We start from the raw sequence: 288,358 nt of genomic DNA on the forward strand, positions 1-288,358 counted from the left end.
AAGCGCAAGGCCACACAGCTAGCAGCCCATAATAACAGCTGATATTTATAGAGCAATTTAAGGCCCGCAAAGCTCTTTGCAGGGAACGGCTCGTTTCAAATGCAGATGGCTGTTTTCCTGAAAAAACAAACATGAAGGAGTTTGCGCTTCAGAATGAGGCTGTCCTCTCTCAGCACAGAAAGGAGGGGAAGAGGAGAAGAGGGGGGGCTGAAGAATGACCTCTTGGGTGTTTAGAAATGTCACTTCAAATTTACATCTCTAAGGTGGAGTGGTGAACCGGGCCCTCCTACCCCTGGCAAGGCCTTCTGGGGAGCCACCATCCTTGGCTCAAGCCAAGTGGAATTGCTTCTGCAGGAGAATGTTGATGCTCTTATCAAGACAAGGAAACTCAGGGATGGGAAATGACAAGACCAGAAGGATGCCATTTTTGGAGGCAACACACAGTGAAGCAGAAGGAGTAGTTGGTGGGTCCCCAAAAAGCTGAGCACTCATCCCAAACAAAGCGCTATCAATCCGGGAGCTGAAATTTCATCTGTAAAATGCGAAGTTGGACTAGAAATCAAGAGTTCTTAAACCAGAGTTCCACGAATTTTGTTTTTTTAGAAATATTTTGTTAATATTTTCATATAATTGGTTTCTTCTGTAATCCTAAGTATTTCATTTTAGACATTTAAAGACATGGGTTCCAGAGGCTTCATCACATTGTCAAAGGATCCGCATATGATACAAATGTGGTTAAGAATCCGTGGACTAGATAATCCTCTAAATTCCCTTTAAGTTCTAAATCCCATGGATTTTTGACAAGAGAAAGATTTGGGAACGCGAATGAAGTGAGTCCCTCAATCAAAGTAAGTCCTTTGAGGATGTGTTGTTTATATATCTCCATCCCCCAAAATGAAGGCTATATCGTTATAATGCAGAAACCTGCCAAGATCAAGAGATTTCTCCCCAAATTGAAGATGATGGAATGGTCCCATTGTTTCCCAACAGCTGGGGTTGTGTAGACATATGCTGATTAAGAGACACTGATCTGGTTACTGTTCCTCAAATAAGACACCCCATCTGCCGACTCCCCACACCTCCACTGGCTGTCCCCCATGCCTGGAATTCTCTCTTTCCTCCTCTTTATTTCCTGACTTCCTTTAAGTCCTAGCTGTGCACATCTGTGCCCATCTGAACAGCTTTGAATTTCAGTCAATTGTGTTGTGACGTATTGAGATCTAAAAGTTTTATGTGATTATAGCCACCAATCAATCAACAAACATTTACAAAGCACTTACTCTGCATGCACAGGGGGAGACGCCACATACATAGACATGGAAATACAAAATAAACATATGCAAAATGTTTGCGGGAATAACCAAGGAAATAGGGGAGAGGGGAACTCATCCTTGAAGGAAGTCAGGGGTTGTAAGGGAAGGAAGAGGAAAATAACTAGAGGGGTAGGAAGGAGGGACACACTAATATATAGAAGCTCACCTTAGAGTCAGGAAGGCCTGGATTTTCCAGGGAGTACCTAGCTATGTGATCATGGACCTTGACATTTAAGGTCTCAGAGGCCCAAGGTAACTCTAGTAAATCACAGATGATTTCACCAGGCCGGAGCAGCGAAGGGAGAAAGTCCAGCAAGGAGGGAGCTCTCACTAGGAGCTCCCCATATTGATGAAATCACAAATCTGTATTCTCCCTATTCCCAAAACTCAATTATTTGATAAAAATCTAGATAGACAGATATGTCTTACAGCAACCAATAAGTACATCAACTATGTTGCATATTCTTAATTAAAAAAAAACCTAAGTGCTAAGTCCAGATTCCATCTCCTAAAACTGCAGAATTCTAGAATGTCCATTTTTGTACATTATTCTTTTTTAAAGAATGTAGAGGAAAATAAAATCGGGACACCCCAAATTCTCCAGGGACATGCTTTTACTGTTTTATTTAAGAAATGTTTCTTAGTCTTATGTGCTCATTATGGAGGATAAATCTAATTTTAAATGATTCAGAGTTCCTGTTTCACTTGGTTAGATCATTCCAAAGCTCTCGCTAGAGAGGAAAAACTAATACAGAGGCTCCCAGCTACAATCATACCCTGTCCAGCTCTTCTTTTCCCTGCCTTGGTCCTGATTAATTTTATAGGATCAAATGAGTACTTCCCTGCCTGGATGCAAACTTTAAACAATGGACTATTTCTATGTTTTTATCATTAGACATCTTCCTCAAACAAGTTCCTTATAAATGCTTAATTTCAGCATCCTGGGGAAACAACAGACCCAGGCAACCTGAGTAAAGTTCCTGGGATTAGAACCGAGAGGCAGACCTGAAAAATGAAGAGTCCTGAACTAGGGGTCAGATCTGAGTCTTGCCATCAACTAGCTTTATGACCAAAGGCATGGAGCTTGAGCTCTCTGACCCTCTGTAAAATGATGGGAGGTGCAAAGGAAGCCCTTCTTGTGGATCAAAAATAGCTCATAGACACTGGGTATCCCCCAAAGTCTTGGGGGCAGTCATTTGGATGACCCCGTACAATGGGTTTGCTCTTCATTGACTATTTGGATTAGGTGGGACTGCTATTATTCCTTTTTTTATAATTAAGAAGCCCAGGGTCACACCGGTGGCAAGTAAATGTCAAGGGCAGGATATGTATCCAGTTCTATCTAATTCTAAATCACCACCCTAATTCTAAATCTCATTTCACTGTAATGTCCGGGCCAGCTTTCTCAAGGATCTCTCTGGAGTCTGGAATATGATTTTGAGATCGAGCACATGCTCACTAAAATCTGCTTATTTCAAGTCCTCTCAGCCCTTATATACCTTAGTATAATTACATCACTACAGCACACTGAGCATGTGCCAACTGTAGAAACATTACATCACCATTCTAAGTATATGTGAATTAGAGAACTACTATCTCATCAGTCACACTGAGTAAACACCCTGCTGTAAGTATCTTTGCTTCAAGTATACTTTTCTCAGAGTTCCCCAATATCTGCGATCCGCTACATTTCACTACCCATGAAGCAAAGAGGTTGCAAGCAGGAAGCCAGAATGTAACTAGAAACTATGTAACTAGAAAAAACAACAAAGTAATCGAAAAACTGAATACTGAAATACCCATCCGGTTGTTGTTCTTTGGGACAAGACACCCCATTTGCCAACTCCCAGCATTTTCCACTGGTTGTCCCCCTTATCTGGAATCCTCACCTCTATATCCTGGCTTCCTTCAAGTCCCAGCTAGACTCCTTCCTTCTACAAAAACCCTTTCCCAATGACCCTTAATACAAATCCTTTCCCTGGGTCATTATCTTCAATTTTTATCTCCTGAATGTATTTTGTTCCTATGCAGTTCTTGACATTGTGTCTTCCCTATTGGACCAGTAGCTTTTTGTGGGCAGAAAATGTCTTTTGTCTCTTTTGGCATCCCTACTCCTTAGCACAGTGCCTGACATATAGGTAGTGTTTAATCAATGCTAACAGAATGTCTGATTAATTATAAATGAACATTTATTCAGGGATTTGAGGATTTGTAATTATGCTGATTACATGATTCAGTGACCAGACCCTTTGCCGCAGAGATTACATTGCTGGATATATACTCCAAAGAGGGCGTTGGCCAAAAGGAAAAGTCTCATGTTCATACACGGTTTTTGTGTGTGTGTGTGTGTATGTGTGTTGGCAAAGAACCAGAAATAAAGCAGAGTGGGCAGGAGGATGTATTCTACAGGTGTGAAATATGAGTTTTTTAAATGTCTTGATGAGTTTTGCGAAACTTTTTTCTCTTATTTCTTGTAAGGAATGGTTCACTAGAAGGTAGGGATAATGGGAAATGTAGGTAACATAAAAAAACAAAAAACAGTAAAAATAAAAAGACTGGAATAAAATATCTATTAAACAAATAAAAATGGGACAAAGGCATTACTAGCTAACATTTGAATTGAGATTATATTAGTAAACCAATTGCTCCTAGGATCTTAAAGAGTTTCCTGGGGCACTAAAGAAATTAGGCGACTTGTTCAAAGTCACTCCACACTGGGTGTGACAAATATAGCCCTTGAACCTAGATCTTTATGGTTTTGAGGCTGATTGCTATTTCACTAGGCCACGATGTCTCTCATACATTATGTTCATTATCCAATCTGAGCTTTACATCAACCCTAGGATAGAGACAAAGGGAAAATTAACAGGTGAGGAAACTAAATTTCTGGAAGGGGAAGTCATTGGTGTAAGATCGTACTGCTACTAAGGAAAGAAGCAGGGACTCAGACTAAATCTTCTGATTTCAAAACTGGGGCTCTCAGAGGTCCCAAGAACACTTTGGTAATTTCAGTTCCCAAAGTGTCTCAGAATCACAATACCCACAAGCCATAAAGTAGAACAGCTCAGGGGATGTGACTTTGAAGCCAACCACCTGACAAGTCATCCCAGAAAGCCACCTGTTCCTGAACTCCCAAGTACCAAAGAACTTGAAGATTTCTTTTTGACCCTTTGATATCTTAGTGATTGCTTTAACTCTTGATCAATCTCTGAGTGGTATCAAAATTCAGAACAGTGGGAACTGGGGGGCATAGAGCATAAAGATCAGTTCACAAAGCTGGAACTTCTAGTCCCCCACTTGCTATGAATTTGAAAAGTGACTGAAGGCAAGTTCCTGCCCCTCTCTCCAAAGAGTTTGATCAGTTTGATCATTTCTAGGAAGAGAAAAATGGACTGAGTACAAAGGATCTCATTGGTCTTCCATTTCAATCCATGAACTACAAGAATCTCTAATATAACATGTTCAAACAAGTCCCTCCCATCTCTGACATCTCTCTTTTAAGGTTCTTCCCAGCTCTGATATTCTGTGTTCTAAGGCCCTTGACATTCCCTCTCTTAAAAAGATCTTTCTACTTCTGTTATTCCCTTTTCTAAGGCATCTGCTAACTGACATTCTCTGTTCTAAGTTTCTTCTCAGTTCTGACATTCTGTGTTCTAAGGCTTCTCCCAGTTCTCCCATTCTCTGTTCTAAAAATTCTTCCCATCTCTAACATTCCCTGTTTTAAGGCCCCTCCATTCCCCTTTTCTAAGGCACTTGCCAACTCTGACATTCTCTGTTCTAAGATTCTTCCCAGTTCTGACATTCTGTGTTCCAAGTTCCCTCCTAGTTCTCACATTCTGTATTCTAAGGCCTCTCTCAGCTCTGACATTCTTTATTCTAAGGCTGTTCCCACTTATCACATTCTCTATTCTACAATTCTTTCCAGTTCTCATTATTCTCTGCCCTAAGATTCTTCCCAGTTCTAACATTCTATGTTCTAAGGTCCCTCCCACTTCTCTCATTCTTGTTCTAAAGCCCCTTCCACCTCCAACGGTCTTTGTTCCAAGGTTCTTCCCAGCTCTGACATTTTGTAGTCCTAAGGGCCCTCACAGGTCTGATATTCCCTGTTCAAAGCTCCCAGATTTAGTGATTTATAAGCCTATGAGATACATGAAAAAGAGACACATGACTGAATCTGCCCTACCTTCTGACCCCTGGAACCATGAAGTTTCTGAAGTCATGGCTGCAAAACAATAAGAAGTACTGGATGTGTTCCTGTTGGTTGCAATATCGCAAATCCTTACAGGGTTAGGGTGAGGGTGGAAGGGTGGCCTTGGGTCCCCATGAAAGCCCCGGGCTTGAGGATGTTGGAGGAGGACTTCCAGAACTCGAAGCAGGCAGACTCCTTTGTGAACCTTTCTTACACCTGTGTGTAACTTTCTCCACAAAAGGACTAAAGTCAACACAGGAGGGAGAGGGGAGAAAACATGTGAAGACTGCTTAATACCATGAAATTAGGGAATCATTGAGTGTTTGAACTGGATTCTGAGCACTGTACTTGGAATCAAGAGAATCCAAGTTTTCAAGAATCAAAATCCTAAGCACCTATACTTACTACTTGGTGGATTCTGGAAAAAATTCTGCACACTCTTTTTAAAAAAATCTCAAAAAACTTTTTAAAACATGGGTTTGGGTTTTTTTTTTTTTGGAAAACATATTAGCTTCCTAATAATAGCTGTTACTGACAGTTTTGTAGTTTACAAAATAACATGTATTCTTGTTTGATTCCTTATAGTCACTAAAAGAAGTAGGTACTAAGGACATTATTAATTATGCTCATTTTATGAATGAGAAAACAAGTACAGAGAAATCACACACTTGAGATCATACAACTATCAAGAGACAGAGCTGACATTTGAACCTGGATCTTTTGGCTTCCTGTTCCATTCTCTTACCCTACTGACTTCTGAGGATGTCACCTGTTATCTCCTCTCGGACCAAAGTAGCCTTCGAGTCATTCTCTCTGCCTAAAGTCTCTTCCCACTACAGGGTATCCTCCACCTAACATCAAAGTGATCTTCCCTAAAGTCCAGGTCTGACCACATCACCCCATTCTCAGTCAATAGACTTCAGTGCTCCAAAATCACCTTCAGCATTAACAAATCTTCCATTTCACTTTTAAAGCCATTCATAATTTAGTTCTTTCCCATTTTTCTAAACTCCTTAAATTTGACTCCCTTCAAATTACTCTAGCATCCCTTTCCAATGACATTCTCAGACGATCAAGGCCTTCTTCTGATTGGATATTTTTGCTGATTGTTCCCCACCCCTGCAAATGTTCCCCTTTCTCACTTGTGCCTCCTGGATGCCCTGAAGGCTGAACTAAACGTCTACCTTCCTGTTCTGACCCCTCACTATATAGTTAGTTCCTTCCCTCTGCAATTATCTACTCTGGTAGAGAGCTCATTTGTTCATAGTTTTGTGTTAGTTCCTCCCACTAGAGATAACAGAAATTGTGAGCTCCTTGAGGGCAGGGACTTTTTGCCTTTCTTTGTATTTTCAGAGTTTATCATGGTGCCTGGCCCCCAGGAGGCACTCAATAAATGCTTGTTCATTTTACTTTGAGAAAGAGGGAAGGAAAAGGGATGGGGATGAACATTTATTAAGTGCCCCCAATAGGCCAGCACTATGCTAAGTGCTTTATAATTATACTCTCTTTCGAATTTCATAAAAACCCTTCAAGGTAAGTTCTATTATCATCACCTCCATTTTACAGTTAAGGAAACTGAGGAAAACAAAAGGACCAGAATCACACAGCTTGAAAGTGAGTTCACCTCTGAACTCAGAACTTTCTTACTCCAGAACTAGAGCTCAAACCAGAGCCACCAACCCGAGGAAAGAACTAACCAGTAAATCCCAAACTGCTGAAAGTCTTTAAGGTTAAAATGAATCAAGGATCAGCTCTAGGACTACTTCCTCCAGGACGTTTTTCCAGATATTTCAACCGAAAGCAGGAGTGATTGAAGGTCATCGGAGAACCAAAGATCTAGGACTGAAAGGCCTAGTCCAATCCCCCCATTTTACAGAAAAGGAAACTGAGACTGGGGGAGATTGAATGACCTTCTCAAGGTCACAAAATAATGTCAGAGCTGAAAGGAATCCGGAGACAATCAAGTTCAACTCCCTCTTTTTCTTCTCTCTCTCTCTCTCTCTCTCTCTCTCTCTCTCTCTCTGTCTCTTTCTCTCTCTCTTTCATTCTTTCTTCCCTCCTCCCTCCTTCTCTCTCGTCTCTTTTCTTTCTTTCTTTCTCTCTCTCTTTTTCTTTCTCTCAAATGAGTTGCCTTAGTGATACACAAACAAAAATTCAATCTTCCTAGTACATAGTGAAAGATTCTTAATAATTGTTGTTTGACAAGAATGCTTTGGGATTCTTCCTCCCCAAAGAATCCTGAACACACACACACACACACACACACACACACACACACACACACACACACACACACACACACCCCATTCCTTCCCACATCGCCTCATCTCATTTCTTCTAACTTCTGAAGAAGAGAATGAAAAGGGGCTGCCAAGCTGAAGGGAAAAGAGATCGGCCTGGGAGTCTGGCCCCCATCCGGCTCTGCCTTAGGCTTCCCTCTCTGGGGCTCAGTTTCCTCTTGTGCGGGACGAGCTCGAAGGCTCCCCGCGACTCTAACATTCGACTAAAGCGGGCGCTTCTGGGAGTGCCCCTGAGCCGGGGCGAGGGGAATGCGCCTTTCAGCTCGGGCCTTTGAGGGATGGGGCAGCACACATCCACATCCAGCGAATCAGCATGCGGCTCAAAGAGAAAGCCAGTGTAGCCCGGGAGTCCCGAGCCGGCAGGAAAGAGATTCGGCTGCGGGAAAAATGAGCGACTTCGGACACCTCTTCTGGAGAAAGGCCGATAGCCCGGGAACCGGCCCCCTTTCACTCAGTGGCTGGGAGGCCCTAATGCAAACTTCGAGATTGCTTCCTCTCTCCTCCTAAATCTCTTTGTTGTCCCGGCTTTTCATTTCAGGCTCCCGCCCGATCCCCTCTGTTTTCCCCTCCCCCCCTTAAGTTCCCCAAACTGCAAACACATAATATTTGGCTTTTCGCTTCCTTCTCCCTCCCCTTCTCCCCGAAGTAACCATGGCGATGTCGCCTAGGAGGAAGGGTGCAATGGCAATCCCAAACTGAAGTTAGTTTCCTCCATCCAGAACAAACTTTCCACCCCCGACTTCTCTCAGATTCCCCCCCCCTCCAGCCCCCGTCCATGCACCTCAACCCACTAATCAATCCGCCCTTCAGCTCTCGGGGAGAGGGTGCGCATGAGCACCCTTGGGATTCTGGGGGTGGGCTTGGCCAAGAGAGGGACGGCCCGGGGATTCGAACTTTATAAACCCCGGGACTCCAGGGGAGCTGGAGCTGGCCCGGGTCCCAAGGTCTGAAACTGCGCAGACTGGGACGCTGAGGAACAGCCGGGCCTGGTCTCAAACGAGTCGAGTGTCGCCCACCTCCTGCACAGAGTAGGCGCTTAATAACCGTTGGTCCAATCGAACGAACTCGAGCAGAGCCGTTCGGAGGCCGGAGGCAGGTTTTCCCAGCAACCTGTTGCCTCGGCTTGGCAGGTGGCTTGGGAAGAGAAAGCCCTCCGCCCCACCCCCAGTCCTAGCCCTACCGACACATACGAGCTCGGGAGGAGGGCGAGATGCACCCCCTCTCCTCGTCTCTAGGACGCGGGCCCCCAAATCCCAGCCCCGCTCTTCTCCGCCTCTCCTCCCTCCCCCTCGCTCCTCCATCCCGCCCCGCGGCGAATAGATCCCTTCCCCCCAGCAGGAGAAAGGGGATCGGAATGAAGTGAAAGCGTCTTCCCAGGGGACACGCCCCGGGGCCAGGAGGTTAGAGGGAGGCGGGGGATGGGAGCCCAGGCTCGGGGAAGAGGTCAAGCGCCTCGGGGAACGGGATGGGGAGGCCGGGCAGCCCCCAGGCTCCTCACACAGTGGAAGCTCCCGAAATGTTGACGCTTTTCCCCATCATACAAAAGCCCCCAACCTTAGCCTAGTTTGGGATAGACGAGAACCCTCCCTCTCTTCGGCCTGGGGCTCCAACTTCTCCGGAAAAAAAAAAAAAAAAAAAAAAAAAAAAAAAGGGCCTTTCGGGCCTTCCCTAGAGTCAGTCCTGCCTGCTTTGAATCGGCAGCAAGCCCTGGAGCGTTAGAGAAGGGAAGGGGCTTCCGGGGCTGTGGGCCCGGGTTCTGGAGGGTGAGTGAGAACGCGTGTGATTTTACATCTGCGTCTGAAAAGTTTGTCTGGCCTTCTTAACTCGGAAGCTCCCGTTTCCCAAGAAATCCTTGGATCTGTTTATTAATCGATTGTTGTATCTTAAAGCCACCAGCTCCACGCCGATTCTACCCCTTCGCCCTAAGTTAACTAACCCCATAAAAACCAGTCCGGGAAAAAGGATCGTCCCGTCGGGTGAGGCTGAGAAGCCTCTTGTCTATATTTTCCATTTTCCAAGTTAATAGCGAGGGGGACTTGGAGACAACTCCGTCCTAATCCATCCCTGGCTCGGCTCTTGGGGGCTGCCCGGCTCCTGAGTGGATCCGCCCACCTTATCTACGCTTCGGGATTTTTTTTTTTTTTTTTGCATACTGGACAGCTGATGCTGCCCGTGGCTATTTTGCCTCTTCGGGACTCAGTTACCTGGAGGGGGCAGCTTGCCGCTGCCAGTTGGAGAGGGGCAAGCGAGCACAATTCAGGACGGCTTGGCCAAACCCACCCGTCTAGCTGTTTGCCCGTCTGTCTGTTTCAATTAGATTCCAGACCGAAGCTCCCGGATCCCCGCTGGCAATAAGAAGTGATCTTCTAAAGGGTGTTTCTTTGTAAACCTTGGACTAGAGTTGGGGGGCGAGGGGGGCGGTGGCGGTGGGGAGGAGGGCGGGCAAGGTTTCAGAAGGAAACACAGCTTGTCTGCGTCTCCGAGCTTCGTTTCTCTCCCAGGCCCATTCTTTGTCTTAGCTAAACACTTGTTGGGTATTTTTCCCCCCCAATAAAAAAAAAAAAAAAAAAGTTTCGAATATATTAAGCGGCGTCCTCGCTGGGACGCAAACTTGCCGCCCTGTCGGGTCCCCGCGAAGTGAGTAAAAGCAAACAGAAAGAAGATAGATGCAGCTTGGCTCGAGTTTGCCACAAAGAGAAGAACTTTCTGAAGTTTGAACGCAGGCCGCTTCGGGTTTTGTTTTAAAGATTAGGGAACAAAGCCCGGGGGGTGGGAGTGGGGGTGGGGGGGAGGAGACTAGCCAGGGCCTGATTAGCCAGTCCCGACTGAAATACGTGCCCTTCCACCTTTTTCAGAGGCGCTAAACGGTTCCCAGCCAGAGACCCTGGCGGTGAAGAGGGTGGCCTCGATGGCCCCCCGATGTCCTTTCCAACACTGCCGTTTTTCTGATCCTGGATAACACTTTTAAGTTTTCTCTGAAATAAAAAAAAAAAAAAAGGGAGGCTGGGGACCGGCGGGCAGGCGGCCGGCGGGCGCGCAAGCTGCTCGGCCCGAGGCTTTAAAAGGAGGCCGCTGCCGTTCTGGGAAGCGATATTTCTTCCCCAAATAGCAAAAAGAAGCTTTACATAACAACTGAAACTCAGAAGGACAACTAATTGGATTAAGGCCCCTGAAAGGGAGGTGAAGGTTCTTGAACCAGCCAGAGCAAATCTCCACTTTCCTGGCCATCTGCTTTGCGCCGCTCAACTGGTACCTGGCTGGAGGCTCCGGGTGCGGCCAGCCGCCAGTTCTCATCCTCACCCCTTCCCCCCCTCCCACATTTACAAGTGGGACCCGAGGAGTCAGGGGGCGGCGGCGAGGGAGTCGGGGACGGGACTCCCGGGAGGGGAGCGAGGCAGATGCGGGGCTGGGCGAGAGGGAGCTGCTGGGAGGGGGGAAGGGGGGTCGTGGGCAGGACAGGGACCACTGAGCAGTTTTCTGAAACTTCATGCCCAGAAGGAAACCTTAGGCGTAGTGAGCCTCAATGGGGCCAGATAACATTAGGGGCTGGAAGAGGATCTGCAAGGGGGCTGGAGAGAGATCTATAAGGGGGCTGGGAGAGGATCTGCAAGGGGGCTGGAAGAGGATCTGCAAGGGGACTGGAGAGAGATCTATAAGGGGGCTGGAAGAGGATCTGCAAGGGAGCAAGGGCGGCAGTTCCAAACAGGGCCTTGGTGAGCTCACAGAGACTGTTTAAGCTAAGCAACCCCTGCGGAGCACAGGAAACTCTCTGGCCTCCGGGTTTTTACCACCTACCTCCGCATTGCCTGAAACTTAGTCGGGGAATTTGAGGATACAACACACACACACACACACACACACACACACACACACACACACAACACGCTCACATTTAAGTGTGTCATGGTCTTTAGAAAGAATTCCCAAGTTCTCTTTAGCTAAAAGTTAACCCCCCTCCCCCCATTATTATTAAAAGGAAATTATAGTTTGGTGGGGAGGGAAAGGGAGAGAGATACACATGCAGACACAGAGAAACTGAAAGAGGAGGAGGAGGAAGACAAGGAGAAGGTGCAGAGGGAGAGAGACAGACACAGAGACAGAGAGACAGAAACAGACAGAGGGAAAAAAGGGGAAGGAAGAAAGAAAGGAAGGGAAGAAGGGAGGAGAGAAGGAAAGAAGGAACGAAGGAGGAAGGGAGGAAGGAAGGAAGGAAGGAAGGAAGGAAGGAAGGAAGGAAGGAAGGAAGGAAGGAAGGAAGGGAGGAAGGGAGGAAGGAAGGAAGGAAGGAAGGAAGGGAGGGAGGAAGGAAGGAAGGAAGGAAGGAAGGAAGGAAGGAAGGAAGGAAGGAAGGAAGGAAGGAAGGAAGGAAAAGGCATGTGGATATTAAGCTTCTTTGCAGGAGACTGAAGTAGAAAACGTTCTCACTCCCTTTTTGCCATGTCTGGGTGGAGAACGAGCTCAGAGGCAACTGATAAAAGTTACATTTTAGGGTCCGATTTGGTACAAGGACAAGCCGAGTCCCGCCCGCAAACTGTACCCTTTCTGCCACTGGTCGTCCACAATTTCTCTCGGCTGGGCCCGTATCGCTAACAAGCCCCGCTTGGTCTACTTGCTTCCTGCCAACAGGCCTGGGCGGGCAGTAACTGTTCTTCCCCTTAATGAGTTCGCAAGTTTCGCAAGGAGCCGATACTCTATTATGTAGCGGGCTCACTTAGACCGTCCGCGGCCCGGATGCGCCAGCACGCGCGCATACCCTACTACACACACACACACACACACACACACACACACACACACGTTCGTTAGAGGTTAGACTAGTCTCTGAGGTCCCTTCCAGCCCCAGACTTCTGGGATCCCGGGAAGGGGCTCTCATGCTGTCTGAGTTCCCATTAAACTAGCACCTAAAGGCTCCAGGATGGGACCCTCTCAGCAGGGGTAGTACGTGAGCTGCGACCAGGCGGTATTGGAGACTAATATTGATGAAAAGTCGTCTCCCCCCCCTCCCCCACCTGCTGCCCGATGTTCCCACAGGGTATAGAAGGATCCTCTGGTATCCAAGGATGATTTCTACCCCATCTCCAACCAAGAGAAATATCTCTCTCTCTGTCTCTCTCTCTCTCTCTCTGACTCTTTCTTCCTCCTCTCTCTGTCTCTTTTCCCCTCTATCTGTCTGCCTGTGTCTTCCCCCCGGCGCCGTATAGAGGGAGATGGGCTGTCCCGAGGTCACTTGTTCTGGTTCTCCATTTGTGTAGTTTTTTCTGTTTCTCCCTACTTCTGAATAGCTTTGGGGAGCCGGGTATGTTTGGGGAGGGCGCACACTTCTTCGAAAGGGCCCCAGTTGCTTGAGGGGCCTGGACGGTGTACTGGTGGTGTTCCTTGTCCCCGTCCTTCCCCTCGGCTCCCGCTACGCGCTTAGCAACCCCACTCAGGGGCAATCTACATCTTGGGGACTCCGCACTGGGGTCCCTAGGAGGGACATGGAGGGGGCGGGAGGAGGATCTGAGCTGCTAGACAAGCCTTTTCCCTTAGGGAAGAAAAGTGGAGAAACGCAACGAAAAAAAGCTGGGAAAGGCGTTGAGCCGGGGGTGCCCCTGGGGACGTGGGGAAAGGGCGAGTGGAGGGGACCTCATCGAGGAGAGCGACCCTTCCCTCACGAATAGGAAAAGCAGGTCGCCGCAAAGGATTCGAGCGAACCCCGCGTCTACCTCCGCGAACTGCCCGCCCCCACCTTAAAGGTATCGCCCAACAGCCCCCGTCGGATTTTGAGATAGAGACCGCCAGCCCCGACCGTCGATCCCTGAGAGCTTGCGGGTCAATAATCTGACGCTCACCACCGCCGGCCGCCCCCCCCACCCCTGCCTTAGCGTATTTTGGGTCCCCGCCCTTCCCCACTCTGGGGAGCTCAGGGGATGCTTAAGAAAAGTAAGGGAGGAGATTTCCCCCGGCTTCCTGCAGTCCCGAAACTCCCCCCGCTTCGCGGAGCAACCCTAGTCAACACAAACTCCCGGGAAGCATCTCCAGCTGCCGCCGCCGCTTCCGTGCCGACTTCTCGGACCCAGGCGAGCGTTCCCCACGGCCTCCCCTCCCCACCCCCAGCCCGCTCCCACCCCGGGCACCCCTCCATCTTCCGCGTCCCAGCTCGGACGAGGATAAGCCCCTGAAAGCGAGGGGCTCAGGCCGTCCGCTATTCCCTTGGAGCCCTGCGGCAGCTCCGCGGTGGGGTAGGGTAGCGAACGTTCCGCCCGAGGGGATGGGGCGGCGAGAGTTCTTTCTCTCAAAGGATCTGCAAGTCACACCTAAGAAAGTCAACACAGCCCTAAGAAACTTTTGAGTGTCTGCAGAGCTCCGAGCGCGTTCCCTCTCCGGCTACCAGATAACGGGGTGCACTGAGCATCATAAGAACAACTTTTAATTTTTCCTTGGGTCCACTGCTTGGCCTTTAAATTCTAACTCTTCTCCCCCTCTTCTCCTCCCCCTTTTCCTCCTCCTCCCTCCTTCTTCCCTTCTCTCCCCCATTCCCCCCAGTCCCAAAATCCTGTGAACCTGTCAGGGGAAAAAAAAGGAAAAGAAAAAATTAGGGGAAGGATTTAAAGGGGGGGAGGGAGAAAAAAAGGAAAAGGAGGGAAAAAAAAAAAAAAAGGGGAAAAATTAAAAGAAAGAGGGAAAGGGAAAAAAGAAAGTGGAGAAAAAAAAGGAAAGGAGGAGAAAGAATGAGGGGAGGAGAAAGCAAAAAGGGAAAGGGCATGTAATCCAAAGGGCGCCAAACCCTAAAAGGCGGATTTAGGGAAAAACTCATTTTATAAGGGCATAAAATTCATTTGAAGGCCGCCACCGTGAATGGCTGCAAATCAATGGGGATGGCCCCGCTCTGTAAGCCCCAGGGCCTTTTTGAATAAAACGCCCCCTCCGAGGGGCAGATCTCCTCCCAACCCTTCCTTCCCCCCTTCAACTTAAAATTTTCTTAAAATTCCCGGGCCTGCCCCCACCTTCCCCCTCTTAAGTCCAAATAAAAGGGGGACGGGCCCCGCCCTCGAAAAGTTCCTGAACCCTTTTAACGGTGGACCCGGGGGCCCGCCCCCCCTGCAATGGGAGGTGGGGAGGGCCCCTTGCAGCCCGGACCCCCCCCCGCCCCCCAATTTAGAATTTTCTTGGGAAAAAGCCCGGCCGCAGCGGGGCCCACCTACCCCTCCCTTCGGGTGGTGGGGGGGAAAAGGGGGGGGAGGGCTTTCCCAACGGAAATTCCCCTGCCTCCCCCCCTCTCCTTTGCCCAGGCCCGCGGGTGGGGAGGTGCGGGGCGGGAGGGCCGGGGGCCGGAGGGAGGAGGGGGTGGCCCCACAGTGGAGGGGCACCTTCCCAAATTGCAAAGGAAAAAGGATTTTTGCCTTTGGGGGGAGGATTCCCAAAATTATTTTCCTTTTTGCTCCCTCCCCCCCTCCCCGCCCCGCCCTCTAAAAGGGGGGGGGAAGGTGGGGGAGGGAGGAAGGGCACCCCCCCCCCCCCCCCCCTTCCCCTCCTGCCCGCCAAACCGGAGGAGAAGGCAGAAAAGGGGCTGGGGAGGGGGACCGGGGGGAAGGGAGGGGGGGGAAAGGGATAAGAAAGGAAAGGGGAAAGGTAGGAAAATTTTTAAAGGGAAAGTGGGAAAGGGGGAGAGGAAGAAAGGGAAAGGGGAAGGAAGAGAAGAGGAAAGGGGTTTGGGAAAGAAGGAGGGAGGGGGAAAGAAAAAAAAAGAGAGGGAAAAGGAGAGAGAAAAAGGGAAGAAAGAAGAAAGAAGGAAAAGGGAAAAAAGAAGGGGAAGAAGAAGGAAGAAGAAGAAGAAGAAGAAGAAGAAGAAGAAGAAGAAGAAGAAGAAGAAAAGAAGAAGAAGAAGAAGAAGAAGAAAGAAAAGAAAAGAAAAGAAAAAAAAGGAAAGAAAGAAAAGAAAAGAAAAAGAAAAGAAAAGAAGAAGAAAGGAAAAGAAAGAAAAAGAAAAAAGAAAAGGAAAAAGAAAGGGGAAGAAAGAAAGAGGGGAGGAAGGAGAAAGGGGGAGAAAAAGGGGAAGAGAAAGGAAAAGGGAGGAAGGAGAAAGATACAGAAACAGAGAAGAAGGAGAGAGGGACAAGATAGGCGACAGGAGGGATGGGAAGAGACAGACAAGAATGGGAAAAGAGAAAGAGAGAGGGAAGGAAAGAAGGAAGAGACAAAAAAGGGGGGAGGGGTGGAAAGAGGGAAGGAAGGGAGGGGAGAGGGGGGAGGAATGGGGGAGAGGGGCTGGTGGGGAGGGGGAAGGAAAGGGAGTTGGGATTTTAGCAAGTCACCAATTGTTTTCAGTGCTTTCACTCCGAAATGCAGCCTACTTTCAAGTCCGGTGCGCTGAACCTGTATGAAGACTGGGGCCCTGTGTTCCAATCATGACACGTTTCCGGTCTGGGCCTCAGTTCCCTAATTACAAAACCAGGAGCTAAACCCTGAAACCCTTCCGGCTCCCCGAGAGCCCCGGGGCCAGGCTTTAATTTCTCTGCCTCCCTTTTCTCTCCAGCAAAATCAGCTGCAGCCTCACTCGGTCACTGGTCCCCGGTCTCTGACCCTCAGCCCCAACACAGAGAGGGAAAGTGGGGAGGACGGCGTGCGTGCGTGTGCGTGTGCGTGTGTCACTGAGAAATTGCGTGGGCCAGGGAGGGGGAAGCCTGGTGATACCCAGTGACTGCACGGGGGCTCGGAGTCTTCGATTGTCCTGAGCACGTGAAGGTACCGATGGGAGGAAGGAGCGTGGAGTGAGGGACTGCGGGCTGTACAAGCAGAAAGCAGCTGGTGAAAATCATTAGCCGAAGGCAAAACAATGGCCAACTGAGGGTTGGGGGAGCTCTTAGATTTAAGAACTGAGAGTGGACAGAAAATCCGGTGGCAAAGGTTCGCATCCTATTTCTGCTCCTTACAACCTAGATAGCAGTGTGGACTGCATCTCTGGTTTCATTAGTAGGATGTGGAACTCCCAGGTGAGGGAAGTCTCTCTACCAATGCAAGTTAGCACTTCTCTAGGAGTTGCCTAGATCGATGGACGTAAGTGACCTGTCCAGAGCGACAGTGGCACCTTGTGTCCTTGGCGGAACTTGAATCAAGGGGCCGACTCTGTACTCATCAAGTCCCCTGTCTCTCTACCTACTTACATAGTCTTGGGTACACCTCCCTCCTCCTCCCCCCCCCTCCGTTCCCCGCTCGTTTTGAGGGTTTCGGAGGCCCCTTGGTACAACGGGAGCAAAATGGATGAAGTCAGAGGACCTCAGTTCAAATCCCCCTTTAGATGCTTACTGCCTCGAACAAGCCCCCCCTCTCTCTGGGTTTCAGTTTCCTCCTCTGTAAAACGAAGCTGGTTGACCACATGGGGTCCCGGGTCCTTTCCAGCTCAAAGTCTGTATTTTTATTGTTTCGGTCAAACTGCCTTTTTGTTGTTTCCCGAAGGGAACATCTCATTTCCCATCGCCAAGCCTTTGTTCTGGCTGTTCTCATGCCTAGCATGCATTCCCTTTTCCATTTCTGCTTCAAAGAACCTCTTGTTTCCCTCAAAACTCAGCTCAAGGACTACTCCTACAGGAAGTCTACAATAATGGCCCCAGATGTCAGTCCCCTTCCTTCCAGACAGATACATACACATACATAGATACATGCATATATTTATATATACACAATACAGACATGTATCCATACATATGCATATATACATGTAGATATACGATTGAAAAATGGTTAAACACCATATATGTATACATAAAATGTTTAACCATTATATATATAATGTTTATATATGTGTGTTTTATATATATATATATATATAATGGTTATATATGTGTATTTTATGTATGTATATATAAAATGTTTAACCATTATATATAATGGTTGTATATGTGTTTTATGTATATATATATATATGTAATGTTTAACTATTATGTATATATAATGGTTTTATATATATATGCTTCATATATGTATATATGAAATAGTTTATATATGTAGATATAAAATATTTAACCAATTTTTCGATCGTGTTTTACTCTTTGTGACCCCGTTTGAGCTTTTCTTGGCAAAAATACTGGGCTAGTTTGCCATTTCCTTCTTCAGCTCATTTTACAGATGAGGAAAACTGGGACAAACAAGGGTAAGTATTGCCCTGAGTCACCCTGCTGTAAGTGTCCGAAACTAGATTCAAACTCAAGTTTATATCTCTTCATTGGAATTCAGTATTTTACTAGAGGTCTCAGGAGCTACAGATCTGATTATGCCCACTTTGCAGATGAAGAAACTGAGGCTGGAAGGCTAAGTAATTTGTAGTCATACAGCTAGTAAAAGTCAAAGGTGTCTGAAGGCTCAGTGCTTTTCCTACTCTAGTCATTATCCCCAGATGGTTAAAAGTTCAGTACTTGAAGACAAGAGGACAATTTGAATCTCGTCTCTATGTTGCCTCCAGCAGATCACTGCTTTGCTCATCTGTGAAATGGGGATTTGTAATCATTGCAGCCCCTTCTTCCTTGGGGTGGTCTGAGGCTCAAAGATGGGAGCTGTGAAGCACTCCTATACTTGAATCATTTATAAATGTCACTTGTTGTTGCTGTTGTCATCATTCATTGCACTTTGTTGTCATCTTTTCAGTAGATGGGAGTTCTGTAAACTGGGGCAAGTCCCTTCCCTGGGTCTCAGTTTAACGATTTATTACTTCCCTGGGTCTCAGTTTAACAATTTATTTAAAAAAAAAAAAAGGAGGCGGAGTTTAGAGTAAAAGCACTTCTTTCCACTTTTAAGCCTGCTTTAAGTCCCTTCATCACAGTCTAAAGTCTCAAGATTTAAGAACTGCCATCATGCATCACAGAATCACCCAGGTGCCCTATCCATCTCAGCACTCCAAGCAGTGAAGATTTGTCCAGATCTAAAACAAAAAAGACTCTCCTCCTAATGTTGATTTCAAATCCATATTCATTCACCCACTTATGTATTAATTCATTCAATAATATCTCCACCTTTTAGCACAGTTTTAGGCATATTATAAACACTAAATGCTTCCTGCCTCTCTACAACTCCCCCTCTTTTTTCTTCTCTTCCTTTTCCTCTTCCTCCTCCATCCCTCTGTTTCTGTCTCTCTTTCTCTTTATATCTGTTGTCACTCTTTGTCTCTCATACTCCTTCGTTCTTCTCTCTTCTCTCTGAATCTGTCTCTCAGTCTTTCTCTCAATTCTTGTCTGTCAGTCACTCTCTGTCTGTTTCTGTCTGTCTGTCTCTCCCTCCCTCCCCCTTTCTCTCTCTCCCTCCCTTTCTCTTTCCCCTCCTTCCTATCTCTCTCCCCTTGTCTCATGTCAAATGGATTTAGGGTTAGTTAGAATTGAGCTGAGATTTGAACCCAGATCATGAAGTCAAATATTGTGTGCTAGGCAGAGCCTCAGAGAACATCAGGTGCCATGGTGGTCATCTAGAATGACCCAGTAGGTTTAGAATGAGAAGATCAGAGCAACCAAAGACCTCAGTGGCCATCTAATCTCACCCTTCCATTCTATCAATGAGGAAATGTCAGAAGATCTGCATTTGAATCCCAGCTCTGTCACTTGCTAGCTGTGTGACTCTGGGCAAGTGTTTTCACCTCTCTGGGCCTCAATCTTCTCCTCTATAAAATGAAATGGTTGGGGGGAAAATGACCTCCTTTTAGCTCTACATCTATGACTCAGATGGCCCATGATCTTCCCACTGCTTTTGCTTTTTTTGCAGGGGAAGGGGATTTTCCTTGGCATGCAATGTAGTTCAGTACATGGCTTATCATATATCTTTTGTTTGTTTGTTTTTGTTTTTGTTTTTTTATTATAGCTTTTTATTTACAGGTTATATGTATGGGTAATTTTACAGCATTGACAACTGCCAAACCTTTTCTTCCAATTTTTCCCCTCCTTCCCCCCCTCCTTCCCCAGATGGCAAGTTGACCAATACATGTTAAATATGTTAAAGTATAAATTAAATACAATTTTATCATATATCTTAAGTGTTTAAAACCTGGATTGTTGACTGTTGAATTGAACACATTTATGACAGGCAACTTGCAAACAGAGTTACTCCTGGAATTGGGAGGATCTGGGTTCAAATCCTGCTTTTATATGACCTTGAGCCCCTGGACATTCTCCTACTACAGAAGAAGGGGCTATTTGCATTAGTGGATGAGGATTTCCACACCAGGAATTCCCTGAATCAATAAAATACCAATCTCCCCTCCCTCCATGCCAGGCCCTCTCCCAGGGGCTTGGACAGAGGCACAAACCCTTGTTGTATGAAGCTTCCAGTGCAGCAGAAAAGACAAGACATCTACACAAATCCACAGACTACAAGAAAAGAGTTTAAGTGCATCATAAATATCCAAGTGTCCAGAGAAAGTTGTCAGGATGGAGAAAGCAGCAGCAATTATTTCTCTGCATCTATGATATGCACAATCCTGTGAAGAATATCCACATAATCACACACACAACTATACACACACATATATTCATATATACGTATACACACATACATATATAGGCTCAAAGATTGGGAGCAGAGAGGGATCTTAGTGTTTCCAAGCCAATATCCTCATTCTTTTTCTTTCTTTCAAAAATAAAAATGCCTTTTATTTGTCCAGATGTGGAAATTGAGCTCCACAGAAAGGAAGTAGAACTGGCTGAGGTCCTGCTGTGCCTCCTGAGACTCCCCAGGTCCTGAGGGCCTCCTAAGCCAGCATTGTTTCCACAGGCTACACCACCATAGAGACACTGTCTCTCCCTCCAAGAATTTACAGTCTGTGTAATGACATTAGATGAATGCAATGTGAATGATAAATGATAATAATGCAAAGAAGTAGCAGCAGCAGTAGCGAAAGAAGAAGAAACAGAAGAGAGAAACAGAAGAAGAAGAAGAAGAAGAAGAAGAAGAAGAAGAAGAAGAAGAAGAAGAAGAAGAAGAGAAGAAGAAGAAGAAGAAGAGAGGAGGAGGAAAGAAGGAAGAAGAAGAAGAAAGAAAGAAAGAAAGAAAGAAAGAAAGAAAGAAAGAAAGAAAGAAAGAAAGAAAGAAAGAAAGAAAGGAAGGAAGGAAGGAAGGAAGGAAGGAAGGAAGGAAGAGAAAGAGAAAGAAGGAGAAGGAGGAGAAGGAGAAGGAGGAGAAGGAGAAGGAAGAGAAGGAGAAGAAGGAGGAGAAGAAGGAGAAGAAGAAGAAGAAGAAGAAGAAGAAGAAGAAGAAGAAGAAGAAGAAGAAGAAGAAGAAGAAGAAGAAGAAGAAGAAGAAGAAGAAAGAGAAGAAGAAGATGATGACAACGTAGACGACTGTGACTACAAGGGAAGTGGTATTAGAATCAGAGAAGAACAAAACGTATTCACAGAAAAGGAAATAAGTCATTTTGGTTGGAGGGAAAGAGGAGCTGGTGCAGGGGAGTTATGGAAGGGTTCAGGACCATGCAGGAACCAGCAAACTACCTCTGGTAAGCTGATTGTTAAATTTTCAATATGAGTGTTTACATTTCAGAAATAGGCAAATATTATATATCAGAATTTGATAGGGCTTGATTTAGTGTTTTCTTAATTGTCTCAAGTTAAGAAGGTGATGGAGAGAATATTTAATGCAGATTAAATTTTAAAATGTGTTGAGTATATCCTTCCTCCCCCCTTGCCTCCCACCAGAGTAGCTTGTTTCATATTTGCTAGCAGGTCCTTAGGTTAGACTTAACCTGGAACATTTTGAAGGCTAAGATAAGAAATTTGAACTCTAACCTACAGGTACAAGGAAACCATTGGAAATTTGGCAGAAGTTGTGTGGTAAATGGAGAGATCTTGTACGTTGATTAGGAATCAGAAGTACTGGATTCAGTATTCTGCCGGGCTCTGTGATCTGAAGAAGGGCACTGTGAGAATGAATGCTGGGCTCAAACTCAGGAAACCTCATTTGAACCTTGGCTCTGATATTTTAAAGCTGTGTGACCTCAAATAAATTACTTAATATCTCTGAGCCGATCTTCCTCTTTAAAATAAATTAATACGTATATGATATATATACACTAATATATAAAATACATGTGTACTGGCAGGTATGAACATAGGAGTTGGCTAGGGAAGCAGCTGCCATTTTTTTTCTCTTCCATTTTCAATATTTCCACACTCCAAGACCAATGAATTCATTAGCAGGAGCCTGCATGCAATCTTCATATTCACTTTGCAATGTCACACCGGACAGAGATTATATAATATACATTTACATATTATATAAATTACATAACATACATTTATATAGTATATATTATATAAATTATATAATACACATTTATATAGTATATTATATTATATAAATTATGCAATATACATTTATATAGTATATAAATTATATAATATACATTTATATTACTAAAGATTTAGATAATTCTGAGTCACAAATACACACACATACTGACCCAGTCCCATTCACCTTCTCCCCAACCCCAGCACTCTCACGCTCTTCCATCAGAGCAGGGGCTATGGGAAGTGTGATCAGATTTCACCTCCTCCTGCCTCAAGCCTATAGCCCCCTCCAAGCAGTTGGAATACAAGGAAAGGCAGAAGAAGACCACAGGTCATTACCAATTAAACACATTAATTAAATTAATTAAGACACAATTAAACACAAGTAGGAGAAACCTTTATTCAGCAATTTTCTGGGTCCCCACTGATTACTGCCCTGGGTGATCGGGGAGAAGAGACTTTCCATAAGACAGGTGTTGCCTTCAAGGAGCTTTTGGGAGGGAAAGATCAGACGTCCAAAGGAAAGCAGATGAGAGTGGCTCCTTCAGTGCTGTGCTTGTGTTATGTCCCTCTCCTGGAGCCGCTCTTCTGGGGTGTATGAGAAAGTTTTGGACACCTCCCGATCAGGCTGGTGATGAGTCTCTCGAAGAGGTTTTCCCAAGGGAAATGGACATAAGGAGTCCGTCATCGGAACCTGGGGGAAGCCTCTGCAGCTTGGGAAGGATACGCCCAGTAGGTAACCTTACTGTCTCTGGGCCTGCTTCCTCCTCCATGAAATGAGAGGGGTGACCTTGACAGCATCCCTTCCAGCCCTGGTGCTGTGAGTTTCCAGTGGGTGCTCTCAGGTGGGCAACACCTGGCACTAAGGAGAGAGAAGCTGCAGGAGATCCTGCCGGCAGTGCTGTTTCCTGAAGCCTCCGGGCAGGCCCAACATCCCAGAAAGACACAGTCTTGGCTCTCACCTAGAGATTTCAAGGCATGGATGTGGAGATTTGACTCCTGTGCTAGCCACGTGATGATCAAATCTTTCTGAGACTCAGTTTCTTCATCTGTGAAATGGGGATATTAGTGCCCATAGTATCCAGAATTCATATTGTCGTGAGGCTTAAGTGAGATTGTGAATGTAGAGAGGACCGAAAAGTTTAAAGTGCTGGGTAAATGTCAGCTATTATTTCTATATATTTGATAGGTCTGTTAGCGTAGTAGGGGCAAGAAAATGAGATCTGAAGATGGGGGGCCATTTATTTACTATAAGACCATGGGCAAATTCCTGGACCCCTCTGGCCCTTAGTTTCTTTGTCCTTCTCTTTGTCAGCCAGAGAGTGCTAGACATGGAGTCAGGAAGTTCTGAGGTAGGAAATTAAACACAAATTCCACCTTAAACACTTCCTAGCTGAGAGACTCCAAACTAGTCCCTAAATCTCTACCTGCCTCAGGGTCCTCATCTATAAAATGGAGAAAACAATAGGACTTATCATAGAGGGATCAAATCAGACTAGATGCACCGAGGGGTCTCCCATCTCTAATTCTCTGGTCCTGTGATCTGAGAACCAGGAATAATGTTATTCCATCACACTCAAGTCAACCCAACAGTTGATGACACAAATAACTGAGAAGCTATTCATGACACCCCAGGAGCCAACTCGTCCCATGTGATGGTCACAATGTGACGATCTACAAATATTCATTTGGCTGTTAGTATAACAAATAACCAAAGGGAGAATGTTTCTACATCTTTTAATCTTCCATTTTCATCTTTTATTGTCTTTGTCGATTCAAGAGCATGCAGGAAATGTCACTCATTTGCATTTCTTCTATCGTCAGTGATTCAGATCATTATTTGGGGTGGTTATTCATTGATAGATTATAATTTTTCTTTTGATAACTCCTCTTTTTGTCTACCATATTTTTCTATCCTTATCTCATTTGATCTTCAGCACAATCCTGTAGTGATACTCCACCACATAATAATACTACAGGTATTATTAATCTCAATTTACCTACAGTCAATTGAAGGAAGGTTCAGAAAGTGATTTGTCCAGAAACAAATAGTTGTTAAGAAGTATCAAAAGAAGGATTTGAACCTAGGTCTTCCTGGTCCTCGGTCCAGCATTTTCTCCATCATGCCATGCTCCATCATTGCTCCCATTTTCTAGAAGAATAAACTTGCTGATAATAAGTGTCAGAAGTAAGATTCAAATCTGATTGCTGTCTCTCAGTAATGATTACAATATGATTACAAGGTGTTTAATCAAAAAAGTGCAGAATGATGCTGTAAAACCCAGCTGAGGAGCTAGTGATTTTTATCATCCTTTCTCCAGCCAATGGAGAGTTAAATGCAGATCAATAAATACTTGTTACACCTACGGTGTGCCAGGTACTTTGCTCAGCCCAGAAATAGGAAGAAAAGCAAAAGGCAGTCCCAGCTCTCAAGAAGCCCATAATCTAATGGGGGAGGCAATATGCAAACAACTATATACAAACAAGATATAGATGGAATAAATTGGAGATAAATAACTGTGGGAAGGCACTAGTATAAACAGAGATTTGGAAAGGCTTCTTGGAGAAGATAGGACTTTAGCTGAGACTTAAAGGTAGCTGGAGAAACTAGGAGCTATGAGGTTTTAGGCATGGAGAGTAGCCAATGAAAATGCCCATAGGTGGGAGAGTGTCTAGTGTAGGGAACAACAAGGAGGTTAGAGTTCCTAGATTGAAAAGTACCTGGTGAGTGAGTGTGTGTGTGTGTGTGTGTGTGTGTAATGTGAGGTTCAAGGAGGCTGAAAAATGATCAGAGCAGTGTCCCTGTGCATGGCATGAGAAAAAAAGCAGCAGGGTCGGGTACCCCCAGAGAGCTCCCCTTTCAAATCTATGCCCTTTCCTTGTTTAAAAGTAGGTGTTTTTCCCATCGGGTCAGCCCCTTTGACTTTATTCCAGAGAAGACATGTCTCATCCTCTGTAACTGGAAAAAATGAGATTCTCTGGAGGGATGCTCCTAATTTGCATGGTGGGTGGTGGTATGAATGAAATGTGGTAGCTCAACCTGTTTAGTTTACCAGGGGAGGCCACCCTGGATGAACACTGCCCCCAGACCAATCTAGTCAAGCCTGAGAGTGTGGCTCTGGGTCCCTACCCCTCACTCCCAGTAAGAACTCCGAGAGAGGAAAGGGTACCCTAACAACATTATCACTGGCTGGCTGAGCTGTCTATCAGCATGAGGCCAGTCGATGAAAGTTTTAATTGGCCGTTATTCCATCACTGTCTGGCCTGATGCATATTGGCAGTTCAACTAGCCAATGGCAGGAGATATCAAATGAATTCACTGTTGTAGAGCCTTCCTCCTCATTTTGATCTATACTGATCTAGTCACAGAAGATCTCAGGGAACGGTCTCAGAGTGAAAACAGCTAGCTGCTCTGAAAATATCAGGGCAACTGTGAACATTTCATGACCCCCTTCCCATGATTCCTTAGGGTTCCACTTAGTATCTCATAAGTGATGGAGCTGGAGGTTGAAAAGGTTCCAGTTGTCCAAATGACAGTATGTGGCTGCCAATTTGCCTCTAAGGCACTGGTAGAGTCAGAAGCCTTTGAGAAATTATGTATTTGAATTGAAAGCATCCTAAATTGTCTTGGTGATGATAAATGAAAGGTGGAGGTTGACAGGTATATCTGGGGTCCTCAAGCCATTAGCCAAGGTTGAGTCTCAGAGAGGTGCCCCTCAGAGAGGTGTAGCCAGGGATAGCTCAGAAAGCATGATCACCAGAAACCCACCTCTATGTGACGACTGTAAGCTACCCCACACCCCACAAGATATTTTCTACTACAGTGTTTGAAAGAAGATGATCTCTGGAGGAATATGGCACATGGAGTCTAGCTTAAATCCTAGGACTAGCTGATAGCTGATGGTAGCCACATTGCCCAGGAGCAGTTTTCCTCGGGGTGGTGGGGGAGCAGGGGCAGATTTCTGCATGCAGTTCTCCTGGCTCCCTCCCCATGGTTTGGCATCCAGGAGAGACACAGACAAGATCAGTCACAAGAGGTTCTTGGGAACGATGAAGATGTGGCTACATTACTCAAGAGGCTCGTCTAGGTTTGAGTCTGAAGCTGCTATGAGGTTCTATACTGGTTATAGATACATGAATATCAGTAATAAAGTCCATTCTTCTTTTTTAAAAAAAAAAAAATGCTCCATAGTCATTGTTCTTTCCCTCCCTTTTACTATAGCTAATTAGTGGTGGTGAACCATTACTGAGCTGGGAGCGATTTAAAGCTGTCCCTAGCTTTGGTGCTGATAGCTCACTCCTCTGGCTTTCACACTGGCCCTGGCCAAGGTGCTGACAATGATGGCAGGCATTGTACTTCACAACACGGCCTTTCTCTTTCTCCATCAGCCCTGTTGTCTATGACATGTAGCCCCAGTGGTCCAATCCCCCAAACCCCAAAGCCCAGGATTACTGCCATAGCCTGGGATCAACTTTAGTCCCATGACAGAAAATTATACAAGAAAATGCTCCCCATTACCCCCTAATATACAACCAGAGCAAGTTTCTGTAGAAATAGCCATGACAGGAAATCTACAAGAAATTGCCCCCCATTACCCCTTAATATACAACCAGAGCAAGTTTCTGTAGAAATAGCCACATATGATCTCCACAGTCAATCTTCTCCCATGAGCTACTTCATTTTTGTTCATGAGCCATCATGGATACTTTGTACTTGGCAGGTGTTTGCTTAATTTTTGTTTTGCTCAGGAATCTTAGTTTTAAACTCTTTGATGTCAGAGGTATGATAGATGTGCCAGGAGAAAGCCCTGGAATTAGGGTCATAAAGTGTGTGTTGGGGAGGGAAAATCTCCAACTTAGTGAGTCTTATGACCTTGAACAAATTCTTTCTCCCAAATAATATGATATTGCTTACCTGATGTAGTTGTTGAGTGGAAGACACTTTGTATAGCTTAAATATGTATATGAATATACGTTATTTCTTTTAAGGGTCACAAGGCTAAAGCTTCCAGCTTGTGCCCTAACCTTCCAGCATTTCTGATGCCATCTGGTAGTTCACTAAACTTCAGGACAATTTGCATGGTTGGGTGATGGGACTGATGAGCAGGGCAAATATAAAGGGTTGTGTTTGTCTCCATCCTCAAAAATGCTCAGTGGCAGGTGTCCCATGTGGATATTTTCTGCTCCCAGCCTAGGGTGGGAGAAGGGGAAAGGAAATAATTTTTTGTAATTTAGCTAGGTCTAAAAGATGGGCACATTCTAGCAGATACAAGATCTACTCAGCTTCCAGGAGACTTGGTGGGAGAGATTTTCCCAGGTGTGATAGAAGGGCATGGAACTGAAACTTCTTATTCAGCTCAAAGCACGTATTTCTGGGGATCAGATCCCTTCCTCACTGGTGCTTAAGTATAGGAGGGATAGTACTTGGTCGTGTATAAATGTTTTGCAAACTTTAGATTGCAATATAAATGCTAAATGTTATTTTTGCCATTTAATTTGTAGTTCCCGCCCAGACCATGAGTAGAACAGACACAACATAGGACTTGACCTCTGGTTGGATGGTGGCTTAGTGAGGGTGAAGAGATCCGGGTTCATGTATTCATTCATTAATGAACTGAGTCAGTCCAAAAGATAACTGTGGAAAAGGTGATCAGGGCTTTGTGTCAGAGGCAGCAGGGGAGGGAATGGGACTGGGAGGCTAAAGTTTGGTCTTGGTGCCAAACTGGTAAAGACTGTTTAAGAAGAAAAGAAGGGAAAAGTGCCCCATGTGCAGAGAGACAAAACCATTGTCACTCAATGCTTTCCCCTCGGTAATTGGTTTTTGCTGGGTGTGTCTTTGGGCAGTAGGGGAGTGTTTTTTTAAAGACGGGGGTAAGATTGACCCCATTCAGTCAAGAAATGAGAGTGTGGAAAATCTGAGGGAAATTGCCAAGTAGCCATTGCTGGGAACTAAGAACTTCTTTTCTTTAGAGTCACCACCCCCTCTTCAAGACTTCGGTCACTATCTATCGGCCACAGCTGAAACGGCCAATTCCTGTGGTATTTTCCAAAGTCAGTTATGAAAGAAAGGAAGGAGACTGTGGGAGTGGGGCAGGGCGGCAGTTAGGGGGTCTGTATATGAAAAGAAGCTAATATGATTCTCACAGTCAAGTTGTAATATGTGTGTGTGAGAGAGACAGAGACAGAAATACAGAGAGACAGACAGAAAAGAAAGGAGAAACAAAGAGAGAAAGAAGAGAGGAGAGAGACAGAGAGAAAAACAGAGAAATACAGAGAGAAAGAAAGAAAGAAGAAAGGAAACAGAAAGAATAGAGGAGAGAAATACACACAGAGAGAGACAGACAGAGAGACAGAGACAGAAAAGAAACAGAAAAAGAGAGAGACAGAGAGGAAAGGAGAAACAGAGAGAGGAAGAGGAGAGAAGAGAGACAGAGAGACAGATACAGATACCCAGAGAGAGACAGAGACAGATAGACATACATAAGAGACAGAGACAGATGGACAGAGAGAAAGGAGAGAGAGAAACAGAAAGAAGAGAGGAAAGAGAAATACAGATGCACAGAGATAGTGACCAAGAGACAGAAACAGACAGAGACATGGAAAGATAGAGAGAGAGACAGACAGAGACAGAAAGAGAAGGGAGGGAGGGAGGGAGAGAGAAGAAAAAAGAAAGAGAGAGGAAGAAAAGAGACAGAAAGAAAGAGATACACACATAGAGAAACAGAGACAGATTCACACAGAAAGAGAAACAGAAAGAAGGAAAAGAAATACACACACACACACACACACACACACACACACAGAAAGACACAAAGAGAGAGACACACAGAGACAGATACAGAGACATGGAGAGACAGAGATAGACAGAGAGAGAGGAGGAAGAAAAGGAGGAGGAGGAGGAGGAGGAGGAGAGAGAGACACACAGAGACAGAGACAGAGACAGAGACAGAGGCAGAGACAGAGACAGAGACAGAGACACAGAGAGACAGAGAAAAGCAAAGAGAGAGGGGGTAAGATGGGAGGAATGGGAGAAAGGGCAGGGAGGGAGAGGAGGAAGTTAGAGACTTTAGGGGGTGGAGCTGCCAGTACTTGATCCTTAAACTGCCTCCCCCAAGACCATTACAAAAGAGTTCCTAGGTTGATTTGATGAAACTATAGAGTTTGGCCTTTTGTTGTAGGAAGGATGGAGGATGGAAGAATCTGAAGGATGTGCCTGAGAACCCTGCAAAGAGCACAGAAGGATGTAGAGAAGGAGGGGTATAGGAAAAAGCAGATTGACTTTGTAATCATAGGACCTAGGCTTGAACCCTTCCTCTCCTGCTCACCCGTGTGACTTTGGGCATGTCTTCCCGTCTTTGAGCCGCTGGTTCCTCTTCTGTAAAATGAAGTTGGACTTAATAGCCCCTCAAGTCCTCACAGAGAAGAGGTTTCCAGCCTCAGAGTGAATATTGCTCAATTCTGCACCCAGTTCATCATCCCTGGTCAAGAAGTATCTATCGGTGGATAAGTTCTTCTACATTGCACATCTCACTGCATGCCATATTTTGGATAACTAACATTTTAATCCGTAATGGGCTGAGGCTTGAGTTGATCCACTGAGGTCCCAAGCACGTGAGGCTAAATAGTAATTGGGCCATACTCTGTTAATATGTATGCTTGGAGAAAGAATGCCCTCCACCCCCACCCCCCCATCTTTGTGCAAGTCCTGATGTGTTGTATAGGAAATGACGATTTTGGTGGGTGGAGGCAGAGAGGGTTGGGGCAGGAAGAGAGGCAGAGAGAGACTGCTGGCTGGGTTCTGGTCTGGTGGCTTCTGGTCTGGCGGTTTTCTTGACTCAGCTGCACACATTGCTATCGTGAATTCCCCTTCACCTCCGATCCCCCTTCACCTCCGATCCTTCTTCACCTCTACTGAGAATAAAGATTGAAGATTTTCCCTTAACCTGAATTCCTGACTCAGGCTGATTTTAAAATACGTGGTCAAAAAAATACTTTTTTTTTCTTGTGTAGATAGTCAGACCAAGCTCACGGATCTCTTTCTCTGTCTCTCTTTCTCTCCACATTGTTCTAGCATGATGCAAGCCGAAGGACCTTGCCATTTATAGGGAATGCCCTTTCATGTCGGACTCCCTGTACTGGATCTTCTTCATGACAGTGGTAAACACCTTTGGTCAGCATGTGGTTCTGTTTTATGACTTCTGATTTTTATGATCAAAGGGTTGAACAAGGTTTTATCTCTTTTGTTATAACTTTCAAAGGATCTTGAATACTATTGATATAGAAATGAAAGGTGGAAGGGGCAGCACTGGGACTGGAAGCAGAAAGACTCCTCTTCATGAGTTCAAAGCTTGTCTCACTTACTAGCTGTGGGACCCTGAGCAAGTCACCTAACCCTGTTTGCCTCAGTTTCCTCATCTGTAAAATGAACTGGAGAGCAAAAGCTATTCCAGTAGCTTTACCAAGAAACACCCCCCCCCAAAAAAAGTTACAAAGAGTTGGACTCAGCTGAAAAATGATTGAACAACAACAAAAAAGAATGGAAGATACTTTTTTGAAGGGGATTCTCAGGTAGTATTTTGCTTTCCCGAATCAATTTCTCCTTTATAAACAACTAATAATAAGCACAGTGGGAACATGTTTTTTTTAATATCTTTCACTCATTTGTATGATGGTACATATGGGGTCTACTATAGAATATCTATTGTGAAAACCTGTCTGTTCCCTATTGTCTCATCAAAAATGCACTCTGTGTGTGTATTTGTGATTCTCAGAAACATTTCCTAAAGATGAAAGGTCAGTTATTTTTTCATATTAACTGGGTTTTTTTCATGCCTTTTATTTAATATTATTCTCTACTTTAGATACCTTATAAACTGATCCCTTCCTATCATCTTCACAAATGCCTTACTCCCAGCATGGATCATCTCTATGTGTTTGTTTGTCTAATTCATCTTCTATATTCATTCTCTTTAGTTTCATTTATATATTAACAAACTACAGTGTCAGGAATTCAAGTGAGGTAGTTCTTATTGTCCATAATTCGGAAGAGAGTTTGTAAGAAAACTCTTTGCAGATATTTTCCATTTTGCCTTGGTTTTATTTCTTTTATGTCCATATTTAAATGCCTTCAGGAAGATTTTGGCTTATTTGGGTATCCTGCCAAACTTTCTTTAAAGTAGTTCTACCCTCCATTTCTCTCTGCTTTATGAAGCAATTCATAAATCTTCCATCATCCTTTAACATAAGATTTTTAATAGATTTTTATAAGGGAATCATATCATCATACAGCATTGTCTTGGGCAGCTAGTAGTCTTCATGTTACATTTAAGCCGATGTTTTTTTTTTTTTATTTTTTTGTTTTTGTTTTATTATTTTTTTAACCAATGGTTTTGAAAGAGCTTTTTAGGCCCTTTTGGCTTAATCCTCAGGACAATTGATTTAAATCACCTAAAACAGTCTATGAAATTATCATAAAACATCTATATCCTTTTCTCTATTCAAAATCCTACCCTTAATTGTTCACCATTTTGAAGGTAAAAAATATGCTATTTCAAAGGTATATATTTTTCTTCTTTTTCTTTTTCCTTTTAGCTTTGTAGTAATTTTGATTTGTACTCAAATAAGTCAGTAGTGTGATTACATATAGACAATTAATCCAAGGCCTTTCTTCAAATTGTTCTGCATTTATTTCATTGTGTACATGTCTCCTATGAAGTAAAATATTCTGGAAGAGAAAGTCTGAGATTTTTTCCCTTGGTTTTAGTTTTTGTAGTCCCACTGCCTAGGAGAGTGCCTTGCCCACCATAGGCACTTAATAAATCCTTGTTGTCATTGTTATTTCACTTCAATAAAAGTGATCTAAGCAGAAAGGGATAGCATCCAGAATGCCTGAGGTAACCAAGGTTTCTCTGGTGACTCATACTGGATCAAATCCACAGCCTTGTCTTCCTGGCTTATTATGTGACTTCATAGTATATTTTCTACGATAGTGTCAGTTAACACTGTAAGGAGATCACATGTTTCTGAAAATGGATCTCAGCATTAACACACACTTTCAATTTTCCCATTGATGAGTAAAAAAATTTGAGAACTCGATCAGTTCTGTACCAAGTATCCCTCCTTCTTGAGCTCCTCAAAAGCATCTTTCCTCTCACATAGTTCAGGTCTGCAAATCTGGGTTCATTTATTAAAGCTGAGAAAAGGAAGGGCTTGGGACCTTAAGCAAATATGGGATAGCAGAAAGGTCACTGGATTTGGAAGTCAGAGGACTGGATTAAAATCAGGGTCTGCTATTAATGCCTTGGAAAAATTGAGTATCTTTTCTCAACCCATTTCCTCTTCTGTAAAATGAAGGAGATTGGAACAGATGATCTATGAGGTGATATATACTTCTAAATCTATAATTCTGTGATACTAGATAAAAGCTACTTTATTTAGTAAGGGGGGAATACAGGTAAAGTGAGGCAGGTGGACCTTCACTTTGTATCTGCTGCCCTGCATGGTTTCTTTTTTTCTTTCTTTATTATTTTGTTTTTTTCTGGCTATACATGTATGTGAATTTTTTAGGCACAAATTTCTTTATGAATCATGTTGGGAGAGAAAAATCAGAACAAAAGGAGGAAAAGCACGGGAGAGGAAAAAAACAGAAAAAAGAAGTGAACATAGCATGTGTTGATTTACATTCAATCTCCGTATTTTTTTTCCCCTAGATACAGATGGCTTTTTCTAGCCAAAGTTTATTGGGATTACCTTGGACTTGTATGGTTTCAATCCTATAGATAGGAAGCCACTCCCTAGATAAATTCATCATGTTTAAACTCACCACCATGCTCCTCACTCAACCACCCTTGACACCACTTTCCTTTCCTGATTGGAGAGATGGAGGGTGAAGCACCAAACTCCTCCCAATGCCTTCCTTTATAGAGGGCAGAACTTGAATACTCAGCTCATTACATTTTGCCTGTGCTGCCCTGTCTGGTTTCAATTCCATGGTGTTTCAACTCCCCGTGTTCCCCTCTTCCTCCCCCTTGCTTTCCTGCAGCTTTTTATCTTTGTCGCTCTCTTTTAACTGCAAGCTTGTTGAAGGCAAGGATTGCTTTTCTTTTTATTAATTGAATTCCTAGCACCTAGCACAGTGCTTGTGGATTCTTAGTAGATATTTGTTGGATTGGGTGTCTAGGCAAGGAGAAAGGAAAAACAGAACAAGGGCAAGAAAAGGAGACATTTCAAGGTTGGGTCTCTTTGTTCTTGGTTCAATACAAAACCAACTGAACTCCAGTGTGATGGGAAACTGACTTTGGGAAGCAGTTGGGGTATAGTTTAAGTCCATGATTATAGCATGATGCCCTCCCCAGCATTTAAAACTCTCTATGTTCTGAATCAAAATGTCCTTGAAAGTCAAGAAAAGTAATGGAGAAATTCCATTTCACCATCATAGGTTTTTTTTTATCTTAGGTTAAAATAATAAGGCAAAAGCAAGAATGATCATGACATTTACTTATTAAAAGACACAAAATAAAAATAATCACTTTTTCCACACCAGAAGGCAAAAGCAGGAATAATCAAAACCTCAAGGCCACTCTTAAACTACATCATAGTTATTGAAAATGTGATGCTTCTAACTTTTCAGGAGAAGGTTCTGGGCATTCAGAAATATTCTGAAATAGAAGCCTCCTCCTTTGGACAGAGGCTAGAGTTTCAACACTATCACATTTTCTTTCCTTTAGGTACTCACTGAAGGAAAGAAATACTCCCTTCTTCTTCTAGACTCCTTCTCCTTCCTGGATTTGTGATATTACTCTCTTTTCTTACCTCGATGGCTGCCCCCTATCAATCTCTTGCTAGATCATCATCCAGGTACCACTAACAGTGGATAGAATCCAGGTTTCTATCCTGGGCTTTTTGTTCTCTCTTTCTTTACCCTCTGGCAGCTATTTGGTATAGTAGATTGCTTAGTACAGTGTCAGGAACACAGTAGGCACTTAATAAATGCTTATTTGCTTTTTAGCTTCTTTCTTTCTAAGCGATCTCAAAAGTTCCCATGGGTTCAATTATCATCTCTAAGCAGATTACTGCCAAACTGACATATTGAAGTCATCTCTCTCCTGACCTGGGATCTAACATCACCAACTCCCCTTGGACATCTCTCATTGCTTCTCTCAGAGGCACCTGAAACTCAACATGTCCAAAATAGAATTTACTCTCTCCCCCCCAAAGCCCATTTCTCTTCCCAATTTCCCTACTTCTGTTGAGGGGATGACCATCTTTCCAGTCGCCCTTAACTCCTTATATCCAATCAATTGCCCAGAAGTTTCATGTTTTCTCCATAGTGTAGCTCACCTTTGTCCCTTTCTTCCACCTCTCATCTGGAACACTTTAATAGCCTCCTAATTAGTCTCCCTGCCTCCCTTTTCTCTCCAATCCCTCTTCCTACCAGCTGCCAGAATGACTTCTCATAGCATAAATCTGACCACGCTCACTCCTATAATGATAATGATACAATGGGTTCTTCTCGTCTCTAGGATAAAACAAATTTCTCTGGTTTTAAAACTTCTTATAATCTGCCTCTAGCCTATCAAGGGGCTCATTTCATATGATTCTCCTCCATATACTTTGCATTCTAGCCAAACTGATCTACTTACTGTTTCCTGTAGACACTATTACAGTTTTCATCTGATAGATACTGGTATAAAAATGTAGAGTCAAGGAGATCAGAGGTTGTCTCCCTCATTTATTAGCTGGGCGACATTAGGCACCTTTAACCTCTCAGCCTCAGTTTTCTGATCAGTAAAATGGAGATAATGAAGAACATTATAAGGAAGCTCAAATAAAATATGGATAAACTACTATGAAAATTTTAAGGAGCTATATAAATGCTCTTTAGTGCATTAGTAATAGTAATAGTGGTAGTGGTGGTAATGGTGATAGTAGTAGTAGTAGTAGTATGTCACTGAATCTCTCGGAACCCCCAAGCAACTCTCTAAGATAATTAATTATAAATGAAGTGCAATTAGGTATTATAAGGGGGGCTATTTATCCTAGAAGTTCCATATTTGTGAAATCACAGGTCCTCCCTAAGATTTTCTAGGTACAGGGGTTAACTTGATACCATGAGGCACTGGAGGAACAATCTGTGGACTAGTATCCTTTTGTAATAGGATCATCATTGAGTGATTCTGGGCTCTTTTCCACAAAGTTTTCATATCTAACTTAAAGTAGATTCTTGAATGAGGTGAGAGTGATCAGGGGTATGGGGACAGAAAGCTCTCCTTGAAAAGATTGAAGTCATTTTGCATGGAAAGTCTCAATTCCATAATTCAGAGGGAAACTGTCCCTTTAAAGATATATAGAACCATTTTGGACTTTATTACATTTAAAGGAAGAAGATTGGAGCTTTGGACATGGAGCTAGGCATGTGCACTTTGGCTCCTAGGGGAAGGCTACAAATGTTCTGGCTCTTTTCTTTTTGTTTCTTTCTTTTTAAAAAAAAATTATAGCTTTTTATTTACAAAACATATGCATGGGTAGTTTTTCAGCATTGGCCCTTGCAAAACCTTCTCTTCCAACTCTTCCTCTCCTTCCCCTCACCCCCTCCCCTAGATGGCAGGTAGTCCAATACATGTTCAATATGTTAAAGTATATATTGAATACAATATATGTATACATATTTATATAGTTATCTTGCTGTTTAAGAAAGATTGGGTCTAGAAAGAAGGTAAAAAAAACCTGAGAAGAAAAACAAAGAAAAACAAACAATAACAGAAAGAATAGAAATACTCTGTTGTGGTCTACACTCATTTCCCATAGTTCTCTCTGGGTGTAGCTGATTCTCTTCATTACTGAACAATTGGAACTGATTTGGTTCATCTCATTGTTGAAGAGGGCCATGTCCATCAGAGTTGATCATCGTATAGTTTTATTGTTGCCGTGTCTCCTGGTTCTGCTTATTTCACTCAGCATCAGTTCATGTAAGTCTCTGAAATCATCCTGTTAGTCATTTCTTACAGAACAATGATATCCCATAACATTCATATACCATAATTTATTCAGCCATTCTCCCACTGATGGACAGTTTCCAGTTTACCACTACGAAAAGGGCTGCCACAAACATTTTTGCACATACAGGTCCCTTTCCCTCCTTTATGATCTCTTTGGGATATAAGCCCAGCAGACATACTGCTGGATCAAAGGGTATGCACAGTTTGATAACTTTTTGAGCATAGTTCCAAATTACTCTCCACAATGGATCAGTTTACAACTCCATCAACAAGGTATCAGTGTCCCAGTTTTCCCACATCCCCTCCAACATTCATCATTATCTTTTTCTGTCATCTTAGCCAATCTGACAGGTGTGTAGTGGTATTTCAGAGTTGTCTTAATTTTCATTTCTCTGATCAACAATGATTTGGAGCACCTTTTCCTATGACTAGAAATGGCTTCGATTTCTTCATCTGAAAATTGTCTGCTCATATCCTTTGACCATTTATTAATTGGAGAATGGTTTGGTTTCTTATAAATTAGAGTCAATTCTCTATATAATTTGGAAATGAGGACTTTATCAGAACCTTTGACTGTAAAAATGTTTTCCCAGTTTATTGCTTCCCTTCTAATCTTGTCTGCATTAGTTTTGTTTGTACAAAACCTTTTTAATTTAATATAATCAAAATTTTCTATTTTGTGATCAATAATGATCTCTAGTTCTTCTTTGATCACAAATTCCTTCCCCCTCCACAGATCTTAGAGGTAAACTATCCTATGTTCTTCTAATTTGTTTATAATATCACTCTTTATATCTAAATCATGAACCCATTTTGACCTTATCTTCATGTACAGTGTTGTGTGGGTCAATGCCTAGTTTCTGCCATACTAGTTTCCAATTTTCCCAGCACTTTTTGTCACATAGTGAGTCCTTATCCCAAAAGCTGGGGTCTTTGGGTTTGTCAAACACTAGATTGCTATAGTTATTGACTATTTTGTTCTGTGAACCTAACCTATTCCACTGATCAACTAGTCTATTTCTTACTGGCTCTTTTCTTTTATTTTTCTGGGTCTTTTCTAAAGGGACAACTGATTGGTCCCTTGAATCCTCTGATAGACCCCAAGAGAACCCGCTCTGTGGACAGAAATGGCTTCCACTCCCGAGATGACTTTTCTGTTGGAACATGGCTAACACAAGTTCTCTCTCTCATCAGCAAGGAGAAGAATTTTTTCTTCTTTCTCTCTTCCACCCCACATCCCTCCAAGTAACGATGGTGACCACATATTTGGTTGACCAAACAATGAAATGTATGTTTCTAGTCTTGGTGGTCACTTCATGAATGCAAGAAGCTTTAAGTTCCTTTGACTTGATTGTCGGGAGAGAGGGGTGCTTCCTGCAACTATATTTCTCACAAAAGATGAACATTGATGAAATCATCTTGGAGCATGAAAGTCCAAACTACAATCTACTGGGAAGATATAATAGAAGTAATAGATGTGAGTTTCATGTTTTAAGTATGTGTGAATGTATAGTTTGACTCTTGTGTTTTAAACAATTATTCCACAGTGGAGGAAATAAATAGCTGTCTTAAGACTGATACCAGCCATTTTGTATAATGAGTATTTTTGTAGATGTTTTGAGAAGACTTTAGATATGAACTATATTTAAAATTTTTTTTAAATGAAAATTTCCCTAGACTCCAACATGAGGGAGCAATGAAACAAGAGAGTGAGATGAAATAGGTAAAGTCAACTCTCTTTGGACTTGGTTTGGTTTCTTCCCCCAGACTGAACTTGGTTCATGGGAGTCCAGAGTTGGGGTTCTTTTGTGGTAAGGGGCACAGCCTTACATGAGTATTACAGAAAACAGACATCTGTATCTAGAGTCAAGAGTGACTTTTATTCTCACAAGAAGGGGGTAAGTAAGCTCCCAAACTCTGATGTATAAAAGGCCCTGGGAGCTAGCTCTCAGCATGAAAAGCTCAGACTAGATTGGACACAGAAAAAGTGCAGCTTCTACTTCCCATAACTCAGAGATAGAAAGAGATAATCTTCACAGGCTCTTTCTGTTTCATGTGCTGGCATCTGCCTCAGATCCCTGGGCAGCTCCCTAATTACTAATGACTGTTTCTATGGATGTGAGTGTCTGCTAAACGTGTAAGTCCTGGAATTTTCCAGGGAAGACTTTTTTCTTTGCACATAAGCCAGAAAATTCCTCCTTACACAAATTCCTTTTACACGTCATCTGATCATTCTAGTGGTGGTACCATTTACTTAACTCCCTTCATCGTCCTGCTGTCCTTAAGGTCATTCTCCCAGCCCTAAACCACGGAACCCAGAACTGAACACAAATTTCCATTAATGGATGAGTACAGAGCTCAGGAAGACTGTTGTTTCCCTATTCCTGGAATCCATGTCTCTCTCTCTCTTTTTGGTAAATCACTCTGGTTTTATTATTATCTAATCCATACTTCTCTCTGGTCTGCCTTGATCTATCTTTGATGAAATCATGTTAGCTCTTTGTAATCACCACTTTCACTTTTGGAAGTTCATTAATCATCTCTTTGGTGGTTTTATTTTATTTTATTATTACTTTTTTTTTTTTTTTTTTTTGGCAAGGCATTTGGGGTTAAGTGAATTGCCCAGAGTCACACAGCTAGTAAGTATTAAGCTTCTGAGGTCAGATTTGAATTCAGGTCCCCTTGACTCCAGAACTGGTGCTCTCTCCACTGTGACATCTGGCTGCCTTATTTTGTGATCAATTCTACAATTTTCATGAAAACTGAAGTCAAGTCCACTAGCTTATAATTAGCAGATTGCTTCATTCCTTTTTATTTTTATTATTATTATTTTTTATCTTATATTTACGCATTTATTTGTTTTATTTATTTATTATTTTTAATATCAGTGTTTCATTTGCCCTCCTCTAATCTTGTGGTCACTCTCCCGTTTTCCATGATCTTTCAAAAAGCGTGGGCAGTGGATCAGACAATCCCATTTATCAGGTCTTTGAGACTTCAGGATGAAATTTACCTGGGCTAAATGGCTTGAAATCATCAAGAGCAGCTAAGTGATCTCTTAAGTGATCTCTACTTATCCTGGGCTTCAACTCCCTGGTAGTCATTTTTATTCTATCATACTCAGGGTAAGGACAGTTCACCTTTGCCAAGAAAACAAATAAAATAAGGACTGAACAATTCTGCTTTCTCTAGGTTACTATCCCCTATCTACCCCGAGTAAAGCCCTCTTCTTTGATTCTCTGTTTTAAAATTTAATTTTAAAATCCTTTTGTCCTTAATTTCAGCATTCCTGACAATATTTTTTATAGGATCATACCACAATTATATTCATTTTCTCTTACCTGACCATGTTCCATATTCTGTACATTTCTCATTTAAATCTAAGTTAGATTTCTTCAACCAAAAACTGTATTTCTTCTTCATTCAAATGGTTTCCCTTTGTGTCCAAAATTTCATTTTTGAGCACTTCCCATTCCTTCCAGAATGTTTTCCTTTGAAGAATTTTAGTCCACAGGACTCTACCTATATTTTCACGGGAAGCTTTGAAGTTTAAAATCTTCTTTCTTAAGACCTAGGACACATCAGTGGATGCTTGAATTTCCTTTCCCCTATCATAAATCCCATAAAAGTCACTTTCCTTCAAAATTCTTATCACCCCCACCTTAGCAACCAGTTCTTCCATGTTATTGAGACTAAAATCCAGAACAGAATTCCTCCTTGTTGGGGGAAGATTAAAATTATCACTGAGGCAAGCCAAGATATCAGTAGTTGTTCTGCTGTTGACAGGAACTGAAGACCCTCACCAATACTATATCTTGCCTTTGTGTCAATCTTATAATCTTTAATCTAAACTCATCTTTTTTGTTGTTGTTGTTCAGGTAGCCTGTCATTCATGTCAAAAACAAAAAATAATTTTTTTCTCCCTCCTTTGACATTCACCCAAATTCTGGCTCCTAGATTTCTTCATGAGGATACCATCTTGACATGTAATAGTTCTCCCCCCCACCTCTCTTTCCTCAATTTTTATCAACCTCATTGCTTTGGAATAGAATAGAAACATTCACAGGAATGATCCAGCCTTGAGATTTATCCCAGTGAGCTGCAGGGACAACTGTGTCATCCAATTTGCCTTCTGTGGTCCCCTTATTTGTTACCTAAAATTTGGGCTCTTTAGTTAGATTTTCTCTCCTATAATTTCAGGTTGTCTCTATAATGTTATTTGTCTTTGCGGTTGCTCTCTACGGTATCTAAGTTGGGGAGGGGGAGGTGGCGTGCTATAAATAGGCAGTACTCTCCCATTCCTTTTAAAGTCCTTTAGATGCAAGACACCTGGCAAACACATCATCACCAGTCTTTGTTAGGTCTACTACATCTCTGGTAAGGAATCTATTATCTTTCCATTGTAAGTTGAAATCTGGAAATCCAAATTCCATTCTTGGAAATCACCAGTCAGCTGTTCACTTCCCAAATTAAATTTTCTCTTGTGCATCCCTTTTTTCTTAAATGGGCGACAGTGAACAAAACACAATCTGTACCACGGCATCCAGAGAGAACTATGGGTAATTTCTTACTCAAGGAGTCATTGTTGTTGGCAATATTGTTAGGTTCCTCCTGGAAATATCATTTGTTTCCATCTGAATTTCTACAAGTCAGTGGCTATTCTCCATTTCGATAAATTTTAAAAGGTTCTCTAATATCTTGGAGACATTTCCTGAGATGTCAGGCCTCTCTATTTTTATCACCAGGACAACAAATAGCTATTTTAGTACCTCAAACAAGGAATCGTTAACTACTCGGCCTGTTTTCTCCTTCTTCTGACCTCTCATCTGACATCTTCTAGGGTTCTACCCTACTATTCTTGGTTTAGAGGCTTTTTTCATCTTGCTGGAAGCATGGAAGGAGCTTAACTCTTTTAAACTTTCATTTAAAGTTGTCCTTTTCCCTCCCTCCCCCATTCCATTCTTCTATTCTCCATCATTCTAACAAGGGTCATCTCCCCTCTTGCACTTCAGATCTCACCTTTCCACCACTTGTCCACTGAAGCCTTCTGTTTTCTTTAGGAATACTTCATTTTCTTTTACATCTTTGAAAGTAGGGAAAAAATTCTTCAAGTCTCTTCTTTTTTTCCAAGAGGGATTTCAGAGAACGCTTGGAACACATTTAATGCAATTCAAGACACAGTTTTCCCTATTCTCCAAAATGGTTGAGATTTTAGGTCTAAGTTTTAAAAAATACTTATAGGTGTTTACACCTTAACCCTAATAGTCAAAGTTATCTTAATTTACTTAATTTTAATCTAAATTAATTAATTTATTTGACTTAATAGTCACAAGTTATCTCCTCTTGATGATTCACTAACTTTTCAAACTCCTTTCCTTTGGCTCAACAGCCACAGCCCTAATGACCTCTCCTTCAGCATTTCACCATAATCCAGTTACTTTCCCCAAGATGCCCACCTACTAATATCTCCATCAATTTACTTACCCCTCCGATGATTCCATTAATCTTTACCTCCTTACCTTTCCAAGTACCTTCTCTTGAGTCTATCTCTTCAGAACTTACTTATTTCATCTTCTTTACTCTGTTGCTATCGCCTTATCTCTGATCCTTTCTCTTTTAGCCCCAAAATAGAATTTCCATTATCTTGTCAGGAAGATTGTTCTCCTTCAAAATCTCAATATCGAGTGGGTGCCCATCAGTTGGGGAAGGGCTGATTAAGTTATGGTATATGAATGTAACAGAATATTATTATCCCCTAAGAAATGATGAGCAGGCTGATTTCAGAAAAGCCTGAAAAACTTATACAAACTGATGCTGAGTGAAATGAGCAGAACCAAGAGAACATTGTACACAACCACAAGATTATGTGATGGTCAACTGGGATGGACTTGGCTCTTTTCAACAATGAGGTGATTCAGGCCAGTTCTAGTAGATGTATGATGGAAAGGGCCATCCGCATCCAGAGAGAGAACTATGGAAACTGAATGTGGATAAAAGCATAGTATTTTCACCTTTTGTTGTTGTTTGATTTTCTTTCTCATTTTCCCCCTTTTTGATCTGACTTTTCTATGGAAGTATGTTTAGAATAATTGCACATGTTTAACTCATATTGGATTGCTTGCTGTCTTGTGGAGGGGAAAGGGAGAAAAATATGAACATAAGCTTTTGCAAAGGTGAATGCGGAAACTATCTTTGCATGTATTTGGAAAAATAAAAACCCTATTAAAATAAGTAAAACAAAAACAAAATCTCAGTATCTCTTCTTTAAATTCAACTTCTGAATTACTTTACCAATATAGATCTATCCAAGTTACTTCATTATTGATTCATTCTCCTAATCTTTCTATCCAGACTAGAAGTGTGATGTGACTGAACAAGAAGCTAATACTGTCTTAGGATGCATTAATGAATTCATACCCCAAACAAGAAATGTTAATTCCAATACACTTTGGTCATATCAGATTACATCTGGGAGGCTGGCAGGCGGTGCAGTGACTGAAATGTTGATCTCGGGAGTCAGGAAGATGAATTCAAATCCTGTCTCCAGATCTAGATGTGGGCAAGTCATTTACCCTCTCTGCCTCAGTTTCTCCACCTGTGAAATGTAGATAATAATGACATCTACTTCCAGGGTTGTTGTTAGGATCAACAATAGATGTAAAGCTCTTTACAAATGTTAAATGTTACCTAGACTACGGGGTTCAGTTCCTGGTGCCCCATTTTAGAAAGGACATTGATCATCTCAGTAAGATGGAAGCTTTTCATTGTGCCATATCCCTATTATATAATACAGTCCCTTGCACATAATAAGTGCAAATTCTCGATGATTTAATGAAACATTGAGGCCATTATCTTTCAGAGAAGAACCACAGGGATAATTAAGGGGCTGACTGGCAAATATCTAGGGAATTCACATCATCATTTCTCTTCTGAATTTCATGATCTCCAAATACTTACCATTTTTCAAAATGAAATCACTTTTGAAACTCACATCTCCTCAGCACTTCCCACCCTTAGGGTCCCTTTCTTACTCTGATTAGAAAAGGTAAAAGATGAACATCGGAGGGCCTTTTTCCAGATCCTCCACCAATTAAGAAGGGGACTAAGGGAATTTATATCATCTTTACCCACCTGTCTACTCTCTTTGACTTTACCATCTCCAGATACCCAGCATTCTGCAAGATACAGTCAACTCTGTAATGCACACCTTCTCAGACCATCCCTCAACCCCCAACCCCAGTTCAGGATTCATCCTGCTTCTGAATCAAACACCTCCTCACCCAAACACCTTTTCAAGTTTCTTTTTATGTGTTGTCTTTCTTTATTGGATTGTGAGCTCTTTGTCTTATGTCTATCCCTGGAACTTAGTGCAGTGCCTAGCACACTGTAGGAGCTGAAATAATTGTTTGTTGATTAAATCATATTAAGCTTGGTGAAAGAACTGTGAATGTTTAGCCAGGAAAACGGAAGACCTTGGACATGATAACTCTCCAACTACTGTAAGGATTATTACACAGGATGGAGATTAGACTCATTTTTCTTGGTATTGAATGGAAAAGCTAGGACCAATTCAGGAAATTCACACAGAGCTAGATTTTGGCTCAATAGGTGAATTATTGAGAAAACTGGAAAGCAGTTTAGAAGAAATTTTAGACTAGCACCTTACCACAAGCACCCAATGGATATGGAAATACAAAAAGTCAGATCACTTAAAAAATAAATCAAGGGACAACAGGAGGAAAAGACTTAGCACAATCATCATAAGTGGCTTAATCCTCTGTTCTTGGGTGATGAGGATAGACTGCCAAGCCTGTAATCAGATTCATTCTCAAGTTCAAATGTGGCCTCCGACACTTACTAGTTGTGTGATTCTAGGCAAGTCACTTCACCCCATTTGCCTCAGTTTCTTCATTTGTCAAATGAGCTGGAGAAGGAAATGACAAACCATTCCATTATCTCTGCTGAGAAACCACTAAATGGGGTCATAGGATTGGAAATGACTGAACAACAACAACCAACTTTTTTCTTAATTCAATTTTATTTTCAGTTCTGAATTTTCCTCTTCTTTTTTCTCCCAAACCCACCAAAAAGGCCAGAAAAACAAAACTAGGGGCATAATCATTAATTAACAGATAGTCATAAAAAACAAATGACAACTGTTTTTGATGATAAAATAATAAGACTTTTGTACAAACGATAGATATGATGAAATAGACCAAAGTTTTTGTATCGGGTATCATTGTTAAACTTTGACATCCAAGACATTAAACAGTTGATAGATGAGAATATAAGATATATAAAATTACAATAAGGGGCCAAATGATATAAACAAATTGTTTTCCAAGGAATACTCACAAATTCTTAAAAACCATATTAAAACACGTTCTATATAACTAAAAGAATTGCAAATTAAAATAATTTTTCTGTTTTATCCCCTACCCCCTGGAAAATTGTCATATGTAAGAAAAAGTTGTAACAATCAACATCGAAAGAACTGTGGAAAGACAGATATACTAGTGATACACTTTTCATGGAGCTGTGAATTGGTTCAACTGTTTGAGAAAACAATTTGGAAATTATTTGAGAAAAGTGACTTAAATGTTCTTACCCTTTGACGTGGTTTTGCAGTTTCTGGGCAAATACACCTATACAATAAATATTTATTAAGTACTTACTGTGTGCCAGGCATTGTGCTAAGAACCAAGCAGTAAATGCTGAGAAGCAAAAGGCATTTCTTGTCCTTGAGAAGCTCACCATCTAATGAGAGAGCTAGCATTCTAATAACTATGTACAAAGTGATAGGATAAATTGGAAATAATCAACAGAGGTAAACAAAGGGATTAGGATCGGGGAAGATTTCCTGTAGGAGGTTGAATCCCTCTCACATTTACAAAAAGTTAAATGACTCAGACGACGGCCTCCAATACATTCAAGAATAAGGAAGATTTGTGGAAGGACATCAACACAAACTGTCTAGTATGAGATGTCGATGGGCTGTGATTTTTCCCAATGGTTAGTGTATCTATAAATAAGACCATGCTTCCATTAAGATATCAAAGCATGCAGAGAAAGGGGCTTTTGCACTGTTTTTAAAAACACTTCGGAGCTTCTGCCCTTTCCATTGAAGTCTTTAAAACTAGGGGTAAAAAATGAGAATTTCAGATTGGTCTGGATTCAATTCTTCTGTGACATCCTGATCATATTAGGGCTAACTTGCAAAAGTGCTATTCTTCTAATTGCCGTCTGGGGTCTGTACCTGAAACCCAAATTAGAAGGTTGGCTTCCGTCACAAACGACATACGGCCTCCAATCACCGCTTGCTTTCTTCCAGTTGCCTCTTTAGCATTCGGCTCGTTTTCCCCATCACCAGCGGGGCCCAAGGCAATAAAAACTTACTTTTGGTCAGCAAACGAAACCAACTGTTCACAAGCCACATATGGAGTAAATATGGATGGTAAAAGAGGTGCGACTTTTACAGTCACTTTTCTGACCATCAGTTAGTTTCACAACTGAATTATTTATAGGGCTCTCAAAAACGGGCTTCTCTGTTACTCAGACTGCCAAGAAATGGAAGGGCCCATCCAGAACCTATAATACTTATCACCTAGTGTGACTCATTACTGAAGATAAAGGTGTTGGGCCCCCAAAAATTCTGGAACAGCTGAAAACGATTCCATGATGTAGCACCCAATCAGGCCCTTTTTATTCATTCCTTGACTTTAGCCACATGGAAGCATTTTGAAGGCTGGTTCTGTTGGCTCCGCGAAGCTGTTCCATCGGCTCCAGTGGCTGAGAACAGGTTTCACTTTGATGTCGGAAGGCAATGACCGGCTGCTTCAGGCAAACATTTTCCTCCACCCTCTACCACTTTCCTCACCATCTTTGCAAAGCAGCTTTCTCCAAACCTTGGCATTTCTGCTTTTGTCCAACGATGCAGAACGGCACCAGTGATGGGTTAAGCGTGCTGGATTTGGAGATGGATTTTCTATCCACCTCCATGAAGCTGGTGGATTATTTCTCAGTTTCCTCATTTATAAAAAGGACTCCAGCTCTAGATTTAAACTTGAGATGAGTCCCTTCTCTCTTCTATGCAATAGCCCTTTAGATATCTGAAAGTAGTACCATGTCCTCTTGGATAAAATTCACGGAGGATAATTATCAGTGTCTCTAGGATTGGTGCCCTGACATGGCCAGTTCATCTAAGACTTTTAATTGGGTTTGTTTATAACAGAGTAAATCTTGGTGCCTCTGCCGTTGCTTCCCTCTTCTGCTTGAGTAAACTGCCGTATGAAAAATCTGCTACTTCTAATAAGTCCTTTTTGGCCTTCAACTAACCATTTTATGTTTTGGAAATTTAATGGGCTTTTCTTGGAAAAGAATATGAAAGAAGGTTTTTTTTCAATGATGAGATCTGCTGAAGGTGATTTTTAAAGAATTATTATCTAAAGTGATATATGCCATATAACTGGGCCAAATGATAAAAACTGTCACAAAACACACAAGAATAAAATATGAAATATGCCCAAGGGCTATAAAATCATGCATCTCCTTTGACCTACCAATACTACTACTAGGCATGAATCCCCAAAGAGATTTTTTAAAAAGGAAAAGGATTTATATGTACAAAAATATTTATAAACAGCTCTCTTTTTGGCAAAAAATTGGAAATTGGGGGATACCTGTGAATTGGGGAATGACTGAATAAGTCAGGGTATGTGATTATGATGGAATATTATTGTTCCATGGGAAATGATGAGCAGGATGCTCTCAGAAAAAACTGCAAAGTCTTCCACAAACTTAAGCGCAGTGAAATGTACCGTGTACAAAGTAATATAGTAACGTAGGATGATCAGCCGTGAACGACTTTGCTATTCTCAGCAACGCAACTGATCTACAATGACTCTGAAGGACTTAGGATAAAAAAATGCTATCCATACCCAGAGAAAGAACTGATTGTGTCTGAATACAGATTGAAGCATACCCTTTATGTATTTTTTTTTAACTTAATCTTTCTTGAGGGTTTTTTTCGGGGCGGGGGGTGTTTGAGATTTATTTCTTTCACAACATGATTTTTATAGAAATGCTTTGTATCACTTCACATGTGCCTTCTTAATGAAGGGTAGAGGTGGGGAGGAAAAGAATCTGGAACTCAAAATTTTAAAAACAAATGTTAAGAAACTGTTTTAAATGTAACTGGGAAGAAATAAAACTGTTTTAAAAAAAGAAGTTGCACTTATACAAATTAAGCACATACTATGATCACAAAAAGAATCAAACATAGGCTCCAACACAATGTAAGCTTCTTGAGGTCATGGAGCCAGTTCTGTTTTTTGTCTTTTGGTAGTTAGCATCTGTACAGCAATTTAAAATTTGCAAAGGTTTTTGATATAAGCCTGAGAAAAAGGTGCTGTTATTATTCCTATTTTGTAGATCAGAAACCTGAGGCTTAAAGTGGTGAGCTGTTGCCTAAGGTCACAGTTAATGTGTGAAGCAGGATTTGAATTTATGTCTTCCTGATTCCTATACTCCTTTGTATCCCAAGGCCAGTGATTAGCACACAGCAGAAATGCCCATTAAGGTAAACTAAAATGAAAATCTGTCACCTACGGTAAAAGAGAAGATACAAATCTTTGGTGAGTTCCAAAACAGATACTGGGACAGTCATGCATAAAATCTAGTCAACAAGAATTCAGGTTAGAAAACTAACAGGAGAGATGATTGGTGCTTCCAAATATTAAATGATGGTCATGAAGAAGTAGGAGCGGATCTTTCCATCTTCATAAGGAGTGAACTTTTCACAAATGGAAAGGCTGGTTGACATCAGGAATGTACAGAGTGGCTTTTATAAACTATAGGCAAAAGAGCTTGGGCTAAGGTCCTCCCCAATCAAAGATTCCAAGTTCAGCAGTGTCCCATTTATTTAAAGGCCCATTTATTTTATTTATTAAAATAATAATTTATTATTAAAAATAATAAAATTTATTTATTTTATTCTGAAAACCCTAACTTCATTCTCTGTAAGAAAGGCTCAACTAACAGAGGGCCTCTGAATGCTTACAATAATCATAAATGGTTTGGGGCACCAAATATGATTCACTTTATTGAAGCTCCCGGTCAATATTTCATTGAGTCTTAACACACAATTTTAAAAACCAAAAAATCTTTTTATTGAGATCTTTTTTGCTGCTACATCACCATTTCCCAAATCATTGCTCCTCCTTCCCACATCCAACCAGTCAGTTAGCCCTCACAGCAAAGAGGTAAAAACAAACAAGCAACATATCAACTGTGTCTGACAGTGTGGATAATAGTTCTTAGCGTTCCTAGATACTCCTAGGAGGAATACAATTTAGAAAGGTAAAAAACTTTTTTTTTTACAAAAAAGGGTTTGGTACTTTAAATATTCATTTTCACTTAGAGAGAAAATCCAGTTATGTGCAAAAACATGCTGGCCTGATGATGCTGGATTAAGTATTAACTACGTGGAATAGTCTGTGTTAAGTGTCTGTGAAGGAGTCACACCCTCCTTTTCTATTCCTTTGATATATGAAAGACAATTTGAACTCCTCGCAATAGGGAGATTCACAGCTTCCACTTTAGAGAAAACATCACAGGCTTCTGATGCACCAAGTTTAACCCAGTCCATTCTCCCACTATTCTCCCCAATAGTGGTACCTTCTAAGACGCAAACTTCAAGTTCTGGGAATATAAAGCAATCTTTATTGATCTATTATGTTGCTTCAGTTTGTGTCTTTGTTTTTTTTTTAATCAAGTAGTAAAGTGGGCAAATTTGAGAATATTTCTCTTTATCTTTTACTGTACCAAAAAAACTTCATCATTTTTTAAAAACTCAAAGGTCGAACAGCCTAGGAAGTCTCTGGAAGTCCCGCTTCTTCCTTGTCATCACAACTGTTACCCAAGATCCTTCTGGTGCAATGACGGGGCCACTTATTTTTGAAACTCCGTGCGTGTTACTTACATCTTCACTCATTGTACTTGGATAGTTTTAGTCTGGGGATAATGTTCATTGACTGCAGCTCTTGGAATAGCAGTTTGCAGGCATAAGGGATTCGCAAGGAAGACACGTGACATGAAGATTTGCAGTAATGGCACCTGGAGCACAAATCAGAACAAAGGAGGTCAGGGTTTGCATCAACAGTGAAGCAAGGACATGCCACCATTTAAATGAGAAGAATTTTTTCTGCCCAATTCTACTACCACCCTCCTTATTCCAGAAACTCTTTACTGCCCAGTTTAGAATACAGGAACAGAAAGAGAAGGGCTTAATAAAACATATTTAAATGTTTAGTGGTGGATTATTTTTCCAAATACATGCAAAAATAGTTTTCAACATTCACCTTCATAAAACCTTGGTTCCAAATTTTTCTCCCTCTTTTTCCCTACCCCCTATCCCAACAAACAATCTGATATAAGTTAAACATGTGCAATTATTCTAAACATTTTCCCATATTTGTCATGCTGTGGCGAAATAAAAAAAAAAAAAGTCAGAACAAAAAGGGAAAAAACACAATAAAAAACAAACAAACAAGCAAATAACCTTATTTATTTTTTAAAATAAATTCTACTGGTTTTTATTTTTTTGGATCACCTGCATTTTCCAACATATCCCTTCCTTTTCTTCTAGCCAGAAAACCAAAGAAGAAAAAAACCAAACCAAAGTCAAATCCAGTTCAATAAAACTAGCCAGTCCCTGAAAAAGCCTGCCCTAATCTGAAGTCAGGGAGGCACCTTCTCTTTTCTCTTGAGCATTCTATTTTTACTAGTTGGTGACTGTCACTCTCCATGTGCACCATGGTTACTATTGTGTAATAAATATGGCATTCTCCAGGTGCTGCTTCCTTCCTTTTGCATCTGTTCATATGTTTCTCTGGATTCATTAGTAATATTCCTTTATATTCAAGCATCACACTTTACTTAGCATTTCCCTAATCAATGGCCAACTAATTTGTTTCTAATTCTTTGTTACTACAAAAATGCTTGTCTAGATACTCGGATGTACATGGAGCTTTTTTGTATTACTGATCTCATGGGGGAAGTGTACGCCCATCAGCGGACTCTGGGTCAGAGTGGGCACACAAGTCAATTTCTTCACATAATTCCACCTCTTTCCAGCACGGCTGGGCTGTTGGCAGTCCCGTCCTGATCATTAATCACCTAAGAGTCTTTCCAGTTGGAACTTAAAAGGGTCTAAAAACTGGCCCCGACTGTTGCCTTTCAGGGACATGCAGACCTGAGTCGAGTTGGGACCCAAAGGAAAATAAAGGTGCAGTATGAAGAATTAAGATATGGCAGAAGTCTTCTGGAAAATCCTTCCTAAGCGAGGGCAACCATCTTTGTAAGCTGTAGAATAAAATCTCTAATTTGAAAAATTTGAGAAAATGGAATTAACAGCAAAAGAAATTATTTGCTAACATGTAATAATATAAAAGGAACAGCACCAAACAAACTAACAAATGAGGAGTTAAAAATATTGTTACTTTTACTTGCTGGTTTTTATGATGGTTTTTCAACATAATTTAAATTTATTTGCTAAATGTTCTTTTATTTATTTTTTTAAATGTTCTTTTATTAAAGCTAAAATTCACTTCAAGTAAAGGGTCAAGTATAAGTAAATAAAACAATATAATGAACTTAAGCTTTTTAAACTTCTATCATATACTAGAGTTCAACTTTTCCTTTGGGCATATTTTAGGTTAATCTTTGGTACTCTATTAAATAGTGGTTGGGATTAAAAATTGTAAATTATTCCACAAAATATTTGTCTCGAATGTTCAACATTCCAGTTTATGTTAATTTTAGCATTCCAACAACCCACAGGATCAGTAACTTCAGGAAAATTTATTTTCCACACTATTGTCAAAACTAAACTATAAAATTATATGCTAAAAAACCAAAATAGTTGGATTAACTCACAGTTTGTACACAATAATATATTAATGTGCCCATTTTTACATAATCCTGATACTGACCATTCTATTCCTTGATCATCTTTCTCAATTTGGTGGTGTGAAAGCGGTTTTTATTTGAATTTATTTTTACTAGTAATGAATTAAAATATTCAAATTATTGGTAATAGTTTATATTTCTTGAAAATTACTTATTGATATCTTTTTACGTACTGGAAAGTGAATTTTGGTCTTATATATTTCTTTGATTACCTATATTGGAAATCAAACCCTTATTAGAAATATTTTATGTTGGTTAATTATGATAAATATTGAAGGGGATGTGGGAAAATTGGGTCACTAATACATTGTTGGAATTCTGAACTGATTCAACCATTCTGGAGAACAATTTGCAACTATGTCCAAAGGGCTATTAAACCGTGCACACCCTTTGACCCAGCAGTTTTTCTATTGGACCTGTATCCCAAAGATATCTTAAAAGAGGGAAAGGGACCCACATGTGCAAAATTGTTTGTGGCGGCCTTCTTTGTAATGGCAAGAAACTGGAAATTGAATGGATGCCCATCAGTTGGAGAATGGCTGAATAAGTTATGGCATATGAATGTTATGGAATATTATTGTTCTGTAAGAAATGATGAACAGGATGATTTTAGAGGGATCTGGAGAGACCTACATGAACTGATGCTAAATGAAGTGAGTAGAATCGAGAGAACATTGTACACGGCAACAAGATGATTATGTGATAATTGATTCTGATGGACGTGGTTCTTTTCAATATCGAGGTGATTTAGGCCAGTTCCAGCGGGCTAGATGGAGAGAGCCACCTGCATTCAGAGAAAGGACTATGGGACTGAGGATGGATCACAGAATGGTTATTTTCACCTTTTTTGTAGTTTGCTCGCATTTTGTTTTGTTTTTTCTTTTACTTTTTTATCTGATTTTTCTTATGAAGCATAATAACTGGAAATATGTATAGAAGAATCACACATATTTAACATGTATTGGATTACTTGTTGTCTAAGGGAAGAGGAAGTGAGGAAGAAAAATTTGGAGCATAAGGTTTTACAAAGGTCAGTATTGAAAACTATCTCAGTATATATTTTGAAAATTAAAACCTATTATTAAAAATAACAAAAAAGAAAGTTTTATTTTAATCATTGAAATGACTTAAATATTTCTTCATTTTCAGATTTTTCCTTCTGAAGTTACTCAAATATAGTTTTTCCCTTTTGTTCTGATTTTTCTTTTACAATACGACTAGCATGAAAATTTGTTTGAGATGATTATACATGTGCACCCTGTGCTGAACTGCTTGCTGGCTTGGGGAGGGGAAGGAAAAAATTTGTAATTCAGAATCTTACAGAAGTGGATGTTGAAAACTATCTTTGCATGTAATTGAAGAAATAAAATTCTACTGAAAAAAAAAATTCAATCTGTTGAGAACTTCTTGTTCTCTCTCTCTCCCCCAAATGCACCCCTTTCTGCTGAAGAAGCTGCTCTCCTCCAGGCCTTTTACTTCCATGTTACTCTGGACTCTTTGCTCTCTCATACCACCCCATGGTCTGCCATTTCTGTTTCCAGAATACTTCTCTCACCTGAACTGTTCCCTATACTCCAACCTGTCACCTTTGTTCTAGCCTTCATCAACCTTGGCCTAGATAATTCCTAGCCCAATCCCTCCTACTCGGAGCCACCAGAGTGAATTTCTCCTAGACAGCAATCTGACCTTGTGACTCCCCTACTCAATCGACTGCAGTGTTTGGCTTTTAAAGCCCTAAACCACCTGGCTCCCGCCTTTCTAGCTTCACTGGGTATCTCTCAGTGATCCAGCCGGGTGGCACAGAGTGCAGAGTCAGGGAGAGCTGGGCTCACGGGCAGCCTCAGACACTCCTGGGTGACCCTAGGCAAGCCACTGCTGCCTGTTTCTTCCTCTATAAAGTGAGGATAATGATAACACCCAAGAGACTAATCTAATCACTGTAAAGCCCTTAGCACAGTACCTGGTAAACAGCGCTATACAAACGTTAGCTATAATTATTCTCTCATCACATACAACACTCCATCTATCGTCTTGATGCCCCAGAACAAGATCTCCCTCATGCTAAAATGTGCTTCCTCTCTCTTTCCGTCTCATGTAGAGCTCTTCTCTCTCTTCAAGATGCAGCTTGACAACTTTCTTTGTGATGTTAAAGAATTGGAAATTGAGTGGATGCCTGTCCATCAGTTGAGGAATGGCTGAACAAGAGGTTGTATATGAATGTAATGGAAAATATCATGGTGTAGGAAGTGATGAACAGGAGGATTTCAGAAAAACCTGGAAAAGCTTACATGAGTGAAGTGAGCAGAACCAGGAGAACACCTATGCAGTGTTCTGATCAACTCTGACAGACTTAGCTCTTCTCAGCAACACAATGATCTAAAGCAATTCCACATCCAGATCTGAATGTAGATGAAATCATTGTATTTCTCTCTCTCTCTTTTTTTGTTTGTTTACTGCTTTTTCTTTATCATGGTTTTTCTCTTTTGTTCTGAGTCTTCTTTTACAACATGATTAATGTGAAAATGTGTTTTACATGATGGTACATGTATAACCTATATGCTTGCTGTCTTGAGAAAAGAAAGAGGGAGAAAGATTTGGAGCTCAAAATTTTCAAAAATAAATGGCGAAAATTATCTTTACATGTAACTGAGAAAAAATAAATCACTATTAAGGGGAAAAAACAGACGTGCTTGAACACCATCTTCTGTACATAGCCTTTCCCAACTTCAGGTGCTGGCCACCTCATCCCCTTTAAACTAACTAAGTACTTTGCATACACCTCTATTCAAATGTTTTATATTTATATTGACATTTATATTATAATGGTTGTATGTATAAAACTGACAAACACAATTAGAAAGAATGGTTTCCCTTTCCATGCTGAGACCACTCACACCTGAAGTTGAAGGGATACTAGGGGACAGTAACAAAAAAGCCTGAATATTCAGTTTGGAATCTGACTCAGGTACCTTAGGAAAATTACTGGGGAAAGAGACTTCTAGAGTCAAGAGACTGTTCTTGATTTTTTCCTTTTTGGGAGGGTCCCCTAATATTCTTCTGAATTTTTGGTTTTCCTCCTGAGAGAGATATATCCTTCTACTGCTACAGCTTCTGGCAGAGAGGATATTCATGAATATACAAAGACATGCAGGTAGGGAAGAGGGCAGCAAATATATAGAAAGTTAATTTTCATCCGCTGTGTAACTGTACAACACCTAACATGGCACTGGACTCCAAATAAATACTTGTCCAACGGTTTTCCCTTTTAATTTTCCCACATTTGGATTTGGATTTGATTTCCCCTTGGATCACATTTTGAATTGAGACCCCTCACACTTGATCTCCATTTAAAACCTTTCTTATTATTACTCTGGGTCACTTCATAACTAAGTTTTCTCTCTCCCACTAAAAGGAGAGCCTCTTGTCTGCCGATACTCCTATAGTTTTTTTCCTCATAACACATTACTCCATGCTCTCAATCCAAGAACATTCATTTGAAATTTTCCTACACACACTTGTAATAAACCAGAAAGCATCCTGATCTCAGCAGCTGAAACAAGAAGGATGCCTCTGTTGACAATCTTTTCAAAATGACCTTGTACATCTGAGTGAATCACCCCAAATGTGGACTTGTCTGTCCAAATGAAAACCACAATGACAGATGGCTCTAGATACAAAGCAAAAGCAGGGACTGTCATTTCACAGGAGAAATTAAGCCTTCCCTATAGATATTTATCTTAATAGATTTTTATCTTAAAAGGGATTTTCTTTTAGGGAGAGTTTTCATTGGGCTTTTGCTTTTTGTGACTCCCGCCCCCATGTCTTCTGGAGAACAAGCCCCACAGCAATGCCGCACTAATGTGCAAGTCCCTGAGGAAGGGCTGCTGCAGAGGGCCTCAGTGGCTCTAATTGCGTGGCTTTCATTGCGCTGCTCATTAGAGAGTGGCTTCCCCCCACCGACCCTCTGGCCCCCTCCCACATCAGGTAGAGTCAGGCTGCAGAAATGGCAGCATCATTAGGCCCCTGGGCCAGAAGGCAGAACCTGCCGGGAGCCTCTGTGGGCCAGGAACTTCCTCCTTCTCACACCCATCAGGAACAGATCCCTCTGGTCCTCAACAGTGTTTTCAGGCCTACCCAGAGAGACTCAAGATGCTCAGGTGTTGGGCTGATTTGACACTGTGTCAAAGGTAAGGCGTCAGAACACAGACACAGAAACGACAGGGTCCGCTGAGCCAGCAACTGTCGGATCCGAACAGGCCATCTCCTAACCCACACCCGTATCTGTGTTTCGCTGAAGGGCCACATGGATGTGCATCAGACTGGCCGGCCCCCACCTGGAGGCTCCTGGCTCCGACCCACAGCACTGACCCAGGCTCCCTTCCCAAAGGGAGACCATAAGACCTCACATCAAACCAGAAGGGACTCAGGGACTGAGTCTGCTCCCCAGAAAAGACTGCCAGAAGCCATTTCAGACCCCTCCAGCTTGGTCCCCAGGCACATTTCAAAAGATGCATTGGTATCTCAGCCCAGAAACAAGCCAGAAAAGGCCCTGCCCATCTACACACAAGACGCCAGGCTCTCTCCCAGTACACTCTCCCTCTATTCACACAATCGGAGGAAAAACATCAACTGTAGCAAGATGACTGGACGTGACCCCATTGACAAAAACGAGAGAAAAGGAGGGAGGGAGGGAGGGAGGGAGAGAGAGAGAAGATGGAAGTAAGCTCAGGTTTGTCACAAGGATGTCAGGAGCACTAGAGCTAGTGGTGAATACCCAAAAAAGCCTTTCGGGCACCCAAGGGGCAAGGGAAAAATCAGAGGGGCAATGGGATTATTGGCCAAGGGTGGATGATAACAGACAGAACTACTTAACTCTCATTTACTTTTGTTTTCTCTACTACAGAGAACTATCCTTTTACTCCAAAGTATAACTGGTATAAAAGATGAAACTCAAGATAAGTGAGGGAATGATAAGAAAGGCTCTCACTTCTTCAGTGAATTCTAGTCATTAGACCAGGCTGAACTATATTCCAGGAAACTAAAGGAAATGGAAAATAACTAGACCCAGACCACAGTGGGATACTGTCTTGGATGGAAACTGGAGACCTTCAAAAGCAGAGACTCAGTTTCCAACATGGAGATTCTGTGAATTGGTTTGCCCATGGCCACATGATCCTGGCAGAGTGGGGCCCAATGTCCAGGGCTCAAGGCTCCTTCTGCTTTTTAAAAGAAGCAGGGAAGCTTCCTTTTGTTGGTGCTCAAGGAGTCTCTGCTCTATGCTGGCTGCATTATCACTGAGCTGGGACTTAGCACTGATCAGCTGCTGCTTAGGGATCTACTCTCTAGGCAGGTAGTCAATTAAGTCCCTTTGAAGGTGAATACTACATGCTAAAAAATACAGCTAGGTCTTATCTCATCTCTTGTGATGTTAAGTTCTTGTAGGAAACAAGACAGATCACCACATAGTCAACACGGATACGTGCACATAAAGACAATTACAAAAATTCCAGAGAGCTAAAGCAACATTGTATGAAATAATACATAAGTAACTGTACATAAGATAACTGTCCAAAGGGAAGAGAGGACAAATCCAGAAAGGCCTGAAATGAACCAAAGTAATGAAAAACACTTTTTTGGGAGTAAAATTTTTGGAAAAAAATGAGTGCCCCCTGAGTAGGGAATAGCGGAACAAACTGTACTATATGAATGTGACATAATACTACTGCAATATAAAAAAGCAAAGAATATGAAGAATTCAGAGACATGGGCAGCCACGTATGAAGTAAGGTAGAGATAGGAATAATATCAGCACATCTACAATAATGTAAATGGAAAGAATACTGACCACCATGAATCCTTCAACTAAACAACATTTATTAAGTCCCTAGTAGGTGCTTGTGCTCCAAAGAGCAGGAATGACAGACAGAAGGTAGGAAATGACTCCAGGGTCAGAGCTGGCTGCTATATGGGTCCGACCTACTTGTTATCAGGAAAAAGTCAATGGAGTGGGCTATATATACTTTGTATATATGTGGTATAAAAACCAAAGGTGTGAATAAAATGAAACACCAGGATGGTCGCCAGATCAAGGTAGGTGCAAACCTCTAGAGAACGCCTTCCAAACAAATATTAATCTGGGGAGTTACTTAATGAGCATCAAATAATTGCTTTTTAATCTTTTGTGCATGTCCTCTGTGAGAATATAAGCTCCTCAATGGCAGCAACTGCTCTTGCTTTTTGTCTTTACCTCTAGCTGGTGCCAAATGTTTAATAAATGATGCCTTATTCATTCATTCTTTTTAACACTTATTCCACAACATTATCACGAGAGGTTGTCAAATGACTTGGGGTTAGCATATATATATAAAAAGAATCATGAGGGAAAAAAAGAAAATGGGTAATGGTGTCTTAGGTGAGAGATGTTAAAAAGGAGAAGCAGGGAACTGATTTAAAGGAGAAGGAGGAGGCACAAAATACATATGGTATCAACTTACCAGCCAGAATATCCCAGAAGTCCACACTGCCCACAGACATCTACCTCAAAGGCATCACTTGAAATCATTAATCTCTCTAGCAAAAGCATGCTGGCTCCATAACCAATCAGGCAGTCACGTTCCATTTCTCCAAGACGCAAACCACCATCTCGGGATCGACCTTCTGTGGGTTGCCTTTGAAACAAATCATCAGACAAATGTGGTATTTAGACTGAAAAGATCTCAAATTAGTGAAAAACATAAAGGACAGAAGCCTCTTGTGGAGCACACATACTTTCCCCCTATTTTAAAGCTAAGAGAAAAGAACAAAGAAAGATAACCCCAGCCTCTCCAATGCTGTTGCTACTGCTTACAGAATTATAGGCCCAGATGAAAGAGTCTGTCATTAAAAAAAGTCAAAAAACCAGGAAAATGTGAGGAATAAATCAATCTCCATAAGACAGTACAAATCCATATGTAATTATTATTACTCATATTGAAAATGAAAAAGGAGGTCCGGAGAGACCAAGGAACTTGCCCAATGTCCCACAAAAATGGGCAGAGTGTATTTCAAACGTAACTTTCCACCTCCAGATCCAATGCTGTCCCATTATTCCACACTGGGTCCTCTGTGAGCACCCCAACCTGTTATTCTAATACATATACACAGACACCTGGAGCTGGCACACTGCTTTTCTCATTCAAATCACTAAATAATTTCCAAATATTACTATAAATCAACTCAGAGGAAGTCTATCATGGATTAATTCTTCTCAGAAATAAAAGTCTGAGTTGCAAATAAAAAATCTGCAGGATGCTTTCACAATTCCTGACAATCTCTGAAAAACAACTAAAAGGGGCTGAACATTTCTGCATGTCGCATTTGAGGGTGTACAGCAGGCCATGCTTCACATTTTAAGGTGACGTTAGGGACTTGCTGTTGATAAGGCATAAGGGGTATCTCCCCCCCTTTTTACCCCTCCCCCAGCCAGCTAGTGGAGACTCTTGCTCATCAGTCCCCCTTAAGCCCGGTCATGTGCTTTGAGAGATGACTGGCTGGCTAACAGCACTGGCTAAGTGTGCCCACACACAGACACAGTCTCAGTACTTCCTAGTCTCAGAGCCTCTGGCTCCCGGAAAATCAGTTACTACACGGGATCCATCTCATAATAAGTAATTGTCCTATTTGAAGACAATAATATTTCATTCAAATATGTATATCTCAGGGCAGCTGGGGGTGCAGAAGATACAGCAGCAACCCTGAAGTCAGGAGGACCTGAGTTCAAATCTGGCCTCTAACACTTAACACTTCCTACCTGTGTGACCCTGGGTAAGTCACTGAACCCCAATTGCCTCAGCCAAACAACAACAACAACAAATATGTACGTCTGCTTCAGATATATGCAGGTACCACTGTGAGGAATACATTTAAAAGTGCTTCTAAATTCATTGTAGCTTCTGTATTGTTTTACTGAATAATAACAAGAGCACACAATCCTTATCATGTAGGGGCCCCCAAAATTGGAGGTTAAAGAAGCGTTTCTGTAAACTTAAAAGGTTAGAGATGATTGCCCACCGACTTTATTTGTGAGGAAACTTTTAAAAAGCAGGAATACTCACGGTAATAAATAATTGCCCTTTTCACATCACAAAACTACACGTGGGCTGTGACTGCTTTGGCCTTTATGTTGCTCTAACATAGTTTTTGACTGTTGTAACTTAAGGGGAAGGAAGAACATCACAGAAGAGACAGAGCTGCCCACACCGTGGTCTCCTCACAGGGAGGGTTATGAGCCTCAGAATCTCTGCTTTCCGCCCCGCTCTTGCATCTCCAGAGCACATGTGTCTATCATTTCAATAGACGTATGCATTTGCTTTATATTAAAGGGTCAAAGGATTGAGTCATCCACACCTCTCCTATTGTAAAAAACAGCTGCTTCATTTTCCTCCCTTCTATTGCTGTAAAAAGCCCGAGCATATCATGCAAACAGTTCTCAATAAGGAACTGAATTTAATTGAACTCGGCTATTAGCATTTAAAAATATGCTGTGCAACTGAACTTCTGATTAATGTGTAATACATATTCCCTGAGTAATTACATCGCTGAATAGTCACCATGGCCAGAGAATTCACCCCAGAATCCAAGGGCTGGGATGGAGATGTGAGGACATCTAGTCTCTAACCTGGGGCCCTTTGCAAACAATGGCCCCTTAGTCGAGGTCCCTTCTGCCCCTTGGGTGGGGGCCTCAGCCTCCTCTAAGGAGCTGTTTTCCTGATGTTAAGCCAGTGGGCAGCTTCCCCCTTTTCTCCCTCCTTCCGTCCCCCAGGCTATTCCCTTTTCCACAGAATAATTTTTCAAACACTTGGAGAGAGCCATCATGGCCCCTCCTGGCCTGGCAGCCTGCTTCCTGCCAGTGACATGCCTCCGGATGTTTCCTAGGCTTCCCACCTGCCTTCTTCTGGGGAGGCTGCAGTCCACCCACATCTTCCTTGAAATGGGTTGTTCAGAAGTGGACAGAAAGCCCTCCACGAGGCAGCCTGGGATAAGAGTCCCTTCATGCCATGCTCACCAAACCCCTCAGATTTTTCATATTTACCTCAGATCCATCATCACCTCATGGCCAGCCTAGGGAACATGTGCCTCTTTATTAGCTTCCTGACCATGGGATAGAAAGCTGTCTGGCCAGGTACCCCCAGACTACAGGGCATGGAAGGGAACTACAGATCCCCGACAGTACCCAGACTGGCTCTCATTATGTGGCTATGGAACGACCTTCACATGTTTTGAGATCTTCCTCTCTCATTTATTCACCCTTCTGTGGTACCAGCCCATCCAGCCCAAAATAAAGCAAACCCAACATCTAGAGCTCCAATAAGACAAGCCTGTGAATTTCAACTTGACTGAACAGAAAAGTCAGTTCTTTTCGGAGCCCCAGGAGAGGCTGGATCAGTCACCGACAGACTCCTTTTTCAAAAGCAGGAGCGTCTCACTGCCATACCCAAGTCCTCATGCCCTGGTGCAGGAGCATCCACCCAGCATCCTTGGTCCAGATTACCTGGTTAGGACAGCACGCGGTCCTCGTGCTCTGGCATGCATCTTGTCCAGCACCATATGCTTCAGCTTCTGATAGTACACAGGGCCAAAATAGATATAGGCTTCCAAAGGTTCCCTGGGAGGAATCAGAGATTTGGTCCAAATAAAAGATGTCCTATTCTATGTGAGAACAGGGGCAACAGCTGGCCTTAACTTGTTCATACAGAAGTTTATGACAAATTGAATGAATGACATGATTTTCAATTATAGCAATTAATGAAAGTTAAACTGGTGACAGGCTAACCAAAAAGCTAAAAATGATACACATGTCCCTTTGAAAGCTAGCACAAGCCACAGGGGCTTCAGATTGTGGGACAGAAGCAGAAATTGCTTGGTCCCAGAGAGCAGAAGTCGGGCTCGTGAGTTTCAGGGAAGCCCAATTCAGCTCGATGTAAGGAAACACTGTAATAAAGCAGGTCCTGCATGGAAAGGGCTGAGAGAGGCCTTAATGGTCTTCCGCCAGAGAGGAGATGAGCCTTGTCAGTGATATGATAGAATTCAAGATTTTGGTGGGGATTAGATCAGATAACAGGGGAGACTCCTTTTGATTCTGAGATTTTTATATCCTCCCTCTGAAACCAGAGTAACCAAGTTAGGTTTTCTCTTCTTTTCAGACTATCCATGAGTAGGGTATTTCTGCCTCCAATGCTTAGAGAGCAGGATGCCTCCAGGAAGCCTCATTTTCTATACATGAGCTGGAGGATGTTGGGAAATGAGCAACATGACTATAAGCAGTTCACACAAAGAGTCTTCTGAGACTCACAGAAAGATCCCCTGCTTCTATCATTAAGAGGCAGGAGGCTGCGTCAGCATTACAATTCCCACTTTTACAGATGGGGGAACCGAGGCAGAGGTGACTTAAATGCTTTCCTTGTCCATGGTCACACTACCAGTCAGTAGAACAGCTGAGATTTGAATCTGGTTACCTAACAACCCAGTTCAGGACTCTTTTCCCAGTTCCTCTGTAGTATGGTGTGGGGATACCTGAGAAACCATGAGACCCTTTTAGGATACCTATGAGGTCATAACTATTTTCATTATAATACTAAGACATTTTAATTTCTAATGCAGGAAATCTCAATAGATTAACCCACATAAAACCTATTAGGGAGAAGGGGAACAGGATCCTCATCTGAAAAAATTCAAGAACTGCTGCTCTAAGATGCAATAAGGTATCAGCAAGCTGGGATCAGAATGTTTCAGGTTGTCTAGTGGCGGGAGAGAAGGATTTTCTAACTGATAAATTAAGAAGATCAAACTGCTCTCACATGGACAAAGGTGCTTTTGAAGCAGATACACATTTCTCTATTATAAAATATTTGCTCTAACATTTCAGGTATTATGGGAAAAAAAACAAAAACAAATTAAGAGGGGCACTTTAATGGCATTTCATTTATGGTCTTATAAACACTAATGTTAAACAATATTGAGCTGGATTCCTTATTCATTTAGCATTTTCAAGTATGTCAAAAACAGTAAAAACCAAACAGTGTTTTTATGTTTCTATTCTCCAGAGATTTTCATTAACATTCAAGAGATTTAAAAAACAGTCAAATTAAAACTCTCATATTGTTATTTGGCAACTGATTTTATGTAACTGATGTGTACATAAACTTGTCATAAATTATAATGTTTTCTAATTTACTGACATTATACTATTTTACTTAACAATTTTTTGCTCCTCAGTCTCTCTTTATAACCTGAAAATACATTCAGATATAAAAAGGTAAGTCCAATATTTAAAGGAACTTTAGTGAAATGAAGAATCTTTTGGAATGGGAATAAGCATCTTCTGAGTATATGTTTTCAAAATTTAGATTTTTGTTTACTGAAAGGGTGATACATATAAATTAAATTATGGAAATGAAATCTATAGAAGCTTCCTCACCCACCAACAAGATCTCCCCACTTCCTTCAAAGTATTTTAGGCCAAAAAATGCTTACCCAGTGATGCCAGATGTTACATAGTCTTTTCCCAAGTAGTTATAACCATGACGAACAAGATCTTCACACACATCCTTAACTTTACTGCCTCCAAAAGCTGTCCCATAGTGAAATTTGCCATCAAGCACTCCAGCCTTCCCAGCCAACAATTCAATCAGTTTTCCCACCTGCAATACATAAAGAAATCATATACTTCATGAATTAATGTGTGATTATCCAGATCCCTTATCATATTTACATATACAAAAGTTCATAGGACATTTAAAAAATCAAATGTCAAACCCAACTTTACCTAATATGTATTATAAAAATAATATTATGCCTATTACTTATACATACAATTATTTACATTATATATATATATATATATATATATATATATTTTTTTTTTTTTTTTAATCTGCAAGCCAGTTAAGTGGACTTACTTCTGAAGTTTCAATATATGAGAGCTTCAAGGATTTATGGTCATATAATTATTGAACACAGACACAAGTAACGAGAATGTCAATGAATTTGGACTTCACGAGGTACTTCATGTAATAGTAATTTAGGCACATAATTTATGTTTACTTCTTGAACAACTATTTTAAATTAAAATTAACTAACATGTATTGAATACATATGAAGATATGGTCTCTTAAAGAGCTCTTCATCTTGGGCACTATACAATTCAAGTGCTTCAAATATTAGTAAAAATGTCCAGAAATTCACAAGACAAAACTTAAGAAAGCAGCTAAGAATAACAAATATTAAATTGGGAGTCAGTGCATCTGGATTCAAATCTAAACAACTATCTAGGCACCCTCTGACAAATCACAGAATTCTAGTCTCCTCATTTGTAAAATAAAAGGGTTGGACTAAATGACCTTTCAGGGGCCTGTCCGGCTTAGAGCTGGGGCTTCTAAATATTAAGGGTTATGGTGACAGATGACTACACACAAATATACTAACTATGGATTTATCCTATCAAAATAATTTAGAAATCTCAAACCAAGAAGACAAAATTTGACTTCCTAAGGATAACTGGGACTTGGTAAAGGTGGGCTCATGACGAGAATATGGCATCTGAAGAGGTTATGCATTTAAAATAAATAGGACACATGAAAGATTAGATGGAAGAGCACTATATATTAAATAGATATATTCATAGGAGAAAATCTAGGACCAGATTCTCTACCAGTATGGCAAAGATCAATCAAAACTGAAATAAAAGCAAAACTGTCAACAGGTTATATCAAAGGAAACCTGGACAGAAAGAAATAGGTGAGTTCAGGAAAATTATCAGAAATGACCCAAAGACACAGTATAGCAGTGACGTAAATTCAAATATTCATATACCTGTTTTAGGTTCTTTCTCTGATAAAAGTTAAATAGTTACTAATTCTCCAGCTTGTCTCAATGATACTTAATTTTTTAAAAAGGTCAAGGAACCACTATGTGGGTAGGAAAAGGAACAACTGATATTTACACTCTCTTAATTTTTACAAAATGAACTGGTTGCTGAAGAGAAAATGAAAGGAAATTTGATGGATCAGAAAGTGATCAATCCAACTTGGAATCTATGATAGAGGGAGGGAAACCAGACAAAATCTGATGTGGACATTAGATACCTGAGAGATGATTTCAAAGAGTTCAGAGAAAAAAAAAAAAAGGTAGGATCCCGTGGAATAAATTCCACATGCTAAATCAGTCCAGGAGACTTTCAAGATGATATTCTTGAAGGCAAGAAGAAAAATAATTCCAATGAGGAGAAAGGGGAGTCACCTAAAAACTGATGTGGGATACAAGAGAACTCAATGACCAACCCTGGACTTTTAAGCGACAAAAAACAGTGGAAGGAAGCACAGAAAACTGACTGTGACTGTCAGAACAAGCTCAGGGGTCTTCAAGTACCTGGAGACCTGCAGAATCATGAGATTTCTTTGGGTCAATCTATGCACTCTATAAGACCTCACTAGAAGCAGTGGATGAAAGATGCAGAGAGGTATATTTAGGCTGAATGTTAGGTAAAACTGGCCCTTTTGTGGAGGTAACAGCGGTTAAATGACTTGCCCAGGATCACAAAACTACTTAAGTGTCTGAGGACAAATATGAACTTAGATTTCCTGACTCCAGGGCCAGTGCTCTGTCTACTGCACTCCCCAGCTGCCTCTAAGAAAAAAAAAAAAAACAAAAACTTTCTCCTAAATACAGACATCTGAGAGTAGAATAAGCTGGCATAGGTAGTCACTGGATTGCCCCTTTCTAGAGTTCTTCAAACAAAGGACAAATAGCTACTTGTAGAGCATATGGTAGGAGATTTTTTTTTTTTTTTTGCTGTCCCCATTCTTACTTTTAATTAAAAAAAATTTTTTTTAAGCTTTCTCTTTTCAAAATATATGCACACAGTGGATAGCGCACCAGCCCTGAAGTCGGGAGGACTTGAGTTCAAATCTGGCCTCAGACACTTAACACTCCCTGGGTGTGCGACCCTGGGCAAGTCACGTAACCCCAATTGCCTCAGCAAAAAAACCCAAACCAAACCAAACCAAACCAAAAAAATATGCACGGATAATTTTTCAACATTGCCCTTGTATAGCCTTGTGGTTCAGATTTTCTACTCCTTCCCCCCACATCTTCCTCTAGATGGCAAGTAATCCAATATATGTTATATATGTTAAATCTAATATATGTAATCATATTTATACAATTCTCTTGCTGCACAAGAAAAATGAGTTCAAAAAGGAAAGAAAATGAGTAAGAAAACAAAATGCAAGCAAACAACATCAAAAAGAGTGAGAATGTTATGTTGTGATTCACACTCAGTTCCCACAGCCCTCTTTCTGGATATAGATGACTGTTTTCATCACACAATCATTGGATCTGGCATCAATCATCTCATTGTTGGAAAGAGCCACATTCATCAGAACTGATTATCCTATATTACTGATGGTGCCTGTACAATGATCTCCTGGTTCTGTTCACTTCACTCAGCATCAGTTCATGTCACTCTCTCCAAGCCTCTCTGAAATTATCCTGCTGGTCGTTTCTTACAGAACAATACTATTCCATAATGTTCATATATCTTAACTAATTCAGCCTTTCTCCCACTGATGAGCATCCATTCAGTTTCCAGTTTCTTGCCACTACAGAAAGGGCTGCCACAAACATTTTTGCACATGTGGGTCACTTTCCAGGAGATTTCTTTTGGAGGAGACCAGGAGTCTCTGAGCTCCCTAGCAAAACCAAGACTCTATGACTCGACTCTCAGGTATCAACAGTATCTACATTCTTACTTCTGGAAGGGAAGAATGTGATCATCTGCACAAAAATCTCTATGGGTTTTGTTACCTTTCATGAAGCTAGAAATCAAGCCCAAGGCACTTGGCTCCTGCCTCTCCTGGGTTTTGATTTTTGCTTTGGCCAATGAAGATGAAAGAATATTATTCATTAGTACATGATCTATATTCAAGCAAGAGATCCCTCCAGGCTGGAGGGTAGCCTTAGTTTCTTGATTTATTATAAGTAACTGATCATATCGTTAGAGCACTATTTTTCATTTTTAAAAATATATTCTTATTGATTTTTTATTCCTATGGAACCTACATTTCTCAATGTAGTCCCTTCCTACTCTCTTTGAGAGAACCATTTTTCATAAAGAGTAAAAAAAAGAGAAAGAAAAAGCAAATGAATCAAACTAACCAAAGCTTCAAAAATGTCTGGCATTTTCGGCATCCCAGACCCTGATTTCTTTAAGAGTCTTCTATCTATTTTTGAGGGCAAAGCATGCCATGATCATTTTGGAACACTCAGCTTTCTTCCCCCTTATTGTCAATATGTATTTTGTCTTCCTATTTCTGCTGTATTTTTGTATCAGTTTATAGTCTTCCATGCTATTTTGTGTCTAGCATGTTTTCATTTCTTAAAGCTCAGGGACTTTCCATCCCATTCATACAACATCCCTGGTTTTGTCATTCCTCAAACAAAAGGCAATTTTCCAAGTTTTGGAAACAGTTCCTGTTTCCAGTCCTTTGACCACAAAAAGGACACTGTCTTTTAAAATGGACATTGACATTAACCCAAAAAAAAAAAAAAAAAAAAAAGCTTTCTCTCTCATTTTCAAAGTTATGAGAAAAAACATGAGATTCACTTTCAAGTTTCAATTTTGTAAAAGTGATGGGAAGAAGAGAGAGAGAATAAACACATTTGACAAAGCATAGTCCTATTGGATGGTATGGAAAGCTCCAACTGTGTTTTTAATTTTTTAAAATATTCATTTCTCTTGAGTGGATGCCCATCAGTTGCAGAATGCTGAACAAGGTATGATATATGAATGTTATGGAATATTATTGTTCTGTAAGAAGATGAGCAGGGTGATTTCTAAAAGCCTGAAGACTTACATGAACTGATGGTGAGTGAAGTGAGCAGAACCAAGAGAATTTTGTACATACAAACAGCAAGGTTATGTAATGAACAACTGTGATGAACTTGGCTCTTCTCAACAAAGGGGTGATTCAAGGCAATTTCCATAGACTTGGGATAGAAAATACCTTCTGCACCCAGAAAGAAAACTATGGAGACTGAACATGGATCAAAGCACATTATTTGCACCTTTTTTTGGTTGTTATTTGTTTTTTCTTTCAAATGTTATTTTTTCCCCTTTTGGTCTGATTTTTCTTGCTCAACATGACAAATACAGAAATATGGTTAAAAAGATAACCTTTATCAAATTGCTTGCTATCTTGGGGAGAGAAGAGGTGAGGAAGGGAGGGAGAAAAATTTAGAACACAAAGTCTTACAAAAGTGAATGCTGAAAACTATATTTGGAAAAATAAAATACTATTAAAATACTAGAAAAAAGTCATTTCTTGACTTAATTGAAATACAACAATCTTGGCTAATTTTTATGTTAAAAATTAAAGACTATGTGGGAAAGTGTACTTGCAGTTTCCTTTGAGAAAAGGAACAAATTAATTACTTTTATGGGGGAAAAATGCCAGCACTGGGTTGGAGAAGACAGAATACCGAGTTCAAACATTCAGTGAACTGGCAGAGTCTCTCTGTTCAACAGGGATTAAAGGGATGTCAATAGCCTCCAACTGACAAAAAGATTAAATCCTAAAAGTATGTCCGTAAGTCACTTGTCTGGAACTCAGAACACATTTTCTCATAAAGAAAATGTAGTTTGGCTTCCAAATTAGCTTATAAGAACCAGTTCAACCCATCATATATTTAATGTTTTGAAGGCCAAAAAAGATCAGCCTGGCCATCCAAGCTTGGAAAATAAAGTAAGTAGAAAACCTTGTGTTGCTTGATTATATATAAATGAAAAGTTTTGATGTGAACAAAATTCATGCAACTAGCAAAAGAAAGGAAGAGATTGAGAAAAAGAAGGTAGAAGTTGAAAGCAGCTAAGATTGCAAATCAACATTACTGGGGGAAATCTCTTTTTTCTTTTATAATGGTCTCATTTCTAAGAGTTCAACTTTATAAGGATAAGAGCCATTCCCCACTGATAAATGATCAAAAGATAAAAAGAACAGAAAGTTTCCTAAAGGAAAAAAAGTTAAACTTTCAATAGACATATTAAAAAACGTTCTACATCATTTGTAGATGAAATGCAAATCAAAAAACCTCACACTTATTAGACTGGCAAAGCTGACAAATAAAGAGAAGATGACAAAAATTGGGGAACTACAAGAAAACAGGCATATTGATGTACTTTTTGTAAAGCTGGGAATTGGTACAACTGTTCAGAAAGGACATGCTGGAATTATGCCCCCAAAGTTACTGAAATGTGTATGCCCTATGACCTAGCAATATCACTACTAGATCTATAACCTAAAGAAATAAAAGAAAGGGGAAAAAGAATTCTGTAAGAAAAAAAAAAAGTTAGCAATTCTTTCTGTGCCCACAAAGAACAAGAAACTAATAGAGGTATATCCATCAACTAGGGAATGAGGAATAATAAATTATGGCATGTGAGTGTAATAGAATACTACTGTGCTGCAAGAAATGAAGCAAAAGATTGTTCCAGAGACATGTGGGAAAATCTGTACAAACTGATACAGAGTAAAGTGAGCAGATTCATCAGAACCACTCATATAATATTAATATTAAAAAAAACAATTCTGAAAAATTTGAGAACTGTGATCAATGAAATAATCAACCATTATTCCAGAAAAATGATGAAGAAAAACAGTATACATATGGCAGAGATATAGCCTAATAAGAAGAATGAGAAAAATATTTTTGGATATATGGGAATTTGTCCCTTATGTCTCTTCCTGCCCTTATTCCCTTCTTTCTTTTGTCTCTCCCTACCTTCCTTTTGCTCTTTTCTTCTTTATTTTTAGTGTATGTGAAGGGAGAGGTGGGAAGGAGGAAAAAAAAAAAAGGCTTGACAAATTGAAAAAAACATTTTAAAAAAGATTCTATGATTCTAATTCATCTTTCAGCTAGCTTTTCTCTGGTGAAATTGCCTCAGTCCCTTTAACTTTTCCTTATGTAGGGCATTCTTTCAGAGGAATCATTTTTGGTATCCTCTACATTATCTCCTGTTTCTTCACACCCTAGTCCTAATACCTAATGGCAAAGGTTTATCTAAAGTAGAGCATAATGAAAGATTATTTCCTGGACCATGTATATTAGATTAATTTTAACACAACATTTTATAATTTCAATTTTTTAATAGGAACAATAGCAGTATACTACTCCCTCATATTTTACTTTGTGATCAACTTTGCTTTTCTAAGAGGGATGGGGAGGGAGGAAAAAAAAGCTGTGGTTTCATCTGGTCAGCCATTCCTCATCTTGTGTTTCTTTTGTTTGGATCGATATTTATTTTCAACTTGATTATTCTCTCTAATATTTGAAAGCATTTGATAAGGGGAATGATAATCAGTTATTCTCTTTATCTAAGGAGTACCAGCAAGAAAGGAGAATCGCAGCAGAGAGGATTTTGTGGGACATTAGAAATTCTTGGCCTTAGCTGTAACAGATCTAAAACTCTATTATAAAGTGGCAGTCATCAAAACCATTTGGTATTGGCTAAGAAATGGAGTGGTGGATCACTGGAATAGGTTAAGTACACAAGACACAATGACTATAGTAATCTACTGTTTGATAAACCCAAAGACTTCAGCTTCTGGGATAAGAACTCGCTATATGACAAAAATTGTTGGGAAAATTGAAAAATAGTATGGCAAAAACTAGGCATTGCACTCTATCTCAAACCTATACCAAGATAAGGACTAAATGGGTTCATGATTTAGATATAAAGGGTGATACTATAAGCAAATTAAGAGAACAAGGAATAGTTTACCTGTCAGATCTCATTTATATATAAAATTTTTATATATACATTATTATATAAAACAAGAAGTAGAGAACATTATGAGATGCAAAATGGATAATTTTGATTAGGTTAAATTAAAAAGGTTTTGCACAAATAAAACCACTGCAGCCAAGATTAGAAAGGAAGCAGAAGGCTAGGAAACAATTTTTACAGACAGTGTCTCTGATAAAAGCCTATTTCTAAAATATAGAGCGAATTGGCTCAACTTTATAAGAATACAAACCATTCCCCAACCGATAGTCAAAAGGATATGAAGAGGCAATTTCTGATGAAGAAACTAAAGCCATCTATAGTCATATGAAAAATGCCCTAAATCACTACTAATTAGAGAAATGAAAATTAAAACAACTCTGAAGTACCACCTCACACCTCTCAAACTGGTTAAGATGTCAGGAAAAAAGAAGGATAAATGTTGGGGGGATGTAGGAAAACTGGGGCACTGATATATTGTTGATGGACTTGTGAAATGATCCAACCATTGTGGAGAACAATTTGGAACTACGTCCAAAGGGCTATCAAGCTGTATACATCCTTTGATCTGGCAGGTAATGCTACTACTGTGTCTGCATTCTAAAGAGATCATGAAAGAGGAAAAAGGATTCACATGTGCAAAAACATTTGTGGCAGCCCTCTTTGTCGTGGCTAGAAACTGGAAACTGAGTGGATGCCCATCAGTGGGAGAATGGCTGAATATGATACATGAACGTAATACTATTATTCTATAAGATATAATACGAAGTGAGTAGAACCAAGAGAACATTATACATAACAACAAGATTATGTGATGATCAACTGTGATGGACATGGTTCCTTTCAACAATGAGGTGATTCAAAGCAATTCTAATAGACTTGGAATGGAAATAGCCATCTGCATTGGGACTGAATGTGGATCACAACTTAGTATTTTCACCATTTTTGTTATTTGTTTGCTTTTTTTTCCCCTTTTGATTTGATTTTTTTGGCTCAGCATGTCAAATATGGAAATATATTTAGAAAAATGCACATGTTTAACCTATATTAGATTGCTTGCTGTCTTGGGGAGAGAAAAGGGGGGAGAAAAATTTGGAACACAAGGTTTTGCAAAAGTGAATATCGAAAATTATCTTGGCACCTATTTGGAAAAATAAAGTACTACAAAAAAAGAAAAAGAAATAATGAGCAGGCTGATTTCAGAAAAAACTGGAAAGACTTGTATGAACTGATGCTAAGTGGAAGAGAGTAGAACCAAGAGAACATTGTACACAGTGACAGCAAGATTATGTGATGATCAACTGTGGTGGATTTGGCTCTTATCAATAACACAGAGATCCAAGACAATTCCAACAGACTCGGGATGGAAAATGCCATCCACATCCAGAGAGAGAACTATGGAAACTGAAGGCTGGTCAAAGGACAGTGTTTTCACCTTTTTTGTTTGTCTGTTAGTTTGCTTTTTATTTCTCATAATTTTTCCCTTTTGTTCTAATTTTTCTTTCACATCATGACTAATATGGAAATGTTTAAAATGATTGTACACGTATAGCTTATATCATATTGCTTGCTGTTCTAGAGAAAGGAGAGGGAAGGAGAAAAAACTGGGACTCAAAATCTTACAAAAATGTACATTGAAAATTATCTTTACATGTAATTGAAAAATAAAATACTATTGAGAAGGAAAAAAAAGATATTCTTGGCTTTCAAACACTCAAATTATCTCAAAAAGGAGGTCAGACTGTCCATGCAGAGCTTCAAGAACAAAAGAGACAGCCAGTTCTCCAACATGGCTTGGGCTTTCACCTTCCTGAAGGTCCAGAAAGGGGAGGACCAGATTATGCCTACTAGAGGACGTCTCCTCTAGCCTCATGACTCTATGATGAAAGTCTCCTGGTCCTAAATTTTTTTGTTTACATTAGACCAGGTGCTTTTAAATTTTGTTTTGTTTGGCAATGGGGAGGAAAGAGTTGGGCACAATAAACTCTAAGTAAGAATGTAGGGATGGCACCATGTATACTTTGCATTTATTTATGTAGGTAGGCAAGCAGATAGAGAGACAAACACACCTGGATATCTTCTCAATAATACAGGTGCCATTAAGTGTCATAAATAAATTTATCTGAGTCTACTCATACTGTATATCCTGATGAGCTAACAGGGAAAAAAGACTTAACAGCAAAATCTGGCTGGTTACCAAATTATGCCTCACAAGATTATCATTATTCTGATCCAAAGTATGCCATATTGGTCTGAATATGGTCTGTCCCCAAAAAGAGATGGTATTCTTCAAATGAGACCATTTTGAAAAAAATACACGCACACGCATGAGCACGTGCGCGCACACACGTAAATACTCTGAAGAATAATGTCAATCATAAGCTGTACTACAAGTCATGTCAGAGAGACAGGACAGCTGATAGTTTGATCAATATCAGACTTACTGTCTAAAATTTCCCAGTCCTGCCTTGGGAACTCAGAGGCCAATTGGGACATTGTGATACTGATATTAAACCACCAAGGGACACTAGTAGGGTACAAGGGACTCCATAAAACATTCTATACATATAATATATAAGGACTTCTTCTAAACCTCCTAAATTTATAGAAAGTGCTCATCTACTAAAGATCAGTCGCTTAGTTTGTTAAAAGTAAATTACACAAGTGACTGTGATTTACAAAGGGAAGTTAAAAAAAAAAATCTCCCTTCTCTCTACTTAAGCTTCAATACCATATCCAAGGAGCTTCTGTATGTAGGGATGAGAAAGAAGCCATGGTAGAATTAGAGAGATCTAATTATCTCCCAGGTAACTTAGGACAAGATAGCAGTGTCTAAAATTTTTACTTCAAAGTTTCAAGTCTTTAATTCCTCCACTGAGAGAGACATAACCATCTTCTAACCTTACTCTAAAAAGGAGCGATTCCTAAGAAAAATCAAGGTGACTGACCGTCATACGTGATGGGAAGCCATGAGGGTTCATTATGATGTCAGGGCAGATTCCGGAATCACAAAATGGCATGTCTTCCTGAGGAACGATCAACCCACAAACACCTGGGAAGAAGAAAGATTTGGAGTGAAAAGAAAGAAAATGAGCTCAATGGGAGAATAGAGTGCTCGCAGTGAATCTTCCCACTCTGCTCCCTATTGTCCCTCCCCACCTTTCCTAATTTCATTCACCACAGAAGTTTGCAATAGACCTCATAGGTAGCCTGGTGGATCAACAATTTCCTCCAGGTGGCAGCTAAAAGCAACGCGCTGACAAGTTTGCTCATCCAACTTGAAGCATCAACTATGAGTGAATGAATCCTGGAGGTTTCATCTCCGACCTCCTCCTGGTAGAAATCTCACCCCTTTTAAGAGGGATGTCAGGCTACGATCCCTCCCCCACCAAAGTCACAGGGAGAGTCTCCTAATTAGATACCTACCGGTCCATCCCGTTTCCCCACGACCATCACCTTTATTGTATATGGTTGATGTGCAATTAAACCAGGGAGAAGTTTGGGATTCAATTTTCAAATAACAAGGGCTAATTTGTCTCTGATATGTTCACAGGTCTGTGTACACAGTTGCAAATACTCAGCTCTTTTGTTTGTCCAAGGTTCCTCTGGCTGAGCTTAAACTGCCTCATGGAATTACAATGTCTATCCACAGGGTAACACATAGTAGATGGTTTGTTATTGGCTCAAAGTATAAAATTCAAGAAGAAAAATCAATTCTTGAATCATTTCCAGTATGAATGACAGTAACCATAAATTAAGGTGCCAAGATTCCCAAAACAAAAAACTCACAAAAAAGGCACAGGTTTTCTAAATTCAGTGAAATAAACTTCAATATTATCCTAGTACCATATTTCTGAGAAATGAAAATGATATTAAATAAGAAGCTGCCTCTGGTTTATTACTTTGATTTCTTAGTTATTAGGACATAAATAAGAAATATAATTTAGTATCGGAAAATTAGTTCACGATAAAACTGGCCAAAAACAAGTAAAATGATGAAAATGCTCTTATGTCAGTAGAGAGATGCCAACCTTTCATCTGTTCTACCTCCCAGGGTCACTGTGAGGCTCGAAGGGGACAATGTAAGCTAAATGGCTTTGTCAACCTGAAAGCCTCATAAAACCGTCAGATGTTTGTTGTATTAGATTTAGATATGGATCAAATCATCAAAACACTGAAAAATACATGATTCTACAAGAAATGTTTGGTGCTTCACAATCACTCATTCTTTTGGGCTTATGATCATCAAATTAGAGTTGAAAACCATTTTCTAAATCGTGGCTTAGAATCTAAAATTATATATTTTTTCTAAAGTGCTGATCACAGGGCAGGAAGAGAAAAACTTAATTGCATAAAAGTACTCAGATTTCTGGTAGGTTGAATACACAACTCATCAAATTTGAGAAGCTATATGTTAGGGTACTTATTTGCTCTATTATTGGGATTCTGACATTTTAACAAGAAAGCATCCCCACTGAATCAACGGATGGTAAAGTTAGCAGGCATTAGGAAGTTAGCTAGTTAAGTGCATTTTTATCTGTGCTGGAGTGAGGTTTAATCCTTGCTCACCCTGCTCTAAAAATCCATCATGTCCACATTGAATTTTGCTGACAAAACCCTGGGACTACCAGGAAGGCGAGGCTGAAAGGGATCAAATTGTAAATCTAGGTTCACAGACACAAACATTGTCTGTTAGAACACAAAAATGTTTAAAAAAAAATCAGTGAGGAGGCTGGCCCCAATGACTTTTCTCTAGAAGGAATAAAATTTTGGAATAATGAGAGTGCCGAGAGATAGCTGATGTAGTTGTATCCCTTAAAAAAAAAATCCCAAACCCCAAAACAAAAACCAGGGACCCCCTCCCTTACCAGTCAGTTCACAGGGGGGTGCTGGCGTCTACTCAGGAGGGGGGCTACTTGTCCACCCTCCAAGAAGAGAAAGTGGGGGTGTGGGGAAATAGGTGCATGAACTAAGAAAAGAGTGAGCATGAAATATTCCTAGGAGGGAAGGGTAGAAAGAGAACATACTCTATCATTTTAAGTTTTAGCTGATGTTTTATTTGCAAATGCAATCTGGTCATCAAGATGAGACAAATTCTTAAATCTCAATGTCTTAAGACTGTTGACTGAAATCTAATTGAAATCTAGACTCTCCTTTCTCAGAGGATTTTTTTGTTAAAAATAAAAACGAAACTTTTGAGTTGTTTTTTTTTTTTTTTCTTTCCTTCCACTCACTTCTAGGAAATATCTGGGCTGTCTCTGTACCCGGGGCACCTGTAAGCCAAAAATTAAATCTTCCCTAACTTAAAATTACTTTAGGCTCTGAAGACCCTTTTCTATGCCAAGATGGTTCCCATAGCAGACAGCCCTGTGTTGTTTGTTTTGTGTGAAAGTGAATGATAAAAGATCCATGAAATCGACACAGAAAGGCAGAACAGCAGAAAGAGCCGAGGGCTCTCCATCATAGCGGCTTCTACCCTCTGCTGACTTGTAGAACAATGGCGGCTACACATCCCACCGCAGATCTAACACAGCTGTGCATTTCATTAAATGAAGAGCACTAGTGGCACAAGTAAATAATTAACTTATTCTGGTCCGCTGACTGTGCTTATGAGACCAGTCATAGCTGACAGATTTTAATACAAGTTAACACAAAGAGGGCATAATGAGCTTAGAAGTTAAAACAAAATATTTAGACAGAATCTGATGATCTCAAATGAGCGTGGCCGTTGGAAAAGTTCAGCTTTCCACAAAAACTTCTTCATCATAGCTCCAGATATCTTCTTTAAAAAAAAAAACAAAAACAAATAAACAAACCAAAAAATCCCCAAACTTGTTTTTCAGTTTCAGAAATTGTTCACGCCTCTAATCATAATAGCAAAGTTTCTCTTCATCTTTCATACAAAACAGTAAATCTGTATTTTCTCTAGGGACTGGGGCGTAAAATTCCTCTTGATATTTAAACTCTTAAATGTTATGGTCATTTTCCTCTAACATTGGTTTAAAAATGTAAATGATATGCAGTTCGTTTCAATGTGTTAATACTTCCCTGAAAGCACGAAAAGAGGATGGGAGACAAATAAAGCATATCGAATGGAAAATGTTGTGAGACAATTACCAATTCATACCTCAGATGCTTACACAGCATTTCATATTTGAAAATAAAATCTCAGTCCCTGGCTCACGCTGGTTTCTCCACACCACTGTTTAGAGCACAACCTCCTGGCAGTGAAATGCAAATACACTGGGTTAATATGCCTAAAAAAATTCAGCACACCAGCTAACTGTGCAACACAAACTCCAGCTAAAGGAACTTCTGAAAAAACTAGAAAATTGGCAACAAAGAAAACTTTTCCGTCCTTAAAACAGCAGCATTCTGATGTCGCCACTCTTAATACTGAGATAAAGGTGAAAGCAAATTAGAAACTAAAAAAGTACCTCAGTCTAAGCGCTAGTTTGCCTCCTTTTACGGGCCTCTTCTTAGGGTTGCTACTCCCCAATCAGTTTGATTATTTTTCAGATTTTTCCCAGGAAGCATATCCAGCTACAACTTCTTCTGTCACTTTTGATATTTTAAACCCTCCAACTTTTGTATAAAGGATTAGTTTTGGGTCCTATTTTAATCTTATTATAATAATCAAAATTAAGAGAAAAAATAAAATAATTTAACATTTAATATTTTGCTCACAACCAACCCTTACTTAAATAAACTAGCCCCACTGTTTTATTATTTACTATTATTATTTAAAGTGTTAAGATTGTTGGACCTGGAGTCAGGAAGGCCTGAATTAAAATTCAGCTTCAGATACTTGTTAATTTGGGGACACTGGGCAAGTCACTTATCCTCTGCCCTAGTTTCTTCATCTGTAAAATGGGGGAGATACATTAGCACCTTCCAGAGTTGTTGTGAGAATAAAAGATTAGTCGAGCACTTAACAAATTTTGCAAAAAAGTGCTACATAAATACTTTTATTAAACATCTGATCTGCATAGTACTTATGCTAAGAAGGCTGTTTTCATGTTATTGGCTCCTCCCAACCGCTTTCCAGGTGAGGAACCAGAAATAAGTGCTTGGCCCAAGTCGGAGAGAAATCAGCAACAAAACTGAAACTACCCCTGTCACCAGGCTGGGACCTGTCCCTCTCCATCAGGCTGTAGGGTTCTCTCTTGCTACTTTGTCCACTGGGCCTACTACTCCATCAGAATATTTCCAAAGTGGAAAACAATCAGAAAGAAGTTCAGACATATTCTAAGGCTCACAATGAGGCACTGCATGGTAAAACACACCATTGATCTGGCCACATTCTCTGCTACCTCTTGTGGCAAGGGGTCTTGTCTTGCAGAGCTGCACCCCTTGGGTATTAAGTGCTGGGCTGAAGTAATTTTGTGGGCTTTTTCACATCACTTACTCACAGGAATAAGTTGGGTAGTTAGCAAATGAAAGGAGTTCCAGAACATTATCCTCTACCAGTTTCCACTAAGAAATTTGAATGATAAATTTGAGAAAAGATAGCTTTTTTTAGAGAATTTATCCCTATACCTTAGTTGAAGACATTCTTCCCTCCCAACTGTGTGCTGTACAGATTCTAAATTTAGGTTCTTGTGTTGCTTTTCTATAATAAAATAGATCATCTATCTTCATTTAGTATATCTTTTAGGGATAAAAGTTTCCTCTAATCAGGAAAAATTCTTTTCTTTAGGAACTAATTAATAAAATTCTAAAACAAAAAATATCTACATTTTATTTTCATGGTAATCTAACTCCAAGAGGAGTAAAATGGTGTATTAAATGATGTTGTGGAATAGACATTATTTCTTAACAGACAAGTGAGACTGAAACTTCTCTTTAAATGATTTTCTGTATGACAATAGGTAAAAATCAGTTTCATTTTAATGGGGCTTAGTTTCTTGGTTTCTGAAGTGGAAGTAACTTATCTATCTATTCTTGAATATTTTGAGAAAAGACCAGCTAATACCTATGTAGTATTCTGAGGTCCATGGCAGAAAGTACTATATAAATACAAGATGGTATTATGATTATCATCATCATCATCATTATTAACTAACCTAATCACTCTCAGCAGGATTACTGGTAAAGGAAAGGGAGTAAGTTAATGAACAGAAGTAGTAGCAGTGTTTCTGATTTTTGCTGAAGGGGGAAAAAGAAGACTAGTTCTAGATAGAATTATTTAGATCATTGCCATTATTAAGAGAGTTATTATAATAATTTTAACCCTATCATGCCCAAGGCTGAAAATTCTGTAAAACTTGATAGCAGCCTCAGTGATGAGGAACAAACATGTTAAGAAAGGACCAGATCAGAAAAATTGCAGGAAAGTTTCCAAATCAAATATTCTGTCCAGAATAACTTCTCTCTTATGAACTTTTAAATAATCAGAAATCAGGATCTCTACATGAAAATGTGATTCCTCAGTGAAGTAACCCTCCCTCTCCCCACTGTCCTTCCACCAATGCTTCTTGTCAAGTTAACCATTTCCCCCTACACACCACTATCCCCAAACAATCCCAAAAAGGAGGACAAAAATTGTTGAATCATATTAGTTTTGTCCTACAGCCGAATCTTTTCCAGATCTATCACATCACTGGGCACATCCTGGTTGACATAATTTTAATTCAGCTCTTCCTTACATGTTAACAGATAAATAATGCATAGGAAAACTTGATTAGCTTTCTTATTAAAACATCACTCTAAATGAGAGGAGGCACTAGAAGACAATGCCGTTTTTTACATGGCTTTCCCATGAGCTGTGGAATGGTTTGATGTGATAAATTTGCATAGTCTGAAGCACACAAAGGGCTAATTAATTGAAACTCCTACAATGGTCCTGGAAGCCACGATTGTAAAAACAATAGCCAGAGGAACTTTACCAAATACACACTACCCAAAGTGTCAAGAGCTTAATCAAATGTGTTCAAGGTCCACTATTAGGTAACCCAATTGGAGATTTTTATTCTATGCCATAAAACAACTAACCATCCGATTTCAAAGGTTTATTTGGGTATTTACTGAAAGGTCAAGAGGTTGCTTGTTAACTGTTTACACCAAATTTTGTCCTGCAAACAGAAAATTAAATAATGCTTCAGTCCAGCTGAAGAACTGTCTGTTTGCATCGAAAAAGCTGAATTTTAATATTTGTGTCAGATCTGTGCCCAAATTTCTTTTCTGATAAAAGCCTGGGAAGATATCGACTGATCGCTTTGCACTAGCTGCTTTTCTTCCCCTCACCCTGGGAGCTTTCATTAGAGCAGGATCAAACAGAGGAGACACCCCAAGTCAGACGGACAGAAAAGGGGGCTGTTTCCAGCATCGGATCGGCAGGAAGTACTTTGAAAAGCATAAAGCACTTTAGAATGTCTTCATTTTGCTATTATTAATTATCTGCTCATTAACTTTTTTTTAATGGAATCAATTTTTAGAAACTTCCTGATATAAAAAAAGAAAACATAAAAATGGAGGCCTGGAGATATTAGCACTTTCCACACATTAGGTCTTATTTCTTCCTTTCCATAATAATAACTTCTCCAAAATTCACAACATGCTTTCTCAATGACAACAACTCTATGAAGAATTTTTTTTTGCATGTAAGGAAAGCAGGGTTTTTTCTTCTTCCTGGCTAATTTATCCAAAAATAATTGTTTTTTTGGGGGGAGGGGATTAGTGAAGAAGTTTCTTACTTTTCCCCAGTGTGAACCAGAAGAAGAAACCAGGAAATAGAATATTTCTTGATCAAAAAGATCCCAAAAGAGCAAAACAATGTGTTAATTGAAGTTTGATGGACTGAATCATCCCAGGAAGAAACCGTTATTTTGATGAGAATTAAGAATTCATCTACAAAAACAAATGCTGACTTTATTCAATTTGAACAAGTTTCCTTTTCTTAAAGAGTTTAAGTGTGGATACTGCAAGAAGGGTTAAACCATTATCTCAGATCTCCAGCAATTAAAAAGCTTCTGGATCCCAACAATCAAACTTAAATACAGTTTTTCTTCTCCTTAGGGATACTGCTCAGTCCGCTTCTTAGTTCTGTGACCTGCAGGACCTTTGTTGGAGGTGTTAATCCTTTTTCACATGAGAGACTGAGAAATGTTCTTTCAGAAGTGATATATTGCTTTTTCTCCCTCCTCACATCAAAGGAGTCCAGTTTTTTCCCTTTCTCATTGCCCCATCAGCAGAGAAAATGTGGAAATATAATAATTTGGCTTGCCTGGCAGGCAGATGAAACTTTCTTTGGGTTCTTCCTCTTCATTCTTTGGGTCATCAGACAATTTCAGCCAAAGAATTCAAGAAAAAAATAAGGTAAAAAGTCTGTTTACCTTCTAAGTAAATAACACCAGCTACTTGTGAAACAAAATATCCTTTTCAATTTGATACCTTCTCTACGTCTAGAATATACATCACAGTGTGAGAGGATCAATGGCTCCCACCTTAACAGAACAATCCACTTCTACGTAATTTTATCTCCTATGAATATCACCCCTATTCACTTGGTATAGTCTTTAGAACTCTAGAACTCAAAATGCAGATGGGAAAGGGAATGCAGGGAGGGCCCAAGGACCCAGCAACCCCCACGCTCTCCCCACGCTCTCCCCCCGGCCTAGCCTGGACAGCAGTCGGCTAAGTCACATCTCCTTCCAACGCATTCGAAAGCTGGGTGGGAAAGCGGAGGCAATCCACATCTCGGATACCCGGCGCTCTTTCCCAACTGAACCAAACAAAAAGAGCGAGGGAGAGAGAAACGCCCTGGCCAGCCTAAGGCAGCAAGGGCTGCTTTCTGTTTAGTGTGTGTATCTCTGGCTCGAGGACCCAGTAACTGGCCTTCACCTGTGTTTGCCGCTTCTAAAAGATGATTTGCTTGAGAATCTGGATCAAAGTCCCCCTATTAACAGATGATCACACATTTACTCCCGAGCTACATAAGTGAACTCAAGAAGGCAAGAAGAATCGAGGTTCCCAGAACCCCGCATCTCTCCTTAGAAGACTGAAAGAATGACACTGGCTTCCTGAAGTTCCCATATCTGAAGAGTGGACTGTGCTCAGCCCAGGGCTGGACCCTGATCTGCTGCTCCATCCAACCTTCGGATGCCTTCTGCTGGGTTCTTTACAGAACTGCTTCCCCTCATCCCTCAGCTCCTGGATCAATCCTCCTCCATTGCTGGGGTCACAGAAGGTGATGGTGATCTATTGTCTCTTCCCTCACTTTCAAACAGCTCCTGATAAAACACTTTCACTCTCTTTCCCAGCCCAATGATTGCACTGCACTCACATTGATTCCCAACTAATTGCTATTTATTCTCTTGCTTTAGTTAACCCAACTCAATCTGTCATCTTCAGTCTTTTTCCTAAAGTTTCTTTTAATGACTTTTACATGCATCAATATTCTTTCCTATATATGTGGAATTATCTGCCCCTTCCATTGCTTCATGTATCTAGAGATTGCTCGCCACCTGCCAATGGCTGTGAGTTAATAACAAAATACAGTTTCTGTAATCATAGTCTTTTTTTCATTTTTGTAACACGTGGAGGGAATAGAGTGAGGGTTATGGAGAACAATACAATTGTCACCGGCTTGGCATTCAGAAGGGATCTCTGGTAACAGTTTTATGTTATACTTTTAAGCAGAAGATTTAATCAGGAAGTCCAGGGGACCAGGCAGAGCAGAGGGATAAGGACTAATGATAAAAACAGCAACCAGCTTTAAGAAAAATGTGAATGCGAGCCCAAAATGTAGATCCTTTTAAACCAGTGAGGGGGAGGTGGCAACCTGAAGGTATTCTCACAGCAGAGTGAACATCCCTCACTAACTCTCCTCCAATTAAGGAGGCAACACTAATTTGATTCCTCGGCCCCTGTTTTGTCTTGTACATATATATACACAAATGGCTGAAAGGACAGAGTGGTCACCAGTACGCAATGCCTCAGGTCTCTTGGCAGGGCTCGGGTCCATAGGCTTACTGGCATGGCTACGTGAAGTAAACTCTAGGGTGAATGCTTCAAGGTAACCACCAGTCAATGTACAAAAAGCTTTCTCTTCGGGACTTGTCTGTCCTGTGAAAATGACCTCAAAATCCCTCTTTTCAGCCCTGGACCTCCCCAGCCCTCGATTGCCAGTTGCCTCTTGGCCCGTTGGACACAAACATTCCAAGTGCAACATGACAAAGAATAATAGCTTAGGAGACAATGGGAGAAGATAAGGCAGAACAAGAGTTCAAATCCTGCCCCTGATGTAGTGATCATGGGCAATTAATTCACTTATGCTCTCAGTGCCCTGGGAAGGTCCCTGAGAACAGAAGTTCCTTGGGTGAAGAATTTTCAAACCAGAAATTCCCCTTGTTGATAAAATCCCAAGTCCAAATAAAAAATTTCCCAAGTCTAAAAAAACCCATTGCTTAGCACTGCCCTCCTTGGCCAACACAGACGGGCTCTCTTCACAAGGTGAATTTTAATCAGTGTGGAGACCATTGAGTTAGTTCAATGGTCTCCACAGTGGGGGCTGTGGAATGGGGTGTGCCATCAGTGAATCAGAGAAGGGACCTTCTCTGCCCCCACTCCTAAAAGGCTAATTTTGAGCTTCTCTCCAACTCCATCTGACAACAGTCTCTCCCTCAGTCCCCCTCTCTCACTGAAGCCTCCTCCGTCCTGGGCCCAACCCAGATACCCATAAACTTCCTCATCCTGATCCCCCAACCCAGAATTGCCACATCCTGCTGCCCAACACCCCAAGTGCAGCAAGCCTCCCAATATACATGCGCACACAACACAAGGAAACACGTTCTCCTGGAAAAGAGCAAAAACTACAAGTTGAGTTGTCACTGGGTGGCTTACAATTATATTATTTTTTTTTAAATTAAAGCTTTTTATTTTTTAAAACATATATGTGGACAATTCCTCAACATTAGCCTTTGAAAATCTTGTGTTCTAATCTTCCCTCCCTTCCCCCATGCCCTCTCCTAAATGGTAATCCCTCCAATATATTAAACATGGTAGAAATAATCATATTAGTTCTAATCCTCCACCCCGACCCTCAAATCTGCCCTTCTGAAGTAGCAGAATGACAAAGGCCTGAGTTCTAATCCTGCCTCATGTCCTCATTGTATGGGATCCTGGGCAAGCCCTAGCACCTGCTTCACAGAGTGACTGTGAAAATCAGATCAGACAATGTACTAGGTAAATGTTAGTTATTATCATTATTGCTATTACTAGTCCAGGCTCCCAAATTCTCAACCTCATTCTCACTCAACTGAAAGTACTTTCTTCAAAGTTATCAATCTTAATCAGCAAATCTGATAATCTTTTCTCAATCCTTCACTGTTTTTGACTCATATGAGACTTTTTAATCACCCCATCCTTCTGCTTCTATACTCTGTGCTCCCTGGGTTGTCCTTCCACTTTTCTCTGTGTTATTGATTTTCTAACTTTTAAAATGCATATTCAGATCATTAATCTTTTTTTTCTATTTTCTTGATGTATGATTGTAAGGATATGATTTTTCTCAAGGACTGCTTTAGCAGCATCCCAGAAATTTTGAAATATTATTTCATCATTATCATTTTCTTGCTTTTTAATATTTGTTTGCAATATCCCTGTACCCACTCCATGGTCAATTTTTGTAAAAGCTCTATTTGGAAGATACGAAGTCTTTCAACTCGAGTTTCTCCAGAAATTTAAAAGACACTGAAGTTTCCTATCACTATTGTGTTAAATACCTATACTTCTAAAAGCTCAGATAATGCTTTCTTTATCAATTTGGATTTTAAAGCATCTGGAACATATGGGTTTATTACTGATATTGATTGTCTATAGTTCCTTTCAACATAATATAATTTTTTTATATCTATTTTTGAATGTTTGTTTTTGTTTCATCTTATAATTTATGGCAACGCCTTTTTTTTTTTTTAAATCATTTTTATGTTTGTGGCAGTTCTTTTTGTAGTGGCAAGAAACTGGAAACTGAATGGATGCTCAGCAGTAGGAGAATGGCTGAATAAGTTATGGTATATGAATGTTATGGAATATTATTGTTCTATAAGAGCAGCAGGATGACTTCAGAGAAGCCTGGAGAGACTTACATGAACTGACTCTAAGTGAAGTGAGCAGAACCAGAAGATCATTGTACATGGCAACAAGATTATACAATGATCAATTCTGATGGACGTGGCTCTTTTCAACAATGAGATGATTGAGACCAGTTCCAATGATCTTGTGATGAAGAGAGCCATCTACACCCAGAGAGGGGACTGTGGGAACTGAATGTGAATCACAACATAACATTCTAACTCTTTTTGTTGTTTGCCTGCGTTTTCTTTTCTTTCTCATTTTTTTTCCTTTTCTGATCTGATTTTTCTTCTGCAGCAAGATAACAGTATAAATATGTATGGATATATTGGATTTAACATATATTTTTACCATGTTTAACACATATTGGATTACTTGCCATTTAGGGGAGAGGGTGAGAGGAAGGGAGGGAAAAATTGGAACAGAAGGCTTTGCAAAGGTTAGTATTGAAAAATTATCCATACATATATTTTGAAAATAAAAAAAAACTTGAATAAAAAATAAAAAGATTCATTTTAAACATAGCAATTTTTTTAACCTTCATTTTATATATGTTTGGGTTTTTAAAGTCTATTTCTTATAAGAAATATTTTTAATGTTTTTAAACATTTAAGAAACAAATTTCTTTTACTAGATTCTTTAATCTATTCACATTTAAAGCTATGAGGTTTTTTTTTTTTCTCTCTCTAAAATTGGGGCTTTTTTCAGTTAATAATTTTTTCCCCCTCTCTTTTGCTATTATGGTCCTCTAATTTTTACTTTTTAAAAAAAGTTGCCCTGTTCTCATTGGCTCTCTTCTCCTCCCTTAAGTCCCTCCTCATTTGTCATTTCTTACCCTTGAGGGTTTTATTAATTGCCCCCTCTTGCTTTTATCTGGTTATATAATTCTTCCCCCTCTTTTTCCTTCTCAGTGAGATAGATTCTCCTTTCAGCTATTCTTTATCATTAGGTATTCCCCCCCCCCCCATTTTTTGGTACTCCTTTCCAAAAGGATTTCTTTCATTTTTTTCTTTTATCTTGTCTTTCTATTTATTCTGGCTCTTTATTCTCAATTCGTGATTCCTATAATCACCTGGTCTGTCTTTTCTCTGTATTCTTCATACAAGAGGCCCTATTCCTTCCTACTATTACTATTTTTCCTTTGTGGGTCTCCCTGGATTTTTGCCCCAAATGACTTCCAGGGGGAAAGGGCACAAGAACTGGCCCTTGCTGGAGGCTGTGCTTTTCCCTGAGGTGTGGCAGAATGCTGCACAGCCCATGCACGAGGTACTTATCTGTTGGTCTGTCTTACTGCCTCTGTTTTTTAGCTCTTGGGCCATGAGGACAGTTCAGAGCCTGCTTTTCATGGCACTGGTAGAGGCTGATTTCCCTGCCACCAGGACGGGTGCTTCCAGGTTCTGGCCCCCACAGACTAAGCAATAATCAAGCTGGTTGTTGAGGCTCAAGGAAACGTCCATAGCCTGGAGCTCCAAGAGGGGGTGAGGAGGAAGCATCAGGGTGTTGGCGTGAGTCTGGATGTAAGCCTGCCTGGGGTTCTTGAGTCTGCTAGTGCAGCTTTGGGATGGAGAAGATGCTGCATAAACTCAAGGTCAGTAAACACCAATTTCTGGGTTTGGGGGCTTATTCTTTATCTTCTTTTGGATCTTGGTGTCCCAGACTATGGAAACAGCTGAAGTTGCTTTACAAATGCTTGATGAATGATTTCTGTTGTGAAGAGGTCTGAAAGGTCCTAGGGAGATCCCCATCTTGTTATTCCTGTGATACCTCCATCCCATATGACTCCTCCTTCTCAGTCCTCTTGGCTGAATCATTATCTACCTCAGCCCTCCTAGGGAATGGGTTGTCCCCCAAAGCTCGGTTGCGGGCCCTATTCTCTTCCCTCTGCTTACCTTCACTAGGTAACCTCATCCATTTCCATGGGTGTAAATACCATCTCACTGTAATAGCTCTTGGGACTACGTAGCTACCTACCCACCCTAACTTTCTCTTGGATCACCATAGGAATCTCAAATTCAAGGTAACCACAACAGTCACCATGAGCCTCCCTCCCAAATCTGCTTCCCTTAAGCCTCCCCACCTCTGCAAGGACATCACCTTTCCTCCAGGCCTCGAGGCTTACACCCCTGAGACTCTCTTAACTCTTACTTTACCTTCCACTCTACAGATTCCATTGGTTACTAGATTTTACATAGATGGAAATGAAGTCTTTTACATCTGTCCCTTTCTTTCTACTCAAATAACTACCACTGTTCAGGCCCTCATCATCTCATGCCTGGAAACATGAAAGAGTCGCCTATTTGGTTTCTCTGACTTGATGGATACCCCCTCTCCTATCCATCCTTGCCACAACTGATCCAGTAATTTTCTGACCATGTTATTCTCCTACTTATTCAACTCCAGTATTTTCATGACTTTAAGATCAAATTTATTTCTTTTTTATTTCATCCTTTAAAATTCCCATTTTGTATAGGTTTTATAATACATATAATTATTAGTACCGTGAATAATTTAAGAATGAGTAAGTATATGCAGATTGGGAATACATCAAACTCAAAAATGTTTACAGATGGGAATTGTAATTTAAAAAGTTGGAGACCACTGATTTAAATTACTATTTAAATCACTAGTTGGAGAATTTAATTCAAATATCACACCAGGAACACTTGATTTTAATCAATGTTTTCTATCAAAATTATATTCTTGCTGTTCATTATAAAATATACATTCTTGTTATAAAAGAATTCTTCTCAAATGATTATAGATGTTCCACTATTATCTTAAATAACATATCTACTAACTGAAGTTATCATTTTTCTCCCTTTCCTAACAGTCTCACATTCATCAGTAGTACTATTGCATTCTAGTCTATTGTACCAGAAAAATTAGAGCCTTTCCCAAAAAAACCCTTATATTGTTTCATCTGCAATATCTAAGCTTTCTTAGAGCAGATACTGGAGTCTTCCCTCCTCTGTATCCCCAGACTTTAACACAGTGCCTGGAAAACAGTATGCACTCAAGAAATGCTTGTTGACTTGATCTGGCGAATTCTAAATATTAGAAGATGTGGATGAAAAGAAAGAAATAAAAGAACCCTATCTTTAATAAGCTTATCATCTAATTTTCTTAATATCATGGAGAAAAAAACCATTAATATATTAATGTAACATTATATTCATTTAATTGGAAAGTCAAAATGAGCACTTTAATTTCACTTTCACTGAATGACTATTTGTATAGCACTATCTACAATTCTACACAAGCCTGACACATAGTATGTACTTAATAAATGCTTGTTGACTGAAAAGTCACTGTGGAGTAGATATAAAGAAATGTTAACAGTGCTCCCACCCTAAATAGGATTATAACTTAAGTATAATTAAGAGAAACAATTAGCTTTGGCTTTCTGAATATTTTACTGCAGCAACCAATATACAAAATTATTTTTTCAAACATGTATTTTTAAATTTTTAACTTTTTTAGTGTATATATAAAATATTTCTTAGGGGAAGTAGCTAAGAGCTTACTGGGCAACATGAGGAGAGAAAATGTTTGACGGAAGAGATAATTTAAGAAGTGGATGACCTATAAAGGGCAATCAAGAACTAAAGAAGCTCAAGGTCTTGGATACCATCTAGTTCAACAGGGAATGAACAAAAATCCCTCTACCACATTCCAGAATTATCACTCTTCACCTGAAGACCCTGAGTGAGAGGTCGATCTCTCATTTATCTCCCAAAGAACCTCCTTCCATTTTTAGGATAACTCTAACCACTAAAAAGCTTTTCCTCTGATTGAGCCAAATTGATCTACCTCAAGATCCCACTGTTTTTAATAAAGAAATCAAATCCCTCTCCCACGTCAGGATGCTTCAGATACACAAAACAGCTATCATCTCCTGGCACAGAGAGGATAGACAAGAGATACAGAATTGTCAGACATACCTAATGCGTGAATTTATTTTCCATTATTTTCCATAACCAGAATGATTCGTTGCCAGGAAGGAACTGGGGGTGAGGGAGTAGGAGAGAGTTGTGTGAAGGACAAGAATAATGAAAAGGATTACTTTAAAATGGCAAGAAAAGAACAACAAAGAATAATTAAAAAACAAACAAAGAACAGGGCAAAAGAAGTTCAGAAGGAAAAACAATCACAATGGCATCAAAACTACTGTATTATATTTGAACTATTAAAAAAAAACAAGTTGTAGTATGGAGCAGAAGTTCATAATCTCATATATGAGCACATGTGTATATGTGTGTATATACACACATACTTATAGGCATGCATATATTTTTCTTTGTATACTGAAATGCATACTTCAATCAGACATATATTAATATGTTGATGTTTACTGAGTTCATAATAACAAAGAAAAAAAATTTTTTAAAGAAAAACAAAGATTCAAATGAGTTTTAACTCCATAACAAGATCATAAATTTTTTGGGGGGGATAGACAAAATATTATTACCTCTCCTTAGTTTACTTTTAAATAATTTTAGTTACAGCTCTAAAAGCTGTAGTAGAAAATAGAATATGAAAAACATTCCCAGAATGTTACTACTGTAGGACTCCTGTAGTCAAAACTAGATGGAGAGACAAGGCTGAGAGGGCTGGGTTTTTATAAAGCAGTCAAGCTTTCTATGTAACTAAAAGAGGAACACATCTAAATTGGAGGCCGGGTGTGCATCCGTTCCTATTGCATAAAAGCTCTGTTACCTGCCTTGTTACCCCCTTCCAATAAATTTGATGAAGTTGTCATGGAGGACAAACAAGGGAATCCAGATTAATCAGAGGATTTTTACCCTTGGATTAAAAGCCATCTGGAAAAGGAAAACTCCAAAGACAAACTCCTCAGCACAAGTGAAAGGTCACCAAAACTCAAGAGAACGCCTTTCATTTGGTTCCACAGAGATGTGCCAGTCGCCCTCCCCTAAAACAAAATCTGCCTGCGATTCTCTGTTCCAGCAGAGATTCTCTGCGAGACGGGGAAAGCGGGGAAGGCCTCTGACAGCGCACCCTCCCTCCCCTCGGCCCAGCGGAACCACGGCGAGGCCGTCTCTCTGGGCTCCTGCTGCGTCCAAGGCAGGGTGCGGTGGGGGAAGGAGCCGGGGCTGCGGAGACAGCACGCCATCTCCTGCCCGTCCCTGACTGACCAGCTCCCACTTTCCCCAGGAGCTCTCTGGGGGCAGTGCTGGGGCCTTCTTTGCCCCCTCCGCCCCAGGACCAGACCAGAACCCACAAGTGCTGACGGACTGACCAGCACTGGCAAATCCTTCCCGCAAGAAGCGTCCAACGCTCCCGCGGGCACTGCCCTGAAGGACCCCTGGCTGGGGATGCTGCGGCGTCCCACCCCTGGCACAGGCTGCCTGGTGCACGTGCCCAAGACAGGCGCCCACCACATCGCCTACAAGGAGCCGCATGGAGGCGGCTTCACACACGGGGCCACTTCTGTGGGAGTGAACTGTCAGTGCCTAAAAGGGAGGTTGGGGTTGTTGGCAACCAGAGTGGTTGGTTATGGCCTTCGGCTCGGTGCGTCACCCGCCAAGAGACAAAGGCCAGGGATGGAGGGAACACTGAGGAGACAATGATGGAGGAGTCATGGCGACGCTCTATGACAGAGCAAGCTGGGCTGGGGACGGGGAAGAGAAACCCGAGTCAGAAAACTGAAGTACGGTCAAGGAAGGCCTGCGGAGGGGAAAGAGGTCACCCTCTAAAAAGATGAGCCGCATTCTGGGCTACAAGAATAAACAGAAACAGTCCCTAATAGGCAACGAACACGAGGCCCACAGCACATCACGTCCCGCCCAGCGGCTATGGCGATGCTGGGTGTAACAGCAAGCCCAGAGTATGCAGCAGTCACCCTGTTCAGTCTTAGAAAAAGATGAATGTGAACTAAGAACACATCTTTTCAGTAATAAAATAAATGACTAAAACTATTTTAAAGAAGACATATAACAGTATGTACAAAGATAGGCATACACCTATTTTCAACAAGTTCATTTTGAAAGCTTTTTTTAAAAGAAATGCAATTTACCTTTTTGACCATGGCGACTACTGAATTTGTCTCCAATCTCCGGCCGTCTCGTCTGCCTTAACAGCATTTTGATGAGAAAAGCATCCTCTGCATTGGAGGATATCATTACTTTTTCGATGTAGGAATCTGTAGCACCTTTGTAGCTAAGGAAAAGAGAGAAATGAAATGTTTTCCTGGGCTGCCCTTCCTGAGCACCAAGTAGAGCCCAAACAGCTGCTTCCCTTCCCTATCATCATGCTGCCATCACACCATCTCTTGCAAGTGCAGCGGCCCTGGCCCTTTGTCTCTGAGTCTACACGGCCTCTCCCAAAGAAGCATTGAGCCAGACTTCATTCCCCCCCAATGACTGCTTTGGGACCTTACTGGATCCCTTTGTGGGGAGCTCCCATCATCCTAAGAGCAGCAGCTTTCCAGTAACCTCTCTCTAGAGTGAAAGGTAACATGCCTCCTGACTTTCAGAGAGCCCATCAGGTTCTAGTTTGTGTCAGTCTCAAGTCCTGTCCTTGTTTCAACTTCAGTAAGAAGATGTCATCTCAAAATGTCTCCCCTGACATATAAACAACTCAAAATCTAAGCCACAAAAAAGAGAATGTAGGGGCTGAACAGTATCAGCATATGGTCATTTCTAGCTATAGACACTAGGTTTCAAGGGCAGTAATCAGTCCTCCATGATAAGTATTTACTAAATGCTTACTACGTGCCAAGTTCTGTGCATATGTGCATACCAATGTGTGTGTGTGTGTGGGGGGGGGGGGGGGGGATGCATCCCCTCACACAAATACCTAACATACACTTAAATGCTGCAAATTAAATTTGTTTTCTAAAAAATCTTATTGGTCAATTTTAGTTTGACAGACTAAGAATGATAGCCTCAGCTACCAGCTAACTCCTGCAGCAAAAATGATTTCCCAAGGAATACAGCAAACTAGTACCACAGAGCCAGCATGTAATTCTAGTTTCATTTTCCCAGAACACCAGGAGTTGCATTTCCCCCCTTGACACTTCTCCCTGCCCCGACCACCGGAAGCTGCTCATCTCTGCAGCCCAGCTTGGACGGCCCTCCCCCTCCTCTGCCCTTGGGCCCCAGGTGGCCCTGGATTCGAGGCTCTGCTACAGACTCACATGGGGGTGAGTGTGGCCTCCCGGACCAGTGCCCGCGGGCAGGGACAGACCTCCAGCAGCCCCTCCCCTTCCTGCCCAGCACAGTGAGCCCCTGGGGCCGAGCCAGTGGCGCAGACACCTACGTTATGGGGACATCTTTATACTGCGGCTGCTGAGGCACGCTGCTCCCCTCCAGGGGAATCTGGGTGACTGTCGGCATCGATTTGTTCACAAGCACCTGTTTGTTTTCCACTTTCTCCCCTAAAAAACAACCCGAACAACATTAGATTTCCACCTCACCTTCCTGAAAGAAACAGGACGTTCTGGTCGGACTCCGCACAAGGGGATCTTCCCCCAAGGGGCCATACCTGTTATCACCCGCCGGCTTCTGAAAGCCACCCGGGGAAGATAAGAGCACAGGACCTGACACCCAGGGTAGGAGTTTATGGCCGGGGGACTTAAGGCCACATTTCACAGCACTGTCACTCTGGTGCAGCGGAGAGCACCAGTGCTGGAGGCAGGAGGACTCCTCTTTCGGAGTTCAAAGCCTGCCTCGGACACTTCCTAGCTGTGTGACCCTGGGCAAGTCACTGTTTGCCTCAGTTTCCCCATTTGTAAAATGAGCAGGAGAAGGAAATGGCAAACTCCTGTATCTTTGCCAAGAAACAAAAAAATAAAACTCCAACAACCACCAAATGGGGTCACGAAGAGTCAGACATGAGTGAAAACAACTGAAACACAACCACACTTCCATGAAGGAAGAAGGCCCAACATTTAAAACCTGAGGGTGGATAAGAATAATCGACTTAGAGCATATCAGTAAAATAAAATTATTTTCTTCTACCAGCAAATACCACCTTTACTTTTGAACCAAGAAGATGACTTGCACTCTTCCTCTGTGGAGGGCGCACTGATGACTCACACGTGTGTGCTTTATGCTGGAATGGGCCCTCCGGGAAGACAAGCTCCCTCTGCACCCCCCTCACCAGGCGCAGAGCCTGCAAAGAGCCCAGGAGGTGTTTCCCATCCCTCCCTGCGGTGTCCCAGGCCCAGGTCTAGGCTGCTGTTCGCTATTACGAGGCCGGTCTTTACATCATGATGGATTTGCCACGGCCACAGGCTGGAGAGCTGTGAGGAACCTCCCAACCTTCAGATCATGAAACAGTCACATGCCATGGGAATCTGATGTGGTTCACATGTGTCACACTATAAACCCTAATATTTAATGTTTCAAAGAGATCTCAAAACATACTCTCCATCTCCTCAAATGCACCTCTTCTTCCCAGAAGTTCATTTCCAACATCTCTCCTCCCTGTCCTGCCCCCACCCCCACCCACAGAGTGAATTCTTAATTAAAACTGAGCAAGCAGGTGGGACAGGAATTCGTTCCTCTTCATTGGGGGAGTGTGAGTGGGGGCAAGGCCTGGGCCCAGGGCCTTCTGGGATGGAAACATTTCTCCAATGGGGCACTGAAAGGTTAAGGGATTTGCCTTCCAAGGCAGCCTAGCCTGGTTTTGCCTCCGACACAGGCTGTGGGAGCCTCTGCATACTACGAGCATCACCTAATTCCCTGCCAATATTCATGAGAAAAAGCGCTTGCAAAGTGACTCTTACCTGGAGAACAAATGCCGTCGGCATCTAAAATTTCATGCCGCCAGATGGGTTTCCTCGTGGCTGCGTCCAGCATCGGCCCCATCACTTTATCAAAAGTTTGATTGGTGTAGCGCTTCAATGTGCATTTGGCGTTTTTATACACGAGGCAGCGGCCAAAGCCTGAAATGAAAGGTTAGACGGTTAGACGGAGAACTGCCTTTCACGCCGCCCTCACGGGAACCCTGGTTTGTAACCAGCCGCAGGCGATGGCACCCTGGCCACAGGAAGCCATGGACGGGAGGGCACAGCATTTCCCACCTGGCACCCAGGCCACATGCTTCACTCTGCAAACATGGGGGCTCCCAAGCCAGAGGATGGGGCTCAGGTCCCGGGCCCGGAATCCAGGGCTCCCCTGACCGCAGGAGGGGGCCTCTCGGCACAGTCCATCCCAGGGAGGCAGAGGAAACTCTACCCTCCCACTCCTATACACGCAAACTCAGTCCTTTGGGAGATGAATTGCTCGCCACCCCACACGTGGGCTCTCTGAGGGCAGGACTGTACCCTGCGCGTACGCAGTGCTCTGCACGGTGCTTTCCACCTAGCTAGTACTCCATCAGGCGTCCCTGCGTTCCAGAGCCCAGACTGCCATGATGAGCCCTCACCCCAGGGAGGCTGGGCCAGAGATCTCAGCGCATCGCTGGCTGGCTGGGCCGCCACGTTCCCCCCACCATCAATCAAGCCCCCACACCAGGAGAATGCTTTGCATCTCCTGGCGGTCCCAGGATGCCAGGGCAGCGGGCATCCCTCCTTTTCTAGGCATCCACAACCCCAATGATTTTTTCCACAAAAACGGATTCCTTCCCCATCTCTGCCCACAGGCCCAAGCCCTGGGAGGCTGCACCCTGAGAAAGCCCGACGAGGCCCCAGCCCAGGCGGGCCCGTGGGAAAGGCTCCTCCCTGCAGGCTGGCTGCCAGGCACCAACGGGGCAATGCAGCCATCTGCAAGGGGCCTTAGGCAGACCCACTTTTCCCTTTCAGTGAGGAGAACGGGACAGAGGACGCCAGCAATCCCAGGTTATTTAAAGTGTTTCTTCTGCTTAAAAGAGTCTAAGTTTTAGTTAATAGAGGAGCAGAAAATGAGATCAACTGACTGTCTGAAAACTAACCAGGATAAACAAGTTGAACTTGGACTATCTGGGGAGGAAAAGACATGACTATTGGCTCCACCTTGATTCATCAAGAATATCTTCACCCAAAAAGCAGCTGCTCAAGACTCCAGAGTCTTGGTTCCAGAGCTGCAAACCTAGGCTGTTCATTCATTTGCCAACTCTACCTTTAACCTGATACACTCTATAACTCAACTTGTTTCAACAAACATTTACTACGTGCCCACTTTGTATGTTGAAGACTAAAATGGAGGTGGACATGCTTTGACCTCTATAATCTATCTCCTGGAGAAAAACCTTTCCAAGATATACTAACATCTCAGAAAAAATTAAATAGGAAAAGCTCAGTACAAATGAGCTTTATAACTGGTATAATAAATGTCAGTTTTCAATATACTGATCTAAAGTTCAACCTCTCTGGAAAACCTGGGGACTTGGTTTAAGAAAGGCTAAAGTGAAAGCAAGTATCTAAGTAGCCCTCAAACAAGTAGATTAAACAAGTCTGAATTAACCAGCAACAGAGAGAAACAAATGATCAAGGTTGGCCACAGAACATTTAAAATCTTCATATTGCCTTTGCTTTCCTCCAACGGTAGCCCCAGCACACTATTGCCCTGGCAGTACCGAGCTCAGACAGGGCCTCTGGCTCCTTGGGAGAGGGCTACAGGAGCTTCCAATGGCTCGCAATTGTGATTAAGAGAAGGAGATACCAGCGTAATATAATTTGTGTCAATATAGGATTTTCTCCTCTCAAGTGTAACTTGCCTTTTATTCACAGGTGGTTGCTGTAAAGTCAGAGGCAGCAAACTCAGATCATTAAAAGACATTGCAGAGTTTCTGACAGACATCGCAAAGTCTTCAGGTTTCCATATAAACGTTACCAGTTAATCAGAAAGGAAAACATCTAGTTTTAAAGCATGGCTGTTGTCGTTTGGGGAGAAAAAGCAGCATAAATTAAGTGCAGCCGACATTAATGCCAAAGACACATGTCTAGGAGTACTGTGATTGCTGCCTAGCAACTAGCAGGAGGGTGGGGAAAGCCTAGTGGGCAATGCCAGGGAAGGGGGGCGGCAGTGAGGGACCAGGAATAAAGAAATCCGTTCTCATTTCAGGTGGCTCACTGCCGCTCGTTGTTCTACTTATAAAAATTCAGCACTCCACCAATTTAGAGAAAAGAATTCCCTCATTGTTAAAGTCGTTCGCGTTGTTTATCATCTTGTTAAAAAAGTAACCGCGTATTATCAGGATGTGTGCCGAACAATACGCAAGTTCCTCCTTCCAATCTATGACCTTTCGAGCCCACACATCACCAGGGCCGTAGTCAGCAGGTTTAGAGTCACAACAAACAAGACTGATTTTAAGGCCAGTGATGGCAAAACTGTTTAGTTCATCTCCCAGAGCAGAGTCTGACCTGAGACGTCTCTTCAAGTGTGATGGTAACACTGAGAGTTACCACTGGTGTACAAGCTTCTGCTCACTGCTCTAGAAATCCATTCTATCTAAAGTAAATAGAAAACCGTAATCCTAAACAGGACTTGTGTTTGGGTGACAGAAAGTCACCCATGAGGTGCTGAAACTTGCTTGAATCTCAAACAACTAATGCACCAAATATTCCCTGTGCATAACAACTCGGCACTGACGGAAGCCCTTTTTCCTAGGCTGTCTATCCAAGGGGGCTCTAAAGCAAGCAGGTGGGACCATTTTACAGATTCAGAGATGGGCATGCTGAGGCCTGGAAGGGAAGGCACAGAGCTAGACCTGGGTCTCTTGGTTTCTCACCCGGTCCAGCATCCTTACCCGTCTGCCGGGCTTTCTCGGATAACTCAACAATCCAGACATCCTCAGGCTGTGTGTGTGCCCACAGCCATGTTCTCCCAACCTCCCCCACCAAGCCCTCTCCTTACCTCTGTCCAAGGAGGCCTTGTTGAGGACTAAGGCATCTTCAATATCGTAGCCGCTATAGCTCATCACGGCAACCGTGGCGTTCTGCCCAGCCGGGAGTTTCTCAAAATCTATCAGCTCTATGGTTTTTGTTTTTACCATAGGCTTTTGTGGATAGGCCAATAGGTACATGAGAGTATCAATCCTATTCCGTTGATTATATCCAATAGTACCTTTATTGGTAATGGAGGAAGGAAAAAAGAAAAGAAAAATCACTTATTTTTAGCATCTGAAATACATGAACAGTAATAAGTAGAGCTTAAAAATGCATGACATATCTGTGCTAGAAGCTACAGTCTATAAAGAGATTTCATACTTGTCCTCAAGACAGGTTAAAAAAATCAAAACAAAAAACGTGGTGTAAGGGTGAATTCAAGGAAGGAAAGGATCATTTTAAACCTGAGGGGTGGGGGGGAGAGGCAGCTGAAAAAGGTCATTGCAAAGATCAGAAAACATTCCCAAATATAAATGTTAAAATCTAGTCTATAAAGCTAATAATACATTCTGTTCAATAATATTTAAAAGACAAGAAGCCCAAATAAATCTTTAATTCATTAGAACTGTCTAGTAGTATCTTGAGGATTGGCAAAAATAAATATACAGTGATCTTTTAAAAAGAATAAACAAACATGGAACTGATATAAAGACCATAATGAAGAAATAGAAAGAAACCCAGAAGAAAAGATGTCTAAACGTCTTCTATTTCAATGTCTGGTGCTGAATAACAAGAAGCAAACCAGCAAGGAGCACAGTCTACTGGGTTCCCTCCACAGCTTCTCCAGGTCTTGAGACGTTTTAGAGTTCCCTCTAACCATGAAAAGCTTAAGGTTCTTTCCCATCGCAACTCTCAGGCCTTCCTGCTAGTGTAGTTGATGGTGGTCCTAGGCAGAATGAGAGCGAAGGCTACTGGCCAAGGAACCCCATCTCTACAGTCACCTCTGACAGATTAGTTGCCTAAATAAAAACACTTTATTCTAAACCCAAGGAGCTTAAAGAAAGGAGCCTGAATTCTAGCCTAGAGACACAATAAATATTCCAGGTCATCCAGAAGAATTCAAAATCTCAAGACTCATCAGATGGTTGTAGATTAGGAGCTGAGGTATGTTTTAGTCTTCCCATGTCATTCATCTGACCTCCCCCCATGAATTTTTTTGTTCCAAAAGGCCAACAAGAAAAGGCAAGTATACTAAAGATCAGAAAAGAAATAATGACTCGTGCCTGTGTGAACTGGAATCTCATTCATGGTCTTCCAGGAGAGACGTAGGGGCCCTACATTAATATTAATTTTATTTCCACAAACTAATATTTGTTGATTGGTGATAGATAGTGAAGTTATATACCGCAGGTCGTCCTCACTCAACATGCAGAATCTCTAAGTTCTAAACACAGAGGAATTAGCATAGTTGTGAATGTTAGTTGTGATTCTGGAAGAAGAAAATCATACTGAGGAGAATAACAGATTATCTTTGTTAAGAGACTATGAGATCTTTGAAAGCCGTTAGGAATTCCATGGTAGTCTGCCTAACCACATGGATTTATTCCAGCACCTCTGGCTAAATCACCAAGGCTGGTCTGAAAACCCAGAGCCACCTGAGGCTTATGGAGTTTGCTCTATCAATCACCCATTAATGCATGTTGATATGGCCTCACAAAGGGTGTGATCCAATGTGGCAATGAAACCTTCATTGTGCAGGAACAGAATTACTGCTGTGAGGCCTGTGGTAAAAGTTCACTCACAATAAGTGTGTCCTTTTACGTAGGATCGCGGAAAATTTATGTGCAGATTTCACCTCCAATTGTGAGTCCTTCCCCAGCTTGAGACGAGGATGCAGGCAATGTCCCACCAGGCTGCCAAAAATGTCTTCTGAATCCCCAGAAGGGCATCACTAAATGACGGGGAAACAAATGGCTGAGCAGCTAAACCGAGGCCACAGCGACTGGATCCCGCTATAAATTGTGCTACCTCGTCTGGTGTGATCATGGTTTTTCAGTCATTACAAGGGATCACTGACCAAACCAAATACTAAAAAGAGTTAAGACAAATGTTTTGTGTTTATGATCTCATCGCACTATTCAAGTCTTTTAACTTGGGAAGCTTTTAAAAAAAAAAAAAAAGATTAACCATTTATTGAAAGTTAAAAAGTAGTTTATCAATATAATTTCTGCCTCCCTTCAATTTCATTTCAATAGAACTGGGCTGTAAAGAAATGTACTTCTACATCTGTCCCTCCCAAGACCTTCTTACTCATTATTTAAATGTGTAAAAAATGCTTTTCTACAATTTTGCAAATGTTAACAATCATGAAAAGCAAGCTGCCACGTCAATGGGTGAGTTATTCTAAAACAGCTGTCATCTAAGGATTCAGTATCAGAAGGCAGAGTTCATACAAGGATGATGTAATATCGATGATATGGAGAATATTGATAACTGAGCACATTATCCCTGGAGCTCTTGGAATGTTGATAGGCAAGCCCACTTTCTTCTCTATCCTCCCCGATAATTTACAAAACTTGAGTGTATTCATTTTAGGTCTATTATACCAAGGACACCAGTGTAGGGAACTCCTGGAAGAGGAGTGCCCAGCTTGGTCAGGTGGACCAAGGAATCAGGAAGAGCAAATCGCACTTTTAATTTCTGGGGAAATTTAGTTAACCACTCAGCCTCAGTTTCTTCATCTGTAGAATGGGAATAAAAATGGTGCCTCAGTGACAAGGCCATCTTTAATGTGGATCACAACCAGTCTAGGACTAAATAAATAACTCCTAGAAGATTATCAAAAGCACAAGAGGCTGGGTGCCTTGCCCAAGATCACACAAATAATCACTATCAGTCTAAATCTCTATGCACTAAGTCAATCCACTATGTGGGATTCAGTCAATGTAAGGCCTGGAGAGAACAAGAAACACAGAGGAAGTGCCTCCTGGGCAGAAGGCCACCAAGCCCCAGAGCAGGCCCATGCTTAGGGAGCCTAGAAAGATTTACATGAACTGATGCTGAGTGAAACAAGAACCAGGAATACATTGTACATAATAACAGCAAGACTGTGCGATGATCTACTATGAAAGACTCAGTTCTTCTCAGTGATTCAGTGATCCAAGGCAATCTCCATAAACTCTGGATGGAAAATGCCATCTGCATCCAGAGAGAGAACTATGCAGAATGAATGTAAATCAACACATATTATGTTCACTTTTCCCCCCTTTTTCGTTTGTTTTTTCCTTTTGTGGTTTTCCCCTTTTGTTCTGATTTTTTTCTTCTAATGTGATTCATAAGGAAATTTGTAATAAAAAAAAAAAGAATGTACATGTATAACAAAAAGATGTTTTTACATGTAACTAAGGAAAATAAAAAAATTTTTAAAAATACTACCTATTATTACTGTTGCTTTTTTTTAAATAATCTAGCTTTCATTCATTTCTTTCTTTGTGAAAAAGATGCTTTGGCACCAAAAAAAATTCAAAGCAGTTTTCCTCCAACGTTTGTTAGTAACAAATCAGAAACAAAAGTAGATGCTCACCAATAGCAAAACCAACTGGAGTCCATTAACATAGTGAAATGTTCTCATATCATAAAAAACAATGGATATGAAGAATTCAGAGAAGTATGGGAAATTTTATATGAACTGATTCAAACTAAAGCAAAGGGATGACAAGGGAAACAATGGACACAGAAAAAAAAAAAAAAAAACACCCACTGAACATTGAATCCTAACGAATAATCTTGGTCCTTGAAAGAAAATGTTAAGAAAAGATAGGTATCTTTTCTCTTCATTGCAGAAATAGAGTTCTACACAAGTGAGGAATATAACATATACAGGATGTCTCAAAGGTCTTAGTGTAATCTTAAACTATTATAATTTAAAGCTTAAAATTTAAATTTTAACAGCAGATTGCATTAAGACTTTTGGGATCCCTTGTCCTATTAACATCCTGTAAAATGTACTCAGTAATTTGCTGAACTGCTTCCCTCCACCCCCACTCCATTTTTAAATCTTTGATGATAAACAAGATGATTGGCTGGGAGAGAAAGGAAAGAAGGTGGAAAGAATAAGAATTTGATGTTTAAAAGAGAGAAAGCGAGAGAAAGGTTCCTCATCTATTGCCTCTTTCTTCACCTACTCCACCATCAAGGTCTCATTTATTTACTTTGCTTCTCACCAGTGATAGCTGGTTGGACTCCAAGATCTGGAGTGCAATTTCTATAAGCTGTGAGAAAGGGCTGGTACTAAGCAGTGGAAGGTAATTTCTCCTCAGAAATATTACATTCAACATTCAGTGAAACTGGGTCAAAGAGATGCATTTGCCACATTGCAGAAAACATAATTAGAATGTCAGTAAATGAGATCTTCTATTCAAAAAAAAAAAAAAAAAAAGATACAGCTATGATATTGAATCTGTTTTTCACTTATTATTCTTTCCTATTCACTGAATGGTTAAATGGGGCAGAATGTGAGTTTTCACAGAACAGCCACCTTCGTTCAAGCTTCAAAGGGAAGAGGGGACTCTCAAGCCCAGCCCTTTGGCTGCCTCCTGGATGGCTTCCTTCAGTTCCCGGCTCTCCCTTATCTTTTGAATTTTTAATACAGACAGGATTCAGTCTTTTTATAGCTATTTCAGTATCCAGAGTGAAATATGGCCATGTCATGTGCCAACTTAGAAAATGTAGTTTTATCTCAGGGATTTTCTTTAGAGTCAGGTGTTTGGTAACAACAAATAGAAACAAAAGCTTTTTTTTTTTTATTGCTAAAGATATGCAGCGGCTTTTGTCTTCCCAGCGTCAGCAGTAACGTCAGAAGAGTGTATCCAAGGAGCTAAATGTGCCGGACCCAGGGTCAATGCAGCTGAATACACCAACCTCAGAAAACACAGACAATGAATTGCAAATGACACTCAAAACAAAACCAGAAAAACCCCTTCACACAGCAAACTACAAAAGAACTCCACAGACACTGAATTGGCTTTCTGTACACAGTGATCCTGCTTAGCTGTGTGCGGTAACTAGCCCAGAGTCCACATACTCCTCAGAGCCACAAAACAAAGGCTCGGGCTGTGAGGAGACAAACGCTGTTTCTTCACTTCAAGTCTCTTCTTTAAATTTTTTTTTTTTAAGGAAGCTCTAGGTAGATGTCTCTCCCTCCCCACCCCGCCCCTTGGGTGACATTTTCTCAGACGTCCCCCCAAAGAGCGGAATCAGTGATGGGGGTGATGCTTCCCTACTTAATTCTGCAGGAGGTCCCTCACAAAAGGTGTATTGTTTGGGGCAGGATTCACATCCCAGAACAAAATGGTTTGGTAAACCCAATAAAAGGGACAGTTCTTTCTTGACATGGAGGGCTCACTACTGTATATTTCAACTTGTTAGCAAGTCAGAAACACAAAATGGGAAACCAGCCTCATGGCTGCTGAAAGATGAATGGGAAAGGCAAATGGATGAGCTGCTATTGAGCTTTTTCCCTTTGGGAATTACTGTGAATCGACAGGGTATCACATCATTCAGGTAAGTGACAGCAAGGCAACAGGCTGGGGACTTCGAAGAGGAAAAAATCCCGGATGGAATCTGGGATGGCTCTGCTGCAAGCCAGTCAGTTACAGTGGCTACAAACAGGAGAAATTATTCTCCGACTTGTTCCCCAACAGTGACGCCGCACCTCTCCCATAACCAATTTCACTTTTCTTTCCAAAGGATCACCCCAATTACATTTTAGAGTATGAGGACAGACCCCAGCCCACTCTGCAGACTGGCTTCCGATCTGGGATCTCAGACCCCCACAGGCCTTCTCCCCGCGCCCAAGCTTTTTCAGGGGCTGCCGGCAAAAATTCCATCACCTAACAATGGCTGGCTTTTGGAAAGGAACTTTCTTTTAAACTGACCTCAGCTGGTTCTTAGATGAGGGACACAAGGCTCATAGTGGGCCCAAATTCGAAGCTTTTGCTGCCAAACAGGATGAAAACATGTGTGTTCTGCTGGAGGAGCCCTCAACCCCCAGAGTCAGAAGGGAAAAGCTGGGATTTGGCCCTGCCCTATAAGGAGACCCCAAGGTGGAAGGGGAGGGGGCCCCCCGGACAAGGACCAGGAGCACCGCCCCACACAATGGAGGTGCCACAGGGACGACCACGTTGGGGTCCGAGGCCCAGGGTGGGGTCCTCCCTAGACCAGAGCTTGGGGGCCTCAGATAAGGGAATGGAGGATTGAGAGGATGCCCAATGGCAAAGCGGGATCTGCCCTGCGTCTCCTGACACTAAGTCGGACATAGTCCCTCCACCAATGGCCTGGAGAACCGACCAAGCTCGAATCCATCGCCTCTTCCTCAGGCGAGGCCTTTATGATCACCTTGCTGTCCCTCACTAATGATGGCCAGTGGGAGGGAGCCCGCAGCCCGCCCTGTACCCACGAGCCCTAACATGGTGCCTATGTGGACCAGGTCCCCCTCTACCTTGCCCTTTCCTTCTTTCTTTCTCTTCCTCTCTCTTTGGGCAGCAAGGTAACACAGCAGATAGAGCACAGGGCCCAAGTTCAAATGCCAACCCAAACACTTACTAGCTGTGTGACCCTTTAGCCTGATTGCCTCAGAATCCTAAGAGCACCCCCTTCCAGGGTTGTTGAGATAATTTTTGTAAAGAGCAGACACCCAGGAGGTGCTTTGTAGATACTCATTTATTCCCTTTCTACCCTCTTTTTTTTCTCTTTCCTTTATTCTTGCTTATGCTTTAGATATATCGTGAAACTCTTAATACTCAGCTCTATAAGAAGCTCTCCAAGTTGCAAGAGACTGATAACACTAGTGAAATGAAAAGAAATGACGAGGATTTTTTAAAATGATATTTGAAATTATTTTAGTCACATTCCCAAGTTGAAGAAGCAACAGCTTACCCATGGCTTGTTTCCCCATAGCACACTGGTAAGTATTCCTGGGGGACTGGTTATGGTGAGGGTATGGAATAAGCCCAGCACAAACACCAAGAAGTGTGAAGGGTTCAATCTCCAAGTGGGTGGTATCCCTAAGAATAAAAAATGAACAAATAAACAAATGAGCAAATAAATAAATAACAGTACTTAGACGACAAAACAGTATTGTTTTCTTTGATTTGATTAAATGAGTTTGGCAAATATTGTAGAAAATAACACATGTGTGGTTATTTTTGCAAATAAATATAACACGAATGATACAGAGTAAAATCTAGGAGGAAACCTATTTGGAATTTTATGAGTTTGATTTTGACCTAAAATGATAAATTAAACATGTCAAGCTGCTCTTCAACAGTCGTCAGAACGTGACAGTTGGAGGGAACCTCAACAGCCATGTGGTCCAACTTCTACCTCCTACTCAGAAGTTCCTTTATGGTCCTAGCTGGACAGTCTTTGAATCCAAAAGCATTCTGGATGCCTTGTGCCACGCCAGGGACTATGATGAGGATGACAGTAATTCCAAAATGGCCTTATAAAAGTAAAAAGTCAGAGCAAAATGAAAAGAAAGCAGGAGAATTGGGATAGCTGGATGGTGAAGTGGATGGAATCCTGGCCCTGGAATCAGGAAGATCTGAGTTCAAATCTGCTATCAGAAACTTAACTGTGTGACTCTGGGCAAGTCAGTTAACTCCAACTGCCATGCAAAAAAAAAAAAAAAAAAAAAAAGGAAAGAAAGAAAGTAAAGAAGGAAATGTTTACTCCCCTTTTCATACATTCATACTCACATACATAATGTGAGAACACTATTTCCCTTATACTTTTTCTGCCATTATGTTAGAAAAATAATGTCCTCTTTTCAGAAATATGTGGAAGTAGAAAACATGGCTTGACTTTGGAATTCTCTCTATTGTTCAAAAGGTCTGGAAATTCTTCGTTCCCCATCAGCCACACTCTTTGGGTTCTACTACATCATCATCAGGGCCTGTGCTGGGTCTCTCCCTCCCTCCTTTCTTCCCTGTTTTTTGGATTTTCTGTTGGGTGTGATCTTCTTCCTCCATTAGACTGTAAATTCTTTCAAGAAAGAGACTGTCTTTCCTTTTTCCTCTGGGTGTCCCCAGTACCTGTGCCTCCTGGCACACAGGAGATACTTAATAAATGTGTGTCGTATGGCACTCTCCTATACGATATTCTGCCAAAGAGAAGTTAGCCTGGGACTAAACCCAATTACAAGCTTCAGCTGGAACAGAAAAATGAGCTGCCTGCACACTGGGGCCACATCCTCCACTGTCGAGCTTCCTATTTTTGTCTTAGGGCTCCTGAAGGTATGGATACTTAATTTGTGGTACACAGCCAGAAATCAGAATCCTACATCTTGTGACAATTCCTTAAGTAGGCTCTCAGTGCAAGAGGATGTTTTCCATGTAGCTCTAGCTCTCATCTTAATCCTATCTGGCACAATTTCTGGCAAGACCCATATCTGAAGGTCTAGCAGGCAGTCACACTGCAGCCTTCTTTTTCCAGGGGGAATGCTGGTTTTATTGATGATGGGTGGCCTGTTTTAAAATGAAGCCCTCTTAAAGTCACATTTATAGCCTGAGTTAAAACGGTATTTGTTTGAAATGCACTCCCACTCCCACCCTCTTTTTAAATACCAACAAATGAAATTCAGCAGTTAACATTCCTCATGGGAAAAAAAGGGCAAAGGACCCCTTTCAGCTGTAGAAAACAAGACAGGTTGAAAAAAATGAGAATGGGAGACCTACAGGATGACCCCATTTTTCTCAGGACTTCCAGTATAAAAAAATACTAGTAAGATACTATGTTCACATAAATACCTGTAAAGGCCCTAAGGAAATAGACTAGATTTTGCTTTCAAAAAGCAAGAAGGCAGAATGCTCCTTAAACAAACAAAAAAGGGCTAATTTTCTACTTGAGCAGGAGCGGGAACAGAAGCTTACCAAAGGTGGTACACCTACCACTTTTCCAAGGTGCTCTGATAATACTGGGCACAATTAAAATGAAAGACATTTTCCCCCAGAGCTTTGACCGGCTGCCTCCTTGGTCTCATTTAGGTCACTTCCCTCTTAGGTCCAGCTCATGTCTCCTTTAAGAGAGTGATGAAGGGGAGGAGAAATGGGTTTGGGATCAGAGAACCCACCTCAGCCATTTCTCCGTCACCAACTGTGGGGGCCGCAGGCAGCCCCTCCCCGCTTTGGCCTAGGGGACCTACAAAAGATCCTCGTGCTCGTTGGTGTGGTCCTGGGCTGTACAACCTGCCACCTGAAAAAAGGTCTGGTCTTTCTGCTCCTGTCCCCTTTCTGCCTGCAGCCATCTAAGGGAAAACCCTAGCAGGACATGGGCTGCTGAGATACTTACTCACTGACAAGGGAGAAACAATTCCATCTGTCACAGAACTAATTAATAACCCAAAGGCAAAACTCCTCCTGAAGGAAGAAAAACAACCAAACTCCTCTTTAGCCTTTCAACATGAGAAGCTTTCCTGAATGTGAGTTACTAACATATGAATGATGAAACTGTAAAATGATCCAACCATTCTAGAAAATGACTCGGGACTGTATAATTAGGAAAGCCACCAAACTACCCACACCCAGCAATCCCACTCCTTGGACGAGGCCAGAGAAAGAGGGACAGGTCCCAGGGCCCTGGATAACTGGATGCCCCCTGCCTGGGGACAGATGGATATCCTGAAACCACATCAAATATGAAGATTTCAGGGGAACTTGCTCGAATGGACGCTGACCAGGATCAAGAAAGCCACAAAAACAGTAGAGGAAAACAACATGGAAGACATGAAAACTCTGATCAGCAGAGCAATCTCTCAAGGCCTCAGACCATAGGTGTGGGATGAGGCACTGACCAATGAGTTAATCTGCTTCTCTGTATTTCTTTGTGATAAGAGGGTTCTGTTAGTGGTAAGGAAAGTCAATGGGAAGTAATGATAAATAAGGGGAAAAATAAAATACTACGAAGAGTAAAAAAAATCTCAGCTCATCAGTGAAATGAGATCACTCTATTAAAGTCAGGAAGGGTTGCTTCAAGCCCAAATTCTGAGACTTTCTAACTGTATGATTACGGCATAATTGCTTAGTCTCTCCAGATCTTTGAATCCCCCAGCTTGTAAACTCAGAGAGGGCATCATTGATTTCTTGTTCCTATTTAAAACTCAGGAAAATGTTTTAGTCTTCCCATGTCATTCATCTGAAAATGGAGGCACGCTCCATTTTCCTGGGTTTTAAATAAGAACAAGAAATCAGTGATGAACACTCTGAGTTTACAAGCTGGGAGATTCAAAGGCGCCACCGTAGGAACCTCTTTCTCAGATTCTCCTTCCTAGGGCTGGACATCAGATGAAATTCTGGCAGTGATCAGAGATCAGAAGAAAAGCCATTCTTGTTCCAAAATAAATCTAAGTATCGCAAAACCAGAGAGGATCATTAAAGTGGAATGAATGCATTTATTAATTGCTTCAGGCACTGTGCCAAGAGCTTACATTCTAATTTGATTTATGTAGGGGTGTGTGTGTGTGTGTGTGTGCGCGCGCACACGCACACACACACACACACACACACACACAGCAATTAGGGTTAAGTGACTTGCCTAGGGTCACACAGCCAGTACGTGTCAAATGCTTGAACTCCGCTCCTCCTGTTTTCAGGGCCAATACTTCACCAACAGCATCATCTGTGCCCTAAGAGCTTACATTCTCTTAGGGGGAAGACTGCACATCAAGGGGAGTCACAAAGGACCAGATATAGAGATGGCACAAAACGGAAAAGGGAGGCAGAGATTATCTTGCTTGTTTGTATTTGCACAAAAAGATTATTCTTATAACAAAGATTCAAATCAATACCAAATTAAAAGGTTATAAATGAAAAGAAGGGACCACACATTATTAATAGCTTCAAGATGCCCCAGTCAAACAAACTTACTAATGCCTAAAAAATGGAATATAAAGAAGGTAATTTATTTATTTATATTTATTATAATCTCTATATAAAAATAATATATTTTTATTTATTTATAAATGAAGCTTAAGCAGTGAAGCCAGCAGAAGGAAAGCACAAGAGCCCAGAATGTGCCACCCACAGAAAACTCCTGGTCTTCTCGCCAAGCAGAAAGAGATGGCAGTCAAGGACCACAGTATTTAGGAAGAAAAGTAGAAAGATAACTAGATACTAACAGAGCCCAACTAGATACTAACAGAACCTATAGGTTAGTGTTTCTAAAACTATTTCCTAACATCCCAGTTCTCAATATTGGAAGAAATCTAGATCAGATGTAACTTTATTCTGAAAGCAATGAATTTTCTTGCAAAATATCTTTGGTTGGAGTAACAGGAAGGAACAATTCCAAGAGAATGGAAATAGTCATAGGCGACATTGCAAAACAGAAAGAAAAAGTGACTGAAATGATAAAAATCATTACTAATCCTTGTGCTTATTTTCCTATAGTTATAAACTGTGTATACAAATGATTCACGTAAGTTCATAATGAAGGGAGCAAGAACGAGGCTTTGGCCAACCATTTTCCAGTGGATCATATTTTCAGTGTCACGTTAAAGACTGGGAGTTGTACAGAATACAGGATTGGACTGGGTTGTTTTATAATTAGAAAAATGCTACAACATGGTGTTGTCTCAACTAGAGATGAAAACAATGGGGAAATTTCCATGAGCGCACAAACCAAAAGCCTACCAAGGAACCTCAAGCACAAAAAAGCCCAGGAGGAGCCTCTGGGGACACAAGGCTTGCTGGAGGGAAATGATGGAAGGACATGGAGTGCCCCAAGATGGAAGCCCCTGAGGGGCATCACCCATGGTCACGGAACCAAAGTACAGACCCGCTTAAGGATTTCACACAAAATGACAGCCTAAGCATTTTTGTTTCCAAAAGAATAAGAAAACAAAAGATGCTGATGAACCAAGAGGACAGGAAATTCTAAACACCAGTTCTCCAACTGGTGGCAGGGATGTGACTTACTTGTTAATTGTGTGTTCATACAGTGCAATGTTACAGTCATTTTCTTCATTCACATCCAAATATTCAACCAGACTCTCGTGTAGAAAATCTTCAAAATTTCTGAAAATGCATCAGAGATGTGTTAAAAAATATTTTTGCATCAAAATAATTAATTTCTAAATATCAGAGAACTGAAAATAAAATAAGATACTGTTCTTAAAAGGGAAACTTTTAAAACTGTGCAAGTAGAAAATTTATCAAGAAACTTGATCTGTAAAGCTCCTACCATTCTCACTATAATTAAAAATTTAAAGAGGAAAAGTGGTCAAGTTGTATTTTATAAGAATAACAATGTGGTTTTTCTTTTATTCACTTTAATCATCACAGGAAGAAATCAAACAAATATTCCCAATACCACGTCAGGAATCCGTGGCTGGATGTTCAACTTCTCCCCAATCTCCCTGCTCTGCTCTCCTCTTTCTTCCTACTCTGGGCATCAGGACCCCCCCCCCCCCCCCCACACACACACACACAAGGATTCCAGTGAGTCACATGGGTCAGCTCACACTCTTCTCCCTAGTTCCTATTTCCACAATGCGCCGAGCCCTATCTGTTCTGCGCATGAGTCAATCTCAGCACTTTGCCTCTGGGGCCGCCAGGCTCCAGCACAGCCTCCTCCCTGGCAGATGAGAGAAAGGAGGCTGACATTTCTGGGGTCAAGGAGGCCGACCCGCAGTGGGGGGAGGTCAGCGGAGCTGAGACAGGGAGCCGCGGCACCCCCTGCCGAGCCCCGCTCCTCCCTGGTGTGACCACTGAGGTACACAGGGCAGCGTGCCCCAAAGCTACACAGAAACCCCCCCAAACTGGGCAAATAAGGAGGGAAGGAAATAAGCATTTATGTAGCACCTACTATTTGTCAGAGCTGCACTAAGTGCTTTGTAAGTATCACTCACTGGGTCCTCTTCACCCTGGGAAGGAGGTGATGTTATGATCCCCACTTTTCAGCCAAGGAAACTGAGGCAGACTGCGGTGAAATGATTTGCCCACAAGGTTGCACAGCTAATCTGGACTTGAACTCAGGTCTTCCTGACCCCAGGCCCAGTGCTGTCCACTGGGATACCTGCAACAGGCTGTGGCCACTCCGACAAGACCCAGCCACCTCAGTCACCACAAATGACTAAGCCCACTCTGAGTCTCCCCTCCCCAGAGTTGGGGCCCAGCTGGGGAATCGCAGGGTTCTACACATGGAACTTGGAGGCCCCTGAGTCCACCCCTTGCCCTACTTTACTATTAACTAAGTGACTTGCCCAGAGTCCTGCAGCCCCTGGAGTCTGGGCCCACATTCACAGCCGGGCACTGTGTGAGGTCTTTGGGAGTGGGGGCTCTTCCTCCCGTCATTTCTGTGTCACAGAAATGGGGCTGGCACACAACTGCTACTTAAATAGATGACCCTTGTCCTGGCTCATGGGCCGCTCTGGACCCAACCATAGGAGGGTTCATTTGCCATCACAAGAAGGTCCGATGAGCTGGCTGAGCTGAGAGAAGCTGCCCCTGAGACCCAGAGCCGGCCACAAGGGGGTTCTTGGACCTTTGGGGTGACTTCATATGCAGGCAACAAAAAAGTGGTGTCAGTGGTAAAAACCTTGGGTCTGTTTAGCCAACAAGACTCAATATATCCTAAGGAAAAACCAGCCTAAGCTACATAGGGGGCGGGTTAGAGGTCTGCTCCTATCTCTCCTGGAGGGCAGAACCTGCCCCATACCCGGATCTCTGAATTCCGGACTGACATCACAGTGCCCTGCACCCAGCAGGAACTTAATAACTGCCTCCTGATGAAACAATTTCAAAGCCTGGGCAAGTGACGTTCCCCCTTCGGGGACGCCTACATAAGACAAGGCACAGACAGGCTGTGACCCCAGCACTCTCTCCCCTCCACTGTCCTGCCTCCCACCCACCTTATATGCTGTGTTAATGCCTACGTCATCTAACAGAGCTTCAACTATTGGGAACCAGAGGCTTTTAAAGTATTAAACACACTTCCATTTTCCAATTAATAAAACGAAACTGAAAGACGACTTACTGAAATTGGGCCATGGTCAAATTCCTATAAAAAGGAATCTGACTGAACGGTGAAGCCCGGGGGGAAGCAGCTGGCGGGCCTCCAGCGGCAGAGGCGCTCCGGAAGGAAGGGCCTAAAACGGCGGTCTTTAAAGGAAGAAGTGAATTTGCTTGCCTTTAAGCATCGTCATTACCTGTATCCCTGGGCCAGCTCTTCCATGTGCTTGTCCGTTACGGCGGGCTTCTGCTTCTTCACAATTATGTACGGCCTGATGGGGGAAAGAGACCCGGAGGGCGGGACATGAGGGCCGACAAGCAGGGTCATGGACCGCTGCTAGCATGATAGCCACACGTCCCCCCCTCCACACACGTCCCCCCTCCCTCCCACAAACACACAGAGACAGTCAATGTACATGTGTAATATCCGGATTTTTCTTCCCTTTCTAACTTTCCCCAGCTGACTGGCCCCTTCTCCTACTCCACAGGTGACAGCTGGCCAGAGTGAAGACCCCAGGCCCAGTCCATGGAGCGGTCTGGCCAATGGAGAAGACCCGGAGGACCCCTGCGGCACGTGGGCGCAGCTGAGTTTGTACGGGGTGTCTTGGTTTAAGCAAACCCAACTGGATGAGGAAGATGCTGGGAGCGTTTGGCTCAGTGTGTGGGGAGGGTTCAGGGGGACAGGGGAGCCTCTGGCTTTGCCTTTCCAGTTATGCTCAGGCCCAGGTACTGGGGCTGCGGGTCCCGCATGATTACCTTACAGCTGTGGGCGCTGACTGGCCAGAGGATGCCGCCGCACAAAGGCAGGCGGGTGAGGGCAACCCCTCAAGGGCCGCTGCTATGTGGACAAATGGCTCTCCCAGAGGATCCCCATGCACTCTGCCCTGGGGCCCAGGAGACATCTGGGTGCTCAGGAACAGTCAAGATGGAATCGGCATGCTCACAAAGGGTCGGACAAGAGGCTGGAAAGGAGCTGGGAGAGCTCTCCCTGAGCCCCGCTCTCTCAGAGCCCCACTCTCTCTGAGCCCCCCTCTCTGATCCCCACTCTCACTGACCTCCACTGTCCCAGAGCCCTGGCCCTCCACCCACTGTGTCCCCTGGGTACAGCCCTTTCAAAGGGCCACAAGGATGGCAAAGGAAAGATGAGGAGACTCAGCAACATCCCCAGATGGGGGAGGGAACACCCAGGGAAAGCGTATTGAGCGCAGGGCTGTTTAACGGCAAGTGAAAATCGCTGCCCCTGGTCGCCTGCCCCCAAGAAAATTGCTTATGACACACATACCTGCACAGCCTTCCTCCATCTGAGGAAATATAGACACATCTATCAGTGAGGTTTGTGGAAATCGAGACAAATTCGTTGATATAACCAGCCCTTCGCATGAGCCGAAACGTATTCACAAGTTTCTTATGATCTCGAATGACACCCAGGATGTTGCCTAAACACAATGGGTTATAGTACTTAAAAACAGAAATGTCTCCTTAATCTGGAAAGCTTCTTGCCTAATATAAATTTTAAACAAAATCACAAAACCCTTAGCAAAATCCAGGTTTTTTAAGCAAACCATAACCTTCTTTGGTTTAGCTAAAGAAAAAGTAACTACCTAATTTAAAGATTAATAACCAATAAGCCCTAAAATATTACATATAATAATATTAGATACATGTACTGGTTGGTTTTACCAATCTGTCCCCCCCCCTTTTAAAATGTTTGTTATAAGAGAAAGTTTGCCAAGTAGAGAGGAAAGGATATAGTTGGAAATGAATATGAATAATGAAATAAAGAACAAACAAAATGAGAAATAAATCAAGTCAATAAAACTTACAATTTAGAAATCAATACTCTAGCCTCCAAATGAGAATTAAAACATTTGCTACTACTAAAAAAATAACATATTAAAATACAAATTTCATTTATTACCCCAAAATGGCATGGCTATGTCAGCTAACTATACAGACTGATTTTAACACCGGGATTTTAGACCCATACAGACTGACCGATCACTTCCTGGCCTCCTCCTCCCCCTGCAACAGCTGCTAATGTACAGAGGTCAGATCTCCAAAGCACCTCACTGGTCCTAGCATTGATAGCCACTAAGATCCAGAGAAAGGAGGACCAAGTATATAGTGTGATTTTTTTATTTTTAATTTAATTATAAAGTCAATTTACACTTAGAAAATTATGATCTATCTGCTTGTCAAATCATAATCTGTCCCTTATAACGTATGATTCAACAGTAAAAGTCTATGTTGGAGTACTAACCGTTGAGGAAGACAAGGAACACATTTGGGTAAGAGAGCTCTTCTCCACAGAGGAGGTTAACATCCTCCACACCCAGGTTACTGGCTAGTTTAACAATGGGGCCATCTTCCATGTCAGTAGTAATGTGTGTCATCAGAGCCAGGTTTTTAACCAAACCACAAGCCTAAAAAACAATGAAAAACATAAATCATTCTTGAGAATATACATGAATGTTACAAGGTTCATTTCTGCCCAAGTTATATACCATAACTATAAGAGATACTACTTCTAAATTTAAAGCAAAATTGACAAAGAGAAAGCTAACAAAAATGTGGGAGACTTAAATACATGGAAGTCTCCTCAAAATGAATCCTCCCTCCAAACTTTCTACCTCACTACTTTTTTTCCTTTTGGGGGTTCCTACCCATTCTGCTGTTCCAATCACATGCTACCTCAAATGCTTTTCAAGAAATCAAAGTATTCTTAAAACATATAGAAATGCAGAACTATGTTGTGCCCCCCTCCCCGAGCATGAGCTCCATTGGCCCCAGCCCCAGTGGGGTGCTGACCATTCCAAAGGGGCTGCTTAAAACAAGAACAGAAGAACGGAACGAAAAGTTTGGAGGTTCCTTCGGCTCCTTACCTCTCCTTCAGGAGTATCAGACGGACAGAGCATTCCCCACTGTGATGGCTGCAGGGAGCGAGGACCACTCACTTTCCGGGTCTTCTCAAACTGGGATGAGATTCTTGTCATCATGCCCAGAGCAGATATGTAAGAAAGGCGAGACAGCACCTGGGTCACTCCCTGGCGGTCCATCTTAAATCTCTTCAGGGACCAATTTCCCTAAAGGAGAAAAAGCAGCCAAGGTATTAGAACCAACCACGGCCAGTGGCTCCTTGCTTTCTCCATGGGAGAGCTCCATCACTGATTCTTGCTTCCAAGGGCTCTCTTTAGCTAGAACCAAACCACTAAGAACAACTCAAATGCCTCATACTCCACTCCAATCAAATGCACTAATAAAATATCCAGTTGGATGAGGTTCCTGGGGAGGATTTATAACATTATTCTCAGCCTGCTATGGGACCACAAGGAATTACAGAACATGGAAAGGACTGTGGGTACTCCAATCTAACCCTTCCCCAAAGCCATAGATCTCTACGATCCCAGAGTCGAGCGCAAAGCAGGTGGTTTATGTTTGTTGAAGACAGTATTTCAATAGCCCTCCCACCTCAGGCCCTGTCAGGTAGTACATATTTCTGGACAGCTTGTGCTGGTCCCACAGCCGCAATTCCCACCCTTTGGTGCCAGTTCTCCAGGCTGGGGCCAAGTGGAACAAATTTTACTCTACTTTGTCAAGGCAACTCCAAACCTTCGATGATAGCCCACTAGTGTTTCCCCTCAGTCTTTTCCTCTTGCAGAGTAAAATACCTTCAAGCTCCTTCCCCGAGCAGCTCTTCTTGGGGTGCATCTGTTTGTTAATCCCACTTCAATGTGATCCCCAGAAGCAGAAACAATCAGCAGCTCTCAGACCTTCTTAGCACTAGGCCTCTATTCATACCAACAAAGCTGAAGTTTAGATTGGGCTCGGGGCTGCCATATCCCCAGGCCGATTCTAGACTCATGTCAAATGGCAACTAGCAACACGAACCAGCCTGCACCCGTCTGTGACTTTCTGAAGGCAAGTTCCGGCCTTCGGACCTACCAAATCTACTCTAGAAGCCTGTCAAGATCTTTTCACATAACTGGTGCTGTGTCACTATTACAGTAGCTATTACTTCCAGCTCCTTTTCACGTGCAAACTGAATCAACACATGCTCTTTATGCCTCCCATCCAAGTCACTGATAAAAATGTGGCTCAGAATATTTTTGAAAACAGAGAAGAGTAACTTTAACTAGGACCCAAGTCTGTAAATGAAGAGTTTGGGGAGGATAAAAGTGAAAAGAGAAAGGGGATTAGGAGAATTTGAATAACAAAAAGTCACTGGTAGCCATGAGAAAAAGGGGAAGCACAAAAGAACTATTAAAAGAGACTCCTTATTGTCAAGAAACTTTGACTTCTCCCAAATGAATCTTGTCTCATTATATCACTTCCTTTTATACAACTTCTGTACTGCCTAAGTATTATTGGTGCTTAACTGATTCCCATCCTGATAATTAGATGTATTTAAAATGAGAGGCTTCCACAAAGGTCCTTCTCCAAAGTTTCCCTGTCCATGGAAGGGGCCCTGGATACTTACTGACTGGGCTAGAGGAAAACAAGCCCTAGCAGGTCTTTCCAAAATCTTACATCTTCAAAGTGCCATAAAGTTTGGAAAGCATTTCTAAATGATTATCTCAATTGAACCACAGAATAATCCTGTAAGGTAGGTGTGATTATTTCTTCAGGGTTTTGGGGTTTTGTTTGTTTGTTTTTTTTTGAGGAAATTGAGACAAAGACAGGTAAAGTGACTTGCCTGGATCACACAGCCTAGGGAGTGCCTAGGGAGAATCTGAGCCCAGCTTTTCCTCACTTCGGGCCCAGCACTTTCTCCAAGTTTTTGTTTTTGTTTTCCAACTTTTAATTAAGTAGGAAAAACTTCCTGTGAGGTTTGCCTTGGTAGGGAGCTCTATGCCTGCTAAGGATCAGGATCATTTCAGACTGAGCTGTGTGGGCACGAGGAGATGAGCTTCTGATCCCCAGCAGCTAAGATGTAAAGAGCTACTCAGTGCGGGAGGAATGAGCCCTCCCAGTGACAAGGTGGCAAAGTCAAGCCAGAAGAACGAAGAGCCAGTCAATGACTGTGGCTACTTCACAAAAGCTGCTACAAAATCTGCCCTTTGGGAAAAGACAGCCAGTAGCCACTGAGAAAGCCACCGTATTTCAGTGTGTGAGTAATAATCCTAAAAAGGGCTTGATACTATTGTTGCTGACAATATTGCCAATATAACCCCACGGGGGTCTGGTCGAGTTATTATTCACTCTGTAGAAGTTTTGTTCTTCCTCCTTTTTTTTTAAAATATATATGTGTGTATGTATGTGTATGTATATGTATATATATATATACATATACACACACACACATATATATATGATGATTCTCCAGAAGTAAGAAGAGATGAGACATAGGGGAGACTGGGTTGATGTAAAAACAGACATCTAATGAAATCTACTTAAAAAAAAAAAAACAAAAAACCCTGACTTTAGATAACATTTTAAGATCTGCAAGGCACTTTACATCCATTATTTCACTTCTTACAACTTCACAGGCTGAGACAGATACCATGCTAGGAGTACTGAGACACTCCCATTTTACTGATCCATTTTTTAAGTGTTAAGGGTCTTCCCAGGATTGAACAGCTGGCTAAGTATCAAAGGTAGAGTTCCATGGCTTCTGGGGGCTGAGGTTCCCCGGCCTCCACGGAAATGGCCCCTAGAGCTCCATATGGCTATGCTCTTTAAGAAAGTGAAGGATCCCTCCCCTCCTTCATCATGAGCAGCACACGTTTTCACAGAAATGGTGAATAACCCATCCTTAGTCAAAACTGCACCAACACGGAAAAACTATTCTGGAGCTGATTTCCCCTAACCTGATTGCTGGGGTGGAAGTGAGGAGAACCCTGTAGGGAAACTCCTACTCTCTCCTAAAACTTGCCCCCCCCCCCTCAAAAAAAATGCAGTTTAACACACATATGGGAAAAACTGTATTTCCAAGAGATCAGAGAACGGATAGACAAGATCCCATGACTCAAATTCTGAAGAGGGGGCAGAAGATGATCAAGAATGAAATTCTGAAACCAAAAAAAGAAATACATGAGGAAGAAAAATGGGAAGTGTCCAAAAGGCCAATGGATGTCCAGGAAACTCAATAACTGAGAATGTAAAGGGAAAGGTAGAGAAGAGGAGGGTCAGAGAACATATGGTTCTATGAAAATAGTATCATACCTGCAAAAGTTCAGAATGAGGTGGGGTTGGAGAGTGAAAATCAGAGCCACAAAAATGGTCACCCTAACTTCATTTGTTATTAAACTGATCCATAGAGGGACTACTGTGGATAGTTAGCCTAGAGAGTAGCAATAAGGCTACCTGTAAAGTAGCTCATATTCTCGGGGAGAAGCTGCATGTGCAGACAAAGATGCAATCAGAGAAATGAGAACTGATTCAGAGCACCATGGCAGGCAGGCTCCACCTCAGTATCTGTGCTTGGTCCTGTACGGTAACATTTTTACCCACAAATTGGATAAAAACACAGATGGCCCGCTCATCAAAGTGGCAGAGAACACAAAGCTGAGAAGGAAAGATGAGGTACAGCAGAGTCAGAATCCTAAAACATCTCTACTGACTAGAGCTCAGGGCTGAATTTTATAAAATGGGGATAAGTATAAAATATGAAATCTGGGGATGAAAGTGAAGTCGTACACGTGGGTAGCCCCCCAAAAGTACAGGATGGGGGAAGAACGGCTCAGCATCGGCTTGCAGGAAAAAGATGGGGGGAAGGTTAGTATCGCAAGCTTGATGGGTAAGTGGCTGGCGAGAAGGGTGATGCAATTGTGGGCAGCGCTGTGGAAGGCCCAAGGATAGGAACAGGAGGCCCCAGGCCCACTGTCCTCGGCCTCTGTCGGCCTGGCACACTGGGGTTAGTTTGGTGCACGTAAGAAGGACACTGACAGCCCTGAGGGGAGCTTGCCATCAAGCAGGACAATAAAAACCCATGTTGAAGGAGGCCCGCTTCCAAGGCCCAGGCGTGCTGCAGCCGAGGGAACCCTTGGTACAAACCTAAGGGCCAACCTCAAATACCTGACGGGCAAACAAGGACGGAGGCAAAGGGGGAGAGCTGCTGCAAAGAAAAATCTGTCCAAAACTGCCAAAGGTGGGAGGCTTGCCCTGGGGGGGTAGACTGCATTGGCTCCCTTCTGCTGGAAGCCTTTTGAGCAGAGGCTGGAGACCCATTTGTCAAGAAGATGACAGTGAGAATTCCTTTCAGACACAGGCTGAATTAAACAGCCACTTGGACCTCTGTGGTTCTGTGACTGCTGCAGAGAAGCCAGAGTTGAGCTGCCTGAGGCCCTGCATTTTGTGCACGGCACAGATCAGAGGAGGGGCCACTAGAGTCGGGGGGAGCCTGGGCCCCTCAGAGCTCCTCGTGTAACAGCCAAGGGCCCTGGGGGTCCAGGAGGCAGCAGAATCTGATCTCTCTTCTCTGATCCCAAATCCAGAACTTTTCCCACGGGACCACCCTGGACCCAGACACATTCTTCAGAGGTCGGGCGACTCTACAAAGAGATGGTTTCTCCAGCGTCCCTGGAGTAGAAAGAGGAAGGTGCTAAGCTCCCCAGAGGTCCCAGGGAGAGGACAGCCAAAAGGTGCCTTAGGAATGCTTTGCCAGAGCAGAAAAAGAAGGGATAAGAAGGAGCTGCAGACTTATTAATGGAGGCCTTGGGGAATCCAAGAATGACATCTTTTGTGAGCCTTCAGGCACTTTACATATATGTTCCATGGCTATCCTGGCACTCGGAATTTTCTAAAAACATACTCATACAAAATTCATTTTGAACAATGAATGTATATCATACTCTAAAATGGTACATTAAGTCTTCCTAAAAAAAATGCTTCAGAAGGTTAAAGGCAGATTTTTAAGCTGCTTGCATAGTAACCGAAATAAAACTGCTGAAATGAGGAAAATAGCTATGTCTTTTAAGTGGCTGACATGTTTATCTTCCTCAGTTTAAAAAGAAAAACTCAACTGGGTATGATGGCATATGTCATTCCCGCTAGTAGGAAGGCTAAAGCTGGTATGTCTCCTGAGCTTGGGAGACCTGAGGTGGAGGGCTATGCTTATCAAGTGTTTACACCAAGTTCAACATTAATATGGGGAGCCCCCAGAAACAGGCAAAGGCAGGGGACCACCATCAGGTTACCTAAGAAGGGGTATAGTGGCCAAGGAACAGGACTGGGCATCTGAGAAGCCTTCTGCGCTTCTGGCCTGGACCAGATAAGTTTAGTCCTTAAAAATATAACAAAAGGAAGAGGAAAAACTAGCAGTGATAGAAGGAGAAAAGGGATATCTAAGTGGTGCTATAGTGTACAGAGCTCCAGGCCTGCAGACATAGATGCAGAGAAGATGAGTCTTCCTGAATTCAAATCCAGCCTCGGACACTTAACAGGCTATGAGGCCCTGGGCAAGTGACTTAACCCTGTTTGCCTCAGTTTCCCCAGCTGTAAAATAAGCTGGAAAAGAAAATGGCAAGCCTCTCCAATATCTCTGCCAAGAAAACCCCCAAATGGGGTCCCAAAGAGTCAGACACAACTGAAAACGACTGAACAACAACAAATAAGGGGAAAATTCACTAGTAGATTGATCCTTTCAAGACGGGTTGGAACTGAAAGTTCCAACCCGTCTTGGGAATCCTTTCATAAAGTTGAGTAAAAGGCAATCAATATAATAAATATACACCACTAAAGAGCAAGAGACAATGACACACATATGCAAGGATACAATTTTCAAAACTGTTGTACAAAATGAAAAAAGAAGCCCAAGTTCAAGAAAGCCCCATTGGACACCAGGCAGGGGAACAGAAAACTCCATGATTCTTAGAAAAACAACACTGAAAGAATGTGAAATATCCTCATGAGTACCCCCAAGGGCCGCCTGCCATGTATGCCTGGTACACCGTGCTCGTCTCAGTGCTTTCCAGGTTCCTGGCCTCCGGCAGAAGATCTCACAGATAAGGATTAAAAATAGGAGAAGTAGCTGATATGGAGCAGTCAGAAGTTAGACCATGAGAGCTAGGAGGGCTACAAAAGGATCTGTGGACAACTGTTCTAGGATTGTGCAAGGGACAACACAAAAGTGAGGGAGGAGAAAATAAAAGGGAGTCTCTTCTCTGAGTATATTTGAGCAGGAGAACAGCAAGCCCACAGAGATTTACAACCTTGTCTCCATTCTGATTGCCTACATATGGCTCCCAAAGGACAAGAACTGTTTCCCTTTTTGTCTCGGAATTCCCAGGACCCGCTGCATTCAGGGTCATCTCCAATCATCTCGCTCTATACCTGGCCACTGGACTCAGATGGCTCTGGAGGGAAAAGCGAGGCAGGAAACTTGGCTCATTCAGGGAAAAGGTATATTACTGCTTCTTACTGATTTCCTAACAAACTAGGCTGCTAGAGATTTTTATTTTTTAAATAACAAAACCAAAAATCCACTACTAGCTTAATTTACCACCAGCTGAGATTCCAAGAAGAATCTGCTCCAGAAAATTTCAGTTTTCTTTCTTTCCTTGGCTAATCTGAGGTCTGCTAAAAGGAGCCATGGCAATTGCAAAAGTGGTGTGGGAAAAAAAAAAGGTGAAAAAATGTCATTCTCACTCTTCTTTTGCCCCTCAGACCTGAGAAATGGACTAGGCTGGTGAGTCACAGAGCAAGGCTCACCTTGGCCCAAAGCTCACAGAAAGGTTGACAGGGTGCTGACTGCAAGACTGCACTCTACATCCACAGGGGATTTTCTGTGTTGGACCAACAAGTCTGCCCCCATTCTTCCATTATTAAAGGAATCAGTGCTAGAGTGTGCCGTGGCTGGCAGTGGTAGCAAAATCCCATTTAAAAAGCCAATTTTATGTTTGGTGTACTAAAAGTTAACTAGCTTTTATCTGATAAACTTATACATTTTTTTAAAAGACAGAAAACATATGTGATAAGGCCTCCCGAATGGGTCTGGGGCCCTAAACACAACAGCTGCCACAGGCTGAACTCACAAATGGGTGCAACAGCTGAAGACCTCACACCTGCAGTAAAATGGAAGTTATATTGTTTGACAACAGCTGAACAATCATAGACCTAAATGAGTTGATGCTATCTCAATTTTATGTTAACAAAAAGGAAAAGTTTCATTAAGAGAAGGAAAGAAGGGCATTATTTATGGCAAAAGCAAAAGACAAAATAAAAATATTTGTTCCCTTTTGAAGAGGAGGCAAATTCTTAATAACTTCCAGACTGATTTACTCTAAAAATAAAAGAAAGTGAGACAATCAAAAGAACTCCAGTAAAAACATCAATTATCTATTTCATTCTTCTCAAAACAAGCAATCACAGAAATAAATTTGCAGCTAAGTTCATCCAAAATACAGAAGGCAAGAAAGTGGCCACTTACTGTGGAGATGGCATTGACCATGCCGTTGGTGATCTGGTCTTGGCGCATGTGCTTCACCACATCAAACTGGGCAGCCCTCTGCTTGGGGATCACCTGATCAGCTATCTTCTTCATTTCAGAATTAAATTTTTTGAACAAGTCTTCAAAAAGGAGAGAAAGAAGCTGCAAATAAAAGCACAAAAACAGAAATTGTCTTTTAAAAAACATGCTTTTGCTTCTTTCACCTATAAGCTTGTATCTACTATATAAGGGTGTTGAACCTGGAATCAGAAGGCCTGGTTTCAAATCCCTACCTGGGTCACTTAGTAACTATGTGGCCATGGACAAATCATATCTCAATACCTCAGTTTTCTCATCAGTAAAGTAAGAGCTCTAAATTTCCTTCCTGCTCTAGTACCTGAGTGTCAATCACTCAATATACCAACTTTTATTCATTCACTGAAAAAAAAAAATCACTAAAACATGTAAAAATTTAATCCAACAAGTATTTCTTGAGTTTAATTATTGTGTGCTTAGGACTCTAGTGGAGGGAGAAAACCTACAAAAAAAATAACATGATGTCAGCACTGTGGACAATTACAATAACGTAATTTAGAAATCCCAAAACAAGAGAACGATTCAAAAACACCATAAACTCAAGTGTGACAGTGACATCAATCACTTTGTAAGCCAGATACTGAGCAAAGTGTGGGGGGGTATAAATAAAGGCAAAAGCTTGTTCCTGACCTCATGGAGTTCAGAATCTTATGTGGACGACAACATGCAAACAGACAGACAAAGCAAATCTATATGTGCAAGGATACACACTGCTGCTAAAAGAGAAAGGGCACAACCAATGAATCTGCAAGCAGTTATTAAGCAACTGCTCATCAGATGGACAGGAGCTTCAGCAGAGAGGGATGGCTGGACATGGAAGGATGCACTGGTTTGGGATTTTTGTGAATAATAAAAATTCACAAAGTAAGAGAAAAAATGTGAAGATCTGTATGAAGTGATGGAGAAATAACTAGTATCCCCCCCCCAAATGTTGATGACTATGAAGATGTGAAGGGAAAAACCCCTAAAGGAAATTGAACCCTAGGTGACTGAAAACAATAACAGTCTCCTGGGTAATGGTAATGGAACAGATTTCTATCTCCTTAGTAGGGAGGTAGGAAACCACCAAGGCACACCATCACATACAAGGTCACTGGAAAAAGGAACTGCAGAAATAATTAATGCACTGTCCCAAAAGTCATGCTGCAGCATAAGCACTAATAGCATTAGAAACTTAAAAATAAACTAAGACTTCTGAAACACTTTTTATAAAAACAGAAAGTATCAATCATTTATTTTTTAAAATAACTCATATTTCTATAGCAACTTAAAGTTTGTAAACCACTTTCCCCAAGAGTTCTTTTGAGATAAGGAGTCCAAACACCCTCCTCATTGAATTGATGAAGAAACTTGATCTGAACCCAGGTATCCTGATTTCAAGCCCAGGCTTCATCCACGGAGCCCCACTGCTTCTGCAAGACACTGGGCAATGGGAACACTACAAGACAAGGTCAGATGGGGAGACCAATATGATTTTGGGGGGAATGACAGTCTGAGGCTGTCGTGGGGAGTAGTGAGAGAAAAGGCCAGGGATATAAAGGGAAGCTAAAGGCAAGGCAATGTTTTAAAAGAAGGGCCCACCTCCACCTACGTGATTGTTTTTGGAAATGTCCTTCTTTAAAAACACTATGACAGTGAACTGGCATCCTCAGAACTAAGGACCCTGTCCAAGGGGAACATGCAAGGGGAAGAGCTACACAATAGATCTTTCAGTGTAATCTTCAAGAACCCAAAGCATAACAGTAACTCGCCAAGTTCTGTGCAAGCACATACTTAGCAGTCTATTCCAAAATAATTAATTCCTAGCTCTTGGTAGAAATATTGTAATTGTATGGGAATTGTAAACAGGTCTCCAGATACTCTTGAGATTATCATCATGTTAAGAATGGTGTAAAGTATGGCACATCTGTAGCGTCTCCTAAGAAGGGATGTGACTGTGCATAACAAAATGCATAAAGCCTATGCATGAGAAAAAAAATCTTCCCCACCTTGGGCTGCTTTTGGCTTCTGTGTTAATAAGAGTCTGCATTACCCCTTTGGAAATTACAGATTGTTACACATATCATAACTGAAATTAGGAGGAATACAATAACCACAGCTTGAATGTTAGTCCAGAGAGCATTTGACTTGAATTGGAAGAAAGAGAATATATGTGAGCATAGTGTTTGCTAAATACAGCACGCTCAGCCCTGGTCCCTTCTGCTTGGCCGTAAGGTCCACTCTAGGCCACCGCCATGTCTCGTCTCCAAGAGTAAGACGATGCTCCAGCCAGACCAGCCCCACTCTGCCTGCTTCCCCCTTAGGACCGTCCACAGAGCTAGTCACACGTCCTCTCTTCTGTAAGCTCCAGGGGAATAAGGCCAAGCGAAGAAGTCTGCAGCTTGGTACAAAAATGCCTGGTGCGGGAGGCTGCAGCCACCTTACCATGTGCTAAAAAGTTCCATAATCCAGATTCTTTTTCTACCAAGTCACCGTCTACAATGGAGCTCCCTGGAGTCCAGCCTTGCGATCCACACAAAACTCCCCCCATCACTTGGCAACCTCGGTCTCCTACTTCTACCCGCATCTGGTCCTTCCGTGTCTCTGCCACCAATGAGTGGCTCTAGGAGCCTTTGCTCTTCTGAAGGACAAGAGGGGCGTGTCAAGGTTCCCGCCCAGGATGCCCCACGCTGCTGGCCAGCCCTCTTCTGGGGAGGGCCAATCCGAGAGGGCCCCCTTGGCCACTGGCACCTCCAGCGGCAGGTCTGCACACAAGCGGAACCTAATTTTTGCTGGGGTTTCCATTTTTCCTGTACCTTTGTGCTTTTCCACCTCTCCCAGATAAGCAGTCACTGTTTTATCTGACCACCCATCCTGCGGAGACTGTACCGACTTTATGGCTTCCATTAGAGATGCCGCAGCCTTTTTATTATTCAATATTCAACTTACAGATCCACACCTCAGACACAGTCAGAGCTAGGAAAGACCTTGAACAACCTTCTCTCCCTCCTCAACAGGATCAATATCTGGGGGCCTCCTAGAAACCAGGGGGTCCGACCCTCTCATTTTACAGGCCCAGGGAGGGGAAAGGGCCTCAGACGGCGGCAGGGAGACTGGAACTCAGGGCTGCCATCTACCAGGTAATGAGCTGTTTTTGGTCGGAGCTCCTCATGGAACCACCTGCTAAGGGCCGGGAGGGCTGGAGTCCAGCCAGACTCAGCAAATACCCATGTGGTCATTGTTCCACCTCCACCTTGGCTCCTGCCTCTATCCCCAGACCTGCGCCCGTCCTCAGGGTGAGAAGTCAAGAGAAATGAGAGAAGGCCCTTGGGTGTGTCAGTGATTTTAACAAGAGACTGCGCAGAGTTGAGGAGAGAGGGAGAGCAAGGGGAGACTCTATAGCTTTCTCATGGGGGTCAGGCCCCCACGGCAAGAGAGAGATGAGATGGCAGTTAGTGGGGTCAGGCGAGAGAGGTGTGGACGTGTTCTAGAAAGGAGAGATACAGCCAGGAGATGGGAGATCCAGGAGTTAAGCGGGAGGACAGTGAGGGCAGAAGGGGCAATCGCCTGGAGAACACAGGATGGCAGGGGGTCCCTTAGCCTTGGAAGGCAGCGTCAAGAGCCTTGGTGCAGTGCAAGGAGCTGATAATTCTGCAATGATGACCCTAGCCAATCCCTTCACCCTTCCAGATGTCTGTCTGCTTCTCTGCAAAAAACAGAGCCAATTGTGGAGGCTCCCTCCATCTTTTCCTCTTGCCAATCTCTAAACCAGGGTCACTGCTACAAGCTTCTTACGAGGCAGGTCTCTGTTTGGGAGTCCCTGGAACAGGAACTCAAGGCCCCAAGAATTTTATTTAATACATATTTACTGGATAAGGGACCCCCCCCCTTTTCTATTTCAATCCCAAACTTTCATCATCTCCAACTCCCTTTCCCCTGTCGTCATCCAAACTCTGCCAATGGCTCCTGCATCCATTTCTTCCTCCACCATCCAAAGCCTCATCACTGCTCACTGTCGGGTCCAACAGTAAGTCAGTCTTCCCTCTCCAACTCGCTTTCACACAGCTGCCAAAATAATCCTGCTAATCTATATGTATGACCACATTTTGTTTCCCTGATCAAAAATGTTTGGTTTCTCTTCTGCCCATTGGAATTCTACAGACTTCTCTCATCATCTAAAGTCTTTCATAATACAGTTCCAATCCATTTTTTCTTTTATTTAACTCATTCCCCTCTCCTCTGCACATGTTCTAACTAAATGGGACACGCCAATAGCTAGCGTAATAATAAACAATCTTGGTTTAAGATTTATGAAGATCTCAACAACAATACTATATGATGATCAATTCTGATGGACTTGGCCCTCTCCAGCAATGAGATGAACCAAATCAGTTCTAATGGAGCAATAATGAACTGAACCTGTTACACCCAGCGAAAGAATTCTGGGAGATGACTAAGAACCATTACATTGAATTCCCAATCCTTATATTTTTGTCCGCCTGCATTTTTGATTTCCTTCACAGGCTAATTGTACGATATTTCAGTGTCTGATTCTTTTTGTGCAGCAAAATAACTGTTAGGACATGTATACTTACATCGTATTTAATTTATACTTTACCATTTAACATGTATGGCTAATCTGCCATCTGGGGGAGGGGATGGGAGAAAAGAAGGGAAAAATTGGAACAAAAGGTTTGCCATTGTCAATGCTGTAAAATTACCCATGCATATATCTTGTAAATAAAAAGCTATTAAAAAAAAAAGATTTATGAAGATCATCTCATTGTATCTCCACAATAACCTTGCACAGGAGATGCTATTATTCCCATTTTTGAAATGAAGAAGTTGAGGCAAAAGAAAAGTGACTTGCCCAGAACTAGAAAGTGTCTTATTCCCAGGCCTTGGACTGCACTGTCTGGTATTGTGACCATCTTCCAGAATTGTTACACATACTGACTACATTTTCTTTATCTGTAGGAAACTTTTTCTTTGCCATTACTGAAAATATATGGGAAAATGATATAAACAGATTTTCAAAAAAATTATAAATCACAACCATTTGAAAGATTATGCCAAATCATTTATAAGAGAAAACAGAAAATAAAATAATTCTAAGGTTTTGTTTCACACCCAGTAAAGTGACAAAGTGGATGAAAGGCAGGAAGTGTGGATGTGGAAGGCAGGAAAGGAAGGATGTGGAAGACCTTCAGAAAGATAAATGTACAATTTTCTTGGTGGGGTGGAGCCGAGATGGCAGAGTAAAAAGGGACTCACCTGAGTTCTGTCAAATCCCCCTCACAACAATGTAAAAAAAAAAAAAAAAAGCTTCAGAACGAATCCTAGAGTGGCAGAACCAACAAGAGGATGATAGGAAATAATTGTCCAGCCCCAGACAACTTAGAAAGTCAGCAGGAAGGATCTGTCTCATTGGGACAAGAGTGGAGCATAATCCACCACAGGCCATGGTTACAGCTCCCAGAGCTCTCTACCCGCAGACAGGAAAGGGGTCAGAAGGAGACAGCGGGATCCTCTGCTGGCACTGGGTGCAGGATTCTGTCATGTACAAATGCGTGGTTCTGGGGCAAAGCAGGGGCACTAACAGGAGCAGGGACCATGGTCACAGTATCAGGGCAGAAGAGAACATTGGGGAGGAAGGGAAGGAGAAGATTATTTGTGGTCATTCACAGATCAGAATACAAGGCAGAAGGGCACTGACCACCCCTCTCCCTAGATCATCCATTCTGAAAGAAAGGAACCTACACAGAGCTTCAGAACTAGCGTCTCTGAAAACAGCAGCATGAAAAACCTAATGTTTGGGACAGTGCCCTCGCCACACCAGGAACATGGCCCAACTTTAACAAAAAGCTTAAAAAGTCAAGAAGGCTAAAAAAAAGAACAAACAACAACAAAAAGAAGAACCTGTCTGAAGAAAATTACTATTATGATAACAAGGAAGATCACAACAAAAACTCATTAGAAGACAATGAAATCCAAGCAGCTACATTCAAAGCCTCAAGGTAAAATGTGAACTGGTCTCAAGTCCGGGAAGTCCACGAAGGATCTCTCCAGAATGTGTGTTCAACGCATGTCCTGGGACACAGTGCTAAGTCCTGGGATTTGGATAAAAGAACGAGGCACATTCTTCCCACAAGGAGCTTATATTCTCCTGAGAGAAGACAACATGTCCACAAAGAAGGAAACACAGGACATAATACAAACCACATGCAGAGAGATGGAGGAAGGGAAGCCCTAGTGGAATTCGGAAGGTCTTCTACAAAGGGACGGCAGCTCAGCTAAGCCTTAAGGGCCGCTAGGGGCTTCAAGGGGCAAAGGTGAGGGAAAGCATCCCAGGACAAGCCCGTGCAAAGACATGGAGGCAAGGGGTGGAAGCCCACATGGGGGAATAGCAAGCGGGCTAACTTGGCTGTGGGGAGGAGAACAGGTCATCAGCCTAGCAAGGTAAGCCGAAGACAACTCAGAAACTTTATAAGATGTCAAATGAAAGAGCTTGTACTTTATCTTAGAGAAAACAGGGAACAAGAGAAGTTTCTAAAGCAGGGGAGTGACGGGATCATTAATGTATCATATGACATGGTAGCTCTACAGAAAAAGGGATGAAGGAGATAACTCCCTCTGCATGTGAGCAGACAGCAAGTCACATCTAGTAAATGGCCTCTCTTCAGCTTGACTAGGCATCAACGGCCCTAAAACTGAAGCAACTCACACTTAACACCGTATACCAAGATAAGATCAAAATGGGTCCATATTATAAATAAATTAGAGGAACATAGGATAGTTTATCTCTCAGACCAGACCTGTGGAGGAGGAAGAAATTTGTGACCAAAGATGAACTAGAGACCATTATTGATCACAAAATAGAAAATTTTGATTACATCAAATTAAAAAGCTTTTGTACAAACAAAACTAATGCAAACAAGATTAGAAGAGAAGCAACAAACTGGGAAAACATTTTCACAGTTAAAGGTTCTGATAAAGGCCTCATTTCCCAAATATATAAAGAATTGACTCTCATTTATAAGAAACCAAGCCATTCTCCAATTGATAGTCAAAGGATATGAACAATTTTCAGATGATGAAACTGAAATTATTACCACTCATTTGAAAAAGTGTTCCAAATCACCATTAATCAGAGAAATGCAAATTAAGACAACTCTGAGATACCACTACACATCTGTCAGATTGGCTAAGATGACAGGAAAAAATAATGATGAATGTTGGAGGGGATGCGGGAAAACTGGGACACTGATACATTGTTGGTGGAGTTGTGAACGAATCCAACCATTCTGGAGAGCAATCTGGAATTATGCCCCAAAAGTTATCAAACTGTGCATACCCTTTGACCCAGCAGTGTTTCTACTGGGCTTATACCCCAAGGAGATACTAAAGAAGGGAAAGGGACCGGTATGTGCCAAAATGTCTGTGGCAGCCCTGTTTGTAGTGGCTAGAAGCTAGAAACTGAGTGGATGCCCATCAGTTGGAGAATGGTTGGGTAAATTGTGGTATACGAATGTTATGGAATATTATTGTTCTGTAAGAAACGACCAGCAGGATGAACACAGAGAGGCCTGGAGAGACTTACATGAACTGATGCTAAGTGAAATGAGCAGAACCAGGAGATCATTATATACCTCAACAACGATACTGTATGAAAATGTATTCTGATGGAAGTGGATTTCTTTGACAGAGACCTAATTCAGTTTCAATTGATCAATGATGGACAGAAGCAGCTACACCCAAAGAAAAAACACTGGGAAATGAATGTAAACTGTTTGCACTTTTGTTTATTTTTACCTTCTGAATCCAATTCTCCCTGAACAACAAGAGAACTGTTCGGTTCTGCACACATATATTGTATCTAAGATATACTGCAACATATTCAACATATATAGGACTGCTTGCCATCTAGGGGAGGGGGTGGAGGGAGGGAAGGGAAAAATCGGAACAGAAGAGAGTGCAAGGGATAATGTAAAAAATTATCCTGGCATGGGCTCTGTCAATAAAAAGTTATTATAATAAAAATAATAAAATTAAAAAAAAAAAAAGAAAGGTACAAGCCAAAAAAACAAAAAAACAAACAAACAAACAAACAAACTGAAGCAAGGGGAGGCCTGACAAGAGCTCTGGTACAGCCCTTGAGAGCCCAGAGTTTGTGCCATAGAACAAGAAGATATAAAACAAAAATGAAAACCAAAGGAAAACAACAGGATGACATCATGGTTAAAAATGAAGAGATTAAACTTTAATGTGACCAAATTAAATATGGTGATCAGTGATAAAAGAAACATTCTTGCCCTCACCTGGGAAATTAATTAATTCATAGATGTTTGGAATGAGAAGGAATCGTCTGATTCTTGACCTCCCCATTTTATGTAAGGTAACCTTAGCCAGAAGAAATGGGGTCCCCGGCCTTTCCCTGCCCCTGCCCCAAGACCCTGTGGTTTCGTTGGCAGAAGAGCTCCCTCAGCCCCTTCTGCCCCCAGGAGATGGTCGGGGAGGGTCAGCAGTCCACCTCGCACTTCTCCTTATTAAGCTGGCTGGGCCTCAGACAACAGGCCAGTTTTCCAAGCCAGGGATGCTGAACTCGCCTACAAGAGAAGCCCCAAAGCTGCAGGGCAGAATGCTGACTTAGAAAACCATACAAAAGCATTACCTATATTCTACTGCATTTTTATGTATTGTGTTAAATGTGTACATTTTAATCTGGCTGGGGAGGCCCCTCTGCTCCTTCTGCTCCAAGCCATTTAGTCCCGGAAGGACCTGCCACAGCCAGTCTCCCCAGGGCTGAGCTTTCCCAAGCCCAGGACCACCAAGAGCCACCATGAGGGAACAAACTTCACTTAGCAGCATCCATCAGACATTGAGTAATCCAGCCCGTTTCCGGGCAATCCCTGAGCCCCCAGTGTTCCAGAAGGGAGGACTCGCTGAAGCCAGATCCAGGCAGTCTCCCTTTTAAAGGCCTAGGAGGAGCCTTGAGGACTCCAGGAGGGAAGAGAGAAGGCGACCCTGCAGGCTAAGTGGGCCCCTGAGGCTGATGGCACAGGACCACACCACAGAAGCATCGACTATAATGAAGGCAATCAGGCCGCTTTCCTACGGGACCCAAGGAATCTGCCGACTTCATGTTTGTGTTTCCACTAAAAGAACTTTCAAAGTAAAGATAAAAGCTATGGAAAATAGCTGACGGGAGCAGGAAGTCTTGTCTTACTTGTGGATTCTGTGTTCCAGGACAAAGGGCTTTAACCACGATGAGGTGACTCTTTCGGCTTTCTTTGCACCTAACTCTACAGCAAACACCGCTCGTAGGTCTTCCCCTGTCATTTTCCAACATGAATGTTAAGAGGCTACACAACACATGGAACCCATCACCCATGTGTACAGAGACGACAATATTTTACACAGGCCATATAATCCATATGTACACACATACATGAATACATGTCAAACAGTTGTGGGCTGTTGGCTATCTTTGTACTGTTTGCTGAAACGTGTCCTCCCTATTTCATTTAAAGATAACAGAGGTTTCTTTTTTGTGGGGGAGAATCTGTTTTCTTTTACAACACGACTTGTATCACTTCACATATGACTTCTCAATGGGGGGAAGGAAGGGAGAGAATTTGTACCTCAAAGTTTTAAAAACAAATGTAAAAATTGTTTTATATGTAACTGATAAAAAACAAAATGTTAAATTGAAAATTTTAAAATAAAGATAGCAACAGCTGACACAGATTTTATCTCCCGTGATTCCATCAGGGCACCCCCATAAAGTAAGTCAGGTACCCACTAGAAAAATGGATGAGGGCCTGAGGGTGGAGGGCTGGACTGCACTGTCCCATGAGAAGCAGGCCTCCAGGCCAGACCTCCTCATCCCAATTCCAGAGTCCTCCCCATTCTCACATGGCCCTTCGAGGCAGCGAAAGTCAGAGATGAATCTTTACCTGAGCGTAATGAGTAAGAGAGAGGGCCAAGTTCTATGTGAGAAACTGAACCGAAGTAGGAGAACGTATTAAGTGAACCCAGTGTTGCAATTACAACACAAATGAGGCCACGCACTTTAACGTTTCACAATTAACAGCTTCTTAGCTTCTGTCTGTAAATCACGTGGACATAACAAAGCAGAGAAAATGTTGCCCGACTCCATGCCCCATCTCGCACCTCTTCACACCTGTGGGGTTCTTCTTGCACACCTGACATATACCTTCTTTCTCGTGCTGTCCTCTCAGAATCCCTTCCTTCTTCCTACGTACTCACATATGTTCTCCTTACATACTCACATGTGCTCTCCCTGACTCTGATCTGCCTTGTCTTACACTTATGTGCATGCTATATGCAGTCCAGGAAAACAAACTGCTATGGAGTGGGGATCTAGCACCCCATTCTGAATATAGCAGATACCAGAGTTTCTGGTCACCAAAGTCCCTGGCTTTGTGAAACGGACCAACAACAGGCAGATATGACTTGATCAATGAAAATGACATTCAAGAAGATGCATTATCACCTATTCTGCCTCTCTGCCCCAGAGAAGCCTTGGGCCTTTCTGGCCGACATAGATGCAGCATTTGACAGACTTACAGTTAAAACCTCCGATAGCTGCTATTCCCTCTATCAGAATAGCATCATTTTGAGAACAGAAGCTGACTGCCTGACATTTTCTATTTGGACCCCCAGCACTGAGCACTGCTTTTACACACTGTAAGGGTTTAATAATTGCTTTTCCAATAATGTATTACTAAATTTTGAAATGAAGACTTCATTTTTGTACTGATTCAAACATTTAAATAAAATCATGTCAAAAATTTTACAGCAATTTCTAAAAAAAAAGTCAATATGATCAAGTCAAATTTATAATATAAATATAATATTATAATATAATATAAAAATAATATAAAAGGTGTATAAGGATGATTCAACATGAGAAAAACAGTGAATATAGTTGTATTTTTAAAATACCAAACCACAATAAGGATGTATTAAAAAAAAAAAAAAAAAACAATCTTAACAAAATACCACATTCACATATGATAAAATTCTACAAAAGAAAGACATAGAGTATCTTTTTTTTTTTACATGATAAAAAAAAAGTATCTCAACCAAAAGCTGTTATATATAATTAGGAAACACCAGTAGTTTCCCCAATAAATACAGCAGTAAAAACTAGGTTGTCTTCTTCCCTTCTGCCACCTCCATCCCCCAACTTGGATGTTATTCAACATAATTCTAAAAATGCTAGCAATAGCAAAAAGAGAAGTTTTTTTTTTTTTTTTAAGACATAAAATAGGAAAAGATGAGATAGCACATTCCTATTTGCTTTTAAAAAAACATTGTGGTTTATTTATTAGCAAAGAAAGTTACGGACAGAATTAGCTTTGGTAGAATTGCAGCCTACAAAATAAAATTTAACAACGTAAAAGCATTCTTATATATCAATAACCCTAAAGACAAGAACAAAAATGAAACCCCATTCAAAATAATTAGCAAATGCAAAAAATATCTGCGACTTTTTTTGCCAAAGTCTATCCAACAGCTGTTGAACAACAATTATTAAATGCTCCTTTCAGAAACGATACCCTAAGTAACTAAGCATAGATGGCTCAGCTACATCAAAATAATCAAAATGACAATATAATCAAAGTTAAGGTATAGATCATCAGAGCTAGACAAAATAATAAAATTCATTTGAAGGAACAAAAGATATAGAATTCCAAGAAAAAAAGAAGAAATGAACAGTAAAGAGCACTTCTAACTCCCCAATTGCAGCAACTCATTATAGGAAAAACATAAAAGTTGCATCACACTGAATGACAAATCTAACTTCCATCCCAGACCTGCCCAAAAAGTCAGCCAGTTGGTTGTTCCGTTGTTAAGGGAAGGGAGGCCTCCAGCAAAGCTAGAGCCAGGAAAGGCAAAGGGAGTGAGTCACTCAGCCTACTAAATGAGACACCTGTAGCACAGAATTCTCTGTCTGGATGCAGGAAGAATAGAGACATCTTCTACTCTAAGGGGAGAAGGAAGGATGGGTAGTATCAGAAAGGTTCACAATGGTCAGAGGGCTCAATCGTCATGGAGCCAATGGCTCCAAGATCACTAGATTTGTCCTGAGACACCAGAGGATCCTAAAAATCTAGAAGGGACTGAATTCTTGTAGGTAAAGATCAATACAAAAACCTGCCTATGGTTAAACTAAGTAGGGCTGACCACTCCACCTAAGAGTGCAGCAGAGGATGTAGCTTGATCCTATCACAAAGTCCCAGTTTAGGAATTAAAGCTGAAGAGAAAAAAAAACAAACAAAAACAAACAAACAAAAAAAAAAAACATCAACCAAAATTTAAAATTATTGTAGAATTAGGGATCCCCCAAAAGAAGAGCTGATATTAAAAAAAAAAAAAAACAAAAAACTTCAAGTAGTGAATCTAAAAAAAAAAAAAAAAACAAATTTTCCACAAATACAACATAGAGGAAAGAATTAAAAGGAAAATAGAAAGCTTGAGAAAAAGCAGTAAACTTTATACAAGTGATAGACCCTTTGAAAATTAGATCAGTCAGAAATCAATGATTCCATAAGACATCAAGATCAAAATCAAAAGACCAAAAAAAAAGAAAAAAAGAAAATGTATCAGATGTAAAAAAAAAAAAAATTGATTTAACGATAATAATTTAAATATCATTAAACTTCCTGAAAACTTTTTAAAAATCTAGAGATACCATATTTCAAGAAATCATAAATGAAAACCACCTAAATGTGTTAGAGAGCTGTTGTTGTTATGTCCTTCATTCTCAAAGAGGATCATGACATCAGGGAGGTGATGCCATGACATACAAGTGGAAATAGAAAGAAATCATTTGTCATCTAAAAGGAACCCCAAATGAAAAAGTCCAAGGAATAGCCTAACCAAAATCCAGAGCTCCTATATTAAAGAAAAAAATATAAGTCTATAAAAAGAAGCAATTCAAGTACCAAGGTGCTACAGTCAGGATCACGCAAGACCTAGCAACTTTTAATATAAACAAGAGGCAATCTTGGAATGCCAGTCAAGAATAATTTATCTTGAATATATAATTCAGAGTATATAATTCTACAAGGGGGAAAAATGACATTAATGCAAGAGAATTTTCACAAGCATTTCTGATGAAAAGACCAGAGCCTATTAGGAACTCAGAAATACAACCACAGAAACCAAGAGAAGTCAAATTATATGAGGAATTTGGGAGGAGTTTTATGATGATGTAGTGCTAATATTATCAGAGGGAGAAGAAACAAGTCTCCCTTCAAGTACCTTAGCGTCTTCAAAGGATACAGAGGGAATTAAATGAGAAAAAGAGATGCCTGATGGGGGTGGGCTGGTTCTGTTCTGAAGGATTTTAATGGGAAAGAGGATAAAGAATAAAAAGAGGAATACAGTGGTTTAGAAAGGAGGAAAGGGGGAAATGGAATTTGCTGAGAAGGGGATTAGTAATACCATAATGATGACACCAAAAAAAAGTTTTGAAGTACAGAGAAGGGAACAGATGGAAATTCAAAAGGAAGAGAAAATAAGCAAGGTGGTTTTTTTTACATATATATGTGCATGTGCATGTGTGTGTGTGTGTACATACAGCTTTTATTAAAGAAAAGTAGTATGAAACACACAATTTCATATGCAATCTATTTTTGTGTTCTGCTTGCTATACATGTGAAAATGCTTCGGGGGGGGGGATATTTGATTTAATTAAATGATTTTTCTAAAAGACTAGAATTTTTAAATGCAAATAGAAAGAATAAGAACAAAACAATAGAAAACAAATGGAAATGCAAAATTATAATGACTAAACTTGGTACTAAAGACTGACATGAGAAGGTACTTTCCCCCAAAATCTTTGTAAAAATTTTGTAAAGACTATGGGAATGGAACCTTAGATGTTAGAGTTCTTTGATGTATTGGTTGTTTCACTGAATTTTTTCCTTTTATTCTTTTTTATAAAAAATAACTATTAATTTGAAAGAAGAGAAAATGTAGATGATTTAAAACAAAATATATCCATAAAAATTCATTTTTAAAAACTACTCACTTTTAAGATTTTAAATATTGCTAATAAAAAAATTAGTTTTCTCTAAGCAATTTCCTAAAGAAATCCAAGAAGGAAAAAGTAATTGGAGGAGTGGAGGGAGTTTGTAAACATAGGGGGGTTCTTACTAATAAATTAAATACATTCTACTTCAGTGGTCAAATAAAGTAGCATACCAAAGCAATGGTTCCTTAATTCTGCCTATCAACTCTTTTGACTTTTTTCCTCTCGGAGTGAAATATATGCTTTGAAGGAATACCTCACAAATTCTGGTAATCTGAATAATCTACCAAAACATCTTTTGTACTACTGTTTTTTGTAAAAATTTGACTGTTTCTAATTTTAAAAACACCACCACCATCAAAAATCTCAAAAAAGAAAATAATCCAGAATTGTGCTTCTTTATCTGGAGTTGGTGAATAGATTTTAAGGGATTCATGAATTTTAAAAAATATCTTGAAAGCTCTCTTTCAATATAAGTGATTTCCTTTGTAATCCTATGTAGTTTATTTGGTTTATTTAAAACTAGCCATTTAAGAAGGGGTCCAGAGGTTTCTCCACACTGCTAAAAGGGCCCAGGACACACACAAAAAGATTAAGAACATTATATTCTTAATTTAGAGAGAGAATTTTTTACTTCAGTTTTTCAAAGATGATATAAAGAATTTCCAAGTTCCCTTTCTGGCATACTGGAACCATTGTTACCCCCACAAAAGGCAAGAGTTTTGTGTCATTTGCTGAATTAAGGACAGTAAATGACATCATTCATAGGAGCTACATCTTCATCTTCTCTTTTCTGGGCAAAACTAAACACAATCATACTTTAAAATAACACAAAAATGCTTAAAATTAAAATTAAAAAGTGTCAGCATTTCACAATTAATATTTTTCATTATCAACAGTAAGTCACTGAAATTCAGAAAAGTTAGAATATTATACTCTTTAAAGTAGATGGTAAATATTTAACATGTATAGGACTGCTTGCCATCTGGGGGAGGGGGTGGAGGGAGGGAGGGGAAAAATCGGAACAGAAGTGAGTGCAAGGGATAATAATGTTGTAGAAAATTACCCTGGCATGGGTTCTGTCAATAAAAAGTTATTTAAAAAAATTAAATTAAAGTAGATGGTAAAAAAGCAATGAATATTTCCTTACAATCTTCTTTTTATGTTCTGTGTACATGGAAATATTTTTAGGGATGTCTAAGTTCATAATAAAACTTTTTTTTAAAAAAAGGATTAAAAAAAAACCCAATATAAATGTAAAGAACAAAATGGAGGTACACAGATGTGAAAAGTTTTCAATACTAGGTTCTCACTCTCAAGAGGAAAAAACCCCAATTAATGAAATAACATTTTAAAGAATTAGCTCTCTATAAACACAGGGAAAAAGAAGTCAGTGGATAGAGTTCTTCTTAACAGAGTACGTACACACTACTTCAAGGATCCAATATCATCAAATTCAAAATTCAAATTTGGGTTAAGTCTGTTATTTTTTCCTATCAAAATTAATTCTACTTGTAGACTTGAATACTAAAAGCAGAAGAACTTTATTTCTAGCTACCCTTTTTGAAGGGAACCTTGCTCGGTTTTCAAAAACGGTCCCAAATAGCTGAATTTGATTTTGAGCTACTTTCTTTACCCATGAGACAGACCCTCCTTTGACAGCAGTGCAGCCCTCACCAGGGCTCCCAAGCACTAAAAAGCACACGCAGGTGAAATGTGTAGCCCAGACCTCCCAAGTATCCGTACCTGTGAAAACCCCCAAGTTGGGGAGCCAAGGGCAAAGGTGGAAGATGACAAAAGATACCCACATGACAATCGGGGACAGAGAGCGCACTAGGAGCCTGCAGCACATCCCACCGCTGACCCCAAGGGCTCATTCCCATTCTCACCAGGTCCCTAGGCCGAGGGCCTTCTGTGTTTCAAATTATAACAAAAAAGTTGCCCTGGTTCTCCCAGCTGAATACACTGAAGCCAGCAGGGCCGAGCACAACAAAATGTCCTTTGAGCCAAAAAAGCCAAAAGTAAGTGCCATCAACAGAAGTTACAGAAGTTACACCCCTTGGTCACCAACTCATTAATATACTTCTCAGAGCCCAACTTTGCTTATTTTTTTGTGCTCAAAATAAGGTCAGAGAATAATGCTTCCCAATTCACAAGCTCTCTAACAGGGCTACGAGTAACCGTGAGGCCCAATCACACAATAACCACATTATTTAGGTCAAGAGTAAAATGATTAAAAGGAAAAGGATGGAATGCTGGTGATAATATTCAGTACCTTCCACAGCCAGTCCAGGCCTTTCAGCCTGCTTAAGACAGGAGCACTAAAGAGTAAATTATATTTAAGGGGAAAATGCTGACAGCTCATCAATTGATTTTCAATGAAAATGCTAAAAAAAAAAATTAATAAAGAAATTAAGCTGCTGAAATACAGTTTCACCAATTAGCTTAATGTCAGAGAATTCTAATTAGGCGTCTTGAGATTGCTATTTAGTTTAAGCCTGCAGAGTGCCAAATTCTCCTTTTCACACAAACTGGTTGCAAAATTAAAGACATTAGGCAGCCTTAATTACATTATCAGAACAGCTGGGATTAGGCAATCTCTGAAGTCAAGGCGGCTGTCTTTTGTCACAGAGTAGAAATCCCTTGCTTTCCAGGGTGCCGGATTGTGGGGCTGTTCCATATCTCACCCATACAAAGCAAGATGCATTAGAAACAAAAAATTTCCAGACAAAGAATAGAGAACTGCTCGGCAAATAATGAACACATTAGCGGAAAAGAAAAGGCAGGTGAAAAGATTAAGCCTGGAATGGGCCGGTTTTGCTACCGCCTCTCCTGGCTGCTGGCCTCCCAACCCTCGGTGGCAAAGCCAGCTTGGCCAGGCCCACACGGCCCTTATCTGAGGCACAAGCACATTTCAGGCCGGGCTGTCCCACGGGGTGGGAAATTAGCAGCGATTGTTTTCACACATCTTGGCCAACACAATGTCTTTTATGTCTTTACATTGTCTGTAAAGCTATGTTTTTCCCCACACAAGGGACACTCTTTCTAAGTCCAATTTTTGAAGCAACAGGATCCCTCCCCCAACCACCCCAGCAGGCCAAGTTCCCTGACAACCAGGATGTCCAAAAAAATGAAACTACAAACCGCAAAAAGCACACTTTCTCCAACTGCAAAAACACTTGCAGTCCGGGGGGGAAAGAGGTGCACACAGTGTAATCCCCAGGCCTGGAACATTTTATTTAGGCTTGCTGCTGTCCATCAAGCTTAGGCTAAAAACAGGAAGAGGTCAAAAGCCTTACTTCCAAGGGAAAGATTGAGAGGCAAAAGGAAACTCAGTCCTTGATCAAACAGCCAGAGTCACTCCCCAGAAGCCTTGAGAGGACATAAAACTCTATAAACTTTGTCTTTCAATTTGGGAACAGTGGAAGCTCGAAGAAGAGCATCAGCTCCCAAATGTGTATGTCCTTACACTCAAAAACATCACCTTGTATCTTCAAGACCAAAAGTTTCCCTCTTACTCAATTGTTAATGATGCAACTATTTGGCCAGAGGAGATGAGACTCCTATATTCCAAGGCCCATCACTCCTTGATTTTATCTTCCATTTATCTCCTCCATGAAAAGTATTTCACAATGGGCTGTATTGTGTGGTGGGAATTACACCAGTTTTAGACACAGGAGAAATAGTTTAAGATCCTAATACAAAGACAGTCACAAGACTGGAACTTAAACCAAAAATGTATTAAAGATACCCATCTTTGCTGGTTCATAAAGCCACTTAACAAAGACTTTATTGCTAATCTTGAAAATTTTTAAGAAAACATTAACTACTATCCATTATTTTTTTTTAAAGATTACCATGCTCATCTTTTCTCAAAGCCCAGTATATTTCAAATGTGGATCATCATACTAGAGCATGCCCAGCCATTCCCCAATACTAAAAAGCCATGATTTTTCTCCTCCAATGAAAATGAAATCTTGCAAATACAGTCCGGTTCCACTCTATCAACCCCACTTGGGGTCACCTGTTTTTGATTCATGCATACAATGTAAGGTATCAACTCTGGTAAGAGGCAAATAAAGTGATCTGAAGCAATTCCCAAACTCCTTTGTGCAAATTTAAACAAAAAAGTAAAGTTTAATAACAAAGTTAATCAACAGACCCTAGAAATGGGAATCATTTCATTTGAAAGCACCAAGAACATTACAGAAGCTTAATCAATAGTTGTGAAACCAAGTCAAATTTTCTACTTGATAATCAGTCATACCTCCTCAGAAACAGGTTATTAGAGATATATGGCACCAAGCTTGGTTTATACTATTTTTTCCTAAAAACCTTAATTAATAAGTAATGTAAAATGGTGAATAATGTACTTCAAAGATTTTAGATAGTTTTGGAAGAACATGGTCCCTGCTCTCTGGGAATTTATAAAAAGGAGGATCAGAGTGGGAGAAAGGAAAACATATAAAAACATTCATGTAAATGTCTAGAGAGAATGACATAGTATACTGGAAAGGAAACTGAACTTATGGCCAGGAGACCAGGAGCCTGGGCTTCAAATACCTTAATAATAATGAATGAGTCATTCTGGATAAGTGACCTAGCTAAATAAATCACTCAGACGCTAAACTCTTCAGTTTTCTCTTTGGTAAAATAAGATAACACTTACCTTAGAGAGATATCAGGAGATTCAAATGTTAATATATGTAATATGATTTGCAAACCTTCCAAACCCATAAAAAAATTCAAGGCCAAAGTTTTGTTATGGTAATATTAAGTTTTTTAAACTGACAGTGGTTAAAAAAAAAAATTCACAATATTATGAGGGAAAACTGATAAAATTATAATATAGAGTGGCTTCACTCAAAAGGTCCTGCTAAAGCATGGACTTTGTTATAATTTACCAATTTCTTTTGATCTAATTCAAGAAGTATGAGTTTCCACTTCTATTGAAGTAGAAACAAGACAGCAAAGCAGAGGAAAATAAACAGACCTCTCCATAAATATCTAGGAAAAGTCACTCTGAATCCCAGCTTGCTTACGGAGACTGAGCCCAGTCACAATCTACTGAACTCCCAGTCAGGAACAAGCCAACATGTCCAAAGATGGGTCCAGAACTAGCAGATCTTGGACCAGGAGGAGAGTAACACTTTGGAAGCACTAAAAACCTGCAGGTTCCCACTCTTCAGATCCTGGAATGATGGCACTCGATAATAGCCCAAGAAAGAAGTAGAAGAGTCCAAGAAGACATAACTTCCAGAAATTAAAAAAATGTTTTGAAAAAATAAAACAGGGAACCAGAAAAAAAAAAAAGTAAAAAAAGAAATAAGAGCCAAGAAAGAAAGATATGGAAATTGAAAAAAGAGATACAAAAATTTACTGAAGAAAAAATTCCCTTGAACTCCCATGAAAATTGGAAAATATATCCTTGAAATATTAATATTAAAACAAAGGGAATGAAAGGACAGCTCTTATAATAAAAAGAAATTATTTGGGAAAACAGATCAAAGAGAAAAAAATTAAGAATCATAAGACTACCTGAATGCCATGACCATGGCACATCATATTTCAAGAAATCTTAAAATTGCTGAGATCTCTTAGAACCAGAAGGGTAAGTGGGAATAGAAAGAATCCACTAGACACTTCCTGAAAGAAATCCCAAAACGAAAATTTCCAAGAATATTATGGGCAAAATCCAAGTCAAAGAAAAATTACTTATAAGCTGTCAGAAAAAAAAAAAAAATTCAAGAGCCTTTAGAACAAGAGGCCCAATAGTTTGAACTCAGCCCAAGACAAGGGCATTCTCAGTTTGATAATTGTTGTTACCCCCATTCTCCATCCACACCCTCCCCTCAGTTTACCATCAGAAAACAACTAATCAATTAACAAGCATTTATTAAGCACTTAATATGTGACAAGAACTATGCCAAGAACTCCAGATGTAAAGAAGAAAAAAAAAACGAAATATCTCTTACCCTCAAAGGTCTTACATTCTATTGGGAGTGACATGCACATATATCCCTATATCAGAATACAAAAGTAAATACAAAGTAGATTTGGGACAACTAGGCAGCACCGTAGGTAGAGAACCAGGCCTGAAATCAGGAAGATCTGGATTCAAATGCAGCCTCACATAAGTTGCTGGCTGCGTGACTCTGGGAAAGTCATTTAAACCTCTGTTTGCCTCAGTTTCCATCCCTATAAAATAGGGATAATAATGCACCTACCTTCCAGGTCTGTTGTGAGTATCAAATGAGATAATATTTGTAAGGTACTCAGCACCGTGCCTGGCACATAGTAAATGCTATGCAAACATTATGATTTTTATTATTACCCCAGTACTATTTTGGGAGGAATGACACTAGCAGCAAAGGCAAAAAGGAGTGGGGGAATCATTTAATCCAAGCAGCAGGTAGCACTTGAGCTGAACTAGGAAGGGACAACATGGAGAGAGAGAGTATTCCAAGCACAGGGAACAAGTGCCAGTGTCAAGGCCAAGCTGGAAAAACAGGTGTCCGGGAAATAGTGAGGATTAGGTCTGGGATGGCAAGCGGGGCTTTCAGGACCGACCCTCACTGCCATCTCCAGGCTAGGGCACCTCAACTCTGTGGGACCATGTTCACGGTTCTTAAGATTCCCTCCAACTCTCACATTCTATGGCTCTCATCTACATCAGAGGAAGGCACCATATAAATGCTAAGCATTATTATCACATTTTACGTTACCAATCTGATTATGTAGCAGTCTATTTTCATCACCCTAAGTGTTCTTTGATCTACCAAAGAAGTTATGCCGTATGGGGAATGCATGCATTTTAATCGTGGACACAGCTGCCACAATTCCTACTTTCAAAAAACAAACACCAACGAAAACTATTCTTGAGGAAAAGTAAATCACAAAACTCTACAAAGAGAATTCACTCACCTGTCCTGCCAATTCTAAACGCTTGTTACCGTAGTAGTCTCGGTCATCAACTTTATTATCTCCTTGGGCCAAAATCACTCTTCGTACCATCACCGCAGTATAAATACACTTTGCTCGGAAATTGAATTCCTTTACCTGTGTTCCAAAAAAACCAAAATGGGAAATTTTGAGAAGACATTCATTTCAAGGAAGAAAAAGAAGAAATATATTACTGATACAACATTCGATGGCATGGCTTACAAGAAAGAAAATGTACAAAAATTGTATTTTTATGACTTTCAATTTGATCCAAAACATATCTCTAAAGCACCTACTGTGCAAGGAGAGAAGCTAAGCTTTGAAAGTCACTGTTGCTATCCTCAAGGAGCTTATGTTCAATAACAAGATAGCAGCTTATCAACTAAAAGGGAGAATTCCCCAATAACTTGCAGTAACTTCTATAAGTATCACTTCGGATCATTTTTGGAAATAGGAAGGATATAAAACAGAAAAATTTCAAATATTCGTGTTAGAACTACAGTTAGGAACTGTCCCATGTAGGGTAGGGGAACACTTATGCTGGGAAGGAGGGCAGTTCATTTCCCAGGGAGCTTGGTCTTCACCCCAATGACACTGAGGAGCGGGGAGGGAGCAGGCAGGATTCAGGAAAATGGTGTCATAACAAAGGGTCTCCAACTAAGAGTGGTGCTACCAAAGTACCAACAGTGGGCCAATAGAGGACTGTGGGGTGAAATGTGAGGACCACAGCTCTGATGTGGATCCCCAGGGACCTAATATATACACACTTCCCTCCTTATTCCTCCAAAACAGACACAGACAGACAGACAGACACAGACACACACACACACACACACACACACACACACACACACATACTCTAAATAATCTTTGAGAGCTATTGTAGCCAAAAAATTCATCATCCTGGGGTCAATGATGATAATGACAATCATGACTTATTCCTAGGATGATACATAGACTATCACCAAGCATAAATCTCAAGTTCTTCTAGCCAGGTTCTCCCAGTGGTTCCAGAGCTGCTGCTGCCTTGATGGCACTAACACAAATATATGCCACAAGGAAGCACCCAGGATTCAGGAAGAATAATCACAAATAATAGTTACAAAGAGGAATTTCCTATCTTTGCATCAATTCCCCAACATGATCTTCTCTGGGGGAGGCCTAGGGTGTGCAGGGCCAAGTATCCAAAACAACCAGTTAAAAAACAGCAGTGAGTCAAATTGTATCAAGTCAGCAATCACAGAAATAAATGCAAAAAAGTTTATGTTGCTGCTGGGAACCCATCAATTTCCAGAGATTATTTTACAGGAAGTCTGAACTGGACTATAAAAAATACAAAATATTTCTGCCTTGGCAGTAATCTCCCATTCAGTTTAATCTAATTTAACTTTTATTTTTCTGAGTGTAGGTATTGGCACCTTCCTAATGACTTGATATTCTATTATTCATCTTTGTATCAAATGGGAAAAAGTAAGCTGTCTGCCTTAACCAGATTAAGTCACTCCAAAGTCTTCCTTTTGCATGGACAGTGGCAAGTTCTCAGGGAGCTTTGATAAATGGCCAGTGATGAGCACAGACATTTCAATAACAACAGCTCTCCCTTTGTACTTTATAACACCCTTGGCTCCTAACTCCTTTTTCCCATTTCAAAAGTTATAGTGTTAAGGAGCAAACATTATAACTAACCCAAAATAACAAGTGATGTTCTTTGACTCCTTAAAGGCTATTCTCTAAGAAAAAAAACTGGCAACACCCACTGGCAGAAAAACCGAACAAGGCACACAGATCACAGTTTTTGCAAAGAAAAAGAATTCTGCTCTAAGTCACCATGGATGAGAGATGGGCCCGAGGCTGAGGAAGCCAGAAAAAACTTTGCAGAGGGAAAGGGAGGTTTGGATTTTTTTTAAGGAAGGGGGTCACCAAAGCTGCAGGGAATAAAACCGTGGCTGGGAAGAGCTTGAAGATGTCATCTCCAGAAAAGGTCTGGGAGGCGGGAGACTTAGGCGTTCCAGTGCTGACGCCCTCCCCACCTAGCTGTGTGACTCCTACAAGTCACCCCCTGGGGCTCAGTACTTTTAGCTACAAAATGAGTGGCTGACCCCATGCGATATCCCTGTAACACTCCAAAACCCACCTGAGGCCATCCCAGAGCTTCTCTCTTAGGGAAAGGGGCCAAAATTGAAATCAGAGTAAGAAATCTTATTTTTAGCTTCACAATCGACAGGTGGCTGACCAAGGACTCCAGGTGAGCCATTAACGTATTTGGTTTTAGAGGCACGACTTACCGGCACGTGGGTGAGAATGGTGGAAGCCAACAGCTCCCTTGCCTCTTCCATCTTGGTCTTCTTTGGCCCCCCTCCCCACATCCTCTGTCGTCTTACTTTGTTTCCTATGTATTTCAGGGCCTGAAAAACAAGTGAAGGCTGTTGCAGTGACCAAATGACTTTACCATCAGGTGTCATTCATCAATGTAGCCGACTCTATGGGGGAAATGGACCACACAGGCCCCTCAACAGAGTGCTGCCCTGGCCGTACAGCGTTAACAACGCCATCGATGGGACACAACCAAACCAGATGGCAACACCCAGAAATCTTACTGTGTCCTTGCTTGGCCCATCAACACCATCTTATTTCTGGGCAACTGACTTCCCTCCAAAAAGCTGATTTGTTAATATCATATTTTCACAGTAGGTATGCTTTTATTAAAGAGAGCAATATTTGATTAGCCAAAGCAAACATTAAATTAAATGACTAATCACAATTCATCTTTTAAAAATTAACTTTATCAGTCATTATTAATTAATTAGTTATGAAGAAGATGTATATTCATAGTATCTGGAAGGCAAGTCATCTCTTAGACCAAGAAAAGTCTCCTAAAAATAGGGGGATTTGACTTGAGTCTTGAAAGAAAACAGAGAAATTAAGAAGTAAAGTTAAGGAAGGACACACCTTAGACACAAGGGAATGGCCAACCATTCAAAAGCCCAAGGACAGGCACTGGAGAGTCGGACTGTAAATGGGCCATGGAGCACCTGAAGGAGAGTAAAACTGAAGCAGACCAGAAAGGCCAGAGGGGCAAGCTGTGAGACTTCATACTTTTAGATCAGGAAACTAAACAGGTGAATTCTGGCAGCCCCTGAGAAGCCTCCAAACTCACATCATAGGAACAATTACTTGAAAATCATCTCAGAAAGAATTCTCACCCCAACTTTTATAAATCTCCAGAAAGGCTAACTTACAGTCACCTTTAAGCCTTTGGGTCCAGATGACTGGGTGGAGAATGGGGCCATCACTAGAACTAGGGAAGCAGCCAGCTTCGGGGGGAGGGGGACCATGGTTCCCTTTGGGGCACATTGCATTTGAGGTGCTGGTGGCACTGACAGGTACTGGGGGATGCAGTGCTCACTTCCCCACCAGCTTTGCTGGCCCAGAATCTGACATGGGACAGAACCACTCACTCCCTGCTCCTCCAGGGCTGATCCAGCACCCTTTCAACAGCCCTGTTCATGCTCAGGAACATCCAGGCAGTGAGCCTGAGGACTGTCCATAACAAAGTTCCACTAGAAAGAACCATAACATGGCCAAAATAATAATATCCTTAATTACTAATAGGAAATATAAACATCAAGTAACTTTTCTCAAAATGGCCAAATAATTACAGTGCATCAGCCTTCAATTATACTCAACTAAGGGGTCAGGGAATAGAAGAACTGAATTTCTTAGCACTTGTGAGCACTGTCCATCCCTTATCTCATTTCAGTTCAGTTAGTCTCCTCTCCACAGAACACACCAAATGACAGGGTGGGAGGAGAACCCACAACACATGAGTGACAGGGAGGGGCTAGTCTGGGATTCCCGCCCAATCAGGTGACCTATAAAATGAATGCTACCCACAGATCAATAAAGAAGAGTATTTTCTCTGCTAAGTAACATACACACTATTCTAAAAGGGCGCTCTGCACCATTCATTTACATTACTGAAGTGCTTATGTGTTGGAATCTTTACAAAGTGTTAAGACATTGGAGTTAATTTAATCTTAGAGTTATTTTGGGCCAGAACTTGAACTAGGTACTAAGTGGAACTGATTGAACGATGCTTGTGTTCACACCTTTAGAGAGCTCATAAGTATCTAAGTACTCAATGGAGTTCACACCTTTGGGAGAGTTCAGGGCTAGTATGAGATCTGAATTCACACCTCCCTTAGGACCAGAGAGCACTCTGGGAGATAACCTAGAATCCCTCTCCCTCCAGAAGGCGGAGTTAACCTTTGGGAGATTACATAAATAGAGGGAGCTCTTGAAGCTTGAAGTGACTTCTTCTGGTGGAACAGACTGGAGATAGAAAAGCCACGAGTCAGAGCTGACTGGAGGCTGGAGGCAGAAGCCAAGGACAAAGCTGCAAGATCTCTTGGAGCCAGGCAGAGTGATGGGCCTCAACTAACCGGGCTGATTTGGAAGGAGAAATAAACGTTTGCATTTTTACCAGCTGGCTGCGATTTTGGAATAATTATTTATTTCAATAAGGCTGCCTCCAAGAAAACCACCACACTTATGATTCTAGAACAAAAACCCAAAATATTCTATGGAAGTACCAAGTGCCAGACAGAGATGGACATTATATTTTCTATGAAACTAATCTGTTCACTAACTTTTTTTTCTTTTTTCTTTGTTTGCTTGTTCACTATTTAAAAGAAAAAGAAAAAAACAAGCAGTTTCTAAATGTACCATTAGAGCATTTCATTCCGCAGGCCCAAGGCTCTGCCATAGTGCCGAGGAATTCTGAGGGCAGGAAGCACCCTTACAGCAGCCAAGATGAGGGGTGGTGAGCAGGCCTGCTATACCTGAGTAGGTCACCCCTCCAAAAAGGTGTTGGGATGACAATGAGGGGGAACTCCAGCTCAGTGACAGAGACCATACAAAACTGGATGCTTAGATAGGGGCTCCAAAGGAGGGGAATGACTGAATTAATGTCAAGAGAGGCAGCCATGGGGAAAAAACCATCAACTAAAGCAAAGCCACTTCAAGTAAAGGAAATAAGTGGCACAATCTATCGGAGTACCCTGAGAAATGGGCTTCTGGGTCAACAGAACAGGGTGAGCCACCATGTTCTTTTGCTAGGTACATTCCTTCCTTCCATCTCCCTCCTCCCTCCCTTTCCTCTCATAAGTTCTCTCAGCTCTCACACCCAACTTCTCCAAATAGAAGGCACCGCATCCGTCCCCACAAAAATGAGCAATGTTAGGTTTCCAACTGAATGTCATGGCCAAGGACAGATATGAAAAGACACACCTGCATCTGTGTGAAAATCTGAGCTTTCTGGCACTCCTCCAAACTGGGACCGAAGGCAGCCATCACGTGCTCCTCAGTGCCAATCATCTGCACGATTTCTTGGTCACTCTCAACACCCATGGCCTAGGAAAGGAAGAAAAGGCAGAAAGAGTGTTGGCTTTGTGTTAACTCGCTGACATTTGCTTATGCTAATTTGGCATTGTTTGCCGGTATTACTCCTAAGCAAAAGCTAGCTCTCCGCTCAGAAACAGTGCCATCTGGCATTGGCAGCACATGCTCCAGCTAGCTAAGAACCTTGATAAGAGAAGGAAAATAAATGCTCTGAGTCCATTCTGCAAAGTTTTAAAATACCCAGTATAAATTCTTAACGAAGAAGAAGATGGATGAAACTAGCCACCACGACACACAAGCTAAAACTGCCCAGTGAAAGGGTGCGATTTCAGACATCATTACCGAAAGATCCATAGAGGAGCCCAAATGGAGCCCAATGATTACTGCCGCAGGATGAATTTTACTGGATGCCATCGCCACTCATTTCATGAGAATCCCACTTGTAGAATATTTTAGCATTTTATTTTTATCATTCTATAGAAGTCTTGTAATATCTTTGACAGTTTTTAAAAGAGCTTTATACACTAAGAAAGTGCTTAACAGCTTTAGGAAAATCTCTTTATCAGTAAGTGTTTCAAGGTAGCAAACAGCAGTGCAGGTCTTTGTGAATTCCAGATGGTGCTAAAGCTTGTCCATGCACACATTTGTCTGGAATTCTGCCAGATCAAGAAACAGGGAGTTAAGCTCACTAAACCTCTCTAGGCAGAGCAATAATGTTCTCAGAAGTTGGGCAAAGTTACGGTCTGTAGTCAAAATTCTTCCTTTTGAGAATGAACTAGAAAGACTTGTCAGGATATAACCAATTTCCAAATGTAATATCTGCTATTCTCTGGTTCTTCTGTCTCATGGTTATGCAAAATAAAACCAAAAAAGCTTCTTTTTTAAAAGGCTTGAAAAATTCTGTTCTCTCAAACCCCAGCACCAAAATGCTTCTAACCATGTGGGAGAGTGGATAAGGGAGATGAGCTCATGGGCCGAATCCAGTCTTAGTCCTGTTTTAGCCACTTGCTGGATTTTGCCTCTTGTGTCTCTAGCATTTATTAATGTCTGGCACACAGCAGACACTTCAGAAATGTTTGCTGATTGCCTGCTGATCCTTCCAGACGACCCTCTGTGGAGCCCTGATTCTTCATCTATAAGGGGGAAGAGCTCTCCCAGCTCTTCTCCGAGCTTCTTCATTTACCTCTGATTTTTCTTTCCTTAATTTGCCTTGAGTTCTCTTTTAGAATGGAAATGTAAAATTAATGAGAATTCTGAAGCTGTGGGAGGGGAAGGAAACAAATGTTGGAAATAGCTGAAACATATACAATATTTTCTTTTTTTCTAAAACTCTTTACAAATCCAAAGTAATTTCATTAACTTAGAATATATAAATGCATTGTGTATAATGCAATATATAGTAGAAGCAGTTTCTGAGTCAGGAAAAACCCGTATTCAAATTCTGCTTGGAGCACATGAAAAACAATTGGCTTATTTCAAAATTAAAATTTTTTTTTAAAAATCCATTCAACTCTGTCTTCATCCTTTATTCTGAGGATAACAAATACCAAGGCTGGTAGAGGGAGGAAAAGAAAGCTTCACATCTTTAATGGAACCTGGTTCAAGCAGATATCAGAAATAACATTCCAGGGTTTTAAAATTCCACTATCAATAAATATTCACTTACACCTTTTTATACTTCAGTTTCTTTGTCTCTAAATGAGTATCACTGTACTTTCCTCACAGGGTTGTTGTAAGGTTCAAATGAACTATATAGAAGAAAGAGTCAGTTTGATTCAACTCAGCCTTGATTGTATTGATTAGAAACCTCCTGCCTGCAAGGTCCCTGCTAGGCCACACAATTGAACATGAACATAACCTGTACCCTGAGAGGCAAAACTTGTGAAATACAAATCAGTACATTTCTAAGGTCTCATGGAAAATATGCTTACTCATAAAAATGAGCAAAAACTTTTCCCTAAAAACTAAGGCAGAATGGGGGATGTCAAGATGTCTTGAGTCAACATCAGCAGTAGAAACTGAAATGTGAATTTTACAGCCAAGTACTTCAATGTTATTAATGTTAAAGGCTTTGTTCCCCCTAGTTTTACTTATGACATTTCCAAACATACCTTTTTCCCTTAAAGAACATTATTTTACCACAGAACATAAAAAACATTAAGCAAAACCAACTATCATGGTAAATACCCTAATAGCATCTGTACAGTGTATATCCATAGTCCTCCAGCTCTAAAGCAAAGAAATAAGAGATAATTCTTAAAAGGAATTGCAAAAGATGGAGTCAGTTTTGACAAGGATTCCAAATCCCCTGGAGCACAGCACACTATAGCTCTCTTATAAAGACCAACTTAGAACAGGATTTGAACAAAGGAAGTCTACTAACTAAACATATATGGGAAGCTTGCATTCCCAAACAGTAAGTGAATAAACTGAGCTAGTGAAACTTTTTCACTTACAAATGAGCCTACCAGAAATGAGCATGGACCACAACATAGCATTTCCTCCTCTCTGTTATTGTTTGCTTGCATTTTTATTTTCCTTCTCAGGTTATTTTACCTTCTTTCTAAATCTGATTTTTCTTGTGCAATAAGATAACTGTATAAATATGTATGCATAGATTATATTTAACATATACTTTAACATATTTAACATGTATTAGACTGCCTGCCATCTAGGGGAGGGGGTGGGGAGAAGGAGGGGAAAAGTTGGAACAGAAGGTTTTGCAAGAGTCAATGATGAAAAATTACCCATGCATATGTTTTATAAATAAAAAGCTATAAAAAAAGCAAAAAACAAATGAGCCTAACAAAAATTGAAGAGACTAATAAATAAAAAGTCAGTCCTAACTCAACCCTTGCTTGGTAAACAAGGATTCCAAACAAAGTAGATATTGAGAAAGTGAATTATGTGTAAGACAAGCACAAAAATTAAGAAAGCAACCTCTCTGGTCACCAAATTAAAGCTCTATGAGATTGTAGCCAAAGAATCAATAACTCCTTCCCTAAGAAATTGTGCATCATCAGATATAGCCAATAACAGACCTTCTACGTCACATTGATGAGACTGCAAACAGATCACACTGATACAAAGGTCTGCACTGTTTTGTATCTTTATACTGCATGCTGATCATTATGACCATATATACACAATGAATTTTAAGAAATGTTTGTTAAATGAAATTATGATGGAGTGTATATACACACACACACACACACACACACACAAAAGGCATCTTCTTTATTTCTAGTTTTTTCCTAACACAAAAAGCAATTCTACAAATATTTTGTTATACATGTACATATGTGTGTGTGTATATATATATATATATATATATATAAACACAGATATATATGTAATCAAATTTTTTAAGCTATCCATGTTTCAGTAAAATCAAAAATATCACACAAAAATTTAAAACAAAATCAGGATTTTTTTTTTCAAGAGAAAAATGAAGCAGAGAGAAATAATTCCCCTAATACTGACTTACATAAAGAGAAAATGAAAACTATTATAATAAAAGCATCTTAGGAGACAAACTACCATAATGTTAATTTTCACTGGCAAAAATACCAAGAGACTCTTCATCATGCAAACTATCCCAATAGATGTTCTACAAAGATAAGCAAGAAAGAGAGACAGAAAGAGACAGAGAGACACAAGAGACAGAGACGGGGATAGAGAGACAGAGAAATAATGAAGAAATCCATAACATGTAAAAGGGAAAAACCTTTTTAAAAATCTCAAACAGCAAACAAACTTTATCAGGAAAAAAAAAACTATGCATAAAGCAAAGCAACTTAATGCAGCTACAAAAGAATGGGAGGAAGTCACTGGAATTATCAATACTATTCCAATTACATACAGATTTAAGTGACAGACCTAGAAAACAAAACACAAGGCAGCAAATTTGAGATTTCTGGTAAACTTAGAAAAACAAAAGAATCTGGATACTACACTCCAAGAGCTTACCAAAGAAAATTCTCCATAACTAGTAAAAACTGAGAAATGCAAACAGAATCCATAGGACATTTACAAAGAAAAACTCAAGATGTAACTGTCTAGACATATCATATTTAAACTCTAATCTGGCAATTAATATGGAAAAGTTATATAAGCTGACAGAAGTAGCAGCTTATTAAGAAAAAACAATAAGTATCGCAGATGACCTCAGACCAGACAAGCTATTGGAATAGTTTCAAATGTAAGGATATGATGATTCTCTGGGAAGGATAAAGAGAAGATATTAAGGGGAATTTAGGCAATTTATTGATTTTAAAAAGTTATTAATTTAAAAAAATTTAAAGAATTCAGAATTATCAACTCACCTACTACAAATACTCATGTTTTAAGAAGATAGGAGATGGATATTTGAGGAATCTAAAAATATAAGGATATCTGAGAATCTGAAAACATAAGAGACATAATTCATATAGGTCTTTGGACAAATAAGCGATCTAGTCAGAAAGATAAGTAATTAAAGCAAGTAAAATGAAACATCTGCTAACAAAAGGGAATTCCAAAATCTCTTAGTTTCCTTACATGGGCTAAATCATTAAGATTTATAAATATATTACTTACAGCACAGCAATATTTGGTTATAGTTAATGTATCACATTTAAAGTCATCTCCCAATTAAAAGGCATCTTCTTTGTTTCTAGTTCTTTCCTAGCACAAAAAGCAATTCTACAAATATTGTGTTATACATGGGGCCTTTCTCTTTTTTCAATGACCTTCTTGGGATATATACTTAGGTATGGGCTTTCTGGATCAAAGGATATGGACATTTTAGTCATTTTCTTTGTATAATTACAGAGTGGTTCAATTCACAGCTCCACCAACAATGCATAGGTTTGCCCATCTTTTCCACAATCTTTACAATAGTAACTGTTTTCATCTTTTGTTACTAATGGGTTTACATGCAAAAGAGATCAATGATACCAAAATTTTTATAGGAGCACTTACTGTGACAGTAAGGAATTGGGAACAAGGTATATGTTCACTGAACAAAGAATGGCTAAAAATACATGAATGCCATGGAATTTTTCTGTGATGTAAGAAATGATGAATGTAAGGAATACAGTGAAGCATGGAAAAATTTACATGAACTGATGATGCAGTCAAGTAAGCAGAGCCAAGAAAATAATAGACACAATGGCTACAACAATGTACACAAAAAGCAGACACACACACACACACACAATCATCAATACATTCACAAAATTATAATGTACAAGCATGGCCTAAAGAAAAGATGCAGTCCTCTCCTTCAGAGGTGACTGTCTATGAATGCTGCTTATAGCAATACCACATGTTTTTGGATTTCCTCAGTGAATTGTGTTGATTTTTCCTCTTTTGTACTTTTTGTCTTAAAAAAAAAAAAGCTATTTGTTATATGGGATGGCTTTCAGAGAGAGGAGAGATATTAGGGAAACCTATAATGATGTAAAAACAAAAGCAAAAGTCCAATAGACGCTTAAAAGTTGACTAGAGTAGTCCAAGAAAGATAATAAGGAACTAAATTAATGTGTGGCTGTATAAGTTAAAAAAAAGAAAAGAAATAAAAAATGGATACAAGAGATGTGATCAAAGTAGAATCAATAACATTTGTCAATGGACTAAATATGGTAGATGAGGCAGAGGCAAGAGACGAGGCTGACTCTAAGTCTGAAAACCTAAGTGAGTAGAAGATCGGTGGTACTCTCAATAAGAGCATTTGAAAGGCATATAGTTTTGAGGAAATAATGTGAGTTATAGTTGGAAATGCTGGGTTTGATATAGTTACTAGAAATCTGGAAACCAGTGTAAGTCTAGGCTGACTGTTATCTTGCTTATTATTCTTGCTATATGAGCCCCCCATCTTTTTTTTCCAATTCTGTATGTTCTTTTACACCATGGTACACATGCATATTATCTTCAGAGATTTGCTACACCTTACTTCTACCTGCTACGTGTCTTTCTGTGATCTTTTGGCTAACTGACAATTCTTCTGAGACTGAGGTTTCATAATCTGCTCTCTCTCAGTTCTGCTTCACCATCCAAGTTATATTAGTGACTAATTCAATGGGCAGGCTCGTACGATGGCATATTATGATGTGAGGAATGGATGCTGTTCCATCTCCTGGAGTTTTCTACCACCAATGGTCAGGCTGATTATCTATAGTCAGGAGCTGTTGTACTGTCCCTTGTCCAATGACTTTATCAACTCTCTCCTATTTATCAATTCCTCTCCACTCCTACCATAACTACACTGGTCCTGTCACTGTTTAATTGAGATTACTGTAGAAGCCTAACTTCTTTACATTTGCTTTCATTTATAATGAGAATTCCAATGTGGATTTGGAACAATTACTCCATCATTGGTCGATATATGAAGATCATATTAACAGAAAAACTGTTGTTTGCACGTTCACATACACATACAAACTTGATTAGAACCTTCTACGAAAGCTATCTTATTCTTTAAAATATATAGAGGCAATAATGTGCTATAAGAAATAATGCTGTAGTAAAAACAGAGAAGCATAGAAAGACTTTTATGAACTGATGCAAAGTGAAACAAGGCCAAGAATACAAACACGGTCTAATTACAATTTAAATGGGATGATCGACAAGAATCAAAAAACTAAAAGCAAATGTAATAAAAGTATAAAGATAAAATGGAGAGAAATGAAGAGATTGGAGAAAATACCCCTAACCTAATCCTATCCTTTGTAGAGGTGAGAGGTGCACAGGTGTCATACACTGTATATGTATTCAGACATTCTCAACATATTGATCAGTTGTGTTGACTTCTTTTTCCACTTCTAAAATATATATTTTTTTGTTATAGTTATATGAAATGGCTTTCAGGAAAGGAGAAGAGAAGGAGAGACCATGAAATACTGTTAATGATATAAAAAACAGAAACCATCAACAATGGTTTTACTTTTTTAAATGATTGCAGAAATCCCTTTGGCATCCTTGAGAGCACGTCCCAATGTTTAACCTCAGTCAAAAAGTCCTTCCTTATGGGCCACAGGCATTCTCCCCCTCCTCTTGGTTCTAGACCAAACCAGTCTTTCCTAAGGACAGCTAGACCCTTCCAGATATTTTTAAGCTTTCAAGCCAAGATGTGCAGGGTGTTTGATAAATGACGCCACATGTTCAGAAAACAGAGTTAATTCCCCAAAGAACTAACCACTTCCTCCATTTGGTCATCAAACTACAATGATGATGACTACAGCAGACTCATCAAAAGCTCTACACCTCCAAAGGCCAAAGTCCTGCTTTACAACCTAGTTAGCTATCAATCCAGTGAGAGTTACAAATAAATGGAGAAGATTGCTATGGAAACTTCAGCAACATGCCCAACTATTTTACCTCGCAGACATAATTTAGACATCTAAAAACTAGTTTTATGTGGGACTCTTTGTACTCCAGGTATCTCAAATCATTTTGTCTCACTAATGAGTTTAAGACTTGTGCTATAACAACCAGAAGAAGACTCGGCACTGCTACCCTAGTTCAACAAAAGATCACACAATCTGGGAAGTTAATGTAAGAAAAATAAGGGATGGTAATTTGGAATTCATCCACTTTTTAAAAAATCAATTCATTTCCTCAACTGTTCAATTTGATTATATCAAGATGAACATACAGTACCACATAAATCAATGAATAAACTCTGAATAGAAAACCAATGCAATAATTTTACGTATTTCATGTCCCTTTGTCAATCTGAAAGAGAAAATTTCAAAAAGTGCTACAAGAACATGGATTTTATTGGTTGACCACTGTTACAATAAGGTCACTAGGGAGTTCTCTTTCTGCTATGGTAGCTACAAAGGATGCTGTCCTATAAAGAAAAGGATGATATGCAAATTGATAGCAGCGACTTGACAAATATTAAGTAGATAAAGGGTAAAAGGTCCCTATTTCCCTATACCTTAGAAACAGGGATCTCAGTCTTCTTTTATAATTCATTACCCTGAATTTGTCATTATAAAAAGAATACAAGACCTGTAGTGTTATCATTTGTAATAAAATGTTTTGCTCTAAAAAATAAAAGTGAGCCCTAATTTTGCTACCAGAAATGTTCCTCTAAATTTCAATCTTATTCTACTACACCAGAAAACTCTGAAGACTATTGACAACATCACAGTGCAAATGCTGAGCACATAAAAAGAAAATGGGAAAAAATTTCTGGAGGATCTGTCACGAATCAAATCGTAGCTGATATAGGAATCCTAGCACTGTCAGTTACATTCAGACTCAGTGCGAAGACCTCTCAGTCCCTCCTTCTGTCCCTGTCAGCCAGCTGCCAACTGAAACAGCCTGTTTACGTCAGGCTCGCTCAACACGAAGAGGAACGTGAAGAAATTCTCACACTTCTTTCAAGCATGTTTTTTATTGCTGTCTTCCCATTCCTGTTATCTGGTAGCAAATGAAATGAGAGTCTAGGAGCTTGTCCAACAATCGTCTTCCAACCAGCCCTCCATGTCCTCATTTACCTGATGGGGGCACGGGACTGGGGATCTTCAAGGGCCCTCCTATCCTGAATATCCCACAGTGAGGCACTTGGCCTGGCGAACGGTAGGGCGTTTCACAAAAGTATTCTTAACTGAATTCTAACAAATGCTGCAGGCCTCCTGAGAAGTAGGAAAAGCTTCTTCTCATGTCTGCTAGGGAGAAAGAGGAGGATTCTCCAAGCCTGGCAAGTCTGGAAAGCTCGCTCTGGAAGTCTGACCACTTCCAAAGAGTTTGGGATCCAGAGCTGCATAACGGTTTAAGATGGCCCCGGCTCCCTTGGGGGATTAGCTGGAAAGCGCCCCAGTGCACACACTTGGCCAGCTGGCCGGCCTGGTTTACTCACAAGGTGCCTCAGAAGGAAGAGAGCTGCATTAGCTCAAGTTTTACCTGGGCCTTTTCCTTCCCATGTGACTCCACAGATGGGCAATGAGGTCCTTAAAGTGCAAAAAATCCCCGTCATGTCAATGAGCACACTTGGGACACGAATGCTTTATTTTAAAGGAGGAAGATGATGGCGCCTGTTCCATCCAGGTATCGGATGAACACTCTAATCCCAGCCTGGGGGAGGAGCAAGGGTAAAGAGGAGGGAATCCAAAACGATGTAAGGACCAAAGGGAAGAGAAGAAACTTATTCAAAAGATAAGAGTGTAGGGACACAGGCCCACACGCACTGGTTTCTGCCTGATGTGTGAGTGTGTGCTGCCCTCTTGTGGGGATCCAACTGCACGGGGCCAGTTACAGAACCCCACTAAGTGGCACAGAAGCCAGGCAGCGCCGGCCAGAGGGGACACAACGCGGGGAGATGCCTCTGCCCCAGGTCCAACAGCACCCCACGGCTCCTCGGACCGCACTGGGCCCTGCACACCAGGACTTCGCTTGGTCCTCAGCGCCAGGACTCTGGCCCGGGCTGCAGGTCAGGGCTGCTCTCCGCAGAGCCAGGGCTGCAGCCTCAGCTCGGGCCGGGGGCAGCTTTCTAAAAGGGTCTCCCCTTGCAGACTACCTGCCGAGAGAGCCCCTCCCTCCAGTTTTTCCCTATCAGGACATCCTTTCCTGTGTGTAACATAATGCCGGCATAATACAGCTCGAGTACATACACTTCCTTGTGCTCTCCAAGTGGAAAAAGACAGGAAAGACAATCCTGATATTCATTCTTAAATAATGACAATTCATAGTCTCTGAGCGTTGAATTTTTAACGACTGAATATTTTAGTCCCAGTTTTGCTGTGACCAACAGAAATGTGCTTTCCTCAGGTAGCATCTGAGCAAGGATTCTTACTCTGTGTCACAGGCCCTTTTGGAAGCTGGTAAAGTCTATCGATTTTTCAAAATTCTTTTAAACACATAAGATACATATAATTAATAAAAGAAACCAGTTATATTATATTGTAAAAGTTACCAAAAGGTTAAAATAAAAAAAATCCAAATCCAGACATCAGATTAAGAAAGCCAAGTTAAGTCAAACTAAGCAGATTTCAGGGAGAAATTTCTCTTTGCTACCTTTCAATGCACAGGCAGCGTTCTGAATCAAGGACAGACTTATAGGACAAGAGGCCAGTGCTTCTCCACCCCAAGAAGCAGCCCCTCTCCCAAACCACCTCTAACTAATGGCCAGCTCAGGGAACATCTCCTTTCTTTGACTTTCTTTCTTCCCTCTCTGGAGGATCAGTTGCACAGAACCCATGCCATCCCCAGCCCCCCTTTCTCTCACCATTCACAGTTCAGTTACTTCCACCTCAGGCATTCTCTTTTTCCCATATAGGCAAATCCCTCTTAATCCTCTCCCTTTATTCTCTCTGTCTTCCTTTCTTTGTTCCATTTGTGAGCCAAAAAATAACCTTAGAGTAGTGTTAGTGATACACAAGTACCAGGGGAAAGGAGAGCCACAAATTTCAAAATGAAATCAGAGATAGGAACTGGTGCGATCAACCTCCAGAGCCCTTGACCCAGGATTCTAATTGAGAAGCCCAACTTCTATCTCCGCTTCTTTTCAGCTGCTTCTCCCACGAGTGTTCAAGGAGCCCATCTTCATATCTTTTCTCTCTCTCTCCCTCTTTATTTAATTGGTCATATCTTCAAATCCTCCTCCCCTGCCAACCTGGTATGGAGGCGCCCTGGGTTCAGAGGCAAGGCCACAAAGCCTGAACTCTGGCAGGTGCTTCCAAGAAGACTTCTGAGAAATAAACACCCCAAAGAAGGGAATATTAATATGCCAATGGGATATTAATGCCATCCAAAGCCCAGGGTGACGCTCAGCACCAGGGATGAAGCCTTTGGTCAAAGCATCTCAGAAAACATCATCTCCAAGGGCGGAGGGTTTCAGTTCTGCAGCACACTGGCCACATAGGCCAAATCCCAGATCTTTTCAGCAGCCTTGTTTTCTCATTTGTGTTTGAAATCAGAAACGTTCAGTGCTCTTTTTCAGGTACATTACAAATCTATCTATGCAAGCACCTATAAAGCTGAAGGATTGGGGGGGAGGGGGAGAACCTGATACCATGTATTTATTTATAAGGCACAGACAACAGGAGGAAGCTGCAGGAAAGGGCCCTGGCTTTACAGCCCCTGGTATCATGGGCGAGCTCCTTTCCCCTCTTTAAGCTTCAGTTTCCTTTTCAGACAACATAAAGCTTCTTGTCCTTATCGGGGCATCACAAGGAAAGCTTCTGACACACTTTGCTCGTCTCTCAGAGAGGCTTCTCATCCAAGATCTCCCCACGGCACTAAGGCACGGACCCCATCGCCATATCCCCATTCCTAAAGCAGGACCCAGGTTCTCTCTTAGTGGCTCCCATGCCTCCGGAGAAGCCTGCCCGTTCCCCCCACCCCCAAGGCCCAGGTGGCCAGCTCCTCCTCCTGCAGAGCCATGGATCTGCCTCCACAGCAGGACCAAAGTCCTCCTTCTTGCCCATGTTGGATGCTGCCCTGCCCACAGCCGCAGCAGAAGAGGCCAGCCCCCCCCCCCCCCCCCACCTTGGCTGCACCAAGGACCCTGCCTGGCCTGGGTCTCAGAGGAGGGACCACCGGGGAGGCTTCCAGTCAGACAGTCTCTACCCTACCTTAAAGATGATCACGATGGGGATGTCTTCAGACAAGGTGTTGTGCCTCAGGTAAAACCGCCCCTGCTTCACAGCAATGTTGGTCCTGCTCTTCTTCTCGTGGGTTGAACTGGAAGGAAAGGCAGGTTATTTAAAAAGCGCTCACGCGCAGCAGAGACCATCCCAGCAGGGGTCGCCATCGGGCAGCGTCTCCTTGTGAGGCCGTGAGAGGACTGACTCAGAATTTCGGGGCTTCAGGACTGGAGCCTGCTGAAAACCCAGAAGGCGCTCCTTCCCTTTTTGGAGGGACTTGGGAGATTTTAGAAAACCTGATTATTGATCAGAGGAGGGACTCGATGCCTGACCAACTGCAGGACTTAATCTCTGGGCCTCAGAGCTGTGACCCTTCGGCCTTGTCTCGATGAACATTCTATGCTAGCTTTTTTCACTGTACACCACTCAGGAAATACGGCCTACATCTACATCAAACACGGGCATTATAAGTAAATAATCTCAAGGAAGGATCGCCAACATTTCCTAGAAAATGAGGGCCCTCCACAGACTGCTTACCTGGTAACAGAGGCCCCCACCGTGCCTTTCCTGTCAGCTTCCACGATGATCCTGTTTTTCGATAACTGTTCTTGAATGAGAATGACCTTCTCGACTCCTTTGACAATGAAGTAACCACCTGCCCAAAAAGAAAAGGCCCACCCGCCTGAGTCCTCCTTGCCCCGTCCCGACCACAGAGGCCGGGCACTCGCCTCCTGGCTTATCTGGGGGCCAGATCGGGCGTCCCCGACACCTCATCAGTGGCAGCAGCCTGGCACACTGCCGCGGCTCGGCAGAGGCCACTGAGGGCTGGGCAAGCTCTGCCAGTCTGGGCACCTCCTTGGGCACCCCCTCCCTCATCAGGGCCCAGCTGCATTAGCGCCAGTTCTAGGAAGAGGAGCAGCCCCCTAAGGGTCCAGCAATTTTCAGAACAGAACAAGGTGGTGCTTCTTGATGGGATTTAATGTCAGTTACCTTTGCCTTCTATAATTGATGTCATTACAGTTTCAGCCTAAATACCTATACAACTGTAATTCCTGTCAAAATCTCTGAGGATTCAATGCATCCAAATAGGAACAAAATAAAGATTATCATAGAAAGAAAATAAATCAATGAAAAAGGGCTAAGTGGATTATGAAAAAGTCTAAAAATGCTGAGCCCGAGACATTAAAAATAAAAAACATAAATTCCTCCTCTGAAAACATAGAATTTTACCATTGTTTAGAGAACGTCAACACATTTCATCTCAACTGTATTTTGAAATGGTTTCTAGCCCATCTTTTTAACATTTCTCAATCTAGACTAGAAAAAAAATTTGTTTTTTTATAGGATTGGCTTTCATTTTGTTTAAGCATACCAAGAGATAAAAGAAAAGAGACTAAGAATAAACATTTGGGACACTGAAATTTTACTCATGAAGGGAAAAAAACCCCACCAGATCAAGCAGTTAGATTTTTGTGCTAAAAGAGTAAATAAATACTGGGCCAATCTTCAAAATACTTCATGGATGTGTTTAATATCAGCCAATGCATGACATATGGGATAAAATAATGCATAGTAAGCTGAAAAGCTCCAGGTTAGAGGTCCTTTCAGAACATATAATGCTCTTTTTCTAAAGTAGGAGAATATTCACACCCCTGCAAATCGGCAAAAATGACAAAAGGCGAGAATGGTCAACACTGGAAGGGTTGTGGAAAGATAGACACACTAACATTGTTGGTGGAGCTGCAGACCAGTGCAACTATTTTGGAAAGCAATTTGGAATTATGCAAATAAAGTGACTAAAACATCCAGGCCCTTGGATCCAGAGATTCTATTGGACACATACATCAAGGAAGGCACTGATACCAAACTATTTGTAACAGCACTTATGATAGCAAAAAAATGTTAACAAGATAGATGCCTGGGGCATGGCTAAGCAGATTGAGATTTAGGAATGGAATGGAATGTTCCAGCGAAAAGTATAGAAAGATCTCCACAAATTAATGCAGAAATGAAGTAAGCAGAACCAAGAAAATGACAGACACAATGATTACAACAATATAAACAGAACGAACTCCTCTCTCTCTTACACACACACACACACAAAATTAACAGCAATGTTGCAAAATTATAAAGAACAAGCATGCTTCAAAAGAGAGGGATGGGAAGACATTCCCTTCCAACCCCTTTGCAGAGGCAGGAGTCAACAATTGCTGCACTTATTTTCAGACTTCTCTGACATATGAATTAGTCTGTTAATTTTTTTCCTTTCTTTAAAAAAAATTTTTTATCTTTAAAAAGTAGTCTTTGTTATATGAATGGAGATGCTATAAAACAAAAGATATCAATAAAAGTCACAATTGCAAATGGGAATAGCAAAGGTAAAAGCAAAAAAACAACGGGAAGAAAACGTACCTGGATCTAAGGGGCATTCATTGAGTTTGGCAAACTCAGCTGGCGTTTTCCCTGTAAGGACACAGTTTGAGCTCCGAAGCATAATGGGCATTCTGTTTTCAGAAAAGATAAGAGTGTTGAGTCCCACATGGATTATTTGCAAAATATAACAATTCTCAAAGAAAAATAACACATAAGCATTAAGAGCAAATAAAAAAAACTCAATCTCAAACAACTTCTAAATCATTTCTCAAAAACTTCACGATGCCCAATGCTCAGCAACACAGAAATGAAAATCTTCACTCTTCATTCTAATCCATAATACAATTTGCTCTTTTCAGAACAGTATATCAGATCACTCAATGTTTTTTGAAATATTGTGATTAAATATTTATTGCAATATCCTGAAAGAGGCCCAGAATATTTGTCTAAGTCTTCAGCTATAGTGAGCAGAGCTTCTATCTTAATTCTATTTTCTCATTTTTCTGGATGCTGGGGGGATGTGGGGAAGGGAATATCCATATAAGCACGGAGTATTATCCACAAAGAGACCATGAACCTGCCTTCTTTGCACAAAGACAGACCAGATTAAAAAACAAATAAAATAATCCAAAGTTCTCTTTTGTTATTCATTCCCTGATGAAAATGGGAATATGTTTAACAGAATCATCTAAGCCATGGTTCTGGTCTAGGAAAACCACCACTGAACTCAACCTCACCTCAGGATGCTTTTCATAGCATGTGGACAGGCCCAATTTGGGGTACAGCTACTCTCATTTGCTGAGACGATAGCCAAGAAGCCAGGACTGCTATGAACATTTTCTTGTCCTTGCATCATATATCAAAAAATGGCCCCATAAACTGCCTGGGTCAAACTGACCACCTCCCACATACATGATCATGGAACATCAAACATGCCTTTTTGTCCAGGGGTATCCTCAAGAATGTCACATGAGCCTGAAGAATAGATCAACTTAGAGCAGCCCTTGGACAAGCACATATTAACTGTAAATTGGGTTCTGTATTGGAGGAGGTAAAGTCCTTACTTAAAGGAGATCAGTCAGACATACAGACCAAAAGGCAAAGTGGCAGCTCTCCTCACCATACTGGCCCCTAACCTTCCCATCCCAATGGTTTCTGCTGGCTTTTTGTAAACAAATCCACTGTCTTCTCCCTGTTTTCAAAAGCATTTTACCTGGATCACCAATGGCAAGGGGCATAGTCACACAAAAAGACAGACATGCATCAGACATGGCAGAGCTCTCATGTCAGCTCCAAAAGGACCTCCCTACCCAAGCTAAGCCTATTCCTTTTATTCCCTGCTCCTTTCCCCTGTTTGTAAAATGGAGTGGAGAACAGAAAATTTAACTCTTCCTTCTCAGGGTAATTATCTGTAAATGCCTCCCAAAGCACTGGATGAGAAACCAGGAAGGCCAGCCCGAGAACCTGGCATGCCATGATCCAAACTGATTCTTTCCTATTTCCACTAATATCCTACAGAAAAATGCCTTGATTTTCCTATCTTGAGGAAGGAACTCTTAAAAAAAAAAAAAATCATGGGAGTGGTTAGATGTTGTCATGGATAGAGCACCAGTCCTGAAATCAGAAGGACCTGAGTTCAAATCTGGTGTCAAATATTTAACACTTCCTAGCTGTGGGACCCTGGGCAAGTCCCTTAACCCCAATTGCCTCAGGGGAAAAAAAAAATTTATGGTGGTTGTGACAGGAGTTATCTACCAAGGTGACTACCTTGGGTTTCTAAATAATGTCACTTCAGGCACACTTGAGGTTCCTTGACAATTAAGAACAACTCCTGGAGAATAAAGAAAAGCTTTAAAGTAATAAAATATACAGTAACCTTTTGGCAAGAAGGCTAGCCTTAGGAAATCTTCTCTAAAGGCTTGTGTTACCTGGTTAATGCCAAGGACAAGTCAGGTTTGTATTTGTCATTTCAAGTTTACCGCTCCAGAAAATAAAACGCACACACACATGCACACAAAGACAGACACACACACATTTTTCTCACCTGCCAATGGGTAAAGCATTCCGAATAATCCTTTGGCTGCCCCGGGTATACTCAATATCCACGGTAATGGGAGCTGAGTACGTCATGTCTCGCAAACGGCACTGCAACACAAAGTCAGTCTTATGCTACAGCCTCTCAATGAAGGAAAGGCCTGATGCTTGTGGCATCTTGTCCTCTACGCCTCTCTTCAAAAAGGGAACCCCCCATTTCATTGGCATCAATCCCACACTAACCCATCCTCCTGCTGCCTCGTTCTCTCCCTGACCCTGAAGTCAGACCAAAGCCGGTGAATGTTGTCTGCACTGCACACCTGGGGATCGGGCAGTCCAACAAGGGAGAAAACACCAGAATCCTGACAGCTTTCCCTTGCAACGCTCTTTAGCATCACCAAATCTAGCAAAGATTGCTTTTGCACCAATTGAATTCACGGAAAATGATTCATTTAGCAATGCTGGAAAAAAGCAGGACTGCCGAGAGACCGAGTGATCAGGAACTGAATCATGGGACAAAAGAGAGAAAGTAGCCATCCTACTGAACAGGATGCCTTGAGGAAGGATCTAGAGGCTTACAGTCACATTGTACAAACTAAGCTAAGTTCTGAATATGATGATCAATAAACAAGCCTGTCTGTTTCATGAAGCTGAGCATCCCACGTCCTTGGAACAGATGCAGACTCAGCTTTCTGAAATTCTCCAAGCCATAGGGCTCTGTCTCTGAACTCTGGGTGAAATTAGTCCATGCCCAAAAAGTAGGCTGTAAAGCACTCTGTTTCACATGCTTTCATTGTTTCCCTAATGAGATTATTAGAGAGAACAGGACAGTGTTCTCTGTGCCTTTGCCTGAATTAGAAAGTACCAGCAAAGTACTCAGACACAGGAGAGAGAAAAACAGTCAGTAACAGCTCTGAGCATGTTTTTAAAACTGTTTTACAATCTAAAATCTTTGTCTTAAATGTGCTCCTAGTTAGCTGCTTGTGCTACTTGGTTCCATAAATGTTACAATCTAACTCCCTTTGGCTATTTAATAGGATGCTCAATATCTCGTTGCTTTGCCGTGGAGTTTAACTTTTCCTGACAAAAACCAGAAATGAGGACACTAAATCATTTTTGTTCTGATGCACCTCACAGCCACTAGGTGGAGAACTTTCCGGGGAAGTCCCCAGCCAACAACCATTTTAAAACTACTGACTTAGCTTTCTCACCCCTTAAGGGGGAAGTCAAATCAGTCTAATCCATCACCAACGGCCACAAGAAACTGAAGAGGGTCAACTCAGGCAGCAAGACTCCATGACTTCTCAAGGGTCCATTTAGTTCAATAATGAGACATGTGAGAATCGGAAAAACCACTGAAAAAAATCTGCAGGAGATTCTGTACAATGTTAATTCCTTGAAGCTTTTCCATAGGAAACAGTTTGGTTCCAGTGCAAGAACCAACATGCGGGGCAGAGTGGCTGAGGAGATTCATGGACTAGCTGGGCTGACGGGAGAAGGGGGTGCAGACGTGGCTGTGTGCTGGGCCTCTGCAATGGGAAGGCCAGCCTGGGAAGGAGGCAGGGGCTGGTCTGGAGGCCCTTGCCAGTGGTACCCTGCTGCTCGCAGGGAAGCTTCTGAACCGCAACTGGCCAGGCTAAATCAGGTATCTGCATCAAGCTCAGCGTTAATGTGGGGAGCCCCCAGAATGGCACCGGGTTCCCTAATCAGGAAGCAAACCACCCCAGGTTGGCAAGCACCTCTGTGTCCACTGTGGTGGGATGTTGCCCCATGAGTAGTCCCTGTATTCCCAGGCTGGGCAAGATGAGAGGATCCAATTTTAAAAAGGGAAAGATTAGAAAAATCACCAGAGTTAGAAGTCAGGAGACATGGAACAAACACTTCCTAGCTATGCGACCCCAGTGACTTCGCTTTCAAATACAATAAAAATCATCCAAGTATTCTGTTAACTATAATCACACACAAAGGCGGGCTATGATTCTAGGCTGACAAGAATGGCAGCCCACAAAGCAAAAGCTTAGAACTGGGGATTCCAACATTGCGTGTTCACAGGGTAGCACGCAGTAAAGGGCAGCAGACAGGCTTGAGCCAGGTTATAGGGTCAGCAGCGAGAGGATGAGATACGGGGGCCTCCCCAGAGGCTTCCTATTAGGGAGGTAACCCTCGATCCCACTCCACAAACATCTGGAGGAGGCACAGCACTTATACAAAGAGAGGCTCTGGCAGCCCCAGACCCAAGGCCTCCAGAGAAAGGGATCACAGGACCACAGACCGAGTCCTGAGAGGGTCCTAGAAGTCACCTAACCCAAGGCCCAGGGCCCTGGCAGCTGAGGAGCTGCCCCAAGTTCAGTAAATCAGGGAGCGAGGCGCTGAATGTAGGGCCTCTGGCTCCACATGCTGCTAGACAAGACAGACCGGGAGGGAGAGGCCAGAGGCAGCTCTCCGAGGAGGCGCACAAAGTAACCAGGGGAGAGGAGACCCCAACAGCAGAAACACGCAAAAGCTAAGGAGAGACACCTCCAAAAAGCAGCACCAAAGGTGCAGGAGCTTCCCTCTCGATCTCTCCCTGGCTCACCGAGCCCAGTGCCGGCACTTAGCCCACACTCAATTACAGAATTTGCTGAACTGACCGGTTAACTCTCCAGAAACAGAGGAAGGAAAAGGAAGAGTCAGAAGAGGCATGGGACTTGGGATGAAGGCGATGACAATGTCGACAGAACTGGGGCAGAAGTGAGTGATCAGGAGGGAAGATGAGGTGTCCCCAAGGAAGCAAGGACCCGGGCTGAAACTGAGGCCTGAAATGAGGAGGCGAGATCCACTCATCGCCCAACAAAGGACAGTGTGGTGGCCCTTCCAGTCAGGAAATGGAATTGGGAAGGAAAGTAGGAAAAAAGGAGGGCAGCTAGCCAGGGGAGAAAGCAAGAGAAGACTTTCAGAAATGAGGAGGCAGATGGGGGATCAAATGCCAGAGAGCCACAGAGGGGAACACACACACTGCATGATGGGCCCAATGACCCTCCATCTATCACTTGAAGCTCTGAGGGAGCCCAGTCTCCTCCCAAAGCTCAGTGTGGACAGAAGCACCAGAGGCTGGGCAGAATGGCCCAGAAAGCCCACCACTAACTACCTGAGGGACCCCAGAAGTCACATAGCCTTTCTGAGTTCTTTCATCTACAAAGGAAGGAAACAATGAGGGCTCTACCCACTTACCAAGGCTGCTGTGCCAAGTAACCGTGAGTTTAACCACTTAATTTATGCCAAGGTCAGCATCAATTCATAGTGTGAGATGTGCAAGCACATGGCGGACAGCCCTCAAATCACGAGTCAGAGGAAAGGGAAGACCTGGGTGTGCTGAATAGGAGAAAAGGCTCTCCTGGAGACGGGCCCCATGCTGGGCCCTCCTCACTGCAGAGGCAGCAGTGTGCAGGGCGGGAAGAGCACCAGACTAGCTCAGGAGACCCAACACTTTATGATTTGGTTGACCTTGATCTAATCAGTTTCTTTGCACTTCTATTCTCCCAGCAATAAAATGAGGAAATTACGTTTGCCAAATACTTTACAAACCTAAAGCCACTATATGAATTACTGTCATCATCCTCATTTTGGTATGGAAAATGAGACACAAAGAAAAAAAGCATAACTCTAGAAGGGGACATTGAAACAAAGAAGTTAATTTTGTTACTGCCTTGTGACACTTCACTCTGTCTCAGTTTCCTCATCTGTAAAATGAGCTGGAAAAGGAAATGACAAACCCCTCCGGTATCTTTACCAAGAACACCCAAATGGGGACATGGAGAATCAGAAGTGACTGGAACAGCTGGACACCGCCCCCAGTGACAGGTAGCACACATATTTTTCAAACGAGAGGCAATATGGGACAGAGCATAAAGAGCTGGCCGAAGACCAGGCTGCAGGTCCTGCTTTGCACATGTACCAGTTTTGAGGCCCTGAGCAAGTGGCTCATCTCAGTGCCTCAGACAAATCTGAGTGACCATTAATATGCAGTTTTGCACTGGCTGAAGTTCCTCACTAGCAGATAAGGTTATCCTACAAAAACGTGGGGGGATATCTGTAATTAAAAAGAAAAGTAGCTCTAAAAATCATATTTCCCAATTACCTCATGAGGAGACACAGGCCTTGTCACATTAAAGCTTTCTTCAACATCAGGGAGGCCCACATAGATGTTAAGATATCTGAAAAGCAAAATAAATCCAATGTCAATTCTATTTTGTATGTGAAAAACTAAGTCTATCTTTGCCCAAAATAGCAGAGTCAATATATATTGACTGTTGAAGTTTGAAATCTAAAGGGATAGCTTCAATCTAACATTCTCTTATTTGAACAAACGTGTACAAATAAATATATATTCAATAAACACTTGATAGTTTCTATTAAGTGTAACACACTGTTCTGGGGGAGAAAAGAGAAAAGTGGGAAAGAAAAAGACATAGGTCCATGTCTTTGAAGCATGTCACCATTTAGCTATGGCAGGGATGGGGAATCTTTTTTCTGCCAAAAGCCATTTGGATATTTACATCATTATTCACCAGCCACACAAAATTATCAACTTAAAGAACTCGAGAGCAGTAGGAGGTTACTGTACGCAGCTTTCAGCTCATTATCACCAGGGATTGTCTTAGCAAATAATTTCATGAACCGTATACAGTTCACAGGGCTGGATGTTCCCACCCCTGATCTGTAAGGTACATTATCAAGGTGTTGCTCCTGAACAAATATACAACTTTCTAAAAAATATGGCAAGTAGAAGTGATGCACTAGGATGATCAGCCCAAGAGAACGAATTTATATTACATACTTACCAGACACTCTATTGGGCACTGGAATAACCCATTAGTTTCAAAGACCAAGCAAACACAGGAAGCAAACAGTAATTCTCCTCTTTGAATAGAGTTTAGTTCAAGAACTTTAAAATCAATTATTGATATCAAGCCAAATAAAAGGTTGAGAGAAGATGTGGGGGGAGGGGACAGTGTTTTTAGTGTTAGCCTAATCTATTTCATAACAACTGTGTTTCTGAAAAGAACAGACTCTGTACAAAAGAGCAAACCTCTCCTTACTTTAAGTACCACATGGGGTCAGCATCACTGGTGACCTTTTCGTTGGCTTTCATGATCTTCTTTATCTATAGGCAAGACAGAAAGAAGGAAAGAAATCTCAGTCTTGCAGGTAACTCTTCCTGCCCGGAATCTGGGCCCCAGACGGCACACTCACCTCTACATTGATGAAATAATTGAAGGAGTCAATGTGTTGCTTCACGAGGCCTTTCACCTGCAGGGATCAGAAAGAAGCCCCAAGATCAGCACCAAAAGAACAAAATCTGCAACTGGCGTCAAACTTACCTCAAGATACAGCTTTTGGGAAAGCTGCACATCCTGCTTAGAAACAACCCTTCATCCTGACCACAACCAGAACTCACCGAGCTGAGAGCCATGCAACAGCCAAGAAGAGCTGGTGCTGGTCTGGGCCTGGCCAAGGACCCCTTTCCCTGGGCCCATTAAGCCCACTTGGGCTCTGCTCGGCACAGGTGGCTCCCACCTCCGGTTTAGCCCTTGGTGGAGGGGCTTCCCCAGCCCACCTGGCCTGAGGGGTCCGAGGGCTCAGGTTTGATGAGCTGGTGAAGCCGAGGCCTGGGCCTCCGAGCAGCAAAGGGCGAAAAGTTCCCTGAAGGTGATTCCATTCCCTGCCTCGGTGTATTCCTGCACCTGCCCACCCCGGCAGGGCCCTGGCAGGCTCCCGGCATAGCCAGCCTTGCCCTGAGCCAGAGCCAACCTTCCTTCCAATCCCACGTCCGCCACCCTCCTCCCAGCACTGACCAGTTGGTCCAACTAGTCTCCCAACTCCATTCTCTATTTTCCAGGCCACCATACACGACAAAATCCGATTACTATGGCAAAAACCTCAACCAGCACACATCCCTCCCAGCTCAAAAACACTCTTAAATTTCTGGAACCCAAGACTCTAAACCACCTGGCCCCCACTTGTGCCTTAATCTGTCCATCACCGCTCCCCTAGCAAGCCTTTGGTATCCTGCCCCCTGGAGATCCCCCAGCCTCCCACCAGAAGTCTCTGAGAGAAGCAGCCTGAGAACTCAGGAAGGCCCACCACTGCTTCGGCATCCCCCCAGAAGCAGCGGACACTCCGCATCCCCTGCCTGGCTTCCTCCTGGGCCACTGTTACCGAGAGAGACAAAGAAGGCACTCGGCCTCCTCCACAGCACCCTGGGCTGGCAGAAGTGCCATCGGCACCTGCCCAGAAATTACTGCTGTATCAACACCTGGCATCACGAACCACTAAGCAGATGCTGACAGCGCAATCTCTGGCTAGACCCCTCATAATTTCTCTGGCTCCAATTCAAATGGAACAGTCTTGTGTACTTTCGCCTTTTCCCCAAACCTCCAATTACCTAATTCTACCCCTATTTCCAGGTCCAAATCTCAATCCTTCAGATTTTCCTCAAATACCCCACTTAACTGTTGCTCCTCCTCTAAATCTGTGAGGCAGACACTCATTACTTCTAGTTCTCATTTGGCCTTTGCAATATGTAGCCTAAGTTATTTTGACATATGAGGTCTGCCTCCCAGACTGGTCCCCGTGGGGCTCCTTCCTTTCTTGTGTCCCCACTGCTCAGCAACAGGCATCACACATAGCAGTTGTCAAAAAATGCCAAGGACAAGGATCTACTAAGAATAGGAAAATCAAATGGACTTTTTTCACATAAGAACATGAAAACGAATATTAAATGGTAACACTGACCTTTAGAAATGCTGGAAGCAGCCTCCATTTTTCCTGTGAACCAAAACAGTAAAAATTAAGGTTTGTATAAAATATGCTACTAAGCAAAGATTTTTAGTCACTGTTATTATAAATAAGAACAACTGAACAAGGCCAGCACTTTTAAAGCAACAACAGTCATAGCCTTCTCGTTCAACATTGTCAGAGAAGTGAGATGTACCTGATGGACTTTCCCTGAAAATGTGAAACTTATTCCTTTAAGCACCAAAACTATGTTCATTTTAACTGTTTTTATGTTTTAAATGTATTACATACTTCCCTGCCTTTTTAGAAGAGAATGAATCTATTTTATCTTTTTCCTGATGACTCGGGATAATTGTATTAACTCCCATGCCATGAAGTGATACTCTCAGGAGCTGGTGAAGTGTTCAGGTCTGTTTGGTCCCATACTCCTTGTCCCCCTACTACTCCCCACTGTCCTGTTTTTAGGGTTCTTCAGGCTTCCCTAGCAAGCTGAGTGCTGTTACTTCTTGCTGCCTATTCTCACCAGCCTCCAGCTTCCTGTTCTGTCAGTTTGTGACAGTGGCCAGAAGCTGAGAAATCAGATCATTTGGTTTAGGGAAATGAGTCAAGAAAGCAACAGGACCTAAAATACAGAGATGAAATCTGTATTGAAGATAGCACATTTTTAAAGGTATCTTTATAAGTTATCTCAAAGAGAGAAAGTCATTAGGAAAATGGGAAAAAGACACAAATAGTATTAGTGCCAAAGAGGTGACTGTAAGACTGTTATGGGCCAGAACTCTGAGGTTGAAACAAGGCTCCTTACAAGGTGCTAACTCAGTGGAACTGATAGAGACAATGGTTATTTAGCAGGGTGCTTAACAGTTCTCTAGTTTAGTACATGTACTTAGTACTTACTAGAGTTCTACAAGATTCACAACTTTGATAAGCTCGGACAAACTCAGCCAGAATCAGAACTAGGGAAGACAAGAAGTGGGGGCAGGCTATCCTCCTTTGCTTCTCTACTGAAACCAAGATGCGGAAAGCCTCCAAAAAACTAGCCAAGCCCCAACTGAAGGAGATAAGACTTTGAAGGAGACAATAAAGGATTTGGACTTTAACCCCTGACTGTACTCGGTGATTACTGAACTGAACAGAAGGCTGTTCCCAGAGACCCCAAGAAAACCTCAACAGAGAACATTACATAAGACTTTGACAATTACCAACCAATATGTTTCCTTTCTCCTTTCTATGCAACTTTTACAAGAAGAGTCTAAATACGTATTCAGAGCATCCCTGAAGAAATATGAGAGAATAAATAAGCTTTTGCAGATTATCTTCTACAATAGTCCATGTCTACAGTAACATCACTCATTTAATCAATAAACATAATGTGATTACGATATGAAAAGCACTGTGCTAAGTGCTGAGGATGCAAAAAGAGGCAAAAAAAGAGTACCTGCCCTCAAAAAGTTCACATTCTAAAGGAAGGTAAAGAGTAAACAATTACTTGCAAACAAACTATATAGGACAAACTGTAAGTCATTAAGAGAGGGAAGGTACTAAAAATAAGAGAGACTGGAAAAGGTTTTCTATAAAAAATGAGATTTTGACTGGGATTTAGAAGCCAGAAAAGCTCTCCTTTTCATCTTTGCCACTGGCTTCCCTAGGCATGAGAGCAGCCAGAGAAAATGCCCACAGCCAAGAGATGGATCAATTAAAAGATGTGCAAATTACAAGATCCTTTGGTGCTTTTTTGAAGTCAAATGTAATTATTCCTCAAAAAAGAAATGGCCCAGTGGATAAAGGGCTAGGCCTGAAGTCAGGAAGTGCTCACTTCAAATTTGCCCTCAAACACTGTACTAGTTGTGTGACCCTGAATAAGTCATCCTTTATTTCTCTCAATTTTTTCAATCGTAAAATTCAGGTAGTAACAGCACCTACTTTTCAGGCTTGTAGTGAGAATCAAATGAGGTATTTGTTAAAAAAAAAAAAAAAAAAAAAAAGCATTTAGCAAGATGCCTAAGCACAGATAAAATGCCTTTTTCTTATTATTACTATAGAGATGCTTTCCTCAAGAGTGAAAGGAAGCAATGCAGATTTGTTCAATGATCCTCTTAGCATTGATATCAAACAAGTATAACATAGGAAGACACAGGCTTGCTAAAAATGATCATCTTGGTCATCGAGAATACTGACTTCCTCATTGATGTCAATGACTCTTCTGATACCCTGTCATTCCACTTAATCGACCCTCCTTCACTCTTTATTAAACCTTCCTCAAACTGAGGAGTTGAACAAGTTGATATGGGCTCACCTAGAGTTTAGGAAAACATCAGACAACACATCTCTTTTTAGGATAAAAAAGATATAAGCTATAAAAAGGTGTTAGGTGGATTCAAAACTGAGTGAATGGGCAGACCAAAAGAGCATTTAGTAATGGTGACTTAGAAAATACTCTGTCACAGAGAGGTCCTCTTACCTCTCTCTAATTGGGGCTCAGGCAAGGTCTATTTAATTTACATCATTATCACTGAAATGAGTCCTTATCCTCCTCTTCCCCCCTCCCCCCCAAAAAAATGTAATGTCAAGAGCATGACTTGATTCATTTCTTTGTATCCCTATGACCAGAATGTTCACTGATCAATGTGAGACATTAGAAGTACAAGAAGAAAGAGGCAATAGACAGTTTGTTGAAAACATATCAGGATTTAAGAAAAAAAAAAAAAAACATTTTGGGGTTTAGTGTACCAAAAGTATATTATATGCTCCAAAAACTTTTTTTTTTATTAAAGCAAGTCTCTCAAACTTTCTACTCAGTAATCTTACCAAGAGCCTACCCAGCAGCCACAGACCATACACTGTCCCTTCTCCGTTGGCTGTCCAACTATTTTAGGCAAGCAGATCCCAACTATGCTTTGTAAATCAATTCTGTGAACACATCCTTGTTTTTGTATTTGGAAGCAGGTAGATGGGTCGAGGTGGGCCTGGAGTCAGAAGAGTTCAAATGGGTTCTCAAACACTTAACTATACTTATGTGACTGAACAAATCACTTAACTTTCCTCCTCTGTAAAATGGGGATAATAATAGTACTACCTCCTAACACTGTTTTAAGATTCAAAGTTGATATTTGTAAAGTGCCTAGTGGCACTTCCTAAGTGTCTTTAAAAATGCTATTTTATTCATTCACTCTCAAGGTAGTACTTACATTAAAGTTATACACACAAACTAGGGCTGTAACTAAATGGATCAAGTATTCTGGTGACACCTAGTCCAATGTGATTCATTCAGCAAGGGGACATTAGCTCAAAGGAGTGGAGAGTCTAGGAAATTGTAAGAAATGTAGAAGAGTGAAACCTTTTTGGTCACACTCTAAATCTAATTCCCTACATAAGAATACCCCAAGCCTGAGGAAGTTAAGTAGGCAAACAATTCTGCACCACCAATCTCAAGTATTTTTTTTCCCTCTTCTACACTTCACCTATCGGTTATTTATGTATCACACCTCCCTATTCAGAGATGATATAGTGGAGAGAGCCTACGAATTAGGAAAATTAGATTCAAAAAGTCCTTCTGTCATGAATGGTTCGTTTTAAAAATCACTTAAGCTCTCAGTTTTCTTTAAGCCGCAGGGAACGGGGCCAACCTGCAATAATAACAGGAGCTTTCTCACCCGGGAGTTTCCCTAACAGTGAAATCTAAGTTCGGGTCCTGGGGCAGGAACTCCACCTTAACCACACTTTGTCTCTCTCCCACCACCTAATACAGTATGTGTTAAATTAATTAAATATTTAATTAAAATTAAATCAACAGTTACTGACATACTGGGAGCCCAAAGGTCAATATCATGGGTTTTCCGCTGAGGGCAAAGGAAGACGGCTAAAACTGGGGGAGCTAAATGATCAAGGAGCAAGGAGAGAAAGCAGAATTGATCACGCTATTTTTCTTTCTATTCTCAGGAAGAAAGTAGCTCGCGGGACAATTACGCGGGAACTGCAGCAGCCACCACGCGAAGCAGGACCAGGCAAGCCTACAAGCTCCCCCGAAATTAACTCGGGACTGACAGCGCCGGGAAGAAACCGCGTGCGCCAAGGTCGGCGCATGCGCACCCGGAGCCCCACCGCCTGTAGGGGGCGGGGCGGAGAGCTCTGAGCATGCGCCGTAGGCTTCGGAGCGCCGTCCCAGCTACATTCCCTGACGAGTCCGGGAGCCCGAGGAGGGAACGCCCCCAAACAACGCTCACGTCCCGGCGCCTTCCTTCACTCACCTCCACAGTGGGAATGGGAGCGGCCACTTGCTCCGGAGTCAAGTTCCCGAACTCCTCGGCTAGGACCTCCATGGCTCTGCCTCGCCGCCGTTCCTCCTCAGCTTCACGTCCGCGGCCCCAGACGGACCGCTACTAGCGTGAACACCCGGCGGTGCGGCGCCCAAACCCTTCCCCCGCGTGGTGCCCCACGCCCAATGGCGGAAAGGTTCCGCCTACTTTTTAGTAACCCTATGGCTTCGCCGGCAAGGCCCGGATGTGGCTCTGGCGAAGCCCCGCCCCCTGACGGAGTCTCGAGCCCCGCCCATCCTGGGAGCTCGTGCGTTGGGGGAGGGGGAAGGAGTCGTCCACGTGGCAGCCGGAGGCTGAGCTGAGTTATTGCGGCTCCTATACTCCTAAGCCACCTCCTCCAGGGGGCCTCAACTTCTCCCCGTTCTCCCCGCTAGTAGTCCCTTATATGCATAATATAGTGGGTAGAGCCCTGGAGCTGGAGCGCGAGGTTCTGGGATCAAATTCCACCTCTGCACACCCTCCCCTCCTGGGGCCTCTCTGGCCAGGGAACTTAAAAAAAAGTTTACATATATATACAATGTATCCGTGTATGCAACAATGTATCTGTGTAATGTATGAGCACATATGCAGAAGTTGTATGTGTATTGCAGATGTCGGATACTTGTAAGATATGCGGTCTAGGTGGGAATGTAATAGACATGAATGCGTACTTTGTAACAAGAGGATAATATATGTAAGATACATTTGATGTGGGAAAGATTCCTTTTTAGATTTCTACCCCCTCCTAATTAATAATGTAAATTACCCTTTAACTCACAAATCCTGGTCCCTTTGAATTCCAATAGAAGATCCGGACCTGTCCCAGCCCCATCTGATCTGAGCCAACTTTGGGGCTACACCCAAAAGCCCCTCGAGCTAAATCTCCGACTTAACAGGGCCAAGCTGGGAACCCCTCTTTGCAGAGATTCCAAACATGGCAGCCATGTGAGGACCCTCTGTCCACTGGACCCTCTGTCCAGTGTCGTCCTTATCTCTACCTTCACCTATCTCCTACTTCTAAACGCAATAATAAACCTCTTTTATCAATCTAGCTCTCCAGGCCAATAAATTCCTTTTTTTGGGAATTTGTGCTGCTACTAGACCTCATTTACCACCGAATCCTTGCCCCGAATCCAAGGGGGTTGCAGGGGAGCTCTGTTTGACTTCTTGTACCCCAAATCTGCACTAGACCTTAACCCTAATTTCATGTAGGTACCCCAAATCTAGACCTCAACACATTCACTATGATGTATGTGTCCAGTATATGTGAGCTAGGTCTGTACATAAATATTTGTGTAAGCTAATATTTATATGTAATATGTGCTTATTTTATCAACATTCATGTGTTTTATTAAAACATGTTTTATGATAGACTGTGATTGTGTAGTAACATCCATAATTTGCATATAATATGTTATATTTGTATTTAATATAATGTATATAGTAGATGTAAGTTACATCCTGTGTTATATACATGACATGGATGAAATGTGTGCATGTAACATCCATAATTTGCATAAAATATGTTGTATTTGTATTTAATATAATGTATATAGTAGATGTAAGTTGCATTCTGTGTTATATACATGACAAGGATGAGATATGTATATAACATGTATATATGTAGCAATATGTGAGGTATAATAAATTTAACATAGGTGTATGTATATCATATGTGTATACTTAATTTATTGTGCTGTGCTCTCTAAAATGTTTAGAAAAGCAGTTCTTCAAAGGGCAGACAGGAAACCCCATCAGAATGCCTTCTCCATCCAAAATGATTAAGAGTATCTTTCATCCATGGCCTCCATTTTGGGAGCCTTTGATCTTCTCTCCCAGCATCCTCAGAGTTTGCCTTGTACTTTCTGTCACAATCTGCCTTTCTAAAAATATCCTGATCAACTCAGTCATTGCCAGGAAGGGACGACTGATGGATCCAACCAATATTTAGTAAGAGCTCATCAGGAAAGTCTACAGAAAGACTAATGATTACTCTCTGGGATATTTGGATCTAAACAGAGCATACCATTGGGGTGAACAACCTTCAATATGGCATTTTAAGGAGCGGTGAGCATCTGGGGATGTTTTTCACTAAGAAATCCTACCAAGGAGGGCACCAAGTACCAACCGTTGAATCTAAGTGGGAAAAACTGAGTTCGTCTCCTTCTCTTAGAAAAAGCCTTTTGTTTAAAAGGAATTTTGGATGCCTCAAGAATTTCCTGGAATTTTCCCGTGCTTGTTGGCTCCCTTCCACTGAGTGCACTCAAACTTCCTGAAGAGTTTCCCATCAAGCCTTCAAATCTCAACATCCATTTACTACAGAAATTCCCAGAACATCTGCAGATGTTGTCTCTTCACCCAGAATCTAGGTTCCCTGTGGAGACTCAAAGGTTAAAGGGGTCCCTGTGAAATCTTGTCAGCATTGTGAGTCTTAGGTTTAATTCATCGAGAACAAGAACTTGTGATGTGAAAGACTAAGGGCAAAGCACTGGGTGGGAGCACATGAAAAGGCAGAGTGTCGTTTTCGTGTTCAGTTGTTTCAGTCCAACTCTCTGTGTTTGCTTTGGAAATTTTCTATAGTGGTTTGCCATTTTACATATGAGGAAACTGAGGCAGACAGGGGGAAGAGCTTTGCCTAGGGTTATCCAGCCAGTCAATGTCTGAGGCCAGATTTGAATTCAGAAAAATGGCATCTTAATAACTAAGTCCATGAAGATGCCATTCAAGTGCCACCTCCCCCAAGAAGCCTTCCCTGATTTCTATTTTCTTTCTCCATCAGAAAGTACTTCCTTTCTCTTCTCTTCCAAGCATTGGATGATAGATACAAAAGTAGAAAGGACTAGTAGAAATGCCCAGCTCATTCACTTTATAGATGTGCAAACTGAGGCACAGATTGTATTGTGGGAAAGTAGTCCAACTCTCTCATTTTACAGATGTGGAAACTGAGGCCCAGAACACCAAAGTGGCTTGCAAACTCCGGCCCTCTGATTTCAAAACTACTTACCTAATTGGCTATCTAGCATTTTTTAATGGACAAAAGAGAACCAAGGAAAATTCAGAGAAGACACTGATAATAGAACTGCTTTGAAACTACAATGAATTTACAACTTTAGATTATGAGCTCATTCCATGTCACCATATTTTCATCCTTTGTCCTTGTATCACCATCTCGCATAGTCAGTGTTTAATAAATGATTGATGGGATACATTAAAGAACCAAGTTGCTTGTAATTGAGATTTAAAGTTTCATATACAATCAGCCTCTTTCTTCTGTTCTCTTTTGAATAGGGAAGTGTCCACAATTGTTGACATTTGTCAAGTACTATATATATATATTTAAGAACAGCAGAAGAACCTGGTGGGCTATGACAGAGAGGTGATGTCCTGATTAAACATGACTTAAAATCCCTAAGGCTATGAAGTATTTCACATGTCTCTAAACAAACAAACAAAAACAAACACCAAAGAAATGGACACACAGATTATTTTTTAAGTCAATGCTTTAATATTTAACTGAAAAAAACCCAACATATTTTGCCAGCTTGCATGGAACAAGTTTTTGCCAAAATTTTCACAAACAGAATTTAAGCATTACATTAAAATATTAGTTTTACATTTAATAAACCTTGCATAGCAAAACGTGACCTTGTTAAGAAACTCTAAAATGGAAGCCAACGTTTAAGCAACGTTAGGATGAAAGGCATCCAGGAAGATGGGGACTGAGACACCTTAGTCAATGCAAGTTGCCTTAATCCAGAGACAAATTCATTTTGCCACTTTTAAAAAATAAAATGCCCTTTATTTAAATGTAATTTATTTTAAAAGTGTAAATTGTTTTTCCTTGCGATATAAATTAAGTGCATAAAAGAATCACAACTGGATTCAGATTTTATGGTAAAAACATGCTCTGCTTTTATCTCCCTGTTTTAAACAGGATGGTCACTTACTGGAAGAGATAAAATATGGTTTACTGGATCCATCCCCTCGAGGCCCTTAATGTGGGCAGGGCAAAGAACGGGACAGAGAATACAAGAAACACCGAGTTCTATTCAGCACGTTACTGAATGGAAGCTATACCAGGAAGAGAGGAAGGGCACAGTACCTCGCTGTGCCCGTGAAGAGAGTTCCATTTGGACAACTGCCCACATGAAGATGGCGTACAATTTTAATTGGTCATTCAGGGAGAAAAGTTAAGTAAATATGCTCAGATTTGGGCATATAAAAATCAGAGATATCTCATTTATCCTGCCATTTTCTTTAAATTTCAATATCATAAAGCAGTTATATTCCCAAATAGAGGAGCATATTTTGGGGGGACAGGGGAACAGCAGTGATGGTGATGGAGAAGATAGATAAAAAGACTTGAGAAGGGGAGGAAGTAACATGATAACTAAAGACCTCCCTTCTCACACACAGACAATCCCCTAAGCTACAAAAGAGTATGTATTCAATCCCATTAACTGGTGCTCTGAGGAGTTCAAGAAAATCACCCATCAAGAAATGGTTTTGTACAAGAGGAGTGATCCCCCCAGGAGACCCATCCTAATGCTGGTGCATTATCCCTGATTCTCAGTGAAGACCAATGCAGAATTCTTTAACATGCAGTTGTCTTTAAAAACCAAAGGTCCACAAGGGCCCAGCTTCTCAAAGTATTCTGAATCTTGAACGATACAAATAAGAGGCATAATGTAGATTAATAGATATCAAGGTTAAGTGATACAGAAGCTCAAGTTCATTTTTTTCTCTTTTCAGATGTAAATTTCACACACACATACACACACACATACACACACACACACAAAAACCCATGGTTTGCTGCTTGGCAACATCCCAGATCATCACCTGGGATTATACAGTCCCTTTCCCTCTTTCTTTTATTGTCCCAAGCAATTTCTGGCAATCCAAGGCTACCTTTAAAAGGCAACTTCTCTTCCATTTTTTCCATCTGATTTGCTGAGATCTGCAAGGAGCCTCTTAGCCACAGCTCAGATCGCAGAGAAAGCTGACTTCTTGCAGATTTTTCCACCGGTTGCACGTAAAGAAGATGAATCCTCCAGCATAAAATTTCTTAGAAGTGATTAGTTTTCAAACAAGCTACACCCTAGTGGTCTTTCGATGACGTCAAAACAACATGGCTTTCAAAGATTTCCAATCAGATACAAATACTGACAGCTGGCAATGTAAAAAGTGACTCGATATTCGTCAAGTCAGTCCTTCCAGGTAAGTGCTCAGATCCCAGGGAAGGGGGAAATCCTATGGAAACTTCTCTTACCTATTAAAAAATTAAAAAAAGAATGTGTTTCAGCTGCAATTGTGTTGACTTACTTCATTTTGCCAGTATGTTTAATGAGAGGGATTTCTACATCCCTTTAGTGAAGGCCCTCACCGCTCTCGACCTGGAACCCTCTCACAAATTGTGCCAAAATAAAAATCAGACTCTGTAAGGGACAAGCTAGGAGCGATAACGCCTGGTCTGGGAATCTAGGTAATGAAGACTGATATTAATGCTATTAGGATCACGGATTGTAGAAACCTTAACAAAAATATCACATTCAGGTGATAGAATCCATTATAAATTGCTTCCTGTCCTTCAGAAGTCTCTCTTAAAAAAAAAAAAAAAATCATGGTTTCCTTCCAATAAGTTTTCAAAGAGGGACAGAATGTTGGGGGGCAAGGTGTGCGACAGGCATATGCCCTGTAACTAGCAGGAAAGGAGTTACAGATTCTAGGTAACCCCAAAACACAGACAGGGGTACAGGGAATATGCCGCAGTCCTTGTAATGCATGTTCAGGGAAAGGACCGAGGGCCGATGACTTTGTGGCCAGTCTTCTTTCCAACTCCAGCTCGCTACTACTAGTTGCTGGGAGAGTCAGTGTCTGCCGTTCGGCCTCCTTCCTCGAGGAAGAGGAGTTTTCGGAGAATATTTGCATAAAAGGGTCCGTAAACTTGTTTATTAAGGTTTACAATGTTCGCATACTGAGAGCCCAGAGTCTCCAGCTCAGACTGGATAACATTGAGACCCCCGGGTATGGGGGGCATGCATTTCTGATGGCTTGGAAGACCGAGAAGACTCTTCATATACAGATGAATTCGTTTATCTGAAGAAAAAAAAAAAAAGAAAGAAAGAAATGCAAAAAAGCTTCATGAGTGAGGGAAGCAATCTTAAACTTCTTAAACTTTTTCTACTGGCAACCCCTTTTCACTCGAGAAATTTAGATATGGACCCTCTATAGGCAGATAAAATAGATTTATAAAACAATCATTTGTTGATAATAAATCACAATTTTGTAAGCTATACATTCAGTTATGAGATCCTGTATGGGGTCCCAACCACAGTTTAAGAAGCTGGACCTTATAGGACCATGGATCTAGAACTGGGCAGGACTTTAAAAGCATCAAGTTCAACCCCATCATTTACAGATGAAGGTCAAAAAGGTCGAGAAATGAGTGAATGGCAGATTGGATCTGAAACTAGTTCCTCACACTCAATCTGATGCTCATCCCACAATCTCATAAATCCTGCTTTTCAAATTAATTAAACGGGCACCAACAACAACCAAGAACTGGGCAGTCACAGAAACACACACATACTGTGCCCTTAAGAAGATTAAATTATGTGTATAGAATCACCAAGCATTTATTAAGTACCTACTGTATATCAGGCAATGTACATTATACATATATAGGTATAGATCAAGCGTCAGGATGTAGGGATAGAAATCTGCCCTTGAAGGAACTTAATGCTACAAACCACTTTTTTTTTTTGCATTTATTTCCCCTAAACTTGAATGTACAGAGACTGGGGCTGAGCAGTTGTTCAGAGGAGAGAAGCCCGAGGCTATTCCAAGTCCACCATCTAGCTAGACTTGACAGGAAAAGAGATCTGCTTGTGGGGATCAATGGGAAATCCAAGATCACAGAATAAGGGAGACATAGTTTTCTCTTGGCACTTGAAGACCAGGACAACAGGACATTAAACACCTCATAAGTAGCAATGTTTCAGAGCTTCTTCAATTTTCTGCAAACTGGACAAAAAGACTGCTTTAGCTAAAGCATTTTCTACATCCTAAAGAGCTATGATTTCACTGGTATAAAAGTGGCTTCTATTGACACAAATCTGCAAAATGTCTCTGCCCTTATAATAATGGTAACTAGTAATAATATAATGGCTGGAGTAGTGATAATACAATGTAGGGGTCCACACTTAAAGTAACTTCAAGTCATAGTATTTAAATCAATCAAAGGCATTTAACTAGTTACAAAAGGTTTTTAATCAATTTTGAAAATCATTGGCTGACAATGTCTTTTTTTTTTTTTTGTTCTTGCTGGGAGTGAACCCTGAAACTAGATTTGGGGTCTCAGACTCTAAATAAAGTCTGGGAAAGAGCATATTTTCCTAGACAAGCCTTTTCCAAGTTAAGTGGCATCATTCAATTGAAGATCTTGGTCAAATCACCCTCCACTGATCTTTTGGGGGTGGCCCAATCTTGCTCAGGAAATCCCAGACTCTGGGAAAAAGCCTTCAAATGATTTTATTCAGTTGGAGATCTGGGCCTGATATTCCTATTGAGTGGCTTGAAACTCCAAGATAAGTGTCTAGGTCTGGGGGCACTGACTCTCTTTTGAACTGGAACTTAGCCGCAGACCACCAATAAAAAGACAATCTGGAACTCCAAATCTCTGCAGAAGTCCGAAGTAGGATTATGCTCTGCCAATGACATGCCTGCGAGGACTCTTACCTGTTATGAAGATACCTCTTCTCAGTGCTAACCTTTATTTCCCTAACAGCACCTCTTGCCACTAAGAAGTCTGTCTTCCTAGCAAAGCTGGCTTCTGAGTGACAATAAAAATCCCTTTTACCATTCAGACTTTTGGGGTTCATGAATTCTTTTATGTTGGACCTGCATCTCCAACCAGAGGGGATTCTCACATCAATTTTCTATCACTAGACCCACATCACTCCTTTAAAGAAATAATAGCTTTTTTATTTTTCCAAAAAGGCAGGACAAGAAGAGAAAGCCTCTGTGTCCTCCCCTCCCTTGACCAGTGGGATGATTTTGTAAACATCAAAAGATCTGAAGATTCTTATCTTCCATAACTGTCCTATCAGTTTCCTCAGAACAGCAGAGGCTGATGGTACAAAGACATTTGGAAACTGAAGAAAAGAAGCTTTGAACCCTACATGAGCCCAGCAGAAAGCCATACTGAGGGTCCTCTACATAGGGGAAAATGGACTTCTAGGAACTGTGAATTAGCCAATAGTCAACAGCCAATAAATATATTTACTTAAATGCCTATTATGTGCCAAGAACTGTGCTAAGCTCTAGAATTACTTACTCCCTTTGTCCTACAGCGCACTCTGGGTTGGAGCCCATTTCGTCTGGATTTGGGGGAGAATGTGCCCCAGACTGGCTGGGGAGTAAGGGAAAGGAATGTTCTAGTCATCTGCTCTTACTCTACAACCTTAGAAATACTTGTTTCTAAAAGCTATTTAAGTGTGGCTGGCTAATTCTTGTCAACTGATAATGTAGAAAACATCTCACTGGGGGCTTGTGAGCTACGGGATTAGAAAGACCTGAGGGTTATCCTTAGAACCCAGGAGAGAAGGAGCCGTCTTTGGGGACCTCTCCCTGCAGTGCAGTTGGGGAGAGTGAGCGATAGTAATAACTGACACTTCGTACCTTGCATTTTGCAATGGGCTTCCTGCCAATTATCACAGCAGAGCACTGTGATTGCTCTTTGAAAGAGCGGCTATTTTTATGTATTTTCTTTCTAGATCTCACAATTTCATCATTGTGAAGAACTTCCAATGTGGAAGAAACTCCCCACATCACAGCATCATCAGCCGCAGAATAAGATTAGGAGGGGCCACAGCAACCATCCAAACTCTCTGTCTGTCTGTCCGTCTTTCCTCTCCCCAGGCTTCAAGGAGGCCTGAAATTCCGGCCCGAGAAAGAGCTTACTGCCACCTCTCAGGAGATTTCCATTCCTCCTCAGGAAGTTTTGCTCCGGACTCAAGACTTGGATTGAATTTCCTCCCATTGTCTCTGGTCCTACAGATCGGCATCTCTGTTGATTCTAACGGCATCAGAGATATAGAGCTGGTCTCTACTGGGTTTGTATCCCAAAGAGATCAGAAAAAAGGGAAAAGGCCCCACATGTGCAAAAATGTTTGTGGCAGCCCTTTTTATAATGGCAAGAAACTGGAAACTGAGTCGATGTCCATCAGTTGGAGACTGGCTGAATAAGTCATGGTGTATGAATGTTATGGAATATTATTGTTCTATGAGAAACGATCAGCAGAATGATTTCGGAGAGACCTGGAGAGACTTACAGGAACTGATGCTGAGTGAGTAGAACTAAGAGAACATTGTATACAACACAAGATAATGTGATAGACTACTGGCCTTGGAGTTAGGAAGCCATGAATTAAAATCCTTCTGCAGTAATATTATAACCCTGGGTCCCGTTCAGTTGCCTCAGTTTCCTCAACTGAAAAGTTGAGGTTGTTGAGGAAGTAAAATGGGGTTACTAATAGCCTCACTTCTCAGGGCTGTAGTGAGGATCAAATGAGATAATTATGAAGTACTTAGCACAGTGCCTGACACATAGTAGGTACTTAATAAGTGTTTATTGATTGAGTGAGTGATTAGGCTCTCTAAGGTCAGGCTATACAGCCTGACAAAAGTCTTGCTCCAGTACCTAGCACTTAGAGGATTGGTATACAATGGGCACTTAATAAGTGCTTGTAGATTGATGATGAAGCATTCGAAGGGGTTTTCAGTCAAGACACCAGTGTGATGAGCTAAGACAAAGACCTGGGAAAGAACAGAAGGCAAGACAGACAGAAGCCCTGGATGCCCAGACTCACCAATCAGGGAGCAGATAGGGTTGCCCTCGGCGATGCTGGAGAGTTGACCAATGAGATTGGCCTGAATCTCAGGACTTAGTGTGGATAAGCCTCTCTCTGCCAGGGACTTGTTGACTTCCACACAGGTCTGGAGGCCCACGGAATTCAAGGCCTCCTGGAGGTTGAAAGTCCTGGGGAAGGGAGAGGAAAAAGGAGAGAGGGAACAAAATAAACGAGGAGAGAAAGGGAAGGAGAGAGGAGAGTCAGGGAGGAAGGAAGGATGGATGGGAGGGGGGAGATAAAAGGAGAGGGGAAGGGAAAGAGAGAGACAGAAAAGGAGGAGGAAAGGAGAAAGAAGGGAAGGAAGAAGAAGTTGATGAAGAAGAGGAGAAAAGAGAGGGAAGAGGGAAAGAAGGAAAGGGAAAGAAGAAGAGAAGCAGAGAGAGGAGGAAGAAGAAAAAGTAGAAGAGGAAGAAGAAGAATTTGACAAAGAAAAAGAGGAGAAAAGAGAGGAGGGAGAGTAGAAGGAAAGGGAAGGGAGAAAGGCACAGAGAGGAGGAAGAAGAAGAGAAAAGAAAAAAGTAGAAAAGGAGGAGAAAAGAAAGGAGAAAATTTGACAAAGAAAAAAAAGAGAGAGAGGAGGGGGAGAAGAAGGAAAGAGAAAGGGGAGGGAGAGAGGCAGAGAGAGCAGGAAGAGGAGGAGAAGAGGAAGAAAGGGGGAGAGAGTTAGAGTCACATATTCTAATTTATGTCTTCTTTTAAATTCCTTATTGCTTCTTCTCCCATGCTTCTCCACTTGGGTTAAACACTTTTGGGTAACTCCAGTACAAACAGTGGCTGGAGGTCACTTCTTTTTGTTTAGCCAGGTCCAACACCCTCTCAGGGTCACAGATTGAGAGCCACCAAGCGCTTACAGGCCATTCACCTTACCTGACAGGACGCTGACACTCCCTGGCTCATGTGTCCTGCCCAGGGTCACACAGCCCAAGTGCTCCCAGCCCTCTCTCTCCAGCTCCTTTGCCTCTCCCTCTCATTCTATGACTTCAGTAGCACAAGGCAGGTCACCTCCGATTCCAAATACAGACCGGCACCTGCCCTCAGAGGTGACTGAGACCCCACAATGATGGGACCTCCTCAGGGCCACACATCCAGCATGACTAATAGCAACAGCTAACATGCATCATGCTTCAAGGTTTGTCAAGCACTTTGTATAGGTTATCTTAATTGATCCATGTGAATATATGAGGGAGGGGTTGTTCTATGCCCATTTTGCAGATGAGGAAACTGAGGTGAACAGAGCCTGAGTAACTTGCAGAGGGAATCACAGTTCTGAGCATCCGAGGCAATATTTAAACTCGGGTCTCCCTCCTTCTCCAAGGCTAGGACTCTGTCCAGTACACTACCTAGATGCCTTTAGATACCACGATGGGGAGGACTGAAATCCAGGTCTTCCTGACTCACAGAGGGCCCTGGATCTCTACTGGATCCCTCACAGCCTCTTGGTAAGAATCATGACACATCAGTAATAACAATGGCTACAATAAAGGTTCTAGAGGGTCCCTTATAGGCCAGCTAGTCCCAATCCCTTAAACAGAGGAGGAAACTGAGACAAGATTAAGTGATTTCTCATAAGATCAAAGATTCGGAATCATAAATGCCCTTAGAAGCCATCAAGTCCAAAACCTGAAACAACTTTTGTATCAGTATCTTATTTGGGCCCAGGAAGCTGGCGGTGTCATTTTATATTCATTTTACAAAAAAGGAAACTGAGGCTGGATTTGTGCCTTCCACATAATAGGCATTTAATAAATACTTGTTATGGGGCAACTAAATGGTACAGTGGATAAAGCACCAGTCTTGGAGTCAGGAGGACCTGGGTTCAAATGCAGCCTCAGACACTTAACACTTAACCCTGGGCAAGTCATTTAACCCCAATTGCCTCTCAAAAAAAAGAAAGAAAGAAATACTTGTTGGTATATGTTAACAGGGGTAAAGTTAATATGAAAATTGTATTCGTGAATGGATGTGAATCCATGTTATCTGACTCCAGAGAGGGTCAGTGTTCCTTCTACTACATCAAATTTACCTTCCAATCAGCAAGCATTTATTAAATACTTACTGTGCCCTGTCTGGGTACTGGGGATAAAAAGAATGAAACAATCCCTCCCTAAAAGAAGTCTTCCTCCTATTAGGGGTAATGGGGGTACCAAAAGCAAAAAGGGAACCCAGAGCAAAGATGTAGCTACAAATATATCTTAAGATAACCCTATTCATAACAGCTTCCTATAATCTTAGTTTTTCAGATTGAGGTTTTTAAATTTTGTTTGGTTTGGATTTTAGCACTGTTCAGACAGCAAAGTTCTAACACCTTCATACTAAATGGAAATCCCTCCTAGTCATGGAACATCCTGCCTTCTGTAGACAAGAACATTTCAGCCGTTAGCGATACTAAAAGGCAGTAGAGAGGAAAGAGCCCATCGGGTAAGATGCTCCGAGTTACACTCACGAACACCCAATCAGGCACTCCCAGAGGGCTCAGGCTTTCCAAACTCCACCAAGAACGACAGGCCAGAGTGAACCCGTGCTGGCTTTGAGAACTTACTCTTTGTTCATTCCTTCAAGTAAAACAGTGGAAATCCTTTTCAGACGGTCTGAGAGCTCAGGCAAGCCTTCTATCAGGGTGCCCACCATATTGGTGGTGATTAGTGACAGGCAGGCGATAACCTTCAGCTGATTTAGCCTTTCTGTCAGTTCCTGCAGACGGCTTCCATCTGTCATTAGTGTCTGAGCAAAAACAAAGAAGACAAAAATCCTTAAAAAAACAACCAACAGAAGTACCGACCTACAAGGCAGCATCTAATCCAATTCCCTCATTTTAGAGATGAGGAAATTAAGATTTAGAGAGACCGAGACATGCCCAAGGCAGTTTAGTGTGATGGTTCAGTTCAGGTACAAAATTTACAATATTACAATATTTACAATATTAAATTAAATTAAATTAAATTACAAAATTACAAATTAAATATTTCTAGGACTCTGGACATTTCAAGGCTTAAAGGAGCTACTTGGTGTAAAGTACTCTGGGAACTCAACAGAAGTACTATAGATAAATGAGCTAGTATTGTTGGAGGACAATTCTTTTCTGCCTTCCAGCTCCTTGGAGCCTGCAGCAAGTTTCACTTTATGGTCCCGCCATCTTCTTTCCAGTCAATATGCACTGGATAGCTTTATTCGCCTTTCCTAAGTCCTCACTTTGAGTTCTGGAACCATTATCAAATTAACACTACCCTTGCTACTCTAAAGGATATGTGTCTATCCATTCCCATTATCATTTCACTGAACATCTCAGTAATTTTCTTTCTTCTCTCTCTCTTTCTTTCTTTCTTTCTTTTTCTTTCTTGCTGAGGCAATTGGAGTTAAATGACTTGCCCAGGGTCACGCAGCTAGTAAGTGTTAAGTGTCTATGAGACCAGGTTTGAACTCAAGTCCTCCTGACTTCAGGGCTGGTGCTCTATCCACTGCACCACCTAGCTGCCCCCATCTCAGTAATTTTCTAACACCCCAAAATCCATTCAGAGACTTGAAGTAGAATTGATTCTGAGGACAACTGGAGAGAGCTCAGACAATGTCCTGTTTATTTGCCACCATCTTGGCTCCATGTTCCCCCACTCCCACCACAGTATTGGTAGTTTTCCAAACCTAAATATTTCCTAGCTACTACTCCCTTTCACATGTGATCTCCCTCTATCAAAATGTAGGCCCCTTGAGGGTAGGGTCTGTTCTCCCTAGGACCTAAAAACAGTGCCTAGCATATAATAAACACTTAATAAATGCTTTCATCATTCATTCATTCCTGTTATTGTAATAAGTGGAGGAGCTGGGACTAAAAGGCAGTTCCTATTAACAATGTTGGCCCCCGGCATTTACGTTATTAATATTCATAGTAACAATAATGATAGCTTTTTAAGCATTAGACTGTAAGCTAACTGAGGGTAGGAACTAACTTTTACTTTTCTCTGTATTCCTAGAACTGGCACATAGTAGGTGCTTCGTAAATGCTCACCGACTTGTTAACAGACGGTTTCACGTCTCATTTATCTGTTAACAACTTTGGGAGGTGAGTAATTTAAAATGTGTTCTGTCTGTTTTACAGATGTGGAACTGAAGGGGAGATAGAGGAAGAGTCTAGCCCAGGGTCCTATCATCAAGCCTTTGTGAAGGACCTACTATGCTTACCAGGCACTGAACTAAGTGCTGGGGAAGCTAATGCAAACCTTCAATATGCACCATTACCCCATCTCCCTCTCTAATGCTATGTTACATGTGCTGATTTGATCTCATTTTAGAAGTCTAATGGGTAAAGTCCTGGACTTAGAGTCAGAAAGACCCGAGTTCAAATGTCACCGAAGTCACAGACAAAAAAGTTATGGACAGTTGTGGGCGATGTGACCCTGGGCAAGTCTCTTAACATTCCCCCTCTTCCCTACCTCAGTTCCCCATCTGAATAATAAAAGCACCTCCCTCACAGTAAGAAGGAGCACCAACTCGGCCCTCATGATGGCACAGTGGAGTCTCCAAGAGAAATGCTTTACAAATAAACGTCAGTTGTTCTTATAATTATTTTGATAAGTGGTGTCAATTACACACTATTTTATGTACACAAGATGAACCCAGAAACCGGCGGATGAGACTGCAGCAAGCCCCGGGAGCTGGTTACCTCGGGCAATTCCTTCTTCCGATAATCCCACTGCAACAGCTTCAAGTAACTGTTGTTCAGCACCGTGGTTGGGCTCAGGTTGGGTCTGGAGCTGCTCTCAGCCCCAGGAGAGGAAGCGTTTTCCGAAAGAGAAAATAATTCTTCATTGACAGATTCCTTTATCCACTCCTTTGTGACATCTAGAGCACCTGGAAAGGAATGGTCAGGTAATGAATGTAAAGTGTCCTGCCAATCTTAAAGCACAGATAGATGCTAATTATCATCACCATCACCATCATTACCATCATCACCATCACTATCATCACTATCACCACCATCATCAAAATCATCACTATCACCACCACCACCATCATCACCATATCACCATCATCACCATCATTACTATCACTATCACCATCATCATCATTATTATCACTATCACTATCATCACCATCATCACTATCAGTATCATCACCATCATCACTATCACCACCACCATCACCATCACCATCATTACTATCACCATCATCATCACCATATCACCATCACCATCATCATCATCATCATCTTACCATCATCACTATCACTATGATCACTATCATCACCATCACCAACATTACTGTCACCATCATCATCACTATCACCATCATCATCACCATCACCACTGCCACCATCATCATCATCACCATCACCATCATCATCAATACTGCTGTCCCCTTCACAGAAAAGCCTTCACAACCCAGCGCATGGAGGCAGCTTGCCCCAGTCAGCGCCAGAGCTGGAGGAAAGAAGTTTGGGCTTAAATGTGGGTTCTGCCGCTTAAAGCTGGGGCCTTTGCACCTTTGGGCCCAGGTTCCCTACCAGAGAAGCTAGAGGGCTGGGCTAAAGCCGAAGTCCCTCTGAACTTGGCCCTGTGTACCAGGACTGAGCTCCCCTTGCTCTGCTGCCTGGAGCAGCTCCCTCCTCTCTCTGGGACCCCAGGGGCTGAGCTGGCCAGGAAGGCTTCTTCCAGCTCTAAAGAGAAGCACAGAGCTGCAGAGCAAATGGAGACAGGCCACACTCTTCAATAGCAGCAAGCTAAGCCAGGATGGCCCAGGTCACCAAGGGGCCTGGACAGGCAAACTAGAAGCTCCCTCTGTAAGTGGATAAGGGGGAGGGGGAGAAGGGGGCTGGCCCCAGAGCCAAGAGCCTCAGGACGACTGTGGATTACGTTCCCACTACATGCAGGGGCAGCTGGGTGACACGATAGTGCCCAGAGTTCTGGGCCTGGAAGAAGGAAGGCTCATTTTCATGAGTCAAATCCAGCCACTGACACCTACCAGCTGTGTGACCCTGAGTAAGTCACTTAACTCTGCCTCAATTTCTTCATCTGGAAAATGAGCTGGAGAGGGAAATGGCCAACCATTCCATCATTTTTGCTAAGAAAACCCCAAATGGGACTAGAAGAAGCAGACATGGCTGACCTGGCCCCAATCTATCTTGCTTATCTTATGGGACTTCTCTCCTCCTATACTCCAAGATCCAACTAAACCGGCCTTCTCTCTCTTGCTCACATGTGACACTCCATCTCCAGAGGCCATGCCCTTGCACTGACCACCCCTCACGCTTAGCATGCCTTCCCTCCTCTCCTCCATCAAACCCCCTCCTCCTTCAAGAAACAGCTCAAGCATTATAAAGAAGGGAAAGGGACCTGTATGTGCACGAATGTTTGTGGCAGCCCTTTTTGTAGTGGCTAGAAACTGGAAACTGAATGGATGTCCATCAGTTGGAGAATGGCTGAATAAATTGTGGTATATGAAAATTATGGAATATTACTGTTCTGTAAGAAATGACCAACAGGATGATTTCAGAAAGGCCTGGAGAGACTTACACGAACTGATGCTAAGTGAAATGAGCAGGACCAGGAGATCATTATATACTTCAACAACAATACTAGATGATGACCAGTTCTGATGGATCAGGCCATCCTCAGCAACGAGATCAACCAAATCATTTCTAATGGAGCAGTAATGAACTGAACTAGCTATGCCCAGAAAAAGAACTCTGGGAGATGACTAAAAACCATTACATTGAATTCCCAATCCCTATATTTATGCACACCTGCATTTTTGATTTCCTTCACAAGCTAATTGTACAATAATTCAGAGTCTGATTCTTTTTGTACAGCAAAATAATGTTTTGGTCATGTATACTTATTGTGTATCTAAGTTATATTTTAATATATTTAACATCTACTGGTCATCCTGCCATTTAGGGGAGGGGGTGGGGGGGTAAGAGGTGAAAAATTGGAACAAGAGGTTTGGCAATTGTTAATGCTGTAAAGTTACCCATGTATATATCCTGTAAATAAAAGGCTATTAAATTAAAAAAAAAAAAAAAAAAAAAGAAACAGCTCAAGCTACACCTTCAACACGAAGCCTTTCTTGATCTCCCCAAAGGCTAGCTCCCCTCCTCCCAAACTCCCCTATGTTTATCTTGCATTTATTCTGTTTAGAATTATCCTATCTATGCATGTATAAGCATGCTCCCTTCATGAGAACTGACCACCTCATTCTTTATCTTTGGATCACCAGGGTCTGGTATCCTGGCGACGCATAGTAGGCGCTTTAAAAGTCCTCGGTGAGTGATGATCTAAGCTCTTGAAGGCGTGTAACAAAGAGCTGTTGTGTTTTATTACAGAACAGAGAAAAGCTGAGTCTCTGAGCATAAGATCAAGGATTTAGAGCTAGAAGAGCCCATCCAGCCCACGCCCCTCATTTTACAAGTGAGGTCACACAGATGGGAAGTAACAGTAGCAGGATTCAAACTCGGATCCCTTGGCTCCCAAATCCTCGCCCTGTCAATGGCAGCTCTTCCTGATTTCCTTCCCCAGCCTGAGTCCCTTCCTGATAGAGCTCCCATCCACAATTGCCAAGGCAAAAGCTGAAGGGAGCCCGTGAGCCATTTCTTCATCACATGGTGTATCCTTCCTAAAATTAGTATTTGCCAAAGATAGCCCAAGTCTAATGAGGTGCAGAGAGATTTTCCATTCATTGTAACTGATAAGATCAGCATATAAGCCTGGGAGGCTGTTCGGTTGAAGATTGTTCCATAGCGTATGACCAGAAAAGGGACAAAGGCTATAAATAAAGAGGAAGAATTGGGGCAGGGTAGTGCAATGGAAAGAACACAGAATTTCCTAGTCTGAGTACCTGGGTTTCAACCCCACCTCTATTACCTGATTGGCTGTGTGACCTGAGGAAAATCAATTGCCCTCTCTGTTTTTTTAATTATAAAATGAGGTTCCAGAGTCCTTTGTAGTTCTTAATTTGATGATCCAGTGATCCCATGATGCAATTGTGCTTTTGAGGAGCCAAAAAAGGTCATGGCCCACAGAAAGTGGCTTGATCTAACCTTCAGCAGCTCTTCCCGACTATAGCAGAGTCAAAATGGCAGAGTGAGAGGAAGCATTTTTACCTAACTCAGTCAGCCAGCTTCCTCCACAACAACATAGAAAGTGTACCAGGCTGGATTTTCATGGGAAAGCCAAGAAAAGGTCACAGAGAATCATTTTTCCAGCCCAGGGTAGCCTGGGAAGACAGAGAGCCTGAGGACAGAAGGGCAGGAACTGGACAGGAGTGTGGTCAGTGGCAATGGAGGTAGTAATTCCCAGGCCCTGGGGCAGTAAGGGGGCTGGGACAGAACACCGGGGCAGAAAGATTTGCCAGGGGACCCCTTTATTAGCATTGGAAGAAGGAACAAGGGCCAGCTGACAACTCTGTCACCTATTACCCATTTCTAGGTCACCATTCCCAGGGGAGAGAAGCAGCTGTGAGCAAGAGGGACCTGAGCTGTAAATGGAGCAAGAAACAAGCTCCAGAACCATAGATAGTTGTGTAGGGCAGAATGGAAATCCAGTTCTAATACTCAGGATGGAATACTCCAAGATGGAATAATTGTGGCAAGAGACTCAGAACAAAGGAAAGTCAGCAGTCTATTTTGAACCTGTAGAACCTCCCAGCAGAACAGGAGGAGGAGGAAAAGAAGGAAGGAGGAGGGAGGAAAAGAGGAGTGAGGGGAGGAGAAATGGGGAAAGAGCAAGGTAGGGGGGAAAAGGAGGAGGGGAGAGGAGGGGAAAAGAGAGAGGGAGAAGGAAGAAAGAGGGAGGGGGGAAAGAGGAGAGAGAGGGAAAGTGGTGGGGAGAGGGGAGAGGCAAAGGAAGAAAGGGGAGAAAGGAGAGGAAGGAGGGAAGAAGAGGAAAGAAAAAAACAACTCACCAACACCCAAAATAACTTGTATTTCCTTCTATACTTAGCAGTTGTAGGGTGGGGTGAAGAAGGGTGTGTCACTTTGGGTCTTTAGCAACTTTTCAGGACGTTAAGGGGACGTCCTTTGTACACTTTGCACTTACGTACACATATGCCGACTGTCTCCCCTAGGAGAAGGTACCACCCTGTGACCTCGGTCTTTATGTTCCCCGGGCTTGGCCCAGTACCAGCACATAGCAGGTACTTAATAAACGCCGACTGACTGAACTTGGTGAGAGGGAGAAGCTGAGCAGAAAAGATGAGAGAGAATCGCTCCCCCAAAATGGAAATTCAAAGGTGGAAGGAGAAGAGAGGAGGGCTGGGGGAAAAAAGAAGAGGAGGGAGGAGCAGAGGGGAGGAGGAGGCAGGGAAGGAGAGGAGGGGAGGAGAGCAAAGGGAAGAAGAGGGAGGAGAGGAAGAGGAGGAAGGGGAGGAGAGGAAGAGAGGAGGAAAAGGGGAAGAGGGAAGAGAGAAGGGAAGATGAGGAGGAAAGGGAGGGGAAAAGGAGAGGAGGAAGACTAAAGGGAGGATGGGAGGAGGAAGGAAGAGAGGGGAGGGGAGGAAGAGGAAAAGGGAAGAGAGAAAGGAGAACAGGAGGGGAGGAGAGGAGCAGGAGGTTAGGGACACCAGGGAGACTGGGGCTCCCCAAGCCCAGGCTGGCAGGAACTGCCTAACACTGACCAGGTGCCCCCCCGGAGCAAAGCCTTCGAACCTCCTTGTCTGTTTCCAGCCTGCATCTTGCTTTAGCATCAGGATGCTCACTTTGACCATGGTCAAGTTTCACTCGGTTCACGATTAGGATAATTTCACCCCCATTTCCAAGGGGCTCTGTACACGACTGTCACCCCCTTCCAGAGCTGTGAAGGATCAGGGGGCATCACCCGCGTGCCCTCCCACTTGAGGAGGGGATAGGGTCCTACCAGGAAGCTCCTTTAAGGGGACATGCTTTCTAGGACTTGCATCCCCAGCCCTTAGCACAATGTCAGAGAAAACGCTTAATTCTCATTTGCTGTCCTCCTCAGCCCCCTCTGCTCACCTGAAGACTTATCAGTGTCCTTCCGAAACAATGGGACCCAAACAAAACTCCTAATTTGCCTTTTATAGATTTTATTTAATTACACGTGGTTATGTTGGCTTTTTATCCTCATCCCTAGCCCGGTGGTGGGCACAAAGCAGATGAAAAGACCAGGATTTAAAACCTGACTTTGCTACTATCTAAGGAGATATTCTGACATAATAGAGAGAGGGCTGGACCTGAAGTCAGGGAGACTCATCTTTCTGAGTCCGAATCACTTCCTACCTGTGTGACCCTGGACGTGTCATTTAACCTGTCTGCCTCAGTTTCCTCATCTGTAAAATGAGCTAGAAATGGAAATGGCAAACACTCCAGTGTCTTTACAAAGAAAACCCCAAATGGGATCACAGAAAGTCAGACATGACTGAAATACGTGAACAACAAAATTTTCTCAGGGTTCTCGGGAGGTTCAAGAGAAAAATGGCCTAAGATGCTTGGTGAACATGAAAGCCCTCTAGAAATGTCAGTTATCCGGGCTCTTCCAGGGGAAGGACTTTGTTTCCCCCTCTGAATCCCCCTTCCCAGCACAATGCCTGGAACAGAGCATTAATACATGTTTGGTGGCTGGGTAAAGATCCCTTCCAGTCCTAACACCTATGCCCCAACACAAGTTCCCAGAGGGCCAAGAGCTCGCCTTTTTGGTCTTTTTACTCCCAAAGTCTGTCCCAGAGCCAGGTACAGCATAGCAGGGGATTGATACGTTTGGTGACTGATTGTCAGACTAAGAACCACAGGAGAGTTCGAGTTCCTTAAGGACAGAGACTGCCTTGTATTGTCTTTGTATTGTCCCTAGGAGCGGGGACAATAGTGCCTAGTGCAGGCTGGGACAGCAATAAATGCTTACTTCCTGATTGATCAATACCAAAAATGTCCCAGAAAGGGAAGACTGATGCTTCCAGGGTTATTTTTCTTTAAGGGAAATTCACTAATCCTGGGCCCTAAATTCAAGAATTTCCCATGGGAAAAAAAATCAGATTGCTTCTGGTATTTGTGTAGAGTCAACTGTTGGGTAATTGTTTATAAAATGAACTCATGTGTATGTTTGTGTGTGTATACGTCTTTCTCCCTCCCTCCCTCCCTCTCTCCCTTTCTCTGTCTCTTTCTTTCCCTCTCTCTATCCCTTTCTGTCTTTCCTCCTCCTTCTACCCTCCATCTCTCTTTCTTTCCCTCCCTACTTTTCTTTCCTTTACCTTCTATCCCTCTCTTCCCATATCTCTCTCTTCTTCCCTCCCTCCCTTTCTCTTCCCTCCTCCTTCCATCTCTCTTTCTCTTTCCTTCCCTCCCTACTTTTCTCTCTTTTCTTCTCTTTCCAGCCTTCTCTCTTCCCATCTCCTCTCTCTTTCTCTCTCTCTCTTTCTCTGACTCTATTTCTCTTTCTGTCTCTCTCTTTCTTCCTCCTTCCATCTCTCTCTCAATCCATCTTCTCCTCCCTTTCTTCCTTTCTCTCTTACTTTCTGTGTCTCTGTGTATCTCGGTCTCTTTCTCCTTGCCTCCAGTCCTCCCTTTCTCTCCTTCCTCTTCCTTCCATCTTCCATCTCTCTCTTTCCCTCCTTCCCTCCCTTTCTCTTTCCTTTTCCTTCCATCTCTCTCTCCTCCCTCCAACCCTCCCTCTCTCCCCTTCTGCCTTGACAATTTCCCTCCTCCCACCCCCATCTTTCCTTCTCTCTCCTCTATTCAAAAAGGCAGAGAGCTCTCCCCTCAACTTGTGAGCAATTCATCTTTGCCAATCCTGAGTCAAGTTGAAATTCTGTGCCCAACCCCACTCTTGAAATGTCACAGTTCTTTGTTCCCATCACAGTTAACCAAACTTTTCTATCCTCTTGCTAGTTTTTGTTGGGAAAGATACAAAAAAGAGTGTGATATAAAGGAGGGGAGGGGCACTGAAATAGCTTGTAGAGATCACCCTGGATCTGTAATTACAGAGCCAAGATAATGCCCGTCTGTGTTTTAAGCATCTCTTTGATACAACAGACAAATTACAGAGAAAGTTTCTTTCTTCTTTTCCACGAACAATAAAGCCCATGATGCTAAGGACAAAAGGAAACCCAGCTGGTCCAGCTGACTCTGTTTCTCTCTGGAGAACAATTGAGGCTCAGGGAGATTCAGGAGTCCCTAAGAGATCCCTTCTTGTCTCTGCCAATGGGTACCAACCTCAAAGTTCAGCTTCTCCATCTAGAGGAGGGGCTCATTGTTGGAACCTTCCTCCCTGAGCCTGGATAGATCAGGATATGACTTTGAAGTTAAGATCAGAGAATTTCCCCAAGTGGGAAGGGACCCGAGAATCCATTTGGACTGAATGGACAGTAGCTACAGATTGAAGTAACTATGTTGTGAAGGAGCAACAAGGTGTGTATTTTATACGGTTCAGAATGACGAAAGTCATGGAAATTTCATATACAAACAACCTCCTCTGTTCCTCCCTATAACCATGAAGAAGTATAGGACTTTTTGTTCTTCAAGAGCTTTAAAAAAAAAAAAAAAAAAAAAAAAAAAAAAAAAAAAAAAAAAAAAAAGGTAGATAATAGTGGGAAGGAACCTTCTTGATGTCTATTTATTTATTTATTTTGTGGATAAGTAAACTGAGGCCCAGAAAAGGAGTTCCATTTGCTGGAGGTTCCCCAGGCAGGAAAGTCATGCTGGGATTTGAGCCAGTTAGCTCAGACTGGAAGGGACATCACAGACCTTCAAATTCAATCCCCTCATTTTTCAGATGAAGAAACCGATTGCCAGGGAGAAGTGTTTTTGTCCAAGACCACACAAGAGTATGATATAGAGGGTCAAAAACTAGATTTGGAATCAGGAAGAGCTGGGTCTAAGATGTCTTTGTGACCTTTAGTTAACTAGGTCATAACAAGGGACTTCACAAACAAAGTCTTGAAGACTACCACCAACTGATACCTTCATAGAGGGTTTCCTCTCTGAGATTTCCCTACTTTTGCAAAATCCCAGATCCAAACCAAATTTTAAAATAAACCTACATAATTTAAATCAATGAGACTTAATTAAGGACCTCCCAGGACTTCAGCTACTTATCAGTAAAAAAGGTAGGCTGGACCAGATGGCCAAGCCAAGCCATCCCTCATTTCCATGTGGTTGTGCTCCTTTACACTGGATTCCATCATGGAATCATGCTTCAGGATTTCATCAGCCTCGGGACTAATGAGTCATTAGTCCTCTCGGCCCCTCTGACTGGGAAGCTGGAGGGCAGGCTCCAGCAAAGGACGCCTCCCAGAGCTGCCATTTAAAGAGAGAGTTCCAGGGTCAGTTGACTCTTCCCATTCCACCCCTTGGCACTAGACTCCATCACGTATGTCCCAGCCTAGGAAACCTTCCCCTTCCCATCTGACCCTTTCAGCTTCCTCCAATGGGTTGTCCTCTCCTATTAAACTGTAAACACTAAGAGTAGAGATGTCTCTTTTGGTACTTTGAAATATTGGCTGGCTGGCTAGTTTCCTTTTTGCATTTGAATCCTCAGCACCTTAGTCCAGTGCCTACCCACAGTAGGTGCTTAAAAATGTTTGTTGGCTGGCCGGTTTCCTTTTTCCTATGAATCCTCAATATTTTAGTTCTGTACCTGGCACATAGTAGGTACTTTAAAATGTTTTCTGGCTGGCTGGTTTCCTTTTTTCCTATGAATTCTCAATATCTTAGTTCTGTACCTGGCACCTAGTGGGTGCTTTAAAATGTTTGCTGGCTGGCTAGTTTCCTTTTTCCTATGAATCCTCAATATCTTAGCTCTGTACCTGGCACATAGTAGGTGCTTTAAAATGTTTGCTGATTGGCTAGCTTCCTTTTTGCCTTTGAATCCTCAGCACCTTAGCTCAGGTCCTGGCATATGGTAGGTGTATAAACGATGCTTGTTGCAATGAACTAAACTGACAAGGTGGGATGAGTCCTAACCTGTACAGGTGAAGGGAGTGACTGTACTGGCACAGATGAGATTATGGACTGATCAAAGACGGATCCAAATCCTGCTAACTGTTCTTCTCATGTGGTGTGGGATCTAAAGCCTTGTCATTACATGCTATAAAGAAAGATTCACTTTCCCAGGTCTTCTATCTTTTCACTAAAGAAGAGCAATAAAAAGGAAGGAAGGATTTGGAGTTGGGGGACTTTAGAACTTCTCAGCCTCAGTTTCTCAACCTGTCCAATGACTAGCTGAGAGCTAATGACTTCTGAGCTCCCTCCCAGACCCTCAGCTATGACTGGAACCTTGAGCCAAATAAAAGTTTTTTTTTTCCCTTGTGGCAGATCAGACTCATCAAGCACCTTCTCATGAGCATCTTAATGCTGGTGGTCCTGACTTTTCTGCTCTGCTATTCCCTTCCCCTGTGACCCTGAGTAAGTGATTCACCTCTCTGAGTCTCAGTTTCCTTCTGTGTAATAAGCGGTCAGACAAAGATTCTGTGGTCATAGATTCAGGCCAGAGTCATCTGCTCCAAGTTCATTATTTTGTTGACACTTTGCTTCAGAAACTGAAGGAAACTCAGAGAGGAGAAGTAATTCACTTCTTCAGCCTCACAAAGACTTTTACAACTTTTAACAGCTTTTCCAAGGTTGATTGTGTCAGACAATATATTAACTATCTCTCAAACCAAACAATACCAGTAGTTACTCTGGAGAACAATTTGGAATGGGAACCCACAGACCTAGAACTGAAAGAGATCTCAGAGATCTTCTGGGATAATTCCTTTATTTCTGAGAGAAGGAAATGGTGCTCAAGAGAGCTTTAGTAATCTGTCAAAGTCACCCAAGTAGTAAAGGACAAGAGGCAGCATTTGAACCCAGGTCCCAAAGATGGTGTTCTTTCCACTGCACTTGGAAAAAGTCGCTAAACCCTGTAGACCCTGACCCAGCAATAACAGTGTCAGACATATTCCCCAAGGAAGGCAAAGACAGAAGAAAAGATCCTCCCTGTTAGTGCCCCCTTCCTCCTCAAATAATACCATGAATATTTATGTTTATAAGTTTGGAACCTTTGGTAGAATGTGAGCTCCTTGAGGGCAGGACCTGTTTTCCCTTTCTCTCCTTCTGACTCCCAGGCTTAGCAAGGTGGGGGTGGCAGATGGCACAGATACCAGGACCCAGCACAGACACTTAACACTTACTAGCTGTATGACCTGGGCAAGCCACTTAACTCCAACTGCCTCAAAAACCAAAACCAAACCAAAATAGACTTAGCAAGTGAAGTCTCTTGCTCTAGCCCAGCCTCCTGGGATCTCCTTGGAAATGGCCTTGAGAAGCGGATCATGAAGACATTATTATCCTCATTCTGCCAAGGAGGAAGAGGAAGATTCTAGGGGGTAAGTGACTGGCCCACTTAACAGGCTTTCCCATCCCATCTCACCTTGAAATGGAAGACCCGCAGCTGGACTTCAAATACAAACATATTTGACCAAATCTTAGTGAACGAGTCAGATTCTGGAGGCAGGAAGATGGTTGCTCCAAAGTGAAAGACAGACAAATTCCCACAGACAAAGATATACTGAAGAGACAGAGGGATACACAGAAATAAAAAGAGAGAATGTCATAGAGACAAGGAGACGTGCCATAAAAAAGAGAGAGAGAGAGAGATGTATACAGAGGCAGAGATAGCGAGAGATAGAGAGAGAGATTCTCACAGACACACGGACAAATAGAATGTCACTGAGATAGTAAAAAAGAGGAAAAATGCATAAAGAGGTAGAAATACAGCCAGAGACAGAAAGCCACAGGGATAGACACACACACACACAGATAAAGGTACAGAGATTCCACACATATACACAGAGAGCTATACAGATAGAGTGCCTCAGAGACAGACATGTAGAGAGACACAGAGAGACATGTAAAGAGAAGGAAAGACATGTATAAAGAAGCAGAAATACATTCCAAGACAGAAAGTCACAGAAATAGACACATACAGAGAGAGACAGATTTACACAGATATTTAGAGAGATACACAGAGTCCCACAGAAATAGTAAAACAGAGACACAGAGAGACATGCATAGAGAGGCAGAAATATATCCAGACTTTTCTGTAGAAAGCCACAGAGATAAAAAGATACAGAGACAAAGAAGAGACAAGGCAGATGGCGAGAGATACAGAGACATTGACAGAAGCAGAGACAGAAATACAGACCTAAAAGCAGAAGAAGAAAGAACAAAGAAGCAAGGACTCCTGTGGTCACAAGATGAAGATGGCTAGCGCCTCTGATTTAGGAAACTAGACTCTGATGCTGAACTTACTGGGGGTTTCTTCTAAGATTTCCTGGAATTTCGTCCTTTCATAGTCCACCAACTGGCGCTGAAGATGGGGTCGAAGGCTCTTGATGGTAAAATTGACCATGTCGATCTTCATGAGGTCCAGCACGTGGAATATTTGCCTTTAAAAATCAGAATGAGAAAGAGTTAGAGAGGAAGGGGAAAGGAACGAAGCTAAAACTAAACCCCATGTCAAGAACTTCAGTTGAAATAATTGAATTATTTCGAATGGGGCAGGTAAGTGGCTCAATGGATGGCAGAGTCAGGAGCTTACCAGCTGTGTGACCCCAGGCAATTTACTTAACCCTAGTTGCCTCATCCCCTCCCCCCCCAAAAAAAAGAGAAAAAAAGAAAAGAAATTGCATGGGCTAATAGAGATTTATCAGGGCAGAGAGACCTGACTTCAAATCCAGCCTTACATACTTACTGCTGTATGACTTTGGGCAAGTCTTGCCAAAAAAAAAAGCAAGCAATGCAATGTCTTCTGGGTAGGGACAATTCTCACTGGCCTTTCTTTGAATTCCCAATGCCTAGCTCCAATGCCTACAAATAGTAAGTCCATGATAAATGCTTGTTAACTGACTATTCCCTCCCATGATGCAGATTGAGGACCATCCCTACAGATCCATTCTGGGTAATTCTCACCCATACATAGCCCATTAGGAGGCTCTCAGAGGGTTTGTTTTTTTTTTTTAATAGCCTTTTATTTACAGGATATATGCATGGGTAACTTTACAGCATTAACAATTGCCAAACCTCTTGTTCCAATTTTTCACCTCTTACCCCCCCACCCCCTCCCCTAGATGGCAGGATGACCAGTAGATGTTAAATATATTAAAATATAAATTAGATACACAATAAGTATACATGACCAAAACATTATTTTGCTGTACAAAAAGAATCAGACTCTGAAATATTGTACAATTAGCTTGTGAAGGAAATCAAAAATGCAGGTGGGCATAAATATAGGGATTGGGAATTCAATGTAATGGTTTTTAGTCATCTCCCAGAGTTCTTTTTCTGGGCATAGCTGGTTCAGTTCATTACTGCTCCATTGGAAATGATTTGGTTGATCTCATTGCTGAGGATGGCCTGGTCCATCAGAACTGGTCATCATATAGTATTGTTGTTGAAGTATATAATGATCCCCTGGTCCTGCTCATTTCACTCAGCATCAGTTCGTGTAAGTCTCTCCAGGCCTTTCTCTCAGAGGGGTTTTTAAAAAGCATCAAGAAAACTTTTTTTTTTTTTTAAATAAGAATTAATTGGGACTTTCCAGCAGAAATGAGCAAGAGGGTAACTAGTCCTTTGGCACACTGCTTCCATTCTCTTCCATTAATACTGGAATAGGAGAGGGAAAGGACCCTGCATTACCAATGTGAAATATTCCATATGGAATCAGATTCCTTGGATCAAGCATTCTAAACCGCAGATCTGAAAGAGCTTAACAAACAGCCATCCTTAGTGGGCCGAGATGCAGACTGGGAGGCAGTTTGGGTTGTGGCCTGTGGGTGTGTCTGCTGCGCTCCTCTGGGGCTGAAGGAGGGCTATGTCCCTTCTAGTCTTTGCCCTGGGTAATTCTTCCTATTCCTATTGGAGTGGGGAGAACGGGGAACCCATGGTATGAGCTTTCTATTTTAGGAAAAGAGATTTATTAGGGGGCTTTCCCATCACTTCCTTCTTTGAAATCAATCAATAAACATTTACTTAGCACCTACTGTATTCCCAGCACTCCTAGGCACTGTGTGCCTAGGGAATATTTCAGTGGAATCTCAGAAGTCAGAATATCTAGATTCAAATTCCATCTCTGATATGTCGATGTGACTTTGGACAAGTCACTTAACCCAAACTCATCTTCAATTTCTTACTCTATGAAATGAGGGGGCTGGACTAAATGACCTCCCAATTCCCTTCATGCTCTAACTCTACAATCTTATGATAAGTCATTTATCTTTTCTGAGCTTCAGTTTCTCATCAGAGAAATGAGAGGGATGGAGTAGGTATAGCAGCAGTTTTCTTTCAGTTGGAAATTTCTGATCCAATGACTTCTGCCCTCAGAGAGCTTACAGTCTCTTAGAAAAGATAGCATGAACATAAATGGGTTTATACAAAATAAATACAAGATAACCAAAATAGATTGCTTCCTATCTTGGGGAGGAGAGAAGTAAGGGAAGGAGGAAGAAAAAATATGGAACATAAAATCTTACAAAAATGAATGCTGAGAACTATCTTTACATATACTGGGGAAAATAAAATACTATTGAGGAAAAAAATAAAATAACAAATGAAAAATTTTTTTAAAAAATTACAAGATGATCTCTGCTGGAGAAGAAAATGGCTAATCATTCTTTGCCAAGAAAACCTCATTTGAGGGGCAGCTAGGTGGTGCCGTGAATAGAGCACCAGCCCTGAAGTCAGGAGGACTAGAATTCAAATCTGGTCTCAGACACTTAGCACGTCCTAGCTGTGTGACCCTGGGCAAGTCATTTGCCTCAACAAAAAAACAAACAAAAAAATCTCATTTGGAATCGCATGATGAATAATAACAATTTTTGCTGGACAGAAAGAGCTCTACCCAAGTTGTATAGAATGTCAGCACCTAAAGAGCCGGGATAACTCCCTGGTCCTCCAGAGGAGGTAGAAGGGCTGCTTTGAAGGGAAGCTGGTATACAGTAAGTGCTCAGTAAGGGCTTACTGAGTTCTGTAATCCCACCACCACCAACCTCAACAGCTCCACAATATTGCCAGTGGCTTTGAGTTCCTTGATGTCATCATCCCGGACGGGAGCACAAAGCTTGCCCATGGTACTGATGACGTAGTTGGCCAGTCCTTGAATGTCCACGGCATGATGCTCGGCCTGCTGCCTGATAAGGTCGGTGTCCAGAACTTCACTAATCTGAGTCCGGAGCCGGTTTCCACCAGGAGTCAGGAAGGAGAGAAGAGTCTGGAGAGGAGGGAAGAGAAAGGCAAGAAAAAACCCAGGTAAGAGAACTTAAGGGCTGGTGGAAGGAAGGTTCCCCTTAAATCACACAAAACAGTGAAAATGAAACATTAAAAAGAAAAATACATAGAACAGAAGGCAGTTCAGAGAGAGACAAATGACATAACCTTAGAACATGCGCAATGTGTTATATACTTAAAAGAAATTTGTGGTTTCATGAACTTTTTTTTTAATCTTGCACAATAATAATAGTAATAATTCTTTGTATACAGACTTTTCTAGTATGTGTCAAGATGAGAATAACCAATAAATAAAACAACAAAGAGGCAGAGATAAGGTGGAGGGGCTTGATATCAGAATCAATCAGAATTGACTGTAAGCCCTTTGACAGGAAAGACTTTCATTTTCCCCCACTTAGTACAGGGGCTAGCCCACAGTACCTGTTTAAGAAATGTTTATTGATTGATTGCCGTCTGGCCACCAGCTATATGAGCTAAAGAGGTGGAAAGAACAATAGATTTGGTAACTGAAGAAAAAGGTTCATCTCTTGCTCCATCATTTATCACCGTATGACCTACAGAAAGTTATTTAACCACACTAGGCCTTGGTTTCCCCATTTGTGAAACTAAATGATTGGACTAATTGTCTGATATTCTAAATCTTGGATTATTTATATTCTTTTTTGCTTTGTTTGTTCTGAAAAAGTAATTGGGGTTAAGTGACTTGCCCAGAGTCACACAGCTAGTGAGTGTTAAAAAGTGTCTGTGTCCAGGTTTGAACTCTGTCCTCCTGACTCCAATGCTAGTACTCTATCCCATCTAGCTGCCCCTGGATCACTTAAATTCTATGGTCACTTAATCTCTCTGGGACTCAGCAGTTCACTTGCAAAAGAGTTGGATGGGATGGCCATCTATCTACCAGTTGGAGAGCTCTGGAACTACAAAATAACCCACGAGTCAGGGGTCAACTCACTCACTCAGTTATGGAGCAAAAGCACAGATTTACTCTTCTACCTTTTGCATGATGACTTAGCCGGTTAACTCGGACAAAATTTAAGGCTGTTTTCTTGAAATTAAATAGAACAGTAAAACACAATGAGCTCGTTTATGTGGCAAAGGCTGGAAGGCTTTGGACATCAGTTTCCAAAAGAATGGACTCTCTATATCCCAGTTCCTTTCTTATTCCCTTTTATCCCTTTCTTCTTTCTCTCTCTCTTCCTTTTTCCTCTTCCTATCTCCTCTCTGTCTCTCTCTCCAGCCTTTTTTTCTTTTCCCTTTCCTTTCTTCATTTTCCTTTTCTTTCTCTCCCTCTTCTTCCTGTTTCTCTCCCTCTTCCTTTCCTCCTCTTCTTCCTCTCCCTCTCTTTTCTTTCTCTCCCTCTCCCTTTTCTTCCTCTCTCCCTCTTTCTTCCCCTTTCTTTCTCTCCCTCTCCCTCTTTTTTCTCTCCCTCTCTTCTTCTTTTCTCTCCCTCTTCCTTTCCCCCTCTTCTTCCTTTCTCTTCCTCTTCCTTTCCCCCTTTTATTCCTTTTTCTTCCTTCCCTCCCTCTCTGCTTCCTCTCTTTCCCTCTTCCTTCTCCCCTCTCTCTTCTTTCTCTCCCTCTCCCTCTTTCTTTATCCCCCCTTCCCCTCTTTCTCTTCCTATCCTTCTTCCCTTCCCCCCTTCTTCCCCATACTAAATCACTTTCCTTGCAGCAAACTCCCAATATAGCAAGCCTAAAAGCAGCAGGCTCAGATCACCCAGAGTTCCTGGCACCATTTCAAAACCTTTGCAGATAAGCCAGCAGAAGCAGAAGGGCAGGTTGTAGGGCACGGCTTCCTGAGAACACTAGATAGGCCAGGTCTGTTTCTCTTCCACTGAGCTAGCTTTTTAAGGCAGTGCAGTTCAGTGGCTACGGTGCAGCCCTTGGTTCACATGACCCGGTCAATGCTTTGGCTCTGGTATTTATTTCCTGTGTTTTGTTGGGAAAGTCATTTCTTAGATAAAACAGAGAGCACAATTACTAACCTTTCTGTACAATTCTGCTGGTTGAAAAGCACTTTGTTTTTGTCACCTTGCCTGGGAGGTGAGTATAATTATCAACTCCACTTTCTGGAGACTTAGGTTCATAGAAAGGGAAGTTATTCGTCCAAGCTGACACAGCCAGTATCTCCTGGCTGGTCTCAGGCAGGACTGAATTCTGGGGTTCCTAGTCCTCTGACTGGCTTTCTACCCACTCCACCAGAGCACTTTTCATGACAGCCCAGCCATTTCCTGGCTGTTCGATCAAGGGTAAGTCAACCTCCCACACTGGACCTCAGTTTCCCCAATCTGTAATAAGTGGGGACTAGATTAGATGGTTCCTTTCAGCTCTAAAGCTGTGGTGGAAAAGGATAATTTATGTAGCAGTCAAATCAACAAGCCATGTTGGAGGGGCTCACAAATGAGACACAGATTCTTCAGCTTGAGTCCTAAAGAGCATCTTCATGACACATCATCATGTATTTTGTATGTGTCCATCTGTGTCTCCCCCCATTAGAACGTGAGTCCCTTGAGGGCGAAAACTTTTGTTTTGCCTTCCTTTACATCCCCAGTTCTCAGCCCAGTGTGTAACATTAGTGGGTGCTGAATAAATGCTTGTTGATTGATTCAGTCTACAGGAGATTTAGGAGACCAGAGAGGGCTGATCATGGACTTAAAAACACTCAAGTTCCAAGCAGTGTTTGTTTGTTTGTTTGATGTCTGAGGGACTGCCAAGTTAGGATTTCTCCACAGGGGAATGTAAGCTCTTTGAGGGCAGGGGCAGCTGGACTAGATGGATGGAGACTGGATGGATAGATAGATAGTAGATGAATAGATGATGGATGGATGGGCAGATGGACAGAGAAATAAAGGGATGGATGGAGAGATGGACAGAGGGATGGATGAATGAATGGCTGGCTGGAGAGATTGCCCAACTCTGGGGTTCTGAGCCAGCGGGGCAGCCTGCTGCCTGCAGGACCACCTCTGAGTCCCAAAACCACCCAGAAACTCCCTAAGATGGAGAATTATACAGGAGTTGGGGCTGAGTGGAGGAAATTCAAATTCAAAGACACCTCCCCATTCCAAAAGGAAAAAAAAAGAATTCAACAAAAAGCAAAAAGGTACATTTGCTAAATTAAGATCAAAATGACACTTTGTACCTTCTTGTATCTACTTTGTATCTGCTTTTTTCTCTGCCGACAAAAGTAAACTTCTTTCAACCAGAAGTTACTTTTGTTTCTATCCCTTGCAGATAGAACAAAGTCTGACAGATACACAGTAGTCACTTATTATATATGTGCTGAGTGAATGGATGGATAGAAAAACGGATGGAGAGATTGATGGATAGAAAAATGGATGGATGGAAGGATGACTGGATATCTGGATGGATTACTATTTAGATAGGTGGGTAAATAGATGGATAGATGAATGGATAGGTAACTAGATAGATGGATGGATAGATGGATGGACAGAAAGATGGATAGATGGTAGATGAAGAGATGATGGATGGACATATAGATGATAGATGAATGGATGATGGATGGATGGATGGATGATTAGATAGATGGACAGACAGATGGACAGACAGATAAAGGGATGGATGGATAGATGGGCAGATAGATAGATGAATGAATGGCTGGCTGGGTTGATGGATAGATGGATAGATGGATGGATAGATGGATAGACAGTTGATTGGATGAACAGATAGATGATAGATGAATGGATGATGGATGAATGGCTGGCTGGGTAGATGGATGGATGAACAAACAAACACAAAGAATAACAGGCAGAAAGAGAGAGATGGATGGATAGATGGAGGGATGACACTGTAAGGTGCCATGTGGTGACAAGTCAGTGCTGTAACTCTGTGACTCACTAGGGGTCTATGACTTACCGACTAGGAAACACCACTTTAAAACGCTATATAGAAATTAAGCTTCTGGTACCTCTAGGTGGTGACAGAAGAGAAAACTGAGGCTCAGAGAAGATTTAGGATCTCAGATCCAGGGCTGGGAGGGTCTCAGAGGCCAATTAGTCTAACCTCTTCATTTTATAAATGGAGAAACTGAAGCCTATTGGGGAAAGAGATGTATTTAGGGACACACAGGCAGTAAATAGTAGAAATGAAGCTCAAATCCAGGTCCTCTGACTCTTAACCTGCCTGGCTAGTTTCAAAAAAATGAAAGCAAGCAAAGTGTTTTTAGAAAAAATAAGAAAAAGGAGAGAAAAAGAGGAAAACAGAAGTAGAAACAAAGGAAAACTAAGAAGGGGAAAACAGAAGGAAGAGGAAAAGAAAGAGAGAAGGGAGGAAATACAAAGAGAGAGAGGAGCATGGAGTGAGAGAGAGAGAGAGAGAGAGAAAAGAAAAAGAGGGAGAAAGAGGAGAAAGGAAAAGAAAAAGAAAGGGAGAGGGAACAGAAAGAGAGAGAGTAGGGATAGAGTGAGAAACAAAAAGGAAAGGAAGGGAGAGTGAGGAAAGATAGAAGGGGAGAGAGAAAGAAAGGAAAGGAAAGGAGGGACAAAGAGAAGGAAAGAAGAAAATAGAAATGGAGGGACAAAGAGAGAGGGAGGATAGAGGGAAAGAAAGAGAGAAAAAAGGAAAGGAAAAGAGAGAGAAAGGGAAGGGAAAGAGAAGAAGAATGGGGGAAGACAGAAAAAGAAAGGAAAAGAAAGGAGGGATAAAAAGAAAGAGAAAAAAGTGAGAGAGAAAGGAAAGGGAAAAGAGAGGAGGAATACAGAGAGAGACAGAAAGAAAGGAAAGGAAGAAGAAAGAGAGAGAGAGAAGGGATAGAAGAGACAGAAAAGGAAAGAGGAAAAAAGAGGAAGAGGTGGGAGAAGGAGGGAGGGAAGGAGAAAGGAGGAGACAAAAGGAAAGAAAGGAAGGGAGAAAAAATAAAGTGAGGGAAAGAAAGAAGAAAAGAGGAAGAGACAAGAGAAGGGACAAGAAAAGAAAGCATAAGGGAGAGAAAAGAGAAAAAAGGGAGAAAGAGAAAGAAGCTTAATTAGATAGAAAAAAGGAGGGAAAAAGAAAAAGGGAGAGACATAGAGAGAAAAGAATGAAAGAAGAGAGAGGAAGGGAGGGAAAAAGAAAAGAACAGAACAGAATGGAGGGAAAGAGGGAAAGGGAGAGAAAGGAGGAGGAGGGGGGAGAGTGGGGAGGCCATAGGATTGGGGAAGCTCTATCAACTTGCCTCTCTTATTTCTTCAAAAAGTTTGATGGCGTGTTCATACTCAGGAGGATCTTCATTGAGTTCCGCCTCCAGGTGGTCCCAGAAAGCCTGGTGCACGATGTGCTTGACTCGACCTGCCAGGCTGAGGGAGAAGAGGTCAGTGTGTGAGGATGGCCTACGCTGGGCTTCCTGGAGGCCAGAGCCTGAAGCCTGAGGTCCCAAAGGCCGGAGCCCAAAGCCCTAGGTCCCGGGGGCCGGAGTCCAGAGCCTGAGGTCCCAGGGGACACCAAGCCCAGGTCCCCAGTGCGAGCCCTTCTGGGAGGAGGCAGCCCTGGCTCTGAGGGCACTGGGGAGCCACAGAGACTCAGTCCCACAGTCCCTGAAGGAACTTAACCTCCCTACAATGTAGGAGCTGGGTAAAATGTCTCTGAGGCTCCTCCTAGCTCCCCATCCTGAGCCTCAGTATTCCCACCTGTAAAATGGGGATGGCAGTTCTTACAGAGGCAGCTTCCTAGGTTGCTGAAGGATACAATTGAGATATCGTGTGCACGGATTTGCACCCAAGTTTCTTGGACTGCTGGTTTAGTAACCCCTGTTTCTCAGGGTTCTTAAATTCTGAACTTCTGCAGCTCATCTCCCCCAGAACAAGACACCCAGCCATCTCCCTAATCAAGCAAGCAGCTCGACCTCTTGTGAGAACACATCCCCCAACCCGATAGGGCTCTGGATGAGCACGCAAGAGAATCCATTTCCCCAGGAATTGATTTGGCACTCAAAGCTGCCTCCCCCTCACAGACCCAGCCTCGCTCACCTGTTCTCGGGCAGGGCTCCCTGTTTGATGTGAAAGTTCTCATTGACGGCGATCTCGTGGGCAAGAGTCATGTTGGAGATATTCCTGGCAGCAGCCATCACTTCATCAAAGGTCACCACTCTGGGTGGGCTTGTGGCTAAAGGGATGAGAGCCAGAGTGACTTCTGAAACAGTAATGGCCTTACACCTGCCCCTCCCACCTTCTAATACCACTTCCATTTTGATCAAAATCTTTTATCTTAAAAAAAAAAAAAAAAGAATAATTTAAAATAATTATTTTATTCTTATTAAAATAATTTAATTATACTTATGTATTATATAATTATATATTAAATACCATCACTATATCATCATTTATAATTAATATATAATATAAACAATGCAATAATTATTGTGCATTATATAATTATATGTTAGGATTCATTGTATATTATATTATTATGCATAATTATATATTGTTATAATTAATATTACATGTTATAATTATTCTATTATGTTATAATAATTAATATATCACAATTGTTATGATAATTAGTTATGTGTAACTAACTATTAATAATTTAAATAGCAGCAATTTATCATTTAATTATATAATGACTAATATGTGATTGATTCTATTATTATATATTATAATTTGCATATTATGATAATTATTATTCTGATAAACATAATCAAAAATAAAATAATTTTAAAATAATACTACCAAGGAAGTATTAGGTACTTTATTTATGCTAAGTGCTTCACAAATATCTCATTTGATTTTTCACAATAATTCCAGAAGATAATTGCTGTTCTGATACCCATTTTATAGACGAGGAAACTAAGGCAGAAGATCATGCTATCTGAGACCACATCTGAACTCGGGTTTTCCTGACTCCATGGCTATGGCTCTGTCCCTAGTTGACCATACCTTGAACTTCACATAATACTCTATCCTGGATGTCTCTGTCTCTAATTAGAATGTAAGTTCCTTATGGGAAAGGATCATTATTATTGTTGTTGTTATTATTATTATTATATTTGTATCCCCAGGGCTTTATCCCAGTTCCTGGGACATAGTAAGTACTTAATAGAATGATTGTTGAATGAGTGATCTCCCTTATTTTGGTCCAAACTTGTATTTGCACCCATGTGGGGACCTTCTAGGGTGGAAATTCCCTGTACCAGGGCAAGATCAGAGGTTGAATCAAGCAATCCATGAAAATTTATGAATGCGCCAAGTGGGGATGGGATTACAGACAAAGAAAAAAAAATAGTCCTCCTTAAGGAGCTAACATTCGTAATGGGGGGAAAAATCCATGTGCACATAAAAATAACACACAGCGGCTAGCAGATAACTGAGCTGAGAGGGAGGCACATGTAAGCATCAGAAGGACTTAACCAAGTCTTGATTCCAAGGCTAGCCATGAATGAATGGAGGAATGAATGAATGAATGAATGAAAAAAATCTTTATTAAAGTACTTTGTTTTTGTTGTTCAGTTGTTTCAGTCCTGTCCAACTCTTCATGCCCCCATTTGTGGTTTTCTTGGCAAAGATACCAAAATGGTTTGCCATTTCCTGCTCCAGTTCATTTTAAAGACAAGGAAACTGAGGCAAACGGGGATAAATGATTTCCCATGAGCCACCCAACTAGGAAGTATCAGAGGCAAGATTTGAAATCAGGTCCTCCTGACTCCAGGCCCAGCACTTTATCTACTATATCACCCAACTGCCCATGTTAATTATTATGTGCCAAACATAGTACAGGAGATTCACATCTAAAGGGGAGGATATTACCCATTATACCATGTTGCTTCTCATATCTTTCTTATTCATTGAGCTTGCAAGTGACAAAGCTAAAATTTTTATTCATTTATATATTCTTTATTATGTTAGATGAACTAAAAAGAGTTTGGAAAAACCTGATAGTAAAGTAGGCATCCATATAGCTAATGGGGAATAACTGAATACTCTGAAGGTAATGGAATAGCACTGGGCCATAAAAAAAGAGCAAGAGAAGGAAAACCCAGAAGGACTCATATGAGCCGACATGGAGCAAAACAGAGCAGAAGCAAGAGAATCATTTATATAATGGTAGTAATAATATAAAGTATTGCCAATAATATAACTATTAGTAGCGCTTATCCATAAAAATATTTTGTAACCATTGATAATGATTATTTCTAATTATTATTACTAACAATAATTAGTTACTATGCCAGTGATAGAATTATAATGTATACTTATTAGTGATACTAATTATTAATAATGCTAAATATTAATAATTAGTATTGATTTAGTAAGCAGTAATGATTAGCAATAATTTATATTAGCAATTATTACCACAATACTAATAATTGATAATATATAAATTATTGCTACTAACAAGTCACACATTGATAATTATTATTGATATATATTATGACTAATGTTAATGATATAAATCATACTAATAATGCTTTTGTGATATTTATTACTAATTCTAATTTTTAAACATGCTAATTATTAATGATATAAATTATCACCACTGGGGAGCTATCAATCATGGGGAAATGGGGACCAATCCATTGATTTTGGACTTCTCCAGACTCTAGATTGCCTTCCTTCCCCAGGAAGCTCCTGAGTGAGAAATTTTATTATCCTACAAGACCGAATGTGCTCAGTTGTCCTAAGTCAACAGTTCTTTCTGCCTCTCTGACTGGTCCCTCTAGCTGGAGGGCTGGGTCTTAGGCTTTTCTGTCTGAGAAAGGGGCTCGGCAGAGTCTGATCCCTATTTTCCACCAGCTCCTCTGGCTTTTGGATTTCTCTGTTAAGACTGTCATTCACCTCTAGTGCCTCCATCAGTTCAGCTTCCTTTTGTTTTCTGTCTTTATCTGTTAATTATAGGCTACTTGAGAACACAAACTGTCTTATTTTTTACTTATATTTTATCTCCAGGGCTTTAGGCATCAGGCACAAAATAAGTGTTTAATAAATGCTTATTGACTGGCTAGATTTCTTTTTTAAGGACCGGTCTTAAACCCAAATCACTCTGGCTCTCACTGGTTGGTCAACAAAAGGTCCCAGGCCATTGCTTGGGCCCAGATTTGCTCAGTAACTGTTTTTGGTTTGGCCAGAAAGCCTGAGGATCTTCCCCTCCCAGATTAATTTTTTTTTTGGGGGGGAAAGGAGTAAAAGAGGCCATTCCCTCATTTTCTTATCTAGCCTTAATTACTGATTGAGCATTGCCTCTGTCAAACTAAGACCTGTATGAGATTTTAGCTTAAAAAGTCCAAGGTCTCCCACTGCATCTCCAATCATCCTGATTTATATATGGCCAATGGACCCAGTTGGCTCTGAAGGGGACACTGAGGCAGATGACCTTGTCCAGCACTCCCTCACTTAAATCCAATTCACTTGCATTTCATGGTATCATCTCCCTGATGTCATGGTTCTTTGAGAACAAAGGACAAATAACAATTGACCAACTGACAGAAAATATTCATTAAGGATCTACTCCATGTGCCAGACACTGTGTCAAGTGTTTAAAAGACTTAAACATGGGCTGCACTCTGATGAAACGGTCATGTACTTGGCTCTGGGAGATAATGAAATCTAGGCAATATTCCATATCAAGTCTTCTCCCTCTATAAAAAAAAAAGGATTAGGGTTAAAAAAGGAAGGAGTCAAATATAAACATTTTAAAGGGAGTGTATCCGAATAAAAATATTCATAGCTGTTTTATTTGTGATACAAAAAACTAAACAGAATTATTTCAAGGACTGGAGAATGGTGGAATAAACAGAGGGTTATTAATATAACATCATATGAGAGTGCCATAAAAATAACAAATGAAGACTACAAGGAGATGGGGAGAAGACTAAATAAAATCAGATCAATTGAGGATCATGCTAATAAATAAACTGAAAAATCCAGGACTGAGAATGACAACTGAGAGAGGGAAACTTCCCAAACTCCCTTTTTTGGTTGGAAGACTGCTCATTCCACAGATTAGTGGTTCTACTAACATTATATCACTGAGCCTGTGAACTCACTGATGTGGATGTTCCCTCCATTGATGCAGTAAAGTGGTACACCCTTTGACCCAGATATAATACCAACACCAAACACATATCCCCAAAGGGAACAAAGCAAAAAGGAAAGGGATCCTACATACAAAATCACTTGGAACAGCTTCTTTTCAGAAAAAAAAAAAAAATAGAACCGGAGAGGTAGTTATTCTATTGGAGAATGGCTATAAAAAAGTCATAAAAAGTAAATAATATTAATATAACACATTAGATACATGGATGCACACATACATATATTCATACAAATTAAAATATAGGAACATAACACATGTAGTATATTATGTATATGACTATAATATACCATGATATATAAATATCAAAATCTATTTTTATATCTCACATTGTATATATATATATATATACAAATTATACTATATGAATATATCGTATACAATATAATATGCCAAATTCTATTTCTACATGTATCAAAATATATGTGTATATATAAATTATGGTATATGACTATTATATGCAACTTTTGGCCAGATTCTATTTCTACATATATCAAATTATATGTGCATGTATATATAAAGTATGTTATATAAACATACCATATGCAGCATAATAAATTCTACTTCTCTACATATCAACTTATATTCATATACCGTGTGATATGTACATTTTGGAATATACAGTATGAATTTTCAATTTAGTTGTCACATAGATGTGGTACTGGTTCTCCCACTGCTTTCAAGTTTTAAGTATTTAAGTATTTTCCACGATTCTTTTTCATATTATGGGATCTATGAATATAATATAGCATGTCAATAATATTATTGCTCCATAAGATATGAAACATAAGTTTCAGAGGAAATTGGGAAAATCTCTATGAACTGATACAGAGAGAAACAAGCAGAACTAGGAGAATAATGCATACACTTATACCACCACACTTTGTTTGGTTAAATATTAAGGCTTTTACAAAAAGTCTTATTCCTTATCTTGCACATTTATTTTAAAGGGGCATGAAATGGAGATTCATAGAAACTTTTTGTGCTATGATCTGTTTATAGAGATGGATTCTGGGGGTGTTTAAGTCCAGAATTTTTGCTTTAATTATATTTATTCAGCTGTTCTGTTCATAGTTTTTAAGTCTATAATTTTAAAAATGTTTTAAACATTTAAAATTGGGCTCCCACCAAACAACTGTATCAGGCTAATCTTCCAAAGTTTGATTTCACAAGGAAAGACGTGCAATATAGCTGAGCTGGGCGGTCAGCATCTACACAGGAAGCCAGAGGCTTAGTCTGGAGCCTTTTCATCAGAGGGGCAGTGAACTGAGAATAGCCTGAGAAACTTGTGAAACTGTCTGAAAATCTGCAGCAGCCATGCTCTGCTTTGGTAGAGAGAAGGTCCACAAAAGGAAATCACAGTCCCTGGAGAATTGATCACTGTCTTATGACTAACAAAGTACTTTACAGAGGGATGGACTAAAAAGACCAGGTTTCCAATGCTGCCTTGGTCTTAAATTCTCTCACTGACCCAAAACAAGTCACTCCCCATGTCTGCATTCCATCTTTGATTAGAGTGGATTCGATTTACTGATGTCCAAGGTCCCCTCCATTTCTACATGCTATGGATATTTGGGTCTCCACTTACTGTAAAATGAAGGAACTGATCTTAATCATCTCTATGGTCCCTAAATCTATGATCCTAACTCCCAATCTTCTTTAAGAATCTGCTTTGGAATCTTAAGGCATTTTATTTTATGATACTTTGACTACTGAACCACTTTGGATCACAGTTTTTGGACCTGTGAAACAAGGACAAGAAAACCTTAGAGATATTCCAAATCAATGATCTATGAGCCTTAGGATCTGTTCACATATAAAAATGGACAAAAGGTGCCTTCTATCCAGTGTCTTTCCACTTATACTGTTTTATATACGTAGAACTCATTTGCATGTTTTCTCTCCCATTAGCTTCTTGAGGGCAGAAAACATAATTTTGCTTTTGTCACTCCAGCACTAAACCCGAAGTCTAGCATATAATAAGCACTTAATAAATGTTTGTTGAATGGTTAATACTGAAATATCTTTTACATGACTTCACATGTTACAATGGATATCATAATTCTCAATGAGTAGGGGATAGGATGAAGTAAAGGAATTTGAACTCAAAATGTAAAAAAAAAAAAATGAACACTAAAAAGAAATAAAAATAAAAAATAAATCACATAAGAAAAAATGGTCAAATGTTTGTTAGCTGACACTCAAGAAATTACTTTTTTTGAATTGTTCCTTAATAGTCAGTGATCAAATGAAAGACTATAGCTGCAGTACTTTGCTTGCCTGATAGCACTATATAAATGTCAGTTGCTAATGTTATCCTTATTACTTCTACTACTGCTAAGAAGCAGAGTGGTATATAGTGAATAGAGAAACTGCTTCAGAGTCAAAAAGACCCAGATTCAAGTCCCATTACTAACCGTGTAACCTCAGGTAATTTTTTTTGATGTCTAAAGGCTCTCAGGCTATAAACTGGGGACTGGGTGATGACCTGCTTGGGTAGGAGTTTCCTACACTGATGAAATCAGAAATTTGAAACAAAAAAAAACTGCTGCTGCTGCCGGCAATACCGATTTCATTTTTTGGTGCCTCTGTAGGGTGATTTGTGAAACCATTTTTGAAACCATCAGGAAAACCCTCTGATTACTTCACTTCCCGCATGGACTATTGCTCTGGGTAATTCAACTCAAAGACTTAAAAATCTCACCAGAAGGGGGAAAACGTGCAAACATTAATTCATCCCCAGAACTGTGAATTAAAATGCCCCATGGGAAGGACTTGATTTGGACTCAGACATAAATCCAAAGTCCAGTGATGCTTTCCCTCTTAATTATTTCCAGTTTATTTTGCACAGTTTGGTTTATATATAGTTATTTACATGCTGTCTTCCTCATTAGACTGTAAGCTCCTTGAGGGCAAGGACTGAATTGGGCTATTTTGTATCTCTAGTGTTTAGCTCAGTGCTCCATGACCTTCCTCATTCTGGACTTCAGTTTCCTCCTTATGATAAGTGAATGGGCCTTGGGCTCGGGGACCCCATTGGGGGCCCAATGGGACCAGAGACGACTGATGACTTCTGTTTGCTTACAGGCAGGAGAGCTGGACTTGCTGGAGGAGTCGCTCGTGAAACTCTGCCGGGAACACTCGTAGTCACTGAGGGAAGCCGTGCTCTCGGACATACGGGAAGAGTCGGAGTCGCTGGTGGGATCATCATTCACTGAGCGTTTTTCATCATTAAAGGGCATTTTGTTTGGCTGCCTTAGGGTAAACGGAGGCACCTGCACAGACAAACAGCCCCCAGATCAGTTTTTTGGTGCCTGGAGAGGGACATAAGACACGCTCAAGAAGAATGAGTCTAAATATGGAGATGCTTTGCATGATGATACATATACCCATAGACACTGCCTATATCAAACAGCTTGCTTTCTACGTGGTGGGTGGGGGAGAGGGAAGGAGGAAGGGAGAGAATCTGGAGCTCAAAGTTTTAAAAATGAATGTTAAACAATCTTATTTTTATGTGTAACTGGGGGAAAAAGAAACTACTAAACGAATTTTAAAAAATGACTCTAGCAAAGCCTGATGGCTGGAGAACCAAGGCTGAAAAGGACCTCAGAAAGATCATGAGCCCATCACCCCAACCCTAAGACAGAGCTACAGTTTTGGATCCAAGGTCCAGAAGAGCTGGATTCAAATCTACTTATGTGACTCTGGGCAAGTGGTTCAACCTCTCTGTGACACAGTTTTCTCATTTACCAAAATGGTCTTCTCTAATGTCCCTTCCATAATCCTCTTGTTATTCAGTCATTTTTTCAGTAATGTCTAACCCTTAGTGACTCCATTTGGAGACACTGGAGTGTTTGACATTTTGTTCTCCCATTCATTTTACAGATAAACTGAGGCAGACAGGATAAAGTGATTTGCTTAGGATCACACATCAAGTAAGTGTCTGAGGACAAATTTGAACTCGGGTGTTCCTGACTCCAGGCCCAGCACTCCATGGGACTTTTCTGCTTTGCAAGATTTCAAGGGAGGAGAGATTTCACAACTGACTGGTCAATGTATTCATGGACAGAGTTCTACTACAGACTGGAGCAATCCAGGTGAACATTCCTAGGTCCTCTGCAATAAGAACCACCAAAGAAGTGACAACTCCTGTTGAAATCGTGCTTTAAAGTTTGCAAAGAACTTTTCACAATTCATCTTATCTGATCATTGCAACAACTCTGGGAAATAGGTGTTCTTCTTATACCTATTTTGTAGATGAGGAAACTGAGGTTAGATGACTTGTCCAGGATCACAAAGCCAGTAAGTATCTGAAGCAAGACTGAAATTCAGGCCTTCCTGATACCAGACTGCTTTACCCAATAAACACTGGCTACTCCCTTGAGAAGAAAGCAAATGCCAGGGCCTTTACTTGCAATGCTGGTGCCCTGGACAAACCCCAGAAAGGTAACCCTCAAATTAAATTCTTGAGATAAATCCATTTGAGGGCCATGAGGGGCCTGAGGACACAAGGAGAGTGTAATATGAGACTCACTGGACTTGAGTTCAAACCCAGCCTGGGACAAAGCACCTGGATAACTCTGTTATCTCATCTGTAAATGAGAGTATTGGACCAGAAAGTCTTACTTGTGCCTTCTAACTCTCTAAGTAACAGCCTCTGGTCTTATAAGGTGGCGTTGTGATATGGGGCACACATAAACCCCTTATACTGGCCAATCAGAAACATCATACAACCCTTCCTGGGGAGAGTGCTATTGGGCGGGGTCAATCAATGAATCAGCTCAGTTGGGTGGGGCAAGTGAGCCATCTGGCAGCTTCTGATTGGAACTCATTCTTGCAAACCAAATACTAAATTATGTTATTTCTGAGGGCTAAAGATATGCTGCTAAAGTTCTTTAAATTCACCTGTCCTGGGACTAAGTCTCAGTTCTACAGAGCTGGCAGATGTAATGCAGGAAATATTATCATTTTAATTAACACTCAGCCCCAGGCAGGACACAATCAAGATCTCTGGTTGGCTGTTTATAATTCCAGTCTTGATCTGCCATCTTGGTAGAAATTCAATGCACAAAGTTGTTTATTTCAACAAGTTTTTAGTTACTTCTTTATGGTTTTCTAAATATGCCATCATATCATCTGTGAAGAGTGAAAAAAAAAAAAAAACTCAGCACAGAATGTGGAGAGTAGAAGGCCTTGAGTTAAATCTCAGTTCCATCCCTCCCTAAACTTGATGACTAGAGCCTCAGTTTCCTCATGTGTAAAAACAGAATTCTGAACTTGAAATCCAAAGACTTGAGTTCAAATCTTGATTTGCTAAGTAAGACCGATATAACCTTGAACAAATTCACATTTCTGAGTTTTGTACTAGATGATCTTTCAGGTCCCTCTGCCTTCTAGTTCTTGACCTTCTGAAATAATATGTCAAGTGGGAACGTTCCAGAGTTCCCAGCTCCAATGACTAAAAGTCTCAGAACTGGGAAGGACATCAGAGGAGTATGTAGTCCAATCTCTGTCTGAATGGGTATCCTCTCTCTCTACAAGATCCCTGACAAGTGGTCCTCCCGCCTCTGCTTGAAATGCCCCAAAGAGGGAAAAAGTCAACACTTCTGTGGTCAGCCCATCCCACAATCTTTGGATGTGGGATCCAAAGGTTGGCTCTTATTGTTAGGAAAGTTTTCCCCTATGATAACCAGACCAAATTTACCTTTTTGTACCTTCTATCCACTGGTCCTATTAGTCCTGCTGGAACCAGGCAGAGGAATGAAATTTTGAAGAAGAATCCTCTTCATTTAAAGGCTAAACACCCCAGTCTTTCCTATTGCATCCTTGATCAGTACCAACCATCACGGTCAAAAAAGAACCCAATGCTCCAATGTGCTTTGACCAGAACAAATGACACAGGATTAAGCCGTAGTCTCTTTGGCTCCCTTAATGAGACCAGGATTGAATCTTTTGTTCTGGCTGCCTTGTCTTACTACTTACTGTCCATTCAGGCTCTGATCCAAGAATTCACTTAGATCTTTTCCAGACAAAACTACCATCCATTTAAAACTCACCCTATCTTATACCTGGGTTTGCTAAGTTTTTAAATCCAAGAATAAGACTTGATAATCATTCTTAATGAACTTCATTATTTTGTTCTGTTCCAAGCTTGTCAAGATGTTTGGAATCCTGACTCTGTCATGCAATTTTAGCTATGTTGTTGTTATTATTCAGAGCAACTCTTCATGATCCCATCTGGGATTTTCTTGGCAAAGATACTGGAGTGCTTTGCCATTTCATGATGGGTGATTCCTTCAAGACACAGCTTGAGCTGCAGAAAAGCTTCCCTGATGCTCCCTACTACAAAAGTCCCTAGCAACCTGGCAGCTTTCCACTACCTTCCTATATCATTTCCTCCCTTAAAATGTAAGTTCCTTGAGGGAACCGACTTTCTCCCTTTTTTTTTGTTTTCTTTGAATCCTCAGGGATAGGGATTTAGCAGGCAACAAATAAGTCCTAGTTTACTGACTCATAGTGGATTTTTAATGAATGCTTTTTGAACTGGATTACTATTATTATCTGGCAGTTTTGAGTCAGAGAGTTCTACTAGGTTTGTGTCCTGCCAATGAAATAGTCTGATTGTGTAATCTGAAGCAAGTTATTTTCCTCTGAGTGCCCCAGATCTCCGACAGCAGAAGTTGAAGAGAAGGTAGCAACCTGTTGAGTTAAAGGAGGGTTTTCTTATCTGGGAAAGCCCCTATTCCAGAAAATCACAGGGCCGACTCCCGTTCTGAATATTAATGATTGTTGTTGGTTCTTGAAGGGGACCATGTCATCAGGGAGGTGATTCTATGACATGCAAGTGAATTGGATTTAAGTGAGGGAGGACTGGGCAAGGTCACCAGCCTCACTTTCCCCTCTAGAGCCATCTGGATACAGTGTCAAGATATAGATCAAAAAGATCAAAGTAATCATAAAAAAGGGAAAAGGATGTACATGTACAAAAATGTTTGTAGCAGCCCTTTTTGTAGTGACAAGGAACTGGAAACTGAGTGGATGCCCATCAGTTAGAGAATGGCTGAATAAGTTATGGCATATGATGTTATGGAATATTATTGTTCTATAAGAACCGCTCAACAGGATGATTTCAGAGAGACCTGGAGAGACTTAAATGAACTGATGCTAAATGAAGTGAACAGAACCAAGAAAACATTGTACACAGCAACAAGAAGATTATGTGATGATCAAGTGTGATGGATATGACTCTTTCAACAATGAGGTGATTGAAGACAATTCTACTAGACTTGTGATGGAAAGACCCATGCACATCCAAGGAGCAGACTATGGGACTAAATGGGACCACCTTTTTTTCACCTTTTTTGTTGTTTGATTGCTTTTTGTTTTCTTTTTCATTTCCCCCCTTTTTTTTCTGATTTTTCTTGTGCACCATGATAAATGTGGAAATACGTATAGAAGAATTGCACATATTTAACCTATATGAGAGGGGGAAGAGAGAGAAATTTGGAACACAAGGTTTTGCAAGGGGGAATGTCGAAAACTCTTTGAATATATTTTGAAAATAAAAAGTTATTATTAAAAAAAAAAAAAAAAAGACTGAAGATGGCCCTGGATGCAATGGGATACCTTGGCCTTTTTAAGCTAAGGTCTTCAATAGGAATCAGTTTGAGGCCATACCCTTTCAGGGATTAAGGGTAGATAGCAATTAAGGCAACTTTCACCTAATCCAAATATTAATGATAAGTAAAGCTTCAACCTCCAGGAAGGGCTCTGTAGATATGAAAGAAACCTTGGAAAGATGCTCACTGAAGTCCTGGACGGAACAAGCACAAGGAACCAGCTAAAGAATGGAGCAGACCTATAGGCAGAGGGGGTACTTAAGAAAGAGACTTTTATTGGTTTGAGGGAGGAGGAAGTGGGTGGGCAGTAGCAGTGGTTCAAGAAAGATAAAAAAAACTTCTTAAAAAGCCAGAATAAAGTCATAAGGGGACATGAACAAGCAGATGAACATTGGAATTCCTGGTTGTGTCAAATTTCATGTATTTTTTCCCTTTCATCTTTTAAAAAATTATTTATTCCTATAAGCATTTATTATGTCTCCCTCAGCCAATGAACAATCAGAAAAATAAAAAGGTCATAACAAATGGGTACACTCTAGCAGAAAGGATTCCCACAGATGAGATATTTATAAGCATTTAACACAGAGATCAGAACACAGTAAGTGCTTAATAAGTGCTTGTTCACTCATATGCACACCCCAGCCAATTAATATATACTTTTTAATAAAAAGCTCGACATGATAGAAATCATCTTTTTTTTTTTCTTTGTATATTGAAATGCTGTTGGGTTTTGATGGTTGCTATGCTTATCTTTAAAAAAAAAAAGAAACTTCCTGGAAGGAAAAGGAGCTGAGACAGGAAGAAGAGGAGGGGAAGAGCCGGGGACAGAGATGGGAGAGAGCTCTGAACTGAGCAACAGAAGTGACCTGAAATGAGGATTAAGCACCAGATCCCAAGCTGGAGGGAAAAACAAAAAACAGGACAGATAATAAATTGATGTGAATCAAGCATTCTAAAATATTAAAAGAGGCAAGGGATCGTGATATCTGGAAATCAAGTGGGATATAACCTCAGAAGATGACACAACAATCAGTCACCAACCACTCATTGAGTGTTTTCTCCAAGCTCACTACAGGGCTAAGACTGGGAATATAAAGAAAGGAAAAACATGGTGGCACCAGGAAAACTCATTTGGTCCTTTTCAGAGAATCTCAAAAGGAATCCCAGAAGCCAACTGGTCCAATCCATATCAAACCAAGAAGTCCCTCCTATAATGTCACCCAACCACCACTTCCAGAGATGGGGAACCCAAGACAGCCTCTCCTATTTTCAGATAATTCCAATTGTTCAGTTGTTTTTCAATTGTGTCCAACTCTTCATGATCCCATTTGGGATATACTTGGCAAAAGCACTTGGAATGATTTACCATTTCCTTCACCAGCTCATCTGACAGAGAAAGAAACTGAGGCAAACAAGGCTAAATGTCTTGCCCAGGGTCACACAGCTAGTAAGTGTTTGAGACCAGATTTGAACTCCTGACTTTAGACTTCGAGTCCAACCCCTTCACTTTGCAGATAAGTAAACTGAGGCTTAGGAAGGAGCACACAGATATCTAGAGCTGGACGGGTCACCTAGATGAGAAAACTGAGGCCAGAAGAATTTACAATTTGTCCAAGATCACAAAGGGGATTTGTAATGGAGAGCCATGGAACCCTGGCTTTAAATCAAAATTTACTGCTTTTTATATCTCCCATTATCATCCAACCCCTTACAACACAGATGAGAAAATTGAGACCAGAAAAATTTACAGTTAGCCTAAGTAATGGAGAGGGACAAGGACAGGGAATCTTGGCCTTTAAATCCAAATCTATTTGCTTTTTATATCCCCAATTAACCACAACATCAAATAAAGGTCAAAAGTCAATGATTCTTTTCCTGTTAGAGTCACAGAAATCCTCATCTGTAAAATGGAAATAACAATACTTCTGCTTCTCAGGGTGAAGGTGAGAACAAATGGGGAGTACTTTACAAACTCTGAAACACTATGTAAATGCTAACTATTGTTTTTACCCACAGTGACCAACCAATTTTCCACCAAGTCTTTGATCGTCAATCAAATCACAGCTGGCCTAGTTTCAATCAAAACACATCTTGTAATGACTTTAACAAATACTTCCAAGACTGTGACTTCAATTCAAGCTAAAGTCCTCAGATTCAGATAAACCACAGGTCCTAGCATAAGAGCCTTCACTCCAGTCTCCAACTTGCATTTTTTTTTGACACTTTAAGTTTCTTTTTCTTTCTTTCTTTCCTGAGGCATTTGGGGTTAAGTGACTTGCCCAAGGTCACACAGCTAGGAAGTATTAAGTGTCTGAGACCAGATTTGAACTCAGATCCTCCTGACTTCAGGACTGGTGCTCTATCCATTGCACCAACAATTTTGTTTCCCCTTAATTGGACAAGTTCTATGATTTCACTAGCATAAGGAAATCCCAATGAAGAAACTCCCGTTACCAATGCATTCAGCACTGGCTCCAAAGGGATCTATCCAAGGTTATACAACTGTCAACCTCAGGTTTTGCTCACTCTGGGGCCAGGTCTCTATCTATAGCCCCAGGCCACCTCTCATTGAAGATCTGAAAGTTTGCTTCTAAAAATATGATGTTATCGTTCCCACCTCCCTGCACAATCCAATAGATCATCCATAATTTTGATTTTTCTGACATTGTGATGCTTTATAATTCCTAGATAGATAGCATCACTGGGAGAATACTGGCCTTTGAAAAGATGAATTAACTCTTTTCCAAGGAGTAACTCACTATTACTATAAACCCTGATAACTTCCCAGATATATTTCAGCTTCCTCTCCTGCTTATTCACTTCTGGGCCCTTTGTCCATCTGTAGGATTGGTCTAAGATGTGGGACTAAATCAATGATGGTTTTTATATCAAGTAGGCATTTTCTCTGGCTTTCCTAGAAGCCTAGCCATTCTCTCTCCTTTGCTCCAACTAATGACCTCCCTATATTTTTTTCAGTGCCAACTAAAACCCCAACATTTACTGGAAGCCTCAGGTAAGGGTAGAATTAGATGACCTGGGAGAACTCTTCTGGCTTAGATTTCCTCATCTCTGATCCTAATAGGCAAAGAAAAGATGTTTTTCATGGTGATTTTTCTGACCTACCTGTATGAGGAGACTAGGGCTCAGCACTGCTTTTGGTCAGAGGGAAGGTCTCAGGGTCATTATTGAGCCAGGAGATCACCTCAAGCAAAGGAAATCACTGGTCAAAGAGAAGGAAAATCTGTTACAGAAACATTTTTCCCAGTGGGGTCTTCTCTCAATGACAATAAATCCCCAATTATAACACTGTCCCTTTGGTTCAGCCCAGTAAGATCCTCCACTGTCTTAAAGATCAAGGAATGGATATGGAAATTTGATGGGGCCCCTCCTGGTGACCCAAACCAGCAGGACCCTGAAAGTTAATGATCCCCTATGTATCATGGGAACTGCAGAGTATTACAGCCCAATTTCATTTCTTCAGGGAGAACTAACTTCAAATGCTTATGAATGAAGACTTTCTTGAAAAGTGAAACATCCTCAAGCCAAAGAAAGATAAAATATGGCCAGGTCTCCTACGAACCATTATTGGATTTTTGAACTACTACAGTCAAAGGCCCTGCCTGTTTTAATTCCTGATAGCCCAACCCCAAATGAGTGATCAAAGGGTTAATCTGTCTAAATCAGAATCTCAGCATTGGAAGGTTCTTAAGAAGTATTTAGCCTAAATAGGATAGAAAAGAAAAATGATAAATGTTGGAGAAAATATGAGAAAATTGGAGCACTAATGCATCGTTGGTAGAATAGTGAACCTATCCAATCATTCTGGAGAGCAATTCAGAACTATGCCCAAAGGGCTATAAAACTGTACATACCCTTTGATGCAGCGATACCACTACAAGATCTGGATCCCAAAGAGATCATAAAAAAAAGAGAAGTATGTAGTCTAATCCAGAGCAGAAAGAGGATTCCATTCTTCATGGAACATAGTCCACAAAGTTTGTTTCTTTTCTTCCTCCCTCCCTCCCTCCTTCCTTCCTTTCCTTTCCTTCATTCCTTATTTCTTTTCTTCCTTCTTTCCTTCCAGAATTAAAAAGAAATGGATGAGAGAAATCAATTCAGCAAAATTAATCTAATAGATCGAACTAGAGCTGACATTTTATACAGTGTTCCACACCAGCCATCTTCCAACTCTACAAAGAGAGGAATCCCATTCTCATATTTCTTCAAGGGGTCAACTGTGCTTGTTATAATCAATCCGTCAACAAGTGTTTATTATTAAGCACTAATAGTTGTGCTAAGTGCTAAGGAGATGAAGGCAGAAATCAACCAGCCTCTGTCTTCCAAGAACTTGAAGACCTACAATAAAGGCACCTCATTAATTCTTTAGGCTCTCCATTCCACATCTGGAAAACTCTCAACTTGAAGAGGTTTTTTCCTTGTAAATGGAAATCCCTCGAAAATAAGGATTGTTTCATTTTTTTGCTTTGTATCCTTTTTAAGGGATCTTTGTATCTCTCCCTAGCTACATTGCTACCTCCTAGCAAAGTGCTGGCACAAAGTAGTCAATTAAAATTATTGCTGATTGAGTATAAGAATATAAAGAAAGAAATATAAAATATACTTCTTTTTTTCAGAAGTTGGGCATTAGAGATGATAAATGTCAGGTTTCTTGATCTGTTGGCTAGTTTTGCTGAACTTATTCATCTTTTTATTTTTATTTTTTTTAATTCTTTAGTACAAGAGAGAGCTCATTTTGGGAAGGAGGATTGTTGTATTTAGAGATATATTCAGAAATTAAGATGATATAAACCAAAAATATAACAATAACATCAAATGTTGTTATTGTTGTTTTTAACAACAATTGTTCTTTACTTCAAGTCTCAATGTATTTCCATGCAACTACTTCTATCCATAGTCCCTTGGGACCATACATAAGGAGTTGAAGTAATCCTTTTTCCATAAGACAGTCCTTCAAATAGCCATTGTGCTTCCCAGAAGTCTCCTTTTCCTGATTAAACACCTTCAGTTGGATTGATCCAGTTCCTATGACCTTGTTACCCTCCTCTGGACACTCTCCAGCTTATCACAGTTCCAAATAACCCGGGCATCCAATGTGGTAACACGGACACCAGTGCATTACAAGATGACATCAAACTAGCCAAGACCAACTCCTCTAACATTGTTTAGAGAAGGAAACGGGAAATAAGCCAACAGAGAAGCCAAACAATTATTCCATTTAGGACTCTTGCCACACATGACAGCAATCCTGGGATCAGGACTCTGGAGCTGCAATTCAGAAAGCACTGCTAGTCCAAAAAAAAAAAAAAAGTGATTTATCCAAGTTCACACAGAAAATTCATCTTTAAAGTCAGACTTTTAATACAAATTAAAATACAAATATCCAAACTCTTATAAAAACCTTTAAAACCTGGTAGTGAACTGGCTATTTAACTTGCCCAGCAGGACCTGGGCAAATGGACACAGCCTGGACAAGATCGGAAGAAAGGCAAGAAGGAAAAAAGAGAGGACCCAGAAGAGTGAATACGGGTGATATTATGCTACTAATAACACCAGGTCACTTTACAAGATCACAACATTTAGAACTGAAAGGGACTCTGGAAACCCTTCCTCCACCTCATTTTACATGAGAAGAAACTGAGGCTAATTTCAGAAACTTCACTGTCTTCCCAACATAAGCACAAAAAAAGTTTTTTGTGATGTGGATTATCAGTAGGTTATGCTGGGGCTAAACACCAGTCCCAGGGTGACAAGACAATGGTCACTCTGCAGAGATTTGCTGTTAGAGAATATCAAAATGACACCTCTCAATAAACATTTTATTAAAAAGCCTACTATGTGTCGGCACTGTGCTGAGCCCTGATACCAAAAACGTGTATTTAGACAAAACAGGCACTGATTTGCAATCAAATGTTCACAGAGTCTATAGAAGTAATCCCTCTATAAGGTCAATTTCTAGAAAACCAGGCTATTTGAAAAACTCCAACCTAACAGTGTTCCAATGTCCTATTTATTCAGTACTTAACTACTTCAACCCTTTGCTCCCGGGTTCACCACAAACACGTGTGGAGTTACTTGCCAGTTGGTCCTATTTCTGACCTACTGAAGCACCTAAAGGGAGACTCACTGACACACTGATTTAGCTTCGAGGCAATTCTTGGGGCAGCTAGATGGCATAGTGGATAGAACACCAGGCCTGGAGTCAAGAATTCTTGAGTTCAAATCAACCTCTGGCATTACCTAACTGTGTGATCACTTCACCCTGTAGTTTCTTCATCTGTAAAACTGACAAGGAAGTGGCAAATCCCTCCAGGATTTCTACCAAGAAAACCCTAAAAAGGGTCACAAAGAATTGGACAGAACTGAACATCAATTATTATAAGGAGAGAAGGGAAAGTAGGCTGATATTGGATTCAAAGGATGTTATTATTCTAAAATTTTGAGATTTAGATTTGGTAGGGTCTCCAGAGAGGATTTAATCCAACTGCCTCAAAAAAAAAAAAAAAAAAAAAAAAAAAAGAGGTCAGAATTTAGACTTAGAGGAACTTTAGGGACTATCTAGTGCAATCCCAATTTTACAGAAAAAAAACTGAAGCCCAGGGGCAGCTAGTGGTATAGTGGATAGAGCACTGCCTCCCTCTCCTCCCTCCCCTGCCTCCCTCTCCTCCCTCCCCCACCTCCCAGTCAGGAGGACCCGAGTTCTAATTAGCCTCAGACACTTAACACTTACTAGCTGTGTGACCCTGGGCAAGTCACTTAACCCCAACTGCCTTGCAAAAAAGAAAAAATGAGAAGTTAAGAAAAAAGGAAGAAAGAGAGAGAAAGAGAGGGAAGGAAAGAGGGAAAGGAAAAAAAAAGAAGGAAGGAAAGAAGGGAGGGAGGGAGGGAAGGAGGAAGAGAGAGAAAGAGAAGAAAGCAAGAGGTTATATAACTAATTCCCTCAAGGTAATACAACTAGTAATGGGGAGGAATCTGAATTCAAACCCAGTTCTTTGTACTGAGTTAATCCAGAAAAGCGCAGCCTCGCAGAAGCGGCTGGAAAGCGGGATTCAAAGCTGGGGACTCTGGAGGAACACGAGGAAGCCCTGCTCTTTCTCTGGTTTCTCCTTCTCTAAGTGTGCCAGGTCCCTTGGGAGCCGGCTCGAAGCCTCTCTAAGGCAAAGAAGGGGCAACTCAGGAGAGAAAGGGCCACGTAGACAGCCCCAGATCGCCCTCCCGGCAATGATGCAGCCGCAGCTAACAGCAGCCCTCCCTGCACTTCTGGGTCCCATCCCGGAGCTACTACTGCCTCATGGCAGAACTTCCAAGCGGTACCAACTCATGGGGTGCCGGTAAGCACAGAGAACCTGGCTTCTAACCCTGCCGCGGCTTGAACTTTGTAAAATGAGGAGGTGGCCCAAAGGATCCCCGACATCCCTTCCAGTTCCGCCACCCTGGAGCTCGGGTGTCCGGCTCCGGCTCCCCTCCCTTCCCCCACTGCAAGCTGCACGTTTCCTGTCAAAACAAAACCGAGGGAGGAGAGGAACCGGGGGAAGAGGCGGGGTCTCCTCGAAAGCCCAGGCAACCGACCCAAAACAGAGCCAGCCATCTCCTACAACCCACATCCTCCTCCCCCAAGGCCCAGGCTCGGGCTCCCGGGGATCACAGCTGGGACTCCAGAAGGAGGGGGCGAGTGGGTGACTGTGCCTCAGTCCTGGGAGAGGGGAGGCAAACCGAGGAGAGGATTGGATAGATCAGGAGCGGGGTGGAAGGACAAGTGGCCGCTGCTCAATCCTGGGGTGGGGGGTCAAGAAGGGAGAGGGAGAGTGGACAGGTCAGGATAAGGGGGGGCCAGTGCCCCTTGTCCATTCTGGGGGACCCGGGGAGACGGAGGTACGAGTGTTCCTGCTCCATCCCGGGGTTGGGGGTCAGGGAAAGAGGAGGATGAGCGGACAGGTCAGGAGTGGGGCGCGGGTGGGAAGGCAAGTGCCCCCTGCCCATTTTGGAAGGCCCGGGAAGGTGGGTGACAAGTGCCCCCCGCCCCCGAGTCCTGCCCTTGTCTCCTCCTCGAGAAGTATTTTTGGAAGCCTCTGCCCGGCACGGACGAAAACAAGCCCCGGCACTCGGGCTCCAGCTCCCCCCGGGCCACCCACCAGCCCCCTCCTCTTCCCCGCCGCTCCCACGCGGGACGGCGGTTCGGGGACAAACAAGTGAGAAACGCATCGGGGGGAATCCCGGGCACGAAACCGGGGCTGCCCCTTCTCCGCCCCCGAAATAAAGCGGGGGCTGAGGTGGGGGGCTCGGGGTCCCCGCGGATGGGGGGCGGCGAGGCGTCTGTCCCCCGGCCACCTAGGGGCGGGCGGGCCGGTGCCGCCCCCATCGCGCGTAGCCGTGGGGTACCCACCGAGCCGGGCGTGGGCAGAGGGAAAGTCAGCCCGTCCTCCCGAGTCGTCCCGTCCCGTCCCGTCCCGTCCGTGCGGATGCCCGCGGGGCTCGCTTCCGCTCCGCCCGGCTCTGCCGCTAGCCCTCCGGACTGCACGGCCGCCCAGCCGCTCGCCAGCCCCCTCCGCCCTCCCCCCGGCCCCACGCGGTATTTAAAGGGCCCAGAGGGACGGAGCAGCCGGCCGAGGCGTCGTCCATCGCGCCCGGCCCGCGGGGGGGAGCGCGGACTCGCGGCGACCCATCCCGCCGCCTGCCCGCCCCCGATCCGATCCGCGCGAGGCCCTAGCGACGCTGCCAAGAAGTTGCGCCCACCAGCGTAGGCGCGGGGCCGGAGCGCGGGGACTTCTGCCTCTCTGGAGGAGGCTGCGGGAGCGGGCTCTCCCCGCGCGCAAACATTGGTACGGCCCAAGCCGAGCTGGGGAGGAGAGAGATGTGTTTACGGAACTGGGAGACATCCACCGAGCCGCGGAGGCTGGGGCGGGGTCAGGGCAGTCAGGGGCGGGGCCTACAAACGCGCTCAGTTCCTAGGCCGCGCGCACGCTCGCGAGCCCCGGCAGCGGCGGGGGCAGGGAACCCTAAGCGAGTGCGCGCACGCACTGCCTGGACGCCAAAACAACGCAACTGACGAAAGGTAACTAACTAAAGCAGCTGTTGGCCGAGGAACCTTGGAATCCACACGGTGCTTGCACAGATGCACATCCCCCTGGACACAAGAGCCGCGCAACCCACCGAAAGGAGCGGATGCAGCTGTTTGCAAGGTCACCGCGCCCTCAGAAAGCCCACGCTACGTTTGTGTAGATGCACAACAACGCAGACACAAAATTTGTGTAGAGGAACAACATCCCCCCTTCCCTGCCACAAAAACCCTACACAGCCTCCACAGAGGAGCCCATGCAAGGGATCGCTGCACACTCAGAAACTGTACGTTGTAGACACAACGCCCTACAAAAAGGAAGCCTGCCGCGTGGAGAGCGCTGAGAGACTTGTAAAGTGATTAGCGAAGTGTCTGCCACATAATGGACGCTTAATGAACGCTTATTCCCTTCTCCTTTCTCCCATTCTGAAAGAAATACAGCGTGTACCTTGTTGCATAGCTGACATATATATATATATATTATATATGTATATATAGCATTAAGATTTGAAAAACATGCTCTATGTACATTATTTTAAATGACATCTTTTTTAAAAGTTTTCATATTGCCTTCATTTCTGATAATTTCCTTCTGGGTTCCCCTACCCAGTAAACCAATATTAGTAATAAAGAACAAAAGGAAAAAGGGGGAGATAAAAGGAGCAGACCATTAAAAATACCCAGCCCATCCATGGTATCTGACAGAATATGCAATGCTCCGCACCAGTAGTTCTCCATCTCTGCAAGGACTTCACACGGTCCATGTATTTAAACAGCTGTTTTAGCTCTTTTTTTTTTTTCACTTGAGCTGCTCTTGTGTATCCACAGCATTGTGTATTTTCCTGTGTTAAAGTGTGTCTGTGCCAACAGCTGCATTAGCTCCCGGTTACTCTGCTGCTTTGTTTTGGGGTCTGTGAGGTGTGTGTGAGTACTCATGCCCTGTGTTGGATTTCTGGGCTAAAATGTGCCTGCATTACAACAGCTGCATTAGCTGGGTGCAAAGGGTTTATTATTCCTTGTTAGTTTGTTACCATATGTGCACATTTTAATAATAATGGATGACATGAAAGTAACACCTTAAGAATTGCAAAGTATTTGACCCTCATTATGAGGTAGAATTTTTGATTAAAAAAAATCATCCTAATTTTATCTTTGAGGAAACTGAGGCTCTCCGTGGGTGAGTGGCTTGCTCAGTGTCACAAAATTTAATTCCAAACTGCAACAATTTAGCCACAGAGACAATGTGTCTTAGTGGATAGAATCCTGCAACTAAAGTCTGTAAGCCTGGGTTTGAATCATGCTCAGGATAGATTTTGATTGGACTCTATTCATTGAACACTGCACAGCCTTCATTTCCGAGTCTAAAAAATGGAAAAGATAGATAATAATAGCACCTGCCTTTAAAAAAAAAAAAAAAAAAAAAAAAAGGACCAAATGAGCAATAAGTGTAAAGTATTTTGTAAATATTTAAGTGCCATGTAATCACAATGTATGATAATGATAATGAAACAGACTAACAGGTAACAAGTAGAGCTGTTGTATATTTGTTGCTATTCAATTGCGAGTGACTGTGATCCCATTTGAGGTTTTCAGGATAGTGGATGCTTAGCACTGTGCTAAGTGCTGAGCATACAGTGCCCTTGTAAAAAGCAATGCTTGCCTGCAGTGAACTTATAGTCTAATAAAGAGACAACTACGTATGTACATGTGTATACTGAAGAAATTGGAGATGATCTCAGGTAGCATTATTTCTCTGTCAAAATTTTAGCTGTAAGATTCTGTGCTAGTTTTTTTTTTTTTTTAAGTCTTCTGCATATTTTAGAAAAGGAGCTATTTTAAAGTAGAAGGGCAGGTAGGTGACAGTGAACAGAGCACCAGGCCTAAGATCAGGAAGTTCTGAGTTCAAATTTGACCTCACACACATACTAGCTGTATCACTATTGCCTCAGCTTCCTCTTCTGTAAAATGAGTTGGAGAAGGAAATGGCAAACCACTCTAGCATTTTTGCCAAGAAAACCCCAATAAGACCACATAGAATCAGATATTATTGAGTAACAAATTTTAAAGTAGGATCATTCTAAATCTTTTATGCTCTGAATGCCTTGCCTTCCTTCTTACCTTACTTTTATTTTAAAAATTATTAGCTGATTTATCCAAGGTCAAAAAGTCACATACAAGGCAGAAAGTATAAAATTCAGGATTTGAACCCAGTCCTCTCGAGTCCCAATCCAGTGTACACAGTAAGAAAATCTAATCAGCCTGCGTGGGGGGAAATCCCTGACACTAGGGAGAGAGGTCATGGATTCAAATGCTGCCTTTTACCTTTAAGATCTAGATAATTCTAGGCTAGTCACTTAATTATGGCTTCCTCTGTAAAATGGAGGGGTTGGGCCAAAGGGTTTCTTGTCGCTTTCATCTCCTTTTTCTGGTTCTGGACAGAAGAGGAAGGATCTGATGGCAGACTTTCCAAACCCAAAACCATAGCATGGAGCTAGAAAGCAGCAGAGATATAATTTGAATCTACTTTCTCTGGATCTATTTACTCTCAAACAACTCCTTCCCACTGTGACGACCACACTAGCACCCCAGACACCCCAGAATCAGCTGGAGTCAGGATAAGCAAAAGTCCTTAGTTTGTATTTTTGGTCTTTAGACGCAGGATTGAACAGGATGGAAGCAGAATCTCTGCGATTGCCTTCTTCCTGGTCTACTGCTACAGTGACTCTGACTGGTCTTACTCTACCCCTTAGTCCCTCCTACAATCCTCTGTATACACCAGCCAGCACAGGATAGTGGGAAGGACCATTTTCCAAGGATATGCCCATGCAGTGGTTCTCAAAGTAAGGTCTAGAGAATCCCTGAATCTCTGAAACCCTTTTAGAGGGTCTACAAATTCAAAAATAGTTTTTATTTCCAATATGGTGAATGTCTATAAATATAATCCAGATAAACAAAAACGCTTTGGAGAGATCCTCAATAATTTTTAATAGGATAAAGATACTGAAAACAAAAGTTTGAGAACCACTGCTAGAGTATTGTCCAATCAGTAATTAGCCCTAAATGCTTGAACAGACCTCAGTGTAAGGACTCAAGGGTTTCAGCCCTCTACACCCCACCCCACCCCACTATACATATACTATGTTTACATACATATACAGACCATACATATCCTATATCCACATTCAAAAAGTCAACCCATTATGGATGTGCAAGCTCACACCTTCTCATAAATGCACATCCGGATTCACACATGAACATAACATTTTTTATATGCATCAGAGCATGATTGGTAATTCTCCTAGGCCCAGCTAGCTAGCACAATAGAGCCCTATGCCAAAGGTCAGGAAGAATAGCTCGAGGGCAATTAGGAAGTTCAAATCTAACTTTACACACTTACAAGATGGGGAACCTTAATTACTGAGTCACTTAATCTCTGTAAGCCTCAGTTTTCCCAACTATAAATGGGGGATAATAATTGTATTTATCTCCAAAGGGAGTTGTGGATATCAAATAGGATATTTATAAAGCACTTATTTAACACGCTATCTTGGTTATTAACTGTGGGGCTAGGCAAGTCACTTATTTTTAAAGCACTTATTTAGCACAATAGTTTTGTTACTAGTTACAGTGACCCTAAGCATCTTAACCCTATTTAGGTACTGAATAAATTCATGCTCCCTTCTCTTTTAGGAAAATAAGTACTTATTTCTTTCCTTGCTTCCTTCTCTTAGTTGTATCCCATGTTCACATTTGAGGTGTTTTATTTGCAAAAATACTTTTACTTTCTTCAGTGTTCTTGGCAAAGGGAGGTCCTTTGAGTGGCTGAAACAGCTGGTACATTTCAAATAACCCATTCTTGGGAGAGCAGTGTGTGGACAGTTTTCCTTCAGCCTTGCATGAGGGTGTGGGGGAGGGAGATGTTCTTTCCTCTATTCCTGCCAACGAAAACCAGCATTTCCACAAATTTCAGTATCTTCTGTTTGGATTAAATACTTGGAGGAGTATCCCTCTCACTTTAAAGGAACGTGAATATATCCATATGAGAAGTTTTTTTTTTTTATAGATGATAACACTTTTTATTATGTTTTATGTTTATTTAATATATAAATCTATTAGTAACACATATGAATAATATAATACATTAAATATGCTTTATATATTAAATAATGCATTTTATTGTTACTATTTTGCCTACACTAGACAGAAGGGCTGGTGTATTTATACATGCCTTCTTTCATCAAGAGATGAGATGGAGAAAATAGAATAAAATTTAAAGCATCATAGATGTACATTTGTAAGGTGTCATCTGGTCTAATTCTATTCTACATCTCCTGATTCACATCTTGCCTCAGACATTTACTAGCTCACTAGATAAAAGCATTGACCCTGAAATTAGGACAACCTGAGTTCAAATCCAGACTCTGTGTGACCCTAGAAAGCCCCTTCATCCTGGTTACCTCAATTTCCTTATCTGTAAAGAGAGCTGGACAAGGAAATGGCAAACCACTCCAGTATCTTTGCCAAGAAAAACCCTGAGTGGAATTATGAAGAGTCAGGTATGATAGAAATGACTGAACAGCAATAACTTTTCTCAGCCTCAGTTTCCTCAATTGGTAAAATGGGGATAATAATATTTTGTGAGGATCTCATGAGGATCAAATGAAAAGGCATTTTGCAAAAGTTCTTTTCTAATTTTAATGTGCTGTAGAAAGTTGGTTACTTTATTCCTGTTCTGCCCAGTCTTGCTTAGATATATTATAGCTAGGAGGGATTTTTATTTTTGTTACTGTTCTGTGTAGGGCACTCTCTTTGTGGAAACCATTCACTGATGCAAATCAGAAGCTCCTCAGTAAGTTAGAGTCTCAGAGAGCTGCCTGGGGCACTGAGAGTAAAATAATGTGCCTAGAGGCACACAAATAGCTTGAATACACCTTGCACCAAATTCTTTGAAAAGCCGCTTAGACCAGGTGCTGAAAGATTCAGAGATTTGCTAGTAGTTCTCTTGCAAGCACATGTCTTTGACTGATTTTCCCCTTCCTCAATTGCTAATATCCTATAAAAACCCTGAAATTGCTCTGTATTTACTCATCTGTGCACACATTGTTCCCACCTCTCTACCCACGTTTAGAATGTGATTTTCTTGTGGGAAAAGAGAGATCTATTTATTTTTTTATTTTTATTTTTTGTGTCTCCATCACCTAGGACAGCGCCTGGCACATATTAGGTGCTTATTAATTCTTGTTCAATTGAACTGAATGAAGCTCAGTCCTCTGTCCGTTAGGTCCGGGGAGTTTTAACCTTCATTTGTGTCCTGGACTGTTCTGGCAATCTGAGAAAGCCTTTAAACTCCTCAGAATAACAGTTTTAAATGCCCAAAATTAAATTCACAGCACAGCAAAGGACAACAAGGATGAGAAGAATTAAAGATGCATTTTTTCCCCTTCCAAATTCACAGACTCTCTTGGGCCATGATTCCCTCGCCAGTGATCTGTTTTCTTCAGGTTACAGGAAAGTGAGATCCCAGAGAAGTTAAAAAACTGTTTCATTTTCTATTGTACCTCTATTAACATAGTCAGACCCACAGTCAATAAACACTTGCTGTTGGAATGACTGATTGGGCAAAGGTTAGGCAGTTAGTTGGTAGCAGAACCTGCAAATGACTTTCAAGAACATTACCTTGACCTGCTTTTTCTCCAAATGAAAATATAACTAATCAGAATCCGAGCAGCAGAGAAAATGTGATCATGGAATTGGAGGGTCATAGAAAAACTGGAAGGGATCTCAATTCCCTATTTCCCAGATAAGGAAACTGAATTATAGAGATTATAGATAAAGCTGAGAAGGACTTCAGGAGGGTACCTAGTCTAACTCCCTCAGGTTACAAATGAGGAAATGCTGGCACTGAAAAATTTCAGGGATTTTTCCTAAGTCACCTAGGTGATAAATATTGGGGGTAAAGTGTGAATTCAGGTCTTCAATATTGAGAGTCAGAATTCTTTCCTCTCTATCATGGCCTGTCCACATTTAGATTATGAAAAAAAAAAAAAAACCCTCTAAATTCTGCAGGCTTGTTGATTATATAATTCCAATGAAGACAAAACAAAATACTAAGGACAGAAATGACTGAACAGCAACAATTTTTCTCAGCCTCAGTTTCCTCAATCGGTATAATGGGGGTAATAATATCTTGTGAGGATCAAAAGAAAAGACGTTTGTAGAAGCTCTTTTCAAACTTTAATATGCTAAATCAAGCTACTGTTATTCCTAGTCTGCCCCATCTTGGTTAGATGCACTAGAGCCGGGAGGGATAACAATGATTTAATTACTTCCTTTGTTAACTAACTATAGCACTGGCAGAACAGTAAGTCAGATGGTATTATGGGCATCAGAGCAGGTGAATATGAATCATTTATGTGGCCAGGTCAAGTATGGTGAGGAATTCTCTGGTATGGTCATCATACTTGAAGCTAAAGATTTTAGAAACTCAATATGCTTTTTACCTCACAACCCATTAAATCTGACCACCCAAAATGGTAAAAAACAGAACCAATCAATGTTGAGGGACTGTGGGGTGACAGGCTCACTGCTACTTCAATGGAGGAGTTGAAAATCAGTTCAGGAAGAATGGACCTCAGAAGATAAATGTGGACTTCATTTCCCATCCCATCCCTGGAGGCTTTTTGGTTTGGGAAGACTTGCTAGAACTTGTTGATGACACTCAGTTGGCCAAGGTGTCAAGAATACAGTGATGTGATGAGGCTTTAGATGCTATTTTATTAGGATAGTTAACTGCTAGAAGAGGATATTCCCTCTGCCAATATAAGAACTTTCTCTGCAGCCTTTAGTTTTAGAGAGTCAACTAACTGAGAAGTAAAGTGACTTCCCCAGCATCACACTATATGTCACTGGAAGGACTGGAGCTGAGACTTCTCCCTAGCCACCATTAAGGGTTAGTAGAGGGATACAAAGAAAAGTAATAAAATGAGCACTTTAAGATCTGCAGGGATGCTTTTTCTATGATATTTTTGTAAGATAACTAGCGCAACTTCTTATTTACATTTGTTTGGTTGTTGTTTCATTCATTTGGGGAAGTTCCAATGTGGAATCTTTCTCCACTGATACAAGTCAGTGACTCCCCTGGAACAAATGACCTGGGAGTCTGGGGGGAATGGAGAGAGAGAGGAGAAGGAATAATTTACTTATGGTCACCCACAGTCAATGTATTTCAAAAGTGGAAATGGAATCCTTCTATGATACTAATTCCATTTAATTTAATATGAGATAATATATGAAATCCTTTCATACTGTAATATATTTAATAGCATATTTATTATGTAGTACTTGCTATATATGTGTTTGAATTGTTGTTTTACATATTAGATATATTATGTTTATTACATATCCCATTATATTTCATATTTATATCAATTCACATTTTATTATGCTGTTATATAATACTATTATTTTTTATATTAAGCTGTATTATGTTGTATCCTATTGAATCCTATCTTATCCTTTCCTCTTTTATTATTCCATTGTTACTCATCAGTATCAGTGAGGGGAAAAGTCTGCACTTATCACGGATAACTCTGATGTTGATTTATTGTGTTTTTTTTTTTAGAAGAATATAAATATGAAAATATTATACATCTAATTGTATATTAAATGAAATTATTATAATAATTTACTCTTTGATACTTTGAGATCATATATAACTACATGTGTATATATGTAACTATATTATATATGTATATACATATATGCATATATAAATATGATATATGTATATATTTTGCGTATTAATATATAACTCTGTGTGTGTGAGTATAAAATATATATATAATTTAGAGAGTCAGAGATTGAGACAGTCTGATCATTTGTTTGGGGGCTGATCCTTTGATTTTATCAGCATGGGAGAGGCTGTTGTAGCAGGTTCTCCATTGACAGGTAAGCAACAATAACAGAATAGGCAGCCTCAGATCAGGAGAGAAAACTCTATTTGGGAGATAGGAGCTGGGTTCCAATCTTACTTTTGCTATTTGCTATTTAGGTGACCTTCGGCTAGTTACTAAAACTGACTGCCTCAGTGTCGTCAAATGAAGAGGGAGGGAGGGAGATTGACTAAGTAATCTGTAAAGTCTCCTCCCCAAAGATTGAAATCTATGATTCTATGAAGGACCATTGGATTTGGAAATGGTCCCCGGGCAAGACAAAGGGCCTGCCCATGGTCTGGCTTCTTCATCAACTATACAGCTAGGCCCTGAAAAAGCAAACATTGACTAGACTTGTGGGCAGCTCCTTTTTAATCTTTTCTGGGAGGTACATGTAGATCAGGGAATCAAGTAATTTTCTAAAGCTAGAGACAGGGCCAGATTTCCACTGTACCCTCCTCCACACTTGTGTAAAGCTCTGCCTGTCTGGTTCACACCTTCTCCTAGACCTGAACTCTGGCCAACCTTGCACACACATACACACACACACACACAGATAAGCACCACTCCCAAATGGGCTCTTACCTTCCAACAATGCTGTTTCCCCGGTGTCACAAAGTGAGCAGTGAATACAGGTTTGAGAAAGCAGGAGGCAGGACCAAAAGTACTTGGGGCAAAAGAACAGCACAGAAAACTTCTCTCTTGCTTTTTTTAGGTATGGCAGGACTGTAGAAAACAGGAGAAGCTAGATGCTTTAGGGAGTCCTGTGACCTCACCACACCCTGGGGCTACTAAAGCTTCTTTCCGGGTCTTGGTGACCTCATTCATACTTGGACAAATATTTTGGCCCTACTAGAAAAAAAAATATTTTTAATTTGATTCTTCTCTTCCCTTTCACCACTAGAGATCCTTCTGGGGCCACAGAACAAAGTTGCTTTTGTCTTAAGTATTTGGGGGCTTAACCTAACCTAACAGGCAATTTTGGTTTAGGGCCAAGAGTCTGGAACTGGAAGCCAGGGGAATAGAAATAAAATTAAAATGGTGGGTTAGAATCTGATGATTTTTCTCAAACCTGAATAACTAATCTGATCGAGAAGAACACAGGCTCATTGTATTTATTGCTGCTGGAGATTTGGACAATGCATCTGTCTGGGTCTTCTTAACTTTTTCTGGGTCCTGGGTTCCTTTGAACATCTGCTGAAGCATATGAGCCCCTTTTCAGAGCCAGATTGTTAAATAATCCAAGAGATTGTTTCATTTCAGATAGAGGTTAGTAAAGGTAAAGATATGTGCTTTTCATTTACACTCTTTCTGTTATTGTTTGCTTGCATTTTTGTTTTTCTTCCCAGGTTATTTTCACCTTCTTTCTAAATCTGATTTTTCTTGTGCAGCAAGACAACTGTATAAATATGTATACATAGATTGTATTTAACATACACTTTAACATATTTAACATGTATGAGACTGCCTGCCATCTAGGGGAGGGGGTGGAGGGAAGGAGGAGAAAAGTTGGAACAGAAGTTTTTGCAAGGGTCAATGTTGAAAAATTACCCATGCATATGTTTTGTCAATAAAAAGCTATAATAAATAAATAAATAAGATATGTGCTTTCCCCTCTCCAAATTCATAGATTCCCCATGAAATATCACCAAAACTAGTCCTGCTTCCTCATTTAAGAGAAAATTGAGGAGGCCCTGGAAAGTGTGGCTTGGGGGTGGGGGCTTCAAATGCTGGATCTCCGGGCCCCTATTCCTTCCTTGCATCCCATCCCTCATATAAAATTGGGTAAAAGACTACCTCTCGGATTCTTAGTTTTCCCAACTATAAAACAGGCATAGGCTGGCCCTGGAATATGCTGCATTTCTACTCTAATTGGCTGATCACATGTGGGCCCTGTGTCTGTCCCCTTGGCCTTCCAGGTTCTTTTCCAGTCTAACAATCTTTGACTGTTTTTGCCTTCATATCCCCAGTCCTCAGCAGAGTGCCTGATATATAAGAAGTACTTAGTAAATGCTTGTTGACTGATTGTACCATAAAACCCCCTCAAAGCCTTGATGTCTTCAGCTCTAAAATAAGAGTTGGATGTGGATGTGTGACTCCAGAAAAGTCATTTCACCCTATTTGCTCAGTTTCTTCATCTGTAAAATGAGCTGGAAAAGGAAATGGCAAGTTCCTCCAATATCTTTGTCAAGAAAACCCCCAAAGGGGCATAGAGAATTGACCTGATTAAAATGATTCAACAACAAGGTCCGTTTCAGCTTTGAGATTGGATGGGTTCCTCTCTTGGTGCTTCCTTTGGGCTTTTGACTAAAAAAGTTCTACCGCTTCTTTTCAGGATATTCTAATAAAACAGCATTCTGAGATTTACATGGTCCCAAAGTTGGAAGGAAATAGTCATCTAGTCCGACCCATATCCCTGCTCAACCCCCTTTTTGCTTGAAGATTTAATGAGAAGTAAATCCCTACCTACGAAGGGATATTTTTACTTTGGGGTAACTTTTATTATTGGGAAATTTTTCCTAACATCAAGTCTCCATTTACTTCTAAGTTTTCACCATTGGTTTTTATTAAGAATAGGTTTAGGGGCAGCTAGGTGGCACAATGAATAGAGCATCAGTCCTGAAGTCAGGAGGGCCTAAGTTCAAATATGATCTCAAACATATAACACTTTCTAGGTGTATGACCCTGGGCAAGTCACTTAACCCCAGTTTCCTCAGGGGGAAAAAATAAGTTAGTGGGGCAGCTAAATGAGATAGAGTACTGGCCCTGAACTCAGGAGGACCTGAGTTCAGGTCACTTCCCAGTTGTGTGAACCTGGGGAAGCCCATTAACCCCAATTGCCTCAAGGAAAAAAATAGATTTGGGGCAGCTAGAGGGTACAGTGGATAGAGCACCAGCTCTGAAGCACCTGAGTTTCAAATCTGGCCTCAGACATTTAATACTTCTTAGAGGACCCTGGGTAAGTCATTTAACCCCAACTGCCTCAGCAAAAGAAAAAAAAAAGATTTAAAGGGTATTCAGATTTAACATTGGGATGAAATGAGGCAGGACGTCGAATAGTTTAAAAAAATAAATATGTCAAAAGGCATTCAACTTTCCTCTTCTCCAAATGAACCCTGGTCTGGCCAAAAGAACACATAGTACAATGTCTAGAATGATTTTCAGGCATCCATCAAGTTGGAGGGAACCTCACCCCCCATGATTGGGACTTTTTAGACCCTTCAGTATTTGGAAAACTGAATCAGGGACCAATCAAGTCCTAGGAAAAGCTTTCTTACCTTTTAGAGGAAATTAATCTGTTTCTGGAGAAAGTGAAGAGATGGAGAACTATGCCCTATCACAGATCCCTTGCTCTGCCCTCTAGAACCAATCTGAACAAATCCCCTCTTCCAAAAGACAATCTTTAAAATACTCAAAGACAGCTATAATGGCCTCCTGAATCTTCTCAATATCCCTAGTGATTCAGCTGATCACAGACCACAGATTCTTTATCCACAGATAAAGAAGGACCTTTAACATTTCAAATGTTTGTATTACTTGCTCTCAGGATACCCCCAAGATGGGCTAGAACTACATGTGCTTATGCTATTCTTCAAAGAAGAGACCAAGTCACCAAGTAGTTATATAAATGATAAGCAGTTGCAAGATTAAACATTCACTAGACCATGAATGGAACCCAGATGGGTGTTTTTCAATACTTTCTTCCACCATTCATGTGACATCACATGAGAAGCATCACTTATTGGCAATCCTATAATTAGCTTGACTGGTGTGTCAACAGCCATGAACACCAATATCTGTACCCGAGGTTTCTGCAAAAACATTCTTTTGTGTTTTGGAAGGATTTCTGGACTGCGTGTCCACATGACTCCATCTCCCGGAAAGCAAGGGGAATGGAATGCTGCCAGTCTTCCCAAGATTCTGGGCGTTGCCAACAGCCACATCTGTGGGGTTTCGTGGTAGCCGGAAGGAGAAAGAAACAGAGGGGAATGGAGAATAGGGGAGGAGAGAAAGAGGGAAGGGGGAAAAGGAGGAGAGGGAAGAGGTGAAGAGAGGATGGGAAGAAAAAAGAGGAGAGGGTAGAGAAAAGGAAAGATAGGAGAACAGGAAAAAAAGAGAGAAAAGGAGAAAAGTGGAGAGGAGAGAGTAGAAAAAGATTCTGGGCTTTGCCAATGGCCACATTTATCGCTTTTTGTGGTAGCTTGAAGGAGAAAGAAACAGAGGGGAGTGGAGAATAGGGAAGGGGAGAATGAGGGAAGGGGAAAGGAGAAAAGGAAAGGAGGGAAGGGGTGAAGAGAGGATGGAAAGAAAAAGAGAAGAGGGTAGAGAAAAGAAAGGATAGGAGAATAGGAAAAGAGAGAAAAGGAGAAAATTGGAAAGGAGGAGAGAGTAGAAAAAGAGGCTAGGTATTGGCAATGACCATATATGTGGGTTGTTTTTGTTTGTTTGTTTGTTTTGTTTGTTTTGTTTTGTTTTGTTTTTTGTGGTAGCTGGAAGGAGAAAGAAACGGGGGGGGGCAGAGAATAAGGGAAGAGGGAAAAAGGGGAGAGGTAAGGGAGAAAGGGATGAAGAGAGATGGGGAACAAAGAAGAGAAGAGGGGAAAAAGTGAGAAAAGGGTAGAAAAAAGGAGATGACAGGAGAACAGGAAAAGAAAGGAGAAAGATAGAGAGGAGGAGAGAGTAGAAAAAGATTCTGGGCTTTGCCAATGGCCACATCTGTGGTTTTTTGGGGTAGCCAGAAGAATAAAGAAACAAAGGAGAGTGGAAAATAGGGGAGGGAAGAATAAGGGAAAGGAGAAAAATGGAGGGAAAAGTTGAAGAGAGGCTGGGGAAGAAATAAGAGAAGAGGGGAAAAAAGAAGTGAGAAGATAGAAAAAAGAAAATGATAGAACAGGAAAAAAGGAGAAAAGTGGAGAGGAGGAGAGAGTAGAAAAGAGAAGAGGGGAAGGGGAGAAGAAAGGAGGGGAGAGGAGAAAAGAAAGAAGAGGAGAAGAGAGGAAAGGAGAAGTAAAAAGGAGAGAAAGGCAAGAAAAGGAAAAGGAGAAGGGAGAAATAGAGAAAAGAAGGGAAGAGTAGAAAGGTAAGGAAGGAGTGGAAGAGGAAATGAGGGGAGAAAGAAAGAGGGAGAGAAGAAAAAGGAAAGGGAAAAAGGAGGAGAGGAAAGAAAAGGATAAAGGAGGAAAGGATTGTAATATTTTAAATAAATCTTATTTATTTAATAAAAGAGACAAATCTCCCTTAAGTTATTTTTAAGACCAAGGATAGCCCTGGCCCCTATCCCATCACACAATCTTCCTTATTCTAGAGAAAGTCAACAATCTTCAAGTTCTGAGGCAGCTAGGTGGCGCGGTGGACAGAGCACCAGCCCTGAAGTCAGGAGGACCTGAGTTCTAATGTGATCTCAGACACTTAACACTTTCTGGCTGTATGACCCAGGGCAAGTCATTTAAACCCAAATCCCTCCACAAAAAAAAAGAAAAAAATCTTCAAGTCCTTATACATAATCCAAAGGCTGTTTACACTGAGGGCAAATAAGATCCTACAACTGTGTTGCTCTTGAAAACTTCTGTTGATACTAATTTTTATAGATAAATTAGTTTGAATGCATGGGAAGGAAGTTGTTACTTTAAAGAATTTGATCCCAAATGTGTTTGCAAAGGTAAATAGTTTACCCCTAATTTGTATTTTATAAAAATCCAGAAGTTCAGTCAATCAGCCATCTATCATTTATGAAAACATAGCCATGGCTCAGCTAGTGACACAGTGGATAGAGCACTAGCCCAAGGTAGGAGGACCTAAGTCCAAATGGGCCTAAGACACTTATTAACTATGTACCCTGAGCAAGTGGCTTATCCCCACTGCCTTAAAAAAAAAAAAAAAAAAAAAAAAAAAAAAAAAAAAAAGACATCCCTTCTTGACTCCATGTCTAATATTCCATTCACTGTGTCACCTCGTGGCCCCTCATCTTTATCATGTGACTAGTCATTATTCTCCAAAGAATTACAGCCATGAGTCGCCAAAATGGCAGTGGAAAAGGACTTGGTGGCTTGTGAGTAGTTTTCAAAATATTTTCAATGAAGAATTGTTCAACAGACTTGGGTAAAGGAATTATCAGAAGATTGTATAATTAGAGAAAAAAAAGCCAAAGTCAATCTTATGATCAGGTTGAGAGTTAATAAATGGACTACTCACACATTGTATCTGTATCCAAGCAATATTGAGACTCGGAGGAAGCTCCCATGGAATGCTGGATTGATCCCCCATGGAGGACTTTTAAAAGAATATAGAAGAGTCTTAAAGAATGAGAAGGCACAAGTGGTTGTAATTGATATTGTTAGGGGAGTTACCCGCCTTAATGATACCAGGGATCTATCAAAATACCAGCATATAAAAATGAAGGCTCGATTGGAGAGATGAGAGTCATAGCAAGGAGATTTGTTAGAAAGCTAATATAGTAGCTTAGGCAAGAACTGGGACTGAGCCAGTGAATTAGGATGGTGACTGTAGTGGAGAAGAGAGGAATAAAAATCTTCATTTGGACCTAAATGACTATCGAATACCTGGTACCATACATAAGCTTCTCCAAATTTCCCTTGGTTGCCAACTTTGAGTAAAATAAGTGACATTCTACTTTTGTCCTTTTCCTCAATTAATTATTGGTCTCAAAGGTCCCAAAGTGTAGGTCTGGTAGCAGAGGTAGCAAATACCTTTATTCCCACCATTCAGCAGTGGAGAATCCCTGAAAAGGAGGGAGCATCTTTATCATGTAGCAGAAATGTGAATAGCCAAGAAGCCATCACTGGAGCCACTGTACTAGCCTTCCAATTTAGTTCTGGATTTGGAGGACTGTGTCATTCTTTTCCTGTCTTCGATATTCCAAAGATCTCAACTGCCCCTATAGAATGTTTTTAATTAATCCCTTTTTTGGACATATAAATCATGTATACATTTGGCGACACTTCCGACTAAATTAAGTCATTCAAATGGTAGAAGAAGCTGTCCATCTCTCTTATTCATTTTCAAACTCCCCTAACTAAGGGAGCCTTCCTTTTGAATGCTACAATTAGTAACCTTAATTTATTCCAGAAAAAATTAATAAGTAAACAGAGGTGAAAAATGACTCAGAGTTTTAGAGCCCAGGTGATCGGGAGAGTGACGGTGTCAACAACAAAACCGGAAATCTGGGTAGAGAGACAGATTTAGAAGGGAAGATGAAAAGTTCCGTTTCAGATATATTGAGTTTAAAATGTGGGAAGCAGATCCAAATTGCATTTTCTAGTAAGTAGCCAAAAATGATGGCCCAGAGCTGAGATGAGATCAGAAATGAATATATGTCATCTGCAAAGAGGTGATCGCTAATGTATAAGAGCTAGATGTTGGGTTCAAAGTGGGGGTTGTCAGTGCTAGGAAGGAAACCTTCAGCCTTTTCTCTGATTAAGCTGGAAATTGTCAGGGCTTCCTTGCTATTTAAGAGAAGATCAAAGGCTACATGGAAGCTGCCATCAGGACTAAAAACAAGACAGGAATACCAGAGTCATGGACAAGTCCTAATAAGCCCTAGCTAGACAAGCCTTAAAAGAGTCTAGTGAGTCAGACCTTGAGGCAAATCAGGGTTAGATTAAGCTCATGACTCATGATTTTGGATACCTTGGTGGAAGGGAGATTCTACCTCTGTGGCCACTTCCTTCACCAATGGAAGTCACAATCTCTTATCATCCTGTACAAATCTTGTCCATGTCTTCCTGTAAATCAACCATGGGTAATCTGTCCTACAGCCTGGAGGTCTCTAATAATGCTAATAAAATAAATAAAAAATAAATAAATAATGATAATAAAATAAATAATAAATCAAATTAACATGCACAATGAATATAATGTAATTAATGAATTGTAGTTTATTGATGTAATTAATAAATATGAAACAAATTTGAATATTTAAAAATCGATCCTTTTTATTTCTAATATGTAACTGTCAATAAATACAATCTACATGCAGAAAAGACCTTTGGGGTCCCCAATAGTTAAGAGAATTAGGAGTATCCTGAGAGCAAAAAGTCTAAAAACTTGTCCTAGATAATCTTGCATTCAAGTCATCATTTGAAATATTATGGGCTGTCTTTTGCTCTTGTGTGTTCTAGTTTTTTATTTGGGACTGGGATGAGTGGTTATGTATCATTTTAATTCTTCTGAGGTTTTTCTTCTTGGTTTGAACCCATATTACATCATTAGTAGAATACTGACCTTGAAGAGATGAGCTTTGGTGGCATTATACTAAAGGGAGACACTGAAAGCCCTATACAAGTTTCCAAATGTGGTACCTAATGCAGTCTGATCTCTTCCTCCTATTCCATTCTGGGTCATCAAGCTTGTGATCTATAAATAGCACCCAGCCAAGACATACAGGCAAGGCAGGGTTCCCTTAATGATCTAACACAGGAGACAGCCCTTAGCAACTAACAGGTTCAGCAACGAGATGGGGGAGTTGGGTCAGATGATCAATTATGCATATTATGGCTCATGGCCCCACCCAAAACTTGTCCTTCTTATAGATTGTAAAAAACCAAACCAAAACAAAAACCACAAATAAAATGCAAAAACATTTAAGACAGATTAGCAAAGTATTTCCTAGGAAAATAAAAAGAGGGGCATTTAAAGTTTCAGTCTGTTATAAGTGATGATGACAGGGCAACTTCTGGAGAAACTCCAGCAGAGATGAGAAAACAATTTATCCTCTCAAGGAATAGTCAGAGTAAAGAAGGAAGCAATCCTTCTCCATCTGCTTTCAGTTTGTTCTTAGTAGTTCACCTAGAGATTTGCACATGTTTTGGGGGCAGGTATTTGTTTCACTGCCTCAATGACCTCAGAATTTTTCCAGATTACTGGAAGATCCCTTCATGCCTCAGTTTCTCCTCTTCGATCTAGCCAAAGGCTCTTCAGCCTCCTCTGCATGGCCTGGCAGGAACACTGTATTGTCACCATTTCACTTGAAACACTCTTTTCCTTCAAATTGATCTCACAGATCTTAATTCAATCGCTTCATCCAGGCACCAGTCTCACAGAATGATAACCTCAGCCTTCCTTCGGTGAATGGTGACCTTGTTTCAACTATGATTAACCCTAAAATTGGCAAGCTCATATATACAAATATATACACACAGTTCAAGTATGTATATGTATATAACCATATTGATAAATATACAAGATACATACATGTGTGTATAGATACATATATTGTGTTTCTATATATACATATATATTTATAAACACTTAGGCTTTACATGGATATGTATAAAATTAAGTGTATTTATATGTATGCATATATTTATAAATATAATATATGTATGTATATATAAAGTATGTTTATATATACATATATTTATAAATACATAGGATATCTATATATATATTATACACATATTAAGTGTGTTTACATATATTTATAAACATGTGTGTTTAAATATAAACACATATGTATAAATATGTATAATATACATATATTGTGTGTCTATGCACACATACATTTATAAACAAAAGGCTTGTGTGTACATTATGCATATATTAAGTATGTCTATATATACACATGTATAAATGCATGTAGGATAAATAGGTATAAATAGATGTAGGATATGTATGTATGTATATTATAATACATTAAGTGTTTGTGCATATATTTACAAACATATAGTATATGTGTGTATATTAATATATTAAATGTGTTTATATGCATGTGTCTTTATTAACACATAGTACACACATATGTAAATATACATATAAAAATGTGTTTCTATACACATATCATAAATATATAGAATGTATGCACATTATACATATATTAAGTGTGTTTTTATTTACACCTTTATAAGTATATAGGATATATGTATATGTATAACATCTATAATATCAACATACCTGCATGTATAAACACATAGATTATACGTGCACATTTATACCTATATTAAGAGTATTCATATGTACATTTATTTTACAAAGATATAAGGTATATGTATGTGAATTATACATATGCTAAGTATGTTTCTATATGCTTATATTTATCAATATATAGGATATGTGTGTACATTATACATATATTACATGGGTCTACACACACATATATTTATAAACACATAGGACATATGCATATATGTAAATATATGTTAAATGTAATTAGACATAAATGTATATTATATGTGTGTGTGATAAGGTATTGGAGGAAGATCATGGTAAAAATAAATGATTATTACTTCAATATTTAAATGAATTGTAAATTTATCCCTCTTATGAAAATTCTTTCACCAGTGCAGACCAAAGTTTCTCTGTGATTGAGTAGATGATCTTTGGGAGATGCTATAACCTGATAAAATCATCAGCTGTAGCTAGTCTGGTGATGTCCACCCCTAAACTGTGGGAAGCTGATCCTTGGGTGGAAGATAGACAGTCCATCACTGGATTTTTACTTGGAATCAAAATACATTGTCAAGGAGTATGGCATGGTGGAAAGAACTAGATGTGCCGAATTCAATTCCTAGCTTTGTTTACTAATTGTATAACTTAGGGAAAGTTACTCAGTTGCTTTGGGTCTCAATTTCCTCAGTTATGAAATGAGAGATTTAGACTCAATGAGGGTTTTTTGCCTCAATGGAAAGAAAATTGACAAGACAGTTAGGTGATGTAATGGATAAAACATCAGTCCTGAAATCAGGAGAACCTGAATTCAAATCTAACCTCAGATGCTTTCTAGCAGTGTGACCCTGGGCTTAACTCTGAATGGAGAAAGAAAGAAAAAGGAAGTAAGGAAGGAAAGAAGGAAGGAAGGAAGGAAGGAAGGAAGGAAGGAAGGAAGGAAGGAAGGAAGGAAGGAAGGAAGGAAGGAAGGAAGGAAGGAAGGAAGGAAGGAGGGAGGGAAGGAAAGAAGGAAGGAAGGGAAGGAAGGAAGGAAAGGAGGGAAGGAAGGAGGGAAGAAAGGAAGGAAGGAAGGAGGAAAGGAAGGAAGGAGGGAGGGAAGGAAGGAGGGAGGGAGGGAAGGAAGGAAGGAAGGGAATGTTGACTCTAGGTACCATTTCAAATCCTTTGTGTCTGGTGCAACTGGTGCAAGCTTGGGCAAATGTTTGCTCATTTCAAAAAGAGGAGGTAAAAAAAAGGTGGTCTCTAAGGTTTCTTCCAGCTGCAAGTTCATAATTCTATAAACCCATTTGAGTTTATATTCTGCAGATATTACCTTTGACAAACCAGGTTTGTAATGACAAGGTGAAAAGAACTTTGTAGTCAGAAGTCCTTGCTTTAAACAGTCACTCTTCTCTACATCTAATAATAGCAATAATAACAATGTCTATCTCATATCATGCTCAAAGTGCTTTACAAGTATCATCTCATTTGATCTACACAACAACCTCGAAAAGTAGAGGCTATTACAGACTCTATTTTACAGATAAGGAAACTGAGGCAGACATCCTGTAAGTGACTTGCCCAGGATATTACAGCTAGTAAGGGTCTGATTCTGGATTTGAATTCAGGTTTTCCTGACTCTAGATTCAGTGTTCTAAGTGTACTATTTAGCTGCCATGGTTTGGGATTATATTATTGATAAGACATAAAAGTGGAACTTTGTTAAGGTTTTTGAGAAAAATGTACACTTGTGCATATGTTCTTGATGTTTCTTTAAATCTTACACTCATGAATTCAGACCAATACCAGTAGACATGTAATGGAGAGAGCTATCTGCATCCAGAGACAGGACTGTGGGAATTGAGTGTAGATCACAACATAGTATTTCACTTTTTGTTTTTGTTGTTGTTTTTTTCTTTCTCATTTTTTCCCGTTTTGACTTGATTTTTCTTGTGTAAAATGATAAATGTGAAAATATATTTAGAAGAATTGCACATGTGTAACCTATAATGGATAACTTCCCATCTAGGCAGGGGGAAGGGAGGGAGAAAAATTTGGAACACAGGGCTTTTTACAAGAGTGAATGTTGAAAATAATCTTTGCATGTATTTTGAAAAATAAAAAGCTATTATTATAAAAAATAAATCTTGCTTTCATTGTATCTAAAAATACAAATATACTTAGTTTCAATAAAAAGTTTTCCTGTTATAGTAAATATATGGAAGAATGAAAAAGGGGTTATCTTCCCTTTGCTTCCATGCTAGGTCATATGGCCAGAGGCTGATGTCAGATAGCTGGTGGAGGTGGCAGTTTACCTGAGTGACAAATATCATGACAAAGAGGGGCTCCATGGTTAAAACAAAGCCACTGACATCTATGCCTTCCCCTGCTCAGAAAACCCCAAGAGAGACTTCTTCCTCCCTGGAATGGGTTTAAACTCCATTTGGATTTTCCTTTTGAAAATCAACTTTGAATGGTGCTTAATTTAGAAACATAATCTTGTTTGTTGAATAGAGAATTCATTGTAGTGAATGGGGAGCTAGCCTATGAACTAGGAAGATGTAAATTCAAATTCTGTTTCTCACTTATTGGACAGGTCATCCACTACCTCAAAGTGACACAGGAAATCCTTGAAGGTGTCGATCTATATTTGTGGGTAGAACATCCTCATTCGGAAGTTACTTAGACTAATAAAATCACAGGTCCTTCTCCCTCCCTTATTTTTAGTGATGCCATTTGTTTTTAGATCACATTCATTTCCAAATTTATCCTTCCTCCTTGTCCACCTCCAAAAGCCATTCCTTATGACACATAAAAAAGAGCCAGCTTGATAAAGAATAAAAAATAAGGAAGGGGAAAAAAGCAGATCAGCCATTTCTGACACTGTGTATACAGGTGTCCACACCCACAGCCCACATCTCTGCAAGAAAGGGAGGTAAGTATAGTTTCAATCTTGGTCATTATAGTGACTTGTGAATTTGGCATTTTGAAGCCCTTTCCAGCCCACCTTTCCAAGCTCACTGTACATCACACACTGCTGCAGTCAGAGAGGTCTGGATGTTGTTGACAGTCCAGAGTATCTGGGAGAGGAAGAAAAAAAGAAGGAAGGAGGGGGAGGGAGAGAGAGAGAGAGAGAGAGAGAGAGAGAGAGAGAGAGAGAGAGACAGACAGGAGAGAGGGAGAGACAGGCACAAACACAAAGATACATAGAGAGAGACAGAGAAAGACAGAGACAGAGAGGGAGGGAGAAAGGGAAGGAGGGAGAGACAGAAAGACAGAGAAACAGAGAGAAAAACAGAGAGACAAAGAAGGAGGGAGGGAGAGATAGAAACAGACACAAAGTCACATAGAGAGAGGCAGAGACAAAGACAGAGAGACAGAGACAGACAGAAACAGACAGAGACAGAGAGACACAGAGAAGGAAGGAGGGAGAGACAGACACAAAGACACATAGAGAGAGGCAGAGACAAAGACAGAGAGACAGAGACAGACAGAAACAGTCAGAGACAGAGTCAGAAACAGACACACAAAGAAAAAGAGTCAGACAGAGACAGTGAGACAGTAAAAGAAACTGAAAGAGATATGTGCATGTGCACACACACACACACACGGGTGGAGGAAAGAGAGAGACAGACAGACAGACACTGAGAGAAACAAGCATGGAAAGATAAACTAAGAAAGTATTAATTAAGCCCTTACTTAGCTGCCAAGTAATACACTAAAGGTTGACAATACAAATTCAGGCAAACATGTCAATCCCTCCTCTCAAGGAGCTTATATTCCAGGAGAGAAACCTCATACACATGGTCTGCTAGAAAGCAAACTTAGGGAGGGATGAATAGGAAAGAGACAACATATCCAAAAAATAAATAAAGGTAAAGTCCAGGGAAAGGAATATTTTCTATGGGAAGGTTATCCCTCCTGTTTTTGGAGTTGTTCCTCTAATTTCCCATTACTTTATTTTTTAAACATTGTATTTAAATTATTTTTGTTACATTTTGAGTTCTCAGTTGTCTCCCTCCTTCTCAAGCCAGCATTAGGGAAAGTCAACATTTAGTGTAGCTCTCTATCTCTCATTACTTTATATAAATTTGTGTAAAAATTGCTTTTCCTTTTCTGTATTCTTGCTATTTTCCTATAATTAAAAGATAAACTCCTCAAGGGCAGGGGCTGTTAAAATTTATTTTTAGTATTTTGAGCGTGGTAAAAATCAACAAATATTTCAGTATTCAAAGAGGAATAGAAAAGAAGATTAAATATGAAACGGGAGAACTTTATTTATTATGTATGGATTACATATGGATTTTTTAATGGATCATAAATTTAATATGATGATGACAAAGCTACCTACTTTATCTGGGTGCCCTTTGAACTTCCTTCTATACCCAGAGAACTCCCAGCTCCCATTGATGAATTCAAGTCATCTATTCAGACAAATTACATCCTTGAACCTGGAAAGAATGCCAGTTAGGATGGCCAAGTGCCCATCAGTAATATCTGGAAGATATCGGAAAGGGGGAACACATCACCAGATTGGAGAAGAGCAATAGGAGCCTGATTTTCAGAAAAAGAAAGAGAATAGTGTCTGTTGATAACAGGACAATAAGCTTTACTTGGCGTCCTGGGAAAACTTTAGAGTGAATCATGAAAGAGCTGGTTGGCAAACATTTAGAAAAGGAAGTAGTGATAAGAAAGAGCCAGGCTGTGTTAATCCAGAGCAGGCAGTGCCAGACTAACTTACTTTACTTTTGGGGATAGATAGTAGATAACAGATGAAGGGAATACAGTGGATAAAGTCTACCTAGATTTTAGTAAAGCACCAGATGAAATTTCTTACACCATTCCTGTAGAGAAGATGGAGAGATATGAATTGAACAATTAAACAGTCAAATGGCTTTGGGAGGCTTTGGACCTCTGGATTCGATATTTAGTTGTTAATAGTCTAATACCAAAGGAAGCCCTAAGGGATCTGAACTTGGTTCCTAGGCTATATAATATTGTTATCTATAACTTGGCTGTATAATATGCACAGTAAATTCAAAGAATGACACAGATCTAACCATTGCATGAGAGAATCAGGATTATCTCAAAAGAATTGGGCTGAACTAATTAGATGAAGTTCATTAGGGATACATGTAAAATCTCATACTTTGATATAAAAAAAATAAGCTTCATAAGGATAATATGAAGGAGACATGGATAGACAGCAGTTATTCTGGAAATGATTTGAGAGTTTCAGTTGACTACTAGCTCAATAAGAGCCTTAGGTATGATATAGGTAGCTAGGTGATAGAGTGCCGGACCTGGAGTAAGGAAGACTTGAGTTGAAATCAGCATTTAAATACTTGCCAACTGCGTGATTCTGGGCAAGTGACTTAATCTCTGCCTGCCTCAGTTTCCTTATTTGTAAATTGAGGATAATAATAGCACCTACCTCCCAATGTTATTGTGAGAATAAAATAAGATATTGTTTGGAAAATGTTTTAAAAATTGCAAAGCAATATTATTTGGATGTTATTATTATCATTCTATAATAGTGAGAGAGAGAAAAAATCCTGATGCAACCTTTGGCTGTATTGAGAGAGAATAGGAGGAAAAAAAAGGGATAGAAAAGGAATAGAAAAAAAGTTCACAAGAGAGAACAAAAGAAAACCTATAAAGAAACAAAGAAAAAATAGACAGCTCTGAATACAATCTGTAGTATTTATTATATAGGCTTTTTTGAAATGGAAATTTATTCCTTCACATTTTGAATCCTCTCTTATGTTCTGCTATGTGCATGACAATATATTTTTCCTATTTTGTATTAAGTTTAAAATAAATACGTTTAAAAATAAATTTTAGAATGAGAGAATAGGAAAGCATTGGTCTGACTGTATTCTTGTACTTGTCAGCCCTCATCCAAAGTATTATTTTCATTCTGGATACTGGTTTAAGGAGATTGAGAAGATGGAGAAGTTCATAGGAGGAACAAGAGGATGGTGAAGAATCTCTGGTAAATGTCAAACAAGGATTGGATGGAAGGATTTGGCACTTTAACTTGGTGGTGGTGGGAGAACCTGAGAGGAGGGGAGAGGACATGAGAGAGCTATCTTTAAGGGTCTGAAGAGCTGTTATATGGAGGAAGGATTAATTAGATTTGTTCCCTGTGGCTCCAGAGGGAAGAAGCAGCAATAATTGGGAAAGTTATAGAAAGACTAGTTAGATCTTTGCTAATGGGTTGGACCAGAGGGCACTGAGCTTCTTTTCAATTCTCAAAAAATACTGTTTTTTCAAGGAGAACTCAGGCTGAGATGTCTCTTCTCTGTTCTCAACTGTTGATGTTCTGAAATCTTCAAGGAAGACATCGTGAATCAGAGCGTCCATCATCTACTGAGGAACATGATGGATAAGAGGAGACAAAGTAATTTTCCAGAAGAGAGCTATGAGGATGTTGAGAAGGCTGGATCCAAGGCACAGGAGGGATTTTGGGGAAAGACCAAACTTGTGATTTCATTGGTGTAGGGGAACTTGTGGTGGAGCGCTTGTAACAAGGCTGTCAGCATCTTCTCTGCAATTTCCACCCTTAGAGTGTCCCTGTCCTGGGAAACTCAGACTTTAAGGGTAAGTGACTTATCCAGAATCATACAACCAAAATGGGTCAGAGATGACACTTTTCCAGACAAGGGCAGCTTTCTACCACTGCTCTCATAGGAGGAAATGGTGATGTGTAACTTGGAGAAATGAGAGAAGTATTTAATAACTGTTTTTAAGAGGGACATAATAATTGTCTTCAAATATCTGAAGAGTCATCATATGAGAAGGAATTAGATACAGTCCTGGAAAGCAGGACTTTTCTTAAGAGAAGGAACAACTCTCTCCTTCTCTCCTTTCTTCTCTCTCTCTCTCCTTTCCTTCCTTCCTTCCTTCCTTTCTTTTCCTTCCTTCTTTCTTTGTTTCTTTTCTTCCTTTTTCCTTCCTCCCTCCCTTTCTTCTTTCCTTCCTTCAAATGTTTTTAACATTCATATTTTAAAATTTTTAAGTTCCAAATTCTCTCCATCCCATCCCTCAATCATTATGAAGACAAACCATGTGATATCAATTATACATGTGATAGCACTCAAAAAATATAATATACAACTTTCTAATCAATCAATCAATGCTTATTAAGCATCTGCTATGTGGTGGGAATTGAAGATACAAATGTGAAGAATGAAACAAGCCCTACTCTCAAGGAACTTATATACTATCAAGAATTAGGACATCAAAACAAAATGAAGTGTCTTGTGAAAAAAATGAGTTTCCCATCACTAAAAGTGTTCAAATAGAAAGGAATCAAAGATTCATCCATCCAGTGGGAAGATGGGATCAATGAGTTCTAAAGTCCCTTCCAACTCAAATAGGTAACATTTATATAGCACCTACTATATGCCAGGTACTGTGCTAAGTGCTTTACAATTATTTTCTCACTTGGTCCTTGAAACAATTGTGGGAGGTAGGTGTCATTGTTATCCTCATTTTAAAGGTCAGGCAAATAGGATTTAAATAACTTTTCCAGGATCACATAGCTAATAAGTGTCTGGGGCTGAATTCTTCCTGACACCATGCCTGGTTTTTAATCCACGGTATTACCTACCTACCATAGATATATGACTTTTTTTTTTTTTTTTTTTTTTTTTTGGCAATTAAAATAGTTACTTCTCACAAAAACCTCACCTGAAAAGACTTTATCTAATAATAATAGCTGATATTTCTATAGTAAAATACTGAGTAAATATTGCAAAAGTGAAATAATTTGTCCAGGACTTTACACCTAAATGAGACAACCAGGTAGAGCGGTGGATAGAGGATTGGGAGTGGAGTAGTAGATGTGAGTTCAAATCAGCTTCAGACACTTACTTGGCTGTGTGACTCTGGGCAAGACATTTAACCCCTATTTGCCTCAATTCCTTATTTGTCAAATGGGGATACACTGAAGAAGGAAATGGAAAACTACTCCCTTATCCCTGCCAAGAATACCCTATAGACAATGGGTCATGTCCATGGAGTCATGTAGAGTTGGACTGGATGAACAGTTTATACCTAATCCCTTATCTCTGCCAAGAATGGCAATGGGGCATATCCATGGAGTCATGTAGAGTTAAACTTGATTGAATAATTTACATCTACTCTCATACATTTGCCAAGAATGGCAATTGGACAATGGGTCATATCCATGGGTCATATCCATGGAGTCATGTAGAGTTAAACTTGATTGAATAATTTACATCTACTCTCATACATTTGCCAAGAATGGCAATTGGACAATGGGTCATATCCATGGGTCATATCCATGGAGTCATGTAGAATTAGACTTGAGTGAACAGTTTACACCTACTCCCTTATCTCTGCCAAGAATCCCCTATGGACAATGGTTCATGTCCAAGGAGTCATGTATAGTTGGACCAGACTGAACAGTTTACACCCACTCCCTTATCTCTGCCAAGAATCCCCTATGGACAATGGGTCATGTCCATGGAGTCATGCAGAGTTGGACTGGACTGAACAATTTATACCTAGCAACTTATACCTAGTTAGTATAGGAGGTAGTGATCTAAAACCACTTCTCCTAGCTGTAGGGTAAAGTATACTTATGCTTGACTCAGCTGGCTCTCTAATAGAATGAGTTTAACCCACTGCTAATTTTCCTTTTTTTTTTTTTTTTTTTTAAGTCCCAGTCTCTTCATCTGCTGCTGCCCCATTAACCAGGCAACATCTGTCAGTAGGCAAGTCGGAGCATCTGGAGGAGACTGTTTCAGTAATCCCCCCCAAGCAAACCCACTCCTCCTAATCCACCAAAGAGACCAACTCAAGCAGCTGTATAAACCAGCCCAGCCATTTACAAATTAACCACTGAAAATTCACAGCTAATGGCTTAGCCTCCCCCTTCAACATCTGTTGCCCCTCCCCCAGGCAGGAACACACATCACCCTTAATCCAAATGCAAAACCTGACTGAGCTGGGGCGGGCTGGTTAACTGAGCTCAGTCTGGATAAACAGGACTTCCAGACTTTCTAAAATGGGAGGGGGAGGGGAGATCAATTCCTTCTAGGCTTTAAAAAAAAAGCAATTGTGAAGATCCATTCATATGTATTTTTTGGGTACAATGAAGGCGCTTTAATATATGCTTTTTCAATTGAACTGAACATTATTGGTAGTTAGCTATAATTATTAGGAGATTTTATTAGGGGATAGGGAGTCCAGAGAGCTGATAAAAGTGGGTAATTTGAAAGGTGGTTTGCAGTAAAGACTAGAGACTTAGTTGGCCTTGATGTTAGGGAAACCTAGATTGGAGTTCTTTTTCTGAATGTTTACTAACTGGGTAAATTGGGAAAACCATTTAACTCTCCAAACTAGGCAACTTTCTAAGGTTTTAAATTATAGATGAATTGTTAAGCTGTATTCCTAGAAGGAGACCACTGCAAATTTCAGATTGAGACTCAACATAGTGTCTACTCTATCCACAAGGAGGTTATTGTGTGATTGGGAGTCAAATGGACCAGTAAGATCAGAAGGGATTTGGTGTTGTGTCCAAGCACTGGGGTAGTTTGCCATTTCTTTCTCCATTTCACATTAACAGATGAGGAAACTGAGGCAAACAAAGTTTTTAGTGTTGTGTAACTAGTAAGTGTAAGATTTGAACTCAGGAAAATGAGCCTTCTTATCGCCTTCCTGCCTGACTCTCCATACCATCTTGCTGTCCTTAGGAAGGGGCTAAGTTATGAAAATTCGTTCAGATCTACAAGGGAGTAAATACTTCCTTTCTCTGGATGGGAGAAGTGACATGCTATTCATAGGTATGAGTAATACTAAATAAAGAAACAAATGATAAATTCATTGCTAGGGGAGTGGCAAGAGATATTTTTAAAAGTTTTTATCTCTGAGCAAAAGAAAATCACAAATAAGAGTTTTAAATTGGCATGGATTATATTTTATTTAGAGGGAAGACCTTATAATCCAGTCTTTTAAAAATTAAATGATTGGTTTCCATCACTCAAATCAAGCAAGAAAATGACTTACTTTCTACATAACTGTTAAGGTTTTTATTCATATGAATGAGAATAAGAGACTATTTCATTAGGAAATCCCATGTACAATGATTGTCTTAGAGCAGAGATATCAAACTCAGAAACACCATTATACTCTCCATAAGGATCCCTGCAGGCTACATATTGACTTAGTTTTAGAATGAAATATTATCTATGTTACATCTTTATTTATTTACTTAAATATTTCCCAATTATTTTCTGCAGTATTGTGGGCCCCTTATGTTTAGCATCTCTGTTCCAGAGAATTTGGCACTGGAACAAAAACCTTAAAGATCACCTACTCCAATGGTCAAGCTCAAATAAAAAGAGATTCCTGCCCATAGAATATTGACTTAGAAAAACACAATTAAGATTGTCTATGCTATATCATAGGGAAAAGGTGGTACAGTGGATAGAGTAATCTTCTTGCATTCAAATCCAGCCTCAAACACTTACTTTCTGGTAAGCAAAGGAAGTCACTAAATTCTGTTTGCCTCACTTTTCTCATCTGTAAAAATGAGATGGAGAAGGAAATTGCCAGCCACTCCCTTATCTCTATCAAGAAAACCCAAAGTGGGGTCATTTAAATGGGGTCAAATGTCATATAGCCATTGTCAGGAATAATGTCCATTCTAACCAATCACATCTTACTCCCATTGACAATTTTTTTTATTATTACAACTTTTTATTGATAGTACATATCCATGGGTAATTTTTTTACATTATCCTTTGTACTCACTTCTGTTCCAACTTTTTCCCTTCCCTCCCTTCACCCCCTCCCCTAGACGGCAGTCTTATACATGTTAAATATTTTATAGTGTATCCTAGATAAAATATATGTGTGCAAAACCGAACAGTTCTCTTGTTGCACAGGAAGAATCGGATTCAGAAGGTAAAAATAACCTGGGAAGAAAAACAAAAATGCAAACAGTTCACACTCATTTCCCAGTGTTCCTTCTCTGGGTGTAGCTGATTCTGTCCATCACTGATCAATTGGAACTGAATTAGATCTTCTTTTTGTCGAAGAAATCCAATTCCATCAGAATATATCCTCAGTATTGTTGTTGAAGTGTATAATGATCTCCTGGTTCTGCTCATTTCACTAAACATCAGTTCATGTAATTCTCTCCAAGCCTCTCTGTATTCATCCTCCTGGTCATTTCTTACAGAACAATAATATTCCATAACATTCATATACCACAATTTACCATTCTCCAATTGATGGGTATCCATTCATTTTCCAGTTTCTAGCCACTACAAACAGGGCTGCCACAAACATTTTGGCACATGCAGGTCCCTTTCCCTTCTTTAGTATCTCTACTGGGATATAAGCCCAGTAGTAACACTGCTGGATCAAAGGGTATGCACAGTTTGATAACTTGTGGGGCATAATTCCAGATCGCTCTCCAGAATGATTGGATTCATTCACAACCCCACCAACAATGCATCAGTGTCCCAGTTTTCCCACATCCCCTCCAACAATCATCATTATTTTTTCCTGTCATCTTAGCCAATCTGACAGGTGTGTAGTGGTATCTAGAGTTGTCTTAATTTGCATTTCTCTGATCAATAGTGATTTGGAACACCTTTTCATATGGGTAGAAATAGTTTCAATTTCATCATCTGAAAATTGTCTATTCATATCCTTTGACCATTTTTCAATTGGAGAATGGTTTAATTTCTTATAAATTAGAGTCAATTCTCTATATATTTTGGAAATGAGGCCTTTATCAGAACCTTTAACTATAAAAATGTTTTCCCAGTTTGTTGCTTCCCTTCTAATCTTGTTTGCATTAGTTTTGTTTGTACAAAGGCTTTTTAATTTGATATAATCAAAATTTTCTATTTTGTGATCAATAATGATCTTTAGTTCTTTTTTCCTCCTCCACAAGTCTGAGAGGTAAACTATCCTATGTTTCTCTAATTTATTTATAATCTCATTCTTTATGCCTAAATCATGGACGCATTTTGATCTTATCTTGGTGTACGGTGTTAAGTGTGGGTCCATTCCTAATTTCTGCCATACTAATTTCCAGTTTTCCCAGAAGTTTTTGTCAAATAGTCAATTCTTATCCCAAAAGTTGGGATCTTTAGGTTTATCAAACACTAGATTGCTATAGTTATTGACTATTTTGTCCTGTGAACCTAACCTACTCCACTGATGAACTAATCTATTTCTTAGCCAATACCAAATGGTTTTGGTGACCGCTGCTTTATAATATAGTTTTAAATCTGGTACAGCTAGGCCACCTTCATTTGATTTTTGTTTTTCATTAATTCCCTTGAAATTCTCTACCTTTTGTTCTTCCATATGATTTTTCTTGTTATTTTTTTCTAGGTCATTAAAATAGTTTCTTGGAAGTCTGATTGGTATAGCACTAAATAAATAGATTAGTTTAGGGAGTATTGTCATCTTTATTAGATTGGCTCAACCTTTCCAAGAACACTTAATATTTTTCCAGTTATTTAAATCTGACTTTATTTGTGTGGAAAATGTTTTGTAATTTTGCTCATATAATTCCTGATCCCATTAACAATCTTATCACCTACACAAAGGGAGGACAAATTCCTGGGACCATTTTATCTTATCAACTTGAGTAAGGCTTGCCCAACTCATCAAATTTAAGAGACCCTTTCTCCCCTAGGCAGGCTAACAAGAGACATTCTCACCCTACAAATAACCACTATGATCAAAGCACCTTCATTATCCTTTATTAGCATACTCTATTTCCTCCTGTTCCATCTTGAAGTTGCTGACATAGACATAAAGCGCATGTGAGTTTATTCAGGACTAAGATCCTCCCCTTACTCCTCCCTAACTTTCTAGACCTGGCCCTTCCCTTACTCTTAACTTGTGAACTTTAAATGCCCCCTTCCCCCTTTACTAACAGCATACTGCTTAATCATTTTGATTAGCTCATGGGCCTTTTCACAATAAAGGGTTCCTAGCTACAAAAAGCCTTTGTGAATTTTTCACATTTGGAAAGGCTCTCCCTGAACCCGGTACTTCATCAGTCAGACATGAATAAACAACTACAGAATGTTGTATCATATTTTTTATTTTGTTAAACTTTTCCCAATTACATTTTAACCTGGTTTTAGGCATGGAGTTTTGCTTGACCTGTGACCTCTCATTTCACAGATGAGGAGGTTGAGATTCAGGGAAGATCATTGATTTAGAGCTGAAAAAGTCCTTTGAAGTCATGTGGTCCAGCTTATTTCAAAGATGATAAGATCCAGAGGGGCAATGTAACTTGGCTAATTTTAACCCAGGTAGCAAGTAGCAGAGAGAGTATTTTACCCCAAGATCTCAGATGGCAAATCAGCACTCTTTCTGTTCTGCCATACTAAGGGAAAGACTTTGTTCAAGACCAAAAAGGTTGATAAGTGACAGCACTGAATTGGAACCTAGGTGCCTTGACCTGATCCCCATATGTTTCTTTTTATTTACTGCATAAATTCAAATGCCAATTTCAAGCAATAGTTCAGCCCTAAAGCTCTTTTTAAAAAAGAACTGATATAACAGATAATGGGCTAGGAATAACACCTTTGGGGCTAATCCCCCATCTCTTACCAGTCAGCAAAGGCAGGTTGACTCTCCAGAGGATGTCACCCATCTTTCTAGTCACCAAAAAGTGACAAAAAGAACCATTTGGTTTGAATTTGTTTTCTAAGCAAAAAGTGGTTCTAAGAATAACCCTGAAAGGTTGATGTTTCTAGTACTGTCACTCACAAGCCCCCATTTGGAGGCTCCCCAATATCAGTCACTCAATTCACTTCAGTTAAATTTTATCAAAGAATATTTGTCAAAAAGTGACAAGTATTTCAGAAACATCCCCTCTCCTCCAAATTAGAGGCATATTCTTCCCTTGTACACACACAGCCTCTGGGGAGAGTGGACTCATACTTAGAGAATATATATGGCTCATAGTTCTTGATTACTGCAGATCCTTTTTTTCTTTTCTGAAGTCCTCATGAAGTTTTTTTTAGGGGTAGTGTATGCCGGAGAAACCGAGCAAGATAAAGATTAGGAAGTATTTCATAATTTATTAAATGGGAGAGATTTACTGGGACCAAATGGATCCATAGTTTGGTTTCAGGGCTAAATGAGAGTATGATCTCCAAGAATACAGCAGTGAATGTCAGATACAAGATTCTTTTATAGGGTAACAAGAATGATGACATAATGAGGGAGGTACTTGGATGGGGATGACCTAATGGGGGAGGCACCTAAGATGACATAATAAGGAAGGTACTGGAGAAACTCCTTATATTCTAATAATGTCTAAAATGGATAAAGGCTCCTATCCTATCAAACATTAAGAGTATATGATTATAGCCTGAGGTTTAAGATATAAGACCTTTATCCTATCAAACATTAAGACAGAATGGTTATAACCTGAGGCAGAGTAACTGAATAGGACAATTAGGGAAACTGGGTCAGGACATTAAAAGGGAACTGTAGCACAGGTCTGGTGGTCTTGTAGAGAACTGAAACTTCCTATTCTCATTATGTTTTGGCTCCCAGTTGGATGAATTGTTTGTCACTGATTCAGACTTTGAAGACATAGTCATAGAGGTAAGTACAATATTCATTGTTCTGTCTCTCCCCTCTTCCTTCACCAGGTGAAGAGCAAGGCCAAAGCCTCTTCAATTCAATCTAGAGCCTAGAACCTCCTGAAGCTTAATTACTTTGCTGCTGGACCACACCCTTCTAAACTGGCTTGTTCTATTATCTATAGGTCCGAAGATGTGTCTTAATGTCTTCAACCAATTACAAAATATTTCCTTTATGGCATCATCTGTGTTCATCCAATGAATTGCACCTAATCGGCACAATTCTGTGGGACTGGCCACATTGTTTGAATGCCAAATGTACACTTACAAAAAAGACTATTTTATGGAGAACACACACAGGCTAAGTGCTCATGGGGGTGGTCAGAAGAAGCCGTACAAGGACACTCTCAAGGTCTCTCTTAAAAATTGTATGATTGTATGAGGTGGGAGCCACTGGCACAGGATCGCCCAGCATGGCGAGCCCTCATCAGAGAAAGTGCTGTGCTCTTTGTGCAAAGCAGAATTGAATTAGCTCAGAAGAAATACAAGATGTGCAGAGTTAGAGAAGCCCCATAAATGTTTATTGGGACTATTTGTGTCCAACCTGTGAAAGAGCATTCCAACCTCATATTGGTCTGATCAGCTAATCAGATATATAGTGTAATTAGACTCTAACATAGTGACATCATTTTGATTTTTCTGAGAATGAAGAACAACCATTCCAATCTAATTTCTACCTTTGTTAATTGACTAATTAGGGTAGTGTGGTCCACCTTTCTATGGGCAATAGCCTTTTGTAATAAAATACAAGAATCAATACACCCTAAAAAAAAGCTCCCTGTTCAATGAGTTCCATAACATATTTCAATAAAATTGGATGAAAATGGATAAAAAAGCAATACTAATTGAGACTCAGAGGAAGCAAATACAGATTTATATTTTATGCACTAAAATAAATGTCTAATTAATTAACTTGGGGAGCAGCATTAAAAATAAAATAAAACCAAAAAGTGACAAAAAGAACCATTCGGTTTGAATTTGTTTTCTAAGCAAAAAGTGGGAAAATATCATAGTATGGCTGAAGACACTGGAAAATTCTTTAAGTGACAGCTCTTTGGGGATCAGGGATGGGAGCAGGAGGGGGAGGGGTACAGGAAAAAATCTAGGTGATGTAAACTCAAAAGATAGCAATAAAATTTTTTTTTAATTAAAGAAAATAAACTTATTCTGGAATAAGAGGACTCAGGTTAAAATTCTACATCTGAGACTTAGAAATTATGTGTCCTTGAATAAATTAGATGGATTTTTTTAATCTATAAAATGAGGACACTGGACTCAATGATCTCCAAGGTCTTTCCAGTGCTACATGTACAATACCGTAAAGCACAGCCTAAAAAGTGCCTCTCTAGAAAGCATTTTAACAGCAAGTGACTCTTCTGGGTCAAGTCCCCTGTTGCTCAACTAACAGCATCTAAGTCAAGCAGTATCAGATTCTCAAGCGAAGATGAAGGATTGGATAAGGTATATTAGCTGGCCTGTTCCACATTTGGGTACAGTATTAAAGTGGGGAATCAATGGGTCAATGTGGGAATTATCAAAGGTATATTTGATGGACAAGAGCGAGGACATATAATGACTAAGTAAAACAAAAGACAATGGTTCCGTCCTGCTGTATATATTTTGAAGTGCACAAGTCTGGATGGTAGAAAGAGCTTTGATTGTGAAATAAGAATGGGGTTCCACTTCTCCTATTTGGGTCACAGTTTCCTCATCTATAAAATAAAGTGATTAGTTCTTAACTTCTCTATTTCCTAACTTTCACATTTTATGTTCTTTTTGTTTTGTTTTTGGGAGACAATTGGGGTTAAGTGATTAGTCACTCAACTAATGTTAAGAAGTCACATCACATTTGAACTCAGATCCGACTAATTCCAGAGCTAGTTCTCTGTGCCATTTGGCTGTCCCTACCATTCTATCTTTTATGGACCCATATTAATTGCTTTTGATCCAGGTCTTACGTGTCATTAAGAGGTCTCTGAGGAGTTCAGCTCTTCACCAGGTTCTGTTTTCAGCAAAATCTGCCATGAATTTCTTCTTACCTTTGGAAGCTAATAAGGTTACAGCTTAGTCTGATACTGTCACCCCAAAACATGAAAAAATAGACACAAGACATACAGAAAATAGTCATGTCACACAGCTGGGTATCAGCAGCCTGGGATGGAAAATAAAGACCTAAAACTTCTTTTCCCACCATGGGGATTTCTCTTGGACACAACCAGGAATCCATAAGATGGGCTCATCAGGTTAATACCCTTTGTATGCATCCTCACTTCTCCAATGGTGGCCAATTGAAAAATTCTTCTTTTTACCATAAACAACAGACCAGAAAAATATTTATATGTGGTCTGAAGTCCACATGGGGATTAACTCAACAGAGCATTTGTACATACCAGTATGTACGTGTGCATATATTATACATATCTATACATATATACAATATACATATATTGTATTTATAGGTAACATACATGCATGTGTTGTATTGGTATATGTATATGCATATAGAATATACACTATATACACATGCACACAGGTATGTGAGATGTACCTCAGGCACAGATCTGAGATGTGTGTATGGACATATGTAGTACATAGTATCTACATACATATTTGCACATAACACACATATATTACATGTGTGATATATACTACAGATAATGTATTTTGTGTATACTATATGTATATATTATATACTTGAGTGTATATATATATATATATAATAATTTATGTGCTATATGTATATAATCTTATATTAAAAATCACGCCTAAATGTGAAACCCAGAAAGCCTTAGGGGACTGTACCATTAAGGGGTGGGTCAGTTCTCCGAAAGCCCCCACAGTTGTGAATCATAACACACTTGAAGAAATTGTGAATCAACGCTTTACTGATACAGATGTTGCTTGGGAATTGGGAATGGAAGAAATCAGAGGTAAGGGAGGAGAGAGATCAGACAATGCAACAGCCTCTCAGTCTCCTTGTATCATTATCATCCTCTCATATGAAGGGATCTATTCTGCTGGTCAGAAGTAGATCCCCAGCAGATCCCACAACAATCTATAATCTAATATAGGTTATATAAAGGGAGAGCTAGGAGGCACAGGGATTAGAGTGTTGGTCCTGGAGTCAGGAAAACTCATCTTCCCAAGTTCTAATCTGATCTTAAACACTTACTGGCTATGTGATTCTAGGCAAGTCATTTAACCCCATCTGCCTCAGTTTCCTCATCTGTAAAATGAGCTGGAAAAGGAAATGGTAAACCACTCCAATCTCTTTGCCAAGAAAACCCCAAGTGGGATCACGAGGAGTTGGATACCACTGAAATGAAGGAAAAACAAACCAACAAAGGTTATATACATACATGTGTATACATATAAATAAATAATACAAAGCAGGCTACATATATTGTATACATGAGTACATACATAAATGCATATGCACATATATATTTTGTATACAAGATTTTTTGACTGTAATTTCATGGAAGGCAAAAGCCGTATCACATCCTGCTCCAAGGTATTGCTTTTTGCTTTGTTATCCCTTCCCCTCTTGGATCCTACTAGTTTTGCCTCCCTGTCCCACCACCTCCACCATGACCAGAGTAGATAATTGAAAGGACTGTTCTATAAATAGGTAGATTATTCAATTATTCACAACCTTTTGGTAAGCCCTCACTGTGTTTAGAGCACTTGGGGCTGGGGATGATGATACAAAGTTGGGACAAGACTAACTGTGGGCCCTCCTGGGGCTTACAGGTTAGTAGGTAATATGACCCAAACACAGATAACTGAAATGGAGCAAGGGGTTACATTAAAAGTGCATTAGAGAGGTGCCACATGAATGAGTAAACCCGAGGTCTCTTCAGGTAGATCTTCCTTTCTGTGTCTGTATCTGATCTCTCTGAGAAGTAGAAATGGGAAGTTGAACAGAAGTAACCCGAAGGGGGAAGGAGTAAGAATGCTGTTTACATTGAATGGGGCTTTGAAATACACAGAATGGAACAGAATAATGTATGAAACCTGATGAAGGGAGGAAAGATAGAATCAAAGACAGAGAGGAGGGAAGGGAGAGAGAGACACACACACAGAGAAACAGAGAGAGAGATAAAGAGAGAGAAAGAGAGAGGGGGAGGGTCAGAGAGAAAGAGAGAAGATATGGGGGGAAGGGAGAGAGAAAACGACGGAGAGAGAAACAGGCAGAGAGAACACATAGAGACAGAGAAGAATAGAGAGAGAGAGAAGAGATATAGACACAGAGAGAGGGAAGAGAGGAGAGAGGAGAGAGCGGGGTGGGGGGGAACAGAGAGACAAAGAGAGAGAAAGACACAGAGAGAGAGACAGAGAGAGTCCTAAGAGAAAGAGACAGAAACAGAGAGAAGGAGGAAGGGAGAATTGGTGAGAGAGGCCAGGAGGTTAAATTCCTGCCTGTGATCACAGTGATAGTAAGTCCAAGTTCGAACCTCGGGCTGATTTCAAATACATGTCTTTCCACTCTATTACATTCCCTCCCAAATATGAGGACCACCATTCTTTGCTGATGAGTGAAAGCTTCCTGTTAAATGAACCTTAAAGGATCCTCTCACAGCTATAGAGACCATTGCTCCCTTTCTATTCTTCTTCCTGTTCCTTATACATTCAATCCCATTTCCCATCTCCTTGCCTTTACCTTAGCTGTCCCTAGTGCCTCCAATGCCCTTACTCCTCTCCTCTGCCTCCTGAAGTTCAAGTACCATCCTCTACATGAGACTTTTCTTTATCTGCTATCCAATGGTGGTGTCCCTCCTTTGTAGAGACTTTGTATAAGAAGCAATGTGGTTCAAAGGATAGGGCTGGCTTCAAGCCTCTAGCAGACTCGACTTTAAACCCAACCTCTGACAAATAGTGACTATATAACCTTGGATGACACTGCCCTGGGCAATTCCTAGATACTCTGAATGGTAGAGAAGGTTCCCCAACTGGAAGTTCTTTTATCAATGAAGTAAGTCATAGATCCTAATCCCAAGCCCATTAAAAACAAAACAAAAAAATAAAACCTCCTAAACAAGCCCAAACAATATGAATACTTATGTGTCTATGTATTTCCTCAATATGTACATTGTATATGTATGTGTGTGTGTGTGTATATATATATATATATATATATATATATATAGAGAGAGAGAGAGAGAGAGATAATATATATAGATATATAATATCTATTTCCCCAGTAGATTACATTCTACTGGGACTGTTCTTGAGGGCAGGGACTGTTTTATTTGCCTCTGTATCAGTATCACATGGGCACTTTATAAATGCTGGTTGATTGGTTGATTGACCTAGACAAGTCTCTCCTGGCCAAGAACCTTGCTGGAGAAAGTAGGACAAGGGAAAGAGTTAGGTAGGCTAAGAAGATGAGGATTTGCCTCTCTGGGCCATGCTAATATTGAGAAAGGGGTGCTGATGAGGCGATGGGTTCTTTCCCCTCACAGTTCTCCATGAGGGGAGAATCTCTTTTTTATGCACCAGTCCTCAATTACATCATGAAATGCACAAATCTTTGGCTCTTTTCCAGAGATACAGTTGTCCAGAGGGTAGCCAATCTGATTAAGAACGCTTTTAATTAAGAAGGAAAGGAAAAAGAGAAAAATGCTATAGCTGCTAGAGCAACCAACCTTCTTCTAGTACATTAAGGTCACAAAGCCCTTCACCTATGTTCTCAAGTGGTTTCACCACAACCCTATGAAGTAGCTGCTATTATTATTCCATTTTATAGATAAGAAAATGAAGACTAAGTGACTTGCCCTGAGGTCATGTGGCTAGTTAGAATTAGAACTTATCTTTCTGAGTCCAGATCCAGCCACTCCCCCTCTATTAAACATATGGCAGGCATCCAAGAGAGAAAGAATAGTCAAGGAGGGGCTAAACCACAGAAGACTGGCAAAAAGAAGGTATTTCTTTTTATTATTATTATTATTAATAGCTTTTTATTTCTAAAATACAGGCAAAGATAGTTTTCAACATTCCCCCTTGCAAAACCTTGTGTTCCAAATTTTTCTCTCTCCCTCTGTCCCACCCCCTTCCCTATACAGCAAGTAATCCAATATAGGTTAAACAGGTGCAATTCTTCTAAACATATCTCTAGACATATTTCTACATTTATCATGCTGAACAAGAAAAATCAGATCATAAGGAAAAAAAAAAAGGAAGTAAACAATAATTTTAAAAAGGTGAAAATACTATGCTGCGATCCACAATCAGTCCCATAGGCCCCTCTCTGGATGCAAATGACTCTCTCCATCCCAAGTCTATTGAAATTGAACTGAATGACCTCATTGTTGAAAAGAGCCACATCTATCACAGGTGATCAAAAGTATTTCTTAAATATATATTTTTTTAAATGGGTCAAATGTAGGGATTTGCTTTGTCTGATAGTGCATATTTGTTTCAAGGGTTTTGTTCTTTTTTCTTTTTTCCCCAATGGTGAAGTGAGAGACTGGGCGAGATAGATGAGACAGGATAGGAAAGAAGAAAAAAGAGTGACAGAGAAAGAGAAAGGAGAAGAGATGAGAGGGAAGAAAAGAGAAGAAGAAGAATACAGAGACAGAGAGAGACAGAAAAAAGAGGTGAGAAAAAGAGAGAAAAGAGGGAGAGAAATGAAAGGAAATAAAAAGAAAGGAATAACAAAAGAAAGGAGAAAAAGAAAGAAACCATCATTGAGGCATCTTTTTATTTTTTTATTAAAGGATTTTATTATAAATTTATTTTCAAAACATATGCATAGATAATTTTCAACATTCACTTTTGCAAAACCTTGTGTTCCAAAATTTTTTTCCTTCCCTTCATTCTATCCTTTCCCCTAGATGGCAAATAATCCAATATGTTAAACATGTGCAATTCTTCTATACATATTTCCACATTTATCATGCTGCACAAGAAAAATCAGATCAAAAAGAAAAAAAAATGAGAAAGAAAACAAAATGCAAGCAAACAATAAAAAAGGTGAAAATGCTATGTTGTGATCCATACTCGGTTCCCACAGTTCCCTCTCTGGATGCAGCTGACTCTCTTCATCACAAGAAATCTTTGGAACTGGTCTGGATCATCTCATTGTTGGAAAGAATCATATTCATCAGAATTGATCATTGTATAATCTTGCTGTTGTCATATACAATGTTCTCTTGGTTCTACTTATTTCACTTAGCATCAGTTCATGTAAGTCTCTCCAGGCCTCTCTGAAGTCATCTTGCTGATTGTTTCTTATAGAACAATAATATTCCATAACATTCATATACCATAACTTATTCAGCCATTCTCCCACTGAGGGACATCCATTCAGTTTCCAGTTTCTTGCCTCTACAAAAAAGGCCGCCACAAACATTTCTGCACATGTGGGTCCCTTTGCCTCCTTTATGATCTCTTTGGGATACAGACCCAGTAGAGACACTGCTGATCAAAAAGTTTGATCACACACAGTGATCACAGTTTAATAGCCCTTTGAACATAGTTCCAAATTGCTCTCCAAAATGGTTGGATCAGTTCACAACTCCATCAACAATGTATGAGTGTCCCACTTTTCCCACATCCCTACAACATTCATCATTATCTTTTCCTGTCATTTTAACCAATCTGAGAGGTATGGGGTGGTATCTCAGAGTTGTCTTAATTTGCATTTTTCTGATCAATAATAATTTAGGGCATTTTTCATATGACTATAAATGGTTTTAATTTCTTCATCTGAACATTATCTCTTCATATCCTTTGACTATTTATCAACTGGAGAATGTCTTGAATTCTTATAAATTTGAGTCAATTTTCTATATATTTTAGAAATGAGGCCTATACCAGAACCTTTGGGGGAAATTTTTTTCCCCCAGTTTAATTGCTTCCCTTCTAATCTTGTCTACATTGGTTTTGTTTGTACAAAACCTTTTTAACTTAATATGATCAAAATTATCCATTTTGCATTCTATGATGTATTCTAGTACTTCTTTGTGAAGCATCTTTAAAAAAAATTCAGAGAAGAAAAGCACAACGAGGACAGGAAAGTGACAGAATTCTTTTATTTCTTGTTTTTACATCCTCACTTGTCACATTATCTGGCACACAGAAGTTGTTTATTAAGTATTTGTTAACTGATTGATGACTATTTCACAATGGTTTTCTTCTTGTGGGGACACTGGCTTGGCCATCTTGTTCTGGGCAAATGATAAGCTTCTGCTCTTGGGCAAAGTACACATGGCTAAAACAGGGAAAGAAAAAACTCTCTCCCAAAATCTTTAATCTCTCCCTCTCCCCAATTGCTTCTTCTCTGTCTTCCTGTCTTCTTAGACATTCATACCTATATAAAGCCTTCTCTTCTCTCTGGCATCCCTTCAAATGATCATCCTGGATCTCCCTTCACTTTTACTACCGACCTCCTAGGAAGGATTGTCTCCATTAATTCAAGTAACCTTGCAGCCAGGAGGATGTGGACTCCAGTTCTGCCCTTATCACCCCAGCCATGTGAATCTAGGCAAGTAAATCCATAGAGATTTTCTTCAGTGCTCAGGACAACTTTCTAAGATTGTAAATTACAGAGTAGGTGATGACCTATTTGGTAGAGTTAGTTTCTTCTTTCTGGAGCTTTCAGTATCAATGAAATGGGTCCAGTCCCTATAACCATCTACTTCCTAACAACCCATTCACTCTTCAGTTCTACTAGCTGACTCTTGACCTCACCATTTTACTCTGTCCAAGGGAAGAGGACCCACATGCACAAAGATGTTTGTAGCAACTCTTTTTGCAATGGCAAGGAATTGGAAACTGAGTGGATGCCCATCAGTTGGGGAATGGCTGAATAAGTATGGAATATGAATGAAATGGAATATCATTGTTCTATAAGAAATGATGAGCAGGCTGATTTCAGAAAAACCGGGAAAGATTTACCTGAACAGATGCTGAGTTGAAGTGAGCAAAACCAGAAGAACATGGCACACAGTAACAGCAAGATTATATGGTAATCAACTGTGATGGATTTGGCTCTTCTCAGCAATGTGATTATTTGAGACAATTCCAATGTCTTAGAATGGAAAGTGCCATCTGCATCCAGAGACATAACTATGGAGACTGAATGTGGTTCAAAGCATAGAATTTTAACCTTTGTTTGTTATTTGTTTGCTTTTTTCTTTCTTGTGATTTTTTTCCTCCTTTGGTTTGATTTTTCTTGTATAACATGACAAATATGGGAATAAATTTTTTTTTTTAAAAAACTACCCTTTCCAGCATATAACCCAATACCTCCTTATTGCAGAAAGTTCTAGCGACATTTACCATCAGCTTCTCTCAAATACTTCTCTCTTCCTTTGACCTCCATGCTACTATTCTTTCATTTTGTTTTTCCCTACCAGTCTGACTGGTTCTTCTCCATCTCCTTTGCCAAATCATTATCTATCTCTTTCCCCAAAGCTCTCTCTTATGGTCTCTCCTCCCAGTATAATTCCAATCTTGTTTTCATTTACCTCTGTATATTCAATTGTCTTCTTTTTGCAGATGACCATCTTAAATCTCTGTCTGGCCCTTGGATTTCCCATGGATACTTCAAACAATTTAAAACTGTGCTCATCAACTTCCTCTCTAACCTCAGTCCTGCTCCCAATTTCCCTGTTTCCATGAAGGTTTGCCCCTAACCTCCTATGCAGCCACATTCATGGTTTTAGCATTAACCTTCAGTTGTTGAAACTGAAGTTGAAGAAACTCTTTCATTTCCTTTCCTCCCTTATGCAGTCAGTTTTCAAATCTGGTTGCTTGTATCTTCATATCTCTTGCATTCTTCTTCTCACCACTCCCACAATAACCATTCTGATTCAGGTCCTCATTATGACTCTTCTGGATGATTAAAACATTTTTGTAATTGTTCTACAGTCTCCAATTCATTCAATTTGACTGAACAAGCATTTATTAAGCACCTACTCTGTGCTAGGCACTAAGGACTAGGTTCTGAAGACATAAGGACAAAAGCAAACTAGTCCCTACTCTCAAAGTGTTTACAGTCTGCTGGCAGTAGGGGAAATCCCACATGCACACAAGTAAATAAATGAAAAATATTAGACAAAATTCAGAAATTTGATTATATATATTATATGCATATGTAACATATGTATATATTTATTTAGTACTATCCATTTGGCAACTGTGTAGAAGTACTGGAGAGTGAAGGGGTGGGAAGCAATGAGATCAGGAGACTCTGGCAATAGTCTCCCTAAAGAGGAGACTGTGTAAATGATGAGGAGTGATAAATGAGAGAAATGTTGAGGAAGTCAGACCAACAAAATGTGACAACTTTTTGTTTGTGATGAGTGAGGAAAAAGGAAGAGGCAAGGATTCTAGATTTGTGTGATTCTAGACTTTTGAACCCAAGTGAACAAAACAAGAACGGTCTCATCAGCCCAAACAGAAATTTGAAGAAGGGGTACATTTTAGATGGTATATGGGCTCCATGTTGGACCTATTGATCTGAAGATATCTACTGAACTTCCAAGAGGACATCAAAGAATTGTAATATTTAAGAATTGGAAGAGACTCAGTTGCTGTCCGATACAACCCATTGTGATGTGAAGTTGGCCAATGAGGACTCACTCCTTATATTTGTCTTTCTTGATGGATTATAGTGACTATGATCAGATACTTCTCAACTAGTTCCTAACCATCTTGTGGAAATTTAGCAGCTTTTTTTTAGTAGTGTGTAACAGAGAAGATGATACTATTTGATGATGAAAAGTTTTTAAAATATGACAGTACAAATGAAGAAATTAAAACCATTTCTAGTCATATGAAAAGGTGCTCTAAATCACTATTGTTCAGAGAAGGGCAAATTAAAACAACTCTGAGATATCACTACACTCCTCTCAGATTGGCTGAAATGTCAGGAAAAGATAATGATGAACGTTGGAGGGGATATGGGAAATCTGGGGCACTGATACATTGTTGGTGGAGTTGTGAAATGATCCAATCATTCTGGAGAGCAATTTGGAACTATGCCCAGAAGTCTATCAAACTGTGCATATTCTTTGATCTAGTAACGTCTCTACTAGGCCTGTATCCAAAATAGGGAAAAGAATCCACATATGCAAAAATGTTTGTAGCAGCCCTTTTTGTGGGGGCAAGGAAGTGGATGCTCATCAGTTGGATGGTATAAATTATGATTTATGAATGTTATGGAATATTATTATTCTATAAGAAATGATCAGCAGGATGATTTCAGAGAGGCCTGGAGAGACTTATATGAGCTGATGCTGAATGAAATGAGCAGAACCAGGAGATCATTATATATGACAGCAGCAAAATTATACAATATTCAATTCTGATGAATGTGGATCTTTTCAACAATGAGATGATTCAGGCCAGTTGCAATGGTCTTGTGATGAAGACAGCTATTGAATGTGAATCATAACAGAGTATTTTCATTCTTTTTGTTGTTGTTTGCTTGCATTTTGTTTGCATTGTTTTCCTTCTGATTTTTCTTGTGCAAGAAATCTTGTGATTTCTTGTGATATTTGTATATAGAAGAAGTGCACATGTTTAACACATATTGGATCACTTGCCATCTAGGGAAGGGAGTGGGGGGAAAGGAAGGGAAAATTTTGGGAATACAAGGTTTTGCAAGAGTAAATGTTGATGTATACTTATTGTGTATCTAATTTATATTTTAATATATTTAACATCTACTGGTCATCCTGCCATCTAGGGGAGGGGGTGGGGGAGTAAGAGGTGAAAAACTGGAACAAGAGGTTTGGCAATTGTTAATGCTGTAAAGTTACCCATGCATATATCCTGTAAATAAAAGGCTATTAAAAAAATAAAATAAAATAAAATCTTAGCAAAGAGAAAAAAAAAAAAAAAAAAGAGTGAATGTTGAAAATTATCCATGCATATATTTTGAAAATGAAAAAGCTTTAATTAAAAATAAATATGACTCATATTGAATCAGAACCAAATTTGCATACAAAAGGGATCATGAGATCAGTCTTTTTCCTTCCTGGCAGTGAATGAAGCAGACCTGCTAGGTAGAGGGGGAAAGTGGCTATCCTCCTCCCAGCCACCATGTGTCCACGAGCACATGGAGCCTGCTTCTCTTGCCTTCATTTTTTTCCTGACCTTACGTGAACTTAGACAATGGGATCATCCAGGAAAATTTTATTTGACTTCAGGAGAGCTATCAGAGGTCCTATCAGCAAATGGAAACAATGCTGAAGCTAGAAGAGTCAGTATCTGTGAATACTGAAGTGGCCACGACTGGTGTTAGAGGAAATGCTTACAAACGGATGTGAAAAAAAATTTTCACCTGAAAACAGCAGAAGCTTTAGGAACTAAAAACCCTTGTGTTGGAGAGAAGTGCAGGTTATGGGTTCTAGAAAGAAATCTTGCCTTAAAGACCAGAAGAGAGCCACATCTAAGGGAAAATATAAAGTCACTCAAAAGGAAGATAAGGACTCCAGAGTCAAGGATTTTAAGGTATCCCTGAGCCCCATTTGTTTTCTACATATATGCCTCACTACTTTGGTAGCTTGTGTCTACTCTTCCCTAGGATCTAGTGTGTGAAAAGGGAATGGGCATCCCAGAATTGTGGAAGACTGTTTTATAACAACTATTCTTGCTATATGCTCTCAGTAAATACTCTTTTGGAAATGCTAACTGACTAGTTCTTTGATAATGGAAGCACACCAGTGGGGACCTCAGAGCTCTAGTAATAGAAAGCTTAACCTTTCCTAAAGTTTAGCTCTAGAATCCTGAGAATAGTAGTCATGAGAAAGCTGGGGACTTGTCCTGTGAGTATGAATATCCAATTGTGGAATAGCGCAGAGGGAACAGTACACATATGCTCAAAATGCTCTTCAGCATAATATATCCAATAAGTGGTCATCTAGTCGCCGGTTGAACTTTAGTGAAGAAGAAATCTCTGTCCCTGGAGGCAATGCATTCCAGTTATGGACAGCTTAAATCCTGATATAAAGTTTAGATCAGACTCTGTAACTTCCTTTCATTGTGTAGTTTTCTTCCGGGGCCACATGGAATACCTCTAATTCTTCCTTTACTTGACAGTCTTTAAATATTTGAACACAACTATTTTGTTCCCTAGAGTCTTCTCTTCCCCCAGAGAAGCATGTCCTTTTCCTTCAACAGCTCTTCCTTTGGGGTGTTTTGAAGGCCCTTCATTAACCTGGTTGCCCTTTTCTGGACTCTCTACAGCTTATCAATATCCTTCCTAAACTGAACACAATATCTTACAACTTATCAGTGTCCTTTCTAAATTGAACGTATATCTCACAAGGGCAGAATACCAAGGGACCATCATTTCTTTATTCTGTAAGAATTTGCTTCTCTTAATTACATTTCAGTAGATTTTTTTTTTTTTTTTTTTTTTTTTGTTGCCATATCACACTCTTCATCGGTATTGAACTTGTGGTCCACTAAACTATCAGATCTTTTCCAGACAACAAGAAACATTTTGTAAGGTTGATTTCTTTGAGCCTGAGTGTAAACCCACCCATTTATTCTTATTGGATTTACTCCAATAGATACAACAGACAGAGCAATAAGGCTCTTTAAAATTAGAAAGACCTGAGTTCAAATATGATCTGTGTGATCTTGGACAAGCTACTGAAAGCTTTGCCTCAATTTTCCCAACTGCAAAATGAGAATAATAATACCTACTTCACAAGATTTTAAAAAAGTTAAATATATAATATTTTATTTTTCCCCAATTACATATTAAAACAATTTTTTAAGATTTAATTTTGAGTTTCAAATTCTTCCTCACAGGATTATTATGACTATCAAATGAGATAGTATTTGTCAAAACACTTAGCATGGGACTTGACACATAGCAGGTGCTTAATAAATGCTTGTTTCCTTTCCTTCTTAGATTTGGCACAGTGTTGAAGCCTGAAAAAATCCCTGTCATCCAGTATATTAAGCAATTTCTCACAGCTTTGTGCCATCTTCAAATATGATCAGCACCCTATCTATGTCTTTATCTATTTCCCTGGTAAAAATGTTATCCATGTCATAGATCCAAGCATTGATCTCTGGAACGCCGGAAGGGATATCCAGCAGGCTGAAGCCCAAGAAAGAGATTAGGTCTAAATGTCTCATGTGCAGAAAAATTTTAATTGAAATCATGGTAATTTTCACCAATGGAAGGAAAAGAAGGGGAAGAGAGGAAGAATTAAGACAGAGCCTTAGAAGATACTGATATAAACGCAACAACAACAAAAACAATTTTTTCCTAAGGCACAGATCTGACTATGTCATTCCTCCGCTCAAAGATCTTTGGTAGCTCCCTATTTCCTTCAGGATAAAATACAATCTCTTCACAACTGGGAATTTAATGACCTCCTCAGTTAGGCTGCAGTGAAGTTGTCTAATCTTAGTTCCCTCTGCTTCCCTTCATGCACTTTTCCATGTGGTCAAACTAGATTAGTGGCTGTTATCCAAATATCATTCCACCTCCTAAGGAAAGTCTCCCCTTATCTCACCAATTGTTTTTAATGTCTTCCACCTCAAGCTTTCCTACAGTTCTTTGTTAGTTGTCTCCTTCCTCCTTACCTTATTGTGACAGCTGTAACTGGGAGGGGGTGGGAAAGGCTTTGTTTCAGAGTAGCCAGAATCAAGAGAACACTGACAGAAAAATGCTTCTTCAACTGCTAGAAACAACTGAATTAAGCGGTAAAAAGTAATTAATGAAAATAGGAAGCTTCCAGATGGCAAACTTCTTTCCTTCTTCCTGCAACATCCCAAGGATTTCCACCTCAAGTGAACCATTTCCTAGGCCAACCAAACTTTGCTCCTGCCAAACTTTGTTCTTCTCCCCAGGGTTTTTTAGTCCTCCTAGTAGCAGCATCTACCAGATAAAGAGGAAGATGTCCTGATTTTTTGTCTCCTCCCTCTACGGAAATGTCCCAGGGACTCTCCCTTCACAGGGCCTGATGTTCTAAGATGTCAGAACTCTCCCCACCTACCTCCTCCACCAATTGAGTTTGTCTTTAAAAAATTGATTTGAAGGTACCTTTAAAGTTCTTTTTTCAGGCAGGCCTTGTTGCTGTTTGCCCCAGGCCCTAGAATTGCTAGTTATCACTCATTCTAAAGCATACATTATCATATTTTATTTTTTGTTCATCTTCTATGTCCCTATAGAGTATAAGCTCTTGTTTCTTTTTTCCCTCTGTATGCTCAGCACCTAACAAAGCACCTTCCCTATAGCATATACTTAATATCTAATCAATGGACCAATGAGTGAAGTAACTGAGTTTCTCCCACGATTCTTGTCACAACTCAATTTTGTTGAAACCATTCAGGTTGTATTTCTCCAAAAGAACATCATTGACAAGCTCACAATTTAGAGAGAAGGGACCTAAAGGCCTTCTGGTCCATCCCCCTTCATTTTACAGATGAGGGAAATGAAGACCAGAGAAAGGGACATAAAAATGACAAGTGATAGAGGTAGGAAATGATCCTAAGATCTCTGATTCCAAAGCCAGTGCTGGGACAAATAGATGGCACAGTGAATAGGGTACCGGACCAAGAGTCGAGAAGATCTAAATTCAAATTCCATTGTAGTAACTTTCTGGCTGTGTGACCCTAGGCAGGTCATTTGTCTTCTGGTTGCCTCAGTTTCCCCATCTGTAAAATATGGATAATAGTAGCTTCATAAGGTTGTGAGAATCAAATAAAGTCCTATTTGTAACAACAAAATAAAACAAAATTATAGTATCTGATATATCTGATGATAGATGTTATATAAATGTTTGTTTTCTTCTCTCTTCACTCTCACTGAAGCACGCTGCCTCTCATAGGGTCATAGATTGAGATCTGGAAGAAACTCCAGAGGCTATCTATTCCAAGATTCTGCTTTTAAAGAGAAAGAAAGTTCTCTTGCTCAGGACTTAGAAAAGTTAGAAATGACTTGCCTAAAATATGCAGAGAGTAAAAGTCCAGGGTAGGATCTGAATACAGGTCCCCAAACTTCAGAGCTTTCCACTGTACCATTTATGAAAGCCCTACTCAGTGTTAAGCACTGTCCAAGGTGCTGACACGACTGGCCACGTCTCAGGAAAAGTAGGGTTGGGAACCAGGGGGAACTGGAACACTCTAAAGGTTTTTACAGTGTTTGCTGACTATGTGTGCACAGGAAGCATCCATTCCCTTTCCTTTAACAGAATGACACCACTGCTTGGTAGATCCCTGATGACGTATGTGACTATAGAATCATTGCTTCCAACACATAGGCTCATTGATTTCAAGGTGCACAGAACCTTGGAGATGATCTTATCTACCCCTGTCATTTTACAGATAAAGAAACTGAGACCTAGAGATGGTTAAAATTAAAAAAAAAAACCCCACAAAAAACTTACTTAGCTAAACTAGGAAGTGTAAGAGGTGAGATTTGAATCCAGAATCTCTGAATCCAAATCCCGAGTTCTTCCCACTGTTCCACATTTCATCTTGGCTGCTACTATATGAATGGGCGGTAGACTTCTCTCAAAGTACCATTGTGACTGGAAATCCCTGAGAGGTGTGTGCGAGCATATTAATCTTCGCTCAAGTCTGTCCCATGTATCTTGTCTAATCTTCAGACCTCAATTCTAGACACCCTCAAATCATATCCCACATATTATTTCCCAGACTTAATGTCTTTGTTTGCACAAGATGCTCAAGATCAATATTCTGTCAAAATCTAAAATGCAGCCTACATGGGGCAATGGCAAGAGCCCCTAGTTCCAAAGGATGTGAATTGCAATCCTGACTTTTGATGTTTACACCCCATGTAACCCTTGAAAAGCCATTTAATCTCCTCAGGTTCCGGTTTCCACATTTAAAAAAAAAAAAAGAATATGGTTTACAAAGGTCCTCTGTGTTTCCTTTTTTTAGCTCTAAACCTATAATACATTGAGGCAGCTAGGTGGCGCAATGGCTAGTGTATTGATCCTGAATTCAAAATCAAACTCAAGCCATTTATTACTCAGTGAACCCCAGGCACATCACTTCTCTCTGCTTCAGTTTCCATGTCTGTAGAATGGGGATAATATAGGATTGTTGTGAGGATCACATGAGATAATATTTGTGAAGCAATTGGCAAACCTGAAAGTGCTATATAAATTCTATCTACCATTTTATTATTATTATTATTATTTATTGGATGTTATTATCATCATGGGTACAAGAGGGACTACCTCCCCAGATTGTGAGGATAACATGAGGCATTTTGCCAACCTTAAGGTGCTATATAAATACTAGTTATTAATTTATTATTATTATCTTCATCATCATCATTAGTAATAAGAATGGCTACCTCCCCAGATTGTAAAGATAAAATGAGATATTTGTAAAGCACTTTGCAAATCTTAAGCTGCTTCATAAATACCAGTTATTAGTTTATTATTATTATTATTATTATTATCTTCATCATCAGTAATGAGTGCCTTCCTCTCCAGATTATAAGGATAAAATGAGATAATATTTGTAAAGTACTTTACAAACTTTAAGGTGCTACATAAATACTAACTATTCTTTTATTATCAGTATTAGTTTTATCATCATTGATAATAAAAGTGACTACCTTCCCAAAGTGTGAGGATAAAATGAGATATTTATAAAGCATTATGGTAACTTCAAAGTGCTATATAAGTGCTAGCTAATATTGTATTTTTATTATCATCAATAAGAGCAGCTACGTCCCCAGATTGTGAGGATAAAATAAGATAATATTTGGGAGGCGTTTCTCAACCTTAAAATGCTACATAAATTCTAAGTAGTGCTTATTATTGCTATGACGTCTCCACCCAAGTAGGGCAGGAAGGATATTTGTCAAGATCCATCTTCAGGTGAGGTGAGCTAATTCTTCCCCTTTAGAGTCATTGAAAGTGTCTGGTATAGTGCATGGGCTCCAAGGCCTGGAGGCTCCCCTGTTGAAGTGGCTTCCTGGTGTCCCTGGAGAAAAGCCAAGAAATCACTAATCATATGGCTCCACCCTCTCTGGCTCTAACCAGAACAGTAGTAGCATGACCAGTTTGGAAAAGCTGCCCTCAGCTGAATCAGGGACTTTTTTTTTTTCCTGTGATGAATGTCTTTCTCATGCTGTGGTTGAGGAAACCTCTTTTTGCTAACTGCTAGATGGGCTGAGAATGTCTCTTTGGGTTCCAGGTTCTGACACAAGTTATCAGCCCAGTCTGAGCCACATCTTGAATGAATGCACCAAGACTCTAAGATTTCTGACTTCATTTGTTCTGTCCACAGTTCCATCCCTTGCCCAGTGTCCCTCACTTGCTTCGTTGGGGTTGCTTTTGATTCATCTCCCAATTCTTATCTAATTGGTTAGGAAATCTGCCAAGTTCTGTCCACACTACCATCCCTTGCCCAGTATCCCTCACTTGCTCTGTTGGGGCTGCCTTTGACTCATCCCCCAGCTCCATCTAATTGATTAGGAAATCTGCCAATCCACACCTTCCTTTACATTATTACTACCAAGACTCCACCATTTCTAACCTTCTCTAACCAACTCCCTGGTCTATTGCAGTAGCCTCCTAACTGGCATTCTCCCCGTTTCCATCCATGCTTCAAATACCATTACCTGAATAATCTCTCCTAGGTCAAAGATCTCTAGTTATGTCTCTCTTTTGTTGAAAAAATCTTCAGTAGCTCCCCATTGCCACTGGAGAAAATTTTAAACTCCCCTGTTTTAGTATTCAACGTTCCTTATAACCCTGGACTTTTTTGAGGGGCAACCCTTTCATATCACTCTTTTGTTAGCTCTCCAAGACAAAGTAGTTTACTTTTTATATCTCAATCTCAAATTTCTCTAAGGTTTTGTTCCCTATTCTTCTACCACTCTCCCCTCCTCTTCGATGACTATTGAATTTCTGGCCATTCGTCAAAGCCCAGTTCAAGTGCCACGTCATCCCAGAAGCTTTTCCTGATCATCCTGGTTAATAATGACCTTCTCCTTCATAGTTCATGAAAGGAAGTCCAAGATCTCCAGGAACAGAATGGTCGAATGTATGCCAGCTTTGAGAACCTTGCCGCAGGGTTAGCACATGTAGAATATGAATGTAGAATGTAGAAGAAATAGTCTTTAGTCATCCAAAGTTGACACTAGAGGTGGTATAAAAAGTGGTCTTGGAGGTTGGGGACAAGATGGCGGAGTAAAGGCAAATAGTCACTTGAGCTCTCCCCCAAACCCTTCCATATACCTTGTAACTCTAAATAAATTTTCGGGCAAAAAAAAAAAAAAGTTAGAGTGAAATAATTTTCCACCTCAAGACTACTTAAAAGTTTTATAGGAGGAGCAGCTAGATGGCTCAGTGGTTAGAGCTCCAGCCCTGAAGTCAGGAAGACCTGAGTTCAAATCTGGTCTCAGACACTTAACACTTCCTAGCTATGTGATCTTGGGCAGGTCACTTAACCCCCAATTGCCTCAGCAAAAAAAAGAAAAGAAAAGAAAAGAAAAAAGTTCTATAGGAAAAATTTGATTCATCAGAGTGAAAGAAGAAGATAGCCCAGCATAGGTCCTGTGAATGCAGACCAAGACCCACCAAACAAAGAGTATGGGGCAATTAAATCAATGGCAGCAGGGGTGATTTCCAGACCTTTCAACCAACAGAGAGAGAATGGAATTAAATCATCTGATATAAAAGAGACTAGAGAGAGATTTTATAGTGGAGGGGAAAATGGGGGAAGCAAGGAGGGGAGCACATGGGCTTCATTTTCATTGGAATTGATTCACAGAGGGAATAATATACAGACTCTGTTAGATGTAGAAATCTATCTTACTATACAAGAAAGTAGGAGGAGAAGGAAATAAAGGAAGGTTAGGGGAGGAGCTAATAGAAGGGAGTGCCGTTTGGGGGAAGTAAAAATCAGAAGTAAAATACTTTTGAGAATGATGGCAAAAGGAGAGAATGGGAAAAACAGAGGGAAATAGGATGTAGGGAAATCCATAGTGGATAATCATTACTGTGAAAACAAATTTTTTTTACATTGAGTTTCTTAGATAAAGACTTCATTTCTCAAACATATAGAAAGCAGTCAAATTTATAAAAACAAGAGCCATATCTCAATTGATAAATGGTCAAGGTATATGAACAAGAAGTTTTCAAACAAATACTCTCAATCATTATTGATGAGAGAAATGCAAATGAAAACAGCTCTCAGGTACTACCTCAGATTGACTAATAGGTCAGAAGGGGAAAATGACAAATGTTGGAGGGAAGGTGGGAAACATTAAAATGCTAATGTACTATTGGTGAACTTGTGTACTGATTCAATCACAGAACCCTTTGACCAAGCAATACCACTACTAGGTCTATATCCCAAAGAGATTTTTAAAAAACAAAAATATATATTTATAGTAACTCTTTTAGATATGGCAAAGAATTGGAAATTGAAGAGACGTCCATCAATTGGGGAATGACTGAACAAATTGTTGCGTGTGATTGTGATGAAATACAATTGTGTCTTAAGAAACAATGAGCAGGAAAAAAAAAAGAAACAATGAGCAGGATGTCCTCAGAAAAATGAAAGATTTACATAAACTGACACAAAGTGAAATAAGTAGAGTTTCAGGAGAATGTTGTATGTAGTAATAGTGGTATTGTAGGATGATCTATAATGGAGAACAGCTGTTCTCAACAATACAATGATCTAAGACAACTCTGTAGGACTTATGATGAAAGGTATTGTCTATCTCCAGAGAAAGAACTGGTAGAGCCTGAATGCAGGTCAAAGAGCGTTATTCTTTATTTATTTTTCTTGTTTGTTTGTTTGTGTTTTCTTTCACAGGATGACTTGGAAATGTGTTTTGCATGACTATAATCTATGTCAAATTGTTTGCCTTCTCAATGGGGGCAAGGAGAAGAGAATTTGGAGCTGGAAATTTTTAAAAAAGTGATATATTTACATGTAATTGGGATAAAATGAAACATAAAATAAAAAGTGGTCCTAATTAGATTAAACATCTGCCACTCTTTATTTCCCGTCCTCCACTTTAGTCATTCCTCTGGGTTTGGGCTGGGATTTAAGATATAAAACAAATTATTTCCAGATAATATTCTATAATTTGCTCACAGATTCTATATTTTGCACACATGTGTACTCTGAAAATTTTTCTAAAAACTAAAGCTTATTCCTTGGTTCCCATTAGGTATTTATCAACCAATCAAGTAATAACCATTTATTAAATGTGCCAGGCAGGGTAGCTAGATGGTAAAGTGGATAGAATGCTGGATTTGAGATGAGAAATTTCCCCGAGTTCAAATCTGGCCTCAGCCACTTACTAGCTGTGTGATCCTGGCCAAATCACTCAACCCAAATTGCCTCAGCAAAAAACAAACAAAAATACACACACAAAAAAACCCCCTACTTTATGACTGAGGGCAGGACACTTAAAACTTTCTCATCCTCAGCTTCCTCGTCCATAAAATGGGGTAACATAATTACGCTTACCTCTTTACTTGAAATTATCTCAGTTTATCCTAACATCTATTATTTGTACATTGTTTTTTGCATGCCGCGAACTCCTTGAAGGCAGAGACTGTTTAGATAGGTTTTTTTTTTTTTTTTTTTTAATTTAATAGCCTTTAATTTACAGGATATATACATGGGTAACTTTACAGCATTAACAATTGCCAAACCTCTTGTTCCAATTTTTCACCTCTTACCCCCCCCCCACCCCCTCCCCTAAATGGCAGGATGACCAGTAGATGTTAAATATATTAAAATATAACTTAGATACACAATAAGTATACATGACCAAAACATTATTTTGCTGTACAAAAAGAATCAGACTCTGAATTATTGTACAATTAGCTTGTGAAGGAAATCAAAGATGCAGGTGTGCATAAATATAGGGACTGGGAATTCAATGTAATGGTTTTTAGTCATCTCCCAGAGTTCTTTTTCTGGGTATAGCTAGTTCAGTTCATTACTGCTCCATTAGATGTTTAGATAGTTTTTTACAAAGAATTTCAGTGCTTGGTACACAGTAGCTTCTTAATAAATGCTTATTGACTTGCTTATCTGATAAGGCTGTTATGAGGATCAAATGAGAGCACGTGCAAAGTTTTATAAAAATGCTAGTTATTTAAGTAAAAAGAAACAGCATCGCCTTCCTCTTGCCCTGGAGGTGAGATGTGCTGTGGATGTAGAGTTGAGGGGAGACATTTGCCAGGGTGAGGGAGAGGGACAGGATGGAGACTGAGGGGGTAGGTTTGAGCAGCAGGACCATATTATCTCTGCTCTACTTTCTCCTACTGGGAAAGCCCATATCCAAATAGGCTCAATCCAAAGCTTCTCTGGTCTTTAAGAGTTATTTACTTTTCCATTTAGTTACTATTGAGCTGCCAGCATAATATCAAAAGTATGATCGATTATAACAGTTTCTTATTTGTCTGTGATGTAAGTAAATGTAGCCTAGCTCCATTATACCCTCAGAGTCCTAGGAGTACTTTTAAAGAATTTGTATATACTTTCTCTAATGTTATGGGCCCAGCAATCCCATATGGGTTCTAGTAACTGAAAGTGGGGCTCAAGAAATTATGATTTGTTATCAGTAAATGTTTGATTTGTGTACCTATTTGTATACCTATATTCCTGGAGTCGTGTAAAAATTTCTCAGGTGAAAAGGGGGGTGGGAAGTCTCTGTTATATACAGTATTCCAACGTGGTTTCCTCACTGTTAATCAGCTGCCCTTTAGTGTCCCAGTTCTGTTTAAGGAATTATTTATTTATTCATTTATTTGTTTGTTTGTTTGTTTGTTATTATTAACAAAATATTAATTAGTTTTTACAAAGGGCTATTTACCTTAATGTTAAAGCCATTTTTAAATGTCTCTTGAACTTTTTTTTATTGTTATAATTTTTTATTTTTATTTATATTTATTATTTTTATTATTATTATAACTTTTTATTGACAAAACATAAGCATGAGTAATTTGACCCTTGCAAACACTTCTGTTTGCAATAAAGCCAAAATTTAAGTATAAACCTTCCCCCAATTCCTCTGTGGAGCACACTCTCATCCCCTAGATTTCTAGGGATACAGGACTCAGGTCCCACATAGCATTTGTCCCAGTCGGTGATTCTGGCATGGCTGCGGAATGAGTCTGTCTAGCTACTGATGGCCACTCTCTGCTCCTTGGGGCATCAGTTCTGCACTGGCTCCAAACCTGGCTTGGGTTCCTGGCCCCCTAGTTCCATTCTCCTTCACCTAAAGCAAAAGAACAGTTGATGTGGCAAAGAATCAAGGCCCTATTCATGAGCCACATGTTGGCTTCAGATGCACAGGGCTCGAGGCTTCTCTTTGTACAGTACTGTCTCTTTTCTCTTTCTGGAACACCTCCCAGTTAAGCAGAACTGAGACCCAAAGAAGGGACAAGTTTGGGCCAACTAGTTCCTTTTAAATGTAGCTCAGTTCTGGCTAAGTCGCCAACCAGAGACTGGCTGAGCTGATCTCGAACTAAAATGCCTGTCCATGAAAGCCAATGTGGGGATTGCATCAGCCAAGCACCCTGTGCGCTCTCATAAGGACGGGGCTTGTTGGCCAGTGTCCTGTTACATATGGATTTCACCTTGGGAATGGAGAAGTTCAAGGACAGACAAAGAGGGAGAAAGGAACAGAGAAAAAAGTCTCTGCTGCAGGTGTTGGGGTCACGTCATGGCTAGGGCTTCGAGAGCTGAAAGAAAGAGAAAATGATTTTTATATTTCATAATACAAGCCAAATGAATCTCTGTTCTAAGGTTCCCTCCAGTTCTAAGGTCCTTTTTAGTCTCTGTTCTAGGATCCCTCCCAGTGCTGACATTCTCTGTTCTAAGGTTCTCTCCAGATAAACAGTGACATTGGGGAAAAGAGAGTTGGTCATTAGCAATAAAAGGAAGCTTTTCTTGGGTCCTAGGGGCCCGTTTATTTCCTCTTATAGAATGGAAAACTTAGTTTGGGAAGACTAAGCCTCCCTGAACCAGAGATGGGATTTTCTGAACTTAGACTTTTTTAAAGTTCATCTCCAGCAATTATCCACTATACCACAATACCTTTCGAGTTCTTATGTTCTATTGGGAGATTAAATACTATATGTGTGTGTGTGTGTGTGTATACCTATATATGTATATACAACATATACATGAAATAAACTAAGGTAATTTTGGGGTAAGGCACTGAGAACTGGGGCAGGGATTAAGAAAAAGCTCTATGTTGGAGAGGGTATTTGAGCTGAGCTTTCTAGTAGACTGAGGTGAGGAGATAGAGCATTTTGGACATGAGGTATTATATTATAATCATATACCATAATTTGTTCAACCATTCCACAACTGATGGGTATCAAGGGAAGGTGGATTTTGATGGCCTTCGGAAATGAGGCTGGTAAAACAAATTATCAGGGTTGGTGATAAGTGTATTCAATTTTTTTTTGAAGGAAAAGATATTAGTTCAGAAAGGAGAAGTAGGAACAAGTGGTGGGAGTAAGCTTAATATAGGATAAACTTTTTTTTTTTTTTTTTTGCTGAGGCAATTGGGGCTAAGTGACTTGCCCAGGGTCATATAGATAGGACGAGTTAAGTGTCTGAGATCAGATTTGAACTCAGGTCCTCCTGACTTCAGGGCTGATGCTCTATCCACTACATCATCTAGCTGCCCCTAGGACAAACATTTACAATTAGAACTACTCAAAAACAAAAACAAAAACAAAAAAAGGAGCAGCTGGGCTCAAGAGGTGGTGGGCACTCTCTCACTGGAGAGCAAAACCTGAATGCCCATCCTGCTCATCCTGTGGGTCACATTAGACAGCCTCTGAGGATTCTTCCAGCTGGGAGGTTCTGTGATTCCCTGAGAAGGGAGAAAAGCTGAATAAATTTATCTGATCACCTCAACTTTTCACTCAGCAGAATATGAGCTCACCTCTCAAACAGGTGAAGAGAAGTAGGGAGAATTGGAGGTTTAAGGAGAGAAGAGGGAGGCTTGGAGCTGATGTTTTCCAGGGAAAACAAGAGAATAATAGAAAAAAAGCCCTGGGTGTAGTAGTAAGGACTTATTTGAAGTCTGACAACACAAATGTGTCGTGAATGGAGTCGGTGCAGTTTGGTGAATTACTGCAGCAGTTTGTGGCCGTGGGCATTATGTAAGTGCCTGATTATAGGGTCAGGCTGGTAGGGAAGGAAATGAGGACAGAACAGGTCTGAGACACTGGCAGAATAGGGAGGAGTCAAAATATCTCAGAAAACCTTTCAGTCCCTCCTAGTCCTGACATTGCCTATTCTAAGGTTCTCTCCAGCTCTGCCTCAGCTCTAAAGTCCTTCTGGATTCTGATATTCTCTGTTCTAATATTCCTCCCAGTCCTGATATTCTCTGTTCTAAGGTTCTCTTCAGCTCTGTCTCAGCTCTATGGTTCTTTTTGTCTCTGATATTCTCTGTTCTAGGATCCCTCCCAGCCTTGACAGTCTGTGTTCTAAGGTTCTCTCCAGCTGTAACTGTCTCAACTCTGTCTTTCTGATATCTGATATTCTGGGTTCTAGACCAGAGCTTCTTAAACCTTTTCCATTTATGACACCTTTTCACTGGAGAAATTTTTATACAACCCAGGTATATAGGTACAAATCAACCATTTACTGATAACAAATCATAAATTCATTCAGTGACAAGATCCCCATGTGAGATCATAATCCACAATTTAAGAAGCTGGATTCAAGAGACTCTCTCAGCCCTGACATTTGGTATTCTAAGGTTCTCTCCAGATCTCAGCTCTAAGGTCCTTCTGATCTCTGATATTCTCTGTCCCAGGATCCCTCCCAGCCCTGACATTGTCTGTTCTAAGGTTCTTTACAGCTCTATTTCAGCTCTAAGGTCCTTATGATCTCTGATATTCTCTGTTCTAAGATCCCTCCCGGTCCTGACATTCTCTGTTCTAAAGTTCTCTCCAGCTCTGTCTCAGCTCTAAAATCCTTGTGATCTCTGATGTTCTCTGATCTAAGATCCATAATTCTGACATTCTCTGTTCTAGGGTCCCTCCCATTTTTACCTCTATACTCCTATGAAGAGTATACTCTTCCATACCCTTGAAAGCTAAAGACTAGTATGGGAGGGGCGAGTGGATAGAAGTGGAAAAACAGGAGATTGTGATCAGAGAAGGGAATTTCAGATTTCCCGATCAGAGAGGTGGAGCAGTTTCGAGTAATGTTCAGTCCTAAAGGGTTTCCACACTAGTCACTGCCTTGGTGATGGATTTTAGGAGATTAAAAGTTCAAAGGACCGTAAAATGGGAAATCAATCAAAAAGTGTTTAGTAAGCTCTTAATACATGCCAGGCACTGTGCTAAGTATGGAAGATACCCAAAGTAGCAAAAACTAGTCCTGTCTTCAAGCAGTTTCTAATCTTATGGGGGAGATGGTGCATTCATAAGTAAGATATGGATGAAATATGGAGAACACAAAGTAACCTTAGAGAAGAAGACACAAGAAACTGGGAAGAGGAGGAGGAGTGGAGAGAAAATA

General features: G+C 40.9%; 2 protein-coding genes across 6 annotated transcripts; both read right to left on the reverse strand.

The window, feature by feature from the left end:
* Positions 1-48,183: 48,183 nt before the first annotated feature.
* Positions 48,184-173,752, reverse strand: POLR3B (RNA polymerase III subunit B). The gene is made up of 28 exons (XM_012550622.3): positions 173,528-173,752; positions 169,278-169,310; positions 167,736-167,792; positions 167,582-167,646; positions 166,621-166,696; positions 162,514-162,614; positions 160,509-160,600; positions 158,634-158,751; positions 158,085-158,193; positions 146,410-146,532; positions 143,406-143,525; positions 141,103-141,237; positions 120,039-120,200; positions 112,555-112,755; positions 111,933-112,095; positions 110,955-111,108; positions 109,870-109,944; positions 107,639-107,737; positions 102,603-102,730; positions 95,695-95,904; positions 92,646-92,804; positions 91,175-91,292; positions 89,931-90,073; positions 72,772-72,875; positions 62,518-62,684; positions 60,536-60,649; positions 57,501-57,674; positions 48,184-49,152 (listed from the first exon to the last, which is right to left on the reverse strand). The coding sequence occupies exons 1-28, from the start codon at positions 173,597-173,599 to the stop codon at positions 49,023-49,025; spliced, it is 3,402 nt and encodes a 1,133-aa protein (XP_012406076.2). The 5' UTR covers positions 173,600-173,752; the 3' UTR covers positions 48,184-49,022.
* A 3,305-nt stretch (positions 173,753-177,057) lies between these two features.
* TCP11L2 (t-complex 11 like 2) lies at positions 177,058-238,075 on the reverse strand. Of its 5 annotated transcripts, none has more exons than XM_012550626.3 (11): positions 237,915-238,075; positions 223,449-223,545; positions 215,792-215,981; positions 208,647-208,782; positions 207,857-207,977; positions 202,450-202,670; positions 199,712-199,848; positions 188,144-188,331; positions 186,029-186,210; positions 183,448-183,617; positions 177,058-179,674 (listed from the first exon to the last, which is right to left on the reverse strand). In XM_012550626.3, the coding sequence occupies exons 3-11, from the start codon at positions 215,946-215,948 to the stop codon at positions 179,430-179,432; spliced, it is 1,557 nt and encodes a 518-aa protein (XP_012406080.1). In that variant the 5' UTR covers positions 215,949-215,981; positions 223,449-223,545; positions 237,915-238,075; the 3' UTR covers positions 177,058-179,429. The 5 variants fall into 5 exon arrangements, with proteins under 5 accessions (XP_012406080.1, XP_031795942.1, XP_031795944.1 ...); XM_031940082.1 differs by lacking the exon at positions 237,915-238,075 and adding an exon at positions 228,727-228,899; XM_031940084.1 differs by lacking the exon at positions 223,449-223,545.
* Between the last annotated feature and the right edge of the window lie 50,283 nt (positions 238,076-288,358).

This window comes from Sarcophilus harrisii, chromosome 5 (genome assembly GCF_902635505.1).
Source record: "Sarcophilus harrisii chromosome 5, mSarHar1.11, whole genome shotgun sequence".
Taxonomy (NCBI): domain Eukaryota; kingdom Metazoa; phylum Chordata; class Mammalia; order Dasyuromorphia; family Dasyuridae; genus Sarcophilus; species Sarcophilus harrisii.

What these genes read in the sequence shown, in the direction of transcription:
- TCP11L2 (XM_031940084.1), bottom strand. Translation starts at nt 215,948, where the DNA reads ATGCCCTTTAATGATGAAAAACGCTCAGTGAATGATGATCCCACCAGC. An exon ending in GGAAGAAGGAATTGCCCGAG is followed by an intron (nt 186,211 to 188,143) that starts GTAACCAGCTCC and finishes GTTTTTGCTCAG; the next exon opens with ACACTAATGACAGATGGAAG. An exon ending in CTTGAAGGAATGAACAAAGA is followed by an intron (nt 183,618 to 186,028) that starts GTAAGTTCTCAA and finishes TCCCTTCCCCAG; the next exon opens with GACTTTCAACCTCCAGGAGG.
- POLR3B (XM_012550622.3), bottom strand. Translation starts at nt 173,599, where the DNA reads ATGGAGGTCCTAGCCGAGGAGTTCGGGAACTTGACTCCGGAGCAAGTG. An exon ending in TATAAAGATGTCCCCATAAC is followed by an intron (nt 90,074 to 91,174) that starts GTAGGTGTCTGC and finishes TCTTTTCCTTAG; the next exon opens with CTACAAAGGTGCTACAGATT. An exon ending in CCGCGTGCTGTCCTAACCAG is followed by an intron (nt 57,675 to 60,535) that starts GTAATCTGGACC and finishes TTTGTTTCAAAG; the next exon opens with GCAACCCACAGAAGGTCGAT.